The 203,893-nt window shown below is 42.2% G+C and overlaps 1 protein-coding gene and 1 pseudogene across 3 annotated transcripts; both read right to left on the bottom strand.

Moving 5' to 3' along the window:
* Positions 1–1,545: 1,545 nt before the first annotated feature.
* ENPP6 (ectonucleotide pyrophosphatase/phosphodiesterase 6) lies at positions 1,546–170,588 on the bottom strand. Of its 3 annotated transcripts, none has more exons than XM_074329849.1 (9): positions 170,491–170,588; positions 166,310–166,624; positions 57,524–57,703; positions 34,214–34,325; positions 26,837–26,978; positions 25,965–26,144; positions 23,043–23,180; positions 9,695–9,818; positions 1,546–5,015 (listed from the first exon to the last, which is right to left on the bottom strand). In XM_074329849.1, exons 3-9 carry the CDS (start codon positions 57,678–57,680, stop codon positions 4,810–4,812), a joined length of 1,059 nt encoding a protein of 352 aa, XP_074185950.1. In that variant the 5' UTR covers positions 57,681–57,703; positions 166,310–166,624; positions 170,491–170,588; the 3' UTR covers positions 1,546–4,809. The 3 variants fall into 3 exon arrangements, with proteins under 3 accessions (XP_074185950.1, XP_019591737.2, XP_019591735.2); XM_019736178.2 differs by lacking the exons at positions 166,310–166,624; positions 170,491–170,588 and adding exons at positions 142,884–142,987; positions 144,150–144,874; XM_019736176.2 differs by lacking the exons at positions 166,310–166,624; positions 170,491–170,588 and adding an exon at positions 103,362–103,685.
* LOC141571227 (large ribosomal subunit protein uL6-like) lies at positions 55,683–56,596 on the bottom strand (annotated as a pseudogene).
* Positions 170,589–203,893: the final 33,305 nt, after the last annotated feature.

The following is a 203,893-nucleotide window of genomic DNA, read 5'->3' as shown; positions in this document are numbered from 1 at the left end:
GCACATCAGGGAGACCAGGGCAGCCAGCAGGGCTGGGTAGTGAAGGAATGGCACAGGGAAGTGAGCTGATGAGAGCGCCTTCCCGAGGACCAGGTAACAGGTGGTTCTGGATGGCCTCACGGGGCATCAGGCTGTACTGAGTCCTGAATCACCTTGCTGACCATTGGAGCAACCACGGTGAAGCTCCTTATGAGGTTGTCTAGGCCCAGTGAGCATGCTGGGTGACACAGAAAAGAAACGCCCTGGACGGTATTCAGCATTCAGGGAATTAACTCCACACCTGCTCTGGATTAGTCTTTGTATCTTCCAGCTTCACAAACAGTTTTCCTCCCTTTCCTATCACTGCAGAGCTCTTACAGGGGCAGGGCTTTGTAATGGGGAAAAAAAGTATCTGCTAATCACATATCTGGTAAAGGACTTGTATCCAGAATACATAAAGAATTCTTATAACTCAATAATAAAAAAGACAAAAATTCAACTTAAAAAATGGGCAAAGGACTTGAATAGACATTTCTTCAACAAAGATAGACAAATAGCCAATAGGCATGTGAAAAGATACTCAACTTCATTTGTCATCAGGGAAAGGCAAATGAAAACCACAATGAGATATCACATCGTGCCCATTGTATTGGTGAGAATGTAGAGTTACTGGAACCCTCATACACGGCTCGTGGGAATATAAAATGGTGCAGCCAATTTGGAAAACATTCTGACAGTTCCTCAAAGCTTTAACAGAGTTCCCACATGACCCAGCAATTCCATGCCAAGTATATTCCCAAGAGAAATGAAACCATATGTCCACAAAAACTTGGACATAAATGTTCAGAGCAGCAGTATTCATAATATCCAAAAAGAAGGGAAAAACAAATGTCCATCAACTAAAGAATAGAGTACATTCATACAATGGAATATTTGAGAATAAAAAGTACTGACTCATGGTAAAACCTTGAAAACATTATGCTCAGTGAAAGAAGCCAGCAACAAAAGACAACATATTGTGTCACTCTATTTTTATAAAATATCCCGAATCGGTAAATTTGTAGAGACAGAACATAGTTTACTGATAGCCCGGATGTGATGGCAGGAGGAAATGGGGAGTGACTGCTAATGTACTAAGGGATATGCAGTTCCTTTTTGGGGGTGATACAAATATTATAAAATTGATCATGGTGATGGTTATACAACTCTGAATATATTAAAGCCACTGAATTGTACACTTTAAATGGATGAATTGTATGGTGTGTGAATTCAATCTTGATAAAGCTGTTACATTTTTAAAAGGTGAATATGCTCAGTATATTTAAAACCTAATTTCATTTCCTTTCCTTCCTTCCTTCCTTCCTTCCTTCCTTCCTTCCTTCCTTCCTTCCTTCCTTCCTTCTTTCCATCAAATTTATAAGCCTTAAATGGAATATGTCTACTCCATGGAATAAAATATGATTATATCATCAGTTGGGTGATAAGAAAAATAGCAAACCAAAAGTGAAAAGTTCATTTAATTTGAGGAACTACCGGCAGAGAGAGAATATCTGAGATGTAAGCAAATCTTCTTAATAACATTTATTCTTTTTTCATTCAACACATATTTATGGGACATTTATTAAACATTTGAGGCATTGCACTAGGTGCTATTTTATGATTTCAAAGCAATATAGACGTGTATTTCCATCTCAGGTATCTGAGACCAAATTTCACAAGTTTATAACCAGTCGGCCAAGGCTACACCCTCCCTTCCTTCTAGTAGTTTTTTGAGCACTGACTTTGGTCTATCACAAATTGCTTAGAAAGAATAACACACTTTTGGAAATCTCTTGATATTTACAGAAATGCAAAACACTTTCTTAGGACATAAAATAGCTGTGTGTCTTGAACAATGAGTTTGTCTGATAGCACCGTTGGGAATCTTTAGACCCACGAGGAGTAGAATGTGGAGAAGTCCAGTGTGCCTGTCTGGTTCCTCTCTCCATCACTGGGGGGTACAGATCTGCTTTGGTTTAAAGAGGGCTGGAAACTTGACCCAGCTGGGATCAGCAACTTATGCCAGCCTAATGGCCCCTGGAGAAACTGGTTGGTTATGAAATTGCTGTCAGGAGACTCAGGTCTACCAGGGTCAATCAGAACTCATTTTTCTTTAGAGCAAATCCAAATCTTAGATCAGCGTGACTTAAGAGTGTTGCCTGAGGCCCCACCCCGGTCCTGTGACCCTGCATCTCTGAAGGTGGGTCAGATGGTGCTTACAGTCTCAGAACATTTACAAACTGCTACCTGTGACTGAATTCAGATCTGGATTGCCAAGGTCCCTTTAAAAGCAAAGAGAGTTGGAACTTTATATTAGGTTGGTGCACAAGTAATGGTGGTTTAAAAGGTTAAAAACAATTGCAAAAACTGCAATTACTTTTGCACCTCCCTAATAATTCAGGATTCTTCGAGGCTAGAAAGAATTCCCTGGACCTGTTCTAATTTATGCTTAAGTCTTCAGAACTTAATTGAATTGGGTTCTGGAGCTTTCGCGTATGGGCAGTGAAAGTAGCCATTCGTCTCATCAATTTAAGGATCATGCCTTTCATTTACCTTCACTATTTGCAGGTCAATCCAATTATCTTCCTCCTGGAATTAGCAATGAAGTAGTAAAATAATCCAGGAGAAAAGGTGTCTATATGTATTCCTCACAGATTTTACTCCTGTGAAACAACGCTATTTAGAGAAAGTAGACTTTTCCTAGGGAATAGAATGTAACTTTAAAACAAAACTCAAAGGAAAAATACTTTAGCCAAAGAATTAAGCCACTAAAATGTATGCGTTATTTTAGGCAAAAAGTATTTTCTCCATTCAGTGGCTGAATTTTCTCAATTATTTACCAATAGTCATAATTCCAAAAGTATCTTATTCTCATTCATTGATTCAAGATTAGTTATTGAGTAACTATACTTTGTCAGACAATTATGTGAAATTTTAATATGTAGTTTGAAGATTTTAAGAATGGGAGCAAATGGTAGACCAGACCAGGAAAGACAAATACACGACTCTGTCCATGTTTACAGCCCTTTTGATTTGGATGATCCACTTTTAATTTAATCACTCAGCTGTCTTTTAAGGATCCTTCCTTCACAAGGGAGAAAGGTGGGCTCTGCTGAATTCATTAGAACACCATCCTGTAAGGAGAAAAGAAACTTTGAACAATAGATGCTACTTTCAGCAACCACTGCCAATGTTCTGAGAGCACTAATTTCCTTTCAGCCAGATAACAACGGCTGATTTGCCTCCTTTCCCATTGATTCAATACTTTTCTGCCATTTTAAAAACATGTTACATAAACCCTTAGAAATCTTTTGTGAAGATACATTCAATGTTTTTCAGCAGCGATCCTTTGCTGTCATGCTTCAAGGCACAGAGACGGCTCCCCGCCTCCTTGAATCGGGGTGAGCGTTGATATCCATTTTTCACGATAAACACCCTGGAAAGGGCTTCATCATCCTGAGACCTGAGGTGTTCTTTTCCTGACAAAAAGTCTCCTTGGCAAATGTGCCTCATTTAGTGCAAAGTCATTTTAAATGCAACGATATATGTACATGACTCCCCTCATTTGAAAACGCAGTTATCCCTTGTTTTACAACAAACTTACATTATTAAACTAAGAACATTTCAACCCAGGCTCAATGGCTCCTCTCAAGGTTTCTGAAGAACTTAGTCTGAGGTGGCCCTTCAACCACACTGTTTCCTCATCAAGTGGCTCGTTGGTTAGTGATGGGGATTTGACTCCATCATGTTCATTCCCCCCCCTCCCCCCTCCACGTTCCTTGGAATTCTGGGTCACTCAAGGATCCCCTTTGCTGTCAGTGTTAAACAAGCACAGCTCCAGGACACCAGTGAATAAACGTATGCTTAATACATCACCATCCCTAACGATGAGCTGAGGTTTCTGCAGGTATGACCACACTCTCAGTAAGACATGCCTTTTCCCACTGTAATGGTGTGTTAGGTTCTACACAGTTTCCGTGCTGTGTTGGGATCCAGAGTGGTGGTCTCTGAGTAAGCCTTCATGCGGACAGGCGGACAAGCATCAATCCATCAACAACATGCAAGGTTTCAGGCTGTAGTACACTGTGAGAAGTTGCACAGAAGCCCAGATCTATTGTAAGTTTTTCTGCTCCTCAAGGCCCAGGAGACATTTTTGTGCATTTAGACTTTGGGAGGGAACCCATGCCTGTCACCTTATTCTGAATTCTCCAGTCCTTAAGGATTTTGATTGATTGGTGACCCAAGCTAAGATACACCCTTTCTGGGACTTTCTATAAAATGGAAAAACTCCACGAGCTGCAGAAACAGATGGCAGCTACTGCTATCATGTGGAACCTCCTTTTTCTAGGATGGAAGTAGCAGTATAGGACGGTGGCCATAGATCCCAAGGTTGGCTCCTGTGTGTGGACAAGGCACAGACCAGGGCCTGCCCTGTGCAAGGCAGGACAGAGCAGGGCCCAGGACTTCCATGCAGCATCCGCTCAAAGGCTGTTTGCTACAGGGCAGGCCCCTACTTAGACAGTTCATCCAAGTTACTACTTGAAAAGAAAGGGGAAAATGACAGAGTCAAACAAATGAAGAGTAAGGCTCTCCTTACCTCCAGAAAAAATAAAGTTTTGTTTTTTGTTTTTTTTTGAAGTAGGGACTTTTATGTATAGAATCATCCAAGAATAATATAGTCACAATTTCTGTGGCCTTGATTGGTAATGAAGCTATTATTCAAACAGAAAATGAAAACCTTTCCACCACGGAGGTCCACTTGGCTGAATGTTTGGGACAACAAAGGAGCAGCTATTGAAACAGTGAGAGGAGAAGCAAGGCCAGTGCATAGCGGCTGGGTAGGAAAGACGGAGCCGAGTTGGCCTGGCCCTTCAGCATGCACATAACCCTGGACCAGGACCCGTTGTTGGGCAGGGGGGCGATGCCTGCCACATTGCACATGACGTTGTAGACATCCACTGAGCGGATTGGAGCGGCTCTGAAGTTGGATTTGAAATCTGAAAGGGAAAGGCAGGCAAACAAGTTGTCAGAGTTGTTCACCAACAGAGAGGGGCCGAGTCACAAGGTGGAGGAATTGTGCTCTGGCTTCAGGCTTCGGGCAGCGTTGGGCTTGGAAAATCAGCTCTGTCAGGGGAAATGGCAATGCGATTGTGAACGTAGAAGAGTATCTGGAAGGCTATTGCTTAGGAAAGGGAGTCACTTTCTCCGGCTCATGAAAGTGAGTGTCTTTAAAAGACAAACCAGAAAATACACTGTCCTCTGCATAACTGTGCTCGCTTGTGACAGCAGAGCTTTCCTGGAGAAGCAGAAGGGCCACCTGAAACTGCTCATTTCTGCCGAGCACTGGAGAGCAGGTGTGGTCACAGAAGTTTGACTGTCTTGCTGGGCTCCCCTAAACCCAAGTAAATGGCATACTTATCACCTATCTGGCAGGGACTGGTTAGTCAGAGTGCCAATTTCGACTGCAGAGGCCTCACAGCAACTCAAGAATGTTTCTCCATTTTCCTGCCACTTGGGGGTCCCTGGGCTGGACGGACTGGGGAACTAACAGTGCAGCCCCAGCACTGGCTAACTCAGAGCAACAGCAAAGTTACATGATTCAACGAAAAACATGTCAACCCAGGCTCAATGGCACTTCTCAGGGTTTCCTAAATAACATTTGGAAGATCAACTGGACATTCCTCGGGAGCCTTTCACTGGCAGATAAAATAACTTAGCCATGTGGAAAATTAGTGAACTGTGTTGGAGTTAGGGCGCAAGGAAAGCGCAGGGAGATCTCATGGAGAAGAGTGTTGTGTTTCTTCCCAGGCGCTGAGCACCAAACTCGAGCAGTGACACAGGAGTGTGAAGGGCAGAGCTGGCCATTCCCAGCCTCGTAAGCCAGGGCACTAAGGGAAGGATTTCAATCAGGAGCGTACCTACTCCTTCTCCACAGGAGGCAAGTAAGATGTGACTGCAGACTGTTTGTCTGTTGAAGAGCAAATGTAAGAGTTGAGTAATGTACATCAGGCGATTCACTTTTAGGCCCCAAACCAGAGCTTCCGACAAAATACCCAAAGCTACACTGAGGTTGAATTCAGGAGGGAGATTTTACCTATCGATAAAGGCCTATGAATGTGCTTTTTAGTCCATCTAAGATTTTTAAAGGAAATGGGTAGTTGGGGGGCTGTAAAGCCACATTCTCTATCTTAGAAAATAATCTTTATAATTGCTTTGCTAAAAGGGTCACATATACTTTATTTAAAAAGCAAACAGATACCAATAGCAACATAATCCAGAAGTGCCAGCACCAAATTCTGCTCTGTGTCAACGCTGAAATTACAAAATATGGAAGAAAAGTTATATACAGAAACTCTGCCACAGAGCATGTTAGATCCAGGGCAAGTGATGGGTCTTGCTCACTCTGGAGTATTAAAGTAGAATTCAGTATAAAGAGGGTCACGGGCTCTCCAACCAGCCTGCAGTCACTTACAAGCTGGGTAATGTCAGGAAATGGGCAGGGACATGGTACCTAAGTCATAGCTCCAGGCTCGCTGGATATGCTCAGTAAATGGTAGCGAGTAATAGTAAGAAACATGTAGAAGAAATGCCCGGCAAGGGCAAACTAGGGATTGAAAATACTCCATAAATTCTCTGGTGAGTTCCCTTTGCTTTTGGGGGAGGGAAGATAAGTGTCAGCCTCACCTCAGGGTAAAAACAGTTTTAAAAACACCCAGAACCTCCCTGGAGAGAAGAATGTAGGGGCTGCTCCAGGATGCCACCCCTTCTTAATATCAAGGAAATTTGTACAGTTAGACAAAGATGGTGGTTGTACTTCCCCAGAGAAAAATCAACTGCAGCCTGAGAAATTAATGGAAGCGTTGCCCCAGTGACAGGGAAGCAAGTCCTCTCCTTCCTTCTGACTTGCCACGGACCTGGATGGGATGATCACATCGCCCCATCACGTGGTGGCCATGACCTTGTCACATGTGTGGATGGGGGTATGTGTGGGGTGGACAATAGTAAATCCAGGGTATCCTTCCCCAGCCTTTCAAACACTCACTTCTTTAACACTTGGCAAAAATACTGAGATAAGCTCTACAGATAAAAGTGTTGGAGAAGACTTTTTTTTTTTTTTTTTTTTTTTTTTTTTTTAACGTTGAAGGTACAAAATCAAATCCTGTGCCCATAAGCAGGAAGGAGAATTGGGTTTTCTTTCCCATTCCATCTGGTTCATGGCTTCCTATTCTGCAAGGCTGGGATGTTGGGCCCAATGCAGACATGATCCAAGCTGGAACGAGAGCTTGTAGCAAATTCCTGAACAGCAAAACAACACCTGATCCAATTTGGGAGGACCCAGCCAAGCTCTGCTACCTCGAGATGGCATTTTGAACCTGGACTGGGAATCCGTGTGATTCCCATGGGTTTAAATTGTGTGGATATTAAAACTGTTTCTCTTAAAGCGAGAACGTTCTGCGGGCTCACGCAGTGTCTGGCCACCTTGGGCTGCTCTCCGAGTGGGGCTTGCTGACTTGGAGGCAGCTCACTGAATCACGCTCCTGCTGTCTCATCAGGAGTGTGGAGTTGTCTGGGGCAAGATTAGGCTGTTCAAATTAGAAACAGGGATTAACCAGAGAGAGGCTATCTTCCAGACTGATTCCCCGTTCTCTTAGCTGGACCAGACTTCCTGGCTTCTAAAACTGTATGTGGGCAGCCATAACAATGCCCAGCTTTCTCCCTAAGCAAGAAGCCCATACAATTAATCAGGAGGGACATACCTTTATCTCAAAGTGCAGCTAGATAGCTGTTAATGGCCTCACTCTTAAATTTTCTTCTGAGTAAACAGCCAGTGTGTAAAGCTGTTCAATCTTTCATGAGAATTGGAGCCAGAAGCGTGATGGTTTGCGGGAGGCTCTCAAGGCTGTATCTGCCTGGAAACATTTTAGCAATTAGCCCAGGCCATTTTCATCAGGGATTGTCTTTCTGTCTATAAAAGACTTAGGCTTTTAGTTTTAAAGGAGAACATGATGGAGGCCTTTGTTAATGGACAAAATCTCCCCACTGAATTTGACTCTAAGCTAATGCCGCTTTGGGTACTTTGTTTAAATTTTTTGGTTTAAGGCTAGATTTGCTTCCGCTTTAAAATATGCCTGAGACTCTTGCTCATAAACACTCCTTCATCTGACAACTGTTTTGCATTCATGATCTTTTTCCTCTCTGGGGAAGGAGGAGGTGATGCTTTTGAATGAAAGCCCGGCTGTCGGATACTCTCCCGTGTAAAAGCCGTGAACTTGGAATGTCTCCAACCTAATCTAGCAGTTAACCTCAACGAAGTCCTCAGGGCTCCATCACTAATTCATTTAAAATTGAGTTCCACAGACCTGACCAGGGCGTGGCTGACAGGGAGCACGTGAGAACTATTATTGGCTGATGGCAGCCTGTTGGAGAGCCTCCACACTTTCCCTAAGGCCAGTGTCTGGGACCCAGTCAGGGCTCTATAAATGTTTGCTGCTACTGGTTCTGGTGCTTCCTTCGGGACTGAGAACTTGAATCACAAGTGGGAAAGGATTTGGACCAAAGAGTTCCCTAAACTAAGGCTCCCCGTGGCCCTCGTGGAGGGTGACAAAATAGATACCTCATAGTTCTCAGCAGCTAGTTTGTGTTAAGTAGAGTGACTCAAAACAGGTGGGTTGACATATGTCTTTGTCTTGCAACATCAAGAAGAACAGGGTTTCTAGCCATAATCTCTAATTTATAATTGGAAAGGAAAGCGTGGACTTTCATGGGCTGAAGCATTTTGATCAACATCCAGAAAAATGCATGTGGAAAGTGGATATCAGGGGAAGCTTTTTATGTTTAATCAGGAGGGTGGGCAGTAGTAAGAGAGAAGAATAGCTCATGAGCCAGTCAACGGATGGATGATGGCTGTTAAATGCTTCTTATCCTAATTTATTTTGAAAGAAGCGGGGTGTTTCGGTAGTAGTGTGATCTTCAGAGTGTTTGATAAACTTTTCCAAAATGTGAATTTACAGTGCTCTACCAATTAAAGCCAATGACCAACTAGGCCCTCTTCACCCCACCTGTCTTCCAGCCCTAAGAATTTATCTGGTCAATGGAGGCACAGTAAATTTGCCTTCATCCTAGACATCTCTTGTCATTCTGGCTCGTTCTCAAAGTTAGTCTCCAGGTCACTTCCTAGCCGCCCTTGAGCACATCCCAGCTTCTGGTTGGGCCTGAAACTAGATGACTCCCTTAGGGTTGGGTGCTGTATGCAGGGAAAAACTGTGGAAGTCAGACCCGTGAAGCAGTCACGTCAGTTTGGAAACTCACAGCTGTCAGCAACCTGATGTCTGAAAAGCTTTCCTGGACATCAGATAGCTGTGAAATAACATTTTGATAAATTAAGTAAAAAATGAATCACAAACATGTGGAATACATTTTCTTCGCTGCACTCAAGATTTAAAATTTACAAGGGAAACTATTTGGCCACATTTGCCAAACCCAAGAAGCATTTGAAAGCAAGCCAACAAAAGATGTTTCATGGAGACCGGCTGGGTTTGCTCAGCTTTCCTCATAAAGAGGGTTCATTAAAAAAAAAAAAAAAAAATCATGCCAGCCTTCACTAGCACCATAAGCCCCATGGAGAGACGTCCTTGGAAATGGCTGACTAAGAAAATGTGGTCATTTCCCCACCTACCAGGTCCAAAGGCCAGGAAGATGCCCCTCATGTCCATGAGCTCATTGTCGTAGCCGTGCCATCCACGCTGCCAGCCCTCCCTCTTGCCAGTGCTGTTCATCCAAAACGGCAGCATCTCCCGATTCTGAAATCAAGCAAAGCAATTACATCCCACTGTATCCCAACAAATCCGTGAGCAGCTGGTCCACACCACCACCCAACTGGGGACTCCCTTCTCGGCATTGGAGTCATCCAGCTTTATCTGGATCACGTTCTATTCCAGGTAGCTAAGACTTTTGAAGGCAGCCCATTAAATTGCCAAAGAGTTCTAGTCATGAAGGTATTTTCTTACATGAAGCCGAACTGTACCTCATAATCAGCTTTAGAAGCACTCAATATAGCATGTTAGCAACAGAAAGGATGATAAAGTGTTTCTGTGGTATAATAAAAATTATATTTGGCCTTTGTCCCAGGTTCCTGGCACAGAGCTCCTAAAAGCCTTGGAATTTCCTGAGTGATAGGAGTGCCTTTTGTTATTTTATAAAGAGCCCCCTTTTTCCATACCTGAGTTTATGCCAATAAGATGACTTTTTGGGGCGAGGGGACTAGATGGCTTCAGGATGGGGGACTGGAGATGGGAGGAAATAACTGCCTGACTAGATGGTTAGAACTTTCTGCCCCATCCTTTGACCAACGATTTAGTCACTCATGCCCACACAGTGAAATCCTGCATAAAACTCTGGAACAACATGACCAGGGAGCTTCTGGGTTAGTGAGCCCATTGATGTGCTGGGAGGGTGTGCCCAAAGCGAGCAGGGGTGCTCTGTACCCCTCACCCTCTGTGCATCTCTTCCCTTTGGCTGTCATAATTCTAGCACCTTTCTGAGTTCTGTGATTCAGTCCAGTGAATTATTGAACCTGAAGGGGTTTGTGAGAACCCTCAAACTTGTAGCCAAGTTAAACTCAAGGAAGGGTAGGCTGGCATCTGAAGTGGGGCAGTCTTGGGAAACTGAGCCCCTTAATGTTGGGGGCTGTTCTAACCCTAGGTAGTTAGTGTTGGAATTGAGTTGAATTGTAGGAAAGCCAATTGCTGTCAGAGAATTGTTAGAAAACACAGTGTCTAATCTAATCACCTCATCTTTCTAGGAAAACACTTGAAGCTCAGAGGCAGTCCATTCACGACCATCCCAATGTTCTTTCTGTCATACATCCTGCCTTCAAGTTCCACCCTTGGGTGCAGCTCCAAATAAATTAGTCCCCTCCTCTCCATTTAGTCAAACGTTTGAAGATGGCGCTCATGCTCCCCTTACGAGGCCTTGCGTATCTTTATTTCCTTCAATCATTCTCCATTTGCGATGGGTTTCAAAACCATCACTTCCCTCTCACCCTTCTTTCCTTCAGAATTAGCTTTTCTTACACTGCAGGCAGGGCTTACTTGTGAGATAAAAGGCTTAAAGGTCTTGTGACTCCTGAGGAGGCTGTACCCAGTGCGACATCCCCAAACGTTTCATTGCAGAGCCCTTCATTCCTTCCTGATATTCCAATAACCTTCTTGCTAAGCGGGGTTTAATATTGCAAATATTCCAAATGCAGGCGTTAGAAATGACTGGTCATGATGCATGAGTGGAATCAAAACAGCTAAAGTACCAGCGACTCACAGGTTGGCTCACAAGACTTGGAAGAGTCCCGTGTAGTTAGTGGGCCACACAGCTCACCGAGAGCCGACACTGACAGTCGCTTCGTCGTCACAGCATCCCAGTGTGGAGGACGTGATGTCCCCCACTTTGTAGTTGGAAGAACCAAGGCACAGAGAGGTTAAAGACACACAACTGTTGAGAGGCAGGGCTGGGACTGAAACCCAGATTCTCAGTCTCCTGGTCCTTCTACACCTTTCACTCTTCATAGCCAGAGGTCACTGCAGTGCTCCCGCCAGCTCTGGACAGTGAGGTGTCCCCCCGTCCCTTGCCTCTGCACTCCCTGAGTGGTGGCCAGTTATCAAGTATAGAGAAGAGATTTGGGAATTGGATTGGCACGGGGTTAAAGTCCAGTTTGCCACTTTCTAGCTCTGTAATCCTGGGCAGGTCCTTAGTTTCTCTGAGCTTGTTTCCTTACTGATGTGGCAATAGCTGCCTCACACAGTGTTTGGAGGACATGACATGACGGTGTGCTAAGTGCCTGATGCACAATAGGTGGCCACTAAGTGGCTGCGGATGGTCACCCAATGTAGTGGCTGTGGGGTGAGGCACGCTGGTCCTGTGCAGCAGGACAGGCATGGTTGTGAGGGCTGAACTCTCCTTTGCTTATTTAGCTGTCATATCACATTGCACACCCATCCAGTCTCACCCCATAAATCGCTCCCTGGCATTACTGCTTTCCAAATCGCACTATTTCATTGACTCTCTGTTTCCTGAATTTCCATCATTCCTGGTCCCTCCTTCTCCAGCTGTAGCTCGTATTTTTCCATGGGAATGTTTTTATTAACTTACTGCGTTTCTCACTCGTTAGATGGTTTTTGTTCCTTCTCTGTCTGTGGTGACGATCACCACACAGCCCGAGTTAGCTTCGTCGGCTCACTCGCGGTGTTGCTTCCTCTCTCACAGTCTACTGACTCAGTGACTCCTGCGTCAGGAGTGGACATTTTGTTCCTAACGAGGTCACTAATTATGAATCCCACAGGACATACGTACTCCATGACAAAGGGGCAGGTGTAAGGGAGAAAAAGACTGATGCCCTGATTTTAAAATTCCACAAATACCACATAGAGCAATGAAAATCTCAGCCCTGCAGGTAACTGGGGATCGGTCTGACCATAGGCAAATCCACTAATTTTTATTAAAAGGGCAAACTCTTCCAGTGTAACAATTGTTCTTTTTTATTTTAAAAAGTAATAATGAACTGTCTGGTTTTATGGAAACTAACCATTTCGTCGAAGTGACTGAATGGAATACGTTACATATGCAGCCTTCATTTCAAAACAGTGCATTGAACGATTTTCTTCCTTTTCCTTTCCTACCTAGTAGCTTTCACCGTCTTCATACTGTCCCCACATTATCCCCCAAAATGCTTGCATATGAGGTGGTGCAGCCTCCAGAGCAGGAATCCCCAGGCAGCGGGCCCTCAAGCTCCCGCTTGAGGTGCCTGACCCGTCCTGACCTTACCAGGTCCAGGACTGCCACACAGTGCCACCTAGTGACAGCCTAGGGAGATGTCCAGACCCTCCTGAGCTGGCCAAAGGTGAGCGCGGTAGAGAAGCTGTGTGTGTGTGTGTGTGTGTGTGTGTGTGTGTGTGTGTGTGTGTGTAGGGAGGGAGGAGGGGAGTACCCCTAAGATTGGGGTCTCTAAAAAAAGGCAGGCCCGTTGTAGGGTGGGCAGCCAGTTTCCAGAAGTGATAGGAAACCCCCAGTCTTTCTGCAGCATGGCGTGGAAGGCCCAGTAAGGGACCTGCCTGCCAGGGGTGGTTCCCCACTAATTAAAAGGAAGGGGTCTACCCCATGAAAGCCATGAAGGGATGGGGTGTCATTGGTGAGAGGAGTCCCAGGCAAGGGTGGGGGCATCCCTGCCAGGACGTGGGAGAAGGCAATGATTTAAGAGCCTATTTATTCACTTGAACAGACATGCACTGAGTTCTGAATCTGCCAGCCACTCTGCTAGGCTTTCGGGATGGGGGGCACATTTAAGGGAGGCAATTCCTTCACCTAAAAGAGCTCATCCTTCGTGAGGAAAGACGAGGGGTTGCAGCTTCTGTGCAGTGTTTCCCAAGCAAGCAAGGACCCGGAGGGCGCACCCTGAGCCCGAAGCAGTGAGGCAGGTCCCAGCAGGGAGGAGGCCGTGGGCCTGAGAAGAAGCAGGAGCCCTGCGGTGAGAATCACTGTCAGTGGGCATGGGGCTGAGTGTGTGTGTGTGTGCGTGTGTGTGTGTGTGTGTACGAGTGTGTGTAGCCATGGAACCAAGGAGGCCACATAGGAAGCTCTAACAAAAGGGTGGTCCCCCAGTAACAGGACCCTTGGGAATTCTGTTAGTGGGGAAGGTCTGACACACAGAAGACCCTGAGAGGCAAGGAGCCCTTGTGTCACCTCACATGGGAAACGCATCAGAAGGAAGCAGCCATCAGAGTCAGACTGTTGGAAGGAGTGAGAGGAACTGTGAGTTTCCTGCTCTCAAGTGCCTACCTGCCAATCCAACAGGGTGACCAACTGGCCCAGTTTGCCTGGGGCTGAGGGGTTCCAGGGAAGCAAGGCTTTCAGTTTTAAAACCAGGACAGCCCTAGCTAAACTGGGACAAGGTGGTGACTCTCCAATGAGCACTCCCTGGGAAATTTAAATAAAATCCTCAGCAAGCCTAATCCTCAGCATATTCTAGTGCCTTCAGGACCCTCCTCTCTGCGTGGGTGGAGAGCTGGGCCAGGACCCACCTCGATGAGCCACTAAGCTAGTTAATCATCTCTAACGGGAAGGAGCCCCAGCTAGCTCCACATGAAGAAACACTGCGAGACATAGTTGAGTTATTATGTTTCTAGATATTTGTGTGCTTTTTTTTAATTTCAGTGTCTTTGTCGTATTTTGTTGCCCGCGCTCCACTTTCAGCTGACCATGAAAATGCCCGCCATCAGCTTGCTTGAATTTGGTGCGTCAGGGGAATACCTATGAGATAAGAGTTATAGTCTCTAGACTAGGTCTTTGTCTTAATCACACTGAGCATTAAAAAAAAGTAACATTCACTGTTTACCCCCAAATCAGCAAACTTTAATGAAGTTTGTTCAACACTTGCCTGCACACATCTCTATGCATTCACCATTTGAGGATTTCTTCATGGTGGTGAATTGAGATGTCTGGGGACAGAGTCAGAGATGAGGCAGGGTTGGGAATGAGGGTGCAGATAGAAGGAGGGATGGAAGGACAGAAAGGAGAAGGAAGTGGCCTGAACGGTTGTGTTCATTATTGTCTGTTTGCACGTGGCCAAGTTACTTGGTTTGGCAATCTCTCAGGGCGCTTACTCTTTTTTTAATTGTTGTATTTTTTAAATACATTAGCATGTCTGTTTCTCTCGTCCATTCCTTCTGATCTCCCCTCAGAGCGTAGATCAGAAAATGGTTGCTAAGCCACAGAAAAAAATTACTCCTGAGAACCCAGGAGGGCTGCCAGCTGCTGGGACAACATCTGGACTCCAGCTCTTGCCCTGTACCACGAAATGACTTCTCGCAGGGCGGCCGAGGATGTGGAAATCCGGCCGTCCTTCGTGGCTTCCCTCTCCGACCAGAGGAGATGCTCAGGGCTTTGTCTAGTTCCTCCCACTCTGTCTGGATGACTTCCTTTCCAGGTACCCCCATGAGGCCACAGCAGGCTCTCCCACCGCAAAACCCAGAGCACTCACTGTCTGCACTGCTGGATCCCAACCGGCTGTGCAGAGACTGCCCTGACCTTATCCTGGGTCCCAATTTGGGGTATTTGCGCTCGGTAAGTCAGGGTAAGGCGGGAATCTCTCTTTTAAAATAATCTCCCCCCCCCGCCCAGGTGACTGGGGTGCATCGTCAGGCCTGGAAGAGCCTGGAAGTCATTCACCTGGCATCTTTCATGTGCCATGTTAAGCGATGCTTCGTCCTTTTCTGAGGACACTTCGTGTTTATACTGTGTTACCATGCTGAGTCTGTGCTTTCGGCCTATATAGGTCGCTTTCCAAAGCAGGAGCCAGTGTGCCCCACCGGCTTTTGCAGCCAGTCTCATTGGCTGGTGCCCGTGGGGTCCTGGTTGTTAAACACTTTGACTATCACCCCTCCTTTCAACCACTAACAGTACAATTCTTCCAGGGAAGTGGAGTCAGGGACCCAAGTTTCTCCATCGTTCCCTTGATGAGGCATCTCACCAGATCTCTAGGGCACCGGGGAACTCAACTGAAATCTGGTCAGATTAAAACAAATAAAATGTGAGCACCTATCTAGGTGTGTGAGGGGCCTCATAAAAATCAAATCTACTTTATTCTCCCAGGACACGGGTATATCAAGAACCTCCCAGGCCCCCCAAAATACAGTAAACTTCTGGCACCACCTCAGGCTGAAAGAGGGATGCAATAATGTACAAGTCAGGGTGGCATCAATTCTTCAGCAGCAGTTGGGCTGGCTCTGGGGGTTTTGCTGCTGGGGGTTAAGGTTGAGCTTTGGTTTCAATGAAAAGCCACTGTTGCTCAGATTTTGTGGCATTGCTATTTTAAATGCTCCTCCCAACAGGCTTCCTGGTGGCATGACTCCTTGGAGCGTCTGTGGGACAGGTGGTTACGAACCTTACTATGTGTGCTTGCCACATACCACTGCAAAGAGATGTCCATCTGGCAGGTTCTCTTTCTCTGTCTTAGGAGGCTGCCTCTTTCCAAAACAGAATTTAATTGCACAGACCTCAGGCCCTGGTCTGACCCTGGGAAGCCCATTGCCACACACAGCCTAAGCCTTGAGATGAAAAATGCCAGACAGCAAAACCAGCAGGGATCAAAAGAAACAGGGTTCCTTGGAGGAGAGAGAGGTGTCGGAGGAGAGCACTGAGTGGATGGTGTTTCTTTTTCTATTTTTTGTCCCCAGGATTTTGTTTATTGAAGGGCACCAGGGGTGAGGAGGGTATGCATGTGCTCTCATATGGCTTTCACAGACAACCCTAATCACCACCAAAGAGCAAGCAGCCTCTCTCTAGCACTCAACACCCAGCTTCCTGAAGCTCAATTAGTCAGGCCTGGACAGTACCACTCTAGCTGCCACTAAAACTCAGAAGCCACATTTCCCAGATCATCTTGATTTTTCCAAATATTGTTGGGTCCAGGCCTAACTGCCATTCAGCCACATAGAATTGAGCCTGGCTTTCATATCCTTTGCCAGTTTTCAAAATAAATCTTTCTCACGGAGACAAATATTGGCCTCCTTTAGAAGCTTGGGCCTGAAGTTGCTGCACTTCTTTCTACTCAAATAAGAGTCCAGAAGCTCAACAATGAAACATCATGTTTCCCAATCTTTCACCAGGTTCGGGTCGTATCTGGCCACCTTTCTGAGCACAGTGGCGTGAGGTGGACACGGTCCAAGAGAGGCCACAGGAATTAGCCCTTGAAGGTGGAAGGGACTGGGGTTTGCTGATATGACCTGCCCTTGGGTTCCAGCTGTGGGCTAATGGAAGCTAGGAGAATTTCCACTAGTGGTTTCAACACCCGTTCCCCTTTGAAATCTCTTCTAGGGCTACTAATAATTATCCAAATTTAAAGTCCTGACTTAGCTTTCCTCTCTGTTTACTTGCTTACTGATTTACAAGCCTACAAAACGAACAACCTATTGAACCTATTGAATTAAGTGTCTTAATATTTCTTAACTCAGATCCCACTCACTTATACTGAGCCTCGGCCATGCACTAGTTTCCATGGAGGAAGATGAAGGTCAAGATGCTGCAGACCTGACCTCAAGGAGCTTCCACCCCAGGAAGGAAGAGTACAAAGGCAGACAAACATATATGGCACCCGGGGGAGTGATTCAGAGTTTTATGAGAATTCTCAGATGGAGGAAATTAGGGAAGAGTTGGGTCTTTCATGGAAGAGATGGTATTTGAGAAATAGAAGAATTTTGGAGGAACAGTTCACAAATTTAGTTCCTCAACTCTGTTTTACTTACAAGCTATGAGTTCTATCATCCTGAGGATTATGGGTCATGATGCTCCCCCGTGAAACTTCTCCATAGTTTTCCATTGCACTTAAGATAAAATACCATCATTCCCATGGCCTAACCCGATCGGACCCCTGCTCAGCGGGGCAGCCTCGTCCATGCCTCTTTCTTTCTCCTCACTCCCCACAATTGGCCATGTGGTCCATTCTGTCAGTTCCTCTCATTCTCGAAGCTCTTTCTTTCTTGCTTCAGATTCTTCAAGTATCCCTCTTCCCTGGCCTGGAAAGTGACCCCCTCTCCCTGACCAAGCCATGACCACTCATTCTTCAGCTTTCAGCCTCGAAGTCACTCTCTCAGAGAGACCTTCTGCCCCCTCATCTAAAGTGGCTTCTCTCTTCTCCCAGACAATCTCTTTCATAATACTCTTTTTCCGTCATCGCATTTAACACAATTTGTAACTGCACATTTATTTGTTTGTTTGGCATGAATCTTGATTTAATATTTGACTCCTTCCCTAGGCTTCAAGCTCCATGAGGGCAGGAGCTGCCAAAGGCTCCATATGCTAATTTGAATTAGAACTTTGTTGGGCTACATGGAGTAGGCACTCATCAAATATTTGTTGATTTTAGCAGTTGATGTGTTTAGATAGTAATGGATTTTACGGTGGAGGATGGCAGCGTGTACTTGAGTTAGGTGGAATCTACCCACTGTATTTCTCCACTCCGCATTTTGCTGTTTGCTCCTGACTATCCCATATGCCAAGGACATTTAGCACCACTGGGCCTGGCTCCTGAGGGGCCTTGGATCACCCAGACGTGACAAGCAGTCTGCCCCAGAACCCCTTTGGGAGGGATAGGTGTGGAACATGTGTGACTCCCTGTGACTGCAGAAAACCCCTGGGAGGGGAGAGTGGGGTCCACTGGTTTGAGGCTCAGATGCTCCAGTGAAGAGTGTGACCCTTGACCCTGGCAAGGATAAACAATGGAAAGGACAGTGGCCAGGTCTCAGGGAGACAGAGGATGTTGGGAAGCACCAGTTAGGCAGCCCTATTTCCTTGCCTGGCAGGTGTGGTAGGCTGGGGCTTGACCTGTGCAGGCAGCCTGTTTTTTTAACCTCTTCATGTTTAGTCCTTTGGGAATATGAGCACCTTTAGATTTCTGCCCTTGCAGGAGAGGAGGCCAGAGAAAGGATTGGCAGTGATTGGAAATCCAGTCTGTATATTAAAGAGTGTGGAGCGGAAGCAAACTGCAGGGAGCCACTGTGCAAGGCGCTCGCTTTTCCATGGCAACGTCAGCAGTCACGCTGGATAATTGTGCAGTTCCAGGTGACAAATAAAATCTGTTTCCCTGTCTTTATCTTTTTTTCAGTGACAGCTCTCTAAGCAACCTACCCACCCCCATCCCCCAAAAAAACAAAACCTAACTCAGTTAAGACTTCCTGTTAGAGCAGCTGGCTGCCTTAGAGTCTGCAAAACTTAAATTGGTGGGGAAAAAGTTGGCGCTTATATGGGAGCAGCAGTTTTGCCAAGGAAGCAAAATCGTGCATGTTTATGGGATGGCAGCGTTGGGGAAAAGCGAAGAGAGATGGGATTCTATTTTATTGGCCCCCGACCAGCATCAATTTGTCCTGACTCAGCTGTTTTCCTAATCATGGCTCAACCAGAAAAACGACCCCTCTGCTACCAAACCCAGCCCCAGAGAGAACGCTTGCACGTCAGAGAATTTTGTGCCGCGGCTGATGCAAAGTGCAGTCCTGCACAGACGGGCATCACGCACGCTCTGGATTGGGAGGGAGGGTGCAGAGTAAAGCCGCGTTCTTCTACCATGTGGGGAGAGATTCTGCCAATAGGAGTGTGGGAGCTTAATGGCCCTGGTACAGAGCAGGAACAAGCGTGCAGAACGGAGTTTTCTATCCTCTGTGGTCAAGTATCACAAACAACAGAAAGAGGTAAAAGATGTCTAAGGTAAGAATGGGTGTTCGTTTTCAGGAATTTTCAGAAGACAGAGAAATATAATCTGAATGTTATATCAAAGTAGCATCAGAAATTATAATTTTTATGCGTGTCTTAAAAACAAAAATCCATAATTTCAAGGAGAGGAGTAAAATGATTAAGGTATTCAGTCTAGGAAACTAAGGTACAAAAAAAGAGTGACTAAATGTCTCTCAGGACTCAGGGACAACCATGATTTCCTGGAGAAACATTCGTTTTGTTTTGTTTTGTTTATGTTACAGACACTACAAGTTACATTAATATAATTGATGGTCCTTTCCTCTTTGAGTTGGCTGCTAGGAAGCTCAGAACCATGTTTTGTTCCATTTTATGTTGCGGTATGTTATTTTCAGGACTAATAATACCTACAAAGTAGAGTTACTGAGAATTAGAAATAGTAACCAGGAGGTACTTAATTCAAGATAGCTGTTAATATTTCATCGTTGTTGTTGCCAAAATTTTAAGAAGAAATTTTTCTTGGTAGGTTCGTTATCTGCAAAGGGTAAAATAACTGTGTTCATGTCACTGAAACAATGAGGGAGGAGTCATTCTCAAGTTTCTAACGAGCCAGGCAGGATAAATTAAGATGAGTTTTATAGTACCCGTTATTAACAATTAAAACTATGTGAAATAACATTGATAGTGTCTGTATTTAGTGGGTCAACATTAATCTTTCAGAACTAATCTTATGTTTTTCACATCCTATATGTCTTTCTTCTGATTTCTTCCTTTAAAGAAAAAACTTTCTGCTTCAAGTATTCTAAAAATTACCTCATCTCCTTTTTGAAATAATTATATATTTTTTAAAAGCTGTTCAGGTAATTGTCAACAGTTAGGCATTCTTTCTTCCTGTTCTTGCAGCTTCTCCACCCTTCATAAGCCATGCAGTAAAATAATGGGAAGCCCTAGTACTGATCTACACAAACAAACATATGCATATGTAATGGGTGTGTCTGTGTATTTATGTGATACACACAAAAGTAATGTAATGTAATATAACATGACATCATATAACATACAGTGTGCAGTTGCCATATAGCTTCACTCTCAGAAGACACTGAAATTTGCCACATTCCTGCAGGGGAGCAGGTACTTGGACCCTCAGCAGAGTGGGAGGTGGGTATGGGGATATAGCGGAGGGTGTGATGAAAGCAGAGTCCGGGGCAGGAGGAGGCATGACCAGAGTTGTCACCAGGCTTTCTGAGGGCGCCATCACTGTGAGCATGTTGGAGATGGTGCAGTTTGTCCTTGCTCTCCTCCCACCTCTTTTATTTGCTGTTCTAAATTTCAAGAACCTTCTCTGTCTAATTTCCACCCTCTGTATCACTCTTGTCACGTGAGTGTGACCTGCTGGCCCACACACATTTCAGCACAGTACCAGGTCTTACCACCAAAGCAGACCTAAGGGAGGAATTTTCTAGCCACACTGGTCATTGATTGATGAGACCTAAGGAGAGGTTTGCTGGTAGACTCTTGGCAGGAATGGATTTCTACTGCAATTAAAGAAGCTCAAGCATCAGGGCTTCTCATTTGAATGGATTTCTTCTAGGTCCCTGCACCTAATTTTATGTTCAAAATTATGTACCATTTTTTTTAAAAAGAGATCCCCTCCCCCAAATTTTATAATTGTCAGTTAGAGTCTGATAAAACTTGTATCTGCCTCTGACTCTGGGACAGAGACTTTGCTCCCTAATAAAAGTCAGAGGTATATGAGAATAAGTCACATCCCTTCTTTCCTGCTTTAGGATGACTGAAGGGATGTGATGCTTGGAGCTGTCACAGCCATCTTGTGACCCTGAAGGGAAAGACAAAAGAATGACAAGAGCTGACTCAGGGGCTTCATATCATTGAGTTGCTGAATGAACCAAACTTGGAACAACCAAATTCCGGAGTTCTAGTTACGTGAGATAATAAATCTTTATTATGTAAACCACATTTATTCAAGTGGCCTAATGACTTACAACCAAGAGCATCTTGACAGATACCCTTGGGTCCCCCATCACTGTATGTTAATCACTCATTGGACAAACATGCATCTTCTAGCTGGATGTGCTATTGCCAGGATATTGTGTTTACCTTCCAGACTGAACCTTCTCTGATAGCACTTACATCTGAAGCCTCACGGGTGCCTGTCCCACCCTCCTGGAGGGTTTCAGGGCCTCTCCCATTAACATTCCATTAGTCGTCCAATTCTTCATGATGCCCTCTGGCTTTGCCACTCTGCCTACCTAAGTCTGTTTTCCCATAAATTGCTCCAAATGACCTCTGCATTCTTACAATCTCCCTCCCCACTACCATGAACCAGCCTCTCAGCGCAGTTGACTTCAGCTACGTACAAGAAAGTAAATAATGGATACACATAGTCATGCTAAGAAACGAATGACAGCAAACTGTGAATTAACCCTCATTGTCTATTGGCTTTTAAAAACTCAAAAGTAATTTGAGAATTTTCTAAATTGAAAAAGTTTCAAGTGTAAGCCCTTTTGTATGACGTGGGAAGTTGGCTTTATGGCATGAAGTTGGGTAGGCACCTAACCAGGTGACCCACTTCACTGCATGTGTGTTCGCTGCCAAGTCCTGAGAGAACCACTATAGATGCAAGTGCTGTGAGCCTGAAGTAATCTCACTCCAGGTGAATTTCAAACAGTGTGACAAAGTGGAGGGAAGCATTTTGGTTCTTAGAGGAGAGAAGGTTAGGGGCAGAGGGGCCTCTTGGAGACTTTTTAAATCACGTGGCCTAGGAAGCCCAAGTCTGTAGAAGGGCCCAGCTTGGCCTAAGAATGTGCAGTGACATTTGACCAGGTCTGCTTTGTTTCCCCAGTGACCAAGGGCTTCTCTGTGTTGATAGCACACAGGAACGACCCAATCCTCCTGAGTGACTGGATTTATGTCAGGGAACCCCGATTATTCCACACGTCAGTTCCCAGACTTCCACTCATGTACCTGATCAGTACTTCTGCTGGTCAAAACCTGGCATCTCTCCGGCTGGTTAAATACTAAACTTATACCTTCAACCTCGGGGGCTTCAACCAATGACTGTCATGTGCCAACATCTGCCACTCTTTTACCTGTAGCTTGATCTATTGGCAATCCACCTTCCAATTCATGTCTACATTAACCCATGCTCTCTTCTAGATGGCATGTGACCAGGATTGCTCTGAAGGGCAGGGCCTTCCTATGCTGGCCCAATGTCAGAAAATGATCTCAGAGACTAGTGAGCTTAGAGTCCTGACAGGAAAAGAGAAGGTTGGTGACGTCATTTGGGTACCAGGCAAGTAGGGTTTGGACCCAAAATGCAAGATGATCTCCTCTGTAAAATCAAGTTGGCAAAGAGCAAACCTGGGTCTGGGGAGTTTTGTTTGCTGGACATTTCTCTTCAAGGTGAAAGCAAAGCTGAGCATCTCCTTACTTTTCATTTCCCTAAAGCAACTGCTTTGGTCCAGAGGAATTGTTCCACTTTAAACTGAACATGTTACATTGTAAGCCTGGGTAACTGGGTTAAGGCCTGTTTGTTAAAATACAGCAAGTCTGGAGTCGTGCAGTCTAAACTGTGACTCTGGGCGGGAATCTACAGTTTGCGTCTAAAAGTCACCAAGTTGACCAAGCCTCTTGATTTTCTAAAGAAAGAAATAATGCAATGAATGACACGGAAGTGAAAACAAAATCTTTTAAGTGTAAAAGCTGACTATTTATCTTTGGCTGTTTGATAGAGTTTGTCTAATGGATAAATTGTCATGTATTTATTTTGTAATTACCTCAGTTATGAACCATCCTTCATCGGCCACTAAGGTCAAAGGAGAGACGAATTTCCCTTTCTTGTAATAGAACCTGCTTGGTATGTCTTCTTTCTTGTAGACAGTCATATGTCCCACTGTTCTCAGTGTGTTATAGATCTGCAAAGAAAACCAAGAATCACCAGCTTTGCATTCTCTTTCTTAAATGTATGTGAATATTTTTGGACCTGGAGGAGAAGGAGGATTTTATAAGACCAAAGAAAGAAATGACCAAAACACCTGACAGATTTGACTACATAAAAATGAGCAATTTTAGTATGTCTCAGAAAATAAGGTGACTTTATTTAATAAGGCTAAAGATCCATATGCCCCATGACCTACCCTGTTTCCCCGAAAATAAGGCCTAGCTGGACAATCAGCTCTAATGTGTCTTTTGGAGCAAAAATTAATATAAGACCCGGTCTTAAATAATATTATATTATATAATACCGGGTCTTATTTTACTATAGTACTTACAATATATTATAGTAAAATAAACCCAGTATTATATTGTATTGTATTATATTATATTATATTATATTATATTATATTATATTATATTATATTAGTAAAATAAGACTGGTCTTATATTAATTTTTGCTCCAGATGATGCATTAGAGCTGATTGTCTGGCTAGGTCTTATTTTCAAAGAAACACGGTAACAAGTTAACCCCTAGGGATACAGAGAGAACCCCTCATACATGTGCATCTGTAGACATATAGAGAGATATATACTGCACACTGGAACAGCCCAAATGCCCAGCAACAATGGAAAGGATAAATGAATCATGGTGTGTTTGGACAGTGGAATATTATACAGCAATGAAGATGAATGAATTACAGCTACACAGAACACCTGAAAGAATCTTGGGGATTTCAGTTTGAGCCCAAAAAAAGCAAGTTGCAGAAGAATACAGACAGGATTTTTCTTATTATATAAAGTTTAAATAACTACAAAAGTAAAGACCATATATGGTAAAACTATAAAAAAGAATTAGGGAGATGATAACTCTAAATTTAGGACAGTGGTTTCCTCTAAGGGGGCTGCAAAGGTGAAGGGGTCTGAGAAGGCCACACAGGAGCTCCCACAGGTAATGGGAATGTCCTATTTCTTAAATGTTTATTGAATATCAGGTGCCATTATAACATTATCCTTTACACATCACAACAATTTCATAATAAATTTTTTGGTATCTACTTAGTGATTAATGAACAAATTACAAAAACTTATTTATGTCAAAAATTCTATAATAAAATGAAAGGGCAAATGAGAAATTGGTCTGCCTGATGTTAAATACCACCGAGATCAAAGAAAGCGGATTTGTTCTTTGACTTGGCCTAGAGCATGTCCCACCTACACTTGAATCTTTAAAATGCTAGTAATTGTTTGCCACTAATTACACTGCTTGTTTCATGATGAAGATGTGAACTCTGTACATATGTCCAATATTTAGCAGCAGCTTAAATGTTCATGGCTAAAATTAAAATCAACCGGTTGACGTTGCCTTGCTGGCCTATAGCCAGCAATTCTTCCTGGGTAGCATTAAATATAAAATTGAGTGTATCCACTCAACTCTGAAAATAGTCTTTAGACTGTTTAGTAGAGGGTTTCTGATGACCCCACATGTTACGATTTCCTACTTAAGAAAATCCATAGTTCTTAAGGGAAGTAGGGTACATTTGCAGAAAGCTTTTGGGCAAGTGAAAAATCTGATGACACCGTAACAGGTATCACAAACTATTGTGTCCGTCACATGACAAACTGTCACCCCAACACAGCCCCTACTTTTGAATAATCTACCAACTGCTTTAGGTGGCTTGCAAATGCCTGACTTAAACACCATGTCGGAAGAAGCGCCTCCCAGCTTATAAACTGTTGACGCTTAAGCACTCTGGAGTCAGCACGCTCCGAACTGCCACACTGGAGACGAATGGTCTTCCTTGCCAGGAAGCAGTCAATCCAACTTGCTACTTGTTCCTTTTCACTTTCTCAGGGTGACTCACCGAGTTCTGCCAGGTATAATTATTGTTTGGAGAGAAGGGCACGTAGAGGCCTGGTGATCTCAGGGTGCTGAATTCCTAGAGGGCAGTGACTTGGGGGAGCAGGCTTTGTCCTCCATATGTACATTGTGGGAACTCAACCACACCCACTTGGGAATGTCCCCCTTCAATAGTGATAATCATAATAAGTGACACATACGTCATCCTTGCGGTGGGCCCAGCATGCTTCTATGTGCTTTACAGCAGCCCAGGAAGGAAGCTGCTATGACATCCCCACACGAATGGGCAGACGAGAAGCAGAGGGGCCCAGTTAAGGAACTGCCCGGTTACCAGTTGATGACAGAGTTGGGATCTGAACCCAAGCAGTGTGGATCCTGAGATAAAGAGCGGACCCACGGCACACATCGCCCCAGCCCCCGTTCATTCATCACCTTCTTCTCTCGGGTTCACTGATGAAAACAGATCAAACTGGTGGCTTTCTTCCAGAGGAAGAACATTCTGTGTATGCATCTGATAGTCCCCAGATTTGCCTGAGAAGTGCTGCATTTCAGCCAATAATAAAATAGCCCTATAAGGGCTAAGCTCTTAACATGCTAAGCACTGCACACCCTTGATCTATTTAGTTTCCACTAAAATCCAATGTGGTAGATACCAGCACGCTCATTTTAGAGAAGAGAAAACAGAGACACTGAAGGATGAACAACTTGATGAAGATCACACAGTGAGGAAATGGCAAAGCAGGTCATGTGCTTCCAGACTTCTAGCTCCTGACGTTGCTCTGCATTTCTACATTACAGCTACAGGACAAAGATCAAGCACAAAGTGGTGGCAAATGAGGGCGTGTTCTGCTCGCTTCCCCTCCCCCATCTGCCTGCCCTCCTCTCCCCTTCTTGGTGATCTTGCCTTAGAGTGTTTCCCAGGAGCTGGCCAAAGGCTCACAACAGGCCCTCGGTCCTTCACTTGCTGCAGGTCATTCAGGCTGATGTACTTATTCAGCTCAATCACTTTGTCCATCCAGAAAATGTCAGTCATCCCATGATCCGAGAAGATGATGACATTGAGGTCGTCCTGCAGCTCCCGCTCCTGTGGGTGGACAAAGGCAGTCACGACAGTGCCACGAGAGACATGCTGTGATAAAGAAATGTTTGAAACTACATGTTATAGGAAAAAGGTTACTTAACCAATTCTGAATTTAATCATCTACTCTTCTGCCCTGATGACACAGTTCAAAATGGCAGTAGAAGCACTTTGGGGAGGGGACTGGGACAGCCCATTCTCCATTCCAATAGTGCTAAAGATAACACATGTTGGGTCTTTAGCTTTATAAGGTGACCTCTCTGTTCTCATCTTTGGCTCTTTCAACAAACTTATGTGATAATATGAGGATTGTCATTCACCCATTTCACAGATGTGAAAATTAAAGCCCAGGAAAGTTTAAAAAAATCTTGCTGAAAGTCAATGAGGGTGTAGTAGAATCAGCGACAGAACCCAGGTCTGGCTCCCATGCCCAGGCCAAGCTTGTTACCGGACTTATTAGGTTCTTTAAACTGGGCCATCACATCCATTAAGCCAGCTAATACCACAGATCTGAGTCATTTCATTCCCACTGGCCTGGCTGTAAAACAAGGGGTCTCTCGGTACATCTCGGTACTTCACAGCCTTGTGGTGGTCCACTCGGCTATCATAAGCAAGAAGGAACGTGGTGTGACAGTCAAGAAGACAGAAAGACAGTGACAAGAGAGAAGGTTAGCTCAATGGTCCTTGTTTTTGGTCACCTGGATCCACTTGGTCATGTACTTCAAGACGGTGTCCACAGCCTTCAGGGCATCTTTCCTCTGAGGTGACGAGGGGCCGTAGTGGTGGCCTTCTACATCAATGCGCTCATGGTATATGGCTGCCAGGTCAGCCCGGCCATTCCTGGAGGGAGCAGGGTACGAGAGGCACAGTTGAGAGAGACACCCTCACCGGCTTGCCCCCTTTTACCCCCAGCAGTCCTTGGTGAAGGCGTCAGCATCCCCAAACCCTGTCCTGTGGGCCAGACAAAGCCAACACCTTAAAATGAACAAGATGGGATCTGGAAGGGAGAAACAGAAATACTGCATCAAGATGTGCCCATCCTGAGCACCTTCTTGACAAAAGTCAGAGAGCATGTGTATAGGTCACCTTCTCTCTTGGCTCATGTGGCAATGCTCATGGTGTCCCAAGAGTTGGAAGATGTGATGACAGGAGAGGGATGTTCCGATAGCTCCACTCTCATCACCAGCTGTCATCGGAAGATCAGAAAAACTAGAAGCAATCATTTAAATAACGACTGTTGTTGCTGGACTTGAAGGAAGGCTCTAAATGAAACATTGGACTATGGTTTTCACTGACAGAAATAATAAGAACAAACTTTACCATGGCAACCTTGTGGGAGGCAGACGGGTTAGTCTTCAGGGCCTGACCTCAGCAGGTACACCCAGGACACTTGTTCTATGGGGACACATGAAGGGTCAGCTCCAACGTGGATATATCAAGAGTGAATTCTAGTAGTGATCAGACTTCTAAGGGTCCCAGGAAGAACCCGGTTCTGGAAAACACCTCCTCTTGGCCATAGCACTAAGGTAAAAATCCAAGCTATTTAACCCTTGATGCTGGGATAAGAATAACGAGGAGCTAGTGATATAAATTGGAGTAGGAGGCTTATGGAGTCGGGAAGGGGAGAGAAATGCCATGTAATATTAACATGCTCTTCCTCCTTCGTGCAGTGCTTTCCACCATGACCCCCCTCCCCAGCACTGGATTTGCCCACAAGCCCCCCACAAAGCACCAGAACAGAACGATGGTCATGACGGTAGAGGTAATAGTAACTCATAAAACAGAAGCAGTGGAAAAGAAATTAAAGCCAATTCCTTTGCTTAGACTTTACACGGGTTAATAATTAATACTGGGAGCAGATGGCCTAATTGCTCTCGAAAAGCTGTATTTTAAGCGTACACACACACACACACACACACACACACACACACACAGGGTAGAATGGTCTTTCCTGCTGTGGCCTCCGCACACTTGGAACACAAGGAATGAAAGAGCATGTCTCCTCAGAGCCTGCTGAGCCTTGGGTCTAGCAATCCTCGGGGAGGCCAAATAGCCCCACAGTGGCTCAGACAATTGTGGTTCACATGACCAGAGTTCAACAGCTCCCGCCCATCCTGCAGGCCCAGGGGTGATGTTGCCTCTTCCAGGAAGCTGACTCTGATGCCCAGGCTCAGGGGGTGGGGGGGCCCTGCCAGGTGCTCCCACAGCACTTGAGGTTCATCTCGAGTTACGATTTTTCATCCTGTCTGAAATTACCCAAAACTTTTTTGAGGCCCAAGTTCATCACACTGATGGATAGATGGTGCTTCCTCTACCACTATGTTTGAACATGGTGGAACCTTCCAGAGATCATTCCCTTGGACAAGCCTCAGCATGTAGCCGCATTATGTACTTGCATCTGTAGCATCCCAGATACGGGATTCACACAGTCTAGCCTATGTTTAGGGATGCATACTTGCAGAGTGGGGCTTGTATGTGAGGAACATTTCACAAACAAGGTCACTGTTGTAGTAAAGTTCAGTGAAATGCTTTTAGGTCATTTCTTCTTAGCCACCTCACTTGACTACAGCAGCCACTGGGCTGGTTTCTTTTAGGCTGTTTGCCATACTCACAAACCTCCATGTGATCAGAAAGCCAGAAATTCTCACAGATGTATCTGATGGCTTTGTGTCAGGAAGCTGTCAACTCCAGATGCCAGGAACACTGGATTTGGGATGCTTGCAAATCAAGGATTTATACACGTGCCTTTTGTGAAAGTTGGAGTCTCACTGATTCATTAGGGACCTGAGTCTTCAGGGGCTGAGAGCTCTTGCCTGTTTAGAGTTTAGCTGACAAATTCTTGGTCGCCAGCTGTTTTCCACATGGATCTGGTCTCCATCACAGGTCAGCTCATTTGTAACGGAGCGGTTGGGTGAGGAGCGATGGGTGGAAATGTCTGCAGATCTGCTATTGGCTATTTATAGCTTTAAGGTCCAGGAACCATGCCAGAAGGACATGTGGCCATCAGCCCAGTTACCTGAGAGCCGAAAGGGGCCCCTAACCCTGGGGTTTCAGGGACACTCAAGTCTCCTATCACCTTAAGATTTTGTCCAGATTTCTTTTCAATGTAAAAAGTTCATAATGTCACATCCATTTTCCTTACAGAAGTGAGTTGGAAAGAGAAGAATTAGGGAGAGAGAAATGGAGGCAATTTAAAGGAATGGTTGAAGTTATTGACTGTTAAGAAAAATGATCCAAAACTTAGAAATAAGGACCCCTCAAAAAACCTGCCTGTCTTTTCAGTGTTGTATAAGAACAGTGTCTAATAAGCTTGCTTATGGGTCATCAGACTTAACCACTGATTATACCCCAGACTCTAAACTGAGCTGCTAACCTGTAGGAAACTGACAAGATGAAATTGCTTTTGTCTGAGAGAGACAGCAGTTCCAAATTCTACAGTTTGATTATCCTCGGAGTTATTAAGCCTTTCTGCATCTAACAATAATCGTGTCCCATCATTCTCAATCATTCTTTTTCTTCATGTGTGTTTTTCAAATTCTCTTTTTAACCAGCTTTGTCATCTCCTGATTCCCTCAGTAATAAGTTAATTTGAACTTTGGTCTTATTCCCATATATTTATGTAGTAAGCACATGACAAAGTTTTAATTTTGAAAATTATCCTTCGACAGGGCCTTGGAACTAGACACATCTGGGTTCAAATTCCGGCTTCTCTTCTTACTAACCTGGCGGTCTCTAAGTATCTCTAAGCCTCAATTTCCCATCTGAAAAACCTCCTCAAAGGGCTATACTGGGTTTTAAATGAGCTGGGGTTTGTAAAGTGCTTGACACACAGTAAAAGGGAGGCAAAGGGAAACACCTCCTGTTTCTTTTCTACACAGACATGCTTCTAGATGTCTTTTCCGTGTGTGGCAAGCAGAGGGGAGAAAGCAGTCACAGCCGAGCCTGTATTCTCACCCCCTCTTCCTCAGAGTCTCCAGGGAGGACAGAAAAGGCCAGGACGTTGGAGCTGACTGCCCCGTGGCCTGTGAAAGAACTGTCTCATCATCCATCCACTCCTTTAGTAGCACCAGCAGCCATGGAGGTTCTGGGATCCTGGAGGAATTAATTCCTTTGGAGCTGTCTACTTAGCCTGGTGCTTGACACAGCACAGCTGCTGCGTCCCCTGCTCCCATGGCCCAACTCTTACTTGACAGACTGTTTTGAGAGGCTGCATCAGTCAGTCCACCTGAACCAGCCTGGAAGCAGCATCCAGCTGGCCCTCCAGGCCAGGCGGGCATCTGCCCCCACGCCCCCAGAGGAGCTCCTCAGGCTTATTTGGCTCCAACACCATGTACCTATTTCTGCCCGCTGAAGCCCAAGCATCCTGCACACAGAACTTCCAGGAGGATGGATTAAGTGATGCAGATCATAATCTGCTTTCCTTTTTTGACAGGTGAGGTGGCAATGCGGGCAGAAGTGCTGCCTGGGTGTCCCCTCGTGTGCTGGCAAGACACACCAAGCACCTGTGTCTGGGGCTGCGCGCTGCCAGGACACAGAAAACACCACACAGACCGCCAAGGCCGCCATTCCACCTCCATCCTGCGCAAGCCCCAGGCCCAGCATGACCCTGAAGAGAACTGCAAAGAAGCAAACCGCCACCTCCTCTCCCTGCCGATTCCATTTCAGGGCATCTTGGAGGTGTGGGTGTAGACGGGGGAAGACTGAGGAACTGACCCTGAGTCGTTTTCAGTTACTTCACACTCAGGACAGGCCCCAGGAGACTGGTCCTAATCCCCCTGCAAGAATGGGGCTCTGGCTCGGCCTCCTACCAGCTGTGTGAGACCTGAGGCAAGGTATTTAACTGTCAGAGTCAGTGGTCTCTTTGAAGGGGGGAGAACACCTACGTAGTGCCGCTGACATAGAGCAAAATGGGTCAAGGGCAATAGAGCCTTTGACACAGTGCTCGAGGATGGGTGTCAAACACATCAGTTCCTTTCCCCTTCTCCTTTCCTCTATGCTGAAGTGGTTCAAGTGCAAAGGGAACTTCTGACAAGGCTATGCTTGGGTCAGTAAAGCTTTGTGAGCATAGAGGCAATGCCCACGTACACATGGAAGCTGATTGGCTCTTCTTACACAGACACGGGCAGCTTCTTGGCTGGCCTGGACCCTTTGCTGAAACACTGTCCCTGGATAGGTCTCCATGTTCAAGATCTTAACTGTCTCTCCCGCCTTCTGTCAAAGCCTGTCCATCCTGGGTCCATTCTCTCTGCTCCTCAAACCAATAGCAGAGTTGACAAAGACACTCTACAAGCAGTACTGACCAGGAGAAAGGTGTGTGTGTGTGTGTGTGTGTGTGTGTGTGTGTTTCATACTTGTGTGTGGCAACTCGAAGTGCTCTTCAAGTTACAGCTAGGAATTTGAGACAGAGCTGAAAAGAATCCAAGAGGTGAGTATGGAGTTCTAAATATGCTCCATTTGGGGCTGATGAAAAGATAAATAATTACACATCTGTGCCTAAATGCATACACCAAGAGAATTAATGATTCTTTTGAGTCACATTGTTGCATGAACAAGCTGTTACTTGCAAAGTGGTCTTGATTGTTCTAGACTGTTCTAGACTGGTCAAATGTTGGCTCACAATTATCGATCCTTTATTCTATGTAATAAGGAAATGAGATATGCTCTAATAACGTATAGATTGGTTGAAGGAGGTGCCTCCTTTTTGTTTGGGGGACAGCCTAAATCATCTTATTGTCTTCCACAGGCAGTCAGTATCATCTGGCCAATTATTTTTCTTTTTCCTCTCTCTCACTTCAAGCCCTGACTAGTTGTAGAGATGGTGGGTCTCCATCTCTCCACCCACTATTCAAAGGAGCTGTTTCTGGAGGCCCTGTTAACTCTTGCAGTACGAAGACCTCACACAATAATTGCACTGGCCTGATTCCATCCTGCCCAGGCCTTCACTGCCCAGCTCCAGGGGTGTCATTCACATGGTGGACTATGTGAATGCCATTCCCTGGAGCTCAAGACTGTTTACACAGATGACTACAGAGTTGGGCAATGTGGTAGCGCCAGAACACACCATGCAGAGGTTTAGCTTGGGGTCACTTTCCTGGGCCTCCAGTTCATTGTATCTTTTTCTCTCCAGGGCAGCCCAGTCCCTTTCCAAATGCACACACGCATATACGCACACCGCCACCACCATCATCATCCAACCCATTTCTAAATGCTGTGCTCCAAGATAAAGCTGTGATTCCCCAGTGTCCCATAGCTATGCCATGTTTCTTGTAAAGGAAAAAAAGAAAAACTTCCTTAGAAACAGAAACTTGTCTAGGAAACAGAGGCCAGCACTTGCTCCTCTGGCATGCTGGTGTGCTCAGCACAGGGCAGCCTGTCTGGACTGGCCAGCTCGCAGGCCCGTGCAGATCTGGGATTCTCATGGCTGTGTGCTCTGTGCTTCTCTGCCTGTGACTCACTGGGTGGTACACAGTCAGAGACCATTCAGCTGTCAAGAAAAGATGAATGCAAAAAAGACTACACTGCTGCACGAGTGTTGCATTATTTGGAGGTGTTTGTGTGACAGCTATGTTCCGAATTTTCACATTTGGCCTGGCAGTGGCTGTAGGGAAGGCTAACATTTTGGGTATGTTGGAAACAGCCTCGTGTAGACATAGAGCCATCCCAAAGTTCCAGTTCTGCTCATCTGCTCTGCGTGCCATGCCCTTCTGCTCTGCTTGCACAAGCTAGCCTGCAATGTAGCATTCCTGCTCGTCATGTGTGTGGTTTTCCAGAGCTTGTGGGCAAGAGAAAGAAAGCAGCATAGGTAGGAGGCAGAATCACATAACAAACCTAAGTTACTATAGAGTGAAGAATATTTATTGAAAGGTTACTTCCTCCAGACCTGTCTCCCCCCAATTCCCTAAACTTTTCATTTGTTCCTTCTCAGTTTTTAAGTATTTTAGACCTATTTTCTCTCCAACTTGTCAATTACAGCCTGGTTCATGTGCCCCAAAGGACCTTCTTGGTAGGTTTTCATGGAGTTGGAATCATTCTAAGATGCAACGAAGGCAAGGGTGTTGTTTTCTCCTTTCAAAGTTCCATGGGGGTGATTCTTGCTCCCCATGATGGCTGGGCTAGTGGTGGCAAGAATGAAATTCCTAACTGGCCAGCTCTCTCTGAGCAGTGTTAGTCACAGGTCACTTCCTGTGGCTAGTGCTGACGGTCTGTCCACTGTGCCTATGGTATGCTGGCTCTCAGGGTCTGCCCAGCCTGAAGCCAGGCTCTTTCTCTTGGGAGGGTGATAGTCCTTCCTTGGTCTCCACACTGTGGTTATTATGAGTCTTCTGCATTGATTGTACCCAGGAGACTCATTCAGCAGCCAAGGGGACTCCAGGTCCAGCCCCGGAAACATGAGGGTCTCCAAAATCCTCAGCCTCTTGGTTGCTGATTTCTCATGTAGCCCCCCGCCCCCCACTTAGTCTCCTGTCTTGACTTCCCACTTCCTGTGATTTCTGAGACTGACTTGAGGCTTTGTCCTGACCTGTCTTAGTCACTTCCCCGACAGACCCTCGCATGCTATTCAAGACAGCATTACTAATTTCTGCAGGTTTCAAACTGCATGCCATGGTTCCAAATGTAGCAGAAAAATTAAAGTTCTGTGTTCTGATATGCTAATGTGCTCTGTACATTTCCAAGAAGAGGGGGGAGTAAGCCATTCTCCAAACTTATTTCACCATAGATGCTCCCGTTTTGCCAAATACTTGTTAATATCTTCTGAGATACAGGCATTCACTACATTAGGATTAGGGAAATGCTGATGTTCATATTGCTTCTCCCTTATCCATCAACACAAAGACGAAAGCTCCAGACCCCTGGGGACTGTCTTACTCTACAGTCAACATTTCCAAAGGGCACCCCTACCTGAAATGACTCACTCACAGTTACCCTCTGCTAATGGTTAACGATCACCACATAAGAGGCTCAGCACCTCTCTGAGACGTTACCTCACCTATACCTTCTTAATTCACATTAGCATTCATTACTGGTCCTGCAGACAAGGAAGGACGATGGTATGGCTAAGAATCTAGAACACTTACTTGAAGGAGTCCAGAGCGTCACTGATTGCATTGGCAAAATTGATATCCGTTGGGACATTTTTATATTCTAGGCAGTAAGTGGGTCTGACACCAAGAATCTCAACCTCACAGCCTAAGAAGGAAAAAGATGGTAAAAGGTTACTTTCTTCAATAATCGAGGTAGGGTTATGAGCCTATTCTGGGAAGCAAGCACCATTAGTCAAAATAAAATTTTTGTCCGTTTTCATGAAATAAAAGAACTTATTGCTGATAAGTGGTATATCTAACGGTAATTTTGTTTAAATGGAGCTGAGGTTCTCAAATGTCGTTCCTATGCAACACGGTGTCGTCTGACAGGGACAAGCAAAAAATTGGTTAATGATTATCTTTCCCAATTCCCACATTCCCAAGGTGGAAACAAAAAAATTTTAATTAGTACACAGAAATGTCTCAATTAAAACATTTCTTTTTCTATAGATTTTTCATAACTACTAGGCCTTTTACTGTATCATTTCCTGTTCTAGAGTCAAGTATTAGGTAGTACCTGACTAGTCCAGGAATAATAAAATAAGCATTTCACTAGTCTAAGTCTTAGAGGGTATGGCACTAGATAGTAAACCTACAAATTCACTGAGTAAAAGCAAGGACTTTGAGCTGTGTGACCTTGCCCATCCCAAAATGAAGTAAAATAATAAGATATTCAGATGTTTGGGGTTGCTATGGCCCCAGACTCTGAAAACTAGAAGTGGTTGTCATGAGGAAAAGACCCAACCTTATTTTCAGAATAGAAGACAGGAGAGGGATGAGCCAGTTTCAGTTTAAGTTAATTGGGTATATTCATTGGGCACCTACTATGAACTAGTAGTTACTATGTCCAGACATAGTGGAAAAAGAAATGTATCAGCCAGGGTCTCCATCCTGGAGCACCCCAGAGAGGAGTCCAGACATACAGGAAAACAGCATCCTAGGTGAAGTCTAAGGGAGGTGCGCAGTTACTGCATGGTGTAGGAGCTCAGATACAGGGCATTTCCTCCTGGAAGCCTTCCTTAAATCCCTCCATTGGACTCAATCTTACAGACTGCATCTAGCCAATGTGTCAGGGGAGTGGGGAGTGCAAAGAGAGCAGCAGAAGCAAAAGTTCAAAGTGAGAAACAATAAGGTGTGTGCGGAGAACTGTCAGCACAATAAAGTTCCAGACAAGGGGTGTCAGGGGACCAGATGGTGAGCTTTCTCGCAGCTCAGGGAAAATGATTTCCAAGGTGGAAGTGAGTAAAAGTGGGACAAGTTGGGAGTGTGGGGAGAAAGAAGTGTCTCTGTCAAGAAACACATTAACCCCACTCCTGGGTACATCTGGTTACAGCTGGTAACCATCTGGTCTACAGTTGGTTACAGCTGATTTATTAGAAGGTGGGGCGGCCTCCAAGAAGAATTCCTTAATCCAGCATACCATAGCAAACTCTGAGTACTCCATGGAGACTCCGTCTCTTTCTGCCTGATATCTTGGGTTCATGGAGAGCAAAGCTATCTAAGACAATTAAGAGAGACATAGAAGGCAAGCAGTTCGCTTTCAAGATTTGTTTGTTGAATAGGAAGAACAGGTTCGATGACCCAAGAGTAAATCCTGCTCATGGGTCCTTGGAAAATGTTCATTATCATAAGAAATGCCAGTGGAATCTTGATCAGTTATAGCACTTAAGATGCCTGTGTTTTATCTGTGGAAGGTTATTTATGAATGTTTATTATGTCTCTCAAAGCTGTTTATTCAACAACGTATGAGAGCCATACTTTGTGTCTGCTCTGTGCTCAGTGACAGCAATCCAAATGCAAATAAGACACTACCTACCCTCCAAAAGATTAACAGCCTGATACAATGTGGCCAGCTATCTGCTTCTGGCACATCTGATACATAGTTATGTGAGTTTGCAAGTAATGGAATTTTGACCATGGTTTTGCAGATAAAAGAAACTGCACATTTTTGTGTGTGTTTGTACATTAATATCAAACCATATGTGTTTTGTATAATAATTATGTTTGCTAATATTATCAATCATACATTCTCTTAACGTTTTATTGGATTAAAATGAATCTGCACTTAACACTGGCATACAAATGTAGTTCACCTGAGAAATTTACACTTGCCTCAGATTGAAGCAGGATATATTAGGTTGGTGCAAAAGAAATTGCAGTTTAAAAGGTTAAAAAAAAATAAATTGCAAAACCCGCAATTACTTTTGCACCACCCTAATAAACAATTTTTTATTGACTAATTACATATAGAATTCTATAGTAAAGTTGAAGACAATATGTGGGAAAGTAGGTCTGTTGTAACACTGTTAGGGGATTTTTTATTTTTTAAAAATTACAATGAAATTTAACTTAATCAAGAGCCATGGAAGCATTCTACCAAAAGCTAAGGATGGGAGAGGAGAATGGAGAGAAATTCCCCCAAAGTACACAAACCATTCACTGAGTGCAAGACAACAGCTTGTCAAAGGCTAGAGAAGAACATCAGGGTAGACAAAGCTTTTCCAAGTTGCATGAAGTTGGCAACCATGCTGGAGAGAAAAAGAACTCCTCAGTGCTCCAAAAGGCTGGCAGCATAAATTTTTCATGTAAGGAATAAAAAGTTACCCATTGGATAGATTCCAAGACCTGCTAAAGGGATACTCCTCATCTTCCCTCATGACATATGAAGCTAGTGGCAAAATGAATCTAACTAAAGCTTCAAAACAGCCCCAGCTCAGCTGCAGATTAGATTAACTTCACCTCCACCAAGAAGCCTGACCTAGGAAGGGGCATGAACTTTTCTGGGGCAACATATCATTTGCTATACTTTCTACTGTTATTTTTCCCACAATGTTTAGCACATAATTAAAAAATCATCAGCTAAATTACGAAGCAGTGAAATGTGACCCATAACCAAGAGAAAAATAGTCAACAGAACCAGATCCATAGATGACACAAATACTGACAAAAAGGGTTAACATAAAATAAATTTCTTTAAAATAGTATTGACTATGTAAAGCAAAATTAATAACAATATATTCTGGGGTTTACAACATATATATAAGTAAAATAGATGATAATAAGAATATCAAGAATAAATATGTGGACAAATGGCATTATAAAATTTAAAAACTCTAACATCATTTGTGAAGTAATAAAATATTATTTCAAGGTAGGACATGAATAAGTTAAAGATGCATGTTTGTATGTCTACAGTAACCATTAGATTAAAAAAACCCAAAATATGAAGTCAATAGAGAAGCTATAATAACATTCTAAAAGTATTCAATTAATGGAAAAGACTATTGGAAAGGAACAACAGAGGAATGAAAACAAGACAAATAAAAAAATAATACAAAGATGCTAGGCTTAAATCCAACCATATCAATAATTACATCAAATGTAAATGGACTAAACTATTTTAAAGGGAGAGATGGTCAGACTGGGTGAAAAATCAAGACCCAAATACATGCTATCAATTAGAGAAAAATTTTAAAAATATGAATACATTGACTGGTTAGAAAGACAGGGATGGAAAAAAGTATATCATACAACAATAAATCTGAGCAAAGTTGATATGGTTAGCTATCAAAGTAGATTTCTATAAAACACCAAATGAAAGTGAACATGAGCAACTGGAATTCTGGTAATTTTCTGGTGGGACAGTAAAATGATGGCCACTTTGTAAAATTGTTCAATGGTTTCTTATAAAGTCAAATAGTTATCTACTCTATGGACCAGGAATTTCACCCCTAGGAATTTACATAAGAGAAATGAAAACGTATGTCCACAAAAAGACTTGTACAAGAATGTTCATAGTAGCCTTGGTTATAATAGCTTCAAACTGGAAATAACCCAAATATCCTTAAATAGAAGAATGGAAAAAACAAGTTTTGATATATTTATGCTATGAAATACTACTCAACAATGAAAAAGAATAAACTGACACATGCTGCACAAGGAGTGAATCTCATAAACATTATATACTAAACAAAAGAATACAGACACAGAAGAGTATACGTCATAGGGTTACATTTATATGAAGCCTGGGAATGGACCAAACTAATCTATGACAATACAAACCAGAAAGCATTTACCTCTAGGTGGAGAGAAGTTGACTGGAAGGAGGAATGACTATGGAAAAATTCGCTATATTTTTTAAAATTAAAGTTTATTGGGGTGACAATTGTTAGTAAAGTTACATAGATTTCAGGTGTACAATTCTGTAATACATAATCTATATATATCACATTGTGTGTTCACCACCCAGAGTCAGTTCTCATTCCATCACCATATATTTAATCCCCTTTACTCTCATTTACCACCCTCCTCCCCCCTTACCCTCTGGTAACCACTAAACTATTGTCTGTGTCTGTGAGTTTTTGTTCCTTCATTTGTTTGTCTTGTTCTTTTGTTGTTTTCAGTTTTATATACCACATGTCAGTGAAATCATATGGTTCTCAACTTTTTCTGTCTGACTTATTTTGCTTAGCATTATAATCTCAAGATCCATCCATGTTGTCACAAGTGGTATTATTTCACGTTTTCTTATGGCAGAATAGTATTCCATTGCGTATATACACCACTACTTCTTTATCCAAGCATCTATTGAAGGACACTTTGGTTGTTTCCATGTCTTGGTCACCGTAAAGAAAGCCGCAATGAACATTGGAGCACATACATCTTTACGGATAAATGTTTTCACATTTTTTGGGTAGATACCCAGGAGAGATTGCTGGGTCATATGGTAATTCTAGTCTTAATTTTTTGAAGAACCTCCACACTGCCTTCCATAGAGGCTGCATCAATCTGCATTCCCACCAACAATGTATGAGAGTTCCTTTTTCTCCACAGCCTCTCCAACACTTGTTATTATTTGTCTTGATGATATCTTGATTTGGGTGGAAGTTACACAGGGACATGTGATTTGAAAATATATCAAATCTGCCCATTTTATTGTATGTAAATTATAGCTCAAAAATTAAAATAATAATTTAATTGAGTACCTCTGATGTGCATAATTTTGTATTAAGATGTAAATAATGTTAATAAAGATGTTAGTGCACAAAAATTAATAATAATAATAACAACAACAACAGTCTGTTTTTGACTTCCTACTATGTACCAGTGCTAATACACTCTACTTGGTATAATCCTTACTAATCCTGTAAGGTAGTTGATAAGGCCTTTGTTTTACACATGATGAACTGAGTTAGAAAGGTGAAGAGATCTCCCATTGTCACAGGGCAAATCTGAGGAAAAGCTAATATAGTCATGCTTTGCTTACCAATGGGGGCTATGTTCTGAGAAATGTGTCATTAGGTGATTTCCTTATAGTGTGACATCCTAGAATGCACTTACTTCTCCACACCTAAGCTATATGGCATAGCCTGTTGCTCCTGGGCTACAAACCTGTACAGCATGTGACTGTACTGAATACTGGAGGCAACTGTAACACAATGGTAAGTATTTGTGTATATGTACATAGAAAAGGTACAGTAAAAATATGGTATAAGAGATACAAAATTGTACAGCAGTATAGGGCACTTACCATGAATGGAGCTTTCAGGCTGGAAGTGTCTCTGGGTGAGTGAGTGAGGGAGTGGTGAGTGAAGGTGAAGGACATTACTGTACGCTACTGTAGACTTTACAAACACTTAAGCGACACTAAATTGATTTTTTAAATTCTTTTTTTATAATAAATTAACCTTTATTGTAACTTTTTTACTTTATAAACTTTCAATTTTTTAAACTTTTTGACTCCTTTATAATAACACAAAACACAAACACATGTACAGCTTTACAAAAATAGTTTCTTTATATCTGTATTCTATAAGCTTTTCTCAATTTAATTTTTTTAAATTTATTTTTTACTTTTTAAACTTTTTTTGTTAAAAAAAAAAAAAAGAAGACACAAACACACCCATTGGCCTAGTCCTACTCAGGGTCAAGATCATCAGTAGCACTGTCTCCACCTCCACATCTTGTCCCACTGGAAGGTCTTCAGGGCAATAATGAATGGAGCTGTCATCTTCCATGATAACAATGCCTTTTTCTGGAAAACCTCTTGAAGGACATGCCTGAGGCTCTTCTTGAGGAGGTTTTACTCTTTCCAGGAATATGCCCATGGTGATTTGCTTCTTTCTTTTCTTTCTGTCTTCTTCCCTTTCTTTCCTTCCTTCCTTTCTTTCATTCTTCTTCTTCTTCTTCTTCTTCTTCTTCTTCTTCTTCTTCTTCTTCTTCTTCTTCTTCTTCTTCTTCTTCTTCTTCTTTCTTCTTTCTCTCTCTCTGTCTCTCTGTCTCTCTCTTGCAAGTAGAGAATGCACCATAAACATTCCTCTCTATTGAAAACCTTTCAGTCCTGGGGTCCGTGTTTTCAAACTTTTAGGAGCTTGTTGAGGTCTGCAAGTGTTTCTGCTGTGAATTTTCTTGGGAGTTCTTTTCCTTCTGTTGCAGTTTCCTCTTCTCTTGCCTTTTCTTCAGCTCTGCGTTCCTGTTCCAGTTCCAACAGCTCCTCATTAGTCAGTTCCTCAGGAACCGCCTGTAGGAGCTCCTCCATGCCATTCTCATCCACACCCAGGTGAAGTTTGTTTGCCGTCTCAACCACAACCATGTTGATTTTTGCAACCTCCTCATCCTTGGCAAGTCCTTTGAAGTCATGGACAAACTTCTTGAGTTTGTCTTCTTCCAGATGCCATTTATACACTCTTTGGTGACATTACCCCAAGCCCAAGCAAGATTGTTGATGCCGTCATAGACGTAATCCTTTCAGAATTGCATCAGTGTCTTCTATGTCTCCCTCAGTTGCGTGGTAGACTGAGCAAAGGTCCCCCTCAGGCAGCAGGCCTTAAAAGCTGAGATAACTCCTTGATCCATTGGTTGGACAAAAGAGGTGGTGTTTGGAAGGAGAAAATTTACTTTGATATTAAGATGACGAGCACCAATAACAGGAGGATGCCCAGGAGCATTATCAACAATAAGTAAAATCTTGAGAGGTATGCTATTTCTCCAAACAGTACTTCTCCATTTCACTGGCATAGCATTTCAGGAGGGCATCTTGGAAGAGGAGCTGGGTCATCCATGACTTCTTATTGCTCCTATAGTATACCTGCAGTGTGCACTTATTGATATGTTTGCAGGCTCTGGGGCTCTCACTGTGCCAGGTCACACAAGGGTTTCAATTTGTAGCATGCGACATTGCACCCAAGCAAGATTGTTACCCTGTCCTTAAAAGCCTTGAAACCTGGCATTGACTTGGCCTTCTTATGGATGAAAGTCTTTTCAGGCATCTGTTTCCAGAATAAGGAGGTTTCACCCATATTGAATATTTTCCCTGGCAAGTAATTTTCCTTCACAATAAGCTGATGTAGAGTTTCCAAAAATTCTTCAGCTGCCTTCACATCAGTACTCACAGACTACCACTCACTTTCACATTATGTAATGAATAATGATGCTTGAATCATTTAAACCACCCGGAGCTAGCAGTAAATTCAACATCCTATTCGGGTCCAGTCTTTTCTTTCAACACTGCAAACAAATGTTTTGCTTTGGCTGTGATCATTCTGTTGCTGAGAGGGATATGCTTCTGTGTCTGGCCTTTAATTCTGGGCATTAGAAGTTTCTCCATGTTTGATGTAGGCCCTTCTCAAATTTTTGTTAGTCTCGTTGACTTCAATGAAGTAGATCCTTTAACAGCATTCATCACTTTGTTCTTGTGTTTCAAGATCATAGCTATAGTGGAAGGGGACATGCCTGACTGGTGAGCAATAATCATCACAGATTTTCCACCTCCATGGCCTTAAAAACTTTTAATTTTGTTTCCAAGTCAATCACTCAGCATGGTCTCTTATTGGCAACATTAGCAGTAGGTTTTGTACACTTAGGGGCCATGATGCACAAAGCAACACAAGATTAAATCAAATACAAGAGAGAATGATGCAATCCAAAGATACAGCAAACACGAGATGTATGAGGCTGCTTCCAGTGTAACAGGGTATACTGTCTCACAGCAAAATTTTTTTGTAAGTGGAAAAATATAAAGAATAACAGACATATAAGATATATCTATATAAAATACATAAGATATAGCTATATAAAGATATGGAGGATTTGAATGTTATATCAATAAGTTGGAGTCAATAGACATTGAAAATTGTATCTTATTATTATAGAATGTGCATTATTGTCAAGCATAACAGTTGGAAAAACTGATAATATTCTGGCCCCCACACAAAAAAAAAATCTCAATGACTTCCAAAAAGCAGAAATTATATAGGCCACAAGGCATATTATCTGACTACAGTAATAATATTAGGAATCATAAAAATAGCTAAAAATATATCCAACTCCTTATAAATAAAAAAGAAAACCTTTACATAACATGATATAAAGAGGAAATGAAAACTTCACTGACAGGCTAGTTATTAACAATAGTGAAAATTCTGCATTTCACAACTTCCTGGGATGTATTTTCAGTTAGGTCAGAAGCAAATTAGGAATGTCACCATCACCACTGTATTTATTACTGTTAGAGAACTTCTTATCAAGGCAATTAACAAAAATAGAAGTAAGAAATCAATGCTGGAAATCAAGAGGCATGAATAAGAGTTCCTCTATGGGAATGTGTTTAATACTTGGCAAAATACTCATATTGCTTCATGACAAGTACAGAAACACACACACTCACAGAGGAAACAAAAGTTGCACCAAACTATAAGCAATGCATGATAATACTTTCTTGTTCTGTTCCATTCTTTTTATGCATTTTTAAAAAAATAGTGATTATCGACCCATAAATTGATTTCACTGTCTACTATGGATTAACACCTGTGTTTGAAAAAAGACAATTAAAGGTATATACCTAGGTATGGATTTCTTAGTCACTCTCGTCTATTGAGAATAAGGTTGTTAGGCAATATTCATACAATTTTATCATATGCATGCTTTGAAGAAAATCACTTCTAGAAGGATATTCTAAGAAAATAAAGTTGTAATACAAGTATCTTTTTTGCATTGTTACCTATAACATAAAATTAAGAAGCAATTTAAATGTTTGGGAATAGAGGTATGGTTAAATTATGGTATATCCAAATAATGAAATACCATGCAGTCATTAAAATCATTATGTCATTTGTATTTTTTGGCATAATATTTCAAGTTAAAAAAAAAGGCCACTAAATAGTATGTAAAGGATGATCTCATTTTGGTAAATATTTAAAGCATATTTATGTCACAAAAAGAGTAGAAGTGAATACAACAAAATATAAGAAAAGGTAAAATCTGGGTGGCTGGTTTGGTAGACTTTTAAAAAAAATTTTTTTTTTTCAGTTACAGTTGACATACAATATTATTTTATATTAGTTTCAAGTGTACAGCATAGTGGTTACACACTTATATAATTTATGCAGTGACCCCCCTGATTAGTCTGGAACCCACCCGGCACTATACATGGTTGTTGCAACATTATTGACTATATTCTCTATGCTGTACTTTACATCCCCATGACTATTTTGTAACTACCGATTTGTTCTTCTTGATCCCTTCACCTTTTTCATCCTGTTCCCCAGCCCCCTTCCCATCTGGCAACCATCAGTTTGGACTCATAAATACAGAGAAAAAACTGATGGTTTGGTAGACTTCTTTTGGCTAAACCAAAATCATTCTAAACTTTCTTTTCCCTTTCCATCTCTTACCATAGAAAGAGGAAAGCCTTCTCACCTCCCCAGGGTTCCTTGTGGCCAGAAATGGTCATGTGACCCAGTACTGGCATTTTGACCTGCTGAGGCTTTTAGAGTGAGAAGTTTTGCCTTCATCACTAGCATTGCCTCTTTCCCTCTTTTCCACTTTGGAATGCAGGTTGTAAGGACATGATCTCTACCTGCGGTAGCCATCTTCAAACCATGAGTCAATGAGCATGAAGATAAAAGGTTAATATGCAAAAATGGAGTAAAAGGGCATAAAGAACCTAAGTTTTAGGAATTGTTTAAGCTATTGTTAAGCATGTAAACCACACAAAGTACTTCTTGTTATGTAATACAAGTAAATCATTTGTCTTTTTAACCACTTTTCATGTCTTAAGAGATTTACATGTAATCTCCATTTTTCTGATTCCTTGCAGGAGAGATTCACTCAGGACACACAATCCCACTATATCTATTCACCCCGTGAAATGACCAGGTGAGTGCGAGGCATCTTTGAGGTACTGGAGCTTGGGAGACTCTGCCTGGTTTATCCGCTGTTTGATGTTAGGTAAGATTTTCTATTACTTGCAGCAGACAATTCCTAGCTGATTCAGAAGGGATCGTGGTTGATTTTTATATTCTTATAATTGCTTATTCAATTGAACTAACTTTACTGAAATAAATATTTGTTGTTTTTGTAAGAAGAAACCAAAAATGTATTTTTTAGTGGTTAACTTCCAACTTCCTTCTAATATACAGATTAGGTCATAAAAATTGTATGTGTGAATGTCCAGTTTTCAAAAATCAATACATAAATAGAATCATATATACAAACTGAATTTGGTTTATGATAGGAATAAAATATATTTTCAATATTTTAAATTCTATCAGTATAATTCACAACAGCAACAGGATAAAGGTAAAAAATTATTTGATCATCTCAGTAGACACATAAAAAGTATTTGATAAAATTCAAAAACCATTTATAACAAAAACTCTTAAATAAAGCTAGGATTTATTAGAATAAACTTGGGTAACTAATAAACTACATTCTTAATCTGATACAAGATAGTTACCCAAAAAACCTACAGCATACATCATAGTTGATGGTAAAATGTGTTCAGGAATGAGATAAGGAGGCCTCCTGCCATGACTTCTATTCAATATTGTAGCAAAGACCCTATCTACTTGGGAGACATGGCAGAAAGTACAGGGATAAAAGGACAACAATTAAAAAGAAAATTGTTATTGTATTTATGTGTACTGGGAACAAAAATTAGAAAACAAAATTTAAAAACCAATACTATTTAGGATAGAATGAAAGCATAAAGGATATAGGAATAAATCTAATAAAAATGATTTTTTTATACAAAATTATTTAGAGAAATGTAAAAAGACATTGAAAAGTGGAGAAATATATTATGTTTATGAATTGGAAGCCTTAATACTATAAGTATATCAATTGTAATTCCAATCAAAATTCCAAAGTGTATGTGCATGTGTGTGTGTGTGTGTGTGTGTGTGTGTGTGTGTGTGTGCATGTGTGAGAACTGACAGGTTGATTCTAAAATTTACATGGAAATGAAGAGTTAAGAATAGCAAAGGCTATCTTGAGTCAGATGAACAAAACAGGAAGATTTACCCCATTGGGTAGACATAAAGACTTATTGTAAAGCTACAAAAATGAACACAAAATGGTATTTTTGCAAGCATAGACACATAGACTAAAGGAAAAGATTAGAGATTCTTGAAACTGACCCACAAATCTATAGTCAATACTTGACTTATGACAAGGGAGTCACTTTAGAGCAATAATGAAAAGAGATCTTTTCAAAAAAGTATGATAGGTAAATTGGAAATACATACATGTATGTAGTTCAAACAACCATCTAACGCTATACAATATTTACATCTATGTCCATGAAAAAGGTTGTTAAGTAGTCTGACTTTCTTTCGATACCTTTGTCACATTTTAGTATCAAGTTTATTCTCACTTCATTACAAAAGTGATTTCTTTATACCTTCTCTGAAAGAATGTGGGCAGCACTGATGCTCCTTTTTCCTAAAATGTTTGAAAAGTTTGCTAGTGGAGGCATCTAATACTGTGGCATTCTATTAGGGAAAGTTTTCAAAGATTTAATTTAAAAACCGATATTGAAGTATTCCAATTTTCTATTTCTTTTTGTAAGCTTTGGTAATTTCCCCCCAGAAATTTGTCTATTTTATCTACATTTTCAAATACATTGGCATAATGTATTTCATATTATTTTACTGTCTTTTTAATGTCTGTAGGTTCTAGACTGATGTCCCCTTTTCTATTTTATAATTGATCATTTGTGTCGTCTCTATTTCTAGATAAGCTTCGTCAAGGTTTCATCTATTTTCCTAGTTTTTCTAAAAACAAATGTGGCTTTATCAGTTCTCTCTAGTGTATGAGTATATTTGGTTTCTATTTCATTCATCTCTGCTCTTATCTTTATTATTTCCTTTTATTTATTTGGGTGGAATTTAATTTGCTTTGAGATGGAGACTCAGAAAATTGATATTCAGTTATTGTTCTTACCTAATATTTGCATGTATGAATATTAATTTCCCTTTAGGCATGGCTTTAGGTGCATCCCACTTATCCTACTACAACATACATACTAATGTATCCCTCAGTTTAAGATATTTTCTAAATTCCATAGTTACTTCTCCTTTGAACCATGAGTTATTTAGAAGTCTCTGGTTATTTTCTAAATATACAACAATTTAAATTTTTCTTTTTATTATTGATTATCAGAGGTCTGACAATTAAGCTCGTGAACTCATCTTAGAAAAAGCGCTACATACCTCGTTGCTGAATATTACTATGGTCACCTTCAAAGTACTCCCCTTGGGAAGTTATATACTGATGCCATTGCCTAGTCCACCCTTCAAAGCAATTTTGGAACTCTTTCTGGAATGGTCATGAGAGCTGTCGTCGTATTACCCTTGATGTCCTAATATCATCAAAATGTTTTCCTTTCAATATGTCCTTTATCTTTGGATAAAGAAAGTCATTGGGGTCCAGATCAGGTGAGTAGGGAGGGTGTTCCAATACAGTTATTTGTTTACTGGCTAAAAACTCCCTCACAGACAGTGCTGTGTGAGGTGGTGCATTGTTGTGATGCAAGAGCCATGAATTGTTGGCGAAAAGTTCAGGTCATCTAACTTTCTCATGCAGCCTTTTCAGCACTTCCAAATAATAAACTTGGTTAACTGGTTGTCTAGTTAGTATAAATTCATAATGAATAATCTATCTGATATCAAAAAAGGTTACAACATAGTTTTGACTCTTGATTTGGACTGACGAATCATTTTTGGTCGTGGAGAATTGGCTGGCTTCCATTGTGCACTTTGACGCTTTGTTTCAGGGTCATATTGGTACACCCTTGCTTCATCACCAGGGATAACGCAGCCCAAAACAACATCTTGCCTCTCCAGAAGGTCTTGGCAAACTTCGACTCTTCTTTGCTTTTTGTTCATCAGTAAGTTCCTCCAGGACCATTTTTGCACACACCATTCTCATGCCAAGATTTTCAGTTAAGATTTTCCTAACTGTTTCTCTATCGATGTTTACTTGGTCTGCTATGTTTTGTACAGTCAGCTGACGATTTTGACACACAATTCGACAAATTTTTGCAATGTTTTTGTCAGTTCTGCTCATTACTGGCTGCCCTGACCTCTCTTCATCAGTGACGCATTCTCTCCCTTCAGAAAATTGTTTAATCCAATTGTACACTGCAATGCAAATCTTGCTGACACAGTTACTTTGGATAGTAACTATATACCTGCATGTGACCCTGAGGAAGGATTAGACTAGTACCGAAGTGCACAGAAACTGGGACCAGTGCAATCATTCTGCTTTTTCTGTCCTGAATGGTCTCTCCTCGATGACGTCTCAAAGGTAAACACATTCACCTTACCTCTAATCTTATAACCCAGAATGAATAAATGACTGATAAGGAAAATAGCTAGCAAGAAATAACGGGCATAATGCATGGAACATGGAATTAGTAAAACCGCTAGTGTTAGAGAGAGCAAAGCTAATTTTCCTAGGGGAATTAGTGTGAGTGCTTTGTTTTGTTTTCTTTAGTCTTTTTCTGATGGAAATCAGCAGACTGGAGGGGGATGTTTTGTGGAGCCCCTGAGACAGTTCTCTAATCAGAGGTCTGTGGGTCCCTTTCTGGATCTACCACAGATGCCATCTGTGAAAGTGGGTGCACTGCTCAACCTCTGGGCTGCTGCCTCCAGGCCAGTTCATGGCTTCATAGGGAGCACGGAATCTGATCAGCTGAGGTCACTGCAACGTGCCTGAGGAAAGCACAGGGATCTGTGGGGAAACTAAGGCAATGGCCTGGATCTGGAAGTTTCAAAGATCAAACAAGAACGTTGGTTCCTGGTTGCCTAACCACTTCTGGTTTCACAACCACTTCAAGGACATGTTTTGGCTTTACTCCATCTTGTTTCCTCATTGTTCCCAGGGAACTTTGAAGGGAATTGCCTTTAATTAGGTTTCATTTTTCAGGACCTCATTTTATCTCTGTCTAGAGTCCACCTTCCTGCTAGATATTCCCACCTCAGGCTGAGTGAGTATTTTCTTCTACAACCTAATAAATGTATCTAGAATAGAACATATAGCGTTAGAGTAGAAAGTATAAGAGGGCCACCGCTAAGTCCAAGCACCTTTGTGGGAAGAAAATGAGGCATTTCTTCTTCAAAACACTTAATTTCCCTCGTCAGAAAATTATTTTAATATATGTGTTTTGTCACAACACTTGACTGCCATGGGCCAAAATATTGCTGACATAAAGATGCAAATCTAGGATGTCCCCAATGTGTGTGCTGCCTCATGGATGTGACATCCTTGCACAACTCACAACTTTCACAGCCCTTCATAGCAGCCTTACATCAAATACCTTTGTTTTACAGCTGAGAAAACAAAGGCCTCAGATGGGAGAAGTGAATGTCCCAAGGTTTCCCTATTGGCTAGTAGTCAGCTCTCCCAGCTCCAGTACTTTCCTCCTATGCACACTGCTTTCCTGCATGAGCCTTGCTTCCTGGCAACTCTCTCCAAGGACCACCAAGTTGAGCCCATAAAATTCACATTTCTCCAACTTCCTAGAGCACAGGTCTCTCCTTCCAAGTGCAGCTCCGCTTGCCAACTTTGACACATCTTGTAACAATAACCCCTATGAGCTGCATTTTATGTGATATGAGGCAGGTGTACAACTGTTGAATACATGTCTCAAGAGAGCTTGTTAAAACAGCTAAGCCAATTAACTCACTTAGAAACATGGAACCTTTTCCAGGAAAATGCATCTGAGGCACAGGAGCTTGTGGGAACAAGTCCTTGGGGAAAGCGGGGCCTTTGATCTCAGAGACCCTTCCCCAGGCTTGGCCTGGCCCACAGGGCTGGGAGACCTCTGGCGACATCGCTCCTCTGATGTAGAAAGAGGGCAGTGGGCTGGCCTGAACGCAGGACTCCACTGAAGACTGGCCTTGTGTGCAGGGGCAGAGAGCACGCCCGGGAGACAAATGAGATGAGAAGAAACTCCTCCATTAGATGGGATTACAAAAACTCAATTGAAAATGACTCACTGAGCCTCCGAGTGACTAATAGGAAACCAGGGTGAGAAGGAATATATGGCTGACCCCGGCTGAGTCTCTGCTTTAGGAAGGCGGTGGTGTTACTACAGCAAGGCATAATGAGGCCAAAGGTGGGCTTTTAGTCTGCATCTGCTTGTTAGCTTTAAATGGGGAAAAATATCTGGCCCAGAGTCAGGGCCTGCCCTCCTTCCAAGTGGGAGCAGGTGAGGAATGAATGACTGCTACTGGAATGATGCCCCTGCGGCCCCTCATGTACCCTATTGGGCTGCAACTCATGCTTCAAGGTCATCTAAATCTTGCAAAGGATTACATTACTAGAGTGACAACATGTTCCCCCCACCGGGAGCCTCTGTACCACATGGTATTCCCCACAAAAGCCTCCTTCTCTGAGCAGGTGGTTTCCTGGTACTTGGATCACGACAGACTGGCCCATCTTGAGATACAAGAAGCCAATCAATAAGCCCCTTACTGCAGAGTTCAGCCCTGCAATCATTTGCTCAACCTATCCAGTGACTCCCCATTCCCCAGCCCCTCAAATCCAAGTCTGTGATCTCCAAATCTTACAAACCGTCCTTTCCCCCATGTGTCCAGGGGACCTTGGTCTTCCCAACCTCTGAGCTGGTTCTGAGCCATTCCCAGGAACAGCTGGGAGCAGGAGTGAGTATTGGGCATGTGGGCCCCGCAAAGCCACTTCTCTGCAATCCTTGGGCCAATAGCCAGGGGCCAGTCCAGTGGCCACACTGCCTGGCGTTAAGCTCCACCTTTACATGTGGTCATGTGTGTGACTCACCCTGCCCATGGTTTCTGCCCCATCCGTGAGGCATCACAAAGCCAGCCACTGTCCTCCTTTATTTCTCCGACGACCCAATAGCTAGCTCCCTCTGTCCACTGTTTTCCCGCGAGCACTCCCCTCCTGTCCCTTGCTGTCCCTGATGGCTTGTCCCAGAATTCTCTTGGCGACTTAAAATAGAGCTGATGTCTCACTTTGTGATCTTTGCGAGGATACATTTGAATTTTTGATGTGAATTCAAGAATTTCTATTTTGGGGGTCAGAGCACTCCCTCTGTGTGACTCATGAAAATGGGCACAGGCTGAAGTTCCCATTTTAGAATCTGGGGACTGGGGGCGAATTGGACATATACTCTGGTCAAATACTCTCTGTATTTTATCTCATTTTCACATGCCCAGCAAGCCTGAGAGGTATATGTGGTCATCCCTGTTGGACAAATGATGCAGCTGGAGAAATTAAGTGACTGTGCCCAGCAAGGAAGTGACTGAATTGGTCTAGAAGCCATGCTTTGGCTCTTTGCTTTAAATTTCTCTCAGGTTCCCCAAGTGCTTCAGTGAAGTTCTGGAAACACAGCAGGGAGATCAGGAGGACGGGGCTGTCTGCACACAAAGGGCTCTGGTGGGATGAAAGTGCCACCTCTGTGTCCCAACACAGCAGAAACCCCTCTGATTTCTGCTGGATCAGACAGTCGGTGGTGCACCAGTCCAGGTGGGAAAGGCACAGTAGAAATATCTGAGCCCACCTGCCCTCTGACCCACCAAGAGGTGTTTGGCACCAACCAAGAATGTGGCACAGGCCTAGGAGGAATGAGGGCAGGACTGCCCTCAGCCAACAAAAGCCAAGACTCCAGCATTCTCTCATTCTCTACTGGGCACTGATTTGATACAGGAAGCACCAACTTTGGGCCCCTTTCTTCCCTTAGTCGGGACCCTTCCCTCTGGGTCCCTCTCCTCCACTATGCTCTGGGGAGTTCCTGGCAAACCTGGGAAGGACGGCACTACAATAGCTGCACAAGACTCTCCCCAGCCTTGGCTCAATTGCTTAATCCCAAATCCAATCCATCACCAGGTTCTGGCAATTTTAATTCCTAAATATGTCCACACTCCATCCATTTCTCACCACCTCTGTTAGTCCAAGCTACCCTCACCTCTTTCCTAGGTTTGTGCAATAACTCCCTGACTGGTTGGTCACCCCTTCTCCATCCACTGTGGATGCCTATGTTCCATTCTCCATGTTGAATCCAGAGTAGTCTTGACAAAATGCAAGTATGATACTCTTACCTTTCTCCTTAAAATATTCCAAAGACTTCTTATTCCTCTCAGGATAAGAATAAATTCTTCAGCTTGAACCACAGAGCCTGGCCTGGCCTCAGCTTCTCTCTACCTCTTCCACACCACATCCATCCTCACCTCTCAGTTTCATGAACTTTCTGTGCTTCTCCCATCCCTTCCAGGACCTTACCACATGCTATTCTCTCAGTCTGGATGCTCTGTCCCACCAACTCCCCCGTTTTTACTCCCCCACTTTACCCACCTCTCAGGTGCTAACTCATGTCACACTCTCAGATGAAACCAGATCCCTTATTAGATGATATCATAATGCAATATGCTTTGCATTATTATGCTTTTAACAGGTATACTTTTACACTTATTTAGGCTGGTGTCAGATTACCATCTGTCTCCTACACTAGATGGTAAATTCTCAGGGGAGAGGGTGATGGGGTGAGAAGAGCCTGTATCTGGTTTTGCTCATACTTGTTTCCTGAGAACCTATTCCTGGGCTTTGAGTCACACCCTTTTAAGATGTTTTATGAAGAAACAGGTTTGCCACGATTTGTGAAGAATGGAAGTTCATCCCTGGATTTCTCTTTAAGGCTTTCTAATTACCACAGTGAATGCTGAAACAATGGATGCTGAGCTCTTGTGGCCAAGATACCAACCTACAAAAAGAGATTGGCTGTGGCTAGACAGCTATGAAAACTTTCGAATGCTGAAGGAATTGCTTCTGCAGGCAGCAGTCCAGAGATCAAACGCCTACTCAATTTCTCTGTAGCAGAAATGGTTGCTGCCTAGAAATCCTGCAGAATGTGTTTGAAGATCACTCTTTTGAGACAACCTTAAACTTGAGATGCAAATTTGTAACTTGCTACTTGCTGACACAGACAGACAACAAGAGTGATGCAGATTTTACCGGTTACCGACAAATAAAGGAAATGATTCAAGGTGAATTCAACTCAGAGTCTTAGAGAATTTTCACCCAAGCCTACTCTTGCCAGATGTTAATTATAGGAGCTTGGTTTCATTTGATACTTTGGTGAGTTTTTAATCCATGTTTCCATCACATTAAAAAATTCATATCAATTAGATATTATAGATATATATGTGTTGCCATGTCAAAGACCATTTGGCAATCCTCATTATTGTAGTCTCTTGCATTACATGGGCACAAAATTGTGAGTGTATTATGTATGAGTGTGTTTTTTTCTGGAAAGGGAATCCATAGTTTTGATCAGTTTCCTAAAGAGGTCTTCATTTACAAGTGTAGGAATCAGCCAACTATATATGATTAAGACCTCTTCCGGTTCTAAAATTACATACACCTTAAACATTAATGCTAAATTGGAGATATTATTGGAAATTTTAGTGAAACTCTGGATCCCTTGTATTTGCAACATCAAATATTTGCCTGAAAAAAAAAGTTCTGGTTTTTATCCAGATGCTTGAAGTTACATACATAGAGTCAAAGAACGTAGCCATAGCGTTAACTCACATATTTTCATGATTGATGCTGGGCTCCTAATTCTCCCTGTGCCTAAGTGTATGCATCTAAGTTCAACGCAGCTGAAGGTTGTCAGGGACCCAGCACAGTTGGAAAAGGGAAGATGCTGTGAACAACCCACATTTCTTCAATAGCCAGTCCTGTCTCCTTACTTATCCTGATGAAATCACCTAGATTATAAAAACCAAAACTTTATAGGAACTGAGTCAAATACTCACCGTTAACACCCCACCCAGCCCACCTCTGGGAAGCATGGGAGGGAAAGCCAGGTGAAAGTGTGTCTCTCCCCACATAGAAGGTGTTTTATTCACCTGAACACCTGCACAGCACAAGAAGAGGCCACTAGAAGAGCCCAGAACCACACCCAGCACCATCCCAGGGCCATATGAATGGTTGCCCCCAAGTCCTGCTGACTGCTCGAGGTTAGAAGTTAACACTGCAAAATGCATGATGAAAGATGTAGAACATAAAACTCTTCAAACACTTACTCCAAAGAGTTTTAACCAGACTCCTAAAAGGTTGTTATTTTTTGTTGCTTTTTTGTATTTGACAATAGCCATAAGAATAACATTTAAAAATCGCGACCACTGTGTAAGGTAGCACTGATTGTCTGAAAAAGGCATCCTTCTCTGCTTTGGGTGACTCTCAATATGAAGTGAGCATTGGAGCCTCTTCCTTTTCCCCTTCAATAAAATTCTTTTGACCTCAAATCAGAGGCATGGAGTAGGGGTAAAAAAATCAGTGAAGGACACACAGGCAGCTCTTATCCTCGGCAGAACACGACTGGTTCTAAGTTACGTAGTTCCTGATTGATTTCTTTGGGCCTTCCCCAAAAAATATTCAATTTAGGGCCTGGGATAATTTCCTGAGGCACATTTCTCCCTGAACAACTCAATGGCAGCATTGGGTGGGGTAATAAAGGGTCTGTTTACAATATTAAATTCTCAAGACCTGAGGTGTGGTATTTTGGACGCTTCACCACTGATCAATTTTTCAGTCTGCTGCTTTATCTACCTGACAGGAAGACTTGAACTACTGCCATTTCTAAATTGCACTTCTAAATATTGACTTAATGGCGAGACTCAAAGTGTCATAACACAGATCACTGGAGCAATGAAGATTTTCCAGGCCTCATGGAGAGGTCTGCACAATGTCCTGTGGGGAGTGGAGGAGGAAGAGGAGGATTTGAGAAGAAAAATAAAATCAAGGCATGTTTAGAAGAAATGCCACTGCATTTCACTTAATCTTCCTGAGACAAATGAACACTCACTGGGCTATTAGCTGTGGCTGGAGGGGACCAAGGTGAAGGGAGAAAGGAAAGCAGTGACCCTTAATTCCTCAGCTGTCAACAAATAAGAGTGGAAGGTGCCGGAGCACTCCTGGTTGGGCTGGGCAACACGGCCTCCAGAGATCACTAGCTCTCAGAGAGCCTTATTTGTATATCCAGTTTAGAAGCACTGGACAGTGTCTTAGAAACAGGAGACTTTACATCCAATTTCTAACAAGACTTCAACATGGCCAGATCTTTAACCAATCTTCGTTTAGGTCACTGAAAAAATCCTAGGAGGCTATCTTTTTAGCTTCTTTCCTCCTGATAGTTACCACTATAACGTGAACTTAAGGCATCACATCAAATTAGCTGTTGAACTGTGAATCAAAGGAAGTGATTGGCCCTTTCTGGTCCTTAAGGAGCTATTTTGGAGGAGCAACAAGGTATTTTACATGCAAATAAGCTTCGAGATTTTTTAGACACTCAGTGGTGTAAAAATTCAAGTTGTTTATTATAATTAAGGAGCCAGATTCTCCAGGATGAGATAAAGAATAATGCTCTGTAATTGCTCTGCAGAGAAGAGTCTGAAATATGACAACTGCCTCCCTTTAGGATCTCCCCCATCTTTCCGTGAGCATTAACATCCATGGCTATTCAACAGGCCATCGGCAGCAGATCATAAGTGAAGGAGCCATGTGGGGCGCTGGGGAGAGATTGTGGGTGAGGAGCAGTTTAGAGCACGAAATGCTCAAGTTCCAAGATGCAGAAAGTTAAGTTAACCAGATGCTATGAAAGATGGCCCTCTGGCATTGGGGCAATATTCATCTGTGGTCCTTAGATTTGCTTTAAGATGGTCCCTGAGGCACTGGGCCCAATATGTCCCCTCTCCTATGCTTATGCATGTGGGCCCTTGTATCTGTTGATAATGATTTCTGAGAATGACCTCGAAGTGCAGCAGCATCTTTTGGCTTTAGATCTCATCTCATTGAGCTGAACTCTGAGCTGGGCTCCTCTAGCAAGTCTGATCATCTTGGCTGATGTACTCTCTTGTTTCCTTGATCTCACGCCCAAGTCTGTGAAATACTGAGTCTCCATTTAAGATAATGGAGCTCTCTGAAACACCTCCCTTCCTCGAAAGCTTCTTATCATGTCAGCCAAGGTGGCTGCTATGGAAAGAATCCCACGTGTCTTCTGAAGAAACTCTGCGACTGCCCCTGAAACTGTATCTGTGTCTGTCTGCTCTTCTGCCAAGTTTTATTTTTCAGTTTTTACTAATTTTTTTTCAATACGTGACTTTTATTGCATCTCTAAAATATCACAAGTAAGTCTGAGGAATCACTCGACATCTTGGTGTTTCTGTAGCTGGACGACACAGATCTTACGTTCATCAGCCTGCAGAACTGTTGTTCCTTTGTCAGAAACATAGATACCATCCAAAAAGTTTCTGATATCCTCATTTTTATCTATTGTGGCTTGTTGAATCAAAGCAGCTGAATTTGATACAAGTTCAATATCATTTCCTTCAAGAATTAACTCATCTTTCTGGGCTTGAGATACTGAACAAGCAACACCTGACCTTATCCGAACCCTGCAGGTGTGTTTTTCACCCAAGAAATTTCAGATTTCAACAAGAGAACCATTTTCCTGAACAACAACGCTGGTGGGGAAGTGAGCACACACAGACCTCAGCTTGTAATGGACGCCCAGGGTAACACCCTTGATCATGTTCTGTGCGTGACTACAGAGAGTGCGAATAGCAGCCAGTTCCTTCCGATTTCCCCACCATTTGTCAACCCGGAGCCTCCTTTTCTTTCCAAGGAGACTGAGTTCTACATGGATGTGATTGAAGTCCCTCTGCAGGGTGCCTCTGAGGCCCTTCACAGTAACTGTGGTCCCTTCAGAGTGTGTCCACATTTTCTGGAATGTCCACCGTCTGATTGCTGAGAACGGTCTCTTCATCCTCACAGTAGATGCAGCAAAGAGAGAATGTCTCATCTTCTGCCCAGTTTTAAATTAATGCAGCCTGCTCTGGCCTGCCAAGTCTCTCCTATAGATGTCAGTCTCTGCTCTGTGGCAGCTTTCAGGGCACTTACCACCACATGACTGTCCCTGGTCTCCATCTGTCTGTGTCTTATGCTCCTCTGAGAGCTGGTGTAGCCTTGAGTGCCCTGAGCAGCTCTCCATGTGACCACCTCCAAACAGCCTCTTCTAAACTCCTGCTGAAGGCCCACGCCCTCAGTGTGGGCCATCTGTGATCAGCCTTGGCTTACTCATCCTTCTCTCCACTCTCACAGTCCCCACCTGCCACTGTTCCCGCCTGCCACCGTTCCCATCATGCTCTCACAATTCTATCAGACTGCTGCTGCTCTCCAACCCAGGCCAATGAGAGTCCCTCAGCTGCTTCTCACTATTTATCCTTTCATTTCTCCTAGACCTCCCCTGATGTCATCTTCCAAAATGACAGTCATCATTATCACACCACTAAGAATTAGGAAAAAGTATCTACAGCCATGTTCATGAAAAAGTCAAATTGCCCACTAACCTAAGAATGAATCTCACCAATGGGAAGAAAGTGTAAGTTGATGATTTTGTTATCATCTCATCCTTAATGAAAGATTTCCGACTGCCAAGACGAGAGTATCCTAAAGACTTCCCACAGCAGCCAGGGCAGTTTGCATGATTGCTTACATCATTTCAGTAAGTCAAGTAATTTACTTTCTCATTGATCTACGATGTACAGGAGGAATATTACTACAAGGGGATTTCACGTAGTGCACTACCAAAAGGTTGTAAGTGTTTTTAATCCTCTTTTCAATATTGTGTAGGGGAGCTCAAAATCTATAGAAGTGGTATGCCAAATTCTTTTATAAGGCAAATAAGCATCCTATAACTTCTCTCTTCTGTGTATCTAACCTTTTGCACATGAAAAAGTATGACATACTGCAGCACCATTGTTGATCCCAGCGAATCAGGAACTGGTATTGTGCCTGGCCTGATGTTAGAGAGATCAAAGCAAAGCTTTTAAAAAAATATGTCCATAAAAGACATTTCTTGAATAAAGATCCCATTTTCCAAACCCTGGCATGGTCTTCAAACATGACATCTACGTCTTTTGTCCTCAGAGACTCCATGGTGTTTAGAGATTTGGAAAGTCAGAGGGGCCTGGATGTACTCACCTGGCCAGTAGTACATATAGACCTTCCTTTTGGCCTTAGTCAGCGTGATCCACAGAGGTTCTGATCCATTCCACCAGAGAGGCATCAGGCTGTCTTTGTTGACACCTATGTCAAATGACTTGTTGGTGTTGGGGTCCCACATGTAGTTCCCGATCATCTGATGGACCTCACAATGTCTGCCTGCAGTAATAGAACACAGCACTGTCAGTTTATTGCTCAGCTCGTTTTATATTTTCTCTCTGTTTTCCATTTATAAAAGCCATTCATGCCCATTTAGCAAGTACAGAACAGCCTACAGATTTGCTTTTGATTTCTTTTTTTAACATAGATGGTTCTTCTCTCTTAGATTGTACCATAAAGGCAAACAATCGAGAGAGAAGTCCAATAACTGAGGATGGGGTCATTTGGTGTGAAGTTAACTTGCCAAGTCTGAAGCTATTTTAAGTTAAACAGAGCACACTGTGTACAAAATTTGACCCATTGTCCATGGTTTGAAGTCTCCATATGAATCAGCCCTGGAATGATAGATTCCTGTGGAACTGGGGTTAAGTTCCCAGCCCAGAGTTCTCTCGGCAACAATTCCAAACTCTCCTCCCACAAGATCACAATCTATGAGGTTCATTCCTTTTTTTCCTGTATGAGGGGAGTTCTCGCTTCAGTGCTGAACAGTGATAGAACTTATGACATTGGAACAGAATGGTGAAAAATAGATTCAGCTTTGAAAAACAAAGTAAGAAAACAGCCCTCCAAACGGAGTGTTAGAGCGACAGGCGGGCTGCTTCTGTTGGGCACAGCTTAATCCCAGAAGAGAAGCCAAAAGTGAAAGATGCAAGTGCTTGGACTCTTTTGAAATATTAGGCTTAAATTATTTATTTTGGAGCAATCTGTTACATCTTTAAAGTAAAAATACCACAAACATTGGCAAGGGCATCAAAAATTGCTGCAATTTTAGTGAGTATCATTTGGCACCAGGATGAAACATACTTCACTGAGCTGACTGCTTCATCAAAGTGGCGTTTTTGTTTGTCTGTTTGCTGTTGTTGTTTCTTCTTGACCCCCCACCCAAGACACACACACACACACACACACACACACACACACACACACACCACATTTAATTTTTAAACAGAAACAAGGAGAAACCATAAAATACAATTTTGAAAATTTGGAGATTCCATATATCATAAAGGAAAAACCTCTGATTTCATCACAGGCATTGCACAAATCATGCTTTGAATGTCAAGCCCAGAGATCAAAAGAGTGCTTTTTACCCAGAGATTTAGAGTTAGGTTTTTGACCCTAACCAAAACTTTTATACATGAACTGATAAAATTTTTAAAAATAAAAATGAAAACTTTGAGTCAATTCTCCAATGCTTAAGGAACTTATTCGCTCTATGTATTTATTTCCGCAGCTAACATTAACTAAATGTTCCCATGGACTATACACAGTGATAGGTGTAGAGATTCAAATCTGAATAAATGTGGCCCCATCCTAAAGTGCCTTGTAATACTCAAAAGAGGTCCTCTGCCTAAAAGAGACAGGCTCCTCAGGCTGGGCTGAGAAGGGGATCAGGCTGCAGCCCTCACTTGAGAATCATGAAGAACTTCACCCACTCTGTTGCTGAGGATAATTCCTAGTATATTTTAACTCATTGAAAGTAGGGGCACATTTCTTCTTGGTTCAACTGTTACCCCTTTTAGCATATCAAAGTTTAATAATATTAAGAGAACCCCTCTCTTAAGTAAAAGTTCTTATGTATGTCCTTTATTCAAAATACTGCATCCCATATCTAAAACATTTTTATCATCCTAATGATGCTCACTCACCCTTTTCACAAGGCATGGTATTCATGATGGTATTTGTTGGGAAAGGTCTCTTTTACAGTCTTTCTCTAGATGTTCTCTAACACCCTCCCAAGCACAGGGAGAGAGTCTCACCCAGAGCTCGTGTGCACAGATGCTGAGGAAATGTGCAAAACTGGAAGGGGAGTGAAAAGCGTTTCTGAAGTCGGTGAACCAAAAGGAACTTCTACATGAATTACAGAAAAGGTCTGGAAGGGCTGAGGGCATCAGATATGGGAACATTAGGGAGAGATACCTCGTGGGAGGGGTGTCGGAACCTGCTTTTAATTTGAACTGTTTCAACTATTGTAAAAGTGATGCCTGAAACCCAAATATAAGCAGGGGCCTCCTGAGATTCAGTTTTCACAAGGTGCTGCATTCGAAAAAGCATGAAACACCGAAAAATTTTAAAGCATATATAGCTTTTACAAAACTTTTACCTTAGAAACCCCACAATATCATTCCATCAAATGTCTTTAATATTTTCAATACTCATACTCAACATTCTAGACCCCAATGGTTGCAAACGTTCTCATCCTCGTTTGAGCACTGGGTAAAAAATTATGAGAAGCCTCCTATGAATTGTAGAGCTGTTGTCTAACAGGATTGTGTGCCTGCTAAACTAAAAACTAAATTCTCCACCTCTTACACATTCTTTTTTTTTTTTTTTAAATACCCATAGGGCCTCACTGGAGAGATAGGATTTATGTGTGCAGTTAAAACACAGTTATCGCATATTTTAAAATTTCAAATGACAAAATCTTGTTTCCTGTGGTTATCTGAGTCCCTTAGCATTTTCCATAATGAATCTTCTCTCCTAACAATTATGTAGGATCTAGCATTAGCCTTAGTAACCCCTGTGCATACCAATCGAATTGGTGGTACCCATTGACTCAGGTGAGCTTCAAGATTTTAATTATGGCACTTTTTAGGGGCGCTCCAAAGAACTCCAAAGATGGCTTTGGTTCCTGCTCCCATCTAGCATACTGGTTGGTGTAGGGTGGCCCAGAGCAGCTCATTTGTTCTAAGGGAAACTCAGACCTATGGAGATAAATGATCCATTCCACTTTCCTGAGACTCACCACTTCTCCAAAGGCTGGGAGTGATGCACTGGAATGGAGAGATTCCTGCTCAGTTCCTATGAGTGAATGGTACCTGACGATCCTGGAACAAGTTTTCCTTATATGAGTTAAAGGGTTTCCAAATATAGAGTGAAGCTCTTTCAAGAAGAAGTTCATCTCAAACCCCTAGTTAGAAAGTAGGTTTCATCCTTTTGGTGGATTGGGCATTGAGTTGTAATGGGAGGGTATATGCTTCAAAGGTTTATTCACAGATGCTATACTCGTCCCCAGTGGCATCCTTTGTGCTGGGAAGCATTGCCTTTTACAGAAGCCAGCAGAGAAATGGGTGCTTCCCATCTCATTGTCAGCTCCGAATCTTCTCTCCCAGCTGAGCTGACTTTCCTTCCCAGGAATAGACGAAGGCTGGTGTCTGTGTTTGTAACAGTCTGAGTTTGCTCTTACTCAAGCTGGTTTCCTCACCTACCCTGTCTCTCTCTTGCTCTTACATTTTTATTGCCTGGGTAAAAGTGGCTGAAGGAACAGAACAAAATACAATGTACTGGCTTCTGCAGCCCACAAGCTCTCATCTCCATATTTCTGTCTGACCCACAAATATTTGTATACATCTGCAACACTTCTTGATATTTCTCTGGTTTCAGCTTTCCAAACAGAGCTTTGCTGTAGTTTGATTATTTGGACCCTTTGCTCAAAGCTTCGGTAGAAACTTTCCTGTTGCTTTCATAAACCACAGATATCAAGCAGTGTTCAGGTATGGTGTAAAGAAGGTCTACTTCTGCTCCTCCTCCAAATGACAACTCCGTGGGGCTTTGAAATTTGTGCCAGGAGACGCAGTTCTCAGTGTGAAAATGAGGGGAACCCTGGTATGAAAATTTCCAAACGCAGTTAAAGGTTTTTCTCCTATGTTTCCCCCTTACGCCTAAGACCCAAGAGTTTGTAAACACTCAGATTCCACAGCCAATGAGGAATTTCTTTATTATACAAAAGCTTTCTTAATCACCAGACAAAGTCATATCAATCATTAATTTCTAAAGCCATTCGTTGTGTCCTTCTGAGCCAGGTCCATGTGTGTTGCCATTAGATGACCATAGCTGTGTCTACTTAGATAGCAAAACAACTGGTTGAAAAGTGAAAAATGAAGTTATATTTCAGGCACATCAATTTATTCCAAACATGGCAATATAAATGCAGATTGCAAACTATTAATAAAGCAGCTTGGAAATGATTCGTTTGGAACATCCACCTTTTCACCCAGAGGCAGCACTCAGGTGAATTGAGTTCAGAGTTGCAGGCAGGCCTCTGGGCCACCCGCTGGAAGGCTGGGTTCCAACTATGTGTGAAAAGGCACACTGAACCAGGCTGTGGGCCATCTGTCCACCTCTAGGAGATGATGGGCACAGTGGAGAGATGACAGGCATGTGGTCAGACAGACCATCGCTAGCTCCACTTGACAGGCAAAGTAACTAAGGTCCAGAGAGGTAAGTTGCCGAAGTCCTATACTAGGAGATGTAGAGGAGCCAGGCTTCACCTCAGGCCTGGATCCAGAGCCCGTGCTCCTAATCACTATGGGCTACTAGCACTGATTCCCAGTGTAGGCACTAGCCCTCAATACAACTCCCAGCAGAAAGGGGGCTGCTGCTGCTGCGGCTGCTGTGCTGGCTACTACGCAATGTGTAAGCTTCCGCCCTCAACGAAAGGATGACTTCCGTGGACCAGGTCAGTCCAGGTGTAAGATTCCAGGGATCAGCCTGCTCAGGTAGCACTTCATCTGGGGGCAAAGCATGGAGGCGCTAGAGGCTGAGTGAGACTCAGGAGGGAGTCACAACCTGAAGGCCAAAGGCCTGAACCAATTTGACAGGTGCTGGTTGATCAACTTAGTAATAAGAATAGTTGTCAATTCTGGGCACCTCCCATCTCTCTGGAACTAGGTGTTTTAAGCTCCCATCTTATTTCGTCTTCACCATAACTCTACGAGAGAGATAATACTCTCCTCATGTTGCAGGTGGGAGAACTAAGGCTCAAAGTGGCCAAGTCATGAGGCTTGGGCCATGCAGCTGGTAGGAGGGCAGAGCCACAGTTCAAAGCCAGGTCTCTTAGACTCAGTGCCCACACCCTCCTGGCACCTGCTCCATTCCAGTCACTGGGTAGGTTCATATATCTGCCCAACAGGGCTTGGCCGTTTGAATAGAATAGCCTCAAAATCCAGGTCTGCTTCTGAGACGCTCACTAAAGTAACCAGGTGGAGTTGCCCAGAGCTCCGGAAAGCCAGACACACTCCTGTCTCTTGCAATTGACTGTCATGCACCAACATTACCGTAAGTATCTCTAAAGGAGGGAATGCTAACCAGACAAGGAATGCTAACAAAGCAGACAAGATTCTTATGTTCCCTCTCTCTCTGGAAAGACTGTGGAAAGGGAGGCTTCCCAAAGGCTGAAATCTGGGGGTCAAGTTAATGAGTTCATTTTAGAGACCACACATAGATACAGCACCTCAAACTGACATGGCTCCAAGAAGTAACAATATACCTGATTCAGAGCCAGACAGCCTGAGAATGTTCTACAAGTCAGACTTCCCCATGACTAGACTCCTCTCAGCACTGTTGCTTGAACATTTGGAGGGTCTGAAGATGAGCTTTGACCTTGTTTGTTTAGTAAATTTTGAAATCACTACTTGATCCCCAAGAGACTTTAAATAATTAACAATTCCTCGCTCAAAGCACCTGACTCACAAATAGAAATTTGCTGTACGGATCACTTCTGTTGGGAAATACATTTATTTCCTTAACTCGTTCAAAGTTAACACTTGGTACGTTAAAGAAGCGGTTCCACATGGAATGTGCAGGGATTGAGTTGAAAGCGAAGTTCACAGTTTGCACATCGTTAAATGCAACTACTGATGTACGTGCGAGACACCGTCATGATCAGCATCTGAATCACAAATATCGCAAGACTGAGCTAACAGGCTTTGATTAGAGCATGAGGTGTAGAGGCTGCTACAAAAATAACCCGAAATGTTAAAAGGGGAGAGATTTTTGATGAGAGATACTCATGCTCAGAGTTTGGAGGTCACTGGACTCAAAAGAACGCATTGTTTTATTTTTCTGGAGCACACTAGCTTGGTGAAATTATTTAACCATTAGAATATAGGAAAAGAAACAAAAATTGTTTTCCTGCTAAGGACAAAAATGGAAGTTTTGGAGTTCTTATTTAAATACTTTTTATGTTCTGAAAACTAATTTTGATCAAAGGAGGGCGTAGCTGTAGTTTTCCAGCTGCCCCACCTGTGACGGGGGCAGGAGTGGGGATAAGGATGGGGAGTTCAATTCAGTAAAAAAATTAAAAAGGCATATTTAGGTCTTGGATCCAAGCCACGTTCTCCAATCCAGCTTTTCAACTGGTGTAGACCTGGAATGGCCAAGGGATGATCTTCAGCAACACTGACCAGACATCAAAATATCACTGGATCAAGCAGTGTCATGCGGGGTCTCTGGTCCCGCTCCCCGCACAAGAACGCAGGATATGGTGAGGCCAAAAAGGAACACCCACGGAGCCATAGATGGGGAGTTCATACCACTATAGTTTCGCTGGCATCTGCCATCCGCTTCTCTGCCAACCAACCCACCAACCCCACTTGCTAGCTGTAACCCCGAGTCCGCTTCTCTGCCAACCAACCAACCCCAATGTAGCCACAGCAGTTATATCAGTGGCCAATGGCTCACTGGTTACAGCTGATGGCCATCTACTACCTAGCCAACACGTTTCTACATGTGGCTGAGAGCCTGGAAACCACTCTGTGGGACTCTGTCCCCACAACCAGTAAGGCCAGGAATTGATAACGTTATTATCAAATTCAGCTGTTCAGGAGTGAGAGGTCACCTGCAATATCAATGACTTAATCTAGTGTAAACCAACTGATCTACAAAAACAAAACAAAATGAAACAAAACAATCCCTACCCCCTCCTTTTTTTTCCTAAGAAGCCAGCGGAAGAAAATTCATTTTTGTCAGCCTGGTCAGTTTTGTTTGCCATTGTTAGAATGTGTGAGGTATGATGCTGGCGTGTCCAAGTTCACTGCCTTCGACCAGGTGTGGCCATAGAGAAGTGAGACCAACCTCCCAAATCCTGGGAGGAAGAGAGTTTAGGTTATCGCTGTAACCACAGGTCATCTGCTCTGATCCATGAGCACAAGTGACCAGCACAATGTTTAGAGTTGATATAGTACCTCACTTAATGATTTGGGTACATAATTCTCTTTGGGTGCTCTTAGCATGCAGAAAATGTGTTGAAATATAATTTGCCTTTTGGGATGAAAGAGTAACTCAAATGAGCAATTCATCACTTGGCTAGGTGTGAGCCGTATCCTTTTGATACTGATAGTTTCTCTGTCTAAGCAGTAGACACCATGGGAATAGAAGAGTGTTATGAGTTAAAAGTAGAAGCATCAGGCAAGATGCAAACTGGCAGGAACTGAGGGCCTGTGAAAAGCATGTGGCCTAGCAAAAAGAGTTTTGAAGCCCAAAATCAAAGTTTGAATCCCATCCCCAGCTGTGGGACCTCACACAAGTCCCTTAGCTTTAGTGAGCCTCAGTTTCTTCGTCTGATAAATAAAGAGAATCATAGTTTCTTGCAGGGGTAAATCATTTTGGGTGGGTAAAACTTTAGCATGATGTCTGGCACATAGTTGGCACTTGGTAAACGCACAACCACACCTAGATCCCTTTTGGGATTTGATAGGGCAATGCTATCAAATAGTACGCACTCACTCGTCAGTGGTCTTTAGGGAGGGACGAGGCTGGGCAACCTATTTCTTACTTCCTGTTTACATATCATCGTCTGAGGCAGACTCTCAAATCCTTGAAGGACAAGAAAAGAAGCATCACCACATTTTGCTCACGAAAGTTTGCCAGGGGTGAATCCCAAATTCAGAAACTAACCACAGAGATTATGATGGCTGAGAAAGCACCTCCCCTACGCCTGGGAAATGCCTGGCCCGACACTGCCCTCTGCCGGCGGTCACTATTATCACCACCACCCGCAGCCTCACCCAGGTGGTGCTGAGAGCCATGCGCCTGTGCCAGCCTCCTATTTTGTTTTCACATCTCACGATTGGAAGGCACCCCATGATTCTTAGAGCTGTTTGTGAAGATGCTGAACCTGCCAAGTATCCAGGCCGAGGCAGAGAGCGAGGCCAGCGGGGCCCGGTGGCCGCGCACCCAGGGCAGTCCCTTGAGTCGCTGCAGCAAATGTGAGCCCCGCAACCTGCCAAACCCGGAGCGACCGCTGTGTGTGGACTTTGCTAAGTCTCAGATTGTGTTTCCATGCCCTCATCCACCCCGTTCCTAATCCTTCTTTAGTTTTTTTTTCAGAATTTGCTTCTATGTGGTATTTTATTATCCTAACCCTCCTTCTCTTCTTTTATCTTTCTAAGGTCAGAGATTTCTTTTTATCCCAGTTTGTAATGGTCACTTCAGTGGACACTTAAGTTTCCTAGTACCCCTTTGTCCTTCTAGGAGCAGCTACCCCTGCTTCTTGGAAAATTCCTCCTCCCTTACCCCAGCGTGGCCCATTCAGGAGCTTATATGACTGACGTCTCTGACCTCTCTAACTACAGTGAGTGGGAAGAGGGTGGGAATATGTCCCAAGCTGTGCCACCCCCACCCCCAACACACATACACAGTGACAGGTGTTCCAGGATCCAGGCTAGAAGGTCAGAACCCTGCCCCCTCATTCCTCATGCTGGGACAATCCATTCCTTTTGGTGGTCAAGCTGGGAAGAAATGCCCCTCATGTTAAGACATGCTCCATGGGGGAGAAACTCGGGCTGCCGTGGGGTGACTGTGGGCCATAGGAAGGAGCAGCAGCGATGGAGGTGGAAGGTGAGTCCCAACTCCACCTGTGCCTCTGGGCGAGCTCAGGAGCCACCAGAGCCTTCTTTCTGCCTAGAGTACCAGGCTTGGATTTTGGCCACTTGTACTTCTTCATTCTCAAAATTGTCTTGATTTGCACAGATTTTGAATGTCAAACATAGCAAAGACACAAAGACAAACATAGCAAAACGACATCTCAAGGACAACCTCTACAGCAAAACTAAATGAAAAGTATCCCTATGATCGTCATGGTAAAAGCCTGTGGGACAACTTAACCAATGATATAAAACATGATCTCAGCCTCTGTGTGGGGCCGCAGAGGGAGAGCAGCTGTGGCCCTCATCGAGAATGCCAACACATTGAGACCCTTTTACACTCAGCACCCTCTTCCAACTCACATGTCCTAATTTGGATTTTTTTTTTTAAATAGTGGTTGCCAAAAAAAGGTCTAACTTGAATCTAACCAGGAAGGAAAATCAGACAAATCCAAAATTCAGCCAGTTTACAAGATAGCTGGCTGGGCTTTTCAAAAATGTCAACATCATGAAAGTCCAAACAAAACAAAGAGGCAAGGAGATTACTCTTAGTGGAGAGAAGAGAAATATGGCTGCCAAATGCACTGCTTGGACCTTGATTAGATTTGTTTATTTCAAAGAAGTTATAAAGGATAATTTTTTGGCAAATGAGAAAATCTGAAAATAACATGGTTATATAGGAGCATATTCTATACATGCTGAATTATTTAGGGGTGAAGTGTCATGATGTGAGCAATTCACTTTCAACTGGTTCGGCAAAAACAAAAATAAAACAGTAACCTGCAATTCTCAAGTGAAAATAAAGTGGATGTTCCAAATGTTAGTGATTAAAGAATCAAATGAAGGGATCATACTATACAGATAATACTATTTCAATGTTTCTGTAGCTTTGAGATTTTTTTATTATAAAAACTTGGTTTATATCCATATGATGGAATGCTATTCAACAATAGAAAAGGAACAAACTATGGACACATGCTACCATGTGAATGAACCTCAAAAATATTACACTCAGTAAATGACGCAAGGCCCAAGAGACCACATGATGACCTCATTTATGTGAAATATCCATGAAGACAAAGGTTAAAAACACATAGATCAGTGGTTGTCTGGGGCAGAGGTGGTAACAGATGTGAATTACCAATGAATGTGACCAAGGATTAGACCACCACGGTGAAAAGAGAGAACAAGGGAAGAAGAACAGAGACCAAACTCTGAGGAGCTCCAATGTAAGGGGCTAACACAAGAGAAGTCAATGGAAGTTACCAAAAGGTGAGGTTGAGAGGAGGGAGGAAACCGGAACCCCAATAAGGAGACAGTTTCTAGAAAGCAAGAATGGTCAACACGTAGAATACCACAGAGAGGTGTTGAAAGATGTCATTGGATCTGGCTGTTAGAAGCTCTTGGGTGAACTTGGGAATAGCAGTTATGGTAGAAGCATGACATCAAGAGTCAAATTGCAATTCCTACATTTGCCCAACCCTGGTCTGAGCTGAAGCTTCCTAAAAGCCTCCCTGCTTCCTCCTTAGCCCCGTTGGTCTGCATTCCCCACGCTGCTGTAGCCAGAATGACCTTTCTAAAATGAAAGTTATATCACATCACTCCTCTACTCAAAACCCTCCAAAGGCATTTTTCACACTAAGAATAAGATCCAAAGTCTACACCGTGACCTACAGGAACTTGATATGGCCTTCTGTTCATTCAGGTCCTTTGAGAAGGAGACACTGAGATGAAATTAGACATACATGAAATTTATTGGGGGAAGCACCTGTTATAGATGAAGGGGAAGAAGCAGGACTATAGGAAAAGCCTTCATTTGTGAAGGTCTGATATTTGTGAAAAGTGATAGAGAAGACAGGGATTGGGTAGAAAGCACCTTTGCAATTCTGAGAAATTTTGGCCAGATTGATGGGAGTCCTTGGGCCAAAGTCACCCATTAGAGGAATGGGCCTGTACTAGGACCCCTGCCTTGTTCAGTCATTGGTTAGGCTCAGCCTGGGAGAAGTGGGGCTTCAACACCAACCAGCGGTGGCAGCAGCTGGAGCCATGCGTTAACTATGCTCCCAGCAGCAGGAGATCTGAGTGGTGCACTTTTATACCACTTGGCGCTTCTTAGATCTCACCCGCCACTCTCCCCATCACTCATTTTTGCTCTGGTTACTCTAGCTCTTTGCTGTTCCTCCAGTATCATGAGCACGTACCTGCCTCAGAGCTTCTATCCTTGCTGTTCCTTCTACTTGGCATGCTTGACTCTCAGATATCTGCATGGCCAGCCCTCTCACTTTCTTTAAGTCCCCGCTCAAATTCCATCTGTTCAGAAAGGCATTTCTAGGCCACTCTATGTAAAGTGGCACTGTCATCATTCTCAGTGCGCTGAACTTTCTTTAACATTTCCATAGAATGTATTACTACCTGACATTATTTATAGCTATTTATTTATTTGTCTGTGGCACTTCACCAGGAATATAAAAGTTCAATAAGGGTAGAAACGTTGCCCTGTTTTGTCCCTGTGTGTCTGCAGTGCCTAGATGAGTACATCTCCGGACTCATGGATGATCCTGGATACTTTCTGAATAAATGATAAGTGAGAGGTGAACACTTCTTATGGCCATATAGCAAGTGCTCTGAAAGTGCGTATTTAATGAACGAATGAATCAAGCACTGTTCCAGGAGCTGGGCATACCACACTGAACAAGACAAAGTTCTCACTGTCGTGCAGCATACATTCTTTAATAAAAACAAAAGATTGATTATTGGATGCTAGAGTCTCACAGATCATTTATGGAAGCAGAGGTATCTTTCATAAGGTCACTTAAGTTAACTTTAAAGGAGCATGCTCGTATAGGAGACTATCCCAGGAAAGAATGTAGCACAGGCCATGGGTTTAACAAGACCAGTGGCATTTGTTTTTATTCTCGTGTTTATGTTTCAATTCTAGCAGTCAAGCGTTGGTTTACACAGTGCCTGAAGCCTTTCCCAGTGGTGTCTCCTTACAAAAACGTTATCTGAGCTTGGCTTCTGTGGGGTAAATTCTGAGACTCAAAAGCAAATATTTTCTTAAAATACCACCCCAATTCTATTTAAAAATATCAAACATTGTCTGAGGTTTTTGTCCAAGAAAGTCATTTCTTCACCAACTGCCATTTTCACTCTTCCCAGTATCATGTAAAGATCTAGGAACCCACGCTCTCTCTGTGTCATCGGTAGGCACATGACGAGAAGCTTCCATCCTGAAGCTGAATCTTGGCCACTGCATGTTTGCTGGTGGTCTCTGGGAATCCCCTCCATGGAATGACAGACAGGCATCTCATGTAAGACGTGAAAAGAGTGCAGAAGCCACATGTGAAAACTGATGCCAAGTATTAGCTCCAGAGGTCTGAAAATTTAGGATGAATTTACCTTTAAGGAGACGCAATTCTGATGAGAAAAGATCAGGAAAATGTATTACCAATTAAATGGTGGAGACATTTCAAAATAAAGGCATCAAACCACAAACATGAGATTCATTGTTAATCCCCAGGGCCCACTGATAAGGCCCTTTTTGCATTGCATGGGTTCCCTTCTGTGTGATTACTACGGACCCTCTGCCGTTATTAACACTTGGACTTGAAACCAAGTAGATCTCAAAAGATTGATAGGAATCAAAATGACAGATAAGGTGATTAAGCAAGCAAATGTATTTGCCATTCTTTCAAAACATAATTTCCTGGATTTTCCATTTGTGACCCATCAGGGTGGCCACTTGGCCTGTCAGACTATTTCAAGAGGCTGAGGCTTGGAACTCAGCAGCTTTGTGTGCTGAGCGGGCCGGGAGGCCTGGCTGGAAAAGTGGATTGGAATTGATATAATAAATAGTTCCTCATGGTTATGCCAGGGATTTCTTCCCTCCTTTCATGACTCTCTGTGAGGGTTATTCCAGTGAAACCGAAGGGGGTTGGAGCCCATTAGATATTTCCTAAAAAGACTTAAACTTTGTTCTTCAGGGAAATTGGTAGTGAAGGATGTGATTTTAAATAGAAATTTCTGGCCTACGTTTCTAATCCTCAAAATCCTACCTCGAGCCAGGCCATTTTCCTGCTTTTTAAAATCATAATGCTGAGTCTTAACAGGGTGAATAGTGTGTGTAAAAACTAAATGCATGCTTTAAAAAGTGAATGTATGGACGTATGGCTTCCAGTGCTAACCAGCGCTGCTCTTCCAGTTCGGCTCAGCAGCGATGGCCGTGAAGAGGGAGCCCGGGATCAAATACCCACTTTGACTTTCCTTTGACGTGAACCGAGGTCAGACAGTGTAGGGGGAAGCAGATCAGAGGTGATCACGACAAGAGATACAAAACAGGACTGTGCCGTAGCATCTGAATTCACTCCTTGGAGCCCTTACCCTCGTCCCTCCTTTTATCAGAAAAGAAACTTGAACCCAGAAAGACTTTGAGCCCTCAACATTTAGGTACCACCATAGCCTCGACTAGAACCCGTGTCTCTTGCTTCCAGCCCATCGCTCTCCTCACACAGAGACAGAGATGTGACCAGGCCAAAGCCCAGGATTGACATGTGACTATTGAGAGGAAGGGGACACATGTGAGGGGAGAAATGGTTGGATTTGACAATGAACTGGAAAGATACAAAATATGGCTATATTTATATTTTATATAAATATAAAATATAAAATATAAAATACAAAGTAGTGTTGTTTGGCAGAAGCATTGCCTTTTTTATTTCAGATTATTAAGAAATTCATATTCTCCTGCCGACCATGAAAACACCTGGGAGTGGAAGCTGGGCTAAAACAGGAGACCTACAGCACATCACGCCGCCTGAGGGAGCGCGTTTCTGAGAACTTTTCCAGACTCTCAGTTATACAAACGGTGTAAACTCCCAAACCTAAAATCTCTTGGGAACATGAAAGAAGTTGTTTTAAACCACCAGAGCACTGGATTACTCACCAATTTGGAATTTAGTGAAAACGCAAGCCATGAGACTTTTATGTTGGGTGTCTATTTGCCTCTTAAAATATTTGACCGAGTTTGCAAAATACGTAATGATACCCATTTCTGCTTTGTATTCCTAAATACTGGGCTGTGTGTGGATTGGCTCTGGGGAGAAGAGAATGAAGAGAATCATAAAGCTATGTCTGAGGTGGTCGTTGCCACTTCCATTTGGGTTTTTCATCTGCTGAAAGCCTAAAAATGTCCCCCTGGGTAGACTGGCAGCAGGAATTCCCATTCTGGTAGGAGTCGGGGTGGGGGGTGGGAAAAGAAGAGACTAAAAAGACACTGGTTGAGTATTTAGGACAAAGCAGTTTCTGAGTAACTTTAAAACAAATACAAAGAGGCATTTATAGAGTCCCTACTAAGTGTCAATGAGCCTGAGACACTTGAATGGGAGGTAGGGTGACTCAGACCCTGCCTTTTTCGTGCCCTCCCAGTCCCCCAGAACCAAGTATAATTAGAAACAACTAGTCCAGAGCTGCATCACGGTGGCCTTGGTCAGTACCCCAGATGTGGCTTATCAAAAAGAGGCCTGTTTAAACCATTCCTCACAACTGTTCAGCCTTGGCCATTTGAGATAAGCAGCTAAGTGTCTGAGGTTGAATCCTCTCTTTTATACTCAACCCCAGAAATGCTTATTGTTCGCATTGTCCATTGAGACACACAAAGGAGGGATTAAAAACATAGTTACCCATGAGGTCGCTCGGTCTGGAGGAAGCCTGGAAAGGCAGAGATGCATGCACTATGGGTGTCTGTGTGTGGGCATAGGCCATGTGCACAGTGCAACTACAAGACCACTGTCTGAGGCAGACACGTAGGTGGCTACATGGGACGGTGCTGCCCTGAGAACCACTTCCTGGAAAGCAGGAAAGGAGAGGCAGTGTGATGTCATGGGACGAGCACAGGATTTTGTACTTGTGGCTCTGCCATTTATGGGCTCTCCGATTTTGAACAAGTAATTTAATATCTCCCAGCCTTGGTTTTCTCATTTGTGAAATGGGGATAACTATGCCTGCCTTACAGGGTTTTAAAAGGATGGGTTGAAATAATATTTGAAAGCACCTAGCACTGAATGCTATGGATATATAAATACTGTAGACTTTTGGGAAATGTACATTCTGCTCCCAGCTTGACTGAATCTGGCTGCTTCTAACAAGGGAAGACAGTAGGAGTGCTGCAGACATATAGCCATCCACTGTCTTCTCAGATTCCGACTCTACCAGCCAGAGGGGCTGTGGTGAAAATGCTGAGTGATGGAAGGGGGCAGCCGTCCTCTGTTCTGGTCCTGATTTACTCACTTCTTGGCGAGGTGACTTCACACAAGCTGTTTACCCTCTCTGGACTTAAGTTCTCTCATTTGCAAAATTGCCCTTCTCTAATTCCCAAGGTAATTATAAAGATCAATCGAAGGTATCAGGATTAGAAAGGTAGAAGTAGCTGTCTTTATTTGCAGAAAACAAGATCTTGCATTTTCTTGTAGGCAAAGAATCCTAAGGAATCCACAAAGTACTATTAAAACTAATAAACAAGTTCAGCAAGGTAACCAGATACAAGATCAACACCCCAAATCAATTGTGTTTCCATATGCTGCAAAAATGAAATTAAGAAAATAATTCCACTCACAACAACATCAAAAAGAATGAATGTTTAGAAATATTTAACAAAAGAAGTGCAAGATTTGTGCACTGAAAAGTACGAAGCATTGCTGAAAGAATGTGGAACGTGAATAAACGGAGACATCCCATGTTTATGAATCAGAAGACTTAATACTGTTAAGATAACAATACTTCCTAAATTAGTCTACAGATTCAACCAGTTCCTGTCAAAATCCTAGCTGGGTTTGTTTTGTTTTGTCTCATAAGTTGACAAGCACATCCTAAAACTCATTCGCAAATACAAGTGACACAAAATAGCCAAAACAATCTTCAAAAAGAAGTACAAAGTGGGAAGAATTACACATCCCAATTTCAAACTTACTACAAACCTAAGTAGTCATGAACAGTATAGTCCTGGCATAAGGATGCCAAATGGAATACAACTGAGAGCCCAGGAACAAACTAACATTTTTAGTCAACAAGAGTGTCAAGAAAATTCTATGGGAAAGGAATAGTCTTTTCAACAAATGGGGCTGGGACACATACCTCACACTATATACAAAAATTAACTCAAAACAGATCACAAACCTAAATGTAGGAGCTAAAAGTATGAAACTCTTAGTAGAGAACACAAGACTAAATCTTCATGGTGTTGGGTTAGGCAATTATATTTTAGATATGGCACCAATAGCACAAGTGTTAAAAGAAAAAAATCGATAAATAGGAATTCATCAACATTAAATGCTTTTTCAGTTCAAGACATTCCAGCAAGAAAGTGAAAAGACAACCACTCCCTGGAGACAAATATTTTCAAATTATATATTCCCTAACATATATCCCAAATATATAAATAACTTCTACAACTAATAATAAAAAAGACAACCCAATTTTAAAAATTGATAATAGAATTGGAATAGGCATTTCTCCAGTTATCAAATAGCCAATAAACACATTATGTTAAGCATCATCAATCATTAGGGAAATGCAAATGGAAACCACAATGAAATAACACTTTACACCCCACAGAATGGTTGTAATAAAAAAGACAATCACAAGCGTTATCAAGGATGTAGAGAAATGGGAACCCTCATACGTTGCTGGTGGGAATATAAAATGGTGAGGCCATTTTGAAAAAGCTCAGCAATTTCTCCAAATATTAAATACAGAATTACCATATGATCCAGCAATCCCACTTCTAGGTCTGTACCCAGGAGAAAGGACAACACGTGTCCATACAAAGATGTGCACACAAATGTTCACAGTGGCATTGTTCACAGCAGCCGAAAAGTGGAAACAACCCAAATGTTCATCAGCTGGTCAATGAATCAGCAAAACATGGTCCATTCATACAATGCAATACGTGTTGCCAATGAGAAGGAATGATGTACTGATACAACATGGATGAACCTTAAAAGCATTATGCTTAGTGAAAGAAGGCAGACACAAAAGAACATATAGTCTATGGTTTCATGTACATGAAATGTCCAGAAAAGGCAAATCTTTAGGGATTTACCTAGGGCTGGCGGTGGGGATGGGGAGCAACTGCAGGGCACAAGGTTTTTGGGGGGTGATGGAAATATTCTAAAATTATATTGTGGGGATAGGTGCACACTTCTGTAAATTTACTAAAAGTCATTGAATTGTACACTTACACATAAAATGGATGGATTTTGTGGTGTGTAAATTGTACCTCAATAAAGCTGTTTATAATAATTTTTAAAGATCAATTGAGATCACAATTATCTAGATCTACATATAGGACCTAATTAGCATATTGAGACTAAGTTGGTCCTCCAGATTCCCAGCTACACAGGAAAATGCCATCCTCCAAATCCTGGAAATACTGGATTTACCTACAAAGCATTGTCCCTCCTTTTCATTTCCCTACTGGGTCTCTAAACCCTACTGCTCTGTACAAATTGCCGAGCCTGATGACTGTTTTGTTTCTTATTTTCTTTAATTTTTCTGTTTGATAATACCAACCATCTCCTATTGGAAACTTGGTCTTTCCTTGATTACTTTGACTCTGTTTGACTTTTCGTTTTCACTTAAGGCCTTTGCTAGAATGGTCTGTAATAGGTCTTACTTCCTCCTTGTCTTCTTTGGGGTCTCTTCTCCTACATTGTGGTCCCTAAATGTAAGCAAGGTCCCCCAAGCTTTCATCTTTCTCTTTCTCTTCTCTTGCCATCATCCTCCCAAGGGGCCCTCATCTACTCACATATTTCCCACCTCTGTGAAGACAACACTGAAATCAATATCTCCAGGCCATCAAGGCCCGTTCAGAAATAACCTGGATGTCTTGCAAGTATGAGGATATGAACAACTGATTTAGATACCATATTGAGGTATTTTATTGAAATATTAATTAGGCTGTTATCTTCCTATATATTCCCTTTCATCATGTGTCAAGCAGGTACTCAGCCCCCTTTTTTTCTGTGGAGAAGTCTGTGTTTCTGGAACAACAGCTCATATTTCCTACTGGATGCACTCCTTCCTTTGGGAATTTTTAACATCTCAAACTGAACCCATTGAGACTCATTCTTAACATGTCTCTGAAGGGAAGGGGAGCAAGGAAAGCACATAGCCTTTGAGAGAAGCAAGGAAGAGAGGAAGGCAGTGCAGGCGACATAATTTGCAGGACCTAGTGCAAAACGAAAATGCAGAATCCCTTGTCCATAAAGTATTAATAATTTCAAAATGATGACAGCAGAGCAGGAAAGTAAGCATGGGGCCTGGTATGACTGCATGGTTCATACGCCCATGAAGCTGGTCCTGGTAGAAAATTTTCTTCTAGACCAGGGAGCGATAAGGAATCAGCTGGACTGCTGAGAGCAGGAAATGGTGCATTGTTTGGTGGCAGCACTCCATGGGGAGCACCGAGATCTGAGAAATACAACAGGGGAGGCTGGAGCCAAGGCACAAGGTTTTCCAGCTCAAAGCCTCAGAGCCTGGTTTCTGGCGCCACATGGACCAACATATGGGCACGTGAGGGGAACCAATGACCAGGGCTGTTGCCCAATGCTTTGGGACTATGTATGACCCAGGACCTTTCTATAACCCTAGAAGAAGAAGAGAACTCACCCCACTACCCACCCAGTAGTGACTGAGACTGAATTTCCACTGAATCTCATGGGATGGGCATCAGAAGCAGATTTAGGTTTATTTCTTTATTGTGGTAAAACATACAAGGTCTGACAATTAAGTTCACAAACTCATCCTAGAAACGGTGCTACACACCTCATTGCTGAATAGCACCATGGTCACCTTTGAAGTACTCTCCTTGGGACGCTATGCACTGATGCCAGCACCTAGTCCACCCTTCAAAGCAATTTTGGAACCTCTTTTTCTGGAATGGCCATCAGAGCTGTCATCGTATTACCCTTGATGTCCTGAATGTCATCAAAATGTCTTCCTTTCAATATCCCTTTATCTTTGGGTAAAGAAAGAAGTCATGGGGGCCAGATCAGGTGAGTAGGGAAGGTGTTCCAATACAGTTATTTGTTTACTGGCTAAAAACTCCCTCACAGACAGTGCCGTGTGAGCTGGTGCATTGTCGTGATACAAGAGCCACAAATTGTTGGTGAAAATTTCAGGTTGTTTAACTTTTTCATGCAGCCTTTTCAGCACTTCCAAATAGTAAACTTGGTTAACTGATTGTCCAGTTGGTATAAATTCATAATGAATAATAATCCCTCTGATATCAAAAGAGGTTAGCAACATCGTTGCAACAAGTTCACAAACTTAGTTGTCAGACCTTCGTACAAATATAAATTTTACCATTTTAACCATTTTTAATTGTACAGTTCAGTGGCATTAAGTACTTTCATATTGTTGTGCAACCATCACCACCAGAGCTTTTTATCCCAAACTGAAACTCTGTCCCATTAAATACTAACTCCTTGTATCCCCAGCTCTTAGTAACCACCATTCTGTTTGTCTCTGTGAATTTGACTATTCTAGGTACCTCATCTAAGTGGAATCATACAATATTTGTCTTTTTTTGTCTGACATTTTGGACTTAGAATATTTTCAAGGCTCACCTATTGATTTAGATTTTTTAAAAGAAAGTAAAGAAACATACTCTTTCTTATACACCCAAGTTTGTGAAGTTGGATCCACTTTACACAGAGATTAATTCATTAATGTTACCCTAAGACTTGCTTGAATTCTTGTCTGACGCTGAGATTTTTTTTCTCTCTGATCTTCCACATGCAATCCGTCTTGCCATTTCCCTCTCTACAGGGCTGATCAAATCTTTGACCCCAGGTTTATTCTGGCACTGAGGACTTGACTCCCAAGTTTCTTCATTCTCACCCTAGACTTGGATGGCCTCCCTCAAACTCACACTGTACAGAAAAGTCAGAGTAATTGTCTCAAAGGCCAGATCTGGTCTCCAAATTCTCCCCATCTTTCCCACCGTGCCCCTTGACTTAGGCGATGCCATCGACCCTCAAGGCCCTCCCTCCAGATTTCAACCTATCCAAAGCCTTCAGGCTTTACTCAACTACTGTCACCTCAGTGAACCTTCCTTCTTCCCCGCACACTCTCAGAAATGGTCTCTGCCTCCCCTGTGCCTATTCTATTCTGCCCTATAATTATATTTATTTTGACATGTGTTTAGTTGCTCGAGCTTATGTTCATTCAAGACAGAAGCCACGTTCGCACCATCTTTCGAACAGCACCTCTCACACAGTAAACGCTCAGTACATCTTGCGTGGAGAATGTTCATATATCAATGTACTATATAAATATATCTGAACATTATATGTTGTGATTACCAAATTCTGTGGTTCAGACAGTAAGTGTTGAAGGAGTTCACAAATAGATAAAAGTAAAATCTCAAAGCTCCATCCAGCTCTGAAGTGTGACTACCTGAGGGTCAAGACTTTTTAGAGGAGAGGCATCTCATTTTGCCTTGGAAGAGACACATGGGTGGAGGGAAGCTGGGGCCTGGGCTGGGGTGAAGTGAAGGGAAGGACTGAGAGTTCAGAGGGGCCTCCAACAAAAACGGAAGTGACAAGGGAGACGTAGAGAGGTCATTTTTCAAAATTCCATTTCCACAGGGGTTTCACAACTGACCATGAGAACCCTGATGATCCCATGTTGTTTGAAGGTTAGAAATTAGTCTGATGTCCACTGAGGGAACCTCCTGAGGTGAATTGTCAAGACACCCACTTTATTGGGTAAATTTTCATTTTCACTTGATTATTTTAGCTTTTAGCTAGATGTTGAAATGCATGTTGATACAGCCTGAGAGTGAATTCTTTGGAACATGATTTTCTTATCTGTTCCATCAGAACTTGGTGAGATCCTTTAGGAAGCTTAGCATAGCAGCCAGTCTTTCATTATCATCCATGGCACAGGGAAGTAGGGAGGATGGCGGAGCTGAGTCCAAACACCAGCCCTAGTCTTCTCAGTGGTTGCACCTCCTCCCCGACCAAATCCTTGATAAAATCTACAAAAAAAATCTTCCTTGAATCTCATGTCAGCTCCTACATCTTGGAGATGTTAATGAGCATGAGAAAAGAACGGACAGCAACCCCGGCAGGGAAGCCCAGCCATGGGAGAGTGGAGTGCTCAGAGCAAAACTGAGAGCTCAGGCAAGGTGGTCAACCTCAATAAACAGGCAGGAAGGGTTGGAAAAGACGCCTAGACTTCCATCCCTGGTCATCAAAAGGAGGCCAGACCCCAGCCTGGACTTGGAGACCTGTGCTTCTGACCTTATCTAGCTGCTGCATCTGAATCTTAAGCCTCCGTCTCCTATTCTGCCTCATGAGACAAATAAACGCATTAGAATTTCTAAGGCATCTTCTGCTTTTTACATTTTGTTGCTCTGAATGCCTTTGGGGGAAATTTTGGATTGGGATATTGTGGGTTTTGTTACATATTCCCAAGTTCCTTCACATGGTTTTCGTGTTATATTTTATGCCGATAAATGCATGCTAAAATGGACTATGAAAATCACACGCAGAAATGGACAGGGTGGTGTGCCATGGTTTGGGAGGAGGCCAGCTGGTTAAGCTGTAGGGAAATGGGCCAGACTGAGAGTAATCGGAAACTGAAATTAGATCCACCCACTGAGTCTAGCAAAACCGGGGACAGCCCTGAGTGCCGGGAAGTCCATGATGACAGAACAAATGTGGCGATAGTGTTGCATTGGGCCCTGGGGAGGAGAAGCACATCCAGTGTGAAGAGGAAGGAGGGAACTTAGAGGCCTATGGGGTATGGTCAGAAAGAATCCAGAATCTAGTGAGATCGAAACAGGTATAAGAGTGCACCAATTGTGTGTTAGAAAATTGTGAAACCTCGGCAGATGGGGTTCAATGACAAAACTCTCGAGCCTAGAAGAAATATAGGTAATGGAAACCTTCCATGATGGGGTCAGACAGAAGTCCAGTTACTGGCACTAAACCAGGTCAGTCCAACAAACATATATCATCACGTGTCTGTTCCGAGCAAGCACTGGTCCCAGATGCAGAGACTGACCACATTCTGATGCCCTTGAGCGTGTGTAGACCAAAAGCAGGGTAGACTGCTGTGTGGACTGAGGGACCCACCTGGGGGATGGAAACGCTTCAGAGGCTGGACACCAGGTGGGACCGGTAGATTATCTTTAGTCCTGCTCCTCACATGGGCAGTGGCAGCTCCCACGAGGTGATGGTGTTCAAAGTAGGATGGCGATAGCAGCCTTAACCATGGGGCGTCTGAGCCCTGGCTGGTTGTTGTTTGCAAGTCTGCAATGCAGACTGAGCAAACTAAATCACACAACATTGCTTTAGGCTCACTAAGCTGCAAAGCATCTTTTTAAAAATGCTTTTTTGTGTGACTGTATTTCCCTAAATCACGAGGTGAGTGCAACAGATCTAAGGTTTGTGTCCTCCCAAAATTCATATATTGAAACCTAATCCTTAATGTGATTGCATTAGGCTAAGGCCAGGGCTTGGGGAGGTGATTAGGTCATGAAGATGGAGGCCTCATGGATGGGATTAGTGCCCTTGTAACAAGGACCCCAGCGAGGTCTCGCCCTCTTTCTGCCATGTGAAGACCAAATGAGAAGACGGTCTCTGCAAACTGGAAGACGGCCTTCACCAGAACTCAACTCTGCTGGTGCCTTGATCACCGCAGAACTGTCAGAAATAAATTTCTGTTGTTTATAAGCAGCCCAATCTATGGTATTTTGTTGTAGCAGCCTGAACTAAAAACGGGGGGCTTAATCAATGTTAAAGTGTCTGCTTATTAAACTTATATGAGCAAGTTCCACTGGATATGGATGCATCTTTTAACTCAATATTTTGAATAGATAAATCATATTATTCAAAAAGAGAGACAATAAGGCAGCTCTCTCACATTTTTGTCTCTCATCCGTCCAGGTGCCTCTCCAATGGGAAACCACGGTTCATCATTTCTCATCTATCTCTAAAGACATGTTTTCCCTCCATTTTTTTGGCAAAAATCCTTGGCTGGGCCCTGATGACCCTGAATGGTGGTGTCTCCAGGCTGTTCTCTGTCTCCTGCCTTCCTGTGGAGCATGGCTGGACAAAGAGTGGGAGAGAGGCTATCTCCACACCACAGAGCATTTATGACCAGAAACTAGGGGAACATGTGTGAAAGTAATTATAAAATACTGACCACTTACTCACGTACATGGCCTAAGTGACTTGGCAGCATTTTACAGGGACTGCTGGAGCCAACAGAGAGACTCTGGTAACTTTTCTGAGATGTTCTCATGTCCTGACCTGGCCTTGCCTCACGTCTTTCCTCTTTGGTGGACTCAGTATGATTCCTGGTAGGCCAGGGGTGTATCCTAGAGAGGGTCCACCTTCTTTACAAATGAGAACACTGAAGCCCAGAAAGGGAATTTACACGGCCGGTGAGGGGCAGATATGCCATGACCCTTCCATAGGTTTTCCTTAGTCTGGGCTGCAGGGTAGGGGGTACGTGGGGTGGAAAGCATGTTCTACTAGTGAGTGACTGGAAGCCCAATATTTGAGGTTTTCTCCCAAACATCTATGTTTGTTGAAGGTATTTGCCTTCAGCCTTTAAAGCAGAATGTTTCTCAAGTCCACCTGAAAAAGCCAAACCCTTATACATACAGATAACTTTTAGGGAAAAGTAAACATGCTATACAGCTGGTGAGCTAATTTATTTGATTTGTGTAAAGAATCTGGAAGAAGAGCCCAAGGGCCGTGGTCCCCTTAGGTAAACTCTGTGGGTGTCTTGCCCACTATATCCACATACATGGTGACCTCTGCCAGCTGCCTCCTACCCTACCTTCAGGCCAGAGTCTTTGTCAGGGGCCATCAGCCTCCAGTGGCATTAACTACAGACCACTTTCTTCAAATGTATAAAAGAGGCCCAAATGGAGTTGTGACCATAACAGGGGAAGGGATGCAGGTTGCCATCGAGAGCCTGTTCCAGTCACCCCTTTCCTCTGCCCCTAAGACTCTCCTTGGAACATCAATACTGCATTCCCAGCCCCTAGAACAGAGCACCTAGAACATTCCTGACACACATCCTGCGCTCACTAAGCGCACAACTGACCCCAGGGCTCCATCTGCCCAGGCCTCTCATTTTAAAGCAGTGAGTACTCAGAACTAGGATGATGATGTGACTTATCCAAACTCCCAGAGGATCGTGGCGTCAGAGAAGAAAACCCGGCCCCCTGACCCCTTCCCCATGCTCGATCAGGTCCACCAGTGCTTTCCAACCTACTGCTCATCAGACATTTTGGTTGGGCGACTTGGGGTGAACAGACAAGTCTGCTCATAACCCAGGTGACTGGGCAGGGGACCTGGCCTCCTGGCACATCTGTAACCCCCTCGTGGCCCACAGCACACAAGTTGGCATGTGCTCTGCTGCAGAAGTTTATGTGCATTCTCACGATGACCCCACCTTTCCTGCCTGGAACTGGCAACCGCAGAAGTCCTCGCTCTTACAGACAGGCACCCAAGGAGGAATTACTTCATAAAGGGGTAAAGAATCTGCAGTATCCCTGACCAAACAAAGTCTGCTTATGATTTCAGCCTGGCAGCCCTTTGTCCAGATGTGTCCGCCCACGTATGGTTTGGTAACCTCTCTGTCGTATCCTTTCTCCTTGCTATGAAAAGGGCTGAAGATAAGAGTAGGTTATGGTCGAGCACAATATCCAACAAGAGCCAAATGCTGCACACAGGACCCAGAGGAGCCCCAAACCTGCCGCAGGTCCCTGCCTGGCAGACCCAGACACAATGGCCCTATTCACAGAAGGGGACTCTGAAACATGAGTAGGTGTTCTTTAAAGTCTCTCTGAAATAAATGTTAACATGCTGACTCAGGCTCCCTCTGAATTAATTTTAAATGTCCTTTAACCCATTTTTGGCATAGCATTCATGATAAAGCAGGTACTGAGAGCAGAATGGTTCAACCATCTCCCAGAAGCCTTGGCAGGAGGCATATGGTCCTATCAATCAACGATGGGGCCCAGTGGGGGGAGAAGGGGGGGAGTGAGGCGGGAGAAATCAGCCATGGTTTGGAGACTGCAGTGGCTCTGTGTGGGTGAACCTTCTTAAAAAAGGGCTTGCTGTTGTTATAATCAAAAGCTTTCACCACATTTTTAAGCATTACCCACTACCCTAACCATTCCCTTCTTCAGGGAGTGGGATTCCAGCAGCTGAATGCCATATAACAAGAACTCCCTCTCATCACCATGGAAGCCAAGAGAAACATGCTTTTGAAAAAGTGGCACTTCAGTGTAGAGAGGTTTGTTGATGGGAGCTTAAATAATGATGTGCCAGCAGAGATTATTTTTGCAAATTCTTGGAACACAACTTTTTCTCAGGGCATGAGCTGGTTAGTGCCCTTCACGGCTTCTGTTGCCCGACCCGTCACCTACCCAGCCTGCTTCTTTAGGCAACTCAATCAGGACTCATTATACCGACCTTCGTTTTAACTGGAAACAAGGGAAAGATGTTGTTAGGTGTCCCTGGGAAGTAAGTGACAAAATGTACACAGAAGCTCATGCAGATGAGAAGACAAACTGAATTGTGCATCTGTGAGAAATATACTCTACCCGTTGTGTGACAAGCAAAGAGATAAGACCGCAGTGGATCCGTGCAACAAGGTTCATGTACTGGGTCCGTTGGTTCACGTATCCATTCTCTCTTTTACCCCCATCGCTAGCCTAAAAATTTCTAGAACACTCCTTTAAGCTATTGTCTCTGATCCCCAAAAGCGCCAACCAGGTATATAACCTACTCCAACTTGAAATCTATTTTAGTGAAAATTTACTTCCCAAATAAACAGCCCTCCAAACTTTCCCATGTGTTCTCACTGGAGTCCCAGACTTCTGAGTATCTTGTAGCTTTGAGTTAACTCCCTTCCTTTTAGTTTTTCCATAGTCACTCATTACCCAATCAGTAAATTCTGCCTCAAGAGTGCTGCTCTTCAAATTCAACTCCTCATTTACAGCCAATCATAAAGAGTAGATGCTCAAATGTTTGAAGTGGAAAAGAGGAAAGGAGGAGCTTATTGGATTATCTTCATTTAGCTTTCAAACCTTCTATCAACTGAATGTCTTTTTTTTTTTTTTAAACAAATACATTTCTCTAACTCTCCAACCCACACCTAAGGGGTTTAGTGCACATTCCGCTTTCTTGCGAATGCTTCTCTGACTTTGCTTGTGCTATGTTGCTCATATCACCACAGTTTTTATAGACGTTTTTTCTTAAGAACTGGATCAAAATTCATCTCTTACTAAAAATCTTTCTACTCATCTTTCTTTTTTTAAAAAAATTAAAGTTTATTGGGGTGACAATTATTAGTAAAGTTACATAGATATCAGGTGTACAATTCTGTAATACATTATCTATATCTCACGTGTGTTCACCATCCAGAGTCAGTTCTCTTTCCATCACCATATATTAGACCCCGTTTAACCTCTTCTAGAGCTCCCATTACCCCCTTACCCTCTGGTAACCCCTAAACTATTGTCTATGTCTATGAGTTTTTGTTTCTTCATTTGTTTATCTTGTTCTTTTGTTGTTTTCAGTTTCATATGGTTCTCTACATTTTCTGTCTGACTTATTTCGCTTAGCATTATAATCTCAAGATCCATCCATGTTGTCACAAATGGTCTTATTTCATCTTTTCTTACCACCGAATAGTATTCCATTGTGTATATATACCACAACTTCTTTATCCATTCATCTATCGAAGGACATTTTGGTTGTTTCCATGTCTTGGCCACCATAAATAAAGCTGCAGTGAACATTGGAGCACAGATGTCTTTATGGATAAATGTTTTCAGATTTTTTGGGTAGATACCCAGGAGAGGGATTCCTGGGTTATATGGTAATTCTTTTCTTAATTTTTTGAGGAACCTCCACACTGCCTTCCATAGCGGCTGCACCAATCTGCATCCCCACCAACAGTGTATAAGGGTTCCTTTTTCTCCACAGCCTCTCCAACACTTGTTACTATTTGTCTTGTTGATGATAGCCATTCTGACTGGGGTGAGGTGATATCTCATTGTAGTTTTTATTTGCATTTCTCTGAGGATTAGTGATGTTGAGCATTTTTTCCTCTTATATGTCCTCTTTGGAGAAATTTATATGTCCTCTTTGGAGAAATATATCTCCAGGTCCTCTGTCCATTTTTCAATTGGGTTATATGTTTTATTGTTGTTCAGTTGTATGAGTTCCTTGTATATTTTGGATATTAGCCTTTTATGAGAGGCGCTGTTTGCAAAAATCTTCTCCCATTCAGTTGGTTGCCTCTTTATTTTGTTGATAGTTTCTTTTGCTGTACAGAAGCTTTTAAGTTTGATATAGTCCCATTCATTTATTTTAGTTTTTACTTCCCTTGCCTTTGGAGTCAAATTCATAAAATGCTCTTTGAACCCAAGGTCCATTAGCTTAGTGCCTATGTTTTCTAAGCAGTTTATTGTTTCAGGTCTTATGCTTAAGTCTTTGATCCACTTTGAATTAATTTTGGTACATGGTGACAAATAGCAGTCCAGTTGTATTCTTTTGCATGTGGCTTTCCAATTCTCCCAGCACCATTTATTGAAAAGGCTGTCTTTTCTCCATTGTATGTTTTTGGCTTCTTTGTCAAAAATTATCTGTCCATATTTATGTGGGTTTATTTCTGGGTTCTAAATTCTATTCCATTTGTCTGTGTGTCTGTTTTTCTGCCAATACCATGCTGTTTTGATTATTGTAGCCCTGTAGTACCAGCTAAAGTCAGGGAGTGTGATACTTCCAGCATTGTTCTTTTGTCTTAGGATTGCTTTGGCTATTTGGGGTCTTTTGTAGTTCCACGCTAATCTAATGATTTTTTGTTCTATTTCTTTAAAAAATGCCATTGGGATTTTGATGGGGATTGCATTAAATCTGTATATTGCTTTGGGTAATCTGGACATTTTAACTATGTTGATTCTTCCAATCCATGAGCACGGAATGTCTTTCCATTTCTTTGTGTCTTCTTCAATTTCTTTTAAAAATGTCTTGTAGTTTTCAGCATATAGGTCTTTCACATCCTTGGTTAAGTTTATTCCTAGGTATTTTATTCTTTTTGTTGCAATTGCAAAAGGAATTGTTTTTTGTATTTCTTTTTCTGAGATTTCATTGTTAGTATATAGGAAGGCCATGGACTTTTGTGCGTTGATTTTGTAGCCGGTAACTTTACTGTACTCGTTTATTGTTTCTAATAGCTTTCTGGTGGAGTCATTAGGGTTTTCTATATGTAGCATCATGTCATCTGCAAAGAGTGATAATTTAACTTCATTCCTAATTTGGATGCCTTTTATTTCTTTCTCTTGCCTTATTGCTCTGGCAAGGACTTCAAACACTATATTGAAAAGCAGAGGTGATAGGGGACAGCCCTGTCGTGTTCCTGAATGTAGAGCAAAGGGCTTCAGTTTTTCACCGTTAATTATGACATTAGCTGAGGGTTTGTCATACATGGCCTTTATTATGTTAAGGTATTTTCCTTCTATACCTGTTTTATTAAGTGTTTTAATCATAAATGCATGTTGTATGTTGTCAAACACTTTTTCTGCATCAATTGATATAATCATATGATTTTTGTTTATGAGGAGTATCACATTGATGGATTTGCATATGTTGAACCGTCCTTGTGCCCCTGGGATGAACCCCACTTGGTCGTGATGAATAATCTTTTTAATGCATTGTTGCATTCGATTTGCTAGAATTTTGTTTAGGATTTTTGCATGTGTATTCATCAGAGATATTGGTCTGTAGTTTTCTTTTTTTGTGCTGTCCTTACCAGGTTTTGGTATCAGGGTAATGTTGGCCTCATAAAATGAGTTAGGGAGTATTGTTTCTTTTTCAATTTTTTGGACGAGTTTGAGAAGGATAGGTATTAGATCCTTTTTGAAGGTTTGGTAGAATTCACTAGTGAAGCCATCTGGTCCCAGACTTTTGTTTGGGAAGGTTTCGGATGACTAACTCAGTTTCCTTACTGGTGATATATTTAGATTTTCCAGTTCTTCCTGATTCAGCCTAGGAAGGCTATATGTTTCTAAGAACTTGTCCATTTCTTCTAGGTTATTGAATTTGGTGGCATATACTCCTTCATAGTATTCTTGGATGATCCTTTGTATTTCTGTGGCATCTGTGATAACTTCCTCTCTTTCACTTCTGATTTTATTAGTGTCTTTTCTCTTTTTATGTTAGTGAGTCTAGTCAAGGGTTTGTCAATTTTATTAATCTTTTCAAAGAACCAGCTCTTTGTCACATCAATTTTTTCTATTGTCTTTTTGTTCTCTAGTTCATAGTTCTGCTCTAATTTTTATTATTTCCTTTCTTCTGCTGACCTTGGGTTTTACTTGTTCTTCTTTTCTAGTTCTTTACGGTGTAACATGAGGTTATATGTCTGGAATTTTTCTTGTTTCTTGAGATAGGCCTGTAATGATATTAATTTCCCTCTTAAAACTGCTTTCGCTGCATCCCAAAAGTTTTGGTAGGATGTATTTTCATTCTCATTTGTTTCTATGTATCTTTTGATCTCTCTTCTTATTTCTTCTTTGACCTGGTTGTTCTTTAAAAGTATGTTGTTTAATCTCCACATATTTGTGTTTTTCCTGCTTTCTTTTTGCAGCTGATATCCAATTTAAAAGCCTTGTGATCAGAGAATATGCTTAGTATGATTTCAATCTTCTTAAATTTGCTGAGGCTAGTTTTATGTCCCAATATATGGTCTATCCTTGAGAATGTTCCATGTACACTAGAAAAAAATGTATAGTCTGATGTTCTAGGATGAAGCGCTCTATAAATGTCAATTATGTCCACTTCATCTAATGTGTCATTTTGGGCTGCTATTTATTTTTCTTCTGTTTGGATACTCTATTCATAGCTGCCAATGATGTATTTAAATCCCCTACCATAATTGTGTTTTGGTCAATTTCTCCCTTTAGTTCTGTTAGTAGTTGCTTGGTATATTCAGTGCTCCCTGATTGGGGGCATAAATATTGATGAATGTTATGTCTTCCTGTTGTATAGTCCCCTTTATCATTATGAAATGTCCATCTTTGTCTTCTGATATCAGTATGGATACACCTGATTTTCTCTGGATACCATTTGCTTAGAGTGTCGATTTCCACCCATTCACTTTGAGTCTATGTTTGTCCTTGTAGCTCAGATGTGTCTGTTGGAGGCAGCATATGGTTGGGTTTAGATTTTTTATCCAATCTGCTACTCTGTGCTGTTTTATTGGTGAGTTGAGTTCATTTACATTTAGGGTGATTATTGATATGTGAGGATTTCCTATCATTCTCTCTTTGGTTTTCTGGTAAGACTGTGTCTCCATTGTTTCTTTGCCTTTTTGTTGTTGGATATTATTTCTGTGTGGTGGTATTCTATGATTTTTGCCTCTGTTTCTTCTTTTATTATGTTATATATATTTAAGTTCTGGATTTTTTTTTTTTTTGAGTGGTTACCATTAAGTTTATGTAAAATAAAGTTTCATATTTAGAGTATTCCATTTTCGTCAGCAAGCTTAATTTCTCCATTCCCATATTCTGGTAAAGGCCTTTACTCTCCCCCCTTTTATGTTTTGGTTGTCACAAATTATCCCTATTTATGCTGGTCAAATAGACTCCTTCAGTATTTCTTGAAGTGCAGGCTGCATGTTAGAAAATTCCCTCACCTTCTGTATGTCTGGAAAGGTCTTTATTCCTCCTTCATATCTAAAGGATATCTTTGCTGGATATATTATTATTATTAGCTCATAATTTCTCTCTTTCAATGGTTTGAATATTTGATTCCACTCCCTCCTGGCTTGTAGAGTTTCTGCTGAAAAATATGATGATAATCTAATGGGCTTTCCTTTGTAGGTTACCGTCTTCTTTTCCCTGGTTGCCTTGAGGATTCTTTCTTTGTCATAATTTTTGACAGCTTTAATAAAATGTGCTTTGGAGAAGGCCTGTTGGGGTTGAAGTAGTTAGGTATTTTATTTGTTCCTTGGATTTGAGGATCCAATTCTTTCCACATGTTTGGGAAGTTCTCATCGACTATTTGTTTGAATATACTCTCTGTTCCCTTCTCTCTTTCTTCTCCTTCTGGTATGCCCATTATTCTCATATTGCTTTTTCTGATGGAGTCAGAAAGTTCTTATAGAGTTCTTTCATTTCTTTTAAGTCTCAAGTCTCTTTCTTCTTCCATCCATGTCATTTCCAGATTTCTGTCTTCAATGTCACTGATTCTTTCCTCCATCTGGTCAACTCTACTACCTAAGCTGGCTATTTCATTCTTCATTTCTTTTATTGAGTTCTTAATCTCCAGAAATTCTATTTTGTTCTTTTTTAAAATTTCAATCTCTTTGGTAAAATGTTCATTTTGTTCTTTGATTGTGTTTCTGAGTTCATTAAACTGCCTGTCTGTGTTTTCTTGCATCTCGTTGAGTATTTTAAGAACTGCAATCTTGAATTCTCTGTCATTTAAGTTACATATTTTTCCATGTCTTTAAGTTCATTTTCTGGAGACTTTTCATTTTCTTTCTGAGCTGTCTTGTTACCTTGGTTATTCATGGCTATTAATGATTTATTATTTCTTTTCCTCGACATCTACAGGAATGGGTTCTGCAACAGGTTGATAGAAAGAGGTTTTTCTTTTGTTTTCCAGTGGGTGTTGGTAGAATGTTTTATTTTCTCTCCAACTGCAGCCTTTTATTCTCTCTCATACTGTGTTATATGTTCTCTGCACTATTCCAGTTTCTCACACAATGGGGGGATTCCCTGGAAGGTGGGGGGCTTCTCATCTGTGAACAATCCACCTGGGTTATAGGGCACATCCTCTGTGGGAGGATGTGGAGAGCTTCCAAAGCTCTTCCTGCACCAGATTCAGAGCCTGTGTGTTTTAGCACCTCTGTTTACTCCTGCAGGGATCCACCCAGAGAGGTCGGGACAGGGCAGGATGGATTATGAGAGGTGACCCAGAGCAATGGCGGCAACCACCACCACAGCCAGTCCGGCTCCCTTTGCTGGAACTATTTGGGCTGCGAGTCCATGTCTGTGGACCACAGTTCTCAGAATTGCAAATATTCTGTTCTTTTGATCTGACACTGCTACTGTTTCGCTTCTAGCACTGGACAGGTGGGGGTGAGGCGAGCTCTGGGAGGGTCAGCAGGTGGTGGCTAGTCTCAGTGCCTAAGGCTCCGTTCTCTGCTTGGCAGTGAGGGCTTAAACCACCATTTTCAGCCTTCTTCCACCAGTCTTTGCTCTGAGGTCTCTGCCATGAGCGTTGGGTTCAGCCATATTATATGCTGTCCCCTCAGAGGCCATAAACAGAGCCCTAGCAGTCCGAGTTCTTTCCTTTCTCACAGCTGCAGTAGTTCCGGGATGCAGCGAACTCAGAGCACCAAGCTGGGTCTGTGGCCTGCGCCCGCAGGGCCCCATCTCTGCACTTCTCCCTTCCCTCCTCCCTATGCTCACACAATTTGCCCACCTTTAGGTGATTTCAGTAGTGGGCCTCTTAGTCTTGTCTGCCTGCTGTGCAGGGAGTCCTTTGTGGAGTTATAGTTGTTCAATTTGTTGTAAATTCCAGGGGAGATTTCAAAAGGCTCTCCTCATGCCACCATTTTTATGACGTCCTACTCATCTTTCAATGTTCAGTTCCAGATCCATCTTCTCATGGAAATGTTGAAGACCACTATAACTCCCAATAATAGATCCCTCCCCTGAGTTGTAGACACTTATCTCTAAGCCATTCGTTTTCATTAAGACCCAAAATTTTCTTATAAAATGCAACTGGTACTCATTGAGTGTCTGTGACACATTGCATTAATGTTAAAGATAATTTCTGCATCCAGTGTGGGGAGGATTATACATCCCAGATTAATTGACATCAAGCTTGGCAATAGGATTTGCTTTGGCCAATATAATGTAAGTAGATGTGACTTGTGACTCCTCTGAGCAGAAGTTTTAAGCATTATCACATTGTTCTACTATTTTCCCTTTGCCACATGAGGAATATGTCTCATTTACAAGTTGCTTTTTCAGCCTGCATCTCAGAATGAAGAGGAAATGGGCTGAGTTCATCTTTAAAGTCCATATATATGAGTGAGAAATAAATCTTAGTTGTTGTGAGCCTCTGATATAGCTTGTTACTGCAACATAATTTAGCTTACTCTTACTGATAAAATGTGTAACATGTACAGTTTTTATAATGTTGGCTTTACACAAAGTTTAACAAAGTCTGGCCTCACAACAAGCCTATTGGGTAACTTTATTTTCTCCATTCCACTGACAAATAATATTAAAACTGAAAAGAAGTCGTTCCAATTCTGCAAGTTAAAAAGTAACAGAATATATGAAATTAGGTCTTCCATAGCAAATCCATAGCTCTCGCCACTGTACCACATATTATGGGTTGAATTGTGTTCCCCAAAAAGATAGCTTAAGGGGGCCGGCCCGGTGGCTCAGGAGGTTAGAGCTCCATGCTCCTAACTCCGAAGGCTGCCGGTTCGATTCCCACATGTGCCAGTGGGCTCTCAACCACAAGGTTGCTGGTTCAACTCCTTGAGTCCCGCAAGGGATGGTGGGCTCCGCCCCCTGCAACTACGATTGAACATGGCACCTTGAGCTGAGCTACCGCTGAGCTCCCAGATGGCTCAGTTGGTTGGAGTGTGTCCTCTCAACCAAAAGGTTGCCAGTTTCGACTCCCGCAAGGGATGGTGGGCTGTGCCCCCTGCAACTAGCAATGGCAACTGGACCTGGAGCTGAGCTGCGCCGTCCACAACTAAGACTGAAAGGACAACAACTTGAAGCTGAACCGCACCCTCCACAACTAAGATTGAAAGGACAACAACTTGACTTGGAAAAAAGGCCTGGAAGTACACACTGTTCCCCAATAAAGTCCTGTTCCCCTTCCCCAATAAAATCTTTAAAAAAAAAAAAAAAAAAGATGGCTTAAAGTTCTACCCCTCAGTATCTGTAAGTGTGACCTTATTTGGAAACAAGGTCTTCGCAGATGTAATCAAATTAAGATGAGGTCATTAGGATGGGCTCTAATCTAATAAGACTAGTGTCCTTATAACAAGAGAAGAGACATATATAGAGACACACAGGAAGAATGCCATGTGACAAAAGAGGCACAGACTGGAGTGATGCAACCCTCTATCTGTAGACCAAGGAATACCAAGGATTGCTAAGATACCAAAGAAGCTAAGAGAAGGCATGAAACAGGCTCTCTCCTAAAGAGCATGGCCCTTTCCAGACCTTGATTCAGATTACTAGCTTCCAGAATGTAAAAGAATAATTTCTGTTGTTTTAAGCCATTCAGTTTGTGGCAATTTGAATGCCAACAATACACCATGACCACCTCAATTTCAGGGCAGAAGCCACCAGAAATCCTCAGCAATTAGGTTTGGGGGTGGAAGTGGTCCCCCCCCCCAAAAAAAAAAGAAAAAAAAATCACCTTCATTCTTTGACTGGCAGTCTAATGTCACCATCCTGTCTGTATTAGTTTCCAAAAGTTGTCATAACCAAGTACCACAGACCAGGTAGCTAAAACAACAGAAATTTTTCACCATTTTAGAGGCTAGAAGTTTGAAATCAAAGTGCTAACAGGATTGGTCTTTTCTAAAGCCTCTCTCCTTGGCTTGTAGATGGCTGTCTTCTCCCTCTGTCGTCACAAGGTCTACCCTCTGTGCCCATTTATGTCCTAATCTACCCTTCCTTCTTATAAGGGCATCAGTCATATTGAATTTGGGCCCAGGCCCACCCTAATGACCTCATTTCAATTTAATTACATTTTGAAAGACCCCTATCTCTAAATATAGTCACATTCTAAGAGAATGGGAGTTAGGACTTCAACTTATAGATTTGGAGGAGGAGGGCACAGTTCAGCCCATAACACCATGCCATGTTTTCAAATATCTAAGGCTGCCTGTGTTGCCAGCCTGGCCACTTAAGCAATCTGAGATGGAGGCTAAAAACACAGTATACCCCTGGCAGCCCTTCAGGTTGCCAGACCCATCCCTGGGTCTGACAGTCAGGACCACACAAAACTTGGCCTTCTCTGTCCTCTTACAGTTGTTTGTGAGAACCATTTGCCTTGTTCGTGCTTTGCTGTCCACTCAGCTTTCTTGGCTTCAGCAATCTTGGCTAGAATTAAGCTTTCTCTCAGGCTATGCTGACAACTAGTGTCCTAGTTAAACTTCCAACACTCCAGGCCTTTGATCCCTTACTTGGCACAGCCCCCTCCTCATGGGAGACTCTCCTTTCAACCCTCTTGCTGCCTCCAACTTTATAGTCAAAACTTAAAACAAAACTGATAGACACGTTTTGAGATATAGAAGATTACTAGACATAAAAGGTGACCAGTTCACTTAAATGGCTGTTACTTGCTTAAATAAAACAAAGCATCATTTCAGTTTTTTCTCCTCCTTATTAGTTTAGGAGTATCTAAAACCAAAATAATAATCAAGTTCCTTGAAACTCTGAATGTTTTAATCATTATTATAATGCTTCCTCTTTATAATACATTTTGTTTAAAGAAGACAGAATAATCAAATCAGTGCTATGATGAAAAATAAGGAGAGTGAGAGAACAGAGAATGATGGAGTGGGGTGGGATCCTAGGGTAGCGAGGCAAAGCATATCCACTACAGTGACAATGGGAAAGAGATCTGAGAAAAGCAGGGGAGCAAACCTCGGGTCTTTCTGGGGAAAAGCATCCCAGCCAGAAGGAAAAGTAAGTTCAAACATCCTGAGGTGGCCATATGCCTGGAACAGGAAAGGAAACAGGGGGAATAGTGATCGGGAATGAGGTCAGGAAGGGGAAAGGTGACCTGTAGGAGAAGTTCTGTGAGGACTTTAGATTTTACCTGGAGTCAAAGCATAATCTACTGGAGAGTTTGAACAGAGGAGCAACATGATCAGACATGTGTTTTAAAAGGACTACTCTGGTTCACATGAGGTCTGACAATTAAGTTCACAAACTTGCCACCGTGTGCTCACACTGACAAAAACATTGCAAAAATTCATCAAATTGTGTGTCAAAATCGTCAGCTGACTGTGAGAAGCATAGCAGACCAAGTACACATTGATAGAGAAACAGTTAGGAAAATCTTAACTGAAAATCTTGGCATGAGAAAGGTGTGTGCATAAATGGTCCTGAAGGAGCTCTTACATCATGACAATGCACCAGCTCACACGGCACTGTCTGTGAGGGAGTTTTTAGATAATAAACAAATAACTGTATTGGAACACCCTCCCTACTCACCTGATCTGGCCCCCAATGACTTCTTTCTTTACCCAAAGATAAAGGAACTATTGAAAGTAAGACATTTTGATGACATTCAGGACATCAAGGGTAATGCGATGACAGCTCTGATGGCCATTCCAGAAAGAGTTCCAAAATTGCTTTGAAGGGTGGACTAGGCACTGGCATCAGTCCATAGCTTCCCCAGGAGAGTGCTTCGAATGTGACCATCATGATATTCAGCAGTGAGGTGTGTAGCACTTTTTCTAGGGTGAGTTCTCAAACATAATTGTCAGACCTCGTATATGGAGATAAACTGTAAGGCAGAGAGGGGAGCAGGAGCTGTTAGGAAACTAGGCAATAGAGGGTGCTGGCTCTGGTCAGCATGCTGGGGGTGAAGGTAGGAGAAGTAGAAGCTTTGAGATCCATCCTGAAAGTACAGCCAATTCAAAGAAATAAAGATGAGAAAGATGTGGAGAAACCAATAGAAGGGACCAAGGAGTAGACAGTGAAATAAGAAGAAACCAAGAAAGGACCGTCCTGGAACCCGAGTAAGCTGTCAGGAAGGAGGTCCACGGGCTGTGCCAAATGCGATTCCTGGGCACGCAAATCAAAACCTGAGGACTGACCGTTGACCAGTAGGAGGTCACTGGTGAAAACAAAAGCATGATTGGCTTTTGCACAAGAGAGAATGGGAGGAGACATACAGGGCACACCAGATATAACGTACCAAAGGATACAATGTACCAAAGGAAGTATCTAAATGTCAGGAAGCTAACACGCGGGGGCAAAGGTACCTGTGCAAAGGCTGACCTTGGGGCAAGGAGAGGAGAGGGAGCCCTGGAGGCCATGTCTCTGCTGCTTGTACTGTGGGCGTGCAGAGGTCCACGGGCAGCCCTCCAAGTGAAACCTGAATTCTCCAGAAGGCTGAGGATGTGGACTTTTTTCAAAACATAATTTCTCAGTACTTGTTGCATTGATTTCCTTTGGTTCAAGTGACAGCTGGTTTTAATTTAAATCAGCTATTTTCTTGAAAGTAGGGGAAAGCATACCTTACCCTGTAATCTCTTACTCCAGAATGTTGGGTCCTTGATATCTAGGAAGAATTTGTTTCACGTGTAATTTCTAGGACTGCAATAGGAAATATGTTGGCACAAATATTAGTCCTAATCAGTTAGTATTCTTGGTTTTGCTTTGATTCCAGTAGAGGATTAATAAAGCACCTTTATTCAGGTTCTTGCTGCCTCCTGGACTGTCTTGGGGAGATCTCTGTCCCTAGGTCTGAGGTCACATGCACAACTTCCTGGGCACTCCAGAACTTGGGTCAGGGCCCTGCTGTGTGAGAACTGCACCTTTGATGCCTACCTTCCAATCTCAGGCCTGCTACTGACATTCTTCAGTATCTGGAGTAAAGCATCCAACCTCCCTTCACTTTACTTACTAATTTCTAGATGTTGAAATAATGACAACATACTGCATAGCTAACTCAGGTCACCAGGTGTCCGTCTGTTGGTGGATTATGTTCAGTGAAGATTAGACTGGCTTCCCTGTACTCAGGACATTTCTGGGCCACTTTCCCCAAATGCTTAATCAGACTGTCCATCAGTAGATGAATGGCTAAACAAGATGTAGTAGATATACACAACGGAATATTACTCATATAGCCATAAAAAAGGATGAACTCTTACCATTTGTGACAACATGGGTGGACTTAAAGGGTATTATGCTACATGATATAAGTCAGACAGAAAAAGACAAATATATGATTTCACTTATATGTGGAATATAAAAAAACAAAACAAATGAACAAACAAAACAAAAGAGAGAGACTCATAGATACAGAGAACAAGCTAATGGTTCCCAGGGGGGTGGGAGTGAAGGGATGGGTGAGAAAGGTGAGGGGAAATAAGAGGCACAAACTTCTAGTTAAAAAATAAATAAGTCACGGGGTATAGTGTACAGCACAGGGAATACCGTCAATTATATCACAATAACTTTGCATGGTGATAGACGGTTAATAAACTTATTGTGGTGATCACATAATAAGGTATACAAATGTAGAATCACTATGTTGTATACCTGAAACTAATGTAATATTGTATGTCAACTATACTTTCATAATAAAGAAATTTTCAAGAATTATAAACAAAAATTGCCATTGGCCTTGGCAAAACGATGCTGTGATGCTGCTTCAAAACATACCCAGTGTTTCCTGTTACCCATGAGCTGGACGAAAATCACTGCCTTTCTTCCATGGATTTTATGTTGAACTTTACTTAAATCAAATATGGGTTTAACTCAAAGACAGAAAAACCTTACAAAAAGATCTACAGTAAGAGAGACTAAAACAGAAAGCATCCCAGTAGCAGTTACACTGGGGTTGTGTTTTAATCAAAATAAGTCAATCTATACGTAGGTCTTCAGAAAGACAATTTATGCATAAAGTAAGATGTAACCATATATACCAGTCTTGTGGCTTTTTATCCCAACTCAGAGCCCACCCCTTCAAAATGCTTTCACATACTACTCAAACTGGAAGAACATTCTCCTATTCTCTGATCTTCTGTAGCATATTAAGAAATTACCCATTGGTCCTTTGTGTATTAGTTTGCTAGGGCTGCCATTAAAAAGTCCCCCAGACTGCATGGCCAAACAACAGAAATTTATCTTTCACAGTTCTTGAAGCCAGAAGTCTAAGATCAAAGTATTGGCAGGTTTGTATCTGGTGAGACCTCTCTACTTGGCTTGTAGATGGCAGTGTCCTTCTCACTGTGTCCTCCTATGGCCTTTTCTCTGTGCACACTCATTCCTGGTGTCTCCTCCTCTTCTTAAAAGAATATCAGTCATATTGGATGAGGGCCCCTTTCTAACCACCTCATTTTAACTTAATTACCTCAAAGACCATGTCTTTAAATAAGGTTAATTTTTGAGGTACTGGGGGTTGGGACTTCAACACACAGATTTTTGTAGGGACAAATTCAGCCCTTGTCATTCATTATAGAGTATTAGTAGGTATCTGATGTGTCTCTCATCCTCAACTTGAATGTAGGCTCCCTGGGTGAAAGACCCTGTTTTAAGATTCTATTGTCCTCAGCAATCGATAGTTTGATGGATCTTCTTGATGATTGTTGGAACTTTTGTTCACATTTGTCCTGATGCAAATATATTTTGAAGAAGAAAATAAAACCAGTTCATTTTTTCAGGAGAAAAAATGAACCGTGGCTTCATGTCAGGGTCTGAGCTAGATGATTTCCAAGGTTCCTTACAAATCCTGTGATTGTTCATTTTCTATCACCATCCATGTGGCTTTCCACAAAATTCTCCTCCCTAGGAGTTTGTCATTTTCTTAATTTCTTATATGTAGGTATCTTATGTGGCTCAGGTCCTAACTCTTTCTAATTAACTGTGCATTGCTTATTTTCATGGTCTGCATCTGGCAGCATATGAGATCCTGGTTTCCTAGGACCCAGAAGCTAAGAAAACTGGAGTATAGGGCAGTGCAATAACTTGCCCCAAGTCTTCCAGTGTCATCCTGACCCTGCAAGGACTCAACCAAGGTCTTCCAGCTCCAAGGCTAGGGTTCTTTCCAATAACTTATCCTTCCTCTTTACTTAAAGGGAAGAAAACCTCAGGCTTTATGTCTTTTGGGCAACAATTCATGTAATGAAGTGAGATCATAGTCTCACTTATGACTTCTGAGGAACTGTAAAACATCGTATTTTTTAAGTACCAAAAGGATCTAGTATTATTCTTTGGTTGGCTTGTAAAATGCTCAGATGTTCAAACCATATGTTTAAGTACAATTTTCAATGGTTATATTCTTCCTTTTTTTAAAAAAAAAGAGGAATTTTTCAAGATCAGGTAGAAAAAATAGCATGGATATTGGGAAAAATTGTCTCAACTTAGCCCTGAATCAGTTTCAAAACAGTGACGGTGATACCAGCTTCATGGCCTGGCATCTCCCAGCCTGCAATCTTGCTCCAAGCCTTCACATTCACTCAATAGGTGCAAGACAAATCATACCCAAAGATACGTGCACATAAACATGAGCCTTGCTTGACATATTGCAATATTGTGCACAATATTGCTTCTATAAAAGGGGAAAAGTCAACTTAAGACTTTCAAGTTGGATAATACATTTTACCGTCTAAAAATATACAGGCATGGGGAGGATCCAAGTTGGAGTAGATAAACGTTGTGCTTGCCTCATCCCGTGAACACATCAAAATTACAACTAAATTATAGGACAATCAACCTCAAGAACCACCTGAAGTCTAGCTGAACAGAAGTTTAATAACTAAGGATATAAAGCAGTCTGCAGGAAACCCAGATGTCCTCTTAAAGAGCCCCCACACAGACTCTCACACTCCTAGGCACACACCCTGGGCTCCGGCAGAGGCACAGTGTCTCAGGAGGTGTTGGTGACATACGAGGGGCAGACTGAGGTGTGTGGCTTCATTTTCCCTGTGTGGGATCCTTCTTCTGTGCAGCCAGCAGGCAGGCACCATCTTTCCTGTGTTGAGCCTTTCCCCCACAAGTCAAATCTGAATCTGAATTGGTCTGGTGAGCTCCACTCAATCTACCGTGTTTCCCCAAAAATAAGACCTAGCTGGACAATCAACTCTAATGCGTCTTTTGGAGCAAAACTTAATATAAGACCTAGTCTTATTTTACTATAATATAAGACTGGGTAATATAATATAATATAATATAATATAATATAATATAATATAATTAATATAATATAATATAATACCGGGTCTTATATTAATTCTTGCTCCAAAAGACACATTAGAGCTGATTGTCTGGCTAGATCTTATTTTTGGGGAAACAGGGTACCCTGGTGACTCACTGAGACCCCGCCACACCCAACTCCATACTGCAGGAGGCTTTATCAGTGGCTGAACCTTATGGGAGCCAACAGCTGGCAGCAGACCGCAGAGTGTCCTGGCTTTTGGCGGAGCTACCCCAGAACTGGTACTGGTGGCAGCTGTTTTTGGTTCATAGCGTGGTCTCTTCCACATACCTCCATGTCCAGCACAGGCAGCGACCAACCATGCACTACTTTGTAGCTTCTACCAGGTAGCCCCCACCTGGTCATAGGAAGTAGCTTACCTGAGCTTGCAGCAGAGTCTTTCCCAAGAGGCCCCAGAACCAACATACTTGAAGGTTGGCTTCTGACCACATCAGAGCACCACCCAATTAGCCCCACAGGTGGTACACTCAAAGGGTAGTCTCAAAGGGCACCAGAGCCCATTGGGGTGAATCCCACTCAGTGGGCTAAGCCTCCTGCACAGCAGCTCATAAGCTGTGGACATGGCCAAACCCTACAGCCAGTCAGCTTGAAGGTCAGTCCCACCCACTGACAATCAAGGCTCAAATATAACAGGAGGACACACACAACCCACACAAGGGACATTCCTTGAGCACCCAGTGCAGGTCACCAGGGAGACTATGCTATTGGGCTCCACAGGGCGCCTACTACATAAGGCCACCTGGCAAAACTGGAAGATGTAGCAGTTCTACCTAATACATAGAAACAAACACAGAAGGCAGCCAAAATGAGGAAACAAAGAAATACATCCCAAATGAAAGAACAGGAGAAAAATCTAGAAAAAGAACTAAACGACATGGAGGCAAGCAAACTACCAGATACAGAGTTCAAAATAATGGTTACAAGGATGCTTAAGGAACTTGGTGAAAATTTCAACAAAGAGATAGCAAGCATAAAAAATGATGAAGAAACCATAAAAAAGAACCAATCAGAAGCGAAGAATACAATAACTGAAATGAAAAATGCACTAGAAGGAATCACCAGCAGACTAGATGAAGCAGAGGATCAAATCAGCAATTTGGAAGGCAAGGTAGCAGAAAACACCCAATTGGAACAGCCAAAGTAAAAAGGAATAAAAAAATGAGGGTAAGAGGGGTGACCGTTTGGCTCAGTTGGTTAGAGCATGGTGCTAATAACACCAAGGTTGCTGGTTCCATCCCCTCATGGGTCAGAGTGAGCTGCGCCCTCCTTAAAAAAACAAAACAAAGTGAGGGTAATTTTAAAAACTTCTGGGACAACATCAAGTATAACAACATTCGCATGATAAGGGTACCAGAAGGAGAAGGGGGAAAGCAAGGTATTGAGAGCCTATTTAAAGAAATAATGGCTGAAAACTTTCCTCACCTGGTGAAGGAAATATACATACAAGCCCAGGAAACTCAGAGAGTCCCAAACAGGATGAACCCAAACAGGCCCACACCAAGACACACTATAATTAAATTGGCAAAATTTAAAGACAAAGAGAGAACCCTAAAAGCAGCAAGAGAAAGGCAACTAGAATATAAGGGAGCTCCTGTAAGACTGTCAGCTGATTTCTCAACAGAAACTTTGCAGGTCAGAAGGGATTGGCAGGAAATATTCAAAATGATGAAAACCAAGGGCCTACAACCCAGACTACTCTACCCAGCAAGGTTATCATTTAAAATCAAAGGACAGATAAAGAGCAAACAAGAAAAAGCTAAAGGAGTTCATCACCACCAAACCAGTATGACAAGGAATGTTAGAGGAATTACTTTAAGATGAAAAAAAAAGTTCAAAACCATGAATAATAAAATGGCAATAAATACATATCTATCAACAATTACTTTCAATGTAAATGAATTAAATGCTCAGATCAAAAACAAAGGTGGCTGAATGAATAAGAAAAGAATACCCTTCATATGCTGCCTACAAGAGACTCACTTCAGATGGAAAGACACACAGACTGAAAGTAAAGGGATGGAAAAAAATATTTCATGAAAATGGAGATGAAAAAAACAGAAAAGGCTGGGATAGCAATGCTATACAAGAGAAAATAGACTTTAAAACAAAGGCTATAACAAAAGACAATGAAGGACCCAATAATGCCACTTCTGGGTATTTATCTGAAGAAACCCAAAATGCTACTTCAAAGGGACATGTGCATCCATATGTTCATTGCAGCATTGTTTACAGTCGCCAAGATGTGGAGGCAACCTCGGTGTCCATAAATGGATGAATGGATAAAGAAGAGGTGGTACATATATACAACGGAATATTGTTTGGCCATAAAAGGGAATGGGTTCTCACCATCTGCGTGGTATGAACGGACCTGGAAGGTATTATGCTGAGTGGAGTATGTCAAGCAGAGAAAGACAGATGCAATGTGATTTCACTTACATGTGGAATCTAAAGAACAAAATAAACAAACAAACAAACAAAACAGAAACACACTCATAGATACAAAGAACATTTTGATTGTTGCCAGATGGGAGGAGGTTTGAGGAGGTGGATAAAAAGGGGAAGGGATTAAGAAGTACAAATAGGTTTTTACACAGTAGTCATGGGGGTGTAGGGTGTAGCACAACGAATATAGTCAATAATATTATAATAACTATGTATGGTGTCAGACGGGTACTAGATTTATTGGGGTGATAGATAGTAAGGGGGTTAGGGGGCAGGGTGCAAAAGGTAAAGGGATTAAGAAGTACAAATTGGTAGTCATGGGGATGTAAAGTAAAGCATAGGGAATGTAGTCAATAATATGGTAATAACGATGCATAGTGTCAGGTGAGTACTAGACTAGGCAGGGGTTTCACTTCTTAAATCATACAAATGTCTAACCACTATGCTATAAACCTGAAATTAATACAAAGTAATATTGAATGTTAACTGTAATTTAAAATTTTTAAAAGGAGGGAAAAGTTGAAGGGGGAATAACTGGCCCAAATTTCCAGGTATAAAACAAGTAAGTCACGGGGATGCAATGTACAGCATGGGGAATATAATCAATAATATTATGAAAGCATAGTACAGTGTCAGATGGTTTGCTAGACTCATGGTGATCACTTCTTTGGGTATATAAACGTTGCACAACTATGGTGAACACCTGAAACTGATATAATGTTGTATGGCAGCTGTATTTTTAATAAAAATCCAATAAATAAATAAATAAAATATAGGCATAACATGTATGGAGAGGATATACTCAGTTTGAAAGTAAAGGTGAGAGTTTTGACAAACACTCATGGGAGTATACTGTCCCACCATGGAAAGGACAAATGAAAACACCCATTTCTGAACAGAAGGCATGTCTTTGCGTGACTGAGGCTTGGTGAATATTATTCCTTGTGCCAATATCAGGAATGTGGGTCTGACCAACAAAAGACCTTGTCACTGGCTTGGTTTCTCTGTGGAGATTGTAATGGTCCTTTTTTACTCACTGGAGTCTGACTTTCTAAAATGGATTTTGTTCATTTTCCACTGAGATCGGGAAAACTGCACGTGGCAGTTTATGAATTGGGTCTCCCAGCAAGGCTCTGGAAGACAACTGGAGTGGGGGTGGTCTGTGTGTGTGAAACTCCCTGGACAGAACTGAAGTCAGGCTGTGACACACAATAACATCTATGTGTGACCCAGCAGCCTGCAAACTGCTTCCCTGCAAAGGGAGAAGCGTGCCAAGTGAGAACCAGAGGATTTTTGTTCATCCTCTTTATCTTAGAGACGCTGCTTGTTTGTCTGTTGGGGGAAATAAAAAAAAAAAAAAAAAGCAAATACATTCTTGGATTGTGCTCAGTCTGGATTTTGTGTTTTCTCTATGCCTTCATTTCTAATTCTCCAAAGTATCTTTCCCCTTTAATTTTACGGCATTTTTATGTACACATGCATGAAGTCAGAGATATCAATTATCTTTCCAGACTCCTATGGCTTTGCCATTCTGTAGAGATCCATAATGAGATACAAGAGTTCTCATCCCCTTCCTGTTAACATAATTTATACAGTTTTCCCTGTGCTCAGAGCACATGGCTAAGCCCAGCATAAGCAGCAATAACAGTGCATTCTTAACAGCTTCCCTGGACAGCTTGCTAAATTCTTTCTGAGAGTGCCTTGCTGGCCCTGACAAAGGTTAGCTGAAAAACCAACTGGAAGCCGGGAATCTGACTGTGTGAGCAGAAAGTACGTACGTTCTATTACAGACAGAGGAGCAAGTTCATGGACTCACATTGGCATTCCGGCAATCCCAGATGAGGGCTACCTTTAGGCAAAATCCAGCTTTCCCAAACCTAGTATAGTCTGGGTTAGCTGGCTTTAATATTTTGTTTTGTGTTAAAGGATGCTAGAAGTTAAAAATGGGAATCTGAACTACACAACAATTTTTTTTCTCCTCCATGTTATAATATATTACCTGGCTCCAAAAGGCAAAAGAAGGGGCAAGTAGCATTGCTAAGTAATCCTTCAGGATATGACCGAAAAACTCCCTCCACGTAATCCGGAAATCCCTCGTGTGACTTTTGTATAGCACATTGATAAACAAGCCAAAATAGCTGCAGTATGACAGATAACTGCAGAGGAAAGGCACAGAAGGAATTTAGTACAGACACATGAAGACCTGTTGACTTTTTAAACTTGAACTTAGAAGATACGGAATTAGCTAGAATTTTTATTTCTAAAAGAAGCGACTCCTCTGGAAATCATCTATTCATGTAGCTCTCTGTTCTCCACACCAAGAATCCAAAGCAGGTCCTTGGGATAACTTTTGGAAAACAACACAACCATGAAAAAACAAATCTCGGCCAAAAACACAGACGTCTTGTCTGTCTTTGGTGTCCCAAAGGACCAGGGAAACCTGAACATTTAAATACGACTTCAATGCCAGGCGCTAACTGTCCCCTGTTGGACTCCAGCCCACCTTCCCCACCCAGAAGAGGACAAGGTACTCACCAGTCATTAGGGTGTAGTAATTGGGATAAGAGAGACTGGGGAAGTCTGGGGTCAAGTAATCCACTTTTACTCCCCTGCTCACGATTTCTTTGAAACCAGGCAAGGACTCCAGGGCCTCATCACTGATGTAGTCTGAGCGAAAACCATCCAGCAGAAACAACAGGAGCTTCCGGCGGGCCGAGGCTGGCTGCGCCAGGCTGAGTGCAAGGACCAGCAGGAGGGCCCCGAGCTTCACTGCCATGCTGCCAGGAGCCTGCCTGGGCTGGCTGGCACAGCCGTCCCCTTGCAAAGACTGAGGATGGAGAATCTGCAGCTATTCTCTCTTCTAGGGGCTGGACCTTGACTGCTGGCCTTCCTGAGCCAAGTTCACTTTCAGAATTTAAAGGTACAGCACCCCCTTTTAAAAACATCTATGCTCACCCTTTACTAGAAAGTCAAGGGACTGACTCCTTTGGAGAAGCTGGTTTTCTAAACAACCCAGAATTAACACCAGGGGAGAGAGTGCAACCTTATTATTTTGGGTGAATGTTCCAGAAATACAATCACCCACAGAGAGGTGGCATTTTAGAAGATGACAGAAGTCAATACTAACGTTGCAGTTGGGCTCACCAAAGGGAGGAGCCAAGGAAAGGGCAATCTTTTAATTTGCTGTTATCCCACGTCTTTGCTCGATTTAAACTCTTTCACTGAGTTTTTCACTGACAATTTAGGAACGCAAACCTCTTAACTCAGTATGCCGACAGGAGACAATGAAACTTAGTGGGCATACTTGTGAACTTTTCAACAATATTTCTATCACCATAGCATTTACAAACAAATACTTTATGTGTCTCAGCCACTTAGTTTTTCATATGCATCTATATACAGGGTTTATTGTTTTACTTTTCATGTTGCTGGTGTCCAAACTCATCGGTCGAGGAGATAGTTCTCAGCAGAGCTGTACAGCCCCAGAGCAAGTCCCAGAGATGGACAGCAGCGGTCATGACTGACAGATTGGTCTGAGGCAGCATTGCCCCAGAAGGGCAATGAGATAGAGATCTGTACAGTTTGCGATGGAGAAAGCAGACCTGGAAATAACCATGCAGGCTTCATGACAAGAAGGACTACGCAGAGGAGGAAATCGGAGCCTGACCAGGAAGTCACGGAAGTACAGCAGGCACAGGTGGGCGACAAGACTGAGCACTAAGGGTGGGTTTCTCATGTGGCAGAAAATTAAATATAAAGGCTTATAAAATGTGCATGCCCATGGCAAGTGCTTAACAATGCTAGCTATTATTAACATTATAATGTCACTTGGATCCTGGTGAAACATGCAAGGCTCAGGACAAAGCTTTACCCGGACTGAAGGCAGCTGGACACCAAGCACTCTGATCTTGATCAGTTCTAAACTATTTCTTCCACCTCTGCCCTCTGCCTGTGCCTTCTCTTCTTCTTTTCTTCTATTGTATTTACAGTCAAACCCTTACATGACACCACCGGTCACTTTCTAAGTTGTGCTACACAGAGTAAACACATCAGCCAAACGGCCAAGTCACCATTCCCATCTCAGCTGACTTAGACAGGGATGAGACTTTATTTCTCCAATAAAAGCAATGCTTTTCACACTTAAAAAAATTAAGAAAAAGAGGGGAGGTTATTCTTAATGTTTGTTAGTTTGAACACTCAATGTTATTCATATTTCTTTGAGTTGTGGGATGTTACTTTCATTCTAAAGAGAAAAAAGTGGAAGGGGATGGAAGAGGGAAGGAAGAAAGGAGGGAAGGAAGAAGGGAGAGAGGGAAGTGGGGGGGAGAAAGGTGAAAGGTGCTGAGGAGCTTACAGGCTGCCCTGGCAGTGATCACACACACTGAAAGAAGAATTTCCTTCTGCAGTTAGTGAGGGTCCAAGGAGGCAGCAGATAAAGGTAGACGTGCTGTCAGTTCCCGAGAGGTTCCAAGACTTTTGGACCAGGAAGCTGGCATAACAGTGCAAGTCCATATGATTTGCCTTGAGGGGGGCCCCTGAGCTCACTTGGGGAGAGGCTAAGCACTCCAGATTTCAAAGATGAATATACAAGGGGCATCCACTTTCCTCTGCTGCTGGTTCCCTGAGTGCCCTATCCAGCTGCTGAGGAGGGCAGCCCTTAACTAACTCCCTCTAAATTAGAGTGTCCACAGGTCCCCAGAGGTTCCCAAGTCTCCACAAGTAGTACTGTGATATGTCTGGGTCGGCGCACAGCTGATGTGTCTTATTTTATTTTATGAAGATCATATCATTTTGGGATAATGTTTAGGCAGTTTCTCTAAAGTTTTGGGTCCAAATTATTGTAAATAAGCATCTTTAATATACATACTAACATATGAAAGAAACATATGGGATGGAATTCAAACCAAGGAAATCTCAGCATTGCTTATACTCAGACTCCTGGTCTGTACCTTGTGATCTAAAAAAGGTTGGACATAAAAGCTAAAAGGCAACAAGGAAAGGCAGTAGATCAGAAAATGTGGTTAATATTAAGTGCCCAAAGTCTTGTGGTCCAAGACCTTGTCTGTCTGTTATCTGGATGTCCTCAGTTGGGGGTGGTTATCAGCACCTAATACGTAAGAGTGTTTCTTGTCATTTATTTTTCAAAGGTTGGCAATGCTATAAGGTCATTGCCCACAGGAATTTAACCTAGATAACACAGAAAAATAAAAAATTCCCTTTAGAACTTGGAACCATCTTTGCCCTGAGAGCTGCTTCAGGTCCTGCTCAGGATACGCGTGAGTTCTCAAGAATGTGCTGCCCAGATCTGTCTTTACTCTGGTGCTTTGCGTCCATGGAGAGGCATGTGAGATAGAAGGAAAGAGTCCTGGGAGAAAGAAGACATGATTCCAGAGCCTGGATTCTGGTATGATACAATTGTGTGATTCTGAGAAAACTGCCCTTCCATGCTTCTGTTTTCTCCTCTGAAAAGTGATGGAAGCTTTAGGGTCATTTCCAGCTATAGAATCAATGAAACTCAAAAGTTGTGACCCAAGTCAGCCTATATTGGTCAACATCAACCCTTGATGATCTTGTTAATCCATCCCAGTTTGGTCAGCCCATGTTGGCCCTTGTTGGCCGATGTCAACCATTACCTTTCCTAGAAATCTGTAGTCTCAGCTCCTCAATGTTCTTGCACCAATCCCTGCCCACGGCAAGTGTTCCATCTGCCTTCTCTCTGGTCAGACCTTGGAATTTGAATCTTAATGCATTTCAAAGGATTGGAACGCTACAGAATATGTTCTAGATCTGGGAAAACATTCTTCTAAAATTAAGATAAAGTAAAGACATTTTCACATAAATGAAAGCTAAGTGAATTAGTCACCAATATACTTGTACTACAAGAAACACTAAAGAATGTCCTTCAGGTTGAAGGGAAATAATACAAGATGAAAATTAAGATCTAGAGGAAGAGGCTAAACAGTATCAGAAATGGTAAATATGTGGGTAAATGTAGAAGATTATATATTTTTTCTTTTCTTAATGTCCTTAAAACACCAAAAGCTTAAATTAAAAATAATAATATTATGACAGGATTTATAATTTATAACTTATGAAGAATTAAAAGATATAAAACCTGTGACTTAAAATATAGGGGTAAGATTTTTACATGGAATGAAACTGTTGTGACTTTTTTTTATTTATGAAATGGGAAAAGTCAGATATAAAGAATAAAATGTAAAGTGATGAAACGTTAATTCTAAGTAGATTGTAATAAGGATGCATGTTGTAAGGCCAAGAGCAATCACTAAAAAGTAACACAAAGAGGCATAGCTAAAAAGCCAATAGAAAAGTAAACTATATCAACATGATAAAAGCCACAGTTAAAATTATAATGATGAAAAGTTAAAAGCTCAAAAAAAGAAAAGAAAAGTTAAAAGCTTTCCCATTAAGATCAAGACAAGGATGCCCGCTCTCACCACTCCTATAAGCATAGTACTATTCAGAGCAATAAGGCAAAAAAAAAAAAGCATCCAAATCAGAAAGGGAAAGTAAAATTTTCTCTGTATGCAAATGATATGATCCTATATATATATATATATATATAAAATCCTAAAGACTCCAAAAAAAAAAAAGCTTAAAGAGCTATTAGAACTAATAAATGAATTTAGTAAAGTTGCAGAATACAAAATTAACTTGCAAAAGCCAGGTGCATTTATATACACTAACAATAAATTATCTGGAAAAGAAATTTTAAAAATCCCATTTAATAATACCATCAAAAATAATAAAATATTTAGGAATAAATTTAACTAAGGAGGCAAAACATCTGTAGACTGAAAATTATAAGACATTGATGAAAGAAATTGAAGAAGATACAAATAAATGGAAAGATATTCCATCTTCGTGGATTGGAAGAATTAATATTGTTAAAATGTCCATACTACCCAAAGTCATCTATAGATTCAATGCAATCTGTATTAATATTCCAATGACATTTTTCACAGAAATTTAAAAAACTTAAAATTCATATAAAGCCATAAAAGACTGACTAGCCAAAGCAATCCTGAGAAAGAACAAAGCTGAGGCATCACACTTCCTGATTTGAATCTTTATTTCAAAGCTAAAGTAATCTATAAACAGTGTGGTATTGGTACAGACACATAGACAAATGGAACAGAATAGGAGCCCAGAAATAAACTCACGCATATACAAGTAACTAATATTTGACAAGGGAGTCAAGAATAGTCAATGGAGAAAGGATAGTCTCATCAATTAATGGTGATGGGAAAACTGTATCTTTACAGGCAAAAGAATGAAACTGACCACTATCCTACACCACTCACAAAAACTGAGTAGAAATGAATCAAAGACTTAAAATTTAAAACCTAAAACCATGAAACTCCAAGAAGAAAACATAGAGAAAAATTCCTTGACATTGGTCTTAGTGATGATATATATATATATATATATATATATATATATATATATATATATATATATATATATATATCAAGAAAAGCCCAAACAACAAAAACAAAAATAAAGAAGTGGCCTGCATCAAACTCAAAAGCTTCTGTACAGCAAAAGAAACAATCAACAAAATGAAAAGGCAGCTAAGCTATCCCTCCTGATTTTTGACCACCACAGCCAGTTCCAAACCTCTGCCCCTCCTACCAGTTTTGTGGTGGCTTCTTCTGGGTGTCCTTAGTTACAGGGCTTCTGTTCAGCTAGATCAGGCAATTCTCAATAATGGTTGTTCTGTAGTTTAGTTGTAATTTTGATGTCGTGAGAGGATGAAAGCACGTTTACCTACTCCACCATCTTGACTGGAATATCCAAGAGTAGACCTTAGTATTATCACCACACACACACAAAATAATGGTAATTATTTGAGGTAATGGAGGTGTTAACTAATCTTATTGTAGTAATCATTTCACTATATATACATATATATATATATATATATCATAATATATATATATAACATATATATAATATATATGATATATCAAAGCAAAAAAGAGAGAGCACTCTACAAAGTATCAGAATTAAAGATGAAAAGTCCGCATTAAAGAAAATGCATACACCATTCTATTTGTTCCTACTAGGAAAGTAGTTATTATTATCTGTGCACATTTTAAATTAAAAAGGTCTCCAAGAACATACTCCCTATATAAAAGGCAGCTGACTAATCAGGATCACACAGATACTAAGTGGAATATCTAGAAACTGTTAGTCTGATTCCAAATCTCCTGCTTTGGCACCAGCTTGCTATTTCACGGTGGGGAGCAGGAATCCTCTCTTCATTACTTTCAGCAATCACTGAGTGAGAACCCACTACCAGCCTTCAGAGGGAGCCCCAGACTCATGTCTCCTGCGGTGGACCCCTGGTCTCACCTGTCTAGAGAGTACAGATAAGGGCTGAACCCAACACCAAAATTCCAGTCCGTAAGGCTGGGTTAATACATTTCTTTTCAGGTTCCTCATATGATTCTGATCAAAAGCCAGGCTTGAGAACCACTGCTGACAATGACAGGCAGCAACGGACAAGCCTGAGAAGGTCATATCATCACCAGATTTGCATTTTAGAGACCAGGCTGTGGAAAGTGTGTGGAGGCAATAACAGTGCTAGTGGCAGCAAGAGTGATTATCTTCATCTTCACTGGTATAATATTAAGAACTTCACATGCAATAATTCATTTAGAGCTCCCAATAATTTTGTAAGGTAGGTATTTATACACCTGTGATACAAAGGAAATCAAGGTTCAGCGAGGCCTGAACATCAAATAGCCTGAAGTGTCAAATGGAAATTCAAACCCAGGTCTCTTTTATAGCCTTATCTTTTGGGAGAATTCATTCAATTTTGAAATTAGGGGAAAGAAAACCTGTGTGAAATAAAATATAATAAACCCTAAATATCTTTCATTTGTCTTGATTGAACTGAGAGGGGGAAAGAGAAAATCACCATTAGAACACTATAGAAATAACTGTTACAGGCAGCATCCACTGATGAATGCTAAAATTAAAGGGAGAACCAGAAAGTAAGGAAATGCTCAAGAAACCACAGGGTTATCATGAATATTGAATGAGTAAATTTGGGTACAGCAAGCCCCTTCACGTATGGTGCCCGACATCTAGTAGATACTGTACAAATCGTAGATGCTGCTCATTGGCTAAGTGGAGGAGGGTCCTGAAACTCAGAGCCCTGATGGCTCAGCGCCATCACCCTGCTCCACCAGTACAGGAGATAAAAATCTTGACACACTTGTACCCATTTAAAGGACAGAATTGTGCTACATTAATGGGTGGATACTAATGTACAGTCCACTGTTCCTTACATAAGCTCTCATATATTTGCTTGTACAAGGAGATAGGTATACAGAGATTTATTGCAGCAGTTTGTAATGGTAAAATAAAATTAGAAACAATCTAAATGTCCATCAACAAGAGTATGAGTAAGTGACATCAATATTCATTTACAGGTACACTGTATAGCTGTTCAAAAGAATAAACTAAGCTTAAATGTCTACTTCCTGAATAGATCTTAAGCACCATGTTGAGTGAGAAAAACAAGTTATAGGTGGATGCATGCAGTATAAAATATTAACATAAAAACGTGCAGCACAGTACTCTATGTAATAATAGTACAAACACCATGGGAATTATAAACACCAAAATCAGGATTGAGGTTTCCTCTGGAGAGGAAAGAGAAGAATGGAATCAGAAAGAGGCAGGCTGGGGCTTTTAACTTTGTCTGTAATGTTTTATTTGCTAAAGAAACAAAACAAAAACCTGAAGTGTATATATATGACAAAATGCTACAATTTCACAAACCTGAGGGTTGCTACATGGGTGTTGTTTATATTATGCTCTCAGATTTTCTGTAGATCAAAAACATATTATAACTTTTAAAAACTCAGCAGGCCTTGGTGATTAATCGAACATGTGGGTGGTAAGGGAGAGGGAAGGGTCTTGCATGACTCTCAAGGTTCTGCCTTAGATGACAGAGTGGTACCATTTGTCAAGATCGTTACTGTAGGACAATTGCCATCTTTAAGCAATCACCTCATCATATAAATCAGAAAAAAAAAAAAGAGGAAAGTTAACCTAATTCAAACCATGATTCAAGGTAACAAAGGAACTTTATCTTCAAAATAGAACTGGGGAAGTGATCTCAGCACATCTGTCAAGAATGAGCAATTCTGAGTCCTGGCTCAAGTATGCTTGTACAAATGACCTAATGTTCTCTCTTTATGTCTTTGCTGAATAAATAGAAATCATCATGTATGTAGAGGGAAGTGTTACATTGGTGCAAAAGTAATTGCTGTTTTTGCAATTATTTCTAACATTTTAAACCGCAATTACTTTTGCACCAACATAATAAAATGGATTATTTAATAATTATACAAAAGTTGAATGTAGAAACTCACTTAAAACCAAGAGAAACTACCCCATTTTTTAAAGAAAACTGAAAAGTGGTTAGTCAAAGGAATATTTTTGAGTTTACGTTAACCATGTGAAATATGAAGGGGAAATGCAGTAGCACGTAAACCAAAAATGCCTTGACAACGAACTGTCACATCTTGGTTGCTGCCAGATGGGAAGAACTGCTTTGAAAAAAGAAACTAGAATCACAGAATTATAGAATTGTAAACATGGAAGAGATTGTAGAAATAATCCAATCATAATCTCTTTATTTTGGAGAAGAGAAAGCTGAGTGTCAAATAAGGACGGGAATTTGCCTGAGAGAACACAAAGGTTAGGTGACGCCAGGTTCTAGAGTAGGTATCATCTTCCACATTGATGCTTTTTTAGATTTCAACTTTATTTATTCTGCATCTCCTCCCACTCCACCCATTTTTATTGTTCATTTGCCTGTAATGTATTTATTACTAGCTTTTAATGATTCAGTTACACAGTCTCTTATTTGAAACTCTTGGGGCCAGCTATGTCTTAGAATTGAGGTGTTTTTTTTATTTGCAATGGTAACATGGTATGTATAGAGTTTATTACTTAAACACTTGCAACAGGTGTGACCCAATAAGTCTGTTACTATTTCTACAGAAAATTGAATAAACCTTCACATGAATCGGGATAAATAAAGACCACAAGTAGCCTCACATTTGATCAAGGTAAGTGTATGCCACCCAGGTAGAATCAGGATTTTCCCCCAAGTAATTTATCAAAATCTTGAAGTTTTCAGAGCTTTTTGAATTCCAGAATTGTGGATGGGGCATAAATTTTACGTTTGGGAAAAAACTCTAAATGTATTAAGGATATATGTATACTTCACTCTTACTCCAGAGGTCTTAGTGAGGCCTTGTCTGTGTAGAGCATTGTTAGAAAGTTAGAAAGGACAGGCTGTCCCTACATCCTAATGAAATGCCCAATGCCATGGGAAGCTGTAGAAGGTAAGGGTGCCTAGACACCAGCATGAGGGAGGAATGAAATGTTCATTTGGAAAATAATTACTATGTAACTCCCTTTGTTCTGCAGGATATAGTAGTTTAAATCTCAGCAATAGGCATTTGTCTGCTCCTGGGACAGGCCACGCCCCTCTAATACTCTTCTATGTAGCTTTGCCCAGCCCCTGGCCCCTGCTGAAGAGCAGCCTATATGTTAGCCATTCTTGCATCACTTGATTTTGTTGTATGGCCTACCCACAGCTGGTGGACCCAAGGGGCAGCTGAAACAACAGCCTGTGACAGGCTTCATAGGACACCATGAGCATGACCATCAGCTTCCCTCCTCTGAGAAATGGCACTTACATTAGTGTGAGAGATATATGCACGCTGAAGCCATAGAGAAGCAGAACCCATAAGTAAGCAGAGGAATCAAGGTGGTAGAGAGAAACAAATGGGTGGAGAGAAGCCGAGATACATGTGGGGGAGATTGTGTGTCCATAAAAGTGATAAAGAGGGCTTAGCCAGTCCTACTTCTGCCTTGGATCCTGGCCAGCTCCATTTCTAACTCGCAGTATCCTTTTAATGAACGCCCTGTTTCATATGGGGGTCTGAGTGAGGCTCTGACCTTTGCACCAACAACCACTAAGGCACACCAAGTACCACTTTCCTGCCCAGGGTCTCACTACGGGTTGTCAGAAAGCAATCTCCAGTTTCCTTCCTTGAGAAATTGTAAAGAATGTTAATTATATGTCTGCTGGCACTGGTTCAAGGGGAGCCCAAGTGGCCCAGATCACCTACAAATACAGTCTCTAAACCTAGTTTATCCAGTCAGCAGACTTCGGTCTTGGTTTGACCCAAGCTCTCCCCTAATTGCAAAGGGTTGACCCAAAACATCCAGTTATTGGGAGCTGATTCTATGCAGAGATCCATGGATTGAAGCAATTTGAAAATACGAATCACAGGGATAGTTTAGCTTATTGAAAACAGTGACTTTTTTGGGGGGAGCGGTGATTCTTTTATTAACAGTAACTATTTTTGAACACCCAATGATGTCATTATGCAAAATTTGTGCGGCACTTTCTGGTCTTATGTTATAAAAGAGCTACATATACATATCAAAGAGAATATATATTCCAGTCAGCGTAGGCTGCTTGCAACTGAGGTTTTATTTTAAATTTAGTTATAGAAATGTAATAAACAAAACCTTTAAGGAGCCTGGTGGCGATGTCATTTTTACAAATACGATGAACTAAATTACCAAGACTTACCTGCTTGCTGGAAACAAATAAAATACTAAGTGATTTCCTTAAAATATTTGTAAAATGCATTAATAATTTCTCAAGAAGAAAAGAATGACTGGAGCCTGAAAGGAGAAGAAGCCAAACTGATCATAGCACTAAAGTCAGTTCCCACCATGAGCACATTTACCAAACTGGTGATCTCAAAGTTTGCTTTTTAAAGTTTCACTCCCAGCAGGGAATAAGACAAATCCAAGGCCAGATAGAATGAGGAGTGAGGAGTATAATAGAACCATAAAGATAGGACCCTTAATAATTGATGAAAGATTATCACTTAAAAAAAAACCAAAGACCACCCTCAGGTGAGTTTGACCACTGGTTTACACTCTCAGGTAATACAAGCACACATGGAATATCTGTGTAAAAAAGATCATAAAGCACTAAACAAATTTCAATATTTGCTACCATACAGCCCACATTCTCTGGTCACATCACACCGCTTCCAATGTGGTCAAAGGGGAAACTGGACAAGAAACAACCTTCCAGAGGTAGAATCAGGGGCCAGAGAGGATGATGGACAAGGGAGTTCTTGCCAGAGAATAGCTGGAGATGCCAGGTGGGCTGCTCACAGAACGCACTGCACATCACGCAGGGACATTATTCTGTCAAAGTCCTCTCTGCAGGACCTGAGGACTGCCACGGACTATGGCTGCTGGGTGAATGGGAGTTTGTACAGTAGTGGTCTTGTTCCTACTCCACCTTGATGTAATGGAAGGAGGTGAGAGGGGGACAACTTGTCTTTTGGTTTATGGGTTGTGGGACCACAAGGAGCCCTGGTTGGAACTGTTTAAAGGACTCTCCATTGCCCAGAGTTTCTGGACTATGAATCAGATAGGACTCTGGCTTGTTTCCTTTGGGGACAGGTGTATTTATTCTCCATGTAAAGAAGGGTGTGCCTGAGTAAGTTTGTGGCCAAAAATGTTGACTTTGACAGGAGTTCTAAACTGTCCCCTCATGTCTAGTTTCCTCTTCTTCTGAGTTTTAGCCAGGCATAGTGCATCCTAGCTAGGGATCCCACTTCCCTATCCCCTTGTAGGCAAAAGAGGCCATGTGACTAGATTTGGGATATGAAGGGAAGTTACATCTGCTTAAAGTCAAAAGCATTCACTCTGCACTTCTTCTTCCCCCTTCCCGTGGAATGAGAAAAGGGGGTGACAGGGACAGCCACATTGGATACAGAGATAGGAGCTCTAGAGCAGAGTCCCACCAGCCTGGGTTCCTGAATGATCCTGTGGAGCAGGCCAGCCTACCATCCGTGAACCACCCCCTTACTTTGGAAACTTTACACGAGAAAAAGAAAACTAAATTTTCATTTCATGAAAGACACTCTATTTTGGGGTCTCTTTGTTATGACAAGGAGATGTGTCTAGTCCTTAGGTACTGTTTCCATATATCCATTTATATTTTTAAATAACATAGATTTTATTTGTGATGGCTTTGATCTCCACATAGCTTTACATTTATCTATCCTGTTTTCTATTTCTACAACATGGTTTTAAAATAATAGGACTAGTTTCTCCAAGGTATGATATAAATGTACAGTCATAGTTAGACTGTACCCTTTACCTCCTCAGAACACATAAGCAATACAGCACCTCCCCATCAGTTACAGTGGGTTTTGCGGTGATGCTTCCAGAGATGAATCAGAATATCTGCCTAAATGTAAGGGAGGGAGGAGAAGACGACACATGGTATTATGTAATAAACCCCTCCCTGTCTGTGAGATATGTCACACAAAGCATTAGGCTAATATCTGTCACTCTGCGTCACTCCTACTGGGCCCTGTCTGCACTCACTGTCTTCCTGACTTGGCTATTTGGCTCTTGTGGCTGAGATTTCTCCATACTGCTTTCACTGGCTGTACATGATTACCACATTAGACACTGTACCTAACGGAAAGCAACCTCTTTACGATTGAAGTTGTATTTTTTAAGCTATGAGATGTCAGGAGCCAATCTGTGTCATGGAACCCAGAACTCTCTCACAGAGAAAATGCACCCTGGTTCTCATTTCAGAATAATATTATCAGGCTATACGTGGTCACAGCAGGGCTTATCTGGGTAAGCAATGGCCGCTGTTTTAGCCTCTACCCAACAGCACTGACTTACAGACTTGAAATCTTTGGGACTGTATGTTTTTATATAGTAACAATTCTGACAATTTATTGGGCTTTCTTTCCACAAAGTTTCCCTTGAGGGATAAAAGACAGAGAAGGTTTTTGTGTTGTTTTGTTTTTGTTTTGTAATGTTAAGCTGCCAATGGTTAGGTTAAACGGACTTTTGCTTTGAATGGCATGGGTGACTATGCAAGAGGGAGCCGTGGGGTGATGGTGAAAGTTGTTCACTGAGGTCTCCCTTGTCCACTTGTTAGGTCAGCCCTGGATACCATTTTTAAACATCATTTTTAACAGCATTTTTTTAATCTCTCTATACCCACAGACATGAGAAGTGGCCTCAGTTCTTCAAAGAGTTGTCTCCCTCTAGTGGCCAAGGATTTTTTAAAGACTCAAGCACACAAGAGAGCATGGGGCCACTAAGAAAATAAAGCCTGTACATTTTTGTGGGGAATATGAAAATAACCCTTGAATTCTGAAGCATCAAATTATCATATAATTTGATAAGTTTCCTCACCATCAATCTGGGAATGATAATATCAATTTCAAAGGGTTTTTGTGAGACCTCATCTAAGCATCATTAAATGAGATCAACGAAGGAGTGTTGCGATGCTGCAGCTGGGAGGCAGGCTAGGCTCACTTACTGGGAAGGTACTAGCTTTGGCACAGGAGCATAGAAGTAAAATGGCAAACGATTGTATGTCATGGATTATCACTCTCAAATAGTTGAAACCAAGAACCTTCAAATCTTCAAAGGTCAAGACCATGGATGTCAAAGGTAGGCTGTTGGGACAGTCTCTGGGGTGCCCTGTGATAGGCAACATAAGGGATCCCCCAAAGATTCCTTCATCCTATTTCCTAGACCCTGTGTATAACGTAGGTTACATGGCAAAGGGAAATAAACGCAGCAGATGGAATTAAAGTTGCTGGGGAGATTATCCTGGATTGTGGGGGTACATCCATTGAAGTCACAAGGGTCCTTAAATGGAGAAGAAGGATGTAGAAGAGGACGTCAGAGTGATGTGTTGTGAGAACTAGAAGAACTTGAACAAATGCTACTGGCTTTGAAGAGGGAAGACGAGTGTCACGAGCCAAGGAATGTGGGCAATCTCTAGAAACTGGAAAGGAAACCGATTCTTCCAGAACATCTCCAGAAATAAACACAGCCCTGCCAGCACCTTGGTTCCAGCCCCACAAGATCTATTTCAGATTTCTGACATCCAGAACTGTAAGATAATAAATTTGCATTGGTTTAAGGCCCTAATTTGGTAGTAATTTGTTACAGCAATAGGAAACTAATACACACCCTAATTGCTGACCTGGAGGAACTGTGAAATACTGCCAGACCTTGAATTTACTTACTACCAGAAATAACCCGCCAGTAAGCCTCATACCACGGGCTCTGAAGACTCAAATCTGACCGAGATTCAGATTTAAGACCACGGGTCCCCACGAGGTAGTTATTCAATGCTCCTTCCCACATTGAGAGGGAATGGTCCTGCCATTCTCCCTAGGCCTGGCCAGGCAATAAGCACGTTAGCGTGCCAAATGTCTTTCTTCTCTTACTGAATGAAAGGGCTGGATAAAAACCTCATTAGTCCCCTCCAGCTCTACAATTTCTATGAATCTATGAGTTATTGGCGATTCGAGCAGTTGATAAAGTAACAATGACACTTTTGCTTCTGCAGTTCTATCTGTTTCATGATGGATTCCATCAAAGCAAGACCCAGGGCTTCTGGCAGAAGCCATTTAGCTGTTTCCAGCCATTTAGCTGGATAAGAGTCCAGCCCTTACTGCCATGAGGAGGAAAAGGTGAAAAAACAATGAGTCTTCTTCCAAACTACCCCCAACGCCCCTACAAGGCCACACGTCCTTTCAACTTCTGCTCCAGCTGGAAGGCAGCCACCACAGGTTCCCCAGCTTACACGTGTGCCCAAGGGAAAGTGGGAGCAGAAGTGTCCTGCCCCACTGACAGGCTGCTGGAGAACAAAAGCTCTGATTCAGGGGCTGCAGCTTCATGGGTTCCGCTCACGGAAGGCTGCAAACTGAACCTTCCCACTGGAGCAGTATCACATCTTTGGCTTTCTTAAGTAAGTCTCCAATAAACTGGAGTCTCCAATAATTGCCAAGTGTGGTACTGTATTTCATTAAACCCCCAAATCACTACCACTGAGCTAATTAAGGCTTTCTTAAGGTGGTATATTTCCAGAATGAGTTACAAGAACTTTTATTCCCAAGCTGGACTGCTTTGCATCCATGCCATCCTTGTGGCACAGGAGGCTGTATCTGGGGTTCCAACATGATTTTTGTGGGGAGCCACTCCATTGGCTTTGGCTGAATCTTTGGAGAGCTCTGCTGTCTAAATTTTCACTCTGCCTCATGGTCTGTAAATGCCCCTTTCCAACTTCATTCCAGGCTTAAAACCAGTACAGAAAAGTTTATTCATGACTTTGATCTGACAGCATCTTGTTTCTATGGAAACCTAGCCTGCGCCATAAGCCCGATTCTATATTCCTACTGCCCAGTCTAACTAACACTAGCAAGTTTAAAGTAGATTTTCACCTTCCCTGGGTCTTCTTCACCTTTGACTTTTAGAGGCCGAAGTAGCTTTGTCGAACGCAGAATACCATATGCAAAGAGTTCACAAACCCAAAATGGCCATTTTATATGACGTGGTCTTCAAATATGAAAGCCCACTCAATAGTGAAGACAAACTTGGTGAATCCTCCAAGAAGGTCAAGTACACCTGTAAAGAGAAGGCTTCTGAGGCTGCACTCAAGCTTGACTGGAGTGCTGTGATTGATTGGCAAAGCCTGTGAGACTTGACAGAGGCCACAGAGCCACGTGTTCTCCCCAAATTGAACACTGTGTGTTCACTTCAGAGCAGAGCAGCATATTTAGTCTGTTATTCACATGGGCTTCTAGGAGCTCAGATCCAGGGGTCAAACAGGAAGGTCACAGGAGTCACTTCTGATCCCCCTAGAGCACAACAGGCTCTAGACTCAGGTTCCTTGGGACATGGGCACTGGTGCCCCAATTCCTTTTATCTGGGGCAAGCTATGTGCCTGTCTTGAGCACCTGATAAAAACCGTTAAGAGTTAGCCCTGTCCTTCAATGAGGGCCTGTTCTCCGTGGAGAGAATCCAACTTCCCCTTCCTGGAACTGGAAATTCCAAGAGTATTAATTAGGAATTTTGTTGTTGCTGCTGCAAGTGAAGAAACACTGGCTTGAATTGGTTTAGGTGAAATATGAGACTATCGTCAAGAGGTATGGTGATACCTCAATGTACCTCAAAAGAGGGGCAGGGTGCAACTGAGCAGGACTCTGCCACCATCTCCTGAGTCTAACTTGCTCTCTCATTGGCTTCAGACTCTCCCGGTGACTCTAGGTAACCAGCCTGTGTCTGTCTGCTCCTGAGCCTCCAGCTCCCAGAGGGGCTGACTCCTTTCGATTATTCCAGTCAGGCAAGTCAGGGGAGCACTTCTCAGGGCCCTAGCTTGCAGAAGGAGGTTCTGAGGACTGACCACCGGGACCAGGGCTAAAGTGGTCCGATTGGCCTAACTTGAGTATGGTGCCCACAGCTGGCTCACTTAGCCCAGGGAAGGGACAGGCCTGGGGACCTGAATAGCCAGAGCTACTCGCTGAGGCCCACCGCTCACCATCAGGTCCCCTCGGAAAATGAGCAGAGTAACCACCAGTTATCTCTCACTACAATCAGCACCCATGAGGCAGGACTGGGCATGGGAGCAGGAAACAAGTGGGCCAGTGAGTGGTACAGCCAGGACCCAGACCTGGGAGTCCTGAGAGTCTTAGCCCAGAGTTCTGCCCACCGCCAGCCTCCAGCTGCCTCTGAAAACAATCCAACAGCAGCCTGAGTGCGTCCTGACCCTGCATCCTTCTGTCTGAGCACAGGCTAGGAAGGGTCTGTCATCACCACCCAGACGTTAGAACAACACACAAGGGGTCCTGACCCAGGGGTCTCATGGAAACTGAAATCCAGCTCAAGCATAGGAGTAGAAAATAAAAGCAGATAGAAACCCAGTTGGGAGACATCCTCCTCGGAAACTGGCGAGTTCTTCCAACCCAACCTTAGAAGTCAGCATATAAATGACCACTAGGCGGAGCAATATTTTAAAATAAAATCTTACTCCTTTAGCTCTGAACTGGTTTTCAGTTCAAATGGCCTTGTCTTGAAAATATCAAAGATTTATTGCAAGGATCTGCTCAGCAAATCCACTGGCTCCCATCCAGATTTTATGCCAATCTACAGTCTACAGTCTGTAGTGCCCCCATGAGCTAAACCTTTCCATTTTGGTTCCTGGATTATTATGTTAAAAGTAAACACAATGTGTGTGTGCGTTCGTGTAAATGTGTGTGTATTTAAAACAAAGCCAGAGAAGTTACAAAACTTACAAAGTTACAGAGAGTTTAAAATATGTATATATTTAAAATATATATTTAGTGCATGTTACAAAATGCAAAATATACTTAATATATACTTATGTATAGTTGTATATAGTATATACTTAAATATTTTTAAATATATTTTAACATAAAATATATATTTATTGTATTTTATGTATAATTGTATATATTATATATTTATAATTATTTCTGCTTCTGAGTGAAAATACATGCTTTGTAACTCCAATTATATATAAAATGCCTATTATATATGTTCTGTTATATTTATATGTAATATATTGAATATATATTATATATAATATAAAATATTTTTAAATATATGTTTAAAATTCTCTCTATTGCTGAGTAATAAATACATGCTTTCTAACACTTCTTGCTTTCCCCATAACAATCACCAAAAACCCTGAAAAAAATAGAATAGGCTCTTTATTAACCTATTCCAGGTATTTAATTCTATGTTTCTCTAGCCCATATCTGTTTACATATAGTAGAAAATAGAAAAGAAATGGAAGAGGAATTAAATTTAAAGAAAAATAGGCATTTGCTGTGGTTTCTCACTTAATTATGACAGAAAGCACAGAAGAAATTAAGAAAGTCTATTGTAGCTAAGATTTTTAAAAGGCTTTAAATAGTCTCAACCAAATATGAAAATATAGAAGTCCTCTTCTAATTTCCTTTAGTACTAGTTATTAACATACAGCTGATTGAGAAAAAACACATATTTAATAGTTAATATTTATGCTGCTTTGGGGGAAATCATATCAGTGTCTGACAGAAAAAAAAATAATTTTTTGGTTTTTCATGGGATCTGATCAGCAACCCTAAAACCCTTTCTCAGCCTCCCAGGGAAAAACAAAAATAAAAATAAAAATTCACACCCTCACTAAAACTAGGCTTAATGGATAACCTAATGGAAAACACACACATACTCCATTTAACGACATAGCAGATAGAACTGGGTGGAAGGAAAGCTACCACCAACATGCTCCTTTTCAAGCATATCCAGTCTTCATTTCAGGAAAGTGAGACCACCTACAAAAGCTTGGAAGATATTTCATACATTCCTGAAGTCATCATTCCAGAACCCAGGATCTGAACTCTGAAACAACCAGAAAATCACACAGGAGTTCCTTTTTGTGATATCTAGTTTCTCTTTTCTTTGGGACATCCACTCCCCATCCCATTCCCCTTTTTAATCTATGTTCATTCAGAAATAGGAACTTTAAAAGACAGAAACAAAAACAAAAATACCTGTGCAGAAAGTAGAAGGAACTGGGCATAGGTTAAATTTTAGGAAAAACTGCTCGCAAGAAAGTTCTCTAAGTAGGTCAAGAATAGGAAAGAAAGTTGTTTAACAAACAGCATGTTAGAAATCTAAGTTTTTCATGTACTTCTTGGACTCAGAACACAATATCAGAGAACCAATTAGATACGGTAGGAGAACTTGGCAGTTTGGTAAAATAGAGCTTATTCAATAGGTGAATTTCTGCCAGAAATTAGGAACAGGAACTTGTATTGTCCACCTTCCCTCCCTATTGTTCTGAGAATAAGTGGACATGACCCAGGACCATCAGCTCGCCCTAGCTCTTAACAAATACTAGCTCTATACAGATGTCACTGCCTTTAAGTAAATAAGGTGGGAAAGCCCTTCGCGGGGGTTGGAGGGAGCTAATTTTAAAACGCTACAGAAAATAGAAAAGGGATTTCATCTTGACAATTCAGAAGAATCATATCTCTAAAAATAATCTATAGCAGAACCAGAGGTTTCAACAAACAAGCACCTTATAACATCCTAATAGGATATAAAAAGATATAGCCTCTATTAAGCGAAAGCAAAAAAAAAAATAAAGAAGGAATAAGTGGAAATGAAAATTCAGTAATATGAGATAAACTAACGCTTTCAACAAATACTTGTTCAGAACCCATTATGAACCAAGCACTGTAGTAGAGAACACAGAGGTGAGAGAAAGAGATATAATGCCATTTTTTATATAGCTTATACTTTGGTTGGCTCATGGACAATAAAAATATTAACAACATACTTAAAATGTGATCATTGCTATTGAGAAAATGAAGAGGATGCTGACTTAGGGACTAACAGTGGGGGTGGGGATGGTGCCTATTAAATAAAGACGTCAGGAAAGCTTCTGTAAAGGGGGTGTATCTCATCTGAGCCAGCGCTGAAAGGAGCAAGTAAAGAGCATCATTGGCAGAGAAAGCAGTACATGTCTTGGGGTGAAATAAGAGGTTCTGCAGCTTGAGGAACCAGAGAAAGACCAGTGTGCCTGGTGAATGGTACAGACGAATTTGGAAATATAGGCATGTCAGCCCATGTAGGACCTTTATAGCCAGGAAAAGGCACTTTGGATTTTAAGTACAAAAGGAAGTTATTGAGTTGTGAACATACATGTCTATGTATGTATGTACATGTATCTATTTGTATACATATATGCTTATACACATACACACATAGATACATATATTTAAATATATACACATGCATCAATTACTACTGTATAGAGAATGGACCAGAAGATACAATAGAGGAAGCAAAAAGACAGGTACTATTAGTTCAAGGGTAGGATGATGGTGGCTTGAACTGAAGGATGGCAGTACAGATGGATATAATTTGACAGCTTAAAGAAATATTTTGGAGGTAGAAACTGTAACTATTGATAGACTAGTGGAAGACATAAGGGACAGCAAGGTTTTAAGCATGATTCAGGCTTCTGGCTTGACAACATGGCAGATGGATACAAAAGGGCAGTAAGACTGAAAACACAGTAGCAGTACCAAAAGCACACGGTGAAAAGCAAAACAGGAGTGGCAGAAAATAGGAGGTACAATGTGGAGGGAAAACTCGAAAGACTCTCTCAGGATACAGATGAAAAGGGAACGGAGATTAAAGAAATGGAAAGATGACAGAGAATACACAACTATTTTTGGGAGAATTGATATTTCTAAAACAGAAACCAGAACAATTGAATAAAAGCAATAGTCAGGGCGGCTAGATGGCTCAGTTGGTTAGAGCGCGATCCCTTAACAACAAGGTTGCCGGTTCGATTCCCGCATGGGATGGTGGGCTGCGCCCCCTGCAACTAAAGATTGAAAATGGCGACTGGACTTAAAGCTGAGCTGCACCCTCCACAGCTAGATAGAAGGACAGCGACTTGACTTGGAGCTCATGGGCCCTGGAAAAACACACTGTTCCCCAACATTACCCAATAAAAATTTAAAAAAGAAAAAAAGAAAAAAAAAGCAATAGTCAGAGATAAAAGAAGTTTTCTGAAACAAACAATACCTAAATCTAGAAATGTAAAAACTCATCCTTTACCAAGGAAAATTAGAGTCCAGCATCTGAATATTTCCTTGAGAAATGCATTTACAAAATAAATGGAAGACAGTGTGAAGGTTCCTCAAAAAATTAAGGAAAGAATTACCATAAGACCCAGCAATCCCTCTCCTGGGTATCTTCCCCAAAAATCTGAAAACATTTGTCACAAAGATATATGTGCTACAGTGTTTATTACAACTTTATTTATGGTGGTCAAGACATGGAAACAACCAAAGCGTTCTTCAATAGATGACTGGATAAAAAAAGATGTGGTTTATGCACACAATGAAATACTATTCTGTCATAAGAAAAGACGAAAGAGTACCATTTGCAACAACATGGACAGATCCTGAGATTATTATGCTAAGTGAAATAAGTCAAACAGAAAAAGTCGAGAACCATATGATTTCACTGATATGTGGGACATAAAAACTGAAAGCAACAAAGGAACAAGACAAACAAATAAAGAAACAAAAACTCATAGACATAGACAATAGCAGTTACCAGAGGGTAAGGAGGCTTAGGGGTGGTAAATGAGGGTAAAAAGAATCAAATATATGGTGATGGAAGGAGAACTGACTCTGGGTGCTGAACACACAATGTGTTATATAGATGATGTACTACAGAATTGTACACTTGAAACCTGTGTAATTTTACTAACTATTGTCACCTTAATAAACTTTTAATTTTAAAAAAAGTCATCTGTAGAGAAAAATGCAAAATCAATGTGGCCTTAGACTTTTGCTCCATAACAGTAATTACCAGAAGGCAATGGAACTATATCTAGAGGTTTGACACATAACAAGTATGACTCAAGAATTCTGCAGCAAGCCAATATTGTTACTCATGTGAGAAAATAACAACAAGGTATTATTACATCTACAAGAGCTAAGACAATATACTATGTAATGTTCGATACAAGAGTGAGTAGGAATATTTTAAATTTAATCATAGACTAAGTCTAAAAAGTTGTGTAAAAATACTTTCAAAGTAGAAAGCAAATGAAATGCACATTATATTTGAAATAGTATACAATGAAAACATACTACTAATAAAAATTGCACATAAAATCCTGAATATCAACAAAAATTGGGAAATGTGAGTGAAATTTTTGACAGTAAGTGAAAATACTCCGACTTGTTTTGCATAATTGCTATGAAGAAAATGAATAGTGTGATGGTTTCGAGAATAGCAGGGGGACCCACTTAAATGAAATTACCAGGGAAGATCTCTCCAAAAACTACGGTTTCCTGACTCTATCTGAGATGGAGTGGAGGTGCTCTGAAAGGACAGAATATTTATATGTTGATCCCATAGTATGTAATGAGGTCCAGAATTGACCCAATTCGATATGACATAACTGGAACCATAACCAATACAGAAATGGAAATTAAAAGCACTTTGTTCCTTAATTCAACCTTAGCTGATATATAGAAAGTTTAAGAAGATGGAGCAGCAGCTCACCCTTCATCTTATAATTGAAACATGGTAACATTTAGCTGGTATTTACAAAACTGTTAGCATATCATTCAAGTTAAATCGGTACTCATTTTGTATCTTATCATCACAAAGCTAAACAGAATGTGTGCTTATAAAGAAGGGCTAAGAGATTTTCTGTAATGTTGAGAAGATTGTTTTCATAGTTTCAAGAACAACTGGCTTATAACTATTACACCATGAATATTTACTATAAGAAACTACATTGGTTTAAAATTTTTTGTGTAGAACATTGCTTGTTTACTTAAAATTGTAAACAATGGTGAGTTCAATATTCACTTAGATCAAAGGTTGGCAAACTTTTTCTGTAAAGGGCCAGATAGTACATATTTTTGGCTTTGAATGCTACCACTGAAGCACAAAAGCAGCCATAGACAAATGAATGGGTATGTCTGTGTTCCGATAAAACTTTATTTAAAAATTAGGTAGCAGGCTGACTTTGCCCACGGGCCATAGTTGGCCAACCACTGATTTAGATGATTCTTCCAAATCAGTCCTCTCAGTCCGTGGAACTTATTTCTCTAATGATCACACATCCTGCCCTACCTCAGCCACTTTCCATATCACATCCTGAGCCACGATCACACCGTTACTAGTACCTGCCACCCCTCCATAACCTCATTCATCTGCCCCACTCAGGGACCACTATTTTTGTCTTTCCCATTTACTCCCTCTAGAACCCCGACTCATGTAATCCTTTGACCCATCAGGTTCTTCAACCCACTGAGTTCTGGCTCAGTTCTGCCACTGAGCATGCCATCTCTACACTGTCCACCCATCTGATGTCCTTCTGTCCTCCCTCCGCAGCCCTTAATCCCACGGGAAATCATCAAAATCCCTCCTTTGCATAAACTTTTTATTCCCTTGCCTTTCTTTTGCTTTGTCACTCACTTGGCAAAACTGCCACCCTAGTTAAATCCAATTCTCCACATACTGTGTAGCTGAATGGGCCGGGAGAAAATCTCAAAGCCATGCTGGCTGGCCCCATTTTAATTCATGACCATAAATCTCAAGCGAGTACTTTCTGTGCTATTTCCCTAATCCAGTAACTCTCCCACTCTGATGTTACACCTTCTCTCTCCAGAAACCACCAGTACCTCCTCCACCACCATCACAAGCCCATGACAGGTTTATCATTCACTGTAAAATTAGAAGCTGCTAAAAGTTCTGCCAACACATGCTGACCTTTGTTGGCCTTCCCTCCAGCCCTGTCCGTGCTCCTACCTCAGGCTAAAGCCTCACTGGCGTGCTAGATCCCATGACCTCTTACCTACTTAAGGACACCATTCCAAGCAATTCCCCGTCTCCAGGGTCTCTACTAAATCATTACTGTGAGTATTCAAACAGCTGCTATTTCTCCTGTCTATCTATCTATCTATCTATCTATCTATCTATCTATCTATCTATCTATCTATCTATCTATCTATCTATGTATCTATCTATCTATCTATCATCAGCCATTCGGGGTAGGGTTGTCAGGGGAGACATGGCAGAAGACCCCGCTCTAAGGAGGAAAAGCTGGTCAGGTAAAGTAACGGGCAGAACCAGGGCAGAGGTAGATCAAAACTATAGTGTAACCCCAGACTGCCCCACCACCATTCTTCCAACTTTTCTGGCAGGTTCTGAAAGCACAAGAAGTCCAACTGGTGCCCGCTAAATTTACTTGAAAAGGCAAAGAGTTTGTCTAGTTTCCAATAGCCTGGGGCATGTGTCCTCCAAGTCAGCCTGTGAGGAGCACTTTTAGATGCTTGTCAAAGAGGCTTATGCTCACTCACTTCTAAGCTTTGAATTTTGTTGTCCTTTTCCTTCTTGTTCTATCAAACAATCTTTATTTTAAAAATCTTGATTGTCTCGACTGAAATCAGTGGAAAAGGATGCTTTTCTTTTCCACCATTTGTGTTGGGATAGATCAGATGATGCAAGCACTCAATGGACCAAGAGTACTGACTGCGGAACTAGAACACGGGGCACACCCAGGTGGGGAGTGGGGTGCAAAGGTCAAAGGGTATGGGAGGGAGAAGGGAAGGGCAGCAGCTTGGGCTGAGCTCCTTCCCACTGGCGTGGCTCTCCCATGCTAGAAAGGAGAGGGCCTTTCCATCCCCCACCAGAATTCCTGGAGTCAGTTTACATGATAGGAAAGATGAGATAGAAGTCCACTGGTGCCCTCCACATGGCACGAGAGCCCTCTGGGAGGGAAGTCAGGTGTGTAGAGCTGGCCCCTGGGAAAACAGCAAAGTAGGCAAGCTAACCGTTGTCACATGTAGCCATGCCCTGCCCAGAAACTTTGGGCATCCAACATTCACAGACCCAAGAACAACTTATTATGGCACCCCATCTAGGCCTGCCCTAGCAATGCACGTGTTTCAGATTTTCCTTGACCCACAGCCCTCCCTTCACCTTGGGTTCCCTATTTTCTATGTATGCAGGCCTGCTGTCCTGATTTGCAAGCATATTCTGATAAAATCGCTCCAGGGTCAGATGAAGTCCCTACTCCCCTTTGTGTAAGATATTTGCATTTTTTGCAGCTAGGCCTAGTCTTGAGGAGAAAATCAAATGCTGAGAATTTCTGGGTCATTTCCTCAGTATTAGATGTTCACTAGTGGGTTTTAGTCAACCCACACAAAGGCTTTGTGACTATCACATATGAATGTCACAAAAATAACAGAAATGCACTTTCAACTTCAGGGGTGGCCATCAGGGACCAGTAACCATGGCAACAACAGAGCCACCCTGAAGAAGTGTGGTGGATTCCTCCTGGCTCTGACATGGGCTTCTTCGTCTTTTGCTCGCCCCCTCCTGTGTTTCTACTCCTTTCCCCTCCTTTTTCTCAATTCCTTCCTGCCCCTCATAGTCTGGAATTATTTCTGGAAGACAGGTGCGTGCCAGACAGGTAGGGGTTTCTCTGCTTTGCTCCCTGCTGTGCCTGCAGTACCTAGAATGGTACCAAGCACACAGTGGAAGTACTGTTCGGTGAATGAATGAATGAATGAGGAAGCTAACAGCCTGGTGACTTGTCACCATCATCACATTTCTAATACCCACCAGGGTTACAGGCCCAAGCCTACTGCTTTGTTGATGCCTCACGACTTTAACAACGGGTAATAGTTTTCTAGATAATCTTAACCCTCTTCCAACAATAAGTATTCATTGATATCAAATAAAAAACGTCCTGGTAAATCTGTATTATCAGGTTCCATCCACTTCTCAGTGGCTGCTAGCCAAGACCAGAGCGTTGGCTCGTGGGACGCTTCAGAGCTTGAAGGAGATCTCGAGGTCATACGTCTTCCTGCATGGATTTCCAATAAGAATCGGCACATGTGTCTAGGAGGACCAGTATGTTTCCTAGATTTCTGCATCCTTTAGGTCCACATGAATCCAGGCTGTAAAAAGCTCAGCAGAGACCCCACGTTCTGCACCTATCTGTGGCTGTCGTAAAGTGTGGCCGTCGTAAAGCGCTGTTTTAAAAGCGGGTGATTCCCTCTTCTGTCCCTCAAACTTTAGATCATTTCTCCAAACATTTCCTTCATGGTGGCTGTGTACAAGCTCCTGCAGCACAAGATGAACATCCTGAGGGGGAAGCTCTTGGTCTAGTAACAGTACCTGGCCAGACGTTCCATCAAGTACTGTGGGGACAGAGCCAGGAGTGCAGTTTGCAGGCTCTTGGCCTGACATGGAAAAGTGCTGGCTCAGGTAGTAAATGGCCATCAACTGTGATTGGATGGCCATCAGCTGTGGCTAGTTGGCCACCACCTGTAACCAGTGAGCCATTGGCCACTAATATAACTGCCGTGGCTACGCTAGTAGCAAATGGGGGCTAGCAAGAAGATGGTGGCTGCAAGCGCAGATTGCAATTAGCATGGCGGATTGCAGCTAGCAAGTGGGGTTGGTTGGCAGAGAGAAGTGGACGACAGGTTGCAGCTAGTGTGGCTCCTGCTTCCTGTGTCTCCAACCCAGCTGCTAGTGAGACTATAGTGGTATGACTCCCCTATCTATGGCTCCGTGGGTGCTCCTTTTTGGCCTCACCATGTCCTGTGTTCTTATGTGGGGAGCGGGACGAGAGACCCTACATGAGTCCCTGCATGACAAGCGTGACAAGTCCCTGCATGACTTTCCATGCATTGTTCTCTTTTGATCCTTATAAGAACCCTCTGAGACGCATACTCTTATTAGCCCATTTCACAGATGAGGGAACTGAGGCTTACATAGGTTAAATGAGTTGCTCCACACCACAGAATTACAAAGTAGAGTAGTCAGGTCATGAATTCATGCCTGGCATTGAAGTGTGTTCTCTTTGACAGAAAATTCCAGTAAGGGTGATGAGAGTTAAGCACAGGTGCTTAGGCTTTGCCCTATCAGAAAGTCTTCACAGTTGGTGCCCTTCAGAGAACAGAGGCCTGTAAACATCTTGCACATTGAAACTGCTGGAAAAGAAATGTTTTTTGCTTCTGTTATAAGCATGTAGGCACCATCTATATTTAGCATAAATGAGTGTCTGTGAGTGGTCTTGGGAATGTAAATTGTGGGGACAGAGCCCCAGAGAGCAGTTTCCAGCCTCTCGGCCTCATGTGGAAGGGTGCTGGCTCGGATAGTAGATGGCCGTCAGCTGTGGCTAGTTGGCCATCAGCTGTAACCCTTGAGCCATTGGTCACTAATATAACTGCCTCGGCTGCACTGGGGAGTCGAGTCGAGGGGAGTTGAGGGGAGTCGAGGGGAGTCGAGGGGAGTCGTCGGTCAGTTGGCAGAAAAGCGGACAGCAGGTCGCACGTTGTGTGAATCCAGCCTCCAGTGAGACCATAGTGGTATGACTCCCCTACCTATGGCTCCGTGGGTGTTCCTTTTTGGCCTAGCCACATCCTGCGTTCTTGTGTGGGGAGCAGGAGCAGAGACCCTGCAGTCCGCCCCGCGTGACAAATGGCGCAGCGAGCAGGGTGTGATGTCGGCCAAAACTCTCCTGAATGTACTGGAGCAGTTTATATGTATAAAAACTCAGTTTCGTAAGCAGGATACGGTGCCAACCAAAACCTACCAAAGCATGGTGGAGCAGTTTGTGCGTGTGAGAGCTCAGCTTCGGGAGGCCCGGAGCGACACCGCAAACGGGAGGCGCGGTCTGCCTGAGAGACTCAAGCCTCCAGCTGGCACACCACCTCCTTGGCCATGGACGGCGTTGCCTGCATTTAGGTGATCTGCTGCGGCCTTGAGCTCCGAGGGTTGTGGACATCTTCCGTGGAGGACTCCACCCACTCAGACACCTGGCACGGTGAGCAAGATTCTGACCAGGTAGGAATGGAGTCTGACTCTGGGCAGGAGGACGTGTGGCCCCCACACAGTGTGTGGTGTTCAGTGGCCAATGTTCTCAGGAGTTGGACCCCCAAGGAGGGGTGGGAGGACATGGACGGCTCTCCGGCCAGTGTGGAGAGGGCCCTGCAGGCTCTGGCTGAGCGGTTGCTGGAGGAGGAGAAAGCTACAGCCGGCCGCGTGGGCTGGATGTTCCTCACGGCCTTGAGTCTCAACACGGAAAATGCGCTTAATGAAAGGGCCCAGATGCCAGACCAGGTGTCCCAGTTGGAACCACTGGAAGCTCGGGTCTGCCTGTTAGAACAGGGGCCCCAAGGTGGAGACTCTGAGGCAGAGGCGGAGGAAGCGAGTGGAGACAATGTAGCTCCCAACCCCCAAGCCCGGCCAATCTTGAAGCAAAGGGTAAAATATGAGCAACCTTTGGGCACCGGGGGCGTTGCTGCCAGTAACCCAGCTATGACTGAGTTCACAACCTACACCCCTTACACTCCCACTGAGTTGCAGGAGCTGGGGAGGCGGTACAGACAGAACCCTGGAGAGCCAGTCTCGGCTTGGCTACTACGTTTATGGGATGAGGGAGCAGACAACATTCTGTGCTACCCAGGCGAGATGGAAAAGCTAGCCTTTGTGACAGTGCATCCGTCCCTGCGACAAAGGTTATAGAACTGCCATAGGTTGGCCCACGAACCCGGGCAAACATTCTCTAATGGAGTGTCTCACTGGGGAGGTACGCACAGTATGGGGACAGGCTGGCGAGCTGCCAGACACTGTGAGTCAATGGCAGTCATATACAGAACTTACTCAAATCATCCGTGAAATGGGTATGAGACATGCTGTTTTCAACCCTAATATGCAGGGGCCGGATGACGAGCTTTTTACAGCCAGCATGAGAGATCTGGTTTTGGATACTGCACCTGCAAGTGCTTTTGGATCCTTAGTTGCCATTCTTACACCCTATGTGGGACGACAGATCCATAAAGTTACAACTGCCATGGCCACCCTAGGGGATGTTGAAAGCTGGAGGTGAAGGAAGTTAAGACAGGAGGTCCGCGCAGTTGAGACCAAATCAAAAGTAAAAGGGCAAGGTCACGGGCCTCAGAGAGTAATACGCTCACAGATGTGGCGTGATCTCATGGCAGCAGGGGTCGATTGGGAGAAAATAGACCGACAACCCAATGCACTCCTGCTGGAACTTTGGAAACAGTTGCGTCCAGAACAGCAGTTCCAGAGAAGGATAAAGGAGGAGTCTGGGAAAGCGCAACACGTGTCCCTCCAGGACTTCATGCAGCCGCTTGAGGCCGACTCCTTTCAGCTTGATTAGGGGTGGGGCCAGGGTACCCAGTCAGAGGGGACAGCAGGGACTGGAGGCCCTACGTGGAACTGTCCATACATTGGTCCCCTTCTAATGTGCAGAGGGTTTTGGCCCTAGTTGACACTGGCGCAGACGGCAGTCTCGTTTATGGGAACCCAGAACTGTTCCCAGGACCAGCAATCTGCATTGATGGCTACGGGGGAAAGACTGTGACTGTAAACGCTGTTTCCTTACCACTGGGTATAGGAATGCTGCCCCCTCGTACCTACAAGGTGTATGTCTCCCCCGTTCCGGAATATATTCTAGGGGTGGACGTGCTACATGACCTCAGCTTACAGACGTCGGTAGGAGAGTTCCGTCTCCGGATCCGGGTGGTGAAAGCGGTGACACGCGGACATGCTCACCACCCTCCTCAAGTGTTGCCACAGCCCTGGTGCGTGGTTACAGTGCGACAGTACCGCCTGCCGGGAGGGCAGGAGGAGATTGGTCGTACAATATTGGAACTGGACAAGGCACATATTGTGAGGCCAACGCACAGTCCCTTTAACTCCCCAGTATGGCCTGTCAAGAAGCCAGATGGGACCTGGTGAATGACTGTGGACTATAGGGAGTTAAATAAGGTGACGCCACCCTTGCACGCTGCAGTGCCTTCAATTCACGATTTAATGGATCATCTGACTGTCCACCTGGGAACATATCACTGTGTAGTGGACTTGGCCAATGCTGTTTTCTGCATTGACATTGCACCCGAGTGTCAAGAGCAGTTTGCTTTTACTTGGGATGGGTGTCAGTGGACTTTTCAAGTCCTTCCGCAAGGGTACTTGCACAGCCCCACTATCTGCCATGGGCTCGTGGCCCAGGATTTGGCACAGTGGGATCGCCCATCCTCTGTGGCCTTGTTTCATTATGTCGATGATATTTTATTAACATCAGATGCTCTTTCTGATTTAGAGCAAGCAGCTCCCTCTCTTCTCTGCCACCTGAAGTCACACGGCTGGGCTGTGAATGAGGAAAAGGTCCAAGGCCCTGGCTTATCCATCAAGTTTTTGGGTGTTGTGTGGTTGGGTGCCGATAGGCTAAGATGGCACAGGGACCCTCGCAGAAGACTCTTGTCTCATAGATTGTGAGATGAGACCCTGTATGGGTGGAGTGTGGGGACAGAGCCCCAGAGAACAGTTCCAGGCCTCACATGGAAGGGTCCTGGCTCAGGTAGTAGATGGCCGTCAGCTGTAACCCTTGTGCCATTGGCCACTAATATAACTGCCGTGGCTGCGCTGGGGAGTCGAGTCGAGGGTAGTCGAGGGGAGTGGAGGGGAGTCGAGGAGAGTCGTCGGTCAGTTGGCAGAAAAGCGGACAGCAGGTCACACGTTGTGTGAATCCAGCCTCCAGTGAGACTATAGTGGTATGACTCCCCTACCTATGGCTCCGTGGGTGCTCCTTTTGGCCTAGCCACACCCTGCGTTCTTATGTGGGGAGCAGGAGCAGAGACCCCGCAGGCCACCACGCGTGACAAAATATATTTAGTTTCTAAGTTACAAACAACCAACTGAAAACAAGAGGAGCTTCGGTCTTTAGCCTGTTTATTAAATCAGGCACTTTCAGAACTTTTCTTCTTTAAGAGGAGGAAAGAAATGAACACTTTCTGAATGTTCATTATATGCTACCCACGTTGTAGAATGATTATATCTAATCCACTAGCCCAGGAGGAGAAGCCATTCCCTCATTCCATAGGTGAGGAAATGGAAACTTAGGCACAATGAGTGGCAGGATGGGGACATGGACCACATTCCAGCACCAAAGCCTGATTGTTTCTGTGGCTCCTCTGAGATAGCTGCCCATGTCCCCACACGGAGCATCCTGGAGCAAGGCTGAAAGTGGGCCATCTGTGGGGGCAGAGCCCCAGAAAGTAGTTTACAGGCTCTCGGCCTCACGTGGAGGGGTGCTGGCTCGGGTAGTAGATGGCCACCAGCTGTAGCTATTGAGCCATTGGCCACTAATATAACTGCTGCGGCTACGAAGGAGAGCCGAGGAGAGTGGAGGAAAGTCGTCGGTCGGTTGCAGAGAAAACGGACAGCAGGTCGCACGTCCAGTGAACCCAGCCTCCAGTGAGACCGTAGTGGTATGACTCCCCTACCTATGGCTCCGTGGGTGTTCCTTTTTGGCCTCACCATATCCTGCGTTCTTGTATGGGGAGCGGGAGCAGAGACCCCGCAGGCCGCCCCACACGACACCATCACCCTCCCAAACGCTCCCCAAGTGAGGAGTAATCACGTGGCCAGGGAGCCCAGCACAGCACAAGCCTGAGTATCAGCTGTTAGGTGTTTAGGGAGGCTGCCCACACAATCGAAGGGAATGATGCTTGAAAAACCACTGTTGACGATACTCAACATGAAGAGGATCAGCTCCGGCCCGTGACGAAGATGCTCAACTTAACTGAACTCTAGCTGGGCTCTTCTGAACCCTCTTCTCAGCTAAGCCTCCACCTTGGCCTAAAAGACCTGAACAAGATATTAGCATCGTTGCTAACAGCTCAAGGCCACATCCCTAGGATAACGGTAAACCTCCCTTGAAGTGCCTGCCTGAGAAAACTCAAGGCTGCCAAAAGAATTGACTGTTTGCTCCAGTCAACGCTTGACGACAGGGTCCCTGTCCTTCAGCCTCTGTGAGAGGGTAGGAGTCTAACTGTGACAAGTGCTAGTTAAAAATCTCAGATGGGTTTCACATGGAGCCACTCCCCACCCCCACGCCTTCTCACTTTTTGTAACTGTTCACTTCTCTGACTCTATTGAGCCCCCACTCACCCCTCTCCCTAGTCCCTCATTCTCCTTTTAAAACACTCAGTTACTTCTATACAGATCAAAGTTGAGTTCAGTTCACACTGGACTCTTTTACCAAGTACAGTAGTTGTTACTGATTAAAATCATCCTTACCACTTTACCTAGTGTCCAGCCATATCTTTGACACCAGTCAGCTGGGGCAGACAGAGCTGCCCCCACCAGTTACTGTCACTCTTAATACTCCACTGGCCCCACACTTGCTGCTGCCCCCATTGCCCCAACCCCAAGTCCTCCTCTAGGGAGGGCTCCTGGGCTGTTGGCCTCCTTGTGAGGGAGAAATTCTTCAGGGTTGGCTACTTCACTTCAGTCTTAACTGCCTGCGCTTCAAAACCACTTCATGTATCTACAGATGGGGTGTCAACTGGGAGTTTCCATAGGAGTTGGGTAATTTCCAGATAGCTCAATGTTTCCTCCTGACCTGTGTACAAGTCCTGATACATCTACTGCTTTCAAGTTTTCAGAAAAAGAATCGGGTATCTGAGGTGTTGTGATAGCATTAGTATGTGAGAAGTATTGAGGACATAGCCCAGCACCTGAGCCAGGCTCTTTCTTGTGAATCTGGGCAAGCACTTTTGGTCTCTAGACTGAAGGATGTTCTTCTGTGAGATTATGTGAGTTGTGACGTCAGAAGTATCCTTAAACTTGAAAATAATATTTAAACATTTCACATTTTTATATTTTCCTAGCACTACGTTGGGTAGCTTAAGAAGTTGAATTATGGGGAGATTACATATGAGTCCTGGAGCATTCTGGGACTCTTCCTCCGACTCTATGACCTCTCTCCGTGCAGTACCACATTCAAAAGAAATATAAGTTCTACTCCAAAAGCAGTGAGAGCAAAGTCATCACCCATCTCAGCAAAACTTCATTAAATTCCACTAATCCTAGAAGGTGCTTTACCGAAATTGCTCATCTTTCTCTCTCCCTTCCCCCCTTCCAAGTTTGTGAGGCTTCGACTCTCTGTCCCTCTCTTTGCTTTCACTAAGCTTGTCATTTCTTCAGCTCTACACATTGTCACTACCATGTTTCCCTGAAAATAAGAGCAGGTCTTATATTAATTTTTGCTTCAAAAGATGCATTAGGGCTTTTGTTCAGGGGCTGTCATGCTGAAAAATCATGCTAGGACTTATTTTCTGGTTAGGTCTTATCTTGGGGGAAACACAGTAAAAGGGAGGTGGAAGAGGAGAAGGTCTTTCTTCCTATTCTTGTTCCTGTCGTGTATGAATCTAAACGCACACCTAACGATATCTTCCCAGGAGATGATATTTAACTTAAAGAGCTAACAATATAAATCCTTGACCTTTCAACACAGAGTCCTCTAATTTCTCAAGGCATTTTAGATCAGTACTTTTCAAACATTAGTGTGCATTGGAAATCTCCTGTAAATCCATTTAAAATGCAGATTCTGCCTCAGTAGTTCTGGGGAAGGCCTGGGATTCTGCATTTCTAATCAGTTCCCAGATGATGGCCAAGCCTTAGACCTCACTTTGATCCTCACTGCTGATCCTTAGGACTCACTTTGAGTGGCAGGATTTAGAGTACCTCATTTTTTTTCAGTAATGCCCCTAGAAATGCTGCAGTGCAGTTATTAAAATTATTTTCATTGTTGCATTTCTCACTGGACAATCAGGCAAACCAAAGAATCTGGTTGGCCTGTAATTTCACCTCCTCTCAGCTTTGAAGCCAGAGTTGGGGTTCTCTGGCCAATGGATAGTCTATTGGAGACAGCACCACGTGGGGAGACATGTTGACAGGGAGATACTAGTTGGGACATTTCCATATGGGGCTTTAATGAATCAAGGATTCACCTACTGAAAAGAACATCTTGAATGGGTTTATGGGAAGAGTCAAGGAGCCTCTGCTTAGGAAAGTTCTCAAATGTCATTGTAGCAGGAGGCAGGGGCAGTGTGAATGACTTTTTTCCGTAGAAAAGGCCTAGAGTCTTGAAATGATAAGGAGCCACTGGGTTAATCTTTCCCCAGAATCTGCCCAGCTCTCCTTAGCATATCTTCCCTTGTAGCTGCAAATTGAAAAGGGAAGCAGGAGGATCTGGCCTATGAAAAACACTATGGGACCTGAGGGCTGAGGGCTAGGGACTAGGAGTCTGACGTTCCCTAAAGAACAAGACCCAAGAGTCGGTGATCGGAGTTGGCCAGAGAACATTAGAAAGGGAGAACCACCGGCCAGCAGCCTTCTTAAATGCTATTAGAAATCAAAGCATGTCATAACTGAACGCACCTGAGACCATCTGGGCCTAACCCTCCAATCGCAGATAAAGCAACTAACATCCAGAAAGTTGGGTGACTTTCTCAAGGTCTTAATATTAGTTTGAAGCTTTTAGCTGGCTCTTCAACTCATGATCCTGAGCTCTTTGCCGTTGAACATGTTGTTTCTCACATTCATTAACTCCAATACATGAAATTACGTGTTAAAAAAATTGTTCCCAGGAATTAATTTAAACGCTGCTTTTAAAACTATACCATGACTAGGAAAATATCAGCAAAAAGGGTCATTGCCATGTCCCCCAGGGCCCAGCTGTGACACTTATGGGCAGCTGCACAGTTTGAGGCATACTTAGATGATTCACACAGCATGTCTCTCCAACAGAGAACTGGTTACGTGAGTTACATGAGCACATTTCATTCCCACAACAACCCAATAAGTAGATATTATTCCCATTTACAGATGGGGAAACTGAGCCTCAGATTGAGTAAACTGCCATAGATCATACATCTGCTGAGCTGGGATTCAGACCTTGGCCTGCCTTCTCTTAAATCTTCTGTTTTTCCCACCCTCTGCCTCGTCCATCACCCTGCTGTTCCCTCCCTGAGTGTGCCAGGAGCATTGTCCAGAGGATCTGGGAACAGGACTTGATTTTTTAAAAAATCCTGGGAGAAGGAAGAGACTCCAAGGGAAGTGGGCCTAAAGCTTGGCTAGTGGGAGGAACAAGATATAGGGAAACAAAGCACGACCATCAGTGGGAGAGTCATCATATTGTTATTCCTCTCTGCTCGTGTTTCTATGAGGGGATCATTCAAGGTACTTTCCAGCAACTGTTTTAGACTCTTGTTTTGATGAGCTGGAACGATAGTGGTTATGTGGGTGGTGGGAGCCCCCTTTCTCACTTTTCTTTCCTTCTTTCCTGTACCGACTCCACGGGTAATAAGTCACCCACAACCCAAGAGTGTGACAGGTCTGGGAAATACCTGGGCCGTGCTACCATTTCTGTGTAGTTAGTTACTACACAGAAGGCTTCCTGCCCTTTCATAACATGGGTTGTGTGCCCCAGGGGAAAGGCAGATATCTACCATAATGAGGACATCCTTGCTTAATACTGACCATCAAATTGGGGTTTTGTTTGGGTTTGCAGTAAGGTAGTCAACTTGAAAGCAGATTCCTACTGGGATAGATATTTTTCTCAATTTTTTTAGTAGATAAAAAAGAAAATGAGATCACCCAGATTATAGACCCAGATCATTTTTCCACTTAGATTGAGAAGATCCACCCACCCACCCCCCCGAAAACTCACACACACTCCCCACACACACCCCTCCCTCAATAACAGCTAAGCTGGTTAGGCTGTAATCCTAGACAAAAGGATGTTGTGACATGAAGGAAATGGAAAGCCTAGGGCCTGTCTCTTCTGGAAGGGAGGGGTAGCAGGAATTTGGGAAAGAGATGGATTAAGGAGGAAAAACTCTGGGGCTTTGGATTACCCCCTCTCTCAGGACCAACCCTTGGGTAGGAAGAGAGAAGCTTTAGAAACAGATCAGTGAAGAGAGCCTGGAACCACAGGATTGGTTGTCCACTTCTCTATGTAAAGGAAGGGGGAGATGTAGGTCCTCAGAGAATGCCAGCCTACCACTTAGCATCACATCTAAAATGGCACAAGGTAATGGCAGTGGGTGACAGATAAACCTAAGGCAAAGCTTCTGGATGCCCTGGGCCAGTACGTGGCATACTGGAGTCCCAGCCGTCCCAGGTGCCACAAGGGAACACAACCATGCTGAGAATGCCATCAGCCAGCAGGGATCTTGGATGGCTTCAGAAGAGCCTTGGTGAATCCAGACGTGAAGAGCAGAGAAAAATGGCCAGGTCCTCAAATTCCAGCGGAAGCTGCAGCACATAACCCCAAAGGGCCAGATGAAGCCAGCAGCCCCTCAGAGGGACCAGAGCAGGAAGTAGCCCAACCCAGCCACTTTGTTGCACAGACGGGTGTATAAATAGTGGACACAAAATGGAGCTAATTGTCTCCTCTGCCAGGAGGTTACACGAGCCACAACTCTCCTCCATAACCAGGTGAACACATGCCTGTTGTCCTGGCAGAACTACGATTAGTGCTCCCTTTCTCTCTCAGACATGTCCCGAGTTGATCTGACAGGAGTGTGGTTATAAAATGAACATGATAGAATAAGGTGCATGTTGTTATTTCATTTATTAATTAGAAAAGAACACCTATATGTCTGAGGTTTCTTTGTGTTTGCACATCTGCCAAAACATGTTTGGAAGGACCCAGCTGACAGTGAGTATCTGAGGACGGGCTGCAGACGTGGAAAGTGTTGTGCTATATTTATATACATGGCTTGTTGTACAAGGCATGTTTTTAAAAATGAAAGAAAAGTGTCCCATTTAGAGGATGAAGTATATTGGTCACTCTCTCCAGAACAAAGCGATAGAAACTGAGAGCCTGAGCATTTCTGCTAAAAGGACTGAGCATTTTTCTTAAATGGCGACAGTTTATATTATTGCAAACAGACTAAGTTCCCCAGATCATTCTAAACATAGTTTAGTTTGTTTTTCCTGTTACCCAGTGGGTATGGACTCATGAGGAAAATCAGATGAGCTGGAAGGGGTCACATTTTCTCTGCCCATCTGAGTGTAAGGTGAGTAGTTTTGTGACCATGCTACAGCTGAATTCTGACTGTTCGTTTTGAAAGATTGTTTACTTATTTCTTCTAATAGACAGAAATTATACTTTTCTTTTGTGAGAACGTGACCTGCTTTATTTCTCATCTTAGGGTTCCTCTCTTGGTCCACACGTAGGCCTATCACCAGTGCCAGGTCCTAACTGAGAGAGTGGCAGCAGCGCGTCACAATGCTACACATAGATCACAGGGTATGGCCACAGTCTCCTCGGCCTTGGGAGTTCAGGCGGAGTTGGGCAGCTACAAGCCCCGGAGCTGTCACTCCCGGTCTGGAGGAGCCTTGCCATTGACCCATTAGTATTTGATACGTGTGCCATGACACGACAAAGATTGGGGAGCACTCCCGAGCACTGTGTCACAGCGAATGAGACCTTGTGAAGTGTTAAGGTGGCAATAGAAGCATCCTTGCACCAGAATCTAAGAACATTGTGATAAAAGTCGCCCTACCTATGGGCTCTCAAGGACGTTTTCATGATTTCATGGCAGCAGGTAGACTTCAGGACATTCCTCCTGCCATCAAAGCTAATAACAAAGGGAGAGCCAGAGTCTGTAGAAGTTGGCAATTAGGGAACCCCTGCAAGAACCAATTCTTCTCGGGTGCTCTACATTCCTCATTGCAGGGGGAAAAAGTATTTGTGATAAGTCACTTAGATTTTAGTACTAGAGAAGGAAAGAAAAACTAACATTTATGGACCAAAAATATACAGTATGCTCTATATGTGCTACACACTATACTAGTCTCTCAATTTAATCTTTTGGCTGCCCTGTGATTTGCATACATCCTCAATTCTAAGACACGTTTTTTTTCCCCATACTTTGACATCTCTGAAGTTGAGAACACCTTAAAATCAACAGCCTTTTACAATCATCATTTCCCAAATAGCCGTCATGATGCAGTTATCATTGCCTAAAAACACTAGAACATAAAAGTGTCAGCAGCAAAATTTAGAGTCATTTGAAGGAAAGTCCTACAAATAAAAGTATAACACTTTTCACCATAGGAATGAAATGATTGTGAGGAGGAGGTGGGGGAAGAAGTGAAGCAGATGCATTCAGCAACCTTCCTGGAGCAGATAGAAGTCAGCCGATGCCACACAATGGGAAAGCCAGCTTAAGAGCCAGACCAAGGTTTTGGTTCTTCAGGGGATTATTTTCAGAAATGCTGCATCACCAATGTTTTTTATAGTAATATTAAAAACAATTATCTGAAGCTTTAAAATAAGACAAAGGGAGAGTGGCCTATCCTTTCAACGTGGTGTAGGTCATGTAATTGTGTGATGGAATGTACTTTTGTTTGATGTGCTCTCTACTTCAGGGTGAATGTTCACATTTTGTGAAGTTACATGTTAGCTTATAGGTTTTTATCTGGCAGAGATCAAATGATCTTTGTCTAACAGAAAATATAACTACAAAGGTATGTTTTATTGCTCTGTAGGCTATAAACCAGTTATAAACCAGTTTTGTTTCTAACATACAATCTTATTCCTACATATTTTTTCAAGGCTCATACGACTCTTATTCCCTTTTCTGAAGCAGGTTTACCATCCCACTGGTTCCTGGGTCAAGTTTTGCCATTGGCTCATTCTATATGTGCATGAGAATCTTGTTTTTATAACTTTTTGAAAAGCTTACACATCAACAGCTATGTGGAAACGTGATTAAGAAGAGTTAGACCCAGACTGTGAAGGAGTTTTAGAAATGCCTTCACCAATTTATTTTACATTTACTTTGTGTTGTAGGTTCTGCCAAAGGTGATTAATATTAAATATATAATTAAGTGCAAAAGAGAACTTTCAGTAGATTTAAGATAAAAATCCAAGGGGTAAGTAATCATAGTATCATCATTTAGTTGTCAGTCCTGCAACAGGGGAGTTAAGGAAATGCAACTGAAGCAGAAAAGGAAGTCAGCTACCATCTTAATAAGGATTGAGGAGGGAAAAAACCCAAATATCTCAAACCCAGAGGTGTGGACTATAAGACCAGACCATTTGGAGAGCGTGGACTTATTGGAATGGTGGCTGTAAATTAGTCTCCTGTGTCCCGACAATGTCATTGGCAAGGATTGGTACTATGGCCCCCGCGGGCTGACGACTAACCTGGGAGCACCAATGTAGGAACCAGCATGGACTAAGGCTGGGCTGACATTAGGTTTCTTTACAGGATAAGTGTTTTTCACTTTTGTTTTTGTTTTTAACACCAGAAAGTTTTGGATTAATATGTGCATCAAAGCCATTAGTAATACGATTGTATTGTATCTCAGGATAATCTGTTTACTTGGAATTTAATGTACTTGTAGTAATAAGATAATTTGCCCTATTGAAGGATCTAAATAATGAACCAAGTGATTCTAATTTAAACTGTGTTTTGAGTTATTTACACTTATAATTTTAAATGGAAAGGAATGAGATTTTTTTTTAAGTTTGAAAACAATATTGAGTCACTCTAGCAATTTAAACTGCCTTATTTGTACACTTATCTGATTTTAAACACACAATGGGATTTATAGATGATGTAATACAGAATCGTACACCTGAAATCTATGTAATTTTACTAACAATTGTCACCCCAATAAATTTAAAAAATAAATTAAAAAAAAGTTATCTAAAGTATTTGGGGAGGCTTTTTCGTCAGACATGCTCGAAAAGATATCTAAATATAACAACTTTATAAATGAAATTGCAATGTTTGAGGGGATCCCATGATAAACTTAACTGGCCCCTTTAAATGTATTTTAGGTGCATTTTTTCTTTTTTATATATTCAGATTTCTTTGTAATATTTCCTTGCTGTTTGACAGACTTTCCCAAATAGTAAGTATGGTTGTTAAGAATATACTTTATTAATAAATAAAATAAGATTTGGAAGTTGAACTTAAAAATTTAAGGAAGAACTAGCTTGTTTTTAAAATTATGTAACTTCAGTTAGTTGAATATTAAGTTTTAAAACCAAATAGTCCCTGAATAAAGTTGGTTCAGTCATCAATTCGAATGGAGACTGTAGCCAAGAAATCGGGAGAAAGCTGAGACTTGGAGGGCAGCAATGGAAGACAGGAAAGATCCCCACAACCAAAGATCTGTCATTAGAGATCAAGGCTAGCATCATCCATATCCTTGTATTTCCAATTACTACCTACAGATGTGAAAGTTAGGCAGTGAAGAGGCTCGTAGGAAGTATGGTGTTGGCGGAGAGCTCGACAGATACCCTGGATCGCCAGAAAGATGAACAGGTGGGTCCTAGAGCAAATTAAGCCTGAAACATCACTCGAGACAAAAATGGCAAAACTGAAGCTGTCATCATGAGAGGAACATCATGAGAGGGCAGGGTTCTTTGGAAAAGACAATTGCTGGGAAAAATAGAAGGCAGCAGGGAAAAAGGAAAACCAAATATGAGATGGACTGACTCCATAACAGAAGCCCTAAGCATGCGTCTACAGGAGCTGAGCCGGGCTGCTGAGGACAGGATATCACTCATTCATAGGGTTGCCAGGAGCCAGCGCCAACTCAATGGTATGTAACACACAATCATTTCTACCAAAAAAGGATTCCCCCCAAATTCACACTGACACCCACATTCACTTTTGAGTTGAGCAAACCTGTTGTAGAGCAAGAAGACCGACTGATTCATCATTACTTTACCTTTCTGGACCCCAAGTGGTGCCATAATTAGATCCTCGATAAATGAGAGCTGCTATATTTAGAATGTCTTCCTCCTCCCTGCAGTTCTTAGTATCCTTTCAGTCCTAAAAATGCGAACACTGGGTGTCAGTATTGCTCAAAATCGCAAACCTATTCTCAGAATCAGAATGAAAATAGTTTAAGTAAATCCATTGACAAATCACCTAGAAGAGCTTTTAAATATGTTTGCAAGCTTGACAGCACAAACAAAGCAAATTGTTATTCAGACCTCTGAAGCTGGCGTGGACCAGACCTGGGCAAGCCTGCAGTTCTGTTAAGAAAGTGGGGAAACAGCTACTTTTGAACCCTATCTGCCCCTCTAGGAGCTTCCTTTCCAAACAAGGGACTACTTTTTATTAAACAAACAAGAGACTTTGAATTGTTTGGTCCCGTAAGAGTAACTACTTTATTTGGGTATAAAAACAGGAGCGGGAGTGGGGGTAGGGGGTTAAACACAGTAGAAGAAAAATGAACAATGAAAGAAAAGAATTGAACTCCCAAGCTCACAGTTCCTGGAGTCCATCCAGCCTCCAGACGCTCACCTACCACATCAGAAATGTGTCTTCCTTGTCTCTCCCCCTTTTATTTTCCCTCTTTTCAATCCCCAAACTCCAGTAGAGATTTGGATTTGTTTGTTTGGTCGCTTAATTGCAGCTGCCTAGTGCTTAGGACTCCGATTGTTTTCCACCTGGGTTTTCAAATTGGGTTCTTCATCCTGCCCCCTTATCTTGCTCCTCTTCCCACCCTCCACCAAGTGAAAGGGCTCAGATTCACTTAAGTTCCAGTGCTGCTAGGGGCAGGCAGTTTAAAATAACAGCCTTGTCTTTTGTGAATGTGGAAACCTCCCTGGTCCTTTTTCTCTCCACCGCCTCTCTCTCTTTCCTCTTTCCCACCCACTCCTTTTTTCTATTGTCTCTGGTTTCTCTCTGTTCTTTTTTCATAATGTGAAATCTACCTATTCCATTAAAGAGTTTCTCTTTGATTAATTCTATCACTTCATTTTCTAACATTTATTCTTGACTTTCAAGGACCCTTGCCATCTTGCGTGACATTTCTCATGATTTAATGAATGTGAACCAGTTTCTGGATAAGCCAAAGAAAAGGGGGGCTTGCAGGGGCTAAGCACCCAGCTTTGCCCTCAGACGGTGCCATGGGACTCTGTGCTCCATGGAGGAAATGAAGAATTGAGCGTGGATTGTATATTGCTATCTAGCAAACCACAGGTACCTGTCACACTCTCCAGCCTTTGAAAAGCTCTTCCCACAGGAGAAGGCCATTGTCCTTGGCTTGACCAAGTCCCTGCTGAAGCAGTTAGAGGGAGGGGACCAGGCCACCTCCAAGCTGGTCACAGCTAGTGAAGGATCAGATTCTCTGGGTAGAACTGAGCTGACTCCAGTTTGAACCTGGACTCCTGAAGGGTCCCGAACAAAGAGGCTGAAGGGGATTCAGCAGCATCATTAGTACTTTGCTTCCATCCTCCACTCAGCTGCCTGGCCAGGATTTCTTCTTCCTCAGTTGTTCCTTCCAGGGCCAAGGAGATGATCTTATATGGAGGAACACTTGATAAATGGTTGGGATGGATGGATGGACGGACGGATGGATGGATGTTATAAATCTTCATGGAAGAAACACCAGGAACAATTACTTTGTGAAGTGAATAAACAAAAGGAAAAGCTTGGCACTAGCTTGCCACCCATTGTCAACAAAGCTGAAGGCCGAGAGTTCACAGTTCATACCTCTTTGCAGTATTTTGAGTCGGAGAGCGGGGGCTGTCTTGGTTTTGTTGGTTTAGTTGTTTTGGATTTTCGTATCTCTGGCTGCCAAGGTTGAGGACACAGTGTTCCTTTATTCAGGACACATTGTCCTTATCGGGCTATGCAAGGTCTTTCTCTTGGTTATTCCGTTGTTAGCTTTTACTACAGATTTTCCTTCGATGGCAGCATGTCGCTACACTGTGAGGAATTTATATTGTTATTAGGAATATTACATAAAATGTTATATAATATTATATTATATGTTATAGAATAATGTGTATTAATATATTAGGAATATTATTTTTTCTATCCAGACTTTATTAAACCTTCCGATGGAGGTTAACATTCTTAATGTGTGTAAAAAGGTCTTATAAATCCACACAGAAATAAAGATGAACAATGCCACACAACAATGGGAGAAATAAAAAAATTAACCATTCACAAAAAAAGAAATATTAACTGCCCAAAACTGTAAGAAAGTAGTCAATCTTAGTCTTAATGAAGACAATTTAAAATATATAAGCTGCTATATTTACCTACCAGACTATAATAAAAAAAAAAAAAACTCCTCAAACCCAGATGTAAAATTCAATGTTGTAGAGAGTATGAAAAAAATAGAGTAAATATATTGTGCAGTGAGAGCATTTATTTCATTCAATTATTACAGAAGGGCACTTTGGAAAAAAATATATAACCTTTAAAGAGAGAGAGAGAGAGAGAGAGAGAGAGAGATACATACATACATACAGAAATGTAGATGTGCACACACACAGACATACACACACACATCGCATATTCTTTGACCCAGCAACTAAACTTTCAGGAACATGGCCTATGATGGCCAATAATCTTAAAAAGATTATTCATCTCACTAGATATCAGGAAATGCAAATAAAACACAACAAGATAGCCTTTTCAATCAGAGTGGCAACAATCCAACACTAGATCATACAAAGCATGGGTGGGTGAGGATATAGTAACACATATACCCTCGTTTGATCTCTGGTGGGAGTATTATTTTGCAGCCACTTGATGGGCAATTTGACAGTATCTGTTAAAATAAAAACCATGTGCCTCCTCTATGATCCCCTAATTCTACTTCTCTGAATCTCCCCAGAGAAACATTTGCACACGTGCACAAGGAAAAGATCCAATGCATTTTTGTCTTAACAAAAATAGCTAAAAAGGGCCCCAATATCCACCCAATATCCAGCCATAGGGAAATAACTCAATAAACAGCAGTTTGTTCATATTATGGAATCTTACGCAGCAATTACAGAGCGGGGTGCAGACCTTCATGTGCTAACGCGGAAACGTCTCTAAGGCATGCTGCCAAGTGAATATACCAGTATGTAGCATGTTAGCATCTGTGCACCACTCCCAGCCTCACAAATAAAAACTCTCCAGCACTATATACTCTATTTAGCTACAAGAAAATATAAGTAAACACATTTAAAAAAAGAAAGTCACATATTAGCCGGTAACAGTAGTTACCTCTATGAGAGTGACAGTGACTAAATTGAAGCTGGTCATTAAGGGGAACTTTAGTCACATCTCTAACATTTTAAATTTTTACCAGGAGCAGGTGTTCATTTATTACATGTGTATTTTTTAAATATTGGAATAATGATTGCAAAGATTTTGTTACGTTAATACTTTCCAAGGCATTATTTGGAGTAGTGGAAATTTGGAAATAATCTAAATGTCCAACAGCAAGGAATACATTATGGGATATCTCATGATGGATTATGACACAGCCACCAAAATAGCACATCTGTAAGCCAACCAGCAGGAATGAGACGCGAAAAGGAGCATGGCACAGAGCTTCTCATACGTCAAATAGAATTGACATATGCACCTTCAAGGAAATGTCCTTCACACATTTCCTTGAAGGTGCATATGTCAATTCTATTTCCATTTCATTGACCAGAACTTAGTTGTAACCACATCTACCTGCAAGGCAGTCTGGGAAATTTAGTCCCTGTGTGGGTGGTCATGTGTCCAGATAAAAATCTTTATACAATATGGGGAGAATGAATATTGGGAGACTCCTGCCAGTCTCTGCCACTATCTACTTCAGTACATTATTTTCTTTTCCCTGCTTGTTACTATTCACCCTTAGTGTTCAGATCAAGAAGCTGCAGTACGTCACACGACACAAGCTCGTGGGTGGTAGGAGGTCAATAGACTACAACCCTGTGAGGCACAGGCTGTACTTGACTATCTCTTAAGATATAAATCTTCTTGGAAAATAGTAAAAGACTGGAAGTATAGCTTTGCACAGATGGATTCAATTCTAGGGAAATATTGAAATACAAAATTTGGAAGCAACAGACTTGATTTAAATGTAAGCAGAATAAAACAAGAATAATGATCTTCACACGGTACGGTGCAATTTTCAAATTTTTTCTGTATTTTGAATGAATATTATTGTGCTTGATAATGAAAATAACCACCATTTGTAGGAAGTTGTAATAATTTCCTATTGCTGCTGTGACGAATTACCATAAATTTAGTAACTTAAAACAACATAAGCTTATTGTCTTATAGTTCTAGAGGTCAGAGTGTCAAAAACACGTCTCATGGGACTAAAATCAAGGTGTTGGCAAACACCTTGGTTCCTTCTGGAAACTTCAGGGGAGAATCCATTCCTTGCTTCCTGTTTCTAGAGGCTGCGGGCATTCCGTGGATTGTGGCCGCATCACTTCAATCTCTGTTTCTGGTCTCATCGCTTTCTTCTACTCCTCATTCTGATCTCCTCTCTCTCTTATGAAAGAGTCTTTGTGAGTATACCATGCCACCTGGATAATCTGATTTCCCCGTTTGAAGATTCTTAACGTAATCACAATGACACCTGTAAAGTCCCTTTTGCCACACCAGATAACATTCACAGCTTCCAGAGATTAAGACATGGACATCTCTTTTGGGGGGTGGGGAGGGGGGAAAGGGGTCATTATTTAGCCTACCACAAAAGATAAATGTATGCCTCCCACTGTGCTCACTGTTTTCTATACCCATGTCTAATCCTCACAACATCCTGTAACAATAAGTATGATATTCAATGTAAGTATTATATTCAATTTGCAGATGAGAAATTTGAGGCTCAGAGCTATTAACTAACAAGTGTCACACAATCTCTAAGGGTTTTCAAAACCACATCTGCCCAATGAAAGGTCATTCTCCCTTAATAACTATTGATATCCCCATTTTACAGATCATAAGCAACTATCGTTGAAAACAGCCCTCAACAGGTCCAGGAGACCGCAGTGACTTCATGAATTCTTTCCCCCATTTCCACATTTTTTTGCAATTAAGGCAGAAATCTGGGCCAATATGAATCACTCACCTTCACTTCATGTGAAAAAGTATCCCTAACATGTGTTTACTGAGAACGCAAACACAAGTATAGACTATAGTGACACTTAAGACAAAATCACCTACAATGTTGAAGAAAGGAGCCCTTTGCCGTATTTCTCTGTGTGGAGAAATATTGATAGTGTCGTGGCTGGCTTCTCTCCGTGTGCTGAGGTACGTGCTGTGACGTCCTTGGAAAGGGCATGGCTATCTTTTCCTAAGCATTTTGCAGCCATTCCTATCTTATAGTCTCAAGGACACAAGCACAGTCATCAGTGAAATACAGGAGCTAGACTCCCTTTTCTTCAGTAAACACGGCTGGGAGGTTCTTTCTGCTTCCTCCTTGCAGCCATAGTAACCGTTGTTGGTTTGCCAGACTCTTCAACTGGAGAGAGATTTAAAAAAAAACAAAACCTGATGTCAACCCAGGACAAACAAGAAAAGTCCTTTCAACCCTCCTGGACTCCCTTATAACTATCGTGTTTTGGAAGAAATTTATGCACCCTCACATGGCCCTTTCTACTACTTCGGGAAGTATAATTCACACACAGAGCTCTGTCTCTATTCTGAGAACAGACAGAGAAATAATGATTAGAGATATTATGCATAAAATGCGTGCTGGGCCAGTAGCCACAGGTGGACTAATTCATTTAATCCTCACAACTGCCTTAAATTAAGTACTAATACGATTCCCATTTTACAGATGAGCAAGTTGATGTTTAGAAAGCTGAGCCCTGTATCAAAGCTGCCTGTCAGTCAGGGAGGAACTGGGTTTCGAACCCGCCATAAATGATTCTAGGCTAGAGTCTGTGTTGTAAAACAATCTTGCTAGTCTCCCTTAAGTGTAGGTTATACACTGTTCATTGTGTGTATTTATTTCATTACCAACTAGCTTTCTAGTTCTAGAGATAAAACTAAGGAGAGATTCTTCTCCTCGTTGAGTGAGCTTTTACCTAGACAATACAGACTTTCAAGAAACGAGTAAAACCAAGGCACACTTTCTCTGATGGGGAGAAAGGAAAGCTTCTATGCCAAAAGAGGAAAGTAAGGGGCTGCAGTTACCCCTCCGGCTTGAAGTGGCAGCCATATGTGTCCCAGCCAGTGCAACAGCAGAGGCAGCCTAGGGCCGCTCCTGGGTCCTCAAGCCCTGTCTGTTTCTTCTAAGCCGAGTGGAGTCTTGGCTCCTATGAAGAGTGGCCAGGCATTGGGGACCTGCAGTGTCCAGGTATAAGTCATCTACCAGGCCTTTAACAGTTAACAGCTGGAGTCTAAGCAGTCAATCATTCAAAAATCTGCTGCTTTATCACAGTGCTAACGTATGTCAGCCAGCTTTATAAATTAGGATACAATATGGAAACCAAAAGAGGAGAGTTTTCTCATAAAGTTACATTTATTGGAGGGGGCTCTAGTGTGCTAGCCAAAAGGTTTTCTAATATTTCAATAATATCAAAGTCAACAACATTGATGACTGAAATAATGATCCACTGAAATTGGAACGTCTTATGGAATGGCGAAGGGTCCGAGAAATTTTACTGCTCACCTCCCTATAGATAACCATTGGGATGTGTTTAGTTACGTATTTTTTTTGTTTGCGTCCATTTTTAAAAAATATTGTGGTTTGATGCATGTATTTTTAATTTACCTAAAGCGTATTGCGCCCTGTTTCTCTTGCTGCTTCTTACCTTTTTCACTCAGCACTGCTGTCTTAAGATCCACCCACGCTGCTCCAGGCGCATCCAGCCCATGTTTCTAGGACTCCATTGGGTGTACCCATGTATTTGACCTAGTGCTTTCCACATTTTGGTTCTTTAAGGTATAATTGAAAGTGACTCGCCAGTGTAATAAATCCTGTTTCCATGATTTGGGAAAAGATGAAGCACTGCATGCCCTTGACCATGACTGGAATGACACGCGAGGCCCCTGGAAGAAATATAGAAGTCAAGGAGAGGTCAGCCTGGGTGCAGGAGCAGCTTTGTCACTCCGGGTGTCCCGGGCTGAGTTGCTTAGCCTCTCTGTTGTCTCACCTGCAGCAGAGTCAATAATGCCTGCCCCACCTACTTCGTGGCTTAGGCTTAGGTGAAACAATAGGTGAGAAAAAAGGCTTTGGACAGGGTTCTTAATGACATATAGGCAAGTCAGTCTGCACCATTCCCTTCTCCAGCTGGCACCTGAGCCCAACCTAATAAAGCAAATGTGCCCATCCCCATGCCATGAGGAGGCATTCACTCCCAGGGATATGTAGTCATTTAAATGTGACCCCCCTCTTGCCTCACCCAGTCACATTCCAGCCCCCTTGGGTGCTATGCCCCCCTTGAGGTCCTGTCAGGGGACAGGAGGCACATCTATCCCTCGGGCCCACAAACCCCAGCATCTGCTCCCTCTTGATCTTTGCCACAGTCCTCTCTCGCCTTTCTCATACCCACCCCCCATCACCGGTATTTCTATTCTCATACTGACTCTATCACCAGGCATCTGGGAACAGAGGCCTTTTCCAGGTGTCTATCCCTCAGGATATCCCACAAGAGGAAACCGTGGCTGGCTTTTATGATTATTATATTATGCAACTTTGCTCAGTCCACCTCCCATCCCTTCAACAGCAGCAAAAATAAGAACAAAATCATGACCCCTGTGTTTCAAACAAAAAATGCTAGAGTGTACCCAGTGTAGGTGTGGACACAGCCTCCTAAGTCCTTCGTGCAAAGCTCTTCAGGAGCAGCTTCCTGGGGCCCCCTCTGCTTCAGGCAGGACTCTAAGTGCACAGCTTGTCCTGAGCAGGCCCCTCTCTCAGCCTTGCTGCCTTTGTGCTAAGCTCTCCACAGACAACAGGAATTCCTCTGGCTTTTATGCTTCCTCTGCACATGTTTCTTGTGTGGCCGTTATTATTCAGAGTTATTGATGGGTTTGCGGGCCTGTTTCTCCTATGAGACTGTAAGCTTCTCAAAGCCTGACACTACTCCCTGCCAACACCTGTGAGACAAAATACTTCTGTTGTCTAAGCCACCCCGTTTGTGGTACCTTGTTTTGGCACCCCTAGGAAACTAATCCCAGGGCAGTCATGTCCTTATTTCTGTGTTTTTTGCCCCTGCATCTACAGAGCTTAGCATAGCAACTAGGAGCTCGATACATATTTACTGAAAGAAAAATGTATCCTCTGGAGAACAAAGAGGCGATGTTGTTCCTGCACATGAAGATCTCATAACGTGATGAAAAACACAGAGAAGGAAAAAGACAATTTGAAATGTGTGCTTAATGCCAGGTCAGAGACATGGGTGGTCAGGTTACTGTGAGTGCCAAGCCTCTAACTGATGGGGTGGGCAGCGCTGGGCAGCCACCCTGGAAATCTCCCAAAGCCTGAATCTTAAAGTATAAGTTAGTCAAGCAGAGAACGAGAAATAGAACAAACAGAGAGAACAAAACCAACAGCAAGAAAGAGCATGGACTATTTGTGGACCTCTGAGTAATTTGGTATACAGCTAACCTGGAGTCTGATCGTGAGGGGTCTTGTATTGTATACCCTGCGGAGTCTGGGAGCCAATGAGTTAATTTAAATAGAGGAGTGACATGCACGGTCCAGGTTGAGTTCTAGAAATTTCTGTCTGGCAAAGTGAGGATAAATTATAGGAGGGTATGACTCACCACCAAGATGTTCATTGCTCTTTGTGGACATTAGAAGTTGGGGGAAATCTTTCTTTAGCAGCCCTCAACCTCAGGGGGAGGCAGCACCCCAGGGCTGGGCCTTGCTAGGAAGAGCCTCTAGAGTCTGTGCACTGCCATGCAGACCAACTCCTACTTTGTCCTTTTAATGAGCAGTAATATCTTCTCACCAGATGTGCTGTACTCTTATTTTAAAGTCCAGACAATCCCCACCCTCCTAGAATCTGCATCTAATTCTTGGAAGTCAGGGTAAAACCACATGTTTTTCATCATTCCTCAAAACCACTAGCTCGAAGCACGTAGCTCTGTGACACTGAGGAAGAAGCCATTAACATCTGTGTCGTGTGTCTGTTCCCATTCAGATGTCTCTGGTATAGTCAAGCAAAAGTGTGCGAGGCTGTAAAGGCCCTTGTGGAGATTCAGAGGGCAGGGGGGTCCTATAGGAATGAGGCTGCCCCCAACAGACCCTTCCCAAACGGGGACAGAAGGCACCGGATGGGAACCAAGGTCTCAGGCTGCTCCCTCTGCTGCATGATACACACGTGGGGGGATGGCTCCAAGTAAAAACATCTATTTTGGTCCTGTCGTCTTAGTCTCACTATTTTTATCACCACCTCTCAGAGGAGATGTGGTTACTTTGAATGCTGTACTCAGGACAACACAGAAAGCAGCTAGCATTACTCGTCCTGCAGGATGGGGGGAGAGCACACTGGCTGGGCCCGCTGAAGGCCCAGCCGCCTCAGCACCCGTCAGTGGGCTTCTGCCTCCTGAAACGCTGTTCCCGCCTAGCCCCGGTCCCCATGGAAGCTAGTTAGATGGACATGGTCTTGGCACTGCAGGCGTTGCCAGGACTCATTTGTCCCTGCAAACCCAAAATGCCGGAAGCCTCATTTACTGACCTTTAGATTATGAGAGGGGCTGCTGTTGACGTTTACATCAGCACGGTAAGCCAGACAGAGGACCCCTCGATGGGTCATCGTCGTCGGTACTTCAGAGGTACCACAGGACAGCTGCAGAGTGGGGCTGCCACCAGGGTGGCACAACTTGACTCCACAGAATTTGCCTGCTGGTAGGGAGGGGTTTTGATGGGCTTTTCTTTTCCTTTCTCTTGCAGACCTTTGGACAGTGTTATTACTGATACAATGGAAACCGAGTCTCCTGTGTGACTCTGGCAGGGGCTGCATTTCAGCAATGGAGGGTGAGGGCTCCATATCCAGAGAGGCACTTAATAGGAGTGAAAGGCCAGCGGATTCTGGGCAGCGGCCCACCCCACCAGCCCATCAGGGCCCAGGGTCTGCTGTGCTGCAGAAATTGCTGAAATCTCACTCCTGCCCACCTAACAGCACAATTGGGAAAACTCAGCAAGTCATGTATGCTAAGCCCTGGGAGGTTTAAAAGGAAGAGAAAGGGCTCTAGGAGTCAATTCTATTACTGTTGTCAGGGGTGAATTTATAGAGCAGGGTGTTGAGACAAAAACTTTGCAACTTCAATGTAATAAACATGCAATGCAGTTTTTTTAAAAAAAAGAACTACGAATGGTTATTAATATTCCAACTGAGATATTTCACATTTTAAAAAGTCAAGATTTCCAGCTTTTCTTAAAAAATAGGAAGACAGCAACATCCAGCCCGTAGAGCAACATGTCAACAATCAGCTCAAGCTCAGAAGCATCTCCTTCCTCTAAAAGGAGCCACGTTCTCCAATTTACCAGAATCCAACCCAGTCTCTTTGAGTCGTTGATATTACTTGCTGGCCCCTGCAGGCATTTGAGTTGGTGGGATCATGCTTACCCAGCAGACCCCAGAGATTCAATCTGGGAGAGCTAGGCCAAAGCCTGTTCTGGTGACATCCACTCATCCCACATGGGGTGACAATACCATCTGCTTGCCCATCCTGCTCGTAAAAACAACTACTCAGAGAAGACTACAACCTCACCAGAAGAGGAACCAGAGGGCTGCCATCCAGGATATACCACAGGTTGCAGTACAACTAACACTAAATCCCAGTGGAGCTAGGAATCAGTCTGCCCCCTTTGTGCCATCTTCAGTCAGTGCCACCAGAAAAGTGGCAATGACAGAGCCTTAGCACAGGCACACAGAGGTACATCCATCCAGTAAATGGTGACAACCCAATCAAATGAGAACAGTCTGCCCCAAGATAACTTTACGTTTAATTTCTTTCAGGAAACACATGCTTGTGAGTTTTAAGTGGTCAGTCTTCCAGAATTTTTCCCATTAAGTTACTTTTTAAAAAAATCTTAAGATTTTTGCACATATTCTGGTATTTGGATAGACTTCATGGTGAAGCGTGTTTATAGATAAATACTAAAACTTCAGGCCCAGACAATCAAAGGCCAGAAGATTGTGGGGCCAGGGGATGGTTCCCACAACCCCAGAATATCTGACACATTCTGGGCATGAAAGAGACCATGAAAGACCTTGACGCAAACACTTAACGTCTCTTTGCATAGATGCACAGTGTATCTCTCTTGATTGACCTTGAAATACTACAAGGACCACCAAAAGGTATTAGCTCTGGGAAATCCTGTCTCCTCCAATCCTGACTGAGAAGGGCAGGTGGGCTCTGTCACAGGTCCTTGCTCCTTGAGGCCTCAAGCATGGCCTGTAGGGAAAAGCCCCACTCCCTTATTTTACAAGGGTGGGCATGGGACCCTTTCTCTAATATCCTCCCTCCCTACTGCCTCACCCAACCTACCTCCTCCTCCTCACTCTACGCAATTAATACAACATTGAACCCTTTAACTGAAGTGTTTTAAATGGCATGGGATAGCAATTCTCTGTGAACACACACAGAATTCTAAATATTTTGACTCAGAAGTAACAGCATTCTAATCTTCAGTGTAGGCTTCCCAAACTACCTCCCAGACCATGGGGTCATGCTTAACTTCTACCACCTAGAATCCTCGAAAACATTTCTCAGTTCTTCAAATTTCAGACCCAAGAGTGAGGCTTGGAAAAACCTCAGGATTCCTTCTCTTGCCTGCCAGAGGCCCATCCGCTGAATTCTGTTTTTCTGTCTGAGGACATGCCACTTCATAATAATTCACAACAGGAAAGTCCATCACGTCAAAGAATGCCAAGTGTGTGCAGATATTCAGCCTACAAGAAGGTAAGCACCTCCAGTGACATAGAGCCTGGCTGTGTGCCCTGGAGGCACATGCGTGATGTCTGAGCCTCGCTGTTGGAGTTAGAAGTATCAATCCTACCCATGCTGCGTAGGGTAGCTAAGCTTCCACGTGAATGGACTGCTGAATCAGCTTCTTAGCCCTGAAGGACTTTCGTCAGCTAATTCAACTAAGCCTTGCAAAGCCCTGTGTCCACCTCCTTTTAGAAGGCGTACTCTCCAGTGTTAGATAAACTGGACTCATCAGAGAAGAAGGAAGAAGGCAGGATTTATGGGGTGAAGAGTTGAGTTCAAGCTTCTTCTCTGCAACTGAAATTCTCTACTGCTCACCTTCCTCACCCGTCTACTCTCCCCCACCCATGTGAAGATCAAATGATGTAAGAGCGCTGACAGATTCTATTATAAAGTTAGCTATTAACTAACACCGAGAATGCATGGAAGTTTTTGTGAGATTCCTTATAGCAAGTGGGGCATTCAGTCTGTGCCTCTGCAACATGGCTATCGAGTCTGGTAAATGTTCCCAAGATTAAAAGGCTGGTTTCTTAGGATGCCAAGAGAATAGGCTAGTTGGAAAGTCAGTAATATCTGGTGGGAGGACTTTTAGAGAATGATGAGTAAATATGGCAAAAAGTAATAAATTTTTATTTCATTAATTACTAAATAACTACTTGTGATATATAATTATTAAAGATAATTAATTTTATCATTAGTTATTTAATTATTTCTCATTTGTTCGATTATTAATTATAATTATTGATTAATTAATAATTAACTCTGCCATGTTTGTTAATTAATTGATTAATTAATGATGAAGTGGGTTGTGGGAGCCCATAGCAAAGGATAAAACAAAATGAGAGGGAAAAATATGAGTTCATGTCAGCAGGCTGCCAGAGAACTGTAATAATATATATCTTGAAACTAGAAAAGAATACACAGTCTCTTCTAGAATATGTTCTCTGCATAGGTGTTTTAAAACTTTAAATCATTCTACCTCATTTTTAAGGAATAAATCATCATTTGTACAGATTTTTTATTTAAAATATTCATGGCCTCAAAAATGTAACCAGCTGGAAAAATTTTATCTGGTGAAGGTTTTCTCACCGCACAAAATTGAGGACATGAAGAGTGTGTTTCCCCAGGGTCTGGGGGAAAGTTGAAGCCCTGGGCACAAGGGAAATTAACTTGATCTGGAAATTCATGGTAGAGAATGATTGCTATTAGGTTCTTGTGCCAATCAAAGGGATGCTATTTGTATGCTGTTAGCTGATGCCTAACTACCACGTCCTCTTCAATAGAAAGGAATATCTATTTATTATCCATCAAGAAAATGCCCTTTATGCTCTCAGTTTTGATTTTCTCAATAAAAGGTCAGATTGAGAAGTGATGCATAAACAAAATGTAATATATACATACAATGGAATACATTATTCAGCCATAAAAAGGAATGAAGTTCTGACACATGCTACGACATGGAGGAACCTTGAAAATATTATGCTAGGTGAAATAAGCCAGGCCACCTATATGAGGTACCTAGAGGAGGCAAATTCACAGAGACAGAAAGTAGAATAGAGGTTACCAGGGTCTGTGGAAGGAGAAATGGGGAATTATTGCTTAATGGGTATAGATTTTCCATTTCAGATGATGAAAAAATTTTGGAAATAGTGCTGATGGTTACACAACATTGAGAATATTATTAATGTCAGTGTATTATAAAATGGATAAAATGATAAATTTTGTGTTATGTATATTTTACCACAATAAAAAAATACAAAAATAAAAATAAACGAAAAGTTGGGATGCCTTGGGCTACAGAGTTTCACACAGGATCCTTTTGCTGAAAGGACAGACAAGACTTTTCCAAGGCTTGTCTACAACAGATCACTTGTCAACTTTCTCTTTTAGCTGACACCCCCTCCCCAACCATTCCTGCCAACCTTACAACTCTGCTTCTAGTGTCAGCCCCACAGAGAAAAGCGTCCAAAATCACAGAAACACATTCTGGGGAATGAGTGTGTTTGAAGCGTTCATTTTTGGTTTCAATTAAAAATTTTAAAAAAATATCTTAAAAGCAAAATTGTTATTTAAAGTAGGCAAAAACATAATTGCACCTTACACATAGTATCAATGCCTAGCCCCTGATCAATTTTTATTTTCCTTTTCTCTTCTTTCAGAAAGTAAGAATAAAATCGCTTCAGTTAAATATAAAAATCTAAACTTTCTTCTTATCTTGTTTGCTTGCTTGTATTGGATGGTTTTCCAAAACATGATGAGAAGTCTCTAAAGCTGGCTCTGTAGCTAGAATGCTTCGCGAATGTCTGTGTCCCTTATAATCACCTACATCATGTTTGCCTTTTAAGTTTCAGGAGGCAGAAAATTCCTGAAAGATTTTCTTTGTAAATAAAGACCTTAAATAGCACTGATTATACATTTCACATGAGATGGGAAAGCTTTTGCCCAAGATTAGTGTGCATGGCTTGAACTTGACTCAAGGTCACCAATTAACCCATGTTGAGAAGAACTTTGCTGTGATAAAAAGCAGTGAGTGTAGAATTTGCTGCTAATAGATGATGAAAGTTACTTTTATGTATCAAATAGTCTCAGCCATTGCACCCAGATATATGGTAAAACATTATTCTGGATATTTCTGTGAGGGTGTTTTTGGTTGAGGTTAGCATGTAAATCAGTGGATTCTGAGTAAAGCGGATTGCACTCTCAGATAGGTGGGCCTCATCCAAATAGTTGAAGGTCCAAATAGAACAAAAGGCTGACCTCCCCCACGCAGAGAGAATTCTGCAGCAGACTGCCTTTGGATTTAAACTACAACATCTGCTCCTTTCTTAGTCTCCAGTCTGCTGGCTCACCCTGCAGACTTTGAACTTGCCAGCCTTCATAATTGCGTAAGCCAATTCCTTAAAATAAATCTTTCTATATATACATAAATATCCTTAAGTTTCTGTTTCTCTGGAGAACCCCAACACACAAACCGAGGAACAAACCCTGAGTTTTCTGCTACAAATTTGCAGAATGATTTCAGTCAGCCAATCAATCTCTGAGCCTCTATTTCTTCATCTGTAGAGTGGAGGTTTTTATATTACCTTGAAATGTCCTGTGGAGAACGTACATAAAGTACATGACACATCATGGGTGTTAAATAAAGGTTAGCTTTTAAGAGGGAGCCCTACAAACATGAAACTAAAGTAACCTCCTCCGTTCAGTAGCTTACATATTTGCAAGGGAAATAAGTAACAATGGAGGGTGTGTGTGCCCGTACCACATAAGCAGTGTTATAGATTCATGCTCTTGGGTATGGAGGGTACTGAAATATACCACCCCAAAACATGCCACTTTGGCATAAGGATTGTTTTGAGCTGGAAGCATTTAGCTCTCTGCCCTCTCCCTTTGGGTGTAAAAGCAGAACATAAATTTCCACTTACAAAGGTGCATTCCTCTCCCTACCAGGAAGATAATTATTCCAGAGATAATTCTTAGCCCCTGAAATGACGCTTAGCCACATAAAAATCCTTACTAAACAACCCTATTTAATTTTCCTTCCCTTCCCTGCCCATAATTTACCACCAAAAGTCCCAAACCCCTTTTCCTTTGTCTAGCCTAAGATGGTATATAAGTCCCCAAATTCCAACCAGCAACTTGAGTCATATTTCTTTGTGAACTCCCATGCATACATATGTAATTAAAATTTTTTTTCCTGTTAAGCTGCCTTTTGTCACTCTGATTCACAGGGTGCCCAGCTACTGGATGTAGGAGAGGAGAGGAAAAATGTTTTTACTCCTCTACAGTGTCGTTAAAAACAAAGGATATTTTACAATTAAAGTTTGGTGCACTCTTAACTGATATTCCCAATCTCCAACCTCAAACCTATTTTTCTCTTCCTGAACTGATGGTATATTTACCCAGAGTAGATAAAGAGAAACTATTTATGAAGCTAACACTGGAAGCCAATTCGGTAAAATAGCTAGAAAAGTCCATTTAAGAGTGAAATGATCCATAATTATAGGTAGATTATCATTAGTGTTTTTTATTTTTTCTAGATGTTGAAATTAGATGTATTGAATAAAAAGCATGGGGCTTAAAGTCTGAAGAGATTTTAAAATCCTTTCAAATGCCAGCTGGGCTTCTTAGCAGCTATTGGCATTGGGAAAGCTCTGAGCTTCACTTTGCTCATGTATAAAATTCAGTTAGTGGTACATAGTAGGAGCACAGCAAGTGCTGGAATCATTGAATAAGTGGAGAGGTGAATGGCTGACAGTCATTGAAACAAAAATTGTTTACCAAACCCAGACTTAGTGGCTCCAAGACAACAACGATACAGGTGACAGAATTATGTGTTGATGGGATGACAGGGTAAATGGAGATTGATTCTGGAAAAGTTGAAAGAGCTTCAAAAATATTGACAGCCTCCTGATTGTGAGGGCTTGTTGAAGTTTTTAAGCCTCTAAGAACTTTCCCAACCTCATTTTTAGTAAAGGAAGGAAGTTACATTTAAGAGAAGAGGTGACAAAACCCATATCTCTATAAACCAGAGTAAATCTAGTTTCTATTATACATCCATCAGGGTGACCAGCTGCTCGAGGCAAAGCAGAGGGAATATTCCTGCCGTCAGTGAGCTAGAGCTACAACAACTTGCTGATCTTAAGATGGTTCTGGGTGAATCCATGAGACAAGATGTTTCGTCAGACTCAAGTTCAAGTGTATGGACCTCAGACAGAGTACAACATATTGTTTATTGTTCCTACCAGGACCCGAGGAGGAGTCAGTTGTGTGCATGCCTCTGTATGCCCAGCCGCAGGGATTCTCCAAACCCTGGTTTCCTAAGGAACACAGAAGGGGTCATGAAAGGGATGTGTGTTCCTTTTCTTCTGTTTTCCTGCACAGGTGCCAGTGTATGAAAAGTGAGAGCAAAGAGGCAGCCTGTGTTTTGATTAGATGATAAAAGGGATGTGTGTGCTCTAAATCCTGTCCTAGGGTACAGAGAGAGGGAATTTACAAGCTCACATGTGGAGAGGGGATTTCTCCATTCTCTTTAAATGTCTAACTTCAGCCCATCCTCAGTACTGAGGAGGTTTTCTTTTCTTTTTTTTTCTTTATTAATCAATTTTATTGGGGAATATAGCGGAACAGTGTGTTTCTCCAGGGCCCATCAGCTCCAAGTCGTTGTCTTTCAACCTAGTTATGGAGGCGCAGCTCACTGGCCCATGTGGGAATCGAACCGGCAGCCCTGTTGTTAAGAGCTCCTGCTCTAACCAACTGAGCCATCTGGCCACCCCTGAGGGGGCTTTCTTAACTGAGTCATAAGGGTAACCTTTAAGCTATCTCCAGAGCTACGAGGAAGTTCCCTTATGTTATCACTGGGTTTTGTGGGGTTTTTTTTAAGTACTTTTAAGAAGGGTCATTCATTTGACAAAAATTTTAAACACATTGATACCCTATGCTTTTTCCTATTGATTCTCTGCCCCCCTCCACCAAAAAAAACACAAAAAAACATAATATTAGGACTCTATCCTCAAGGATGTTACAAACTGCTTGGAGAGTCAAACATAAAAGCTAAATAACAGCTATACATAGAGTGCACTTATATAATTGGTTTTAAGATAAGGTTAAGAGCACTAACATTTATTGAACACCTACTATGCTCCAGATACTGACTTAGGTACTTTCATGTACCCCTCTGATTAAACTGCTCTGGAAGGTGAGAGATATTATATGCAGCTTAGCGAGGAAGCCCTTGGCTTCCTAGTTCTTAGTTAAGGAACTTAATCAGGGGCTTTCCACTCAGAGTTCCTGGTTAAAAATTCAGGAACCATTCTACTACATCAAACCTAATCATAAATATTCCACTTTTTATGAAAGAATGATCACTGTAGTTTGATGCATCCCAAAACTCTCCTTGGCTTTCCTGAATAGCACCACTGCCAGCTGGGTATGCATAAGGCCTTATAAGTACAATTCGTCTGCATTCCATTGGCATCAATCCCAGTGAGACAGTCATTTCCCTCCCCCGTTCCATTCTCTGGCCTTTCAAGAAGAAACAACTGCCTTCCTAAGGAAACATTTTTTTAATATTATTTTTTTGCCGCTAACAAAGAGCAAAGTCCCTTTCTGAAAACTTTGTTTGCTGTCCAGTAACTCCTCTGTGGAAGCATTCATCACAGGAAAATTTTGTGTTTATGTTGGTTTTGTTTTCACATAGTCACAGAGCTTAGTCCAAGGTCAAGAGTGAAAAGAATTTAAATTGATAGGAGTTTCCTCAAGATAACTTTTCATTGAGTGGCATGGAATGGTCAGCTTATTCTACTGTTCTGTGGTGCACACATACATATTACACATGTACACATTTAGATGGTATTTATACGTGCATAACAAAAGAACAGAAGTCTCTCACTGACAAGTTAATGTAGAAATAACTTGGCCAGGCTCAACATATGCAGATAATATCCAAAACAGCTTATCTGACAATAATGCTTTGACTCTCCATTGATCATTTTGTTAACGTGAAGATTAGACAGGAAATACTGTTTTTAGAGAGTCTGAAATTTTACTGAGTCTAAGGACTCCTGACGGTCTTATTTATCTTATTTGTAGGGTTCCCAAGAGGAATTTCACAGCGTAGTTAACAGGAAGAGGTAAGCATTTTCTTACTTACTAACAAAAAGTGACTGACACAGAGGTAGAGAAGCACTCAGTGTGGTGGGTGTGCTGCTACAAAGATGTGTGATTGGGAGCAGAAAAAAGTACACTACACTGGGTGCTGGCACTTAAGGGTATTAAAAGAACAAACAAATAAAATAACTGACTCCATGCAAAATGACTTGGAGTTGGGCAGGTTTTCAATGTCTTTTGAAATTAAAAAGAACACTAGACTCAGGTGGGGAGGGGAGAGAAACTGCAGCCTTAGGGGAGTTTGTTGGCACAGGATATCATCCTTAAGTGTCATTTAAAAGCTGAAACTGATTCATTCACATGTTAACACAAACACACACATTTTAAAAAATGATTCCTGGAGTGGCAGGTATGCTCTCTTTTAATTCACCCCTAGTTCAATGCCATTTAGTTAGTTTTATAAGTCCTTCTAATAAAATAACTGAGGTAACTTACTATGAAAGGGTTCAATGGTAAAGAACCAAAACGTAGAACTAGAACTATAAGGGGTCAGAAATAAAGAACAGCTCTGCTACAACAAAGATCCTTCACAATAGATCCGTGCTTTATTCAAGCCTTAAAGAACTTCCTTAAACTAAGGGACACAGACATTCATTCATATGTGAGCCTAGGTGCCTGCAACAGAGTTGGGTGAGGGCTATAGGTCTTCTCTCCTCAACTCCATTACCAGGTGGTATGTGACAATGAAAGCAAGTTTCAGACTAAATTTGGCCATAAAATAAACATTTGGAAGCCAGCAGGCACAAAAAGAGTTGTACAACCAGTTCTGTAAACTCAATGAAGTACCAGTTCTCCATCCTATTGGCATTCTGACAAATTCCTTGCGTAACACTCACTTCAGGCAGATGTGACAATATTTTAACAGCAAGATTTAGCTAAACATCTAATCGGAGTCAGGTGCAGGAACCCTTCTACAAGCTGTGGATTCAGGTCCTATTTCAAAGCCTGACAGAGCCAGCATTCAGAAGGGCATACACTATCAACGAGGCTTTCTAAATCATAATACATTGTTGAAACAAGGGCAGGAGTGTCTGGTACAGCATTTTCAACCAACTCACATACAGTCGTCTCCCCTTAACCAGAGGGATATGTTCCAAGATCCCCTGTGGATGTCTGGATAGCACCAAATCCTATGTACACTATGTTTTTTTGCTATCCATACACACTTATGGTAAAGTTTAATTTATAAATTAGGCACAGTGAGAGATTAAGAAGAGCAACTAATAATAAAATAGAACAATAATAACAATGTACTGTAATAAAAGTTATGTGCGGGCAGCCAGTTGGCTCAGTTGGTTGGAGCACATTGCTCATAACACCAAGGTCGCTGGTTCGATTCCCACATGGGCCACTGAGCTGCGCCTTCCACAACCAGATTGAAAACAACAACTTGACTTGGAGATGATGGGTCCTGGAAAAACACATTGTTCCCCAATATTCCCCAACAACAACAACAACAACAACAACAACAAAAAATGTTATATGCATGTTGTGTCTCACTCTCTCAAAATATCTTATTGTACTGTACTCACCCTTCTTGTGAGATGATACAATGCGTTATTCACTGGAGAACTTTCACTTTTTCACTCAAAGGGAGCACTTCACAGCACAGCTTCTCTTTGGCACATCCAAATGGCCAGCATCACTACTCTTGTGCTTTGGAGACGTTATTAAGTAAAATAAGGTTGATTTGAACACAAGCACTGTAATACTGTGACAGTCAGTCTGGTCACTGAGGTGGCTACTAAGTGACTAACAGACAGGGAGTGAGCGACTACAGGGTGGAGATGCCAGACAAAGGGATGATCGTGTCCAGGGCAGGACGGAGCGAAGTGGCATGAGATTTCATCACACTATTCAGAACAGCGTGCAATTTAAAACTTCCGAATTGTTATTTCTTGGATTTTTCATGTAATATTTTCACACCGCCATTGACCGTGGGTAACTGAAACCACAGAAAACTAAACCGCAGAGACTGTGTCTTGAACACCTCTTCTTTCACTAGTGAATATTACTTCTAAGATCCATTATGCTAAATAATAAAGCCATTGGTGTTGATTGGGAATGAAGATAGGGGAGGGGTTATAGCTGTCCCTAAAGCAGGAGCTTCCTAATAATCTTTCAAATTCCAACAAACCTCTCCTGGAGTGTGTGTGTATTCGTTGCTAACTAGGGTCCTTCGATATTAACTAACTGTCCCTAAAAACCCAGAGACAGATATCACACTGCCTATGCCAAAGTTATTTAAAGTCAATTGCAGACATTATAGCATTTTATTATGATGTTTGATTGTTTCTAGTCAGAGCCCAGACAGGGGATCCAGGCCCTCTCTTTCCTGTCCCCATGGTCGGGGGTCTTTTTGAGAATCTGCCCGTAGTCAGACTCTCATGCCTTGGATCAACCCTGTTTACCAGATGATGGTAACCAGGGTTAGAACACAGTTCCATCACAGCATTATCTATGGAAAGGGGCTGAGGAAATGATGTTTTTTGCCTCAAGTAATCAGTCTGAACCGTAACATTTTCTTTCCATAGCTCTTAAATGCCTTGATGTTTTATGATTTGCTATAAAAGTCACAGAATATTAGCCTTTCAAAATTCGATAATAAGAAAACAAACCCAATTTTTAAACAGACAAAATATTTTAACAGATTCTTCATCAACAAAGGTATATAAATTGCAAATAATTACATGTAATTACATGTAATTACAAATAATTACAAATGCTCAACAGCATTTGTCATTAGAGTAATATAAATGAAAACCACAATGAGATACCAATATACCTTACTTAGAATGGTCAAAATTTAAAAGACTGAACACACGAAAATGTGGCAAGAATGTGAAGTAATTGAACTCTCATACACTGCTAGTGGGAATGTAAAATAGTATAACCATTTTGGAAAACCAGTTTGGCAGTCTCTTAAAAATATAGATAAATACTTATGATATGATCCAGTCATTCCACTCCTAGATATTTCCCTAAAAGCAATGGAAGCGTATGTCCATACAATGACTTGTACATGAATGTTCACAGAAGGTGTATTTGTAATAGCCCAAAATGGGAAACAACCCAAATGTCCTTCAACAGATGAATGGATAAACAAACTGTGGTGTATACATGCAATAAAATACTATTCGGCAATCTAAAGGAATAAGCTATTGATACACAAGACAACATGGATGAATCTCAAAATTATGCTGAGTAAAGAAAAGTGAAGAAAAAGAGTACATAGTGTTTGATTTCACTTACATAAAATTCTAGAAAGTGCAAACTAATTGAAGGCGATAGAAAGCAGATCAAGGTTGCATGGGAAAAGGAGAGGGGAGGACTCACAAAGGAGCACGAGGAAACAAAACTGTTGGTGGCGATGAATATATTCATCATCTTAATTGCGGCGATGGTTTCATGCATGTATACCTATGACAAAATGCCCCAAGTTGTACAGTTTAAATATATGTACTTAAATATTGTACATTTTATTGAAGGTGATCAGAGTTGGCCACCTCAAAATATGCCTCTTTAGGATACTGATTATTTTAAGCTGGTTACTTTTAAGAAACGAAAGACTCAAGAAACACCTCTGACCTCTCCCTAACCGCCTAAAAGAATTTAGTTTGAGGACCCGCTCCGGGAAGGGAGCTCTCATCATAGTTAAGTATTATTTAATATGAACTAGTGTGTGACAGACAGCGAGGAATCCAGCAAAGCCCTTTTGATCAAAGTCCTCTCGGTGTCCCCTTGTTAAAGCTGGCCCAGCAAACATTTATTTACCAAATATTTGTTTTTCCATTTCCATGGGATTTGCCTTGCTCCCCTTTGAAATCCCAAACCACTACCCACCCCTCCTTTCTTTTTAGCTCAAGATAGTAGCTAAGCCTCAACTGCCCAATTTGTCCTGGCTTTCCATATTCTTATGGAACCCTCATATGTACATGCACAATTAAATTTGGTTATTTTCTCCTATTAACCTGTCTCATGTCACTTTGACTATTTGACTAGCCAGAAGAACTAAGAAGGAAAAGAAAGAAAATTTTCTCTTCCCCCACATCATTATATGTCAATTATACTTCAATAAATCTCAAAAAATTCACCACTTTGTGCTCAGCGCACTATTTCTCCAGTTTAAAAAGTCCCTTCTCTGGTTTCTGCCAACCTCGTTATTAAGTGAGAGACCCAATATTGATGTCAAGTTATAGCTCACAGCTGGATTATTGGCCCTTCTAAGTGCTTGTTAAGAAAGGCCAGGCAGCTTCAAAATGCTAAAATGAATGAGGAAACCGGATTGGAAGGAATTAGGGAGGCAACATGGGTTGGTGGAAAGTGAATGGGACAGATATGGGTCCAAGTGGTAGTGTTGGTACTTACAGATGTGTGACTTTGAGCTAGCTTCTTAATATGTCATAGTATATTACTTAGGGACACTTGGTCACAAGTATCAGAAACGGATTCAGGCTAAGATTTGGAAAGGACAAGAACAAGTAGCTCCAGAGCATCTTAATAGCAGAAACTAGGTCTGAGGAGTTTCACCCAGAATTTTCCTCTTTCTGGTCATGAATCACATTTCAGAGACAGAGCATCCAATTGGACCAATATGAGTCACATGACTCACACAAGCATCTTATTAGCAAGTACAACAAAAAGGATTTGGGACGCTATCCCTTTTAAAGCAAATGAAGGTAGAATAGATGCTTGATGCAAAAAACAACAAATGGCCACTGTATCAGTTATATATTGCTGCATAATAGATTTAGTAACTGAAGACAACAATTATTTAGTATCTCCCGTAAATCCGTGGGTTACCTGAGTGGTTCCTCTTGACTAGTTTTGTCTGGCTTGCTCATGCAGTTGCATTCAGCGAAATGCAATTGATTGGAAGGTTCCAAATGGCCACACTGACATGTCTGGAAGACAGTACAGGTTGTCAGCTGGGGCATCTTGTTTCTTCTCTGAATGGCCTCTCCTCATCCAATAGGCTTGACCTCCTGGTTCAGAAACATTGCAGGACAATGTTCCAAGCGAATGAAGGCAGAACCTGCCAGACCTCTTGATCCTGGCTCAGGCTCTCACACATTTCTTTTGGCACCTTCTCTAGGCCAGAGTAAATCACTGCAAATTCTAGGGAGTGAAGAAATCAATGTCTCGATGTGAGAAATGAGTAGGTCACAAAAAGTATGCATACACAAAAAGCATGCACGCTAGAAAGAGACGGATATGTAGCCACTAAAAATCAACCAGGGCCATTAAAAATATTTTATTGTCCTCATTTATGAAATGAAAATAATAATACTTAACTGCTAGGGTTATTATGATAATTAAGTGAAACAACATTTGAAAAATATTTTTCACCAAAAAAACACTCGGTGAAAAAACACCTATTATTAATGTCAGTATGGACTAAAGTTGTGGGCAAGCATCCCTTAAAGGAAAGTTTTTGTTTAAAATACTTGTTGTGTTAACCTCTTTTCCTTGGTGGAGGCTGCAGTACATATGACAAGGAACTGATTTTTGTCGTCGAATTTGGGGGTAAAGTCTTGCTTATCCCTCCCTTTACGTAAGCTCCAAAATGCAAGTGGAGTAGGGGATTAAACACATTTCATTTGATTTGCCTTCAATGTTTGCCTTTAGTTTATGTGTGTGTGTTGATCAGTGTCCAGTCAACAAAGCAGAAACTACAGGAATTTCAAATAGAGGGGTATTAACATGGGAAATTGGCTATGAATGTGTTGAAGGGTTGGAGCAGAGAAAAGATAGCTGAGATCACTCAGAGATTACCAATTTTAGAAAGCTGCTCCCATCCTAAGGTTGATGGAGCAAAAGAACAGATGGTGTCATCCAGAATCCACGATTTTTCTGTTGCTGAGGCTGCTGGTATACCTACTGCCCTACTACCGTTGTTGGATCATCTTTCAGAAAGCCAGGAGGCTGAACTCCCTCCCACCCATGGGTGCCTGTCACTCATGCTGCTGCTGCTGCTGCTGCTGCTGCTGCTGCTGCTGCCAGAACCAGAACCAGAGTCCCGGACTCCTGTGCTACTGATGCTACAGGAGCACCCCAGCTTCCATTACTATTGAAATTCGACTCCCTGAGCATGAACCCACATTCAGCTACTGCTGCTTCTGCTGCAGTCACTACCAAAGACTTCATTCAGAAGAAGTCAAGAAAAATTGGCTTCTCCCTTCCACCTCCCTTTCAGTCTTCCCACCAGTGTCTCCCAGGAGCAGAACCCTATCAGAAACCAGCTCGCTGGGGAGTCTGGGAAATGTAATTTGCGGTCTTCTCACCCTCTACAGAGAAGAACAGGGAGAACGGGCATGGAGTTGAGAGCCTGCAGACAAATAGCAGTACAGTGTAGGATGTAGGCACAGATGTTTCACATAGCACTGCTATGTGTGGATATCTCCAGATGTTTTCTATTCGGGTCTGTTTGAAGCAAACAGAACATGTGTTGAATGTTTTAAAACTTCTAATAGAACACTATCACAACACATTTAACCATCTGATGATCAAACCCCTCTTCCTCCTGGCCATTTACTCCTTTCCTCCTTGGGTTTGGCAGGGGATATATAAATGCTGGCAGAAACTTGCATTGCACACTCCACTTTGCAAAATACCAGTGAAATCTTTCTAGTCTCCCGTCTCCTGTCCACTTGAAAGTGCTTCATCAAACACCCACTCCATTGTGTACATATTGTATGGGGCATTTTATGGAGAGGGATAGCAGATTCCTGTTTTCCCTTCAATGGACCTAAAAGGTGCTTCTGCTTTTCTCTTCAAAATTGTCCATAATTCTTTAGCAATGACTGTACATGAAGGGTAGCAAAATGTGCCACCCCAAAATATGACAGTAGGGGTTCGGGACATGCCACCCCAAAATATGACAGTAGGGATTCGGACATGCCACCCCAAAATATGCCACTTTGGTATATTGATTTTTAAGGGTAGGCACTTGATAAACAGCAACGCAGCAAAAGGCTTTCTCTGAACTCCCCTTATCTGCCTAAAGACAGATCCCCCAAGAGGAAATCAATTGTCATAAATCCCCTCCCAGGAGTTTCATCAACCAGGTAGGACTGACGCTTGCCACAGGAGAGGAGACTAGAAGTCGACACCACACCCAAGACGCACTTTGTCAGAGACCATCATACCTCCCACCAGTTCTTCAAGGACCCATTCATCTTTCCTAAGGATCATTTCCTTTCCCTCTTTAGAAACAATGAAACTGGGACCTCACATCTGATAAGCAACAGATACCCTGTCTCTTCCACTCCCACGTCAGTACAGGCAAATCCCTATGAGTGTGGCCCCGTAAGGGGACAGAGGGACAAGTAACCTTCACTGAGCCTCTGTGCCAGGCACTGTGATGTGTGGTTGACACACATTATCTACTACACTCTTCCTAAGTTCCCTGAAGAGTGGGTATTGGCACTCCCATTCTACAGGGTAGCAACATAAAGTCTAACGTTGTAAATCTGTACGCACAGAGGATTTAGACCCAGGTCTCACTCTAAACCCATTTTTGAAAGGTTGTAAATATAGCTGGACAAGGCCCATGCCTCTATGACACCAGCAGCCTCCCAGTCTATTTTGGGAGTTAAGAAGTAAGCATCTAACACTCAGGAACAGTGCTGCGCAGAAAAGGACAAGCGCTGGATTACTGGTTTAGACAGAAGTGTGTAGAAACAAAGAGGAGAGGCAGGGCCCTGGAGGCTGGAATGGCCATGCACTCATCACACTGGTCTTACTTCTCCTGTCCCGTCTTCCCTGCCAGCGTCTCTCAGAGGCTGAGAGAGACCTGGGCCACTTCCTTTTATTTCTTTCAGAATCCAGTATGAATGTGAAGTTGGGGGTCCCAGCCAAATGTTTCTGCTGAGATCCCCCACAGTGGGCCTCTTTGCTGCCATTCCCTCTGCCTACACCCTGATCTGCTGGGCTCCGCGGGGTAAGGACCTTCCATTACAAATGAGGCCTCCTTTTTTAAAAGGTTGTAAATACAGTTGGGCAGGGCCCATGCCTGCTCTTTAATTGGTACCCCTAAAGGCCCTTTACATCACTGTGCACCAGGGGATGGTCTCTAAATATCTTCTGACCGACTAAAAACACACATTAACCTTAAAAAAAAAACACCTTCCCAGCATTTTAGGAAAAGTGTGGCCACTAAAGGCAGTTTCATGGGTTCACTTTGGGATTTGCAAGCAATATTTTGAGCACCTAAGAAGCAAGACGTCAGTGGCATGGAACAAAATGAAAGAAGTAAACTATCAATATATTATCATTTCTGACATCTCTTCCTTTTAAAAGTTGGTATTATGAGACAGAATTTCGTGCCTAGGCAGCTTGTAGTCATGTCCTTACCTCACCCCACACACCCTGCTCTCCTCTGAAGAAAAAGAAGGGGTAAAAAAGAAAATGTGCTATTGGGAAGTTGCTGGCTAAAAATTCCTTCCATCTCAACACTGTCCTCCTAACCTAGTTCTGTGAAAGATCTGTGATCAAAAGCTTTGCACATTGAAGCCAAACAGAACTCAGAAACAGAAGAGAATGAAAAAAAGAAAATGAGAGGATCCGAGGTCACAAAATAAGTTATGTTAGCCTAGTTTTCCATTCTAGGTGAATATCAACTACAGAAAAATGTTTTTAAATACCATTTTATGAAAAACCATTACTGGGAAGCAACGAACAAGGGATTTCCTCTTGGCAAAGAATTTGAATCTGCTTTGGTCTTTCACGTGCACCATATTTTCAGCAGGTGATCAGATAGGCAATGACGGTGCCAGGGCAATTCCTCCAGTTTACAGCAGCTACAAGACTGATATCCCAAGACTCTGTAAAAACATATCCCTAATGATTCTTAGGAGGTTTTAAGACAGATTACTTTATAACTCTCAGTGAACTCCAGAGGCATTTCTAAAACATTGCTGTCCTGCCTTCAATTTGAGTTCCTTTTTCAGCTGTGGAATAGCAAACTCTGCTACAGAAGTTACCTTCTCCCACTGTTCTGGAGTCTTCAGCGCCAAATAGGAATGGAGCGTTGGATGTCCATGGTACTCTGTCTCTGGGCCACACAGCCTGTGCTTGCAGGAGCTAGTTACTTCTCAGCAGTGTCAGATTTCTATTGACTCAAGAACCCACCCAGAAATTTGGGGAAACATCTCTTGTAAAGTGATACCAACTCTCCCTCCTCCAGCTTATGCAATGGCTATAATATACAGGAAGTTACAACTTAAAAATAAAATTCATACACAAACCATCAGCCAACATTTAAATCTTAATCTGAAGGCTCACAATTTCCCACACTGAGTTTTACTCAATGGCATCAATAGTCACTTGGATATTCAGACACCTTAGACCACTTCCTCTGAACTGGGATCTTCCTGAGACAGCTACCCCAGCAGAACAAGTGGTGTCGCCCTCTGCTGAGAAAACAATGCTGGTGGCTGGATTTGAACCCACATCCTATGTGACGCTCTCCTACGTTGCTGCCCTGTCCATCTGCCTATTGATGAATTCCCCAGGCTTTATGATGGTGTCCTTGGACTTCCCCCAGTTCCACTTGAGGAGGATTTTGGAGCTTGCTTCCTGGATGCTAATGATAGATGAAAGAGATTGTCCTTGAGTCAAAGAAGCTTTCATCTGCCCTTCCACAAAATTACCCAAACAAGGGCTTCCTCCTCTGGCACCTGCCCCTCCTGACAGGGGTCTCCTGGCATGGTGTGGTTACTTACACTCAGAGCCCAGGGCAGCCAGGAGGTTTCAGTGTCTCCACCCAGAGAGAAAGTGGGCTTTTAATACCTTGAAGTGAACGAACTTCTCCAAAGAGTCCTCCAATAAAAGATCTATCCCAACCTCTGATATGCATATTTATTTTCATTTCCTAGATCACTTCCCGCTAATAGCCAGAACTTGTATAGATAACTAGCTCCTTTTATAATTCCCCAATGGGCCTCAATGCCTCCCCTGACGCCTCAGTGCACCACCTGTTCCCTGAGGGCAAGGCTCTGTTACCAACAGGTCAGTGTGAGGCCAATGGCAGAGCCACCTGGCACCCAGGACATGGGGAAGTCATCGTTTGAATCCAGGCATCATCTGGGTCCACTAAGAGACCTCTATTTGTAGTCTGGCACTTCATTAGATAAGTTGTTTTTCTCAATGTATACTCCAAATCATCATTCCACACAAATGGAATTAAATCAGACACCTAGCCCTAGATATGCCTTCAAAAATCATTGCTTTATGGCTATTCATAGACTTAGTCCTTTCCCAACCCTTCTTTCCACCCCCTAGCTAATGTGAATCATGTATTTATTTGCTGACTGAAGTTCTCTCTCCTGGTTTCAGAGTCCTCTCCCCATCTGTGCTAGAAGTTGCATAAACAACCTTATCTTTTGGCAATAATTTTGAAAAACATGGAAGTCCTTTCTTTTCTCTCCACCCCCTTTTCGCCCCCCAGTACTGTGTTGCATTAGTGCCAACTTTCTCAGCTTTTCTCTAGAGCCTTGTGCTGGAATAGGACACATGGGAAAATACCGCCTGGTGGTTTTGCTAATCCAGGGGGGTGACTCGAGTTCAGTGGATTATGGATCTCGTTTCTCTGCCGTGTTAACCGAGGGTCAAGGCCCACTGTACTTCGTGCCCCGCGTTTAAAACTCAAAGGCCAATATCCTTCTCACCGAACCAGCTTAAAATCAGATAACTTGGAAATGGGTGGGTGTCGCAGCATAATGATTTGCGGACCCAACTGGCAAGCAAATATTTACACCTGCAGATGCCGCTTCACAGGTGGGGCTGAGGGCGCTGCCCAATTACCGCCACGACTCTTTCCACCTTATGCCCCATTTACGCTAAGTTTAATTGAGCCTCTTTGTAAAGTCTCCTGGAAAAGAGTTCATAATTGCCCGTTATATTTAATTTTTAATTTAATTTAAATCAAATTCACTTACATATTCAATCTGCATCTTATCAGCATTTACTAATCCATTGTGTGTAACTCATTTCTCATTATTATTTCTTTAATAAGTGAGTGCAAAGTTGCATTCACATATTTCATTTCCACATCCCGAATCCTTTTGTGACCGTGATAGAGTAAGCACCAGCTTCTCTTTCCTTTCTCGTCCCCACTCCTGCAGCTCTTTCCTCTCATGAAAAGTTCCGTGAGTGCTGACTACATCTTGCTTGTTGTGCAGAAAGGAAGGGGCTTCCCATCTTCTGTGGAAGAACCACACTGACAAGTCCCCAGCACCCGCCTTCTTTTCCAGGTTGTGTGGCCTCAGTTTCCCCAATCGTCTTTAAGGCTCTCCTCCGAACCCTCTTAAGGAATTGTTGTTCCACTGACATGGCACGCTCTGCAGCCCAGACACCATGGGATCCCTGAGTTCACTTTTGAGTGAACAGCAGGCAGGAGAGTCTGAAAACCATGTGATGAATGTGCGGCCCATTAAAAACACAGGCCAAGGCCAACCCTGAGGCCAGGAAGCAGAGTGTAAACAAAACAGGGGCTGCAAATGGCAAGGACAGAAGCAAGACACAAAGGTCTTCGTGTGCATAGGGAGGAGCGACCTGGGGGGCCACACACATGGCTTTGTAGGTACAGCTGGAGCACTCACCGCTCCTTCCCACTAGGAGTGTCACCTTCGAATGTGGAGGGTGGACGTAAAGGGCAAAGGGGAGAAAGAGACACACAGAGAGAAAAGGAGGGGGAGGAGAGAGAAGCGAAAAGAATTGGCTGCACAGGATGTGGAGCATGAGGAACAGACATGGCTTAAGAGTGTCTCCAAGGCTGCAAAATGGGTACTAATGCATTGCACACATTGATAGACAGGAGGTCCCAATGTCTGTGGGGTGGGCTGTACATTTGAAGGCCTGCCTATCCTACAGCTGCTAAGTCGGTGAGGCCATTTCTCTTCATGTTCTGTGATAGGCGGAGGCATTAAAATCATCTGAAGGGACTTGGCTGGAAAAGTTGGGAAAGGACACATCTCCAGAACCTGCTCTTCTATATTTTTATTTTCTCCGAGAATGCCAACACCACCACATCCCAGGAGCCTGCTTCGATCGTGAAATTACAGGGGCAAGGAGGCTTGAAGGATGCGTGAGGAAGCTGCATTGGATATAGGTATGAGTGTAGGGTTGGCACTGACTCCTGGAGAGAAGTTTCTAAGTGCCCACAGTCCAATATCATGAGAGGCAGCCACGTGTATGGAAGGACTGCACCTCGGGTACAGTGATTTCTCCAGTGGTTCTGGAGCCAAATACAGCTCTCCCAGGGACACCCCATGTTAGCTGGTGCTGCCATTGTTCTACCCTCCACAGTCATCTTCATTCTCAAGGCTCAGCTCCAGCAGCAGACTTTTGCCACCGTCACCCTGGTTTGAACCCATAGCACTCGTTGGTTGCTACTACCCAATTACATCTGTGCTTACTCAACTATTTCAAGCAGATCAACATTTGGAAGCAGTGAGCAGCAAAGGTTTTCAGAATTAAACAGAAAATTTCAGCACTATATGAAAACTTTAAGAAAAATAAAAATCTGAATATTTTGCAGCAGTGTCTTCCATTAGTGCAAGGAGGAGCTGGTTTCCAAACTTCAAGAAACTGGACTTTCCACTATGTCTGGGGAAGTTGTAAGGGGACTGAAGGATTTGCAAAGACATTTCCCCCAAAGTTTGCAAAGCAATGATTGATCAAGAAGGTTATCTCAGGATTGTATTTTTAATTTTAATGAAGAGGTCACTATCAGAAACACATGCCCTTGTACAAATTCCATTCTCCAGGAGAAAGCACAAGCCCTGGGTTTACAGCTGGGAAGGGTGGACTAACAGTGTCTGCGAAAATCACTGTACTAATACTTTCACTAGCATTGTTGTTGTTTTTATATTGTGCTCTGGTTGTTTAAGTTCCCCAATTTTTTAATGATCTGCCCCAATCCTCCTTTTCTCATAAGCCCAAGTATTTTTCATGCTTGATTTTGCAGAAATAAGGTTTTATTTGGGCGGGGGGGTCATGGGGAGGATGCACATATGGAATTACAGTAGAAACCTCAGTATTTGGCAATTTTTGGGTTATTGACCTATGACACTATTTTCTGGATTTTGTCTCATTTATAATTTTGCTGTACTAGTTTCCTATTGCTGCTGTAAGAAATTACCACAAGCTTAGTGGCTTAAAACAACTCAAAGTTGTTATCTTACAGTGTGAAGATCAGAAGTCCGAAATGGGTCTTACCAGACTAAAATCGAGGTGTAGGCAGGGCTGTGTTCCTTTCTGCCTTTTCCAGCTTCTAGAAACTGCTTGCATTCCTCAGCTCATAACCAACAATCTTCAAAGCCAACAGTGGCCAGGAGGGCCATTCTCATGTTTCATAAGGCTGACTGTATTGCCTTCCTCTTTCTTTTATAAGGACCCATGTGACTACACTGGGCCCGGCTGGATAGCCCAGGATAGTCTCCCCATTTCAGAGCTTTGATTTAATCACATTTGCAAAGTCCCTTTTGTCATGTAAAGTAACACATTCACTGTTGCCACAGATTAGGATGTGAACATTTTAGGGGGGCTGTTATTCTACTACTGCCCTGTCATTATTTACCTTTCAGGGTAGTCATGCTTTATTCTCCCCCACCGCCCCACCCCCTCAAGAGACTGGAAGTTCATTGAGGGGAGGGACTGCTTCTTTGTCGTTTTATTCCCCACGGAAATTGCCGGATTCAGGTACTCAGAGGGTATTATTTGATCAACTTTCCCTCCTGACTCTTAATTTGAATAACAAGCAGCTGTACTTCCAGGTATGGGTTATTGTATTGAGCCAACCCAGGTATCTTCCCTTTTTGCTAGGCATCAGGGAAGCAAAGATGATTAAATATTGCCTCCATTTTCAATGAATTTGCCTTGCAAAATTTTCAAGGTCAGCATCCAGGGGATCAGCCATGAAAATATGAATAACACACACAACTAAAGATTAAAATAAGTGTGATACTGGAGCAAGTGCAGTTTCACGGAACAAGGAGAGAGCTGAAGGCATGGAGAAGCCAAGCAGGGAGAGAGTCAAAGTGGGCCCATTCTCTCTTCATTTTGAATAAGGTCACAGGAAACTCAGAGTGATAGGGGAGGCCAAGATAAAGTGTGCAAAGATGTAATAGTGAAAAATGAGAACCGAAAGATAGCAAAGTATATTTATGCCCAAATATATCAGAAAAGGAAAGGAGCGCTCACCATATTTAGTGATACAAATGAAATTGAAAAATGTAGAAAGACAACAGGGGGAGGGGCAGGAGGCAGTGATATAAGCAGCCTTCCAGGTTCTTCAGTTTGTCAGTCAAGCCCTCCAACAAATTTGGCCTCCATCTACTTTCCAAGCTTATCTCCCTCCACCCTGAGTTCTCGCCAATAGCACGTGCAATGATGTAGTCACACTGCCCTGCACTTCCCTACCTCCCTGTATTTAAAAGTGCAGTCTCCTCTGCCTTGTGTTCTCTCTTGTCTGCCTCGATTCCCAGGTTTAGTTAAAATGCAACTGGATTCATCCTAGTGAGAAAATCCTTTTTCCCTCCTGGACCCCCAGAGCTCATTGTTTGCAAAGTGCAGAGCCCTGACCTCCTATGGCTTCAAACTCTACAACACAAATCCCCTTACAACCTCTCAAAGCAGAATCTAGTGTGGCTGATTGTATTTTCCATAGATGAAAAGATCACAAATTCTCCCATTCAGGCTTCTAGAGCCTTGTCACGACTCTGTGAAGATGTAGTCTAGTTCTCTTTCTGTGATCTGGGCAGATTTGTGACTCACGTGTTTTATTGGGCAAATCACTGGTGGTCATGATAACCATTAATGTATATTTGTATTATATTATTTGTCAAATAACTAGCATTTGGAAGAAAACATTTAATCCCTTTCATATGCCCTCAATTCTGTTACTGCATCTCTATCATTGGTGATGCAATAGGACACTTCCCCTATATTAAAAGAGCCAAGAATAAATGCTTTTTTGTTGTTGTTGAATCTGTCCACCAAGTTGGCAGTTAATGATGAAATTTGTCAAAATAGCCCTTCCAAAATTATACTTGTGAAATTTTTTTAAATTGATTGCTTAATTTCTATTGAAAAAAAAATTCAGTGGAAATGAAATTGCAGGACTTCTGGGTTGTAAACGGCCAATGAGCTTGGGTCTTGCCTGCTGGTGCACTTGCACTTGGAGCCCTGAGCATCTGTGCTCGAAGTTCAACCACCCTGAGGCCACCACACTGTGAGGAAGTCACACCACACAGACAGGCCCTAGATGGGTGCTCTATTCAACAGTGCTCATCTTCAAATACTCCCAGCCTTGGCACCAGACATGTGAGTAAAGGACTCTTCAGAAGACTTTATCCCCCAACTGCTGTGTCACCCCAAGCTGTCTAGACCTCAGATATCATGGGACAGAGGCAAGCCATTCCTGCTATCTAAAATCCAAGTTCACTGAATCTATGAGCATAATAGTAAGACGGTTGTTTTCATCCACTAAATTTTGGGGGTAATTTCTTATGTAGCAACAGTAGCTGGGGCACCAGATGTAAACAGTCTATATATTTTCACTGAATTTACTATTTAGGAGTGTTCCTGAATCAGAAATATGATTATACCCATTATGCTATTAGATAAATTAACATCCAGGACATTTAGGGAACAATTAGTGGCTTCTCCAGAGTTCAGATACAGTGTTGGATGAGAGAAAAATATGACAAGGATCAATTCTGAAGTTATTTTACTTAAAGCAAGAAAAACAAATCCTTTGAGGGAGTAAATTACTTTTCTAGAAAGAAAACTGTACAGAATCTGGATTCCTAGAGGCCACTGAAAATAGGCACAATCCCCATTCCCCAATATCCCCCAGGGTGAACTGCCTCTGGGTGTGTGGTAGACCAGCACCCAGCTTAGGCAGGAGTGGCTTCTGCAGGAGGAAGCAACAAAGGAAGCTTATCAGACAGGTTAGGAATTTCCAGGCAGTCTGGGAAAAGTGCTTTCTATTGCTTCTTATATATGTCTTTTTTATGTCACACTGTGGGTAAGACACACACACACACACACACACACACACACACACACACACACACACAGTACAGCTGACAGTGGACAGGACTTCCTGGTGATTAGATAACATGATTGTTGCTGGGAAGAGAAGGGAAGTGCATGCTTCCGGTGAGTTTTGCCTGATGTGGCTGAAATGTGAGGAACTTGGCAAACTTCCCAGTCCAAGAAGTCTATGTGACAGACTGATAAGGAAAGGAGAATAATCCCCACAAAAGTTACTTAAGTGAAAGTGAGCTGTCCTTACATGGGACCATTCCTTATATGAAATAAAATGAAAAACAAAACACAGTAGATTTTGTAATATTGTCTTGACAATTAATATTCATCCACATATATTGTTAAGACATTCAAGAATCCAAATGATTATTATTTGAACTATTGGTTGGTTGTTTGTTTAAAACAGCTGAACAATTTTGCACAAATCAGAATGGGAATATAAAGTTCTTAGATCTTCGTCCCCAATTAAATTAATTCATCAATAAACACTTACGGAGCAGATAACTCTAAATATGTTCCTTCAGATAAATTCCAAGAAAGAATCTTTAAAAATCTGTAGTAAATGGGTGTTTCCTTCTGTGTAGCTGGGGCTTATTGTGCATTATAAATCTACTCAATATTCACAGCTCCAGACTTAAATTTTAAATATCAGGCTTCCTTCTTCTTGTCCTCGAAGGTATAAACATGTACTGAATGTTGCTTTAAAATATGTTGGTCTTTCTTAGTGTAATCACCCACCAGACACCCTTGGTTATCTGGTCATTACATAGACAAATCCCCAGCATACCTGGCCTGACATTCTGGAAATGTCAGTTACAAATCATCTTGCATTAGTTAAGGTGGTGTTAGCTGCTATCACGCATAAACCTCCAAATTCAGTGGCAAAATACTACTATTTATTTATATGAAATATAGGCATCAAGAAGATTTTATTTTATATTTTATATAAAATAAGTGAAATTTAAGGATCCAAGAGTGCAAGAGTGTAGAGTAGATAAATGCTATGCTTGCCTCCTCCCATGACCACAATAGAATTACAACTAAATTATAAAACAATCAACCTGGAGAACCATCTGAAGTCTAGCTAAACAGAAATCCTATAACTAAGGATATAAGGCAGAAGCCACATCAGGACTGGTAGGAGGGATAGAGACTTGAAACAGGCTGGCCCCACACCTGCGTGTGGCGGTTGAGAATCAAGAGGTATATCTTGGCTGTGGAGGTCCCCCCAGAGGAGCCAGGGACCCCAGCCCCATATCAGGGTCCCCAGCATGGAACACAAGTGCCAGGAAGAGGATCCCACACAACATCTGCCTGTGAAAAGCAGGGGATTCCAATCATTCAGGTGAGATGGAAGGCTGAGGGAAACCCAGATGTCCTCTTAAAGGGCCTGTGCACAGACTCACTCACTTGCAGGCACTCACCCTGGGCTCCAGTTAATCAAGGGAATCAGAGACATACAGGGAGAGACTGAGGAATCAAAAGATACTTTTGGCTTCAAACAAAATGAACCCAAACAGGCCCACACCAAGACACATTATAACTAAAATGGCAAAGTTTAAAGACAAGAGAAAATCCTAAAAGCCGCAAGCGAAAGGCAACTAGTAACTTATAAGGGAGCTCCCATAAGATTGTCAGCTGATTTCTCAACAGAAACTTTGCAGGCCAGAAGGCACTGGCACAAAATATTCAATGTGATGAAAAGCAAGGACATACAACCAAGGGTACTCTACCCAGCAAGTCAATTATTTAAAATTGAAGGAGACATAAAGAGCTTCCCAGAGAAAAAAAGGTAAAGGATTTCATCACCACCAAAGAAGTATTATAAGAACTGTTAAAGGGATTTCTTTCAGAAGAAGAAGAGGGGGAAGAATAAATATAAATATGAATAATAAAAATGGCAATAACTATGTATCTATCAATAATCACTTTAAATGTAAATGGATTAAATGCTCCAATTAAAAAACGTAGGGTAGCTGAGTGGATAAGAAAACAAGACCCATACATATGCTGTCTACAAGAGACCCACTTCAGATAGAAAGACACACACAGACTGCAAGTAAAGGAATGGAAAAGGATATTTCATGCAAATGGAAACTTTAAAAAAAGCAATAGCAATACTTCTATCAGACAAAATAGACTTTAAAACAAAGTCTATAATAAGAGAGAAAGAAGGACATTACATAATGATAAAGGGATCAGTGCGACAAGAGGATATAACCTTTGTATCAATTTATGAACCCAACATAGCAGTACCTAAATATATAACTGACACAAAGTGTGAGGTCAACAATAACACAATCATAGTAGGGAACTTTAATACCCCATTGATACCAATTGACAGATCTACCAGACAGAAAATCAACAAAGAAACAGCAGCCTTAAATGACACATTAGACCAGATAGATTTAATTGATATTTTTAGAACATTTCACCCCAAAGCAGAAGAATATACATTGTTTTCAAGTGCACATGGAACATTTTCCAAGATAGGCCACTTGTTAGGCCATGCAACAAGTATCAATAAATTTAAGAAGAGTGAAATCATAGCAAGCTTCTTCTCTGATCACAATGGTATGAAACTAGAAATCAATTACAAGGAAAAAACTGAAAAACACACAAGCACATGGAGGCTAAATATTAGGTTGGTGCAAAAGTCATTGCGGTTTTTGCAATTATTTTTAACTGCTTAAACCGCAATTACTTTTGCACCAACCTAATAACATGTTACTAAACAATGAATGGGCCAACAATGAGATCAAGGAAGAAATAAAAAGATACCTTAAGACAAATGAAAATGAAAACACAGTGACCCAAAATTCATGAGACACAGCAAAGCAGTCCTAAAAGTGAAATTCATAGCAATACAGGCCTACCTCAAGAAACAAGAAAAATCTCAAACAATTTAACCTTACACTTAAAAGAACTAGAAAAAGGACAGCAAAGCCCAAATTGAGTAAAAGGAAGGAAATAACACAGATCAGAGCAGAAATAAACAAACAAAGTCTAAAAAAGGCAATACAAAAAAGTAATGAAACCAAGAGCTGGTTCTTTGGAAAGATAAACAAAATTGATAAACCTTTAACCAGACTTATCAGGAAAAAAAAGAGAAGACCCAAATCAATAAAATCAGAAATGAAAGCGGAGAAGTGACAACAGATACCACAGAAATACAAAGGATTATGAGAAAATATTATGAACAATTATATGCCAACAAATTGCACAAGCTGGAAGAAGTGGATAGATTCCTAGAAAAACACAATCTTCCAAGCCCAAATCAAGAAGAAACAGAAAATCTGAACTGACCCAGCACTACTAAAAAAATCAAATGAGTAATGAAAAACCTCCCACCAAATTAAAGTCTTGGACTGGATGTTTTCACAGGTGAATTTTACTAAACATTCAAAGAAGAATTAACACCTATCCTTCTCAAACTGTTCCAAAAATTTCAAGAGGATGGAAAGCTCCCAAGCTCATTTTATGAGACCAGCACTACCTTGTTTCCAAAACCAGACAAAGACATTGAAAAAAAAAAAAAGGAAAATTATAGGCCTATATCCCTGATGAACATAGATGTGAAAATTCTCAACAATATATTAGCTACAGCAATACATTAAAAAGATCATACACCATGATCTAGTGGGATTTAGTCATGGGATGAAAGGTTGGTTCAGTATCAACAAGTCAATTAACGTGATACACCACACGAACAAAACGAAAGATAAAAATCATATGATCGTATCAATAGATGCAGAAAAAGCATTTAACAAAATCCAGCATCCACTTATTAGATTAAAAACTCCCAGCAAAATGGGAATAGAGGGAAGCCACCTAAACATAATGAAGGCCATATATGACAACCCCACAACTAACATCATATACAATGGGGAAACCCTAAAAGCATTCTCCTCAAGATCAGGAAGAGGACAAGGATGGCCACTTTCACCACTTTTATTCAACATAGTGTTGGAAGTCCTAGCCACATTGTCAGACAAGAAAAAGAAATAAAAGGCATCCAAATTTAAAAGAAAAAAGGAAAACTCTCATTATTTGCTGACGACGAAATACTATATAGAGAGAATCTCAAAGATTACACTAAATAAACTATTAGATCTGATAAATTCAGTAAAGTAATATTCAAAATAATTACAAAATAATATTCAGAAATCAGTTGCATTTTTATACACCAATAATAAGCTGTCAAAAAAAGAAATTAAGAAAACAGCCCCATTTACAATTGTATCAGAAAAAAATAAAATATCTAGAATAAATTTAACCAAGGAGATAAAAGACTTGTACTTGGCAAACTATAAGGTACTGAAGAAATAAATTGAAGAAGATACAAATAAATGGAAGCATATATTGTTTTCAAGGATAGGAAGAATTGACATCATTAAAATGTCCATACTACCCAAAGCAATCTATAGATTCAATACAATTCCTATCAAAATACCAATGGCATGTTTCACAGAACTAGAACAATCTTAAAATTTATATGGAACCACAAAAGACCCCCAATAGCCACAACAATCTTGAGTAAGAAGAACAAAATTGGAGGTATCACACTACCTGATATCAAACTACACTACAAGACTGTAGTAATCAAAGCAGCATGATACTGGCATAAAAACAGACACATATATATCAGTGTAACAGAATAGAGAGCCTATAAATAAACCGATGCCTGTATAGCCATTTACTCTATAACAAAAAAGTCAAGAATATACAGGGAGGTGAGGTAAAGAAAGTCTATTAATTAAATGATGTTGGGAAAACTGGGCAGGTACATGCAAAACATGAAACTGGACCACTTTTCTACACCACATACAAGAATAAACTCGAAATGGATTAAAGGCTTAAATGTAAGACCTAAAACCATAAAACTCCTAGAAGAAAACATAGACAATAAATTCTCAGACATTGTTCTTGGTTATATTTTTTTCTGATCTATCTCCTTGGCAAGGGAAACAAAAGAAAAAATAAACAAATGGAACTAAATCAAACTAAAAAGTTTTGCACAGCGAAGGAAACCACCAACAACATGAAAAGAGCCTACTGAATGGGAGAATATATTCAGCAATGATACATCTCATAAGGGGCTAATATCCAAAATTTATAAAGAACTCATAAAACTCAACAACAAAAAAACAATTAATTCAATTAAAAATGGGCAATTGACTTGAATAGACATTTCTCCAAAGAGGATAAAGATACAAAGAAGCCAATAAACATATGAAAAGATGCTAAATATCACTAATCATCAGAGAACTGCAAATTAAAACCACAGTGAGATATTACTTCACATCTATCAGAATGGCCATCATCAATAAATCAACAAGCAACAACTATTGGCAAGGAGGTGGAGAAAAGGGAACCCTTGTGCACTGTTGGTAGAATTGCAAATTGGTGCAGCCACTATGGAAAACAGTGTGGAGGTTCCTCAAAAAATTAAAAATAGAACTACCATACGACCCAGCAATTCCACTTCTAGGTATTTATCTGGAGTCTAAAACACTAATTCGAAAAGCTATACGCAGCTCTATGTTCACTGCAGCAGTGTTCACAACAGCCAAGATATAGAAGCAGCCCAAGCGCCCATCAATAGACAATTGGATAAAGAAGTGGTACACATATACAATGGAATGTTACTCGACCATAAAAAAGAATGAAATCTTACCATTTGCAACAACATGGACAGAACTAAAGAGTATTATGCTAAGTGAAATAAGTCAGACTGAGAAAGACAAAGGTCTCATTTACATGTGGAATCTGAAGAACAAAATAACAAACTAAACAGAAACAAATGCATGCATACAGAACATTTTGATGGTAGTCAGAGGGGAGGGTGGGTGAAAAAGGTGAAGGAATTAAGAAATACAAATCGGTAGTTACAAAATAGTCATGGGGATGTAAAGTAAAGCATAGAGAATATAGTCAATAATGTTGCAACAACTATGTATAGTGCCAGCGGGGCACTAGACTAATTTATGCATCACTGTATAAATTATATAAATGTCTAACCACTATGCTGTATACCTGAAACTAATACAAAATAATATTGACCGTCAATTATAACTGAAAAGTAAGTGAATGAATAAATAAAGTTTATTTCCCACTCAGGTAATATCCAATTGTCACAAGCAAGGATAGGCAGAGCTCCACTCCACACAATCCTATGAAGACCCCAACTGAAAGCGGCAACACCATCCTCAGTGCATGACTGGCACATGGCACAGACATCCAGCCAACATATAGGACAGAGAGAAGAAAGGATCATATAAGCCAGGCCTAGACGTACTTACATCACTGATAGCCAGAACTCAGTCACATAGTCCAAATTAGGTGCAAGTATTTCCGGGAAATGTCATGGCTCGCTGAAAATCCACTTCCCAGCACCATAGAAGGGAGCACAGCTTTTTGGTGAACAAGCAACCCTCTGCCACACATCTCATTTACACCGTGGATTCTATTCATCCCCCAAGTCTATGGACAGTGCCGTGGATAATCAGATGAAACCCAGATCCAAAAGACGAATGCTTTGCTGTCTTGGTCTGTGTATTACATTGAGTTTGGAGCAGTGCTGTGGAGCTGAGATAGTTCCTCCCATGAGGACGTGGCACTGGTGGATGAGGTTATGCCGGCCCAGCTCACACTCCTAGCACATACATAGCCTAGCAGTGCTGTGACCTTTTATGTTTCCAGTATTCATTTACCGAAGGAGCTCTACCAAACATGGGAGGACCCTGTGAAAGCAGAGTGTTCCTCTGGTGCTAGTGATAAATGAACACATCAGCATGCTCGGTGTCCCCAGGCCAACTTTGGGCATCCAGCACCAGGCATTAAGAAGATTTGCTATGGGACTAGGTCCTGGCCAGGATTTCACTCAGTAATAAATTCTAGCTGTCCTTGTTCTTCTGTGAGCAGCTACTAATGATGTAATGCCCAGGGAAAACAGGCCTGTGTAGAGAACTATCACTTACATAATAAATTGTCCTGCTCCGTGGCTCCATCACCCTGCTTTCACGTAGCTCTAGATTATTTTTAAGAATGGAAATATAAACTATCACTCATCGTTACCCCGTTATACTAGGCACTGTACAAAGCATAGTACCACTTTTTATCTGCAATACTAACAATTGTTCCGCTAAGTAGACATCTGGTTTTCATTGTAAAATGAGGTACCTCAGCAAGGTTAAGTAGATCGTTCAAAGTAAATGATGAGTGGCTGAGCTGCGATTCAAGTCCAGACCTATGTAACTTTAAACTTTGTTCTCCTTCCACCGTGCCGTATGACAAGTACCACCAACTCCCCAATCATCGCTCTGGGGGTGCTTATCACCAGCTTCCAAAAGCAATTGTTTAGCAGACACAAGGCAAACACCAACCCATTCATCCTTCTCTGGCAAGACTCATCCAAGCAAGGCGCCTCAGACTGCTCAGGACCAGCCCAGCGCCTTCACCTTGATAGAGTAACCCCTCCATGCAGGAAGTGTGAAGAAAATGTGTTCATTGGAAAGGGAGAGTTCATTGTACATAACTCTGCATACCAATAACATGTAACCTGTGGCAACACCCACTCCTTTTCAGACATGCTCAGGGTAAACTGCAGAGACACAAGAGGTGATTTGGATTATTGTAAGTGTTCACATCACCATCATACAAAGCTGCCTTCTCTCCACTTCACACACCGTGTTTCCCCGAAAATAAGACCTAACCAGAAAATAAGCCCTAGCATGATTTTTCAGGATGAGATCCCTGAACATAAGCCTTAAATGCGTCTTTTGGAGCAAAAATAATATAAGACCCGGTCTTGTTTTCGGCGAAACACAGTAGCTGCTTCTTCTGTCAACGGTGAGGTATCCCTTCTCTGTCTCCAGAGATGATAGAAAAGCAGCATCAATTCAGAGAGTGACCAGCCTTTCTGCCAAGCCCCAGAACATTTTAAAAGATAGTTACTAAAGCCAAGAATCCATATTATTTAGTAGCACCTTCTCCAGTGGAACATTTTTGTGTGCATCTTTGGAGACTTTAAGCAAAGGCACAGCACTTCGGTGCTGGAGAATAGGACAAAGAAAAAGCACTGCATGTTCCCCCAGCGCCATTATTACAATAATGACTTCTTTTATTGGAGTGCTTAAGATTGCCAGGTACTATGCTAGATACTTTACACGCGTTATCTTATTCAATCCTCACAATGATCCTACAAAGACTATAAAATTATTATTTCTATTCTACAGAAGAAAACAAAAACAAACTAAGAGTCAGATTAAGTAAGCACATCGCAAAGGACAGCAGAAGAACTTGAGCCCAGTTTTATCTGCCTGTCTCTAAAGCCCAAGTTCTTTTCTCTGTACCAGACCACCTAGAGCTGTTTGCAAAGAACACCAGCCAGAAAGAAATCCCGGCCTGGAGTGGGAAGGCTGTCCAATGCTCCATGGCAGAGCTGTTGTGCAATTACAAGAAAGGGAACACAGTGTTCTGATGTTGCACAAGGAATGTAAACAAGACAAATGAAATCTCTCAGAATCGGTGCTAATCCTTTGCTGGAGGTTCATTTCAGAAAAAGCTTTTGTGTAGCATTTGACTAAATACTAAAAGAAAGTGGTGAAAGCAATGCCTGAGTTTTGCAAGTGTCTATGCATTTAAGGCAGTTTCTTTCTTCCTAAGCAAATGGTTTCCTTGCTTATATCAACTCTCAAATGCATACTGAGCTACTTAAAAATTCCAAGGAAGATTAGAACTAGCTTTTCTAAGGAAAATCCCAAAGCTGACATTTGTTGATGAAAGTAATTTCACAAGGTTTCACAGAATGGGCTTGGTACTTCACAGTAAATCCTAATGCCATTTATTTAAGATTTGTAACCACTTATGGGGCCAGCAGTAGGATGGAGTTACTTGATGGGCCCCTGCCAACATGTCCCTTCACACAGAAAAAATAAATAGATCAAGGTCAGAAGTGCTTCAATTGCTTCAAAAGAAAACACTCACATGTAAAAATACATACATTTTTTTTAATCATATTTTATTTGTAATCGAGGTCTTAGGAAATTATAGGTACAAATGAGTTCATAAAATGTACCATTTTCTGAGTGTGCTAGGGCCTACATACATTGTCTTATTTCATCGTGACAGCACCTTGTGCATTTATGGAGAAAAGGATGCTCACGTCTGTGCTAGAGACAAGGAAACTGAAATTCAGAGAGGTTCAGTGACTTTTACCAAGAACACAGAGGTAGTAAGTCGCTGAGCTCAGATTCAAACCCAGGTCTCTCTGTTTCCAAAGACAAGCTCTTTATCTGTTGTCTGAGTAACAGACTTGAAGTTTTCTAACACAACTGTACAACTGCTCATCTGAGAGACTAGAGGACACCAGCATCACTTTGAATTTCCCCTTCCTCATAGGCCTCTTAGGAATCCTTGGGAGTAGCAAAAGGATGACTTTTATATGTACTCAAAGGTTGTTTTTTTGTTTTTGTTAACTGCATGGCTCTTTCTTAACCTACATTGATCACATGCCAAAGTCCCCAAAGTCTAATATCCATTAAGTGAAGCAATACATAATTTGATCAGTCTGAAAGCCACTTTTTTGAGTTCCAAGACTTTGCCCATGAAATCCCATACATCATGGGATTCTTAGCTTTTATCATTGAGTCCTTTTACACCTTTTGTTATCTGGAGGCTTTAACCTTTCCAGACATAAAGTTATGACTGGATGCAACTTTAAGACTGAAGCTCTTGGCCTCTTTGAGCCTGTCAGCTTCATTTGCCTGACCTCATCCTGGCTGGGGTCAAGGTAAACCAGTATCATTTTGCCGGTCTCAGGATCCAGGAAGGTCTTCCTGTAGTTTTAACATCATCCTTCAATTCCTGAAAGATTTGGATGACACCATAGGCCATAGACTTGGAAAGTTCACTATACAATCCTGTTCCCTGGTTATTTCTGAAAATGTTCAATAAAACCAACTTCTGGTTTCCCAATTTCCAAGGGACCATATTGTCAATATTTCTTTGTCATGGATGCACGGATTGTTTTAAAGACAGGAAAGCCGTGTTACCTTCTTTGATCCAACACTCAAGATAACTATTGTTTGAACAGGCTACTGTAAAGTCTAAGAACTCATAGCCATTGTCTCCCCCTTTCTTATCTCCACACCTACTTATTGTCCCTTTCCCCCACCTAAAGTATGGCCTCCTGACACATGACAACTCATTCACGCTTTGAGGTTCAAAAGACCAAACCCAAAAAAAGCATGGTATTAACTTTTTGCCCTGGCCTATAGTTTGAAAAGAGAATAGACAAGGAGCTAGCCTACCCACTTCTCAGGTCAAGTCCTCAGTAGGGGGAAGTGGAGGAGGAACTCATTGAAATTCCTAACATGTTCGGGAAGATTAAAGAAGAGAAAGACTGGAGTGAATTCAAGTTTTGTGGGACCCTGAAGCTTATATAATTTGGAGTGCACCCTTGAAGGAAAAGAATGCAACGTTATAAATATAAAAATAGGTATGAATGTTAATAATTACAGTGAGAAAACAACACAAAACAATATATTAGTTTAAAACTGGCAAACAACACAAACATCACAAAGTCCAAAAAATTAAGGTTTTTCACTGATTAACTGCTTAAAACATTCTATCATACATTTAACATATATTTCTTAGCTAGCTATTTCATAATATCTTTATAGAAAGAATATAAATATAACACAGCTTTTTCTGTAGTGTGTTTAATCAAAATTTGTTTATATTATTAAGAAGTTTAGAAAAGTTCCTTTCCACTTTACAAGTTGTTGTTGATAATGTCATATAAATATTTAGGATTGTTTTCAAGTTTCGGAAAACCTCTATGGTCTCTCTTTCACAAAGGACTTGTTTCAGGTGTTTTTACTATTTGTAATATTGCTATAGATTTGTGTCCCATAAACATAGAAAGTTTGAAAAATTCTATTTCATGCACGTTCTATCAAAAATAAAAAATCTATATGGTGAATTTACAATCAAATACTCTGCATTACCAAGGTCATTCCCAACTGGGGAAAACTACCCTTTTGAGTCGGCATCAGTGAAAACCTAATCCTCTACTTACAGTTTTATACTTGGAGGACTAGAAGCATTTCTCCCCAGGCTAGCTTCTGGCTCCATACATTTCAAACACTGTTTCTCTTCCACTCCCCACGTGCTTCTAATGCTGGTGCAAATTGTTCTCTGATTCAGCACATTTATGTCCTAACACTGGGTAAATCTGCCCAGTGGGCTGGGGAAGTATTCTTGGAAGTCATTCCTCATCAGGATGGTTATTAATAACTATATGTAATTTGGTCTGAAAACCACATAAATATATCCCATTTAACCCAAACTAAATATATCTCTAACACAAACTCCCTTAAGGCAAATGTAAAAAACACCTAGGACCACTACCAACACCAACATAAGAAAAATAGAAACAGACAAGAAGTCAGACTCGGGGGAAAAAACAGCAGCATTTTTGTTACTTTAATGTCTAACTTTTGCAAATTTTATAAACATATGACCTTTGAACACACTCTAAGTTCCCTCATAGGGACTTAGAAGAGGCCAGAGCAAGTCAGGGACCCTGCGGCTTAGGCTTCAAGAGCTTCATGTTGAATCACCCTGGACAGTTACATTTCAAGGAATGCCAACAAGAGATCCAAGATGGTGGAATAGATAAACACTGTGTCTGTGTCCTTCCATGAACACATTAAAATTACAACTAAATTATAGAACACTCAACCTGGAAAATCGCCTGGAAGTCTAGCCAAACAGAAGTCTTATCACTAAAAATATAAAGAAGAAACCACGTGGAGACAGTTAGGAGGGGCAGAGATGTGGAACAGCCCAAAGCTCCTTATGTCAGTTGAGAATCAGGAGGGATATCTCAGCTATGGAGTTTCCCCCCAGACGAGCCAGGGGACCCAGCCCCCTACACCAGGCTCCCCCGCTGGAGTACTAGTGCTGGGAAGAGGAGCCCCCACAACATCTGGTTGTGAAAAACAATGGGTCTTCTGGGTGGGCCGGAAGGCTGTGAGAAACCCAGATACCCTCTTAAACAGCTCGCACACAGACTCACTCACCCACAGGCACTCACCTGGGGCTCTAGTGGAGGGATGATGACTCAGAGGACCTTGGAGACATACAGGGGGCAGACTGAGGTATGTGGCTTCAGAGGAAGGACTGAAGAACAGTCAGCATTTTCCCAGTGAGGGGTCCTTGTCCCATGCAGCTGGCAAGCAGGAGCCATCTTTCCTATGTTGAGCCCTCCTCCACAAGCCAAATCTGAATCTGAGTGGCCTGATGAACTATGTTGCTCCGACCTGCTGACTCAGCTAAGACCCCGCCCCACCCAACTATCACACCACAGGAAGCACTTTCTCCGAGAGTAGCCAGCCCCTCCTGCATTGCACTCTTTCTAGGAAAACTATCAGAGTCCAACAGCTCCAGGTGGCTGGTGACGGGACTCAATGTGCTCTGAGACTTTTGCTGAGTCACTCCAGGCTCAGCACCGGCACCAAACCAAAGTCTATATTAACCTGGTGACCACAATTCTTCCCACTCTAGTGACTCGCTGAGACACTGCCTCGCTCAACTTGAGTACCACATGAGGCTTTATTAGTGGCTGAACCTTAAGGGAGTTGGCAGATGGCAGCAAGCCACTGGGTGTCCTGCCTTTTTGCAGAGCTGTCCCAGACCTGATACTGGTGGCAGCCATCCTCGGTTCACAGTGTGGGCTCTCCCATGCACCTCCAAATATAGCACAGGCAGTGAACAACCATGGAATCCTTTGTAGCTCCTACCAGGTAGACCCCAGCCAGTCACAGGCAGTGGGTGACCTGAGCACTCGAGCCCCTCCGGAGAGGCCCCAGAACCAATATAATTGGAGGATGGCTTCAGACCATAGCAGAGCACTGCCCAGTTAGCCCCACAAGTGGCACACACAAAGGGTGGTCTCAACAGGCACCAAAGTCCACTGGGGTGAATCTCACTCAGTGGGCTAAGCCTGCCACACAGCAGCCTATAAGCTGTGGATGTGGGCAAACCCCAGTCAACCTGAGGGTTAATCCCACCCACTCATGTGCCAATAGCAATCAAGGCTTAACTATAACAGGAGAGCACACACAATTCACACAAGGGACACTCCTGGAGCACCCGGCTCAGGTGACTAGGGAGACTGTGCCTTGGGCCCCCACAGGACACCTTCTACATAAGGCCACCCAGCCAAGACGGGAAGACATAACAGATCTACCTAATACATAGAAACAAACACAAAGAGGCAGCCAAAATGAGGAAACAATGAAATGCACCCCAAAAAGAAAGAAAGAAGAGAAAATCCAGAAGAAAGAATTAAATGAAACCGGGCAAGCAACCTACCAGACATAGTGTTCAAAACAGTCGTTATTAGGATACTCAAAGAACTTACTGCGAATTTCAACAAAGGATTGCAAGCATAAAAAAAGACATAGAAACCATAAAAAAGAACCAGTCATAAGTGAAGAATATAAAAACTGAAATGAAGGACGCACTAGAGGGAATCACCAGCAGATTACATGAAGCAGAGGATGGAATCAGCAATTTGGAAGGCAAGGTAGCAGGAAACACCCAATCAAAACAGAACAAAAAACACACAATCCGAATAAAGGAGGACAGTTTAAGAGACCTCTGGAACAACATCAAGTATAAAAACATTCACATCATAGGAGTACCAGAAGGAGAAGAGAGAAAGAAAGAGATAGAGAAACTATTGAAGAAATAATGACTGAAAATTTTCCTAACCTGATGAAGTAATTAGATACACAAGTCCAGGAAGCACAGCGAGTCCCAAACAGGATGAACCCAAACAAGGTTCACAGATTCTGTATGTCAGGAGTTTGGAAAGGGAACAGAAGGTGTAGCTCTCCTCTCCTATAGGGTGTCTCGGGCCTCACCTGGGGTTACTCACACAGCTGGGGCTACCACCAATGTGGCTGGAAGATCCATTACCAAGATGGCTTCTTGGTTCACAAATCTGGTATATGAGTGAGAGTAGATGAAGGATGGGCTTAGCTGGGAGTGTTGACCAGAGAACCTCTACATGTCCCCTGTAGCATGGCAGCCATGGCTAGCTGGGCTACTCAGATGGTTGCTCAGAGCTCCAAAAGCAAATTTTCCCAGACAACAAGGTGAGATTGTATGAATGGCTTTTTGTGATCTGGTCTTGGAAGTTACATGGCATCACTTCTGTCATGTTCTAATGGTCAAAGCAGTCACAGGTCAAACCAAATTGTAGGGCGGAGGACACAGACCCCATCTCTTGATGGGAACAGTATCAGAGAATTTGTGGTCATGTTTCAAACTTGCCATAGTGAATGTTGTTCTTTCACCCTTTCCGTAAACCCATTACAGAACCTACAGGAACTATATTAGCACTTTCTGTAGATCTGAGCTTCTCCTTTGGTTCAGTCCACATGGTTTCTGTCAAGAGAGACTACAGTGATGGCACATTAATAATTTAAAGCATTAATAACTGAAATATCTGTTAAGTGTTTGTGTCAAAAAGCCCATTGGTGGACCTGTATTCCTAGGCTTTGTAAAACCAAACTTTGGAAAATATGATATCACTTCTTTGTGTGATTACTGTATAGTGAGATCACCCTCTTGCAGGTAGGGGTGCAGTTCTCCTGAAGGTGGTAACATTTCAGTTGTCAATCATTTCTGGGACAGGAAATAGGACCCTAAATTGAGATGAAGGATACAACGTCCTCCTCTCTGAGGCCATGGCTTAGTTTGGTACTGAGTCTGAGGACAGAAGAGCTCTGAGTATTTCTGGCAGTGGGTAGGAGCTGCCCGTGGTCACATGCAAGCAGGCCATGAAGACAGAGGACAATGGTCTGGTGAGAAACTCCAGGGCTGATCTTAGTCTGTGCAATATTTGTAAATTATTTCCTGGGAATAACTATATCTATCTCCATTTATACCTATAGCTTTCTGGGGGGATTTATATGTATATATACAGTTTTATGTTTCTCCCTTTATCCTTGAATCTCAAGTAAAACCTTGATTTTTGCAATCTCTTTGGGAGCTTCCCAAGTGTCATATGAAATTGGGCCCTGTGAGCAGAGGGCAGGGAGAGACCAAAGAAAAAGGCAGATCATTTCAGATTGGCAGGTAGCAGATTTCATAACCAAGGAAACTTACTTATTAGGCTTGTCCTGGGCAGTGGCAAGATGAGTAGTTTTCCACACCTGCCAGCCAGAATCTTAAAAGTATATACAGACTTTAACTGGGGTTAGTCCCATATACCAGAGGCCTTAGCTGGGGTTACGTATCCAGTCCTGAGGGTCTCATCGCCACATTACTATTATGAGGCTGTGTCTTTGGGCAGCTTCCAGCACAGACAAGGCCAGCGGAACACATGTTCCAAACAGGGGAGCAAGTGGGGCCCCTCTAATTGCCCAGTTCCAGGTTGTAGATCAAACCAGAGGTCATGTCTTCTTGACCTTCCCCAACACTTGTTAAAAGTTATAGTGTAGTCTCAGCCATGCCATGGGCAATGAATGAAAATCCAGGTCCATACAGTTAGTTGGAAAGAGTACAGAAGAGAGAGGAATCCCCTCCCTCAAGCAGGTAGCAGGGAGCAGTCTCTGGAGGAGGCCAGGTGCGCCCAGCAGAGACATGATCCTTGGGAGGGTCATTTGCAGTGTGACCAGAAGGTCAAGGGAGAAGGCCTTTCAATAATCCAGTCAGGAGCGCTATCGTCAGGCTCATCACTTGTCTTGGTTGTGCTCAGGATGACCAATCACGGGGGTGAGATTGTGCTGACACCAGCCCGTCTTCCACTTATCAGGCCACGCATGCTTGCCTGGGGTTGTGCCACCTGGAGGAAGCAGGTGTGGCCAGCTCCCACAGAGGTGCTGTGTGAATGAGGGCAGGCTGAATGCCACTGTAGTTTGAGTTATACATTAAAAAGTACAACTCTAGAACATAGGTAACTGCGTGGAATGTAAGTCAGGGTGAAGAGGATTCAGGCCCACGAGGTTACCATTGAGCAAGTGTAAGTGGAGAATGGTCACGGAAGCTTGGGCAGTGGGCCAGACCAGGTGGCATGTCTCCTATCACAGAAGTGGAAGGGGACATAAAGTGCCTAAACAGCATCGGCAGTCAGGGTGCCTTGGATGGGCATTCATATCTGCATGCCACAGGACCCAAGAGAGTCACCCACAATTAAGTGTGGGCAGAGGAAGAAGGATTATGGCAGCCAAGAGGACTGTATAAACTTATGAAAGACCCTAGAAACTCCTCAACTCCCATGGGTGAGAGTCAGGCAGCACAAATCTATGACTACTAGGAGGATCTTAGGTCAACCCAACTCCCACCACCACCAATGGCGTAAGCTAGAAAACGTGGCTAGGGTTCTGTTGGAAGACATACCTGTCTCCCATCAAGAATATAAGTTCCTCGGGGTGGCCAGTTAGCTCAGTTGGTTAGAGTGGTACTCTTAACAACAAGGCTGCCAGTTCGATCCCCACATGGGCCACTGTGAGCTGCACCCTCCACAACTAGATTGAAACGACTATTTAACTTGGAGCTGATGGGTCTTGGAAAAACACACTTAAAATAATTAAAAGTTCAAATATACATATATGAAAGTTCCTTGGGTCAGGGATCATGTTACATTCGTGTCTGTATCCCTCAGGAACTCCTATCATGCCTGATATAGAGTAGATGCTCAATCTATGTTTGTTGAAAGAATAAAGGACAGAAAGCATGGTCACTGCAGAACTGGGCATATCGTGTTCCTACTAACTGATTTCTGGCGACACACTAATTTGTACTACCCAGTCTGATGCTACTGTAGGGCTCAGGTGCTCAGAAAAGGCTAAGATGTGGAAGAGCAGCTGCTCCACTCTTGACTGTCATCCTGGAACGCGTGAGCACTCTTGACTCACCATCTGCCTGACCGAGCCAGTCCTTTTGGTCCATGAGCTGGCCATGGAAAGTTTGCTGAGGCAGGTAAGAGAACCAATGAGAGGAGTGAGGAACAGAGAAACCTGAATGTCACCACTGGTCTTTTTTAGTCATGGGTGCAATCCAGTTTAAAGACAGAAGGGGACTGGATGATCTCCTTTCCAACTCCTTGATTTCATGATTATTGTGTCGAAGGAGAAGAAACAATTTGAGGATTTTGTTGATAGGCTTGTCCACAAACACATACTCCTAGTTTCACCTACAAGGTCCAGGAGACTCAGCCATGAGCTTCAGATTTCAATTAAATGTCTTCTCTCCATTTAGCCAAGAACTGCAGATTTCCCTTTTTGACACTTGTGTTTGGTGCCTGGCTAAATGCAGAGTTAACATTTAAGTCAACTGATGTAAATGCCTGTTAATTTACTTTATATGAATTCAACAAGTATTTATAAGCAGTAGCTATGCACATAGCTCAATGCATCAAGTGATTTTTTTTTTTTTTAAGTCTACAATATTAGGGCCTCCCACTAATTATCAACTTACAAAAATAGAGCAGAGAAATTTTGTACAAAATATAAAGAAAAGTTAAGCAGGATATGATCAACAGTCCCCATGAATGGCCCAGTCACTGGGGACGTCAGAGAAAAGGAGATGACTGTGGTGGGCTATACGCTACCCGCGGGCATGACCAGACTGGAGAAGCTGGGTAGGTTAAGGGAAAAAAAGGGGGGAAGGCATGAACACACACTTGGAGGTAGCACAGCTGATACCCCAAAATGTTTCAGTTAGGAATACTGTAGGAGTCAAAGGGGAGTAAGACTGAACGCGTTTGTAGGAAATAAATTAAACGCTCTCCAGAAGAGGGTGTGCCCATGCTAGCCAGTATTTGCCAAAATATTCTCATTGGAATACTAGCCTTGGACTCATCACTTGACCATGGGAAAAAAGTTCCACGGTCAAGTAACAACCACAGTCTTAGCTATATTCCCATTAAGGGATTCACATTGTGTACTAATGTGGCAAAGCTCTGAGTAGTCCTGCAGTAAAGAAAGAAATCTGTTTAACTTGGCTTAGAGACCCATTAAACTTGAAAAGATGTTCAACTTCATTAGTAATTAGGGAAATAAAAATTAAAAACATAACACATCTATTAAAATGGCTAAAAAAAAACCTGGCAATATAAGTGTTGGATGCAAAGCACATGCAACTCTTGTACACTGCTGGTCAGAGTGCAAAACTGTACCATGTTTCCCCCAAAATAAGACCTAGCTGGACAATCAGCTCTAATGCATCTTTTGGAGCAAAAATTAACATAAGACCCGGTATTATATTATATTATATTATATTATATTATATTATATTATATTATATTATACCAGGTCTTATATTATACCAGGTCTTATATTATAGTAAAAGAAGACCGGCTCTTATATTAATTTTTGCTCCAAAAGACACATTAGAGCTGATTGTCCGGCTAGGTCTTATTTTCAGGGAAACAAGGTAGCACAATTTTTGAAGGACAGTTTGGTAGTTTTTGAAAAATAAAGTCAAATATGCAGTGTGTTAGTCACCCCAGGCTTCCATAACAAAATATTACAGATTGAAACAACAGAAATTTATTTTCTCACAGTTATGGATGCTGGAAGTTCAAGATCAGGGTGTCAGTCTGATTGGTTTCTGGTGAGGACTCAATTTCTGGTTGGCAGGCGCCAGCCTTCTTGCTATGTCCTCACATGGCAAAGAGAGAGAGAGCCAGAGGGCAAGCTCATGGGTGTCTCTTCGTATTAGGACACTATTCCTATCATGAAGGCCCCACCCTCATAACCTCATGTAACCCTAATTATCTACCAAATGTCCCATCTCCAAATAACATCATGTTAGGGGGTAACGCTTCAATATATGAAGTTTGGGCAGGGCATGGTCACACACATTCAGCCTATAATATTCTAATCTTGACCCCTCCAAAACCCATGTCTTTCTCACATGTAAATATTAATACATTCATTCCATCCTAACAGCTCCAAAAGTCTGAATTCATTCCAGCATTAAGCCTCAAGTCCAAAGCCTCATCTAAATAACATCTAAATCACATATGGGTGAGACTCAAGGTATAATTTATCCTGAGGCAAAATTCCTCTCTAACTGCGACCCTCTGAAACCAGACAAGTTATATACTTTCAAAATACAACGGTGGAATAGGATAGATGTTCCCATTCCAAAAGGGAGAAAAAGAAAGAAGAAAGGAATGACAGGTCTTGAGCTAGTCCAAAACTTAGCAAAGTGAATTCCTCTAGATCTGAAGGCTCAAGAATAACCCTCTTTGGCTCAATGCTTTGCCCTCCAGGCCCGCTGGCATGGCAGTGTCACCTCCATGGCTCTAGGTATAGGTCCTGCCCCCATGGTTCTGCCAGGTGGTCCTGCCCCCAAGGCTTTGGGTGGAGGCTGTCTGGACTGTTGTAACCGAGGCAGTGGCCCTGTTGCTCTCTGAATCACCTGTGGGGTCATTTTCCCCTCTTCTTGAAAAATAGTGCACATTCACAGCTGAATAGCTTTATCGTCCCATCCTGTAAAATCTATGAAGTCCAGCATCCTTCCTTCATTTTGTCCAGTCTCCATTCCTTTCAGTTCAGTCTGGCAGTGTTTCTGCTCATGTAATCCCATAAGCTCTTTATCAAGTGATAGTCTAGCCACCTCATCAGTGTTCTCTTCAGGACAAGCTTTCTCATTTTTTGCGGTATGGATAGGCTGAGAGTTTTCCAAATCATCAAGTTCTGGTATCTTTTTGCTTAACCATTCTCTTTTCAATTCATATATCTCCTTTCACGTTTTACTATAAGCAGTTAGGAAGAACCAAGCCACATCTTCCACATTTTGCTTAGAAATCTCACCTAAATATCCAATTTTGTTGCTGGCAAGTTCTACCTCCCACGAAACCTAGAACACAGACCATCCAGGTTCACTGTTACTTTAGAGTAAGGATCATCTTTTCTCTAGTTTCCAATAACATGTTCCTCATTTCTGTCTGGGACCTCATCAAAATTGCCCTTAATGTCCGTATTTCTAGCATGCACCTCTAAACTCTTCCAGCCTCTACCCATTTTGAGGTATATGTTACAGCAGCACGCCTCTCCTTGATATCAAAATCTGTCTTAGTCAGCTCGGGCTGCCATTACAAAATACCATAGACTGGGTGTCTTAAACAACAGAAATTCATTTTCTCATAGTTCTGGAGGCTGGAAGTCCAAGATCAGGGTGCCAGCTAGCATGGCTGGTTTCTGATGAGATCTTTCTTCCTGGCTTGCAGCCGGCCACCTTTTCTCTGTCTTCAACTCAGCCTGTAACATATACTTACCATATACCCTGTCATCTCACCCCTAGATATTAACCCAAATGAACTTCACACAAAACTAGAACACAAATGCTTAAAATATTTTCTTTATCATCACCTAAAACTGGAAGCAACCCAAATGTTCTTTGTAGGGGACCAGAATATGGCACCCCAAAATATGCCACTTTGATAGAAGAGTTTTTTTTTTTTTTTTAAAGCAGGCAATTGAGAATCAACAGATGAAGAAAGAAGCCGTCTCAGAGCTTCCCTTATCTGACTAAGAGCAGAAATTTCTGATAAGTGAGGACTGCCATAAATTCTCTCTCCTGGAGTTTTATGGCCATGAAGAAGATGGAAAGTCAGCCCCCAATGGGCCCGAACAAAAACATCTTTCTAAATAACCCTTATCTTCCATTAGCTTCTCCCACATATTTACCTTCCCACAATTTTGTGGCCCCTAGAAGCTCAAAACCCTTTTCTTTTGTCTTGTCACTTCTCCACGAATTTACGGCCCTTTTGCTAAAATGGTAGATAAGCTTCCAGGTCTGACAGTATCTTTAGGGTTGGGATTTCGGTGAGCCTCCCCTTGTTATGCATATGAAGTAAACCTTTTTTTCCTGTTAATCTGTCTTTTGTTACATCAATTTGCAGGGCTCCTGCTACTGAACCCAGGAAGGTAGAAGAAAAAAACATTTTTCCTCCCCTACCCCTTTAGTGGATGAACAAACTGGGATAGATCCGTAAGAGGGAATACTACTCCACAACAAAAAAGAATTAACTACTGATACATGCAATGACATGGTTGAATATTAAATACATTAGGTGAAGGGAAAGAAGCCAGAAGTAAAAGGCTATGTATTGTATAATACAATTCATATGACATCCTGGAATAGGCAAAACTTGCAAGAACAGAAAGCTGATAAGCGGCTGCCAAAGTCTGGGATTAGGGGAGGGGATGATTCCAAAGGCACAGGAGGGAAGATTCAGGCGTGAAAGAAATATTTAACATCGTGGTTGTGGTGACAGCTACATGACTATGCATGTGTTACAATTCACAGAATACATTTAAAAGGTTAATTTTACTGCACATAGGTTATAGCTCAATCATTTTTTAAAAAATGAAGATAAAAGCAAAAGAATGACACAGAATGAAGGCCAAACAAATAGTAATTTTTTAAAAAAGCCCATTCCCATCCGGTGGAAATATTTTCACACTGCATGGAACACAGCTTGTAAGCAGGGTTTGAAATCATAGATGAAGTGTTCGCACAGCCACACCAGGATCCATCATCTATGTATTCATCCCACAAATAGTGAGCACCTCCCATGTGCATTGTTTTACATGGCGGGGTGGGGGGAGTCTGTAAAGACAGGGTAAATTAAAAACGAGAGGCTTAATTTTTGCTGTTGAAAATAAGGAATGAGACTTTCCCCCCTTCTCTTTTAGAAATTCTTTTAGAATTTCTTGCTCTGTCCTGTTCAAATGTAGGTAAATATTTTTAATGGCTAAATAAGCCTTTTGCCAATCTCACTTCTCAAGAATGTTTCTCAAGGACCTGAGAGCCAGCTCTCTGAAATGCAATCATCAAGGAAGAGACTGCTCTATCTCCCAGTTTCCTGGAGGAGAAGGGCCTAACTTCAGGTATTACGTGACTCCAAATTGCAGAGTTTACCTATGGAAAGAATGGATTGTGCTTTACGAAGAGGGAGGTTTATTTCTGTCTTTGCAATCTCTTTAGTGGATGCCTGTGATGTGCCTCACATTCTGACTTAATGTTTATTCAATAATAAATTGTTTTCTTTCCCTCCTACCTTTGAGGAGGAGAGGTTTCTGGGTTGGGGGTTGGGCAGGGAAGGGGGGAGATTTTGTTTCTAAACATAATTTCCCCAGCAACAAAGGAGAAAAAGCCTTTCCTATTGACACTCACATTAATAAGGGGTTAATTGATAGGAAAAGGCAATAAAAAATTAAGTAGCGTTACACAGTATTCTTGAGAGTAATAAATGCGATGGGGGGAAATGCAGTAAAAGAGATCAGGAAATATGGGGAGCAGAAATTTGCAATTGTTCATAAGGTGTTCAGGATACAGGAGTTAGCATGTCCCTAGGTAGACAGGGAGGTCCCTGGTGGAATAAACAAAAGACAGTCATATCCTAAAACTTCAGGTTTTGAAATCACTCCTTCCCTCCAGGACATAATGTAACAAGGCCTTGAGGTTAATCATAAAATTCCTTTTGGCCTGACAAATGGAGCAGATCTGATAGATAAGAGTGGCTTACTTTGCTAATTCCTTTAGGATGAGCAAGCAGAACAAACCTGGTAGACGAATTTCATTAGAAGGTACCCGTTCCCTTCTTCAAACAGCTCCCCTTCCCCAAACAGACAAGGGAAGGTAAAAAAGTAAGAGCGTTTGCCTCAGTCATGGGGCACCCCCATTCCCCCTCCCGCTCAGGAGCTGCAACCTCTTTTCCTGCCTCTAATAAACTATCCTCTTTTTAAAACTTTTTGCCTCTCCCTGGTCTCTGTTTCCATTCTTCGGCTTCAGGAGACACGATCCCGGCCCACACTCAGAAACTGCCGGCAGATCCAACATCACCTACATCAGTCAGAAATTGAAATGTAAGCAAAACTTTCAGAGATGAGAAAGAAAGCCATGTGCCTACCTGGGGGAAGTATGGTCTGGGCAAAGGGAACAGCAGGTGCAAAGAACTTGAGGGAAGTGCACACCTGACCTCTGCAAGTGAAAATGTCAAGCACAGGCTGATGGGCACCTGGGAGAGAGCCCCAGCTCTGCAATTATCTGTCAGATGAGCCCACTTTCCTTATCTGTTAAATGAAGGCATTCTGCAAGGAGGTGACCCAGATCTCCCACTAAACCTTGGATTCTACATATGTGCTCAAACTTCACTGCCACCTCTTGCTAATCTGCCTATCTACTGCTCTTGCCATGGTCACAAACACAAGACTCACCTTTCTTCCACTCAGTCCAAAGTGGTTGGAGGAACCCATCTTTAGCTTAGGTTTGCCTGCCTTTTGACTCTGTGAAGGTGATTCCATTTCTTCTGCATCTTCTTTAAAGATACCCAGTAATCACACTTGTTTGAAATCATCTCCAGCCTTTCACCCCTTAATGATTCACTCAGCCTGAGTAACACCCTATTTCCCCAATTCTGGGATATCACTGATTGTAAGATGCTCTATCAATTGAAGCCTTTCAGTGAGAGAAAGAATGGAAAGAAGGAAGTCAGAGAAGTTAGAAAGAAAGGAGGGAGGGAGAGAGGCTAAATTTACTGTGCATATTCTTAAATGAGTTTAGTATTCATTTATCTATGCAATTATCTGCTGCTATTGCTTTCTAATATACCAGCAATGAAAAGTGGAATTTAAAATTAAAAACACAATACCATTTACATTAACACCCTCCAAAATGAAATACTGAGGGATAAATCTAACAAAATATGTACAAGATCTATACAAGGAAAACTACAACACTCCAATGAAAGATACCAGACAAGAGCTAAATAAATGGGATATTCCACGTTCGTGGAGAGGAAGACTCAATATTGTCAAGATGTCAGTTCTTCCTAACGGGATCTATAGATTCAACGCAATCCCAATCAAAATCCCAGCATATTATCTTGTGGATGTCAATAAACTGCTTCTAAAGTTTATATGCAGGGGCAGAAGATCCAGAATGGCCAACACAATATTGAAGGAGAACAAAGGTAGAGAACTGACGCAACCCAATTTCAAGCTACAGTAATTAAGAGTGTGCCATGGGAGACAGAATAGACCAATGATCAATGGAACAGAATAGAGAACCCAGAAACAGACCCCCATAAATATTGCTAACTGATCTTTGACGAAGGAGCAAAGACAACACAATGGAGAAAAGATAGTCTTTTCAATAGCTAGTGCTGGAACAACTGGGTATCCACATGCAAAAACAAAAAAAACAAACAAAAAAACACATGGTGATTCTAGACACAGACCTTACACCTTTCATTATTATATACTGCTTTCATTACCAAAGTTAACTCTAGCTTATTTCATGATTGAGACTACATAGTCTTCCAAATCATTCTGGACACCTCCAATTATTCACAGTCTTATGGGTACGTGCTGCTTTTCAGCCATGTTTAAGAGCTTGGGCTCCTAAGCACACAGTGTCATCTGAAGGCATCATGGAGAATCCTAGCGGTTGGTTGGCATGTCCACTTTGGTTAAACTTATAATTTTGCTTTTCCTTTTTGAAAGATAAACATTAAGCAGCTTCTACTGAAAGTCACAATAAACTTTTGATAAATTTTGGAGCCTGAATAAGTTCTTTTGTGATGCATGAAGCAGTCACGGCAATTTCCCCTAGCTTTGAAAATTTTATAATTTACTCTGTGTGATGAGGCAATTTGTACTGCTTGGCATGTGCCAGACAGCTTATGCACACATGGTGACTGTCGTTTCAATACAGTAAAGCAGTGCCATCTTTGTGAAGATATTTTCAGTGACCATTAGGGACACACATACATGCTAACAGCGTGCGGTGCCACCAATGCAAATAGTGAAACAGAAGTGGAAAAGAGGATAAAGAGATACTTCTATACTGGCTAAGTTTGTGGGGCCAAGGCAATGCCCACCATGCTGGCACCTCACTCCTCTGCCCAGCAGCTTGCCTCACAGATCCCAATTTCATAATTGTCAACATATGAAAAAATAAAGTGAATCTTCAACTAGCAGAAATCCAGCAGTTTTCAAAAATCACAAGGCCTTGAGAATTCTGTTTAGCCTGCAGACCTGGAGCGTGTCCACCAGCTAAAAATTTGTGTCTATTTCTACCTTTTCTGCCATCCCAACTCTTCCTTCAGCTCCAGCGTTGGCGATAAAAGAGTCCAAGTCCCAGCTTAGAGAGAAAACCTGTCTAAAAAGGAAGAAGAACACAATAGTCATGTTTATTTTAAGTTTCCTGCCTGAACTACCATTAGGCTAATTTCTTCTGGATCAGACTTCATGTCCTGAAGGCTTCTAAGCAAATGTATTTTCATGGCTGTGCTAAGATATACAGACTCCCTTTTCTAGGGTCTGGAACCTAATTTGAATTAATATGGATCGGCAGCTATTGTGAAACACCCCTCATGTCTGATCAAGGAAGGAAGAATTAATCCTATAAAAGTATTTTGCAGTTTTGTGTGTTCACATGTGTGGCTATTTTTGCTTTGGGTGTTTTTTGTTTCTTTCTTTTTCATAAAGGTGTAAAGCAAACAACCTTTTAATCATGGTTACAAGTTCTCACACAGCAAAGCCCCTCCCTTCCTGTTTTAGCAGGAAGAGCTTTGTCTTGCAGCTTCGGACAGTATTCCCAGCTTTATAAGAAAGACTGAATCCCTCAGTCTGGAAATACGTGACAAGAACCTACACCGGAGGGCAAAGCCAAACGAGGCCAAGATACAGCTGTCTGCAAGGAATTGACGCGAAAGTCTGGAAGAAAAAGTCACCTTGGGGAGTGGCTCGGTGTCTGCCTCCCTCAGAGCCAGACCCAGGGTGAGAACGAATAGCCCGGTGTGTGTGTCTCTGTAGCTGCCCGCCCCTGCTGGTACACGCAGCCCCGCAGACACACGGAGCCATTGGACCCGCAAACAGGACCCAGGCCTCCGCTCCTCGACCCTCATCACTCCTCTGGCCTTAGCGGCACTTGGTTGCTGGACAGAAAAGGGCAACATCTCTATTGGGGCAGCTAGAGACCCTTCCCTCTCATTCCTGGCCATGGAATCGTCCACTTTTACCCCCCTCACTCATCACACAGCTTTCAGATATATCTTACTTATTCGGGTTGATTTCTTTTATTGGAAAAAAAAGCCTCTTTTTCTATTACCGGCTGTCTTTGCGTGGCAAACTTGGAGGACTGGACTTTCCCACCCACTGGCAGGACATGGGCAGAGCAGTGAGCAGTCCCACCACAATCAGTGGCCCTTCACTGGGGCACCACTATTGAAAACAAAAAGAATTCATTTAGAAGAACAAACATTTGATCTAAATAAAAAGTCATCACTGC

This window comes from Rhinolophus sinicus, linkage group LG04, assembly GCF_036562045.2.
Source record: "Rhinolophus sinicus isolate RSC01 linkage group LG04, ASM3656204v1, whole genome shotgun sequence".
In the NCBI taxonomy this organism is placed as follows: Eukaryota; Metazoa; Chordata; class Mammalia; order Chiroptera; family Rhinolophidae; genus Rhinolophus; species Rhinolophus sinicus.
The sequence above is the reverse complement of the archived record's forward strand: the minus strand, read 5'-3'. Positions and strand labels throughout refer to the sequence as shown.

Excerpts from the sequence above, each read along its gene's own strand:
- ENPP6 (XM_019736176.2), bottom strand. The coding sequence starts at position 103,602 with ATGGCAGTGAAGCTCGGGGCCCTCCTGCTGGTCCTTGCACTCAGCCTG. Across the intron at positions 23,181-25,964 it reads CTCCTGGGAAACACTCTAAG|ATCTATAACACACTGAGAAC; the intron begins GCAAGATCACCA and ends TTTTCTTTGCAG. Across the intron at positions 5,016-9,694 it reads CTTCCTGGCCTTTGGACCTG|ATTTCAAATCCAACTTCAGA; the intron begins GTAGGTGGGGAA and ends TTTCCCTTTCAG.